The following is a 252,726-nucleotide window of genomic DNA, read 5'->3' as shown; positions in this document are numbered from 1 at the left end:
AACTTCTTAACTGTCAGGGGGTTAACACTGGAATGAATTGCCTAGGGAGATCGTGGAATCTCCATTACTGGAGATTTTTAAGAGCAGGCTGGACAAACACCTGTCAGGGATGGTTTGATAATACTTAGTCCTGCCATCAGTGCAGGGGACTGGACTAAACAACCTCTCGTGGTCCCTTCCAGTCCTATCTCCTGCAAATGGCAATCAAACTTGTTTGTCTGAGCGATTGGCTGAACAAGAAGTAGGACTGAGTGGACTCGTAGGCTCTAAAGTTTTACATTGTTTTATTTTTAATGCGGTTATTTTTTGTACCTAATTCTACATTTGTAAGTTCAACTTTCATGATAAAGAGATTGCACTACAGTACTTGTATTAGGTGAACTGTTTCTTCAGTTTTTTACAGTGCAAATATTTGTAATAAAAATATAAAGTGAGCACTGTACACTTCGTATTCTGTGTTGTAATTGAAATCAATATATTTGAAAATGCAGAAAACATTTCAAAAATATTTATTTAAATGTTATATTATTGTTTAACAGCACGATTAATTGCCTGACAGCCCTAGAGCGAAGACATTAAGTAGTGGAGAATCCAGCGCTTCCCTAGGGAATTTGGTCCCAGAGTTAATCACTCTCACTGTTAGAAAACCTGTGCGTTATTTCTCATTTGAATTTGTCTGGCTTCAGCTTGCAGCCATTGGTCCTTGTCCTGCCTTTCTCTGTTAGTTTAAAGAGCCATTTAGCAACCGGAATTTCCTCCCAGGGCAGGTCCAAGTCACCTCTCAATCTTCTGTTTAGTTTCTTAAACAGACAGAGCTCTTTAAATCTCTCACCGTGAGGCCTTTTCTCCAGCCACCAATCATTTTTGTGGCTCTTCTCCGCCCCTCTCTGATTTTTCAACATCGTTTTTAAAACATTGGCACAAGAAGTAGAATCACTAGTCCATTATCAGCCTCATCAGTGCCATACACAGAGGTTAAATCACCTGCCTCCCCCTGCTTAGAGCTCCCGTTTACACATTCACCGATCGTGTTTGCCATTTTTGTCACAGCCTCGCACTGGGAGCTCATGTTGAGTTGCTTGTTCATTATCACCCCTGCTCCCCCAGGCTGAGATAATAACCTGCCTTTTCAATACATTCAGTGTAATGCATTGCAAAGGGAGACTTTTGTACCTCTCTACTGGTCCATTCGCACAGTGGATAACAGCCTACTACTGCTGCCACCTCAAGTTCTATGTTGTGGCGCTAACTGTCCCCACTTCAAACCCAGTTCATAGACAATGAGGAAAGTCTATATATTAACAAAGTTTAGTGGGGTTAAGGACACACCCACTGATCAGAGAGAGATCGCCTGGCTGATACAGGGACCCTTAATGTAATGGGGTGCACAGGGTTCCCCAAACAAGGGCTTAGTAAGTAAGAGCAATGGGCCAGCGTGGCTGAGCTTTCAGTCGCCGTCCCCAGCGCTGCACAGTCTCCTGCTCCAGCCACTGGTCTCTGGGCCACCAAATTCCCAACCTTCACTTACACCCACCACACGGCTACTTTTAAGGCATTAAAGAACGTGACCTCCTCTGGCACCAGGCTTTAACTCAGGGGACACACGGCATTTCCTTTTCACCTCGGCTTCAGTGGTGAGGGCTGCTGGGCAGGGCAAACTAGACTTTGCACAGACACCTGGGAATGCAGATTGCTCATCTGTCTCCCTCATTCCAGCCCTTAGCGCAAGTTCTATCTCATCACCGTAGCTCCTGAGAATCTCAGTGCCAGTGCACCTACGGTTAATATTATTAGGTGCAATAGTTCCACAGTTAACTAAAACTGAAAATTTACATCATTTAAATCAGACTCCTAATCTTAATTGTTACTTAATAAATAAATCCATAAGAAAACTCTGTTGGGAAACTGCTACAGGTTACTTAGAAGGTGCACTTCTCCTAGATAGGTCATAAGGATCCTACCTGTCTGAATAGTGGCTGCTCTTTCTTCCTTTGATCTGCAGAGTGACTGATGCTTTTCAGATATCAGTTGTGGGTACAGGAGGGTTTCAGTGCATCTTCTTTCTTGGCCCCAGCTACTGTTCTCCCTTCTTGTTGCACTGATAGTGGGTGGGTGTGTCTCGCCTTTTTTTTTTTTTTAAATCATATATGCTAGGGACAGTCTTGTCCTTTTCTTTTCTCCCGATGTCAGTGTAGACACAGGCAGTGCAAAATGTACTACAGTCATATAGTATCTCAAATGCAAAGCTGCATTTCTCTGATCAGAGGTTTGAAGAACAATGTGGAACTAGCTATTTTACAAGATGTCTAGATTTCATTCCTGTAGTAACAGAACTGGTGATAGGAAAGCAGGAAGAGGTTTGTTTTTTGTTGTTGTTGGGGGGGTGTGCACATGTGCAGCTTAAATTGGTTAAAAACCCTAACTTTCAGTACACAGTGTTTCAAAAAAATGTTAGCCTGCCAGCCTGTGTTGTAGAGATGTCTTTTGTTTAAAAACCCCCGCCATGAATAAAGCTACTTTAAGGGAAACTACTGCTTTGTCCAACCCTGAAGAGCTGAGATCTCTGCTCACCAATTCTCATAAAACTCGTATTTGTCATGAGTTTTTTGGTGACTTTAGTATTACTATTTATTATAAATAACATTTCATTGATTTTTAAAATTAAATTAGTAACTGGAAAAAATGACCAGTATATATTTTTTTAAAACCAGTGACAATTATAAACTAGTTTATTCTGTAATTTACTTTCTAGAATCTAAACTATATCTAAGTATTATCTAAAGTTCTCCTACAAAATGCTGGCTGTGCAAACCCTTCTGTGGCTGGATCATTCTTGTGTTTTTATTTTAAGTACAAATAAATATGTATAACTAATTTAAAAGTATGTAGTCAGTAATTTCATGTCAGGCGGTGCCTTTTTTTATGTGTTCGCTCCCCCTGATGTTAGAACCTGACTACGCCACTGACTGTGGGCAGTTCTGGTCTTCCGTGTTTAAGAAGGATGAATTCAGACTAGAACAGATTCAGAGAAGGGCTACTAGGACGATCTGAGGCATGGAGGACCTACCTTACGAGAGGAGATTTAAGGAGCTTGGCTTGTTTACCCTAACCAAACAATGGCTGAGGGGAGATAGGATTGCTCTCTATCAATACATCAGAGAGATCAGTACCAGGGAGGGAGAGGAGTTATTTAAGTCAAGGGCCAATGTTGGCACAATTAAAAATGGATATAAACTGGCCATCAATAAATTTAGGTTTGAAATTAGATAAGGTTTCTAACCACCAGAGGAGTTTAGTTCTGAAACAGTCTTCCAAGGGGAGCAGTGTGAACAAAATAACTTGTTTTAAGACTGAGCTTGATAAGTTTATAGAGGGGGCGGGCGGTATGATGAAGTTGCCTACAGTGGCATGTGGCCCAGCCGTGACTCCTATTAGCAAATATCTCCAATGGCCCATGATGGGAATACGAGCTGGGGAGGGCTCTGAGTTACTACAGAGAATTCTTTCCCAGGAGTCTGTCTGATGGGTCTCGCCCACATGCTCAGGGTCTCACTGGTCGCCATATTTGGGGGCAGGAAGGAATTTTCCCCCAGCTCAGCTTGGCAGAGACCCTGGGGAGGTTTCATCTTCCTCTGCAGCATGGGGCACAGATCACTTGCAGGATTGAACTAGTGTAAATGGTGGATTCTCTCTCACTTGAAGTTTTTAAGCCATGATGTGAGTATGTCAGTGACTCAGCCGGAGGTTTGGGGTCTGTTACAGGAGTGGGTGGGTGAGGTTCTGTGGCCTGTGACGTGCAGGAGATCAGACTGGATGATCATGCTGGGCCCTTCTGGCCTTCAGGTCTATGAGTCTATAGGGCTGCGTGTGTGTCTGGTGGGTGGGTAGGAGGGACACGAGCGTACAGGCCAGAGATCAGCAGATGAATCCCGCACTGCTGGGGCGGCGCCAACATGGGTGAGTTGTGAGAGTCTGAGGCAGGTGTTATTCTCCCCCCACATAACGAACGGGGTCTAAGAACAACCCCCATGACACCTGCATCTGCTGAACTGAACAGGCAGTTGGACACTCCCTGCTACAGGGTATTGTGGGCCAACTGTCAGGAAACAGCCGTTGGGAGCTGTTGTTGTGCAGCTGCTGGGGTGTACATATAATGTGTCTCACAAGCAAAGAGCGGGATAAAGAAAGCAGGAGGGGCGATAACACAACAGGTTGGAAGTGGTGAAATTCCACAGTCCTCAACAGAAAAGCAGCTGAAATCAATTTCTTCTTTGGCAGGTGTTAAAATCCCAGGCCCCTCCTGAAACCACCAATTACAGTGAACAATGAAGAATTGGGAAGCAGTTTCTGTAGGTGTCTGGCTGGCTGAATGCCTGTTTTAATGCTTATTATACAGAATGCCATTTTCAGTTTTAACTGAAAGCTTTTGTAAAACCGTGGAATTTATTTGGTTGGGGCGCACGTGCACAAACTCACGACAAAATATTTCCAGCCACAATTATCGAGCTTCACAGACAGGCAAAGTAAGGAAAATGCTGCTTGAGAACTGAGTAGGGTTTGACGTGTATTTCCCTTGTATGTTTTGACATGAGGTTATAAAGCTTTGTTTAAATCTCAACATCTATTGTCATTAATTATTGTATGACTTCCCCCCACCCCCAATTAATTTCCCACAACTGCGAGCATTTACATAATTTTTTTTAAAAAGGCTTAAAACCATAATTTTGCACAGCTGTGAAAATTTAAAATTGATAACAATCTTTTAAATAAAGCTCAAAAATCAATATTCTGTGTCAAAATTATGAAAATCATCATCATCAATGTCCACCAGGCCTCATTATAAACACAAGTCATTTAAAGTCCCCTAGGAAACAAATCCACCTACTGTGGTTCTGCCAGCCCAGATCCAGCACTCATTGACCTTAACAGAAACAGGCAGGTTGGGATCAGGTTTTAGTATGTCTACACTGGGTATAAACCCAGGCTCAAGGGGTTACAAATAAGTGTAAGTCCTAGGGTAACAAACCCAGGATCTGCTCACTCAAGTTCGACTAACCCTGGGCTTACACTGCAATGTAGACATACCCTTTAGGGCCACACCCTAGATCTTACCTCTCAGTCCCAACAAAGGATGGTAACAGCACTGACCTGCTGACCAGGTCTTGGTTCAGTTTCCAGCAACGTCACAAGCTCCTGGCATGACCTTGGGCTGGTCAGTTCATCTCTGTCCTTCACTTATCTAATAGGCCCGTGATAACGCTTGCTTGGTGAAGGAATATTTCATTCCCATTCGGGAGGCTCAGACTCTGCAGTGACAAACAGCAGACACCTCCTAAACGCCCCACACCTGGAAGAGAAAATTCCACCCACCTTCAATCTGGCTGCTACCCCAGAGAGGCAGGGCTGAAACAGCAGGTTTGGAAGTGAATGCTGGAGTGACATCTGTGTTCCTTCACAGACGCACCGCTCAGTTCAGATCTATAGTTCGTATTCCTGGCCTGGGATACAAAGCACCGATAGCCAGATGAGCACAGGACACCTGTTTTAAGGGAAAGGCCGGAAAGGTACTGGGGTTGCAGAGGGGCAGCCCAGGGGTAGGCAGAGGCAGCAGGTCCAAACCACCCTTGCCTGTGATGAGTGGCTTGTACACTGCAGTCAGCCCCAGCGAAAGGGGGCTAGACAGTGACTGGCAGTAGCCACTGAGGTGAGGTGGGGATAGTGGGTGGGGGTTCCCCTGGGTGAGGAGACCCAGAGAGCGGATGTACTGCAAGGGAGCAGCACCCAAGGACAAGGGGCACCGGGTCCAGGAGGGACACAGGGGCCAGTGGCAGCGAGGCACCAGCCTGCAGAGGGCGCTCCGGGTCAGAACAGCTAATTCCCAGGACGGCCAACAGGAGGCGCCGCTGGGGTGAGTCTCGCTCCGTCCCAGGCTCTGAACCCTGGGCACCGACAAAGAGACAGGAGCAGACCTTGAAAACGGTGAAAAAGAAAAGCCTGCGCTGGCTGCTGGGATTTACAAGGAGGCTTCTGATTATTCACCTCCTGGTTTCTCAGCCTTTCGGATTCATCTTTTCCAGCTTTTTTCCCACTGGCCACAAAGCCTAGAAACAAACCAGAAGGTGAATAAACAGTCGGGGTTCACTGCACGTCTCTCCCCCTCCCTGGCCTCCTCAAGCCCAGCCTCTCCATTCTCAGGCCCCCGGCCTGGTGCCCTGCTGCAGGGTGACAGCTGCTGGCCTGGCTGACGCCGCAGGGACTGAGTCCAGATCTCCACCGCTAACAGCATGAACTGCTCCAGTGTGAGCTGAGCTGGGCTCAAACAACCCAGAGCCTCTGTGCGCTGGGTGCAGAGGAGCAGCCTGCAACACACAGTACAGGATGGGCAGCTTGTTCCCATCCGGCCCTGGAAAGGCCCCTGCACCGGTGAGGGGGATTTCTGGGGGATTCCCAAAGCAGGGGGGCCTTGACCCCTCCCCGCCAGCCCCTTTGCACCCCGACTCAGGCCCTCACTTTGCAAACAGACATTGGACTCCTCTTCCCAGCCCTGCTGCCCTCTGCTCCCCCACCCGGCCCCATCCCACCCCGCTCCCTTAGCCCGGATCCACCCTGCCCGCTGCAAACCTGACCCCTTCTGCTGTCTGCCTTCCCCATGGAATGAGCCGCCTCCGTCCTTCCCCCAGCAAGCCTGGATCTCCCCTCCTGCCCCACCCCTCAAATCCAGGGGGCTCCCTCTCCCCATTCCTAGATCCACCCACGCCAGCGCTGCTGTTCCCAAAACAAGGGAGCCTCCTTCCCGCCATGCTGAGAGCCCCCCACCCTCCCCCAACCCATCCGAGCAGAGCAGGGGGAGGCTGCTAGCTGGGTGGGCTGGTTATGGCTGCGGCTCTCCCTGCATGAGGCCGCATAGGAAGGGAGGTGATCCAGCAAACCCACAATTGCCCGTCTCCTCTGTGCGGCCGCCCGGCTCCCATCCGCCACAGATGCCCAGGCCCTGCCTTCACTCGGGAACCCCCCTCCCCGTCCCTTTCCCCTGGGATTGAGGGTGTGGCCCAGCACAGGTACATCCAGGCAGCTGGATGGAGACAAGCAGGCCCCAGGCTAATGGAAATCACCCTGCGTCCTTGTGACAGCCCCTCCCTCCTCGCTGCCCCCAGCAAAACAGACACACACATCGCCCTGAACCCCCCGGGGGTCCCACACTTCCCAGCCTGTGCAGGCCAAGCTCCCTGCACACACCAGTGGCTACCTGCATCCACCCATCCGATCCCACCCCCACAGCTCCCATCCCCCTTTATTGTAGAGACTCCAAGCAACTCCCCCCCCACTATGCCAGGGCTCTGTGTGCCCCCAAATTCCTCCCTTCCCAGATACAAGGATCCACCTTTCTGCCCCCATGCCAGGGCCTCTGTGCATCCCCCTCCCCACATACCAGCACCCCACAATGTCCCATCCCCCCCAGGGCTCTGTGCTCCCCCCTCACCCGCCACACACTCATTTCTTTACCTCTGGGCGATCAGTCACCCAAGGTGCCAACCTGCCAAGCTCCCCGGGGACAGGCCAGAGCTGAGCTGGGGGGTGACGCTGGAAGGTGCTGCCAGCACCCGGCTCTTTGCTCCCCAGCCCAACCCCGCCCTCCTGCAGCCGATCAGCTGCAGCTCCCCAGAGTCAGCCTGACCCAGAGAAACGCCCCCGAGCCGAGCGCTGCCCCCTGCTGGGCTGGGCCAATTCACCGCCCTGAACGCGCCTCTTCTCCTCCCTCGATCCGCTCCCCCAGGGTCCAACCCCCAGTCCCCCCCCCCGGGTGTTTCCCCCGCACCCCTGGGGGCTTGAAGGGGGTTTTCCCTCTTCTGCCTCCAGCAACCACATCCACTAGCCCCCCCCCGGACACAGGGCACCGCTTACCCCGATCCCGAGCAGCTGCAGCGAGTTAAATGCATCGCACCTCCTCCGTGCAATGACTGAGGCACTGCAGCATCTCAGCCCCTCCTGCGTTTATCGCCTGAGCCCGCCCACTCCTTCTCCCATTGGCTGTTCAGGATGCCGATCGGAGCGGTAATGGCAGAAGGGGGGCAGCAGAGGAGGAGAAGGGGGAGAGCTGGATGGACAGAGCTGGTGATTAGCTCTGTATGATCTTGCTGGTCTCCACTAGCCCTGCTGGGAAGCTGCTAAGCACTGGAATAAATTGCCTAGGAAGGTTTCATTTTCCCCGGGGAATTTATCAGCGTTACCACAGGAAAAAAAACAGGTGAAAATCAGGGCAAAAACCAATTAATAATTTTTCTAGGTGAATATCGGGGTTTGTTTTGGTGGATGGAAAGATGGGGGGCGACGGGGGAATATTCCATAGATTGATACTTTGAATTCCGTTCACCAGTGCGGTTTGCTGCAGGACTGAAAGGGATCTCCAAACACACGGTCACATCTCTGTAATCCCCAAATAAAACTTTTTTCATTTGAACAAACAGTTACTGTTGTAGCCTTAGAACTATGATTTCCCTCCCATGGAAAATTCCACATTTCCAGCAGAGACAGAGTGAGTGGGTGTGTTCCAAATAGGAATTAATGGTCAGCTCTGTGATACTTTCCACAGAAGGGATTGTTAAAAAAAAATTATTTTGGAAGAATTTGGCAAAAACATCCAGTCCCACCTCTCCAGTTCCCTGGCATCCCACTAGGGGCAAACTTCCAAACAGGCAGGAAGAAATGGGAGACCCAGCTCCCCACCTATAAGGAACCTGAGGACCTGGGAGTCTGACAACTCAGGCTTCTGAGAAGGCCACCAGGGGGGCTGCTGAGGAGCCAGGCGGGCAGGTAAGTTTCCATCCAAACTTTTGTCAAAATAGGTGGCACTAAGGGGTCCCTGGGTCACACTGTGCGTCTATCGCGGGACAGTCCAGGGGTCACCCAGAGAAGAGAAGCAGAACGAGAGGGTCCCCTAGTCACAGTGAAAGATGCAAATGCCCCGAGCCCCATGGCTTAGACCAGTGGGTCTCAAACTCTTGTACCGGTGACCCCGTCCCCACAGCAAGTCTCTGCGTGTGACCCCCCCACTTATGAATTAAAAACAATTGTTTATATATTTAGCACCATTATAAATGCTGGCGGTGGGGTTTGGGATGGAGGCTGACAGCTCACAACCCCCCATGTAATAATCTTGCAGCCCCTTGAGGGGTCCCGACCCCCAGTTTGAGAGCCCCTGGCTTAAACCATTGGTTTGCAACCTTTCTTCATTTGCAGAGCCCTACAGCATTTCCAATAGAGATGCGGATCCCCAGGGCCAGTGCAAGGATGTTTTGCACCCTAGGCGAAACTTCCACCTTGCACCCTCCCCCGTCCCCAAGCCCCCGCCCTGAGGCGCCCCCCCATAGCAGCTCCCCTTTCTGCCCTAAGCCCCGCCCATGGCAGCTCCCCCCCTCCGCCCTTAGGCTCCCAACCCCCCACCCTGAGGCACCCCCCACCCCCAGCTCACCCCCACCTCCTCCCCAAGCACACCGTGGCTGCTTCACTTCTCCCGCCTCCCAGGCTTGTGGTACCAATCAGCTTAGGTGCAGCAAGCCTGGGAGGCGGGAGAAGTGAAGCAGCCACAGCGTGCTCGGGGAGGAGGCGGGGCAGGGGTGAGCTGGGGCGGGGAGTTCCCCTGTATGCCGCCCGCCCTCCCATTACTTGCTGCAGGCCACCCTCCCCATGCTCCCCTGCCCCAGCTCCCTCCGCCTAAATGCTGGCCGTGACCAGGGCGGCCGAAGATCTGGCCACCACGGTTGCTGCCAAAGAAAATGCCACCGCCCAAATCCTAGCGCCATAGGCAACTGCCTAGGTCCCCTAAATGGTTGCACTGGCCCTGCGGACCCCTTTGTAAATCTTAGACATGGTCTGCGGAACCCCAGGGTCCGCAGAGCACAGGAAACCACTGGCTTAGACAGTTAGAATGAAAGTCCTGCAAAAATCTCCTCTCATTGTTCTCTGGTTCGCTCCCTGACTGTTGCCTTACACTTAGATTGTAAAGTCTTTGGTATATGTTAGTATATGATTATTTATTGGTATTACAAGTGACACATCCCCAGTCATTTAACTTCGCTTAACATTGTGGAAGTACAGAAAGACCTGACAGGGATTTGTAGGGGATCTTAATGCATGACAGTCTCTGTTAGCAAGAGTTAGGCTAGCTGTAACCCTAATAATGTGAGATTTGTAGAAGCGAGGATTGTGCGAGGCGAGTGGAAAAGAACTGTGTGAGAAGTTGTTCTGACCTTGCACTGATAAAATATGTAGACTGGCGTCTTCTTAGAAGTGAGAAAAACAAGATATCAGGATAGCTGTACTAGCGCCAGACAGGATGGAGGGGGGGTTAACACCGCACGGTGCAGAGCTCAGATGAAGGTGAAGGAGATCATCAGAAGGGACCTGCTGTTTGCAGAGGATGCAACCAGTGGTGAGCTGCAGCCGGTTCGCGAGAACCGGTTCTTAAATTTAGAAGCCCGTTTAGAACCGGTTGTTCCTGGAGGGACAACTAGTTCCAAAAGGGCTTTTAAATTTAACAAAAGCTCTAGCAGCTCCCTGCCCTTCCCCCGGCCCCAGCTCACCTCACTCTGCCTCTGCCTCCTCTTCTGAAGCTCCTCCGGCTTCTCCTCCTCCTTCCCAGCTTCCCGCGAATCAGCTGTTCACACGGGAAGCCTGGGAGGGCTGAGAAGGAAGCAGCGGCTTCCACCAGGTGAGCTTGAGCTGGGGCCGGGGGCGCCAGCGGGAGGGGGGCTCCAGGCGCCGCGCCGCCCGGCGAGGTCACGGCCGGACCCTGGGGCCCGGCGGCGCGGCTCCTGCCCGGCCCCCGGGTCCGGCCCCGACCTCGGCCGGGTGGCTCTGGTCCCAGCCCCAGCCCAGCTGGGCCCCCACCTCCAGGCAGCACGGTAAGGGAGCAGGGAGGGGGTGTTGGGTAGAGGGCAGGGGAGTTGTGGGCAGGGCCGGCTCTACATATTCGGCCGCCCCAAGCAGTCATGCGCGGGAGACGCCCCGGAGCCCCGGGAGCAGCGGACCTCCCGCTGGCTTGACTGGTGAGGGTCCGCTAGTCGCGCGGCTCGGCTGGACCTCCCGCAGCTGCGGACGGTTGGCTGGTCCGGCGGCTCCAGTTGAGCTGCCGCAGTCATGCCTGCGGCAGGTCCGGTCGTCCCGGGGCTCCGGTGGACCTCCCGCAGGCATGACTGCGGCAGGTCCGCCAGCCCAATCTGCCGCCCCTGACGACAACTGCCGCCCCACGCGCGTGCTTGTCGCGCTGGGGTCTGGAGCCGGCCATGGTTGTGGGGGGATGGATTAGTGTCAGAGTGATCAGAGGGCAGGGAACAGGGGGATTGAATGGGGTAAGGGTCCTGGGGGGGCAGTCAGAAAGGAGCAGGGGTTGGATGGGGCGGTGGGGGGCAGTCAGGGGTAGGGATTCCAGGGACAGTCGGGACAGAGAGAAGGGGTGGTTGGATGGGGTAGGGGTCCCGGGGTGCCATCAGGAATGAGAGAAGGGGTTGGATGGGGTGGCAAGGGGCAGTCAGGGGACAGGGAAGGGGGGTGGATAGGGCACGGGTCCCGGGGGGGGCTTTCAAGGAACATGGGGGGGTTGGATGGGGCAGGAGTCCCCGGGGGGGCATGACTCCCTCATGGGGTGAGGAGGAGGGAACCGGTTGTTAATATTTTGGCAGCTCATCGCTGGATGCAACCCTTGTGGCTCACCGTGTTGATGCCCTGCAACAGCTTATTACTAAGTGCTCTGATTCATGCAAAATCTCTGGGCTAGCAAGGAGCCAGATTCCAGTTCCAGATATCACCTTAGGGGGTATTTGTCTGGATGGTGTCGACCAATTTTGCTACCTTGGCTCTGCCGTTACCAACCATGTAGATCTTGATGCCGAGCTCACTAGCAGAATCAGCAAAGCACCCGGGAACTTGTGTCTTTTGCAAGACAGAGCCTGGAACAATAACAAATTGTCAATTAAAGTGAAAAGCCGTATTTATAAAACGTGTATTATCCACTCTTCTGTATGACTCAGAAACATGGACGACTTACCCCAAACATACCAGGAGATTAACCAGCTTCCATGTCAGATGCTTGGGTAAAATTCTTCAATGAAGATGGCAACACAGGGTGACAAACGTGGAAGTGCTAAATCGTGCTGGCATGTCATTTATGGGAACGTTAATTAGTAAGAAAGGGCTCAGGCAGCTTGGTCATGTCACGTGAATGCCGGATTACAGGATCCCAAAGGGGGAACTGTAAAAGCTATTTGGTAGCCCCCCCCCCCCACACCTTATTAATAGTTTTGCAAACGGCCAGTAGGTGGAGGCAGAAGCCTCCAAAAGGCCTCACGTACACAGTACCTTGAACTTTACAATTAATCTTCCTTTTGCTGCCAAAGGCAGAAAAAAAATCCTGCTTCAAGCCAGTTTTTCCTGACCAAATAACGGTTTTACGGGGTTCGGTAACCATCAATAAAATGTTAATACGGCATGGTCTTTGTCTAAAAATGTATAAAAAGCTTGTAAAACTTGTGTGCAGTAGAGTCTTCTGTATCTATTACAGAGCTCTCCTTTCTTCTGCAGAATAAAGCATTTTTCCTTATCCCTGATAGGCTGTTATTGTTTCTCAGCTAGGCAGACCCGATATTTCGGTAACAATCCCAATTTGGGACGGATTTTTTTTTTTAAATCAAGGTTTTTTGTGGGATGGGAAAACCATTTCCTGCCCAGCAATTTACAGGCTGCCCTGTACAAGGCACTTTTTGTCCTGAGACTGTGAGCGATTCACAGCAGGGAATCTATGTTAAGGGGAAGGGAAGCAAAACATGTAATTTATCTACACACGAATAGACCAGATCAAAACCTTGCCATCAAAACAGTTTTAAAACAGAAAATGTCTTTTTTAGAAAAATAAAATGTTTAGCCCCTTTCCTCCCTCCCCAATATCTTCATTTGGGTTGAATTTCATTTCTTTCTCTTTGTTTGGACAAAAGATTTTGAAATGAAAAATTCTGGAAAGAAACCTCCCCCCCAACTACTTTCTGTCACTCTTTAAAAAAATATTTTCCCCATTCCTCCCTCCCGACGTGGGAAAGAGAGTTTTTAGAAGTGAGGAAGTAGAGTTGGTTGGTTGATTTTTTCTCCCACCACAACAAAGATTTATTTACTTGTCTATTTTAAACACCAGAGTAACCCGAAATTGGAGGCCCGGCTTAAGCAGGAATTATTTGGGGGCAGGTCTCTGGCCTGTGTCATACAGGAGGTCAGACGACATGACCACCGCCGTCCCTTCTGGCCTTGGAATCTACAACTCATTTTCAGTTTTCTGTTTGGTTTTTGCTTTAGTTTCTGCTCAAGTTAAGGACACTCAGATTTCCCTCAACCAACATGACAGCTCCCCTTGTGACCCTTAGGGCAGATTTTCAGAGCAGCTCAGCTCACTGGATATGGCATCGGTGAGCCGGACGCCGGACTGGTGCCTTTCTGGAAGATAGACGTTAGCCAAACACAAGTTCTTGGGCTCAATACAGGCGTAAGTGGGGGAACTTCTCTGGCCCATGGTAGGCAGGAGGCCAGACTAGATGATTTAATGGTCCCTTCTGGCCTTAATCTACATGAATCTATTGAAAACCTGGCCACTCATTTTGGTTCCTAACTGGGAGTCATTATGGGTTACTCTGGTATTTACACAGCCCAGGAGAAGTGACTAAACCCTTCCAGGAGCTCTCCCGACCCAAACAATCTTAGCTCAAAGCAATGAATTAAATGCAGATAATGAGAGATGCTTTTAGTGTTTCCTCTCCACTTTGAGCTCTGGGGTACTGTAAGCTGTTGGTCGGGGCTCAACTCTCCGGCTGGCGGGAGGGGAGCCACACCGACTCGCTCCTTGTCCCCTCTAACAGGTGGGACGGCAAGAAATCAGGGTTAGCACCGTCTCCTGTTCAGGCCCTCTGGATCAGGGGGCCTGGATAACAATAGATCAATATAAGCCCAGGCCCTCTGGAGCTGGGGCTGGGCGACAGCAGTTCAATATGAGCCCAGGCCCTCCGGAGCAGGGGCTTGGGTAATAGCAATCAGTCTCTGAGGAAGGTTCTCGGGTGCAGGCCCTCAGGCAGGGGCTGCACAGAAGGCACACAGTCAGTCAGTCTAAGCCCAGGCCCTTAACCAGGGTGGGGCAGCACAATAGCAGTCCTAGGCGCAGGTCTGCACAGCAATCAGTCTCAGTAAATCCCGGCCCTCTGGAGCAGGGGGCTGGATAACCACAGTTCAATATGAGCCCTGGGCTCTCTGGAGCAGGGGCTTGGCTAACAGCAACCAGTCTCAATAGGCCCCGGCCCTCTGGGGCAGGGGTTGGGGTAACAGCAATCAGTCTCAACAGGCCCAGGCCCTCTGGAACAGGGGGGCTGGGCAACAGCCATCAGTCTCCATTAGAAGGTTCACAGGTTCAGACCCTCAGGCAGGGGCTGAACACAAGGCACCCAGTCAGTTAGTGGAAGCCCAGGCCCACAGTCAGGGCGGGGCAACAGCAGTTCAAGTCTATGAGCCCAAGCCCTAGCTCAGGGCGGGCAGCAACCAACACAGGGCTCAGACCCTCAGACCGGGCTGAGCAGCAGTTCGAGTCTATAAGCCCCGGCCCTACTCCAGGGCGGGGCAGCAACAAAAGGCAGGGCTCGGACCCTTAGGCAGGGCTGAGCCGCGGTTCGGTCTATAAAGCCCCAGCCCTAGCTCAGGGCGGGGCAGCAACACACAGAGGGCTCAGACCCTTAGGCAGGGCTGAGCAGCAGTTCAGGTAAGCCTAAGCCTGAGCGCTGGGGAGAGGGGGAGACTGCCACCTGTGAATGGGGTGGCAGGGGGGACACAGGCCCACCCACTCCACTGTGTCCCAGCCCGGGGCCCTATTAGCGGCTAGCACGGCCGCTGGTCAGTGGGGTCCTGACCGAAACACACCGACATGGGCACCTTGGTGCCTATAGCCTGACAGGGGTCGGCTATCCCCGGGCTACAGTCCATCTCCCCCTCCATGGGTACCTGCTCCTCGGTCGCCAGGAGGTCGGGCCAGTCCATCTGCATGGGCTCCTCGGGACCAGGGCTTGGGGGCAGGTCCGGCAACTCCTGCTGGAAGTCCGGCCCAGCTGCCTCCGATGGCTCCTCCGGGTAACAGCAGGGCGGAAGCGGCGGCGGCGGCTCCTCCTCGTACCGGGCGGGAGGAAGTCCTGGCGGCAGCTCCGGGTTCCGATCCCGGGGAAGTTCCGCAGGTTCCTCTTCGTACCGGGCGCGGGGCAGTGGGGGCCAGTCCGGATCGCCGCCGTGGGTCCTGGAGGGTTCCCAGTCCGGAGCTCCCGCTGGCACGTCTGCTCGCGGCGGTGGCTGGCTCCTGACTGAGGTCTGGCGTTCTCCTTTTCTACTTCCTGTCCCACCCCTTGACTTCCGGGGGGCGGGGACAGGAAGTGGTGGCTCAGCCCAGCTGGGCTTCTGGGAGGGAGCGCCCTCTGCTGGGCAGGAGGGGAGCCACACCGACTCGCTACAGGTACACATGTGGGGACCTGCATGAAAGACCCCCTAAGCTTATTTTTACCTGTTTAGGTTAAAAACTTTTCCAAGGCACAAATCCCTTCTTGTCTTTGGATGGTAGCTGCTGCCACCACCAAATGATTTAGACAAAGATTTAGGGAAAGGACCACTTGGCGTTCTATTTCCCCAGAAAATATTCCCCCAAACCCCTTCACCCCCTTTCCTGGGGAGGCTTGAGAATAATATCCTCACCCATTGGTACAGGTGACCACAGACCCAACCCTCTGGGTTTTTAGGACATTGAAAATCAATTCGGTTTTTAAAAGAAGAATTTTATTTAAAACAAAAGTAAAAATAATAATTGGAGATATACCTATCTCCTAGAACTGGAAGGGACCTTGAAAGGTCATTGAGTCCAGCCCCCTGCCTTCACTAGTAGGACTAAGCACTGATTTTTGCCCTGGATTCCTAAGTGGCCCCTTCAAGGATTGAACTCACAACCCTAGGTTTAGCAGGCCAATGGCCAAACCACTGAGCTCTCCCTCCTCCTCTGTAAAATTGATGGAAGGTAAATTTAGAGTAATAAAAAGATTTAAAACACAGAGAATTCCCTTCTAGGTTTAACTTCAAAGTTACAAAAACCAGGAATATACCTTGCTCTAGCATAGGGAAAATTCACAAGCTAAAACAAAAGATAATTTAACGCGCCTTGCCTGGCTTACTTACACTTTTTGTAATATTAGAGACTCGTTTCAAGAATGTCTTTAGGAGACGGATTTTCCTTCCCTGGTGCCTCTGAGAGAACACACAAACAAAGAGCACAAATACAATCTCCCCTCAGATTTGAAAGTATCTTCTTTCCCCATTGGTCCTTCTGGCCAGGTGCCAATTAGGTTATTTAAGCTTCTTAACCCCTTACAGATAAATAATTCTGTCCCTCTGGCCAGAAGAAATTTTATATTACTGCATACATGAATGTAGTTACCCTTCCCTTTATTTTTATGACAGATACTGACTAAATTTCTCCCATTCACAGTTTCTATCAAAATTTGAAATAAATAAATAAATAAATTCAGGATTGCAAAAAAATCCTGGAGAAAACACTTTAAAATGTTCCTTGTCAACATATAAAAAACATATAAATATATTTAAAAAAATAAAGTTAATCAGAACAGCCATACAGGGTCAGGCCAATGGTCCATCTACCTCAGTGTCCTGTCATTTGACAGTCACAAGTGGCAATTGCTTCAGAGGCAATGACCAGAGCAGGGCAATTATCAAGTGATCCATCCCACGTCATCCAGTCCCAGCTTCAAATGATGTTTCTAAGATCCACTGGCTACTTCTCACCCTGACTTTGGTTCAGTGTCTCTTTGGCCTTTTCCCAAGTGTATCCCACGGGTCTGTATCCTACACTCAGGGTCTCTGTCCCCTTGCAGTAGCTGCTGTTCATAGGTAATCATCGAGTGATCCATCCCTTGTCACCCATTCACAGCTTCTGGCAAACAGAGGCTAGGGACACCTTCCCTGCCCATCCTGGCTAATAGCTATTGATGGACCTATCCTCCATGAACTTACCTAGATTATTTTTTTAACCCTGTTATAGTTTCAGCCTTCACAATGGGAGCTTCGGATGAGGTACCCACAAGCCCACACCCCAAATCCCTCCTGCACCCCACACCCCAACCCACTGCCCCAGCCCTACATTCATGGCCCTACATGCAATTTCCCCACCCCAATGTGGCCCTCGAGCCAAAAAGTTTGCCCACCCCTGCAGTAGTGGAATCTGGCTTTAAACTAGTCACTGAGACCCAGACCCTCAAAGCTATTTAGGCTCCAAGGAAACCTTTGAGGTTCCAGGCCTGAGTTCTTAGCTCTTCTGTCCCACATTCAATATCAGTCCGGGGGATGCTCCCCTTTAGGGCAGCCTGTCCTTTCCGTCTCTTCTTTCTCCATCCTCCCCTCTCTGCTCTTTCCCGTCTTTGTCACTCTCTTCCTTTCTCCTCTCCGCATTTCCTTCCCGGCAGCAGCTCCAAGCTCTCATCCACTAAAATGAACTAAAATTAATCTACCAATTAATGTTGTCATTTTAGTGTCAGGCCAGTTTCCATCATGGAGGGCCAGCCCGTCATGATCCATCCCTCCTGCAGCCATTCGGGAATCGCACCCAACCCTCACCCTTTGCCTCGTGGGTGGTGAGCCCACGGCGCCTTTTCGGGCTAAGCCCGGCTGGGTTTACATGGGTTGCTTGGCCATCAGACACTCACCTAACACCACCCCCAGGCCTGGCTTCAGGGGTGGGTCCAATATTCCTAATCCAGGTGAGGTTCGGGTGCTCATTTTCGAGGCTTTCATGAGCATCTTGCGCTGGATCGTTTTTAGTCTGGAACCTGCCCTCAGACCTGTTCGTCTAGGCCAGGACTGCACAACATGCGGCCCGCGGAGCCTCACTGCGGCCCGCGGGGGGATTCTAAATCCCGCGCACATGGCACGCTGCAGGCAGCCCAGAGCCCTTTAAATCTCAGCTGCAGCCGGGATTCAAAGGGTTCTGGGCTGCCCGCAGTGGTGGGGATTCAGAGCCCTTTGATTCCCGGCCACGGCTGAGATTTAAAGGGCTCAGGGCTCCCCGCGGTGGCCGGCAGCCCAGAGCCCTTTGAATCCTGGCCGCGGCTCCAGCGGATGGGCTGGGGCTGGGATTTAAAGGGCTCGGGCTCCCCTCAGCAGCAGGAGCTCTGGCACCTTTAAAACGCTGCCCCAGCCCCGCAAAGCTCGAGTTCCCCCGGCCGCTGGAGCCCTTGGCCCTTTAATTTGCCTCTGAGGGCTCCCAGCCACCTCTTCAGCTGGGAGCCCCTGGTTGATTTAAAAATCAAGTATACCTCCCCACCCCCAACCTTCCTTTTTGGCCCACAGCTGTTTTGGTGGGAGCAGCGCTGGGGAAGGAGGGTTTGTTTCTGCAGGGCTGGGCGGTGCTGGGGCAGGGTGTTTCCACTGGGCCGGGAGGTACTGAGGGGGGTGTTTCCACAGGGCCGGGAGGGTTTCGGCCCTCAGCTGTTTTCTTTGGAGTAATGTGGCCCTCACCACTTTATGAGTTGTGCAGGCCTGATCTAGGGTGACCCTCCCAGGAGCACTAGGCTCCAGAGGACATAACCCTGGGGTTCAACGGAACACGTCAAGGCAACGATCCTCAGAGGTCGTTATAAACATACAGCTAAGGGTAGCATAAAATCCCTCCTTTACCTTTAAAGTGTTAAGAAGCTCAAATAACCTGGTTGGCACCTGACCAAAAGGACCAATAATGAGGGAAGATGCTTTCAAATCTGGGGGGGGATGGTTTTTGTTTTGTCTCTTTGTGGTGTTCGCTCTGGGTCAGCGAGGAACCAGGGCAGGGAAAATACATCTCCCAAAGCCATATCTGAACTAAGCATCTAAGATTACAAATTGTAATAGGAAGGAAATGGGTTAGATTATCTTTTGTTGTAGCTTGTGAATTTTCCCAATGCTAAGAGGGAGGTTTATCCCTGTTTTTTGTAACTTTAAAGTTTTGCCTAGAGGGGAGTCCTCTGTGTTATAAATCTTATCACCCTGTAAAATTACCTTCCGTCCTGATTTTATAAGGGTGATTCTTTTAATTTTTTCTTTATAATAAAGTTCTGCTTTTAAGAACCTGATTGGTTTTTAGTGTTCTAAAAACGGAAGGGCTGGTCTGTGCCCACTTTGGTAACCCATTTGGTTGGTATATTATTCTCAAGCCTCCCCAGGAAAGGGGGTGAACAGGCTTGGGGGGATATTTTGGGGAAACAGGAACTTGAAGTGGTCCTTTTCCTTCAATCTTTGTCTAACTCACTCGGTGGTGGCAGCAGTACTCATCCGAGGACAAGGAAGGATTTGTGCCTTAGGAAAGTTTTTAACCTAAGCTGGTAGAAATAAGCTTAGGGGGTCTTTCATGTGGGTCCCAACATCTGTACCCCAGAGTGCGGAGGGAACCCTGACCTGGTGGCATCATTTTGAACCAGAAACAGACCTCAGGATATTAAATGGACTTTTTTTTTTTCTTTTGGTTGATTGAAAACCAGGGAGGTTTTATTTTTTTTAAAAGGACAATTATTTTTATAAAAAAAGATGGTGAGAGCAGCTGGAGTTTTTTTTTTTCCCCCACTGCCTCAGGACAGAGTATTTAAGTCCGCAAGGGAATTCACGAGCTACAACAAAAGATAATCTAACACATTTCCTTCCTACACATTTCCTTCCTACACATTTCCTTCCTACACATTTCCTCCCCTGACCCTTCCCCCGCTTTCCCCCAGCTGCAGCATGGCCAGACGCCGGCACCAGCTGGGCAGCTCAGCTGAGCTCCGGAGTCGTCCTGCTGCCACTTTTTAAATGGCCCAGCAAGCTTGGGGGGGGGAGGGCTACTGCAAGCTCCAGGGCTGGCCAGAGGAGAGGGGAGTGGGCAAGTGGGGCAATTAGCCCAGGCCCTGCAGGGGCCTCCGGCCCCACGACGATCTCTCCCTGCCCCCCCACTCTCCCCCCTTAAATCAGAACTTTTTATAGGGAACCGGTTGTTAAGATTTTGGCAGCTCATCACTGCTAAGTTCTGCATCCACTGAAGAGGCTGCATTGACCCTTTAAGTGATCTTAGACATTGTATCCCCTCCTGCAGCGCTTGGCTTCCTTCTAGAGCACTCATCCGGCCGCTTGCAGATGAAATGTCTCTCTGAGTAGCACCTGGAGCTGCTGACCCCATTTTCATCCAGGTAGGCGCACTGCCCTTCCCCTCTGACCTGAAACCTGCAATGAGAAACGGTGTGGGGTTATCAGATGCAGCCGGCTCCCGTTCCTGCTCACGTACGGAGAAGCGATGTGGTCCAGTGGTGTACGACACGGAGGAACTGGGTTCTCAACCAGGCTTTGCTACTAATCAACCCTGAGCTAGTCACTTCTAGCTGTAGATGTCACAGTGGACGCTGAGCACCTGAAAATCAGGCTCACAGAGAACAGGAAACGGAGGTTGTGAAGTTTCTTGCAGGTCTTTCCAGTGTGTGAGGGGACATAGGCCTGGAAGGGAGCTCCTGGGTCACTGCGTCCAGCCCCCTGCTATGGCAGGCAACCCCGGCATATCGTCCTGTTCACAGACTTCTCAGGCTCTGTGTTCTATCTAGTTAGGTGGTTCGCCCTACAGCTCCTATGGAGCAACTGCTTCAGAACCTCCCTCCTCTGATGGGCAGAAACCTGCTAATTTCCAGCCCCAAATTTATTCCTGTGTGATCTTGTGTCAACATTGTCCTGTAGCTTCGGTAGCTCCTCTCCCGCCCAGGTGTCTACCCCCGAGGTATTTACAGAGAGCAATGAGATACCCTGTCCTCTTGCTAGGCTCAACCAGCCAAGCTCCTTATCAGAGGAGACTGAAGGGAGACTCTCCATTCATGTGAGCATCCTAGCTGTACTTCCCTGCACCTGTTCCAATCTGAGAGCATCTTTCTTGAATACAGGTGACCAGAACTGGACACCTTAGTGCAGCTAGACTGGAAATCAGGCAATACCTCAGGGTAAGCAAACCTCATAAGAACAGCCATGCTGGGTCAGACCAATGGTCCATCTAGCCCAGTATCCTGTCTGCCAACAGTGGCTGGTGCCAGATGCTTCAGAGGGAATGAACAGAACGGGGCAATTATCAAGTAATCCATCCCCTATTGGCCATTCCCAGCTTCGGTGCATCATGGGGGTGGGGAGAAACTGTGTGTACAGAGGTGGGTGACAAATGGAATTTCCATCCTGAGGTAAATTCTCATGTTTTGCGACAAAAAGTCAAAATATTTAAATTTCCCACAGAACGGAAATTCTATTCCCCTCTCTCCAAAAAATGATTTAGGTCGACCCAAAATAAAACATTTCCATTAGATAGACTGTGGGGCTGATGCCAGGCATCATGGGAATTGTAGTTCTTGGTTCTTCCACCCCTGTTCTCTCCTATAGGTCCTGATTCCCAGTTGGACTACATCTACAATTAACTTAGGTTTAAACAGAGAGTGGGAATGGTTGGGTCATTACACTAATTGAATCTATTTCCCCATGTTAAGTTCTCCTCACACCTTCTATGGGTCATCTCAATTATAACTTCAAAGGTTTTTTTCCCTCCTGCTGATGATAGCTCATCTCAATTGATTGGCCTCTTACAATTGGTATGGGTACTTCCACCTTTTCATGTTTTCTGTATGTATAAATATCTTCTGTGTTCCATTCTATGCATCCGAAGAAGTGAGCTGTAGCCCACGAAAGCTTATGCTGAAATAAATTTGTTAGTCTCTAAGGTGCAACAAGTACTCCTGTTCTTTTTACATCTCCCATGATGCACTTCAGTGTCTTCCTACCACCAAAATACCACAGAAGAACACACACGAGTGAGACACTGCAGTGCATCCTGGGAGATGTTGTCTGGTCAAAGACTGGGGCCAAATGGAACCAGAAGAACCAAGAACTACAATTCCCATGATGTGCTGCAGCAGCCCCACAGGCAAACCAAAATGAAAATATTTCAGTCTGAGTTCACTGAAAATAAACATTTGAGTCAATTTTTGCAATGGAAAAATCTCATCCAAAGTCACCTTTCCCTGCAGGAAATTTTCCATATTTTCCATAAGGGAAAACTTTGAGTAAGAATTTTTCCAACCAGTCCCACTGATGTCATCCACCATTAACCGAGTGGGGCTCTCTGTCCTCCTCTGGTGCCTACGCTATGGAAGAGGTCTACAGGTCTCCTACAGGTACAACCTCCCCAGAATTAGCCCTGTAGCTCAGGCAGTAGAGAATCAGGCTTTTAAGATCTTGAGGTCTCACTTCCAATCCTAGTTCTCCTCCCAGCCCAGGGTTTTGTTGCATTTCTCTGTGCCTAATATTGAGAAAGGGCATGAGGAAAAGGGACGCACAGGTTGTTGAATATGGTACCATTGGTCCACTTCCAGGGCTGGCCCTTGCCTTGTTCCCTCTGGAGGCCAATCCAGCGGTAAGGGACCCCTTTATAGCGCAGCAAGAAATCCTGTGGATAAGAACACACACATTATATCCTTAGCTGTATTACAGCCGCCTTCACAGGGATCAGGGCCCCCACGCGGTAAGTGCTGCACACACAGAAAGCTGGTCCCTCGCCCAAAGAGCTGCCAGTCAAACTGCACAGGGCAAAGGGGTTCGTCCAAAATGATTCTTTTCCCCCCACAGGAAAATTTATTTTAAAAAAAAACCCAAATACTTCCCCCTCTGCCCCATTTCATAACTGGGGGGTTGCCTCCCATTTTCTTACAGTTTCCCAACTTTGGGGAATCACAGAACACAGGGCTGGAAGGGACCTCAAGAGATGATCATCCAGCCCCCTGTGCACAGGCAGGACAAAATAAACCTAAACCATCCCTGACAGGTGTTTGTCCAACCTCCTCTTTAAAACCTCCAATTACACAGATTCCCCATCCCCCCTTGCAAGCCTGTTCCAGAGCTTAACTATTGTGAGAGTTACAAAGTTTTTCCTAACATTGAACCTACATCTCCCTTGCTGCAAATTAAGCCCATTACTGCTTGTCCAGCCTTCAGTGGACACGGAGAACAACTGATCAGTGTCCTCTTTATAAAAGCCCTTAACATACTGAAAGACTGTTATCAGGTCCCCGCTCAGTCTTCTTTTCTCAAGACTAAACACACCCAGTTTTTTAAACCTTTACTCATAAGTCAGGTCCTCTCAAACTTTGATCACTTTTGTTGCTCTCTCTGGACTCTCTCCAAATTGTCTACGTCTTTCCTTAAGTGAGACACCCAGAACTGGGCACAGCATCCAGCTGAGACCTCACCAGTGCCAAGTAGAGCGGGACAATCACCTTCCAAGTCTTATGTACATCACTCCTGTTCATACACCCCAGGATGAGATTAGCCTTTTTCTCAGCTGCATCACATTGTCGACTAATATTTAATTTGTGGTCCACTGTAACCCCCAGACCCTTTTCAGCAGCACTACTGCCTAGCCAGATATTCCTTATTTTGCCTTCATGCATTTGATTTTTCCTTCCTACGTGAAATTTGCACTTGTCTTTATTACTGGTTAAATTACATAGATATAGATAGATAAAAATGAGGCATATACTGTTGAGATGAAAATACTCCTTTATTTTTCAGAGGCTGGCAAAAGTTTGGGAAATAGTTGTTGTTTTTTTCCTTTAAAAGACGCGTTTCCACACCTCTTTCCCACACTTTTTTACTTTTCCTACCTTTTTCCAGGATAAAACAATGTGGAAAAAGGGAGGGAACCCAAAATTTTGAAAAATGAGGTTTTGGAGTTTAAAAGAATCCCAAACGGAAATGACATTTGAAGTTAAAAATTAAATGAAAAATGTTGGGGGGGGCGGAAATCAACTTTTTTCTATTAAAAAATGTCAAATCCTGTCCCTGAATTTCCATTTTTCAACCAGCTCTGCAGGGGATTCAGTTCCTTGAATCTAGGAGCTGCCTTAGGCCTCCGTGGGGTGCCAGGCTCTGGCATGTCCCTAGCTGTGGTTATGAAGGTTCGTGTCTCTTCCTTACCAGCTCCGGCATGGAATCAATGGAAGCCAGGGAGGCGTTGAGGGAAGAGCAGTGGCTCTGGCTGTTGTTCCAGTGATCTTCAGTCTCTGAGAAGTAGTAGCATTTCCCTTGGTATCCCACCCAGCCATCCGGGCACGCAGCAGTGACGTGGGGTGGGCTGCGTGGGCAGCGGGGAGGCTTCCTGGCTGAAAATAAGCAAGTGGCACAGTGGTGAGAGATGGCCCTATCCCGGGTGTCTGTCTCTGCATGCGAATCCCGGCCAGAGAGGGCACTAAGACGCACACGTCTTGGGCCTGGGTTGTCATTTTGCTTAGATCCCAAGACCAGAAGGGACCACTGTGATCATTTTGTCTGACCTCCTGCATCACACAGGTCTTAGAACTGCCCCCAAATAATCCCTCGAGCGGAGCTTTTACATCATCATCCCATCGTGATTTAAAAACTGTCAGTGATGGAGACTCCACCGCGCCCCTTGGTAAATCGTTCCGAGGGTGACTAACGCTCACTGTTAACAGCTGCTGCCTTATCCCCAGTCTGAGTTTGTCCAGCTTCAACTTCCTCTACGTTGGTGGGTCCTGCGCTTATCGGCGGATTTGCTCGCCTCACAGATTCACCCTGTGGGTCAGGAAACAGCCCAGAAACCTTCCCCTCTGGTAGAAGCCCCAGTCCAAGTTAATTCCTCCTGTGTTTGATCAGGAGTTGGGAGGATTGGGGGGGAACCCAGGCCCGCCCTCTACTTCGGGTTCAAGCTGTGAAAGCTATTTGGTAGCCCCCCCCCCATTAGTAGTTTTGCAAACGGCCAGTAGTTTTGCAAAAGGCCTCACGTACACAGTACCTTGAACTTTGTAACTAATCTTTTTTTTGCTGCCAGAGGCAGAAAAAGATCCTGCTTTAAGCCAGTTTTTCCTTACCAGATAACGGTGTTACGGGGTTTAGTGACCACCAATGAAGTGTTAACACGGCATGGTCTTTGTCTGAAAGTGTATAAAAAGCTTGTGAAACTTGTGTGCAGTAGAGTTTTCTGTATCTACTACAGAGCTCTCCTTTCTTCTGCAGAATAAAGCATTTTTCCTTATCCCTGTCAGGCTGTTATTGGCTCTCAGCTAGGCAGACCCGATATTTCGGTAACAGTTTTTGGCGACCCAGATGGGACTCTCCTAGCTCGGACATTGGACTCCAGACGGCTGCAGCAAACTGGGAACGGCGCCAACGGGGTGTTTAGCCCCTCTTTCTCTGCTTCACCGCGGCCCCTGGGGTTCGTGTTCCGATAAGGTGAGCCCTAATAGGATAAGGAAACACTATCTGGTTTTGTTCTGTTCTGTTTAACCGGTTACTGTTTTTCTGCTCTGTTCATTTGGGCGTTAGATGTGTGGGCGGAAGTAAACTTCTTGTTCGTAATTCCTCAGAGTGGAAGCCATGTGTGCGATGAAGCTCTGAGGTTGTATTGAGATCCTTCTGTCCCGCCCCCTGTAACGGACAGTGTAATAGAAGTAGAAAAACCTGGATTAGACTGTAATTCCCACTGATCTCTGAGTAATTCTCTTTTCAGGTTGAATGTCAGCAGACAGATGGGTGGGTCTCTGGAAAAAACCCCTAAGGATAGCCCTTTAGATTATATGTTAAGTAAATGGCCTTTACCCGGTGTTCAGAAAGGTATATCAAGGAAGCGCTTTGTACAACTTTGCACCCAGGATTGGCCAACCCTGGGGACTGCATGGCCCGAATTTGGCTCCTTTGATATTCTGACTTATTTAACTCCTTTGCACCTGATATTAGAGAATCAAGCGCCTGGTCAAATGGACTATTGGTTTTTGTGGGACGATGAGGCTCATCGTCGTTTAAAGAAGATAAAAATCCAGAACCCCCTATTCCTGAAAGCTTCTGCCCCAAGTGAAGCCGATTGTTGGGAAGATACCCCCCCCATGTATTGTCCTAGCGGCCACCCTCGGCAGCAATATCACAGGCTGTGACGGATCAGGTTTCCTTGTCTACGGGGCCCAAAACAGTGATTCCCCCACTGAAGACTGAGGCAACCACAATTCAAGTTAATGAACCCACTAGTGGAGCGACGGGTAGTGGGTACACTTCTGTTCTGTCTACCGCCATTAGTCCATCTCGTACGAGACAGGGAGTAGTCTATGGGGAGGATGCAGTTAAAATCCAGGCACCCCTTCGGACCATCCCGGTACCCACTACAGATGGGGAGGTTGTAGACCGTTATGTACATGTCCCTTTTACTACAGCAGATCTTATGAACTGGCAAAACACTACACCTCGCCTCAGAGACGACCCGGACGTCATTCACAGGCAATTCCGTGCTATTTTTCAGTCTCATAATCCTGATTGGCAAGACGTGGGCCAACTTTTAGATAGCCTACTGCGCACGGAGGAGAAAGAGCGGGTCCTCAGGGGGGCTCGGGAGGCAGCGGAGGCTGCCGGTCACGGGCGTGATTTGATAGCTCTCACTAACCCTCCCCAATGGAATCCGAATAATTCAACCCACCAGGCAAACTTAAAGAAATTCCTAACCCATGTTTTGACAGGTATAAAACAAGCAGGAGAAAGAACTCTAGATTGGTCAAAAGTCCATAATACTGTGCAAGGGAAAGAAGAACACCCTTCTGACTTTTATGAGAGACTTTGTAAAGCATTTTGTACTTTTACTAATATAGACCCCAAGGCTGCGGACATACAGTCCATGGTCAGGCTTATTTTTCATCTCTCAGTCAGCTCCGGACATTAAGAAGTGGTTGCAGCAGCTCGAAGGCACTGAGGAAAAATCCCTGGAGGAACTGGTAAGCGTAGCCACCCATGTGTATCACACAAGAGATAAAATTCAAGAGACCAAACAGGTGAGAATGCTAGCAGCCCTTGTGAACGCAGGGAGCGAAACACAAGGAGGGAGGTGGGGACCCCCCAAGTGGCAACCGAAGGCAGATCGGGGGGAGGGCCCCCAAGCCGTGCAAATGATGTATGCCATTACTGTAAGCAACTTGGTCACTGGAGGAGAGAGTGCCCAAACCGACGTACCGGACAACAGCCCTGACCTCGATATCAGATGGAAGTAGAAAGAACAGACGCTGTCAATAATGCGGAATGACGGCGACCCAGGGGTCCACTTGTTACCTACTCAAATGACTTTACCACTTATGTTTGTTCCTCCACAGACCCCCCAGGTCCGTTTAACTCTGGGAGGAACCGCTTATTCTTGTCTTTTGGACTCGGGGGCTGCCCTTTCCACTGTTGTTGCCAAGCCAAAGGAAGGAAACCTCACAGATAAAAGCATTCCGGTAATGGGTATAGGCGGAAAGCCATTTGAGTGTTCTGTATTGCAGGAGGCTGCTGTAGAAATCTCTGGTGTCTCAGCCTCTCATGCATTTTCGTTAGCTCCTGACAGCCCAGTTAATCTTCTAGGCAGAGACTTGCTGTGTAAATTACGTGCTCAGATTTTCTTTTCAGCTGATAAAATCATTCTTCGGTTGCCTCAAAATCAACTCCCCCAGCTATGTGCCGCATTAACCCAGGCTACCAAGGACCCGATCCTGCCTGCGAGCCCGATGGACCTGCCTGAACGACTCAGACAAAAAGGTACACGCCTCTCTATGGGGCACTTCCAAAACAAACCTTGGCACTCTCCGGACAGAGCCTGTGCAAATAACCCTGAAGCCAGACATTGACATTCCTCGAATCAGACAATATCCCATCCTCCAAAAATCTCTGCTTGGCCTCCAGAATCTTATCAACACATTCCTACGGTTGGGAGTGCTTATTCGTACTTCATCCCCTTTCGACACCCCCATTCTGCCTGTTAGAAAACCTGACGTGGATCCAGAAGGAAAACCGGTATACAGATTTGTGCAGGACTTGCGTGCGGTGAATAAAGTTGTTCAGGCTAGACACAATGTGGTACCTAATCCTCACACAATTCTGACTGCCATTCCAGCAGAGACCGGGAGAGCAGCATAACTGACCTGGACTCGGCTACCACAGGGATATGTTCGAGTGCGAGAGCGTAACACTTGGATTAATTACACCCAAGTCAAGCTAGCCCCTAGGCCGGGGCCAGAAGCAGACGACTCCGGACCTCGAGGGAGCCCCGCCAGCTCTTCCCACCGCGACCCGGAAGAGCCTGAAGCAGACGATACCTGGAAGGCTGAGCCTCTCGAGGGACTAAAGCTCCTGTTCGGACGGAATAAGCCCTGCGACTTTTACTGACTATGGATTTCTGGGTGGTGAGACAATGGTTGCTTGCTTTTAGTTTGCCCTTTGTACATGCCAACCCCCACCCAGCGGTTGAATCCTTGCAGCGGCTGATCCAGAAGTGGCTTTGTAAAATAGCCGTGTGTTAGATGCTATGAATGCTGAAATGGGGGGGGGGGGGCTTGTGCTTGCATTGGAGAAATATGTTGCTTTTATGTTAATCACTGTGGCTTAATTGAAAAGGATTTATAAGATATTAAGAATGCTGCTGTTGTATTTCATGCTGTATCTCTTGATCACACCTTTAGTTTTGAGGACCTCCTCCCAGACCTTGGGTCTTGGTTCACTGACCTTTTCCGTACAATTGTTAAATGGATTGTTTTCTGTCTATTCTTCCTATGTGTTAGTTGGATAATGATTCAATGTGCAAAATGTCTGTGTAATACTGTAACCAAAAGCTCTGCTGTCTGTAAGACAACCCAATACCTGTCTCTTCAGCTTGATCGTAAGTTACGTAACGGGCCTGACAATCTGAGCTGGGGGGAGGCCCGGGAAACCTCACCCGGCCCGGACACGGAAAGTATTGACAGATTGATAGCTCAGACTGTCAGGCCCGAAGGGGGAATTGTGAAAGCTCTTCGGTAGCCCACACCCTCCATTAATAGTTTTGCAAACGGCCAGTAGGTGGAGGCAGAAGTCTCCAAAAGGCCTCACGTACACAGTACCTTGAACTTTGTAACTAATCTTTTTTTGCTGCCAGAGGCAGAAAAAGATCCTGCTTTAAGCCAGTTTTTCCTTACCAGATAACGGTGTTACGGGGTTTAGTAACCACCAATGAAGTGTTAACACGGCATGGTCTTTGTCTGAAAGTGTATAAAAAGCTTGTGAAACTTGTGTGCAGTAGAGTTTTCTGTATCTACTACAGAGCTCTCCTTTCTTCTGCAGAATAAAGCATTTTTCCTTATCCCTGTCAGGCTGTTATTGGCTCTCAGCTAGGCAGACCCGATATTTCGGTAACACAGCCCAGGGCCCTGTGGATTGCAGCTGTCTAAAGTACCTCCTGGAACAGCTGCATGACAGCTACAACTCCCTGGGCTACTTCCCCATGGCCTCCTCCCAACACCTTCTTTATCCTCACCACAGGACCTTCCTCCTGGTGTCTGATAACGCTTGTACTTCTCAGTCCTCCAGCAGTATGCCTGCTCACTCTCAGCTTCTTGCACATCTCTTGCTCCCAGTTAGTTAGTTGCTTGCACGCACTTCCTCTCCTCTGGCCTGACTGGAGTGAGCCCTTTTATAGCATCAGAGGGGCCTTAATTAGAATCAGGTGCTTAAATGCCTCACCTGACTCGTAGCAGGTTAATTGGAGTCAGGTGTACTCATTAGCCTGGAGCAGCCCCTGCTTTGGTCACTCAGGGAACAGAAAACTGCTTATTCAGTGGCCAGTATATCTGCCTTCTGCTACTCGGCTGTTCCCAACTGGCCTGGGTCTGTCACAGTAGTTATAGACTGAGTGTGAGGTTGCACTCCATATGAGTGTAAATATAATGTAACTGGAATATGCTTTATGTAAAAGGTCTCTTGTAAGGTATCATTACAAAGCTTATAATCTACTGCGTGTGGTTATCCTAGTTGTATGCATGTATCATTAGAGTATCTAAAACTAGAACTATGAAGTATTACTCTGAAGTCCTATTGTGATTATGCAAAGTGTGGGCCATTAATGGTGGCTTGGAATCTTGATGGCTCCCATTAACCAGGACAATTAGTTGTGGATGACTCTGTTTACTTGCAAGCCTCCACTGCATATGTACTGGCCAGTCCTGGAGGAATGGAGGGGGGCTCACAGGACCTGTGACCATGTCACCTGGTACTGGAATCCATCTTAAACCTGGTGCTTTCCATTTAGAAGGAGGGGTGGGGACCCAGCGAGACAAAGGATTCCCACCTTGTGCCAAAGCTATAAAAGGGGGTGGAACAGAACAAAGGGAGCCCAGTCATGTGGAATCCCCTGCTTTTCATCTAAGATGTCTGCTGCAACTAACAAGGATTGTACCAGGGAAAGGATCGGGCCCAGACTAGGAAGGAGTCTAGTCAGTGAAAGAAGCTTATTGGAACATCTGAGGGTGAGATTTACCTGTATTCAGTTTCTTAATATATTAGGCTTAGACTTGCGTATTTTGTTTTATTTTGCTTGGTAACTTTACTTTGTTTTGTATATTATTACTTGAAACAACTTAAATCCTACTTTATACTTAATAAAATCACTTTTGTTTATTAATTAACCCAGAATAAATTATTAATACCTGGGGGAGCAAACAGCTGTGCATCTCTCTCTATCGGTATTACAGAGGGTGGACAATTGATAAGTTTACCCTATATAAGCTTTATACAGAGTAAAACAGATTTATTTGGGGTTCAGATCCCATTGGGAGCTGAGTGCTGGAGACAGGAGCACTTGCTGAGCCGTTTTTGGTTAAAGTCTGCATCTGTGGGAGCGTGGACCAGACCTGGGTCTGGGTTGCAGCAGGTTAGCATGTCTGGCTCAACAAGGCAGGGTTCTGGAGGCCCAAGCTGGCAGGGGAAACGGGCTCCAAGGTAATTTCAGCACATCACGTGACAGTCCCAAGGGGAGTCTCTGTGACCAAACCAGTAACCCTGGGATCAAGTCACCCTTTAACCTTCTCTTGTAAAGAGATGGAGCTCTTTGAGTCTATCACTATAAAGCAGGTTTTAATCCTTCTTGTGGCTCAACTCTGACCCCTCTCTAATTTATCAACATCCTTCCTGAATTGTGGGCACCAGAACTGGACACAAGATTCCAGCAGTGGTTGCACAAGGGCCAAATCCAGGAGGTAAGATAACCTCTCGGCTCCTACTCGAGATCCCCCTGGTTATAAATCCCAGGGTCGCATTAGAGCCTTTGGCCACAGCATCCTGAATCGAGGAGAAAAGTCAAACATTTTTATGAACTGAAAAGCTAGAAACAATTTCAGTTTGGCTCAATGGAAAGTTTTACCAGCCATGTGATTTCCCAATGCACAGACATATTAACTATGGGCAGAAATGCTGGCATGTGCTCTGTAGCAAAACAGAGTGTGTGGATGTCTGGCACATGTTGAAGAGATGCTGGCTTTGTGCTTCCTGTATTCCGGGGCCATTCGGGGCCCTGACCTTCCCCAGTGTGACTTAGAGCAGCCTCAGGGTTACTCTAACTTACCCTCTGCTTCTCAGTCTGCCTGAGAAGCACAGAAGAGCTGTAATGCAGCATGCTCTGGCCACAACCCCAACCCATCCCCTACACTCTGGGTGCAGAGCCCATACACCAGCCGGGATCAGGGAACTGAATCCTCTGCCTGAGACTCCAGTTGCAGTTACACACAGTACTGTGGATGAGGGAGGAGGAACAATGATAAATGGATTGGAAACAATTTTAGAGACCCGCTGTGAGCTGTGGTCACACGGTGGCACCCAAACCTATGACAATTTAAGGTAAGACTGGGCGTTGGATAACACAGGGAGTGGGAGGCAGGGAGACCCACCCACTGCATCCCTACACCACTACCCAGGCCTGGGATCTAGTGGGGCTGCTTCCAAGGGGGCAGGGAACGGGGTTAGGCACTTCCTCTTTGGAGGAAAGGGTCTGGAGAGAGATTTCCCCCTTGAAAAGGGGAATGTGCTTCAACGGAGGAGTCAGACCAGGGCAAAGACGGGGTGAGAAGAGGCCGTGGGACACACAAGTGGGCACCGTGACCTTGGGGCTAGGACAAGCAGCCAATGAAGAATCAGTGACAAGGAATGAGAATCAGCCGGGTTAGTAATGACCCTTCACTCACCCGCCAGTGCAATTACGGTGATGATCAAAGCTGTAATGACGACAGTAACGGTAATTGGGACCCGTTTATCTTTAATGCATTTTAGGCTGAAATCTGCAAAATAAAAAATAAAATAAAAAAGACATGAAAGCAGATGAAGGTGGGCAAACGTATCAACAGCAAATACTGCCGGGGCGTGAAAATGGTCACGTTTTGCTAAGTGCTTCCATGAGTGGCTAAATCTAGTTGGTGATGATCCAGGGCATGGAACAGCTTCCACACGAGGAGAGACGACAAAGATTAGGGCCGTTCTGCTTAGAGAAGAGATGACTAAGGGGGGATAGGACAGAGGTCTATGAAACCATGAACAGTGTGGAACAAGTTTAGAGAAGTGTTATTTACCTGTCCCACAACACAAACACCAGGTGTCGCCTAATGAAATTAGCAGGAAGCAGGGTTAATACAAGCAAGAGGAAATACTTTTTCCACACAGCGCATAGTCCACCTGCCATGGGATGTGGTGATGGCCAAAAATAACTAGGTTCCAAACCAGAATGAGCTAAGTTCCTGAAGGACAGATCCATTGATGGCCATTAGCCAAGGTTGGCAGGGACACGACCCCTGCTCCTCTGGCTGCCAGGAGCCAAGGCAGGGTGGATCACTCAATAATTCCCCTGCCCTGTCCCCTCCCCGAAGCTCTGCTAGTGGCCACTGTAGCCGAGGGGAGACGGGGCTAGACTGACCCTGCTCTGACCCGGTGTGGCAGCTCTTGCGTTTACAACTATCCCAAACAACTTTAAAATGTATTTTCAATAAAAATGTCACCAAAAGAGCAATGAAAAGCAAGAAACACCTTTATTTCCACCAAAAATGAAAAAGCCAAAACTGACAATTATGGGTGAAAAAAATTGGTTTTCAATTAAAAAAAACCAAACAGGTTAAAAAAATGTCACTGAGCTCCCTTCACCGGCTTTGAAGGACCTTCTCCAGATTGCTAGATCAGGGACCTTGCCACCATGAGCTGCTTAATTGGGAGAGAGATTTTCATGGTTGCCCAGAGTTACTGGGGCTAATTTACTTGCCTTTAGAAAGGGAGTAAACAGTAGAAATTGAACTCCTGATTTTTGGATTTAAAGGCACAAGCCATTATCACTTGAACTAAAGGAAAAGCACCTTAAGGGACTGTCTCTCGTGTCTGTGCAGCACCCGGCACAACGAGGCCCTGATCTCAGCTGGGGCAGGGACAGTCTCTCGCTCTGTGTCTGTGCAGCACACAATGGGGCTCAGCTGCTGTCTCTAGGTGTTACCGTATTATACCTAATAAATAATATAATTAGGTACCGACTTCTCTTCTCCTTTCTGCTACTGGTCCGTGATCCGGCAGAAATGAGACATTCACCCCTCCACCTACCAGAAAGCAAAAGAAACTGTCGTTTAAGGTCAGATCATACAGTCCCCTCCACGCAGGGCCCAGTGCAGTGTACAAAGCCCAGGCCTTTTGAATGCGTCCATCACTGCTTCCCCTCCCCCTGTGCATCCCAAAGTGACTGGCAGTTTCCAGATCTTCCTATCCCCACCCCACAGAGCCCGCCCCTGGCCTGGTTGAGGGGCTCCAAGCGGATTAGAAAGCACGGCAACGCATTTGACAAATTGTGTGCCATGTCCCCCTCTAGTGGCTGGTAAGAGGATAATTTCTCTGCCAACATTTTTGTTAGCATAACAACTCTGGCACTTCGTGTTCTCCATAGCAATCTCCAATCCCTCTTGGAATTCTGCTAAGTTCTTGGCCTTAACATCATCGGTTGATGTCACCTAGCAGCAAGTTTCACCATCTAGTTACCCAGCGTGTGAAAAATTGTTTCCACTGATCAGTTTTGAAGTTCCCACCTTTCCATTCCATTGACTGTCCCCTTTGTGCTTGTGCTAGACACGGATCTACCTTCTCTATCCCATCCATTATCCTGTCCCTTGTTCCCGTCTCCTTTCCAAGGTAACAATCTCCGTCTTGTCAAGCTCTCTTCACAGGAGAGTTTTCCCAGGCCCTTGATCCTTCTCGTCACCTCTCTCGGAACCCTTCTAGTTCTACAATATCCTTTCCGAGACGGGGCGCACACAGTATTCCAGATTTTCAGCCTTTCACTCCACCAGTTCTCCTGTTGGCCATAGAGTCCTTCAGGGTAGAACACACCCAAATTGCTAACATAAAAAACAAGCATGAACCAAAGAGCAACAAAAACTCCTTGTTTCCTGTCTTTATCCCTCATAAAGAGGAGAGAGCAACCCACCCACCGTATTTTTGTCCCTGTGCCAAGCACACTGCAGGCTCCCTTTTAGTTAAGACTAAAGTATTTAGTATTTACTGGTATCGCTTGCCTCTTCAGTGCTCTCTTCTGCCATTTTCTGGACAATCAGCACAGAGACTGCTGTGTCTCCACCTACCAGGAAGGAACAGAAATGGTCACTCAGGGTGGGTTATTTTAATTATGCACTTCTCCTTTAAAGCCGTCAGAACGTACCATGTGCCAAATGCAACAGTCCCCACTCCTCCTTCATAGATTTTAAGGCCTGAAATAGGACCGTTGATTAATCTCAGTTAACTCACGTGATTAACTAAAGAAAAATTAATCACGATTAAAAAACTTTCACGATTAATTGCGCTGTTAAATAATAGAATACCAATTGACATTTATTAAATATTTTGTATGTTTTTCTATATATGAAAATATATTTTTATTACAACACAGAATACAAAGTGTACAATGATTACATTATTATTTTTTATTACAAATAATTGCACAGTAAAAATGATAAACAAAAGAAATGGTATTTTTCAATTCACCTCATGCAAGTACTGTAGTGCAATCTCTTTATCATGAAAGTTTAACTTACAAATGTAGATTTTTTTTGTTACGTAACGGCACTCAAAAATAAAACAAATGTAAAACTTTAGAGCTTACAAGTCCACTCAGTCCTACTTTTTGTTCAGCCAATCGCTAAGACAAACAAGTTTGTTTACATTTACGGGAGATAATCATAGAAGATTAGGGTTGGAAGAGACCTCAGGAGGTCATCTAGTCCAATCCCCTCTCAAAGCAGGACCAACCCCAACTAAATCATTCCAGCCAGATGTGGCCTCACCAGTGCCGAATAGAGGGGAATAATCACTTCCCCCCGATCTGCTGGCAATGCTCCTACTAATGCAGCCCAATATGCTCTTAGTTTTCTTGGTAACAAGAGCACACTGCTGACTCATATCCAGCTTCTCATCCACTGTAATCCCCAGGTCCTTTTCTGCTGCCTGCTTCTTATTTGCAGCGTCACCTGAAAGGGTACATCCAGACTACCCGCCGTATCGGTGGGTAGCAATTGATCCCTGAACGCGCTCCCCATCGACTCCGGAACTCCACAGGAGTGAGCGCCGGTAGCAGAGTCGATAGGGGAGCTGCGGACATCAATCCTGCACCATGAGGACTGTAGTGAGTCGGTGTGGCTCCCCTCCTGCCCGGCAGAGGGAGCTGCCCTGCCAACACCTCAGTGGGCGGAACTTCCGCCCCCAGTCCCCACCCCCCGGAAGTCAAGGGGCGGGGCAGGAAGTAGAAAAGGCGCATGCCCAAGCTCAGTCAACACCCAGCCATCGCCGGGAGCAGACGTGCCTGCGGGAGCTCCCGGCTGGGAGCCCTCCTCGGCCCAAGGTAACTGCCCTGCCTGGCCGGAGCTTCCCCTCGCCCACTACCCAGAGGAGCCCGCGGAGCCTACCCGGAGCCCGTACTGGGAGGGGCCCCCAGGATTGCCGAGCGCCCGCTATGAGGAGGAGCCCCCTAGGCCCTGCTGTTACCCAGAGGAGCCGCCCGAGCCGTCCTGGCCCAACTTCCCAGAAGAGCTACCGGACCTGCCGCCAAGCCCTCCACCAGAGCCGATGCAGACCGACTGGCCTGAACCAGGTGCGACGGACGAGGTAGGCCTTGAGGGGGAGATGGACTGTAGCCCGGGGGTAGCCGACCCTTGTCCGGCTGAGGGCACTGATGTGCCCATGTCAGTGTGTTGCGGCCAGGATCCCCACTGACTGCAGCAGGTCCACGCCGCTGCTAGGGCCCCGGGCTGGGACACAGTGGAGTGGGTGGGCCTGTGTCCCCCCTGCCACCCCACTCACGGGTGGCAGTCTCCCCCTCAACCCAGCGCTCTGGCATAGCAGCTTGCACTTGGCTGTTGCTGCTCAGCCCTGCCTGAGGGTTTGAGCTAGAGCTGCTGTTTTGCTGCCCCGCCCTGACTGAGGGCTTGGGCTTTGTAGACTTGAACTGCTGCTCAGCCCCTGCCTGAGGGTCTAAGCTAGAGCTGCTGTTTTGCTGCCCCGCCCTGACTGAGGGCTTGGGCTTTATGGACTTGAACTGCTGCTCAGCCCTGCCTGGGGGTCTGAGCTCTGCTTCTTGTTACTGCCCGCCCTGAGCTAGGGCTTGGGCTTACAGACTGAACTGCTGCTCAGCCCTGCCTGAGGGCCTGAGCTCTGCCTCTTGCTGTTGCCCCGCCCTGCTCCAAAGGGCCAGGGCTTATTGAACTGCTGTCGCTCTGCCCTGCTCCAGAGGGACAGGGCCTATTGAACTGCTATTGCCCGCCCTGCTCCAGAGGGCCAGGGCTTATTGAACTGCTGTCGCTCTGCCCTGCTCCAGAGGGACAGGGCCTATTGAACTGCTATTGCCCGCCCTGCTCCAGAGGGCCAGGGCTTATTGAACTGCTGTTGCCCTGCCCTGCTCCAGAGGGCCAGGGCCTATTGAACTGCTATTGCCCGCCCTGCTCCAGAGGGCCAGGGCTTATTGAACTTCTGTCGCTCTGCCCTGCTCCAGAGGGACAGGGCCTATTGAACTGCTATTGCCCGCCCTGCTCCAGAGGGCCAGGGCTTATTGAACTGCTGTTGCCCTGCCCTGCTCCAGAGGGCCAGGGCTTATTGAACTGCTATTGCCCGCCCTGCTCCAGAGGGCCAGGGCTTATTGAACCGCTGTTGCCCTGCCCTGCTCCAGAGGGCCAGGGCCTACCTAAACTATTGTTGCCCTACCCTGCTCCAAAGGGCCAGGGCTTATTGAACTGCTGTTGCCCTGCCCTGCACCAGAGGGCCTGGGCCTATTTGAACTGCTGTTGGCCGGTCCCTGCACCAGAGGGCCCGGCGATCTAACGTTGTTCCCCGTGACTCCTAAAAGCTAGCAGGCGAACAGAAGTGAGTCGGTGTGGCTCCCCTCCTGCCCGCTGGAGGGTCGAGCCCCGACCGACCGATTACAAGGACCCAAGGTAAATCTAAGATACACAACTTCAGCTACATGAATAGCGAGCTGAAGTCGAAGTATCTTAGATTGATACCCCCCTCCCGCAGTGTAGACGAGGCCAAAGTGAGAACAGGCGTCTGTATGGTACTTTTGTAGCTGTCCTAGCAAGGTATTTATGTGCAAGATATACTAAACATTCATATGTCCCTTCATGCTTCGGCCACCATTCCAGAGGACACGTCTCCTTTTCTGTTTTACCTGCATTCTGCCATATATTTCATGCTATAGCAGTCTCGGATGACAATCCAGCACATGTTCGTTTTAAGAACACTTTCACAGAAGATTTGACAAAAAACACAAAAATACCAGTGAGAGATTTTTCAAGACAGCTACAGCATTCAACCCAAGGTTTAAGAATCTGAAGTGCCGTCCAAAATCTGAGAGGGGCGAGGGGCGGAGCATGCTTTCAGAAGCCTTAAAAGAGCAACACTCAGATGTGGAAACTACAGAACTCGAACTATCAAAAAAGAAAATCAACCTTCTGCGGTGGCATCCGATTCAGATGATGAAAATGAACATGCGTCAGTCTGCTCTGCTTTGGATCGTTACCAAGCAGAATCCGTCAGAGTGGTTGAAGCATGAAGGGACATATGAATCTTTAATGCATGTGGCACCTAAATATCTTGTGACCCCAGCTACAACCATGGCATGCGAACTCCTGTTTGCATTTTCAGGTGACATTGTAAAGAAGAAGTGGGCAACAGGTCTTCAAGTCACCAGGGCCTGATTAAATGCATCCTAGACTACTCCAGGAACTGATTGAGGAGATATCTGAGCCATTAGCAATTATCTTTGAAAAGTCATGGAAGTTTCTGGAATACAGTGCCCATCGATAAAGAAAAGGAACTAAGGACAATCTGGGGTTTTACAGACCAGTCATCTTAACTTCTGTACCCAGAAAGATAATGAAGCAAATAATTAAGCAATCAATTTGCAAACACCTAGAAGATAAGGAGGTGATAAATAACAGTCAGCATGAATTTGTCAAGTACAAATCGTGTCAAACGAACTCGATAGCTTTCTTTGACAGGGTAACAAGCCTTGTGGATGGGGGGGGGGGGGGAAGTGGTAGATGTGGTATATCTTGACTTTAGTAAGGCTTTTGATACTGTCTTGCATGACCTTCTCATAAACAAACTAGGGAAATACAACCTAGATGGAGCTACTATAAGGTGGGTGCATAACTGGTTGCAAAATTGTTCCCAGAGTGCAGTTATCAGTGGTTCACAGTCATGCTGAAAAGGTATGACGAGTGGGACCCTGCAGGGATCTGTTCTGGGTCCGGTTCTGATCAATATCTTCATCCATGATTTAGATAACGGCATAGAGAGGACACTTATAAAGGTTGCAGACGATACCAAGCTGGGAGGGGTTGCAAGTGCTTTGGAGGACAGGATAAGAATTCAAAATGATCTGGACAAACTGGAGAAATAGTCTGAGGAAAATAGGATGAAGTTTAATAAGGACAAAAGAAAAGTAACTCCACTTAGGAGGGAACAATCAGTTGCACAGATACAAAACGGGAAATGACTGCCTAGGAAGGAGCACTGCGGAAAAGGATCTGGAGGTTCTTCTTCGAGTGATTGCTCCAATGCATTCCAGTTAGGTGTGCGCGCCGCGCGTGCACGGCTCTTCGGAAGATTTTTACCCTAGCAACTCCGGCGGGCCGGCTGGGCGCCCCCTGGAGTGGCGCCGCTATAGCGCTGAATATATACCCCAGCCGGCCCGTCCGCTCCTCAGTTCCTTCTTCCCGCCCGTGACGGCAGTCGGAACTGTGGAGTGCTCAGTAGTCCTCCACATCCCTAGCTCTCTCTACTGCTTTTGTATATAGTTTTTTACTGTTAGTATAGTTAGTTTTAATAGTTAGTTAGTTTAGATAAGGATAGGGGGAGTATTTTCTCCCTCCCCCTCCCCGGTGCGGGCTCATGCCCAAGGCACCGGGCTTTAAGCCCTGTTCAACGTGCCAGAGGCCTATGCCAGTGGGTGACCCTCACGGCTCCTGCCTCCGTTGCCTGGGCGAGGCACACCGTACAGATAAGTGTGCCATTTGTTCGGCTTTTAAGCCGCGGACGCGTAAGGACAGAGACAGTCGCCTCAAGCAGCTCCTTATGGAGGCGTCCCTCCAGCCCCCGGCACCGTCAGCGCCGGCACCAAGGGCTTCTTCGGTGCAGAGTGCACCCGCGGCACCGACCGGCACCGTGGCCACGGTACCTAAACCGCCGCCGAAGACGACCCGGCACCGCTCGCTCTCGCCTGCACGCAAGCAGAGACTGGCGAAGGCTGTGGCGAAGGCACGCACAGAGTCCACTACGAGAGTGGCTGCGGCAGTGCGTAAAACGGGCCCTGAGCCCTCGACTCCGGCTCCGCAAGCGCCGTCGAGTCCGGCACCGCCACGCTCCCCGGCACCGACCGAGGTGGAGCCAAGGCTGCCTTCAACGCCGGAGACATTCTCCTCTGCCAGAGACCTCATCAGGCTCATAGAGGCTCCGAGCCTCCGGCCCCCGGCACCGCCGGTGCGGGCTGTTGTCTCTCTCGGCAAGCCAGCCAGGATGACTAGACCGCCCTCAGTTGACGAGCGGCGCGGAAGACGGTCGAGGTCCCGGTCCCGGTCCCGGTCCCGGTCCCGGCGCAGGTCCCCGTCCCGCCGCTCGGAGTCTCGTCGCCGCTCCTCCTCGCGGCACCGAGCACCATCCCGACGCCGGTCTGAGTCCCGGTACCGTTCTCGATCTCGGTACCGGTCGCACTCCCGGCACCGATCCAGGTCACCGTACCGTCGGTACCGTCAGAGGTCGTCTCGGCACCGCGACTCCCGGAGTCACTCCCGGCACCGCGGATCCCGGTCCCGGTCGAGCTCCCGGCGCCGGTCGAGCTCCCGGCACCGTCGGAGTCCACGCTCACGGTCACCGTCCCGTCGGCGCTCGGCGTATCGACCCTCGGTGCCGTCGGTGCATGGCCTCCCGCCGTCAGCGGTTCAGTCCGTCGGCACTACAGCACCGCCTTGGCCATCCCGCACGGCTTCCGTAGCCTCCGGTGCCGATGATACTACCCACCGGTGGCCTACCCCACAAGGACTTCCACATGAGCAGTGGGGCTACTGGGTCCCGTGGGGACAGCATGAAGGTCAAGGTATCCCGTTTCCCAGGAGGGATGTGACCACCAGCACCAGGGTCCCTGAAGCGACTATTAGTCGGCCGCCTCCCTCTCCTCCGCACGAGCCATCTGCTCATCCGGTCCGCCAATCGCCCACGCTTCACGGTTCGGAGGAGGCTCACCCACCGGACGTAGAGCCGGAGCCGGTTCTGCAGGGTGCATCTTCGTCATCCTCGCCGGACGAGGCGGTGGCAGGGGCTGCGACCAGCGAACCCCCGCCCATTGACCTCCGGGCCTTCCAAGACCTGCTTCGCAGGGTGGCGGCATCCATGAATCTTCCCGTAGAGGAGGTCCAGGAGGATGAGGACCCAATCACCAACGTGGTGGGTGCGGATGCGCCCGTCCGTGTGGCGTTGCCCTTCGTCCGGACCATTCAAAAGAACGCTACTACGCTATGGCAGACTCCCGCTTCTATTCCTCCCACAGCACGCGGGGTCGAGCGGAAGTACTCAGCCCCACCATCAGGCTATGAGTACCTTTACTCTCACCCAACCCCGGACTCCCTCGTGGTCCAATCTGTTAACGACCGGGAGAGGCGCGGCCAACCTGCCGCTGCGCCTAAATCCAAGGAAGCCAAGCGCATGGACTTGCTCGGCCGTAAGATTTATTCCGCCGGGGGTTTGCAGCTGAGGATCGCAAACATCATGGTCCTCCTCGCCAGGTACGTCTTTGACATTCTGACGTCCCTGGCGAAGTTCTCGGAGCTCCTGCCTTCCACATCACGCCAGGAGTTCTCCGCCTTGCTGGACGAGGGGAAGAAGTCCTCTCGGTCATCTATTACGGCCGCCCTCGACGCCGCGGACTCCGGGGCTCGGACCTTGGCATCCGGCGTGACAATGAGGCGCATCTCCTGGCTGCAGTCCTCCACCCTGCCGCCGGAGGTGCAATATACACTCCAGGACCTCCCCTTCGACACCCAGGGTCTATTTTCCGAAAAGACGGATGCTCGGATCCAGACCCTGAAGGACGGGCGTGTTGCCATCCGCACGCTCGGAATGCACACGCCGGCGACGCAGCGCAGGCCCTTCCGGCCGCAGCCCTCCCGCTATCAACAGCGTTATCGCCCCTACACCAGCAGACGTCCGACCCAAAATCGCCGTCGTCCGTCCGGCAACCGCCGCAACCAGGGCCAGGCCGCTTCCAAGACCCCGCAGGGGGCTAAGCAGGCCTTTTGATGGGACGATCGAGGACGGCCCATCACTCTCCCTACCGGATCCTTCCCCTATATTTTACAACCGCCTTTCCCATTTCTTTTCGGCGTGGTCCCGCTTAACATCGGACAACTGGGTGCTTCAAACAGTCCAGTCGGGATACCGCCTTCAATTTGTTTCGCCCCCGCCTTCCCACCCACCCTCCCTGTCCCTCTTCAGGGACCCCTCTCACGAGCAAGTCCTCTTGCAAGAGGTTCGGACTCTGTTGAGCGTGGGTGCCATAGAAGCAGTGCCTCAAGACAGGCGGGGCAGGGGTTTCTACTCACGTTATTTTCTCATCCCCAAGGCGAAAGGCGGGCTACGTCCTATCCTGGACCTTCGCGAGCTGAACAAATATCTGCTCAAGCCCAAGTTTCGTATGGTCACCCTGGGGACCATTATTCCTTCCCTGGATCCGGGAGACTGGTTTGCCGCCCTCGACATGAAGGACGCCTACTTCCATGTCGCGATCTATCCTCCTCATCGGCGTTACCTTCGGTTTGTGGTCAACAACGCCCACTACCAGTTCGCCGTGTTGCCATTCGGACTCTCCACGGCACCGAGGGTATTCACAAAATGCATGGCAGTCGTAGCTGCAGCCCTCCGCCGTCGTCAGATGCACGTCTACCCGTATCTCGACGACTGGCTGGTCCGAGCTCAGTCCCGTCAGCTCGTGATAGAACAGATGGCAGAAATTCTGTCTCTCTTTCAACGGCTTGGTCTTCTCATCAACACCGAGAAGTCCACTTTGCTCCCAACGCAGCGGCTGGAGTTCATCGGAGCGGTTCTCGACTCCACGGTTGGCAGGGCCTCTCTTCCCCGCGCCCGGCACCAGACGATGACCTCCATAATCCGGAATCTCGTCGCCTTCCCGACCACAACCGTGCGCTCCTGCCTACGCCTTCTGGGTCACATGGCCTCCTGCACGTATGTCACCGCATATGCGCGGCTCCATCTTCGCCCCTTCCAGTCCTGGCTCGCGACGGTGTACCGGCCTCATCGAGACCCCATCGACATGGTGGTCACGGTCAACAGGAAGGCCCTCGACTCCCTCCGCTGGTGGCTCACCCCGGAGGTCGTGTGTGCGGGGGTCCCGTTCCATCCTCCTCGCCCATCCGTTACGCTGACGACGGATGCCTCAGCGCTCGGTTGGGGGGCCCACCTGGGCGAGCTTCACACCCAAGGCCTTTGGTCGCCCCAGGAACTCGCGCTACACATCAATGTCCGCGAGCTCCGTGCCATCCGCCTCGCCTGCCGGACCTTCTGCTCCCACCTACAACGCCGTTGTGTAACAGTACTCACGGACAACACCGCTGCGATGTACTATGTGAACAAGCAGAGCGGAGCCCGCTCTTCTCCCCTCTGCGAGGAAGCGATCCTCCTGTGGGACTTCTGCGTGACCCACTCCATTCACCTAGAAGCGTCTTTTCTTCCGGGAGTGCAGAACACGCTGGCCGACCATCTCAGCAGGTCGTTTCTCTCCCACGAGTGGTCCCTTCGTCCCGACGTTGCACATACGATTTTCCAGAGGTGGGGGTTTCCCCGGGTCGACCTCTTCGCCTCCAAGGCGAACAGGAAGTGTCTCCAGTTTTGCTCGTTCCGAGGTCACTCGCCGGGCTCTCTGTCGGACGCGTTCCTGTATCCCTGGCAGACTCACCTCCTCTATGCCTTCCCTCCCTTTCCTCTCGTGCACAGAGTGCTCCAGAAGCTGAGGAGGGATCGAGCCACCGTCATACTAGTGGCTCCGGCCTGGCCGAGACAGCATTGGTACACCCTGCTGCTCGAGCTCTCCGTTCGGGATCCCATCTCCCTCCCGTTATGGCCGGACCTCATCACGCAGGACTTCGGCAGACTCCACCATCCGAACCTGCAGTCCCTCCATCTTACAGCCTGGTACCTGCGTGGTTGACCCACGCAGAGAGGGACTGTTCGGCGGCCGTGCAGCAAGTCCTGCTTGAGAGCAGAAAGCCTTCCACTCGCTCCACCTACCTGGCGAAATGGAAGAGGTTCGCGCTCTGGTGTGACCAACGAGGGCTCAACCCTTTCATCGTACCCGTCCCTACCATCTTGGACTACCTTTGGTACCTTAAGGAGCAAGGTCTGGCGGTCTCCTCATTGCGGGTACACCTGGCAGCGGTGTCCGCTTTTCGTCCTTCCCTGGAAGGTCGCTCCATCTTTTCCAATCCGATGGTCTCCCGCTTCCTGAAAGGCCTAGACCGATTGTACCCGCCGGTGCGGCGTCCAGCCCCAACCTGGGATTTGAACCTCGTCCTGTCCAGACTCATGGGTCCGCCATTCGAACCGATGGCCACGTGTTCTCTTCTTTACCTCTCCTGGAAGACGGCCTTCCTCGTCGCCATAACATCGGCCAGACGAGTCTCGGAGCTCCGGGCGCTGACGGTAGGTCCGCCATACACTGTCTTCCACACGGACAAGGTGCAGCTTCGTCCGCATCCGGCCTTCCTGCCAAAAGTGGTCTCGGCTTTCCACCTCAATCAGGACATCTTTCTCCCGGTCTTCTTCCCGAAGCCCCATGCCTCGCCAAGGGAACAACAGCTCCACACCCTCGACGTCCGTAGAGCGCTCGCTTTTTACATCGAGCGTACAAAACCTTTTCGGCGTTCTACACAACTCTTCATAGCAGTCGCCGACCGCATGAAAGGCGAGCCGGTCTCTTCCCAGCGCATCTCCTCCTGGGTAACTCAGTGCATCAGAGCATGCTACGAGCTGGCTCGCGTGCCCCCGGGCCGCTTCACCGCTCATTCCACGAGGGCGCAAGCCTCGTCTGCCGCCTTCCTGAGCCAGGTCCCCATCCAGGACATATGTCGAGCGGCCACATGGTCTTCGGTCCACACCTTCGCCTCCCACTATGCGTTGGTGCAGCAGTCTCGAGACGACGCAGCCTTCGGCTCAGCAGTTTTACACTCTGCCACGTCTCACTCCGACCCCACCGCCTAGGTAAGGCTTGGGAATCACCTAACTGGAATGCATTGGAGCAATCACTCGAAGAAGAAAAGACGGTTACTCACCTGTAGTAACTGTTGTTCTTCGAGATGTGTTGCTCCAATCCATTCCAGACCCGCCCTCCTTCCCCACTGTCGGAGTAGCCGGCAAGAAGGAACTGAGGAGCGGACGGGCCGGCTGGGGTATATATTCAGCGCTATAGCGGCGCCACTCCAGGGGGCGCCCAGCCGGCCCGCCGGAGTTGCTAGGGTAAAAATCTTCCGAAGAGCCGTGCACGCGCGGCGCGCACACCTAACTGGAATGGATTGGAGCAACACATCTCGAAGAACAACAGTTACTACAGGTGAGTAACCGTCTTTCATAGTGGATCATAAGCTAAATATGAGTCAACAGTGTAACACTGTTGAATAAAAAGCAAACATCTTTCTGAGATGTATTAGCAGGAGTGTTGTAAGCAAGACATGAGAAGTAATTCTTCTGCTCTACTCCACGGTGATTAGGCCTCAAATGGAGTATTGTGTCCTGTTCTGGGCGCCACATTTCAGGAAGGATGTGGACAAATTGGAGAAAGTCCAGAGAAGAGTAACAAAAATGATGAAAGGTCTAGAAAACATGATCTATGAGGGAAGATTGAAAGAACTGGGTTTGTTTAGTCTGGAGAAGAGAAGACAGAGGGGACAATTTTCAAGTACATAAAAGTTTGTTACAAGGAGGGAGAAAAAATGTTTTTTCTTAACCTCTGAGGAGACGACAAGAAGCAATGGGCTTAAATTGCAGCAAGGGCCTTTTAGGTTGGACATTAAGAAAAACTTCCTAACTGTCAGGGGGTTAACACTGGAATGAATTGCCTAGGGAGATTGTGGAATCTCCATTACTGGAGATTTTTAAGAGCAGGCTGGACAAACACCCGTTGGGGATGGTCTGATAATACTTAGTCCTGCCATGAGTGCAGGGGACTGGACTAAACAACCTCTCGTGGTCCCTTCCAGTCCTATGATTATCTCCTGCAAATGGCAATCAAACTTGTTTGTCTGAGCGATTGGCTGAACAAGAAGTAGGACTGAGTGGACTCGTAGGCTCTAAAGTTTTACATTGTTTTATTTTTAATGCAGTTATTTTTTTTACATAATTCTACATTTGTAAGTTCAACTTTCATGATAAAGAGATTGCACTACAGTACTTGTATTAGGTGAACTGAAAAATACTATTTCTTCAGTTTTTTACAGTGCAAATATTTGTAATAAAAAATATAAAGTGAGCACTGTACACTTTGTATTCTGTGTTGTAATTGAAATCAATATATTTGAAAATGCAGAAAACATTCAAAAATATTTATTTAAATGTTATTCTATTATTGTTTAACAGCACGATTAATTGCCTGACAGCCCTAGAGCGAAGACATTAAGTAGTGGAGAATCCAGCGCTTCCCTAGGGAATTTGGTCCCAGAGTTAATCACTCTCACTGTTAGAAAACCTGTGCATTATTTCTCATTTGAATTTGTCTGGCTTCAGTTTGCAGCCATTGGTCCTTGTCCTGCCTTTCTCTGTTAGTTTAAAGAGCCATTTAGCACCCGGAATTTCCTCCCAGGGCAGGTCCAAGTCACCTCTCAATCTTCTGTTTAGTTTCTTAAACAGACAGAGCTCCTTAAATATCTCACCGTGAGGCCTTTTCTCCAGCCACCAACCATTTCTGTTGCTCTTCTCCGCCCCTCTCTGATTTTTCAACATCCTTTTTAAAACATTGGCACAAGAAGTAGGATCACTAGTCCATTATCAGCCTCACCAGTGCCATACATAGAGGTTAAATCACCTGCCTCCCCCTGCTCAGAGCTCCGGTTTACACATTCACCAATTGTGTTTGCCATTTTTGTCACAGCATCGCAATGGGAGCTCATGTTGAGTTGCTTGTTCATTATCACCCCTTCTCCCCCAGGCTGAGATAATAACCTGCCTTTTCAATACATTCAGTGTAATGCATTGCAAAGGGAGACTCTTGTACCTCTCACTGGTCCATTCGCACAGCGGATAACAGCCTACTACTGCTGCCACCTCAAGTTCTATGTTGTGGCGCTAACTGTCCCCACTTCAAACCCAGCTCATAGACAATGAGGAAAGTCTTTATGTTAACAAACAGTTTAGTGGGGTTCAGGACACACCCACTGATCAGAGAGATCGCCTGGCTGATACAGGGACCCTTCATGTAATGAGGTGCACAGGGTTCCCCAAACAAGGGCTTAGTAAGTAAGAGCAATGGGCGAGCGTGGCTGAGCTTTCAGTCGCCGTCCCCAGCGCTGCACAGTCTCCTGCTCCAGCCACTGGTCTCTGGGCCACCAAATTCCCACCTTCACTTACACCCACCACACGGCTACTTTTAAGGCATTAAAGAACGTGACCTCCTCTGGCACCAGGCTTTAACTCAGGGGACACACGGCATTTCCTTTTCACCTCGGCTCCAGTGGTGAGGGCTGCTGGACAGGGCGAGCGAGACTTTGCACAGACACCTGGGAATGCAGATTGCTCATCTGTCTCCCTCATTCCAGCCCTTAGCGCAAGTTCTATCTCATCACCGTAGCTCCTGAGAATCTCAGTGCCAATGCACCTACGGTTAATATTATTAGCTGCAATAATTCCACAGTTAACTAAAACTGAAAATTTACATCATTTAAATCAGACTCCTAATCTTAATTGTTACTTAATAAATAAATCCATAAGAAAACTCTGTTGGGAAACTGCTACAGTTTACTTAGAAAGTGCACTTCTCCTAGATAGGTCATAAGGATCCTACCTGTCTGAATACTGGCTGCTCTTTCTTCCTTTGATCTGCAGAGTGACTGATGCTTTTCAGATATCAGTTGTGGGTACAGGAGGGTTTCAGTGCATCTTCTTTCTTGGCCCCAGCTACTGTTCTCCCTTTTTGTTGCACCAATAGTGGGTGGGTGTGTCTCGCTTTTTTTTTTTTAAATCATATGCGCTAGGGACAGTCTTGTCCTTTTCTTCTCTCCCGATGTCAGTGTAGACACAGGCAGTGCAAAATGTACTACGGTCATATAGTATCTCAAATGCAAAGCTGCATTTCTCTGATCAGAGGTTTGAAGAACAATGTGGATCTAACTATTTTACAAGATGTCTAGATTTCATTCCTGTAGTAACAGAACTGGTGATAGGAAAGCAGGAAGAGGTTTGTTTTCTGTTGTTGTTGGGGGGGGGTGCACACGTGCAGCTTAAATTGGTTTAAAACCCTAACTTTCAGTACACAGTGTTTCAAAAAATGTTAGCCTGCCAGCCTGTGATGTCTTTTGTTTAAAAACCCCCGCCATGAATAAAGCTACTTTAAGGGAAATTACTGCTTTGTCCAACCCTGAAGAGCTGAGATCTCTGCTCACCAATTCTCATAAAACTCATTTGTCATGAGTTTTTTGGTGACTTTAGTATTATGATTTATTTTAAATAACATTTCATTGATTTTTAAAATTAAATTAGTAACTGGAAAAAATGACCAGTATATTTTTTTTAAACCAGTGACAATTATAAACTAGTTTATTCTGTAATTATACTTTAGATTCTAGAAAGTAAATCTAAAGTTCTCCTACAAAATGCTGGCTGTGCAAACCCTTCCGTGGCTGGATCATTCTTGTGTTTTTATTTTAAGTACAAATAAATATGTATAACAAATTTAAAAGTATGTAGTCAGTAATTTGATGTCGGGCGGTGCTTTTTTTAATGTGTTCGCTCCCCCTGATGTTAGAACCTGGCTACGCCACTGACTGTGGGCAGTTCTGGTCTTCCACATTTGAATTCATCTTTCTTAGACTAGAACAGATGCAGAGAAGGGCTACTAGGACAATCTGAGGCATGGCCCTCCATGCCTCAGATTGTCCTAGTAGCCCTTCTCTGCATCTGTTCTAGTCTGAATTCATCTTTCTTAAATGCGGAAGACCAGAACCTTATGAGAGGAGCTTTAAGGAGCTTGGCTTGTTTACTCTAACCAAACGACAGCAGGGGGGAGATAGGATTGCTCTCTATCAATACATCAGAGAGATCAGTACCAGGGAGGGAGAGGAGTTATTTAAGTTAAGGGCCAATGTTGGCACAATTAAAAATGGATATAAACTGGACATCAGTAAATTGAGGTTTGACATTAGATGAAGGTTTCTAACCACCAGAGGAGTTTAGTTCTGAAACAGTCTTCCAAGGGGAGCAGTGTGAACAACAAAATAACTCATTTTAAGACTGAGCTTGATAAGTTTATGGAGGGGGCAGGGATTACAATGAAGTTGACTACAGTGGCATGTGGCCCATCCATGACTCCTATTAGCAAATATCTCCAATGGCCCGTGATGGGACACGAGCTGGGGAGGGCTCTGAGTTACTACAGAGAATTCTTTCCCAGGCGTCTGTCTGGTGGGTCTCGCCCACGTCTCAGGGTCTCACTGGTCGCCATATTTGGGGTCAGGAAGGAATTTTCCCCCAGCTCAGCTTGGCAGAGACCCTGGGGAGGTTTCATCTTCCTCTGCAGCATGGGGCATGGATCACTTGCAGGACTGAACTAGTGTAAATGGTGGATTCTCTGTCACTTGAAGTTTTAAAACCATGATGTGAGGACGTTAGTGACTCAGCCGGAGGTTCAGGGTCTGTTACAGGAGTGGGTGGGTAAGGTTCTGTGGCCTGTGACGTGCTGGATGGCTGAATACCTGTTTTAATGCTTATTATACAAAATGCCGTTTTCAGTTTTAACTGAAAAAATCCAGGGTTTTACAAAAGCTATTTGGTTGGGGCGCACGTGCACAAACTGACAAAATATTTCCAGCCACAATTATCGAGCTTCACAGACAGGCAAAGTAAGGAAAATGCTACTTGAGAACTGAGTAGGATTTGTTTGACGTGTATTTCCCATGTATGTTTTGACATGAGGTTATAAAGCTTTGTTTAAATCTCAACATCTATTGTCATTAATTATTGTCTGACTCCCCACTCCCCAATTAATTTCCCACAACTGCGAGCATTTACATAACATTTTTAAAGGCTTAAAACCCATAATTTTGCACAGCTGTGAACATTTAAAATTGATAAAAATATTTTAAATAAAGCTTAAAAATCAATATTCTGTGTCAAAATTATGAAAATCATCATCAATGTCCACCAGGCCTCGTTATAAACACAAGTCATTTAAAGTCCCCTAGGAAACAAATCCACCCACTGTGGTTCTGCCAGCCCAGATCCAGCCCTCATTGACCTTAACAGAAGCAGGCGAGTAGGGATTAGGTTCTAGTATGTCTACACTGGGTTCAAACCCAGGCTCAAGGGGTTACAAATAAGTAAGTCCCAGGGTAACAAACCCAGGATCTGCTCACTCAAGTTTGACTAACCCTGGGCTTAAACTGCCATGTAGACACACCCTTTAGGGCAAGACCCTAGATCTTACCTCTCAGTCCCAGCAAAGGATGGTGACAGCACTGACCTGCTGACCAGGAGGTCTTGGTTCAGTTTCCAGCAATGTCACAAGCTCCTGGCCTGACCTTGGGCTGGTCAGTTCATCTCTCTGTCCCTCACAGTCACCTACCAAACAGGCCCGTGATAACGCTTGCTTGGTGAGGGAATATTTCATTCCTATTCGGGAGGCTCAGACTCTGCAGTGACGAACAGCAGACACCTCCTAAATGCCCCACATCTGGAATAGGAAATTCCACCCACCTTCAACTTGGCTGCTACCCCAGAGAGGCAGGGCTGGAACAGCAGGTTTGGAAGCGAACGCTGGAGTGACATCTGTGTTCCTTCACAGACGCGCCGCTCAGTTCAGATCTATAGTTTGTATTCCTGGGCTGGGATACCAAGTACCGATAGCCAGATGAACACAGGACCCCTGTTTTTAAGGGAAAGGCTGAAAAGGTACTGGGGTTGCAGAGGGGCAGCCCAGGGGTAGGCCAAGACAGCAGGTCCAAACCACCCTTGCCTGTGATGAGGGGCTTGTACACTGCAGTCAGCCCCAGTGAAAGGGGGCTAGATGGTGACTGGCAGTAGCCGGTGAGGTGAGGTGGGGATAGTGGGTGGGGGTTCCCCAGGGTGGGGAGACCCAGAGAGCGGATGTACTGCCAGGGAGCAGCGCCCAAGGACAAGGGGCACCGGGTCCAGGAGGGACACAGGGGCCAGTGGCAGTGAGGCACCAGCCTGCAGAGGGCGCTCCGGGTCAGAACAGCTAATTCCCAGGACGGCCAACAGGAGGCGCCGCAGGGGTGAGTCTCACTCCGTCCCAGGCTCTGAACCCTGGGCACCGACAAAGAGACACGAGCAGAACTCGAAAAAGAGAAGCCTGTGCTGGCTGTTGGGACTTACAAGGCGGGTTCTGTTTATTCACCTCCTGGTTTCTCGGCCTTTCGGATTCATGTTTTCCAGCTTTTTCCACAGGCCACAAGGCCTAGAAACAGACCAGAAAGTGAACAAACAGTCGGGGTTCATGGCACGTCTCTCCCCCTCCCTGGCCTCCTCAAGCCCAGCCTCTCCATTCTCAGGCCTCCGGCCTGGTGCCCTGCTGCAGGGTGACAGCTGCTGGCCTGGCTGATGCCGCAGGGACTGAGCCCAGATCTCCAGCGCTAACAGCATGAACTGCTCCAGTGTGAGCTGAGCTGGGCTCAAACAACCCAGAGCCTCTGTTTGTTGGGTGCAGAGGAGCAGCCTGCAACACACAGTGCAGGATGGGCAGCTTGTTCCCAGCCGGCCCTGGAAAGGCCCCTGCACTGGTGAGGGGGATTTCTGGGGGATTCCCAAAGCAGGGGGGCCTTGACCCCTCCCCTCCAGCCCCTTTGCACCCCGACTCGGGCCCTCACTTTGCAAACAGCCATCGGACTCCTCTTCCCAGCCCTGCTGCCCTCTGCTCCCCCACCCGGCCCCATCCCACCCCGCTCCCTTAGCCCGGACCCACCCTGCCCGCTGCAAACCAGACCCCTGCTGCTGTCTGCCTTCCCCATGGAATGAGCCGCCTCTGTCCTTCCCCCAGCAAGCCTGGATCTCCCCTCCTGCCCCACCCCTCAAATCCAGGGGCCTCCCTCCCCCCATTCCCAGATCCACCCACCCCAGCGCTGCTGTTCCCAAAACAAGGGAGCCTCCTTCCCGCCATGCCGAGAGCCCCCCACCCTTCCCCAGCCCATCCGAGCAGAGCAGGGGGAGGCTGCTAGCTGGGTGGGCTGGTTATGGCTGCGGCTCTCCCTGCATGAGGCCGCATAGGAAGGGAGGTGATCCAGCAAACCCACAATCACCCGTCTGTTCTGTGCGGCCGCCCGGCTCCCATCCCCCACAGATGCCCCGGCCCTGCCTTCACTCGGGAACCGCCCCCCCCTTTCCCCTGGGATTGAGGATGTGGCCCAGCGCAGGTACATCCAGGCAGCTGGATGGAGACAAGCAGGCCCCAGGCTAACGGAAATCACCCTGTGTCCTTGTGACAGCCCCTCCCTCCTCGCTGCCCCCAGCAAAACAGACACACACACACGTTGCCCTGCACCCCCCCGGGGGTCCCACACTTCCCAGCCTGTGCAGGCCAAGCTCCCTGCACACACCGTAGGCTACCTGCATCCATCTATCCCACCCCACTCTCCCATCCTCCTTTATTGTAGGGACTCCAAGCAACTCCCGCCACTATGCCAGGGCTCTGTGTGCCCCCAAATTCCTCCCTCCCCAGATACAAGGATCCCCCTTTCTGCCCCCATGCCAGGGCCTCTGTGCTTCCCCCTCCCCACACACCAGCACCCCACAATGTCCCCTCCCCGCCCCAGGGCTCTGTGCTCCCCCGCCCCACACTCATTTCTTTACCTCTGGGCGATCATTCACCCAAGGTGCCAACCTGCCGAGCTCCCCGGGGACAGGCCAGAGCTGAGCTGGGCGGTGACGCTGGAAGGTGCTGCCAGCACCCGGCTCTTTGCTCCCCAGCCCAACCCCGCCCTCCTGCAGCCGATCAGCTGCAGCTCCCCAGAGTCAGCCTGACCCAGAGAAACGCCACCGAGCCGAGCGCTGCCCCCTGCTTGGCCGGGCCAATTCACCGCCCTGAACGCGCCTCTTCCCCTCCCTCGATCCGCTCCCCCAGGGTCCAACCCCCAGTCCCCCCCCGGGTGTTTCCCCCGCACCCCTGGGGGCGCGAAGGGGGTTTTCCCTCTTCTGCCTCCAGCAACCACATCCCTTTGAGAAATCCACTAAACCCCCCTCACCGCACCCAAATTCCCCCCCGGACACAAGGCACCGCTTACCCCGATCCCAAGCAGCTGCACCAAGCTGAATGCATCGCACCTGCTCCGTGCAGTGACTGATCACTGCAGCATTTCAGCCCCTCCTGAGCCCGCCCACTCCTTCTCCCATTGGCTGTTCAGGATGCCGATCGGAGCGGTAATGGCAGGAGGGGGCAGCAGAGGAGGAGGAGGGGGAGCTGGATGGACAGAGCTGGTGATTAGCTCTGTAGGATCTTGCTGGTCTCCGCTAGCCCTGCTGGGAAGCTGCTAAGCACTGGAATAAATTGCCTAGGGAGGTTTCATTCCCCCCCCCCCCCGGGGAATTTATCAGTGTTACCACAAGAAAAAACAGGTGAAAATCAGGGCAAAAACCAATTAATTTTTCTAGGGTTTGTTTTGGTGGATGGAAAGGGCGGGGGGGGGGGAGTATTCTGTAGATTGATACTTTGAATTCCGTTCACCAGTGCGGTTTGCTGCAGGACTGAAAGGGATCTCCAAACACACGGTCACATCTCTGTAATCCCCAAATACAACTTTTCATCTGAACAAACAGTTACTGTTGTAGACTTAGAACTATGATTTCCCTCCCATGGAAAATTCCACATTTCCAGCAGAGACAGAGTGAGGGGGTGTGTTCCAAATAGGAATTAATGGTAAGCTCTGCAATACTTTCCACAGAAGGGATTGTTAAAATATATATATTGGAAGAATTTTGCAAAAACGTCCAGTCCCACCTCTCCAGCTCCCTGGCATCCCACTGGGGGCAAACTTCCCAACAGGCAGGAAGCACTGGGAGACCCAGCTCCCCACCTGTTAGGATCTGAGGACCTGGGAGTCTGACAACTCAGGCTCCTGAGAAGGCCACCGGGGGGCTGCTGAGGAGCCAGACAGGCAGGAAGGGAAGTTTCCATCCAAACTTTAGTCAAAATAGACACGTCCCTGCAGAATGTCTTGATTTTTGATGAATCACCATTTTCCCGACAGGAAAAACGGCCTGTCAAAAAATTTCTGCCCGGATCCATTAGTGATTGTAACACACTGGCCTGTGCGGGGCACAGGTCGCTGCCTGAGCCTGCTCCACAGAGGATCGACGTCTGTTACACCTGTCGCTACAAAGCCCGGCCCTGCAGCTCCAGCCCAGGGCAGCTCACACATCTTGTTCTGAACATTCCCTGGCTCAACTCCTGGGGTATCAGCCAAGCCAGCGGCTGTCACAGCTCCACTGGGACACCCAGCGGCAATAAACACCCAGCTCTGAATGCAGGGACTGCTGCAGGACAGGCCCATCTCCAGGAGTCAGGTGGGGATTCGCACACTGCCAAGTAGCATCTGACAAAACAGCACATTTGTTGGGTGAGGAAGATTTAGGAAAACCTTAGATCCTGCAAATCCCACAAGAGAGACAGATTCCCCCCCTGCTACTTAGAAAAACAACAATAAGAGTCGGTTAATATATTACATATAAATATAAACAGAATTCAGCTGCAAGTGAGACAGACACGGTACATACATGTTATTACAGACCAAATGCATCACTCAGAGCATTTGCCCAGAAGCTGGGACCAATTTCTACACACTCAGGGACTGCAGTAGCAACAGGCCATTTACATTCCTGATACAGCGACAGGGTTTAATTTCCAGTTATAAATGGAGGTAGAAACAGCGTAACTGACACTGTTCCATCCTGTTACTTTTCTCTCCGTGTGGTTCCCCCTCGTCCTTCCTCAGTGTTTGGTTCAGACGCGGGAGAGGAGCCCCACGGTGAACCATCCGACAGCCAGAGAGACACAAACAGCCTTTGTCTGACAGAAAACCCGGTTCACCCCTTTGCCGGTGACCACCCGCCTGGACACAGACACTGGGCCCATGACGGTCGGTGTTTACACAGAACTGCTTGCACACCAGCCGCACGTGTGTTTCACAATGACAGTGGTGACCAGTGACACGTGCTTGAACATGAGACCTCACGCCCCAGGCACCCTCGCTGGCCCCTTTGCCAGGTGGCACTAAGGGGTCCCTGGGTCACACTGTGCGTCTATCGCGGGACAGTCCAGGGGTCACCCAGAGAAGAGAAGCAGAACGAGAGGTTCGCCTGGTCACCGTGAAACAGAAATAATAAGATGCAAATGCCAGAAGCCCCCTGGCTTAGACCAGTGGGTCTCAAACTTTTGTACCGGTGACCCCGTCCACACAGCAAGTCTCTGCGTGTGACCCCTCTTATGAATTAAAAACACCTGTTTATGTATTTAGCACCATTATAAAGGCTGGCAGTGGGGTTTGGGATGGAGGCTGACAGCTCACAACCCCCCATGTAATAACCTTGCAACCCCTTGAGGGGTCCCGACCCCCAGTTTGAGACCCCCTGGCTTACACCATTGGTTTGCAACCTTTCTTCATTTGCAGAGCCCTACAGCATTTCGAATGGAGGTGCAGACTCCTTTGTAAATCTTACACATGGTCTGTGGATCCCCAGGGTCCGCAGAGCACAGGAAACCACTGGCTTAGACAGTTAGAATGAAAGTCCTGCAACAATCTCCTCTCGTTGTTCTCTGGTTCGCTCCCTGACTGTTGTCTTACACTTAGATTGTAAAGTCTTTGGGGCAGCTCTTTGTTATATGTTAGTGTATTACTGTTTATTGGTACTTCAAGTGACACTTATCCCCAGTCATTTAATGTCACTTAACATCACCAATGGAGTGAAGCAGGGCTGCATAGTGGCTCCTACACCGTTTAATATTTATTCCCACTCCCACTTGAACGTGCGTTCCGTGATGTCCGAGGGGGTGTCTGTACTAGCGCCAGACAGGATGGAGGGGGGGGGGTTTAACACTGCATGGTGCAGAGCTCAGATGAAGGTGAAGGAGATCATCAGAAGGGACCTGCTGTTTGCAGAGGATGCAGCCCCTGTGGCTCACCGTGTTGATGTCCTGCAACAGCTTATTACCAAGTGCTCTGGGCTAGCGAGAAGCTTGAAGAAGACAGTTATCACGCCCCAGAGCCAGTTCCAGATATCACCGTAGGGGGTATTCGTCTGGATGCTGAGGACCAATTTTGCTACCTTGGCTCTGCCATTACCAGCCATGTAGATCTTGATGCTGGGCTCACTAGCAGAATCAGCAAAGCAGCCAGGAACTTTTGTCTTTTGCAAGACAGAGCCTGGAACAATAACAAATTGTCAATTAAAGTGAAAAGCTGTATTTCTAAGACGTGTGTATTATCCACTCTTCTGTATGACTCAGAAACATGGACGACTTACGCCAAACATAGCAGGAGATTAACCAGCTTCCATGTCAGATGCTTGGAAATTCTTCAAAGATGGCAACACAGGGTGACAAACGTGGAAGTGCTAAATCGTCCTGGCATGTCATTTATGGGAACATTAATTAGTAAGAAAGGACTCAGGCAGCTTGGTCATGTCACGTGAATGCCGGATTACATGATCCCGAAGAGTTTGCAGTACTTTGATGCTCGCGAAGGTTCTAGATAGAGAGGCAGGCCGCCGCACAGATCCCGGGATGCTTGCAAAGCTTAGTGTCCTTTGGAATCTCTGTGGATGATTGGGAAAGGAACGCAGAATGCCACGCCGGTTGGCAGAGTCAGCTTGTAGATGGAGCGAGGCATTGTGAGGAGGACTGGATCAAACTTTGTGATGATCGGCATCAGAGGAGGAAAGAATCTGCTGCTCGGATTCAGAGCGTTGCTAATGTGTGGGTGTGTCGTACCTGTGGACTGGACTGTCACTCGCCCATCGGACTCAGCAGCCATCAAAGAACTCACCGGCGCACATACCAAGCTCTGTAAAAAGCGACGGTGCCATTGCATTTGTATTGCAGTGGTACTTAGCCCCAGTCATGGAGCATGACTCAGTTGTGCTAGGGGCTGTACAAACACAAAACAGACACGCGTAAGACAAACGACAAGTAGAGCACATTGTAAAAGTAAGGTATTTTACAGAGTCTAGCACAATGTGAACTCTAAGTATCATACATTAAAATAATAATTTGTAATTCAGTCTCTAGGGGGCAATCCTGTACAGGGGACACTGGTATGACAGTGTCAAAGGGAGCTGCTCAGTCAAGTTAATGGGGCGCAGAACCTCAAAGGTATTTAGGTTCTCGTCTTCCACCTTTGAGTTCTGGACTTGTGAGTTTCTTCCAGTAACTTCAATAAGCTTTGGATGAGAACTTCTGTCAGGCTCCTTTTTTGCACCCCGCAGAGTGTGCTTTGTGTGAGTGTGTGTTAGTGCTGTGTGTGAGTGCTGTTATAACGAATGCCAGCCTCGTTATCTGTTTCTGGTAGAGTCCCACTAGTGCTGCTCAGGAATCTTTTGAAAAAGCAGCTTTCTGTTTGAAAATGCCAAGTCTGTGAATGCAAAACGTTTTGTGGAAACAGAGCTGGTTTCATGAAACATAGCCAGGACAGACTATGTGAGAATAGCCCAGGGGTCAGGGCCCTCACCTGGGATGTGAAAAAACCTCGGTCAAGTCCCTGATCTGTACCATTCAGAGCAGCGACTTACTTGCATCTCCTGCCTCTCAGGTGAGTGCACTCACTATTGGGGGGGGTGGGTTGCTCTCAGCTCGTTTGGGAACTTGTGAAATGGTTTCATCCCGATTTGGGACGGAATTTTTTTTTTTTTAAATATCAAGGTTTTTTGTGGGATGGGAAAACCATTTCCTGCCCAGCAATTTACAGGCTGCCCTGTACAAGGCACTTCTCAAACAGAGAAGGCAACTTTGTCCTGAGACTGCAAGCGATTCACAGCAGGGAATCTATGTTAAGAGGGAGGGAAGCAAAACATGTAATTTATCTACACATCAATAGACCAGATCAAAACCTTGCCATCAAAACAGTTTTCTTAAACAAAAAATGCCTTTTTTACAAAAAGAAAATGTTTAGTCCCCTTCCCCCCTCCCCAATATCTTCATTTGGGTTGAATTTCATTTCTTTTTCTTTGTTTGGACAAAAGATTCTTAAATGAAAAATTCTGGAAAGAACCACCCCACCTCCTTGCTACTGTCTCTCCTTCAAAAAATATTTTCAACATCCCTCCCTCTTGATGTGGGAAAAAGAGTTTCTAGAAGTGAGGAAGTAGGGTTGGTTGGTTTATTTTGCATCCCACCAAAACAAAGGTTTATTTACTTGTCTATTTTAAACACCAGAGTAACCCAAATGGGAGGCCCGGCTTAAGCGGAAGTTATTTTGGGGCAGGTCTCTGGCCTGTGTCGTACAGGAGGTCAGACGACATGACCACCGCCGTCCCTTCTGGCCTTGGAATCTACGACTCGTGTTCAGTTTTCTGTTTGTGTTTTGCTTTAGTTTCTGCTCCGGTTAAGGACCTTCAGGTTTCCCTCATCCCACAGTGGCAACTCCCCTTGTGACCCTTAGGGCAGATTTTCAGAGCAGCTCAGCTCACTGTATATGGCGTTGGTGAGCCGGACGCCGGACTGGTGCCTTTCTGGAAGACGGACGTTAGCCAAACAGAAGTTATTGGACTCAATACAGGGGTAAGTGGGGGAAGTTCTCTGGCCCGTGCTAGGCAGGCCAGACTAGATGATTTAATGGTCCCTTCTGACCTTAATCTACATGAATCTATTGAAAACCTGGCCACTAATTTTGGGAGTCATTTTGGGTTACTCCGGTACTTACAGCCCAGGGGAAGCGACTAAACCCTTCCAGGAGCTCTCCCGACCCAAACAATCTTAGCTCACAGCAATGAATTAAATGCAGATGATGAGAGATGCTGACTAAGTATCTCCCATTCACAGTTTCGGTCAGAATAAATAAAAAAAAAAAATAAATAAAGAATGGCAAAAAAATCCTGGAGAAAACACTGTGAAAAAATGTTTCTTGTCAAATTCTGATCAGATCTACTCAAAAACACACAAACACACACACACAAAGTTAATCAGAACAGCCATACAGGGTCAGGCCAATGATCCATCAAACCCAGTGTCCTGTCTTCCCACATTCGCAGGTGGCAATTGCTTCAGAGGGAATAAGCAGAACAGGGCAATTATCAAGTGATCCATCCTGTCATCCAGTCCCAGCTTCAAATGATGTTTCCAAGATCCACTGGCTACTTCTTACCCCGACTTTGGTTCAGTGTCTCTTCGGCCTTTTCCCAAGTGTATCCCACGGGTCTGTATCCTACACTCAGGGTCTCTGTCCCCCTGCAGTAGCTGCTGTTCACAAGGATAGCACTGTTCACAAGTCTGGTTCTTTAGCTCAAAGAGTAGCTCCTGTGTCTGCAGAGGCAGCGATCCCAGGTTCACATCACGGCAGATGCACTGGGTTAACAGGGCTGCAGATACGCTGCTGCAGTGTAGAGACTTGCTAGCGAGACAGGTGGTTTTCTTCCCGTCGCTACTGTAAATCCAGCTCCTGGCGAGACTGCAGAATTCTTTCATCGACCAAGCGGTGTCTACAAGGGGGCTGAGGTAGCTTCACTACGTCTCTCAGGGCTGTGAATTTTTTACACCTGAGCAAGGTATCTAGGTCAACCTAAGTTTTAAATGTAGAGAGATCAGGGTCTCTCAGCTCTTTGCACCCTAGTGTCCACTTCCCATCTAACCTGGATCCCCCCGCCCCCCACTGAGCAGCACAGAAAGGGCAGGAGAGGACACAGCTAGCGCTGGGCAAATCATGGATTTTTTCACATTGCTGGAAATTCCAACAAATCAAACAAAAAATTAGTCTTGGATTAAGTCAAGAACAATTTTGTTTCAAAATTCCCATTGCATCAAAAAGTAAAAAAAAAAATTGCTGAAAAAAAGTTTCATTTTAATTTTTAAGGTTTAAAAACAAAATTACAGGAAATTATGAAACAAAAAGCCCAAACCAGCAAAACGAAATGTTCAGCTTTTTTTGGAGTTTGTTTTTAGGTGGTTTGTCTGCTAAGTCGATTTGGCAAAACCGACACACATTCTCATATTGTTTTGGTGTCACCAGATCTGCATTTTTGGCCAAAAATAAAAAAGATTTTGTCAAAACATTTCACCTAGTTCAAGTTGCGACCAAAATTTATGACCTTTAGTTTTGTTTATCCAGTTTTGTCAAACCCAAAAATTCAAAAATCCCATAAAGTCATGACTTTTTTTAATACACAAATTGAGGTCTTTTTTCCGTAACTGTTTATTTTAAACCTGTGTTAGGGGTTCAAACTTTTCTCCACAACCAGGAAGGCTAGAAATAGTCTCATGTAATCACATGACTCCTGGGGCTAGAGATTTACAAAAACCCTCCAAATAAACTCACATTCCAGTAGTGGAATCTGGCTTTAAACTAGTAATTGAGACCCAGACCCTGAAAGGTATTTAGGCTCCAAGGAAACATTTGAGGTTCCAGGCCTGAGTTCTTAGCTCTTCTGTCCCCCATTCAATATCACTCAGGGGGATCCTCCCTTTAGAGCAACCTGTCCTTTCCGTCTCTTCTTTCTCCATCCTCCCCTCTCTGCTCTTTCTCCCCATCTTTGTCACTCTCTTCCTTTCTCCCCTCTGCAGCTCCAAGCTCTCATCCACTAGAAGGAGCTAAAATTAATTTACGAATTAATGTTGTCATTTTAGTGTCTGGCCAACCCGTCCTGGTCCATCCCTCCTGCTGCCATTCAGGCATCGCACCCAACCCTCACCCTTTGCCTCGCGGGTGCTGAGCCCACGGCGCCTTTTCGGGCTAGGCCCGGCTGGGTTTACATGGGTTGCTTGGCCATCAGACACTCACCTAACACCACCCCCAGGCCTGGCTTCAGGGGTGGGTCCAATATTCCTAATCCAGGCAAGGTTCGTGTGCTCATTTTTTGGGCTTTCATGAGCATCTTGCGCAGGATCGTTTTTAGTCTGGAACCTCCCCCCAGGCCTGTTCGTCTAGGGTGACCCTGCCAGGAGCACAAGGCTCCAGACGACATAGCCCTGGGGTTCATCGGAACACGCAAGCCCCTCCACCACGACAAGGTAACGATCCTCGGAGGAAGGCTATATGTTCTGGACACCCGGGTGCAGAGACGCAAGGATTCTTCAAAATCTAAATAGCTTCTTCACTTCCGGTATTAATGGAATATTAGATTTAAACCTCTAAAACCCGTGTTCGGTAGTACCATGGCAATGGAGTTATTATGCACTAGAGTTAGTGCAGTGAGCCTTGTAAAGATGGTTTTTCAGCTGGGATCTGGAGGGAGCAATGGTTGGAGAGGCAGGATGCTCTGCAAGAAATCGTGAATGTGTAAGTTCTGCATCCAGTGAAGAGGCTGTATTGGCCCTTTACGTGATCTTAGATGTTGTGTTCCCTCCTGTGGCGCTTGGCTTCCTTCTAGAGCACTCGTCCGGCCGGTTGCAGATGAAATGTCTCTCTGAGTAGCACCTGGAGCTGCTGACCCCATTTTCATCCAGGTAGGCGCACTGCCCTTCCCCTCTGACCTGAAACCTGCAATGAGAAGCAGTGTGGGGTTATCAGATGCAGCCGGCTCCCGTTCCTGCTCACGTACAGAGAAGCGATGTGGTCCAGTGCTGTACGACACAGGGGAACTGGGTTCTCAACCAGGCTTTGCTACTAATCAACCCTGAGCTAGTCACTTCTAGCTGTAAATATCACAGTGGACGCTGAGTGCCTGAAAATTAGGCTCACAGAGAACAGGAAACAGAGGCTGTGAAGTTTCTTGCAGGTCTTTCCAGTGTGTGAGGGGACATAGGCCTGGAAGGGAGCTCCTGGGTCACTGAGTCCAGCCCCCTGCTATGGCAGGCAACCCCTCCATATCGTCCTGTTCAGACTTCTCAGGCTCCGTATTCTATCTAGTTAGGTGGGTCGCCCCACGGCTCCTGCGGGGCGGCTGCTTCAGAGCCTCCCTCCTCTGATGGGCAGAAACCTGCTAATTTCAAGCCCCAAATTAATTCCTGGCCAGTTTATCCCTGTGTGATCTTGTGCCAACATTGTCCTGTAGCTTCAGTAGCTCCTCTCCCGCCCAGGTGTCTACCCCCGAGGTATTTACAGAGAGCAATGAGATACCCTCTCCTCTTGCTAGGCTCAACCAGCCAAGCTCTTTCAGTCTCCTGGTTGAACTGGTTAAAAGGCAGGGAACAAAGGGTAGGAATTAATGGTAAATTCTCAGAATGGAGAGGGGTAATTAGTGGTGTTCCCCAAGGGTCAGTCCTAGGACCAATCCTATTCAACTTACTCATAAATGATCTGGAGAAAGGGGTAAACAGTGAGGTGGCAAAGTTTGCAGATGATACTAAACTACTCAAGATAGTTAAGACCAAAGCAGACTGTGAAGAACTTCAAACAGATCTCACAAAACTAAGTGATTGGGCAACAAAATGGCAAATGAAATTTAATGTGGATAAATGTAAAGTAATGCACATTGGAAAAAAATAACCCCAACTATACATACAATATGATGAGGGCTAATTTAGCTACAACTAATCAGGAAAGAGATCTTGGAGTCACCGTGGAGAGTTCTCTGAAGACGTCCAAGCAGTGTGCAGCGGCAGTCAAAAAAGCAAACAGGATGTTAGGAATCATTAAAAAACGGATAGAGAATAAGATGGAGAATATCTTATTGCCCTTATATAAATCCATGGTACACCCACATCTTGAATACTGCATATAGATGTGGTCTCCTCATCTCAAAAAAGCTAGACTGGCACTAGAAAAGGTTCAGAGAAGTGTAACTAAAATCATTAGGGGTTTGGAATGGGTCCCATATGAGGAAAGATTAAAGAGGCTAGGACTTTTCAGCTTGGAAAAGAGGAGACTAAGGGGGATATGATAGAGGTATATAAAATCATGAGTGATGTGGAGAAAGTGGATAAGGAAAAGTTATTTACTTGTTCCCATAATATAAGAACTAGGGGACAGCAAATGAAATTAATGGGCAGCAGGTTTAAAACAAATAAAAAGTTCTTCTTCACACAGCACACAGACAACCTGTGGAACTCCTTGCCTGAGGAGGTTGTGAAGGCTAGGACTATAACAGGGTTTAAAAGAGAACTGGATAAATTCATGGAGGTTAAGTCCATTAATGGCTACTAGCCAGGATGGGTAAGAATGGTGTCCCTAGCCTCTGTTTGTCAGAGGGTGGAGATGGATGGCAAGAGAGAGATCACTTGATCATTGCCTGTTAGGTTCACTCCCTCTGGGGCACCTGGCCTTGGCCACTGTCAGAAGACAGGATACTGGGCTGGATGGACCTTTGGTCTGACCCAGTATGGCCGTTCTTATGTTCTCCTCTGATAAAAGAGATTTTCCATTCCTGCGAGCATCCTAGCTGCGCTTGTCTGCACCTATTCCAGTCTGAGTGGGTCTTTCTTGAATATGGGTGACCAGAACTGGATGCATTAGTGCAGCTGGACTGGAAATCAGGCAATACCTCAGGGTAAGCAAACCTCATAAGAACTGCTGTGCTGGGTCAGACCAATGGTCCATCTAGCCCAGTATCCTGTCTGCTGACAGTGGCCAATGCCAGGTGCCCCAGAGGGAATGAACAGATCAGGTAATGATCAAGTGATCCATCCCCTGTTGGCCATTCCCAGTTTCTGGCAATCAGAGCTAGGGACACTCAGAGCATGGGGTGGCTTCCCTGACCATCATGGTTAATAGCCATTGATGGACCTGTCCTCCCGCTTTCCCTCCAGACTCGCCTCTTCCAGCAACTTCCCCTCTTCCCACAATCCTTTTGCTGCCTCACCTGCCCCCACCCCACCACCATTATCTTCTCTCCCTGGGTCTCCCAACCCCGCCCCCCCCACACACACTTCCCATCCATTTCCTCTGCCTCCCCTTCTGCCCCAGGCAGCCAGAGCCCAGCTGTGCTCAGCAAGGCCCTAACGCAGCTATTGAGCTGCTCCCCCACGGAGCTGCCGCATCTTCTGCTGCATCCCGTGGCCATAGTGATTCCCCTCGGTGGGGTGTCACTGTGCACAAACGCTATAATGTGCTCGTGAATGCCTCATGGGGGAACCGTTTACACAGAGGTGGGTGGCAAATGGAATTTCCATCCAGAGGGAAATTCTCCTTTTTGGGACAAAAAGTCAAAATATTTAAAGTTCCCACAGAACAGAAATTCTCTTCCCCTCTCCCCACAAAAAATTATTTAGGTTGACCCAAAATGAAACATTTTCATTAGACTGTGAGGCTGATGCCAGGCATCATGGGAATTGTAGTTCCTGGTTCTTCCACCCATGTTCTCTCCTATAGGTTCTGATTCCCAGCTGGACTACATCTCCCGTGATGCACTGCAGTGTCTTCCTACCACCAAAATACCACAGAAGAACACGCATGAGTGAGACACTGCAGTGCATCACTGCATGATTATCTTTGAAAAATCATGGCGATCGGGGGAGGTCCCGGATGACTGGAAAAAGGCTAATGTAGTGCCCATCTTTAAAAAAGGGAAGAAGGAAGATCCAGGGAACTACAGGCCAGTCAGTCTCACCTCAGTCCCTGGAAAAATCATGGAACAGGTGCTCAAGGAATCAATTCTGAACCACTTAAAGGAGGGGAAAGTGATCAGGAACAGTCAGCATAGATTCACCAAGGGCAAGTCATGCCTGACTAATCTAATTGCCTTCTATGATGAGATAACCGGCTCTGTGGATGAGGGGAAAGCAGTGGATGTGCTATTTCTGGACTTTAGCAAAGCTTTTGATACAGTCTCCCACAGTATTCTTGCCAGCAAGTTAAAGAAGTATGGGCTGGATGAATGGACGGTAAGGTGGATAGAAAACTGGCTAGATGGTCGGGCTCAACGGGTAGTGATCAATGGTTCCATGTCTAGTTGGCAGCCGGTATCAAGTTGAGTGCCCCAAGGGTCGGTGCTGGGGCCGGTTTTATTCAATATCTTCATTAACGATCTGGAGGATGATGTGGACTGCACCCTTAGCAAGTTTGCAGATGACACTAAACTGGGAGGAGTGGTAGATACGCTGGAGGGTAGGGATAGGATACAGAGGGACCTAGACAAATTAGAGGATTGGGCCAAAAGAAATATGATGACGTTCAACAAGGACAAGTGCAGAGTCCTGCATTTAGGACGGAAGAATCCCATGCACTGCTACAGACTAGGAACCGAATGGCTGGGCAGCAGTTCTGCAGAAAAGGACCTAGGGGTTACGGTGGACGAAAAGCTGAATATGAGTCAACAGTGTGCCCTTGTTGCCAAGAAGGCTAATGGCATTTTGGGTTGTATAAGTAGGGGCATTTCCAGCAGATCGAGGGATGTGATCATTCCCCTCTACTCAGCACTGGTGAGGCCTCATTTGGAGTACTGTGTCCAGTTTTGGGCCCCACACTACAAGAAGGATGTGGATAAATTGGAGAGAGTCCAGCAGAGGGCAACAAAAATGACTTACGAGGAGAGGCTGAGGGAACTGGGATTGTTTAGTCTGCAGAAGAGAAGAATGAGGGGGGATTTGATAGCTGCTTTCAACTACCTGAAAGGAGGGTTCCAAAGAGGATGGATCTAGACTGTTCTCAGTGGTACTAGATGACAGAACAAGGAGCAATGGTCTCAAGTTGCAGAGGGGGAGGTTTAGGTTGGATATTAGGAAAAACTTTTTCACTAGGAGGGTGGTGAAGCACTGGAATGGGTTACCTAGGCAGGTGGTGGAATCTCCTTCCTTAGAGGTTTTTTAAGGTCAGGCTTGACAAAGCCCTGGCTGGGATGGTTTAGTTGGGTTTGGTCCTGCTTTGAGCAGGGGGTTGGACTAGATACCTCCTGAGGTCCCTTCTAACCCTGAGATTCTATGATTCTATGGGATACATTGTCGTGTCAAAGACCAGGGACAAATGGGACTGGAAGGACCCAGAACTACAATTTCCCATGATGTGCTGCAGCAGCCCCACAGGCAAACCAAAATGAAAATGTTTCAGTCTGGGTTGACTGAAAATAAACATTTGAGTCAATTTCCGCAAAATCTCATCCAAAGTGACCTCTTCCCTGCAGGAAATTTTGCTTTCGACACAATCAGATTTTCCATAAAGGAAAACTTTGAGTAGGAATTTTTCCAACCGGTCCCACTTGTATCATCCACATTAACCAAGTGGGGCTCTCTGTCCTCCTCTGGTGCCTACGCTATGGAAGAGGTCTACAGGTCTCCTACAGGTGCAACCTCCCCAGAACGAGCCCTGTAGCTCAGGCAGTAGAGGATCAGGCTTTTAAGATCCTGAGGTCTCGCTTCCAATCCCGGTTCTGTACCCAGCCCAGGGTTTTTTGTTGCATTTCTCTGAGCCCTAATAGTGAGAGGGCGAATGAGGAAAAGGGACGCACAGGTTGTTGAATATGGTACCGTTGGTCCACTTCCAGGGCTGGCCCTCGCCTTGTTCCCTCTGGAGGCCAATCCAGTGGTAAGGGATCCCTTTATAGCGCAGCATGAAATCCTGTGGATAAGAACACACACATTATATCCTTAGCTGTATTACAGCCGCCTTCACGGGGATCAGGGCCCCCACGCGCTGGGTGCTGCACACACAGAAAGCTGGTCCCTCGCCCAAAGAGCTGCCAGTCAAACTGCACAGGGCAAAGGGGTTCATCCAAAATGACTTTTTGCACAGGAAAATGTATTTTAAAAACCCAAATACTTTTCCCTCCACCCCATTTCGTAACTGGGGGGTTTCTTCCCACTTTGGGGACTCACAGAACACAGGGCTGGAAGGGACCTCAAGAGATCATCAAGTTCAGCCCCCCGTGCTCAGGCAGGACAAAATAAACCGAGACAATCACCTCCGGAATCTTACATACAACACTCCTGTTCATAGACCCCGGGATGAGATTCGCCTTTTTCTCAGCTGCAACCCATTGTCGAGTCATATTTAATTTGTGGTCCACTGTAACCTCCAGCAGCACTACTGCCGAGCCAGTTATTCCCTATTTTGCCTTCATGCATTTGATTTTTCCTTCCTAGCTGAAGGACTCTTTACTTGTCTTTATTGCTGGTTAAATTATATAGATATAGATACTGTATATAAAAACGAGGCATATACCATTGAGATGAAAATGTTCCTTTCTTTTTCAGGGTAACCTTTGCACTGGTTTCCTGCTGGGAAAAGGCTGGGAAATAGTTTTTTTTTGTTTTTTTTTTCTTAAAGTGGGTTTCCACACCTTTTCCCCCACATTTTTTATTTTCCCTCCATTTTTCCAGTATAAAATGATGTGGGAAAAGGAAAAAAAGGGGGGGATTTTGGGGTTAAAAAACAAAACAAAAATCCAAACTGAAATGACATTTGAAGTTAAAAATTGGGGGGGAGGGGGAAGAATCAACTTTTTTCTATTAAAAAATGTCAAATCCTGCCCCTGCATTTTCATTTTTCAACCAGCTCCGCAGGGGATTCAGTTCCTTGAATCTAGGAGCTGCCTTAGGCCTCTGAGGGACGCCAGGCTCTGGCATGTCCCTAGCTGTGGTTATGAAGGTTCCTGTCTGTTTCTTACCATCTCCGGCAGGGAATCAATGGAAGCCAGGGAGGTGTTGAGGGAAGAGCAGTGGCTCTGGCTGTTGTTCCAGTTCTCTTCAGTCTCTGAGAAGTAGAAGCATTTCCCTTGGTATCCCACCCAGCCGTCCGGGCACGCAGCAGTGACGTGGGGTGGGCAGCGTGGGCAGGGGGGAGGCTTCCTGGCTGAAAATAAGGAAGTGGCACAGTGGTGAGAGATGGACCTATCTCTGCTGTCTCTCTCTGCGTGCGAATCCCGGCCAGAGAGGGCACTAAGACCCACACGTCTTGGGCCTGGCTTGTCATTTTGCAGAGATCCCAAGGCCAGAAGGGACCACTGTGATCATTTTGTCTGACCTCCTGCATCACACAGGTCTTAGAACTGCGCCCAAATAATCCCTCGAGAGAAGCTTTTACATCATCATCCCATCATGATTTAAAAACTGTCAGTGATGGAGAATCCACTGCGCCCCTTGGGAAATCGTTCCGAGGGTGACTAACGCTCACTGTTAACAGCTGCTGCCTTATCCCCAGTCTGAGTTTGTCCAGCTTCAACTTCCAGCCATTGGATCCTTCTTGAATTGTGGGCACCAGAACTGGACACGGATTCCAGCAGCGGTCGCACCAGAGCCAAATCCAGAGGTAAAATAACCTCTCTGTTCCTACTCGAATTTCCCATTTATACATCCCAGGATCGCATTAGAGCCTTTGGCCACCGCATCCCACTGGGAGCTCGTGGTCAGCGGATTATCCCCCATGGCCCCCAAACCTTTGTCAGAGCCCCTGCTTCCCCGGACAGAGCTCCCCCTCCTGGCTGTACGGCCGCCATTTGCATGGGTTGGCTGGGGAGGACAGGGTGGAGCTAAGATGGCGTCATGACCCACAGTACCCGCGCATCCAAATGGGCTTGTCCGCCATCTTAACTTCCAGTGCCGTCGTCTGTGGTGGCCCATTCTGCCAGGGATGGGCAGCCCATTCAAATGCGCCTCTGTGGGGCAAGGGGTGAAAAATGGGAGGGGTGGGTGCATTTCATGGACTCCCCCTTGACATACCGTCCTCAGTGCACATGTGACGGCTGCCACACCGGGGCTAGAACTGGGGCCTTCCAGAGCTAAGAGCGAGACCCGTAATATCGGAGCCGAGAGCCCCTAGGTGTGGCTAGAACAGCTCACGTTCTCTGTGGCTGGGCCCAAAGCCGGCCTGTCACACACACTCGCCAAGGCCTTCCACTCAGGAGAGCGAAGCAGCCACTAAAACTGAGGGCAAAGGAGCCTAACGAGGGATGCGGGAAACGATTTTCCCAACATCCTGCGAAAATGTTCGAGGTTTCAGAGAATTTTCCCTTCCTGAGTCGGGGAGAAAAGTCAAATGTTTTCATGAACTGAAAAGCCAGAAACAATTTCAGTTCAGGTCAATGGAAACTTTTACCAGCCATGTGATTTCCCAATGCAAAGACACATTAACTTTGGGCAGAAATGCTGGCACATGCTCTGTAGCAAAACAGCACGTGGGGCTGTCTTGCACATGTGAAGAGATGCTGGCTTTGTGCTTCCTGTATTCCGGGGCCATTCGAGGCCCTGACATTCCCCAGTGTGACTTAGAGCAGCCTTAGGGTTGCTCTAACTTACGCTCTGCTTCTCAGGCCACCTGGGAAGCACAGAACAGCTGTAATGCAGCGTGCTCAGGCCACAACCCCAACCCATCCCCTACACTCTGGGTGCAGAGCCCATACACCAGCTTCACACCAGCTGGGGTGGGGCCCTGAATTGGGGGGATTCTCAGAGGGCTCTTTGGATCCACCTTGAGTCCCCAGAGTGGTGTCAAGTGGTCTAAGGATCCAGCCCAGACTCTCCCACTCTCCACACAGTCCAACCCGACCCCTACAGCGGGTTCCTCCCTGTAGCCATTTCCTTGTGAAGGTCTGTTTGCCCAGTGAGGCCAAGCAGCCAGCCCCTCGCTCCAGCACTGACAGCTGTCACCGCACACTCCCTACCGCACGTGTCTTCCCTAAAGAATCCCGGGGACTCTTCGGTTCCTGGGGGCAGGGCGCACACACCCCAACACACCCCTTTCCGCTGCGCCAGCGACACCCAGCCAGGAACGGGAAGAATCCGTTCAGCGCGACAGATTCTCTGTGTCATGTGAGTTTTATGGAGGAGCTTTGGCACGGAAAAGAAATTCAGAAATGCTCCCAAAGCCACGAGAGACTGGCTGGGATCAGGGAACTGAATCCTCTGCCTCAGACTCCCCATTATATTTACACACAGTACGGCGGATGTGGGAGGAAGAACAATGATAAATGGATTGGAAACAATTTTAGAGATGCGCTGTGAGCCGTGGCCACATGGTGGCACCCAAACCTATGACAATTTAAGGCGAGACTAGGCGTTGGATGACACAGGGAGTGGGAGGCAGGGAGACTCACCCACTGCATCCCTACACTGCTACCCAGGCCTGGGATCTAGTGGGGCTGCTTCCGAGGGGGCAGGGAACGGGGTTGGTCCCTTCCTCTTTGGGGGAAAGGGTCTGGAGAGAGATTTCCCCTCTGAAAAGGGGAATGTGCTTCAACGGAGGAGTAAGACCAGGGCAAAGACGGGGTGAGAAGAGGCCGTGGGAAACAGAAGTGGGCACCGTGACCTTGGGGCTAAGACAAACAGTCAATGAAGAACCAGTGACAAGGGAATAAGAATCAGCTGGGTTAGTAATGACCCTTCACTCACCTGCCAGTGCAATTACAGTGATGATCAAAGCTGTGATGACGACAGTAACGGTAATTGGGATCCGTTTATCTTTAATGCATTTTAGGCTGAAATCTGCAAAAAAAAGAAGGATGAAAGGAGACAAAGGCATTTCAACAGCAAATGCTGCCAGAGCGTGAAAATGGTCACATTTTGCTAAGTGCTTCCACGAGTGGATAAATCTAGTTGGTGATGATCAAGGGCATGGAACAGCTTCCACACGAGGAGAGACAACAAATATTAGGGCCTTTCTGCTTAGAGAAGAGACGACTAAGGGTGGGTAGGACAGAGGTCTGTAAAACAATGAACGGTGTGGAACAAGTGAACAGAGAAGTTCCCACAACACAAACACCAGGGGTCACCGGATGAAATTAGCAGGAAGCAGGGTTAATACAAGCAAGAGGAAATACTTTTTCACACAGCGCATAGTCCACCTGCCACGGGATGTGGTGATGGCCAAAAATAACTAGGTTCCAAACCAGAATGAGCTAAGTTCCTGGAGGACAGGTCCATTGATGGCCATTAGCCAAGGTGGGCAGGGACGCAACCCCTGCTCCTCTGACTGCCAGGAGCCAAGGCAGGGGTGGATCGCTCAGTAATTCCCCTGCCCTGTCCCCTCCCCGAAGCTCTGCTAGTGGCCACTGTAGCAGACGGGAGACTGGGCTAGACTGACCCTGCTCTGACCCGGTGTGGCAGCTCTTACGTTTACAACTTTCCCAAACAACTTAAAAATGTATTTTCAATAAAAATGTCACCAAAAGAGCAATGAAAAAACAAAAAGCAAGAAACACCTTTGTTTCCACCAAAAATGAAAAAGCCAAAACAACTCTGACAATTCTGGGTGAAAAAAAAAATTTTTTTTTTCAGTTAAAAAATAAACAAACAGGTTAAAAAATGTCACTGAGCTCTGGTCACCGGCTTTGAAGGACCTTCTTACTTTCCAGATTGCCAGATCAGGGACCTTGCCGCCATGAGCTGGTTGACTGGGAGAGAGATTTTCATGGTTGCCCAGAGTTACTGGGGCTAATTTGGGGGCTACCAGGATATCTCAGGACTTGCCTTTAGAAAGGGCATAAAATCATCAGCAGTAGAAATTGAACTCCTGATTTCTGGATTTAAAGGCACAAGCCATTACCACTCGAGCTAAAGGAACAGCACCTTAAGGGATTGTCTCTCATTGTGTCTGTGCAGCGCCCGGCACAACGGGGGCCCTGATCTCAGCTGGGGCAGGGACTGTCTCTCGCTGTGTGTCTGTGCAGCACGCAATGGAGCTCAGCTGCTGTCTCTCGATGTTACCATATTGTACCTAATAAATAATATAATTATTTACCCACATCTCTTCCCCTTTCTTCCACTGCTCCCTGACCCGGCAGCATTGCACCAGTCACCCCTCCACCTACCAGAAAGGAAAAGAAACTGTCATTTAAGGTCAGATCATACAGTCCCCTCCATGCAGGGCCCAGTGCTGTGTCCGAAGCCCAGGCCTTTTGAATGTGTCCATCACTGCTTCCCCTCCCCACCCCACCCCACATTCCATAGTGACCCAAATCTTGGCCTGGTTGAGGGGCTCCAAGCGGATTAGATTGTGCCCTTGTTGCCAAGAAAGCTAACAGCATTTTGGGCTGTATAAGTAGGGGCATTGCCAGCAGATCGAGGGACGTGATCAGTCCCCTCCATTCGGCATTGGTGAGGCCTCATTTGGAGTACTCTGTTCAGTTTTGGGTCCCGCTCTACAAGAAGGGTGTGGAAAAATTGGAAAGAGTTCAGCGGAGGGCAACAAAAAATGATTAGGGGGCTGGAGCACATGACTTATGAGGAGAGGCTGAGGGAACTGGGATTGTTTAGTCTGCAGAAGAGACGAATGAGGGGGGATTTGATAGCTGCTTTCAACTACCTGAATGGGGGTTCCAAAGAGGAGGGATCTAGACTGTTCTCAGTGGTACTAGATGACAGATCAAGGAGTAATGGTCTCAAGTTGCAGTGGGGGAGGTCTAGGTTGGATATTAGGAAACACTATTTCACTGGGAGGGTGGTGAAGCACTGAAATGGGTTACCTAGGGAGGTGGTGGAATCTCCATCCTTAGAGATTTTTAAGGCCCGGCTTGACAAAGCCCTGGCTGGGATGATTTAGTTGGGGATTGGTCCTGCTTTGAGCAGGGGGTTGGACTAGATGACCTCCTGAGGTCCCTCCCAACCCTGATAGTCTATGATTCTATGATTAGAGAGGATGGCAACGCATTTGACAAATTGTGTGCCATGTCCCTCTCTAGTGGCTAGTAAGAGGATAATATCTCTGCCAACATTTTTGTCAGCATTATAACAACTCTGTCTCTTCCTGTTGTCCACAGAAATCTCCAATCCCTCTTGGAATTTTCGTAAATTCTTGGCCTCAACATCATCGGTTAATGTCACTTAGCAGCGAGTTCCACCATCTAATTACCCAGTGTGTGAAAAACTGTTTCCACTGATCAGTTTTGAAGTTCCCACCTTTCCATTCCATTGACTGTCCCCTTTGTGCTTGTGCTAGACACGGATCTACCTTCTCTATCCCATCCATTATCCTGTCCCTTGTACCCGTCTCCTCTCCAAGGTAACAATCTCCGTCTTTTCAAGCTCTCTTCACAGGAGAGTTTTCCCTGGCCCTTGATCCTTCTCGTCACCTCTCTCAGAACCCCTCTAGTTCTACAATATCCTTTCCGAGATGGGGCGCACACAGTATTCCAGATTTTCAGCCTTTCACTACACCAGATCTCCTGTTGGCCATAGAGTCCTTCAGGGTAGAAAACACCCAAATTGCTAACGTAAACAACAAGCATGAACCAAAGAGCAACAAAAACTCCTTGTTTCCTCTTTATCCCTCATAAAATAAAGGAGGCAACCCACCCACCCTCTCTGTCAATCACACTGCAGGCTCCCTTTTAATTAAGACCAAAGTATTTTTTATTTACTGGTATCGCTTGTTGCTTCAGCGCTCTCTTCTGCCATTTTCTGGACAATCAGCACCGAGACTGCTGTGTCGCCACCTACCAGGAAGGAACAGAAATGGTCACTCAGGGTGGGTTATTTTAATTATGCACTTCTCCTTTAAAGCCGTCAAAACGTACCATGTGCCAAATGCAACAGACAATGCCCAGTCCAACCTCTCACTATGTCCATCAAGGTGTTTTCAGTGCAACCGTCACCATGTGAGACCCACGGTCGTGGCTTCCCCCAGCCTTAATATCCTCAAATACCCAACAGTCCCCACCCCTCCTTCAGAGAGTCATAGATTTTAATGCCCGAAATCAGGCTGTCGATTAATTGCAGTTAACTCACACGATTAACTCAAATAATTAATCACGATTAAAAAAATTAATTGTGATTAGTTTAGTGGGGTTTAGGACACACCCACTGATCAGAGAGATCTCCTGGGCCCCTTAATGTAATGAGGTGCACAGGGTTCCCCACACAAGGGCTTAGTAAGAAAGAGCAATGGGCCAGTGCTGCACATTCTCCTGCTCCAGCTACTGGCCTCTGGGCCACCAAATTCCCAACCTTCAGATACACCAACCACACGGCTACTTTTAAGGCATTAAAGAATGTGACCTCCTCTGCCACCAGGCCTTTAACTCAGGGGACATGCAGCATTTCCGTTCCACCTCATCTTCAGTGGTGCGGGCTGCTGGGCAGGGCGAGTGAGACTTTGCAAAGACACCTGGGAATGCAGATGGCTCTTGTCTGTCTCCCTCATTCCAGCCCTTAGTGCTGCAAGTTCTATCTCATCACCGTAGCTTCTGAGAATCTCCCATGTACTAGGTGCCAACGCACCTACAGTTAATATTATTAGCTACTTCTCTTGCAGAAGTGTCACAGGGCACCAACCAAGACTGGAGCCCCGTTGTGCTGGGCGCTGCAGACACACAGGGAGAGACAGGCCCTGCTCCAGCTGAGATCAGGGCCCCGTTGTGCCGGGTGCTGCACAGACACACAGGGAGAGACAGGCCCTGGCCCAGCTGAGATCAGGGCCCCGTTGTGCTGGGCACTGCCCAGACACACACAGTGACAGTCACTACCCTAGCGAGATCAGGGCCCCGTGGTGCAGACAGTCCCTGGCCCAAAGAGCTCACAATCTAACCACACAAAGGGCGGGAGGGGAAACAGTGCAGAGAGGGGACTTGCTCAGAGCCACACCAGTTTAGTGGCAGAATCAGGATTAGAACCCAGGTCTTCTGTCACCCACTCTGGTGCTCCGGGCACTAGACTACAGCATGGCCGTGTTTCTTTGTTCTGATTAGCATGGGCCTAGCATGGGCCTGACCTTGGCAAGATAAGTTTTAGCTCACACCAAGTGAGCATATCCTGAGTGGAGAGGATGGTACAAAAACACACAGATCCCTCAAGGGAACACGTCAGCACATTCCCGAGAGATGGTGCAGGAACACGCCGACCCCTCGTACGACAAGGAGGGGACGATAGAATAACAGATCAGGATGTTTTGGCGGAACTAGAGGGTACAAGGACAAGGGTGGTAACTAATGGCATCTGTATCGATGCCTAAAGAGGAGATGCCAAAGGAGGGGTGACTTTTTGCTGATTTAGAGAACAGGATCCTGGTCTGCTGATGGAGCAGGTACCATTGTCCCGGGTATATATGTGTTAGTGTCCTTGTGGCTCCTACGGGACGCTAGCACTGTGGTGTGTCGACAATGGACCTGGCCGAGCGCCTTTGCCAGTGAACCGAGCCCAGGGGCTTATGAATAACACACTGAATGAACACGCTGTGCTGTGAGCGGGAACAACGCTGCAGCATCAGCCGCACCCCGCAGCGCGGATGACAGTCAGTCATTGAAAACGGCCAAATTCGCAGAAACAGCCGAGTATCAGGGATGCTGAAAATCAAGCTTCTTTCCCCAGGTCAAAGGCCAGCAGGGCCCATTAAGATCATCTCATTAACCACAGGCCAGAGACTCTCCCCTGCAGCGCATCCGGCATCCAGAACAGTTACATGTTGAACAGAGCATGTGTTTCAGGAAGATAGCTAATCTCGGTTTACTGGTTTTGCCTGCCATGGGAACCCCTCGGCCTTGGAGAACTGTTCCAATGACTGATTAACCTGTGAAAACAGGTACTGTTTCTGCAGCCTGACTTTCCCCACCCTCAGCTTCCTTCTGTTGGTTCTGCTTTTATCTGCTCCATGCCAGGGACTTCCCTGAGGTTGCCCAGCATGGCCTCTCCAGCCGCGGTGCTTATTTATTCCGGCTTTCTCTGCAGGCAGCAAACAGGAAAAGGCCTGTGAGCCCCAGAGCAGCGTTACCAAGGTGACAGCGGTTGCTGGGCTCCCATCTGAGGCCTGGGCTATGGAAGAAGTGATTCCAGAGTAAGATAGGGAGAGACGTGAAAGGGCCAGAACTGTTCTGGAACAACTCCTAGGGCGGGCGCTCTCCTTCTGAAATAAGATCACCTCGTTCTGGTTCAGCTTCACCCACTTCTGGAACAAGGGGAGCTATTCCGGAGCAGCTCGGCCCACAGAAGCTATTCTGGTCCATTTCCCCATGTAGACAAGCCCTCGGAAGGTGTTTGATTGTGAGAGTCAGACAAGAGCTTGGGGAAGGCTAAACCACCCCTCCAGAAGGACGAGGAGCCATGACAGTGCGGTGGATTCTCTCCCAACCCCCCCTCCAACACCTTATGCCACTGGACTTGCTCAGAAGCCCTGTGCCCCCCTCCTACACAGCCCTAGCATAGAGACCTGCTGGGGGTGCAGCAGGGCTAGGAGTGAGCATGACTCTGCAAGGCCGCTGCAAATTAGAGTAGCCCTGGGGCTCCTCTAACTTGCACTAACATCCCTGGAGCAGACCTGAAAAAAGGAGACCCTCTGGTGGCTTTAGGCCTTGGACCCCCACTATCTGGGCTCTGATCCCTCTGCTGACCCTCCCCCATCTCCCCTTGTCCCTTCTTCCTGTCAGAACCCCAGGGGTAAATTCTGCAGAGGAACTTCTGAACTCTGGGAGCTACACTGACCAAGGTCAGAAACTGTGGGTGGGGTGACTGTTGGGTTGCTGGGCTTAAGACCCTGAGGGGAAAAGGGCATTGCCAAACTTACTCGGGGGTGGGTCTTTTGCTCACGGTTTGTGTTATGTTTGTGGTGTTTCCCCAACATCATACCGCATTGTTGCCCTCCTTTATTGAAAGGATTTTGCTACACTCGGACTCTGTGCTTGCGAGTGGGGAAGTATTGCCTCCTAGAGGCGCCTGGGGGGTGGTATATAATTGTCTCAGGTCACTGGGTGGGGGCTTGAACCAGTTTTGCATTGCAAACCCGGCCCTTGTTGCTGCCAACTCAGGGGGCAAAAGGGTTACATTACTAACAGAGGTGGCACTTTGTAGCATGTGCTGACTAGGTTCATTGCACCCACCAGGAGCTCCTTGGATCTCCTCATATCCTGCCCTTCGCCTGCCCCACAGGCTGCCTGATGCCACCTTCCTCCACTTCCCCTTTGCAGGCACTTCCTGCAACCGCCCCCAAACTTCCCCTGGCAGGGCCTCCCCTCAATCTCACTCGGTTCCTGTCACGCAGACCCAAAGCTGAAGGCCACAGTCCCAGACAGAATGTGTATTGTGGTTACCAAGCAACCACAGCTCTGCACTCCAGCAGAGCTTTCCCCATCCCCCTCCTCTTTCTTATCAGGCCTAATCAGACCTGTAGTGCCTGCCCCTCCCCAACCCCACCCCACCCCTTACAATTTATGGCCATGTTCCCTTTTGGAGGATCGGGAGTCTGGGGGCTTCATCAGCACTTCTTTTTGTACCGCATGGGAGGGGTAAGGAGGGAGGGGGTGTTTCAGCCAGGCAGGGTCACTGTTTCTTTGGTTTTTAGCCTTTCTTATGCCTCCCCCGCCCACACACACACCCCTCGCTCCCCTCCCGACTGGTTGATTGACCTTGGCTTGTGTTAGGCCTGAATAGAGATGTAGCACAAAACCAGTTATGCCAACCTGACCGAAGTCAGGCTAACAAGGGCTTCTGGGTAATCCTGGAGTGGAAAATACTGAGAAGCAGCATGTCTCACAAAGCGCTGGGAAAAAGTGAGATAAGTGAGGGGCTGGATTCCTGGTATAGTACCAGCTGTGCTGTGTTAGGAACAGTTCGTTTGAAGAACTGATAAGAAAGCCCAGCCTCCCAGCGTCCTTACTCTCACTCCCTGGTTTAGTTTTCGGTTTGTTTTTAACTCCCTTACATTCCTAACTTTTGGTGCTTGTTAAGATATTATTATCAATCTAATGCTGTAAACATAGGGGACTAGGCATGCGTGTATATTAAAGGTGTCTAGTTTCTAGTTGTTAGAAAAGGGGGGGTGGGTCGCTCAAGTGAATGATCTATGACGTAATAAAACTGTCTATATAGGCGGATACTAAGCTGTAAAGAGCCAGCTGGTTCTCTCTGGAGACGAGCTGCTCTCTATTGATGCGTGCACTTGTCAATAAAGAGCTTTTGATTGGATCTTGCTGGTGTTGCCTGTCTCTCTGCGGTCAGACAACGAACCTCGCCGTCTGGGTTCGAGTCCCTGACACTTGGGAAAGGAATCGAGCTCGTCCGTCAAACTCCCACCATCCCCAGTGAGACTTTCACTCTCTTCCTTCTCTTATCTCATCGTGTGCCATAAACCCCACCTCGTGGCAGGACCAAATACTGTCTAGGCCATCCCTGATAGACATTTATCTAATCTACCCTTAAATAGCTCCACAGATGGAGATTCCACAACCTCCCTAGACAATTTATTCCAGTGTTTAACCACCCTGACAGTTAGGAACTTTTTCCTAATGTCTAACCTAAACCTCCCTTGCTGCAGTTTGAGCCCATTGCTTCTTGTTCTATCCTTAGAGGCTAAGGTGAACAAGTTTTCTCCCTCCTCCTTATGACACCCTTTGAGATACCTGAAAACTGCTATCATGTCGCCTCTCAGTCTTCTCTTTTCCAAACTAAACAAACCCAATTCTTTCAGCCTTCCTTCGTAGGTCATGTTCTCAAGACCTTTACTCATTCTTGTTGCTCTTCTCTGGACCCTCTCCAATTTCTCCACATCTTTCTTGAAATGCAGTGCCCCGAACTGGACACAATACTCCAGCTGAGGCCTGACCAGCACAGAATAGAGCGGAAGAATGACTTCTCGTGTCTTGCTCACAACACACCTGTTAATGCATCCCAGAATCACGTTTGCTTTTTTTGCAACAGCATCACACTGTTGACTCATATTTAGCTTGTTGTCCACTATAACCCCTAGATCCCTTTCTGCCGTACTCCTTCCTAGACAGTCTCTTCCCATTCTGTATGTAAGAAACTGATTGTTCCTTCCTAAGTGGAGCACTTTGCGTTTGTCTTTGTTAAACTTCATCCTGTTTACCTCAGACCATTTCTCCAATTTGTCCAGGTCATTTTGAATTATGACCCTATCCTCCAAAGCAGTTGCAGTCCCTCCCAGTTTGGTATCATCTGCAAACTTAATAAGTGTACTTTCTAATTCCCTTCCCTGTTCAAAATATACGTCTTATTTCCAGCCTAAATTTGGCTAATTTCCACTTTCAGTCATGGGAGCAAGTTAGTAAGGCTTCTGACATGGTCCCACATGACACTGTCATAAGCAATCTAGCGAAATGTGGTTTAGATGAGATTGCTATGAGGTTGGTGCCCAACTGGGTGAAAGACCATATGCAGAGAGTGGTTTTCACTGGTTTGCTGCCAAACGGAGGATGGGTCTAGTGGGGTCCAGCAGGTCCTGCCTCAGGAGCAATTCATTATATCCATGAATGACTTGGATAACAAAGTGGAGAGTGTGTTTGCAAAATTTGCGGCTGACACCACGCTGGGAGGATCACAGGCACTCTGGAGGGCTGGTGCAGACAGGATGCCCCCTTCTTGTTTCTATCTCCTTCAGCACCCATGGACTCCTGCAGGACAGGATGGTCTAGTAACGAGGGTACCACACTGGGACTCAGGAGAGCTCAATTCTGTTCGCAGTCCTTTGCTGGGTGACCTTGGGCAAGTCCCCACTCTGTGCCTCAGTTTCCCCTCCTGCCCCTTTCTTTCTGGTGCATTTCACTTGCAAGCTCCGTGCCTCTGAGTGTGTGTGTCTGTTCTGTGCCCAGCACAGTGGGGTCCTGGTCTCAGTTAGGGCCTCTAGACCCCACAGTAATAATACAACCAGTAAAGTAACAACAGCTGATTGTGAGTGAGATACGTCAGATGACACATAATGGAGCTCATGTGAGGCACTTTAGCTGAAAGTCTTGTGCTGGTTTAATGAGGGAGGTGCAGCTAACTTGGCCTTGGTTACAATCACAGTTCTTAAATGCTAGAAATGTCACCTCATTCCCACTTCATAGACCTGGTTTCCTTTCTCCCAGACGTTTTCAGGTGGGACTGGGGGAGTGAGACCTTTAATTGAACTTGAGTCTTTCACATCGATGGGCCTTGGAGGCTTTTAGCTTTGGAGCCGTTGGTACATGCTGTGCATTTACTGAGCCAGGGTGGAACGGCTGCCAGAGCCGGGGCTGACGGCATTTTCCGTCAACAAATATTTCAGATTGACGGTGTTTAAAAGCAAAAAATCCAAGGAGGCAAATTGCCTCTGAGCTCCTCAAAGAGCCAGTTCATCAAATCAAAGGATCCGAAAAATGTCGGGTGGGAAGGGACCTCACAGGTCATCAAGTCCAGCCCCCTGCGCTGAGCACGACCAAGTAAACCTAGACCATCCCGGACGGGTGTTTGTCCAACCTGCTCTTAAACACCTCCGGTGACGGAGATTCCACACCCTCCCCTGGAAGCCTGTTCCAGAGCTTAACTCCCCTTAGAGTTATGTTTTTTCCTAATATCTCACCTAAATCTCCCTTGCTCCAGATTCAGCCCATTACTTCTTGTCCTGCCATCAGTGGCCATGAAGAACAATCAATCACAGTCCTCTTGATAACAGCCTGCAAATACATTAAGGGATGTTATCAGGTCCCCCCTCAGCCTTCTCTTCTCACGACTAAACACGTCCAGTTCTTTCATCCTTTCCCCATAAATTGGGTTTTCTAAACCTTTTATCACTTTTGTTGCTCTTCTATGAACTCTCCCAAATTGTCCACATCTTTCTTAATCTCCAGAACTGGGCACTGTACCCCAGATGAGGTCTCACCAGGACCGAACAGAGCTGGACAATGACCTCCCCTGTCTTCCACACGGCACTCCTGTTCATGCACCCCGGAATGATATTAAAGCCTGTTTTTGAAACTGCATCACATTGTTGTCTCACATTCAAGTTTTTGATCCACTAGAACCCCCAGATCCTTTTCGCCACTACAACCACCTGGCCAGTTGTTTGTAGTTGTCCATTTAATTTTTTTCCTCCTTACGTGTAGTACTTTGTACTTGTCCTTACTGAATTTCATCTTGATGATTTCAGGCCAATTTATCACGGTCACTTTGAATTCTAATCTTGTCCTCCAACTTGCTTGCAACCCCTCCCGGCTTGGTATCAGCCTCCCATTTTATAAGCATTCGCTCCACTCCATTATCCAGGTAATTAATGAAAATAATGACTAGCACCTGACCTACAACTGACCCCTGCTACATCCTACTAGATACATCCTCTCAGCTGGACAGTGAACCACTGATAACTACTCTGGGTACAGTCTTTCAACCAGTTGTGCACCCACCTTATAGTCATTTCATCTAGATCACATTCCTCAGTTTGCTTGTGAGAATGTCACGTGGGACTATGTCAAAGGCTTTACTAAAATCAAGATATATCACGTCTCCTGCTTCTCCACTAGGCCAGTGACCCTGTTAAAAGAAGGAAATAAGGTTGGGTTAGTTAGTACAATTTTTTTCTTGACCAATCCATGTTGACTCTTACTTATTACCCTGTTATCCTCTAGGCTAGGGGCTTGCACGCCCATTGTTTAATCGTTTGTTCTAGTCCCTTTCCAGGGATCGAAGTTAGACTGACAGGTCTATAATTCCCTAGTTCCTCTTTCTTCCTCTTTTTAAAGGTAGGTCCAACGTTTGCCCTTCTCCATACCCACCTTCCATAAGTTAATCGCTAACAGGTCTGAGATGATTTCGCCTGCATCGTCACTGCAAAGTGGGCAAGTTCCAGGCGCTCAGTAATGACCCAGGGTACGTCTACACTGCAAAACACCCACGGCAGCGAGTCTCAGAGCCCGGGACTACAGACTCGGGCTTGTGCTATGGCGCTAAACAGGAGGAGACCCCCCTTCTCACCGAGCTTCAGGGCAGGAACGTCTACATGGCTCCTTTCAGCACCACAGTGTGTAGACCCAGGCTCAGAGATAAATATCTGTCACAGGTGGTTTATTCTCTCTTGCCCTCTGCCCAGGGGGTGAATTGCCAATGCCCTGGAGTGTTTTGTTTTGGCAGGTGTCTAGGCTGAATCCCCACTCTGGCACTCCGAGTGCAGAAGTGGAGCCTGCAAGGATTTTTAAAAATTAATACTGGCCGCTTCAGGCTTGTATTACATCCCCAAGGTTACAGCTTTTTTCTGATATTGGCTTGGTAAACGCTGCCACCACCAAACGCAAAAATACCCCCAACTCTTTGAACCCAGGAAGGAGCACTTGGGAATTCCTCCCTATGGGGTGCCCTCAAGCCCTTTCACTCCCACCCCCCATCCGGGGAACAGCTGAGAAAGAAAACAAAGGAAATTAGCTGTGGCTACCAGCTAATCAAACACGCACAAACCTCTGAGGACACCAAAAATCCAATCCTGTTCTTAGGGTAAATTTTATTAAAAACAAAAAGAAAAAAATTACATCTGATCTTAAAAGAAACAATTACAAAAATCAAGCACCCAAAATAGCTTTCTTGGGGGTTTCAAGCAAACAAAAGCATCTGGGGTTAGCACAGAGGAGTCCACAAGCTAATAAGAAATAAAAGCAATAACTCTAATCGCCTCTAGCTAAACATTCTAATCTACTTACACAGCTGGAGCTCAGATAAGTAGTTCTAGGCATGATGTAATAATTTATGATTATACCTGGCTTCAGCTGCTTATAGCCCGGCTGCTCCGTCCCTCCAGCCCAGAGAACAACAGACAAAGGGGAAGTTTCATTCTCTATTTTAGAAAGTCCTACCTTCCCATTGGCTCTTTTGGTCAGGTGCCCACTTTTTCTCTCTTTACCTGGGGGACATTTTAACTGGTTACAGGTACAGCAAGTAAAGAACAGCTACCAAGTGGAATTTTACAGCTAACTGGCTGGCTGGGTGTCCATCAAAGGGAGCTACACCCCCTCCATTTATCACAGCAGGGTTGTGTTGTTAACACACACGCTGCCCTGTATACTAAATAGCAACGTTTGTTACTAGTCATAAAACTCTCCAGGCAGTGGCAGCTTTTTTCTGCTTCCAAGGACTTGTCTTTGCCACAGGGTTAGCTGGAGGGGCCACTCGAGCGTTGCCCTGGAGCCAGCTCCCGAGCACGCCTACAAACCACTAGTCTGAGTGAAGCGGTGCCGTAACCACGACCCAGCCGCCCCACTGGGGCTGGGGGGACCCGTAGCTCGAGCGCTGCTGATGCCAGAGCCAGTACTGCAGTCGGGACGTCGTTAGCGCAAGTCGTCGGGCACAAACGCTCTGCTCTGCCCGTCTCTGGGCTGCCCGTGAAATCACCCGGTGGCTCGGCCGCGGTTCTGCAGCGCGGATCGCTGGGCTGGCGAGTGCAGCACCTCGAGCTGGCTGTGACCACAAACCCCTCTGGGCCTGGAGTGTTGTTACATTACTGGGGGGAGGGGGGCACTTTGTAGCCTGTGCTGACTGGCCTCATTGCACCCACCAGGGGCTCCTGGATCTCCCCATATCCTGCCCCTGCTCCACAGGCTGCCTGATGCCACCTGCCTCTACTTCCCCACTGCAGGCACTTCCTGCAACCGCCCCCGAACTCCCCCCTGGCAGGGCCTCCCCTCGCCCTCCCTCGGTTCCTGTCACGCAGACCCAAAGCTGAAGGCCACAGTCCCAGGTGCAGGAACAATGTTAATTGGGGTCACCAAGCAACCACAACCACAACTCTGCACAGCAGCACAGCTTTCCCATCCCCCTCCTCTTTCTTATCAGGCCTAATCAGACCTGTAGTGCCTGCCCCCGGCCCCACCCCTTACAATTTACGTCCATGTTCCTTTTGGAGGATCGGGAGTCTGGGGGCTTCATCAGCACTTCTTTTTGTGCCGCATGGGAGGGGCAAGGAGGGAGGGGGTGTTTCGGCCAGGCAGGGTCACTGTTTCTTTGGCTTTTAGCCTTTCTTATGCCTCCCCCCCACACATCCCTCACTCCCCTCCTGACTGGTTGGCCTGGGAGAGGAGTCCAGCAGCCTTCCAGCGTCCGCTCGTCCCTCAAACTCCCACCATCCCCAGCGAGACTTTCACTCTCTTCCTTCTCGTCTCATCCTGTGCCATAAACCCCACCTGGCCGTGGGCAGATGCAACACACAGAGTCTTTGTTCCCACATGTTAGTGAGGACGTAAGAAGATCAAAAGTCAAACGAACCCCAAATTCTACCTCAGGCTAATAAACAGGCCTAAATACTAGATGACCATCACTAACCCCCTTGGCCATGGATTCTCTGCGCCTCCAGCTCTGTCCCCTCAGGAGATATTGCAGAGCTGCGGCACTGTTACCAAGCCAGGGACAAATTGCGACGATCGATCGCCGGCTCCCTAACTCGCGCTCACTGCACTCGCCCCGTCTGTTTCAGTCACTGGTTGCTACACTGTTGTCAGGACTTGTTTGCCTGCCTCTCGACTGCTGCCATGATTTGAGCCTGTCGCTCAGGTGGGGTAAGTACCATCTGTGCAGACACCCACACAATGGGGCCCCTAGGCAGGGCTATAATGGAAATCAGTTAGACTGACCAGTCTATAATTCCCTGGTTCCTCTTTCTTCCCCTTTTTAAAGGTGGGTCCTATGTCTGCCCTTCTCCATTCCTATGGGACCTCACCCACCTTCCAGGAGTTGTTGAAGTTAATCACTAACAGTTCAGAGAGGATTTCGCCTGCATCATCGCTGCAAGTGGGCAGGTTCCAGGCGCTCAGTAATGACCCAGGGTATGTCTACACTGCAAAACACCCACGGCAGCGAGTCTCAGAGCCCGGGACTAGAGACTCGGCTTGTGCTATGGCACTTAAATTGCACGGGCTCGGAGACCCACCCTTCTCACCGAGCTTCAGGGCAGGAGCATCTACATGGATCTAGTGACGTCCACCAGGGTCCTGTCTCAGGAGCAATTCATTGTTTCCATGAATAACAGAGTGGAGAGCAAGCTTGTAAAATTTGCGGCTGACTCCACACTGGGAGGATCACAGGCACTTTGCAGGGCTGGATGAGAATTCAAAATGACCTCGACAAATGGGAGAATTGGTCTGAATTCAGCAAGATGAAATTCAGTAAAGATAAGCACAAAATACTGCACATGGGAAGAAAAATCAAACACACAACTACAAACTGGGGAACAGCTGGCTCAGGGGTTGTACTGCTGAAAAGGAGCTGGGGGTGCGAGTGGGTCACAAATTGAATGAGTCAGCAATGGGCTGCAGCTGCAAATAAAGTGAACCCACCCCTGGGGGTCAGATTTTCCAAAGAGCCCAGCACCCAACAGCCCTTCTTCCTGCACAGCTTGAGCTAACAAGGGGAACAGAGCCTCCTTGCATCCAGGGTAGCAGCTGATGGTCTTGAGGCCTTATCAGAGACAGAGGGTGGCCTTGTGATTCAGGCCTTGTCAACATGGGGAAAAAAATGTAAATCGGTTTTCCACGTGTGGTGGGGGGATAAACTGCCTGGCACCAACACACGAGGGAGTGAGTCAGAACAGGCAACCACAGAACTGATCAATTCTGCTATTTCATCAAGAACAGATTTCCCCCTTCATCTCCCTGCAGACTGTCACTGATGCTCGCGGGAACCTCGCAGTGCACTGAGGGGCGTGCGTAGCTCTAAATTTATGCCCCTGGCCCCCGGATTGTGATTAAACACAGGGCTGGGCCTGTAACACAGAATTAATTGGGGAACTTTTGTATCCTATAAGTAGAATGAAACCAAAACTGTCAGGGTTTAAAAACGGACCAGAGAGCAGCTGCGCCATTAAACTTAACTAGGCAAGTAACAGACACTTGTGAGACTGCAACTAATCACAACCAATCACATCACTAAAAGGCTCTTCCCATTCTTCACTATTTTCACTTGCATGTTCTAGCCACAGCCCCAGCTGTTGATCTGTTTCGTGTCTATTCAGACTGCAGGCTGCTTGGGGAAGGGACTTAACTCGGTCTGTAAAACTCCCAGGGCAAAGGGGCTCGGATCCCAACAAGTCTCCAGACGCTGCCATATAAATTCTGTTCTTCTCCTCTCCTCATTGCTGCAGGACATGAGCAGCTGTCGGTGACCCGGGATTCGTTCCCTCTCCTCCCGTCCCCGGAGGAGAACAGAGCAGGGCGCGCTGGGGAGCGTTTTGTTTTTAGTGCACACACTGGTCTGGGTACTAAACAGAAATGTTTACTCTGGCAGCATAAAGCCTCTTTCATATTGATGCCAATTTTCTCTGCACTCGCTTTAAGGTAACGAGCAGGAATTCTCTCTCCCTCCCCCACTGACCCCCCTCCCTCTCTCTGCTCCCCTCCCCCCTCACACAGACCAGAGCTCACCCCTTCCCCGCTTCATGCACAAGGTGGCTGCTGAGAACAGAGTCAGAGCGATGTCGGGCTGGACAGGACCTCGCGAGCTCCTCAAGTCCAGCCCCCTGCGCTGCGGCAGGACCAGGTAACCCTAGACCAGCCCTGACAGGCGTCCGTCGAACCTGTTCCTAAAAGCCTCCAGCGCCGTTACCCTTCGAGTTTGTTCCCCTGCCAACGTAGACGCCTCCCTGGTCTCTCCCCCTGGCTCCCGCTCTACAGCGTTAGACACAAGCTTCTCCTCGATGCCTTTACGGTTCGTGTAACAGCCTCACTGCAGGGCCCTCCTGGCTCCTGCCCCCGCTGGGCTGAGAAAGTCGCCCAGACACCTTTAGGTGCAGGGCCCACCTGGTGCTTTTACTTACAGGCTGTTACAGGCTGTGCTCCCACCACCTTTCACCGTACACGTCGCCCCCGTCTCGCAGGCCCCCGGCAGGAGAGAGGGGCAAGTTCTCTCTCTGCCTCCCCTCACTGCCTTTCCTCTGCTGCAGCTTCCCCCCGGCTTCTTCCCCCCGGGCTCTTAGCCAGCCCAGCCTGAGCAGGCAGCAGCTGTTCCAGCTTCCCCAGCCAGGGCCGAGGGGTCTGTCCAGCTCCATTCACCCCCCCTCATTGGAGCTGGAGTGACCGAGGGCTGGAGAAGCAGTTTTCTGCTTAGCCCCCTGCCGCAGTTCTTCACCCTTCAGCCCCTCACTTCCTAGCAGACCTGCTATTTCATCATACCAGGGACAGCACCATCGCTCTGCCGGTGATACCCAGCCTCTTCCCCCTGCAAGCATCTCCAGGCTCCCCCCTCATCATCGTATAAAACACCCCCTGCAAAACACAGAAAGTCCCTACAATACCTTCCTTTCCACTCAGCTCTGCTGCAACACCCACAGAACGCCGCCAGCTGGTGAGGCCAGGGCCGGGCGGGGGAAGCTGAGACTAACTGACTATGCAAAGTTTCAGAGTAGCAGCCGTGTTAGTTTGTATCCGCAAAAAAAACAGGAGTACTTGTGGCACCTTAAAGACTAACACATTTATTTTAGCATGAGCTTTCGTGAGCTACAGCTCACTTCTTCGGATGCATAGAATGGAACACACAGACAGGAGATATTTATACATACAGAGAACATGAAGAGGTGGAAGTATGCACACCAACAGGCAGATAGCTCATCTCAATTGATTAGACTCTGCCTGTTGGTATGCATACTTCCACCTCTTTATGTTCTCTGTATGTATAAATATCTCCTGTCTGTGTGTTCCATTCTATGCATCCGAAGAAGTGAGCTTTAGCTCACGAAAGCTCATGCTAAAATAAATTTGTTAGTCTTTAAGGTGCCACAAGTACTCCTGTTTTTTTTGACTATGCAAAACATGTTGATTTTATTTGTCTTAAACCAAGTGACGGGCTGTTATACAGAGCACAGGGATCAATTGTTCTCCATGGCCACTGAAAATAGGACAAGTGATGGGCTTTAATCAGCAGCAAGGGAGATTTAGATTCCATATTAGGGAAAACTTTCTAACTCTCCGGGGAGTTCAGCTCTGGAACAGGCTCCAAGGGTCCAGGTCCCTTCCAGCTCCACATTTCTGTGAGTCTAAGCTTAAGGCCTCCAGGCACTGCTGTTAATACCAATGACAACACCCAGTGCTGCTCCTCCAGCAGATTCTGCAGGGGAGTAATAGGAGGTCCCACCCCGCCAGGGCATGGATGGGAAAACCCAGCCCAGCCTCACAGGAACAAAGGACACTGGCTCACGCAGCAACAAAAGAATCTGTTAGGGGAGTGACCCCCCTTCCTTTGGTCAGTCAGGGGCTGTGATGAGGTAATGCTCACCTGACTCTGAAGAGGGAGAGCAAAGCCAGGAGGGAAGAAAGGACATGATAAAAGGAAGAGACATTTTGCCATGATCTCTGTCTTCCACCTCCATCTACAGGCACCACCTCCATCAAGCGACTGAAGCGCTGATCAAAGGGGAGAGCCTGGCTGAAGAGCCACCAGCCTGTGGTGAAAAACATCTAAGTTTTAAGGCCATTGAACGTGTTAAGATCAGCTTAGAATGCACTGTGCTTTTATTTCATTAGACCAAATCTGACTTGTTCTGCTTTGACTTATAATCACTTAAATATACCTTTATAGCTAATAAAGCTGTTTGTTTATTCTACCTGAAGCCGTGCGTTTGGTTTGAAGTGCGTCAGAGACTCCCCTTGGGAGAACAAGCCTGGTACATATCAATTTCTTTGTTAAATTGACAAACTCTTATAAGCTTGTAGCATCCAGTGGGCATAACTGGCCACTGCAAGACGGAGGTTTCTAGGGTTGTTTCTGGGACTGGAGTTACTGGCTAGTGTCATTCATTGCAAGTAGCTAGGAGCAGCTGACATGCCAGAGGCTGTGCGTGAACAGCCCAGGAGTGGGGGGTTCTCACAGCAGAGCAGGGTAAGGCTGGCTCCCAGAGTCAAGGATTGCAGTGACCTAGGAGATCACTAGGCCAGACAACACCAGAAGGGAACGTCACACACACTCAGTGGATTATAAGCTTTGTAATGATACCTTACAAGAGACCTTCTGCATGAAGCATATTCCAGTTACATCATAGTCACACTCATGAGCATATTTTCATAAAATCACATGCAGTGCAACGTCGCACTGGTCACCGCAATCTTTTATTGGATTTAGCCCTACAAGGCAGGGCAGCGCTTTTACCCCCGTGTTACAGACGGGGAACTGCGGCCCAGATCAATTTCAGTGGGAAATAGGCAGGTAAATACCCATGAAGATCAGGCCCAGGTGCGGCGCCCCAGGTATCAGTGCTGGAGCAGGGAATCAAAGCCAGGTTTTGCAGGTCCCAGGCTAAGGTCCTAACGACAGAACCATCCTTCCTCTCTTCAAGGCAGGGGGGACTGGCCCCACAGAGGGCGTCGTGCTGCTGAGAGTCACAACACCTAACTTTCAGATGCCTAGAAAAATCTCAGGAACAGCACCGGGATCCACCACGCCTGGGTTAGGTTCCCCGGCTCCCGACACAATGAATGGAGAGAGGTAGGTGCCGTAGAATGGGATTCACAACAGCCAGCATGCTGGGCAGGGAGACGCCTACTCCGTCCGATGCTAATGAGAGGGGTGTGTCCTAAGCTCTGCCCCCTCGGGGAGTTTGGCACCTAAGTCCAGGCTGGAATGAGGCACCTGTCTCCGCTAGCGATCCACGAATGGGTCATGACTCTGGAGTCAGGCGATTAAGCCATCCAAGTAGTTTCTTGTGAGATCCAGATAAGCAGCTGGGCAGGGAGGATGACTATGAGCCATCAGTCCTAGGGTGCATTAGGCAAGATATTTCCCGTAGAGACAGGGAAGTGTTCATACCATTAGTCAGTACTAACTGTCGGTGTAAAGCACAGGAATAAATGGTGGAATTTTGTGGGAAGTTGTGGACTCTCCATCACTGGAGATTATTAACAGCAGGTTGGACAAACACCTGTCAGGGATGGTCTAGATAATACTTAGTCCTGCCTTGAGTGCAGGGGACTGGACTAGACGACCTCTCGAGGTCCCTTCCAGTCCGACGATTCTCTGATTATACAAAGCACTGGTGAGACCTCACCTGGAATACTGTGGGCAGTTCTGGTCTTCCGTGTTTAAGAAAGATGAATCCAGACTAGAACAGATGCAGAGAAGGGCTACTAGGACAATCTGAGGCATGGAGGACCTACCTTACGAGAGGAGATTTAAGGAGCTTGGCTTGTTTCCTCTAACCAAACGACAGCAGGGGGGAGAGAGGATTGCTCTCTATCAATACATCAAAGAGATCAGTACCAGGAACAGAGAGGAGTTATTTAAGTCAAGGGCCAATGTTGGCACAAGAAAAAATGGACATAAACTGGCTATCAATAAACTTAGGTTTGAAATTAGATGAAGGTTTCTAACCACCAGAAGAGTTTAGTTCTGAAACAGTCTTCCAAGGGGAGCAGTGTGAACAACAGAATAACTCATTTTAAGACTGAGCTTGATAAGTTTATGGGGTGGGGGTTACAATGACGTTGCCTACAGTGGCATGTGGCCCAGCCATGACTCCTATTAGCAAATATCTCCAATGATCCGTGATGGGACACAAGCTGGGGAGGGCTCTGAGTTACTACAGAGAATTCTTTCCCAGGCATCTGTCTGGTGGGTCTCGCCCATGTGCTCAGGGTCTCACTGGTCACCAGATTTGGGGGCAGGAAGGAATTTTCCCCCAGCTCAGCTTGGCAGAGACCCTGGGGAGGTTTCATCTTCCTCTGCAGCATGAGGCACGGATCACTTGCAGGTTTGAACTAGTGTAAATGGTGGATTCTCTGTCACTTGACGTTTTTAAACCATGATGTGAGGACGTTAGTGACTTAGCCAGAGGTTCAGGGTCTGTTACAGGAGTGGGTGGGTGAGGTTCTGTGGCCTGTGACGTGCAGGAGATCAGACTGGATGATCATGCTGGGCCCTTCTGGTCTTCAGGTCTATGAGTCTATAGGGCTGCGTGTGTGTCTGGTGGGTGGGCAGGAGGGACACGAGTGTACAAGCCAGAGATCAGCAGATGAATCCCGCACTGCTGGGGCGGCGCCAACATGGGTGAGTGGTGAGAGTCTGAGGCCGGCGTTATTCCCCCCCCCCATAACGAACGGGGTCTAAGAACATCCCCCATGAAATGAAAAGTTGGAGGCTCCCTGCTTCAGGGCATTGTGGGCCAACTGTCAGGAAACAGCCCTTGTGAGCTGGGCAGCTACTGGGGTGTAAATAGAACGTGTCTCACAACCAAAGAGCTGGATAAGGAAAGCAGGAGGGGCGACAACACAATACGTTGGAAGTGGTGAAATACCACAGTCCTCAACAGAAAAGGAGCTTAAATCAATTTCTTCTTTGACAGGCGTTAAAATCCCCTCTCCCCCAGACCATCAATGAAGAATTGGGAAGCAGTTTCTGTTGGTGTCTGGCTCGCTCAATGCATATTACACAGAATGCCATTTGTTTTCAGTTTTTAACTGAAAAATTCCAGGGTTTTACAAAAGCTATTGGGTGGAGGGGTTTTTTAACCAATTCTTGACCTCTCCAGTACATGGAAATACTAATTATGTTTTTAAAAATCCAGTACATTACATTAGGTTGGTGTGTTCACGTTAATAATAAGTTAGACTAAGTGTAAATGCGAGGCTGTCTATTAAAGTGAAAAACATACACACCCACCTATGTGAGTGCCTACATGTATGTACTATGTACAGTTCATAATACAAACCACAGCGTTAAACTGATTTTCCTTTCAATACTCCCACTTCCCTCTACTTGTTGCTTTTTCTTCTGTCCCCCAATATTTAACCAGAAAACTGTGAAGTTCATTTTTTGCAGTGATTTTCACCTATGTTTAAAATTGTTTGTAACAAACACTGAAATTCCCAGGGACTTTTAAACAAAATAAAAACCAAAAAAGAAAGGGCCTTGGTTCTATATATTACTAGTAACACATTAGAGAGTCTGAATCGTAATAAAATCTCCACCACTGTAAATGTTTCCATCAGGATCGGATGTTTTTCTAAACTCTCTGCTCTAGTTCAAACCGGAATTCATCCAGGGCCGCTCTCTGGCTGGTGCTATTCCGGAGCTCCGGCTACATGATCACAATGGTCCCTTCTGGCCTTGGAACCCATCTATCGTGTCCGCTCTGTCTCAGAGTCGTGAGACGTCAATGGGCCCCCGTTCGAGACTCTTCGGTTCTCACGAGCCAGTCTTGCCACCACAGTCTGGTGCCAGGCTTTGTCCTTACGCTGCGCTGGTATAAATGGGCTGCATGACCCGGGCCCATTGTTTGCCCTGCGGCTTAAAAACCAAGCCGGGTGGTGCAGGGGGTAAAGAGTCCCAGGAATGTGTTTGCTCCTAGCTCTGAACAAAAAGCTCTGCTAAAATGGGGAATCGCTCCCAGCGCTGGTGCACTGTCTACGCTGGCGCTTTATAGCGCTGAAACTTGCATTACTCGGGGAAGGGGAGATGTTTTTTCACACCCCTGAGTGAGAAAGTTGCCAGCGTAGACAAGCCCTAAATCAGATCAACTCACCCAGCAGCCCGTTTCCCTAGTAACAGCAGCTGCAGAGCATGAAACCCGCAGTCGGCACTTCAAAGCAAACGGCATTTTCCCCCAAAGCTGCTCTGTCCGTCCGCACCGTGGATACGCAGCCTGGCACCAGACTCCGTGGGGGCAGGATGTGCAGTGAGCCCATGGCAATGGACGGGTCTGGAACTGGGGCCCACTGATGTCCCAGGATTTTGAGACAGAGCTGTCCTAGCTTATGCCCACGCTGGGCTTAATGCACCGGCTGCTTCTGGAGCCGAACAGCCCCAGGCCTGTGCTTAGAACACCAGTCAGGACGCCAGGCCGTCTGCGTCATTGCAGAGTGTCTGCCTAAAACCTTCCCCAACCCAACCCGGACTCACCTCCTGAAGAAAAACAGGCTATAAACAAAGAATTTGGCTAACAAATTTGTTTAAAAGCCCAAGAAACAGGATACAATATGATGTACCTGTTACTCGTTGGCCTGACTCCTAGCAACCATATTTGCATGCACACAGACATTGTATTAGTTGCCAGGGAAGAAAAGGAAAAAACCAAGCAGAAGATAAATGAGCCATTAACAGACAGTTGAATCCAGTCAGAACCAGTTTTTGCAATTTCCCGCGGGCTGGTACTTCTCCAAAATCATTTACCTGGCAGCGTTTTCCATTAATTCCCCCCACACACACACACACCCAGTGATTTTAGTTCCTGCAGGTATTTCTGTAACCCTCCCCCCAGGCAGGGGTGGCAGAACGGCTGTGGGTGGGGGAGGGGGCATGCGAGAGCACCCCCTCCTCAATGGAAATATTGCAGGGGCTGATCTGTTTCTGCTCCTGCCCATCAGGCTGCTCAGGCTGGGGCGGGGCGGGTGAGCTTGCAGCTGCTGGGGGCAGAGACAAGAGCAGGGGTGGGAGCAGCCACTGGCCCTCCAGGGATTGGGCTGGGGAGCAGGTGGGGTCCAAACGCGATCAGGTCAGCAGCAGCTGCCCCTGGGGAAGAGACGGAATCACCAGGACCCCTCTTCCCCGGCCTTTTTACAGGGCTAGATCCACAAAACAGACGGAGGTGGTCGTGCACCGTTATCCCTGCGGTTAGAGCAGCTCCTGGGAGACGGTCGGGCTGTGGGGTGTCCTAGGGCAGGTACCTCCCAATCTCTCCTCCTGACGCCATATAAAGTACTCAGCTCTTCACTGGGCCAGAGAGCATGTGAGACTGTCCCAGCCACCGGGCTACGGAACCAGTCACCGAGGAGGGAGAAATCCCTGCTCCATCCCCTGTGAATGTCCTCCCCGTAGAACTTTTAGTCCAGTGGTTACAACAGCATCTAACCCCGCACCCCACTATTTTGTGAATGGCACCAAAGTCGGGGGGGGGGGCAAACTATTCAGTGAAATGGTGTCAAATCTGCAAATTATTTCAGGTCAACTGAAAGGGCATTTTACAGCAGATAAACGATACATGTGAAGAATTTCTCACATGCCCCAGCGATAAGCCAACATTACTCATGTTCCCCTACACGTTATGAAACATGGGGGAGGCCTCATTTCTTGGAAGACAAGATTAGGGAGGTAACTAGAGCAGCAGAAATGTTTGCGCTAAGATAAGCAAATGGGACAGTAAACTAAAAGAGAGAGTGTCTGAGCGAGCTATGATAGAGAACCCCTGGGGTTCTTGTTAACAGCAAGAAAACAGTGGACAAGAGAAGTCAGGAGCATAAATATGAGGTAAAGAGTAAAGTCAAACATAGGGTGGGGTAGCGCTTGCTGTACAGGGATTGGTTCCTGCAAAGGAACCAAGCCAAACCCAAAATGTGAAGCAATGGATCATGAATGCAATGTAGTGCATGAAGGAAGGGGTTGGTGGTGTAACTTGGGATATGTGGTACTTGGATAACTTGGCGATATGTGTAACTTTGGATGTGTGATACTCCCCATACCCACCCCCCACACTTGAGTCTGATCAACTCAGCGTATATTCGCTATCTGCCAAATCAGACACCGGAGTGATCAGCCCAGAGTCGTTCTTGGGGAGCTGAGGGGAAGAGGTCTCAGGGGAACCCAACATAACTAAACAGAGGAGAGCCCCTGTGTGGTGCCCTGAGTGGTGTGCTGCAGTTTAGCTTAACACCTGCGCTCAATGATCTTAGGTCCAAGCATCTGGCATTTAGAAGCAGCAATGGGTGGGCGTGAGAGCAGATGTGCACAGAGTGACTGTTGTGGTCCTGGTCTGCTGGGAGCAGGGGAGGGACTGCAGGGGAGGAACGGCAGATGGTCTCTTAGCAGCCGCATGAAGAGCATGCTGGGGGAAGCAAACAAAGGACTCTAAAGCAGAGAAGCAAAGTGCATTTGTTTAAAGAGCAGGGCTCACATGTCATGTGTCTGGCATGGAGCTAAGCAGTAGGGGGTTACCTTGATCCTCAGGAGGAACAGAGTAGGGGGCAGTGGGGACAGGGACAGACACAGACACACACAGCTGGCTTGGATTCCTGAGTCTCTCTCCTGTCACAGGTGTAGATAGAGCTCTCATGAAACCTAGTCCTCTTTCTTCCATTTGAGCTCTTCCTGCAATACGCACTTGGGGAGAACACACACATAAGAGGGGGTGCAAAAGGCACACAAAAAACCACACCCCAAGGCGGGGGGGCTCACACATACTTGCAATCAGAGAGCACACAGTGGTGGGGAACACAGAGGGCAGTGGAGGGAAGAGAGACATTTGGGGGGAGCGGATGAGGACGCTGGGGAAAAAACCACACACACACACACACGTACGTCAAGGATACAAACTGGGACAACACAGACATATACATTTGTGGACACAAACACGTGTGCACGTGCCCCTCCGCACCCACTTGGAAGCAGAGAATGTTCTGCAATGGAATCAATTTTCCAGGCTCCTGAAAGTCCCTTTTATCCCCAGCTAGCTTTCCACTGTGAGCCATTCATGTGGTATAAATAGGATTAGATTTTTATCTGCCACTGTCAATAAAGGTCAATTTCACCGCAGGTGCTCAAACTGACAAAATATTTCCAGGCACAATTATTGAGCTTCACAGACAAAGTAAGGAAAATGCTGCTTGAGAGCTGATTAGGGTTTGTTTGATGCCTATTTCCCTTGTATGTTTTGATATGAGATGTTGAAATTTGTGTTTTAAAGGTTATAAAGCTTTAATTGTTGAGATTTAAACATCTATTGTCATTAATTATTGTCTGACTCCCCCTCCCCCAATTAATTTCCCACAACTGCAAGCATGTAAACAAACATTTTTAAAAGGCCTAGAACCCATAATTTTGCACAGCTGTGAACATTTAAAATTGATTTAAAAAATTTAAAAAGCTTAAAACCAAACATCAGTATTATCTGTCAAAATTATGAAAATCATCATCAACCTCCCCCAAACCTGGTTATAAACACAAGTCATTTAAAGTCCCCTAGGAAACAAATCCCCACTAGCCCAAGCTTAGGCTGTTACCCACCTACTGTGGTTCTGCCAGCCCGGATCCAGCACTCAGTGACCTTAACAGAAACAGGGGGGTTGGGATCAGGTTCTAGTATGTCCACACTGCACCGTAAGCCCAGGGTTCAAACTCAGGCTCAAGGCTAACCCCTCTTCCATCAACACACAAATTGCACTAACCCAGGGCTTGGACCCAGGGTTCCACTGGGGTAAAAGGCCTGAACCTGAGTCAAGCCAGGACCCAGGGTTCAAGCCCTATTGCTTTGCTGTGTAGACGCAGCCCCACTGAACTCTGGGAGTCTGCCAATAGCATCCCACAAGCCGACTTTCTTTGTCCTCTGGACAGTCAAGTTTTCCCACACTGCACCACCACCAAAGGGCTAGAGCGGCCTCATCCTGTCAGGGCGCTAGAAAGTCTGGGATATGGGTGGTTGGACTCGGGCCTGCACAGTGCATTGCAGACACTGGAGCCCTGGTGTGGGACCCAGGGTTGAACAATTGCTAACCTGGGTTACAAACAAGTGTAGACGCTCAAGTCCTAGGTCAGTGGTTCCCAAACTTTAATTGACCAGCCCCTTTCACTAAAATGTCAAGTCTCGCAAACCCCCTCCTAAAAATGAGTATTTCAGGGATTTTCTCCTTTGCCTGAGTATAAAATATAAAAGCAGTGATCTGGGAAATACAAAATTTGTTCTTATGATGTGCTTATTACACACTATTTATCATTACAGTATGTTTATTACATTATGAAAACGGCAACACTTCCCAGATCTCACTTTCGTAGCTTATGTCACTTTGATTAAGCCTGTTCTAAGACAAGGCTCCTATGTTTCACCAAGGAGTATCAGATGTGAAACAGCAGGAAGGGATTTAAGAAGCCAACTCACAGAGTTCCTTCTACACAAGCATCCAGGTCTTGAGCAGTCCAGGCAAACAACACAGATTACAACAAAGCTTAAATTTGTTCTTCATAATAATTTAAAAACAGCACTAGCACTGGATAGAGAGAAGTAGGCACCAGACTAATGGAAATCACCCTGCGGCCTTGTGACAGCCCCTCCCTCCTCGCTGCCCCCAGCAAAACAAACACACACATCGCCCTGAGCCTCCCGGGGGTCCCACACTTCCCAGCCTGTGCAGGCCAAGCTCCCTGCACACACCGTGGGCTACCTGCATCCATCCAGCTCCCATCCAGCTCCCATCCTCCTTTATTGTAGGGACTCCAAGCAACTCCCCCCACTGTGCCAGGGGCTCTGTGTGCCCCCAAATTCCTCCCTCCCGATACAAGGATCCCCCATGCCAGGGCCTCTGTGCCTCCCCCTCCCCACGTACCAGCACCCCACAATGTCCCATCCCCCCCACAGGGCTCTGTGCTCCCCTTCTCCCCACATTTCTTTTTCCTCTAAGCCAGGGGTCTCAAACACACGGCCTGCTAAGCTCCCCACGCCCCCACCCCTCTGCCTACCTGCGGGATTGCCCCCTGTGGCACTGTGAGCCCCCACACCGCTCTCTGAAGCAGCTGGCAGCACGCCCCTTCGGCGGGGAGTAGGGTGGGGGCAGAGGGCTCCTGCATTGCCTCCTTCCAGGCACCGCCCCCGCAGCTCCCATTGGCCGGGACTAGGGAATCGTGGCCAATGGGAGCTTTGTGGGAGATACCTGGAGGAGCAGCAGATGCACGGATCCCTGAGCCCCTTCTCCTTCCCCAGGGGCTGCAGGGACACGGTTCCAGCTGCTTCCTGGAACGGAGCGGCGCGGGGCTGGGGACAGGAGCTGCCCTGGCCCCAGTGAGCGCCGCTGCCACCCTGGAGCCACTCTAGGTAAGCGGTGCCGGGCTGGAGCTCACACCCCACACACCAACTCCCTGCCCTGAGCCCCCTGCTGCATCCCGCACCCCTCCTGCACTCCCTGCCCTGAGCCCCCTGCTGCATCCTGCACCCCAACTCCCTGCCCTGAGGCCCCTGCTGCATCCCGCACCCCTCCTGCACCCCCTGGGGCAGCATTGGGGTGGAGACTTCGGGGAAGGCGTTGGAACGGGGCGGGGAAGGGGTGGTAAGAGGCAGGGCCTAATGGAAGGGGTGGAGTGGGGGCGGGGCCAGAGGCAGCAAGGGGCGGGGTGTCAGTGATACAGCCCTCAGGTCAATGCACTAGTCCTCATGTGGCCCTCGTGCTCATTTGAGTTTGAGACCCCTGCTCTGAGCCATCAGTAAGGCAAGGTGCCAACCTGCCAAACTCGCCGGGGACAGGGACAGAGCTGAGCTGGAGGCATAGTCATGCGCAGGGCGTGTGCCCAGGCACACCCTAATGCCCTGAGCAGTACCGGCAAGTTTACAGTGGCGCTGGGCACATGCTCAACAGGGGCACATCAGCCAGCTGGGCACTGCACTTCATTTGCTCCTCTCCTCTCCAGCCCCTCCCCGGTGCTGCCCTCTGCTGCCTGGCCAGCCCAGGTATCCCCGCCCCGTCTCATCCCCTCGGCCGGCTGGGAGGCTCTCGGGAGTCACGTCCCACAGGGGTCTGCCTGCCTCGCTCCTCGGCGCAGCTCCGGCTCCGGGATGTCTTGCTCTGCCCGCCACCTCCCGGGGCTGAGCTGCCTAGGGCCAGTGCAGGGGCTGGGTCATTCTCGGCCAGCATGGGAGAGGGGGGGGGGGCGCTCATCTGGGCCCCAGGCAAGGGGGGTCTGAGGGATCCCAGCCTGGGCAGGCCCCTTCCAGCCCCAGCCGTGATGCTGGCTCAGCCCAGGCAAGTCAAATAGCCCCCGGGCAGGGGGGCCACATGGGGTGCAAGGTCACATGCCACATGCCCCCCCCCCATTTCCGTGAATGCAGAGCTGCACAGCACGGCTAAAAAAAAAGTTCTGCTCCGCTCCCTGGACTGCAGCTGGACACCACCTTCTGGGTGCTAGTGCTGGCTGAGCTCCCTTCTGTGTGCTGGGAGCCATCCTTCATCTTGTGCAACAGAGAGTTGTGGGGCGGGGGGGGGGGGGAAGAGGCAGTGGGGAAGGAAGGGGCATGGGATGGGGAAGAGAAGGGGATAGGAGAAGCGAGGGCCGAGCATGCAGATCCCCTTGGCAGCAGCTGGGGCTCCCCTGTTAAGCAGCCCCATCAAACCCTCACCCTGACAAGCCCCACCTCCCCTGCAGCTGTACCATCCCGATGAGCCCCCCAGACACCCTCCCCACTGAGCTCCATCCACTTTCACTTGGTCCCCCCTGCAGATAGGAGCGGCTCTAGACATTTTGCCGCCCCAAGCACGGCATCATGCTGCGGGGGGCACTCTGCTGGTCGCCGGTCCTGTGGCTTCGGTGGGGCCGCGGGGCCTGTGGGAGGTCCACCGGAGCCGTGGGACCAGAGGACCCTCCGCAGAAGGCGGGCTGCCTGCCACCCTCCCGGCGACCGGCAGAGCGCCCCCCGCGGCATGTCGCCCCAAGCATGCACTTGGTGTGCTGGGGCCTGGGGCCGCCCCTGCCTGCAGACTCCCATTGCCCCTGCACCTGGAACCTCCCTCTACATCTAGATCCCCCACTGAGCTGCCTGCACCCAGACTGCCCCACACAGAACCCTCTTACCCCCCCCCAGCCAATCGCCGCCTCCCCAGTGCTACACGTGACCTTTGACTTACGTCAGTCATAGCGCTCTTGTGCTCCAGTGCCATCACGCCATTGGTCAAGGGGATGTCCAGGGGGTGAGATTTGGTGGGGTCTCTGTTCTGAGTGGCGGTGTGGTAAGGGGGCCGGGCTGGGCCAGGGGGGGTTGGATACAGGCTAGAGGGTCTCGGGGGCAGTCAGGGGACGGGGGTGTTGGATAGGGCGTGGGAGTCCCAGGGGGCCTGTCAGGGGCGGGGGTGTGGCTAGTGGTCAGAGCAGTCAGGGCACAGGGGGGTTGGATAGTTGGTGGGGTCCTGGGGGGGGTGACTGGGGGCAGGGGTCTCTGGAGGGGGTGGTCAGGGGACAAGGAGCAGGGAGGCTTAGATAGGGGGTGGGGTCCTGGAGGGCAGTTAGGGGCAGGATCCCAGAAGGGGGCAGTCAGGGGACAAGGAGCAGGGGAGGTTGGAGGTTCTGAGGGGGACAGTCAGGAGGTAGGAAGTGGGAGGGAGTGGGTGGGGGCAGGGCAGGGGCAGGGCTAGGGTGGGGTGGGGCTCCCTGGGTGCACACCCTAATGAAATGTGCTCTTTGCTCCACACAGACCAACCGCTGCTGCCCTGCACCTGATCAGCTGCAGCTCCTCAGAGTCAGCCTGACCCAGAGAAACGGCCCTGAGCCCAGCGCTGCCCCCTGCTGGGCTGGGCCAATTCACCGCCCTGAACGCGCCTCTTCTCCTCCCTCGGATCCGCTCCTCCCAGGGTCCAACCCCCAGTCCCTTCCCGGGTGTTTCCCCCCCGCACCCCTGGGGGCTTGAAGGGGGTTTTCCCCTCTTCTGCCTCCAGCAACCACATCCCTTTAAGAAATCCACTAACCCCTCCCACCCCCCAAAAAATTTCCCCTAGACACAAGGCGCCGCTTACCCTGATCCCAAGCAGCTGCAGCGAGCTACATGCATCGCACCTGCTCCGTGCAGTGAGATCATCTGTAGGACCCAGAGATTGATGCACTGCAGCATTTCAGCCCCTCTCCCTTTTATCTGCTGAGCCCGCCCACTCCTCCCATTGGTTGTTCAGAATGAACCGTGTTCTGAGATAGATTTTCATTTTCATTTTCTTCCCGCTTTAGTGCGCCAAGTCACTAAAACCATTTTCTGCTGGCAGCTTGAAATGTGTTTGTGGTGGGTGCGGGTGTAGGTGTGAGATTCCGCAGTATGCTCAGACCCTCGTTTGTTTATTGTGTGTATCTTCTAGACTAATACATGGCCTTACTTCAACAGGCAGCTTTGTATATACACCCAGACTAATGTACGCTCATAATGCAGAGATTGCACACAACGTATTGTATTTTCCTCATAAAACAAGTTATTTTTTAGATATTTGAATGGTACAAAAGTAGGGTGAAAATCAGAAAAAATATGGGGGTTTTCCCTCTTCTGCCTCCATCATCCACATTCCTTTAGGAAATCCCCTAAACCCTCCCACTTCCCCTGGACACAAGTCACCACTTACCCTGATCCCAAGCAGCTGCAGCGAGTTAAATGCATTGCACTTGCTCTGTGTAGTGATTGACACAATGAAGCATCTCAGCCCCTCCTCCCTTTGTATCTCCTGAGCCCGCCCACTCCTTCTCCCATTGGCTGTTCAGGATGCCGATCGGAGCGGTAATGGCAGAAGGGGGCAGCAGAGGAGGAGGAGGGGGAGAGCTGGATGGACAGAGCTGGTGATTAGCTCTGTATGATCTTGCTGGTCTCCACTAGCCCTGCTGGGATGCTGCTAAGCACTGGAATAAATTGCCTAGGGAGGTTGTGCAATCTCTGTCCATCCTGCTCTTAAACATCTTCAATAACAAACACCTGTCAGGGATGAGTGCAGGGGACTGGACTAGGTGACCTCTCAAGGTCCCTTCCAGTCCCATGATTCTATGCTGGGTCCTCTGGCAACCTTCGCTGTAAGCCAGCCCAGTTATTTTTGCGTGTGGGAATTAACCCTCACAAGGCCACGGAAAAGAGGGATCCTGAAAGCCACAAATGAGCTCCCAGCTGCTGTGGGAAATGGGCTAACCTGATCCGGGCGCACTGCATTAGCAGCAGCCGGTCTAGCACAGGGGTTCTCAGGACAAAATTTTTGGTGGCCTCAGAATGCGGCCACCAACTCTTCCTGGTGGCCACTCTCACACTTCTTCCTAAAATACTTAATTAGCTCCCCACAGGTCACTGAGTCACAGGACAACAAACACCAGATCCCGGCTAGTGTGTGTCAGTGTCGCTCCATGGGAGTCAATGGGGCCAGATCTCCAACTGGTGCGGCCACTCCTCCGTCCCAGACACCCAGCTGGTCTGAAGGAGAACTTAACCAGTTGTATCCTCCTTCCTGATTAGATTACTGGCTGGGATCAAGTAACTGCCGTGGGTCTAGGCTGAGTTACTTGTAATTTTACATAATTAGACTGTGGAACTCATTGCCACGGGAAGGTGTCAGGGCTAAGAACTTTGCAACATTCAAAAAGGATTGGACCCTTTTATGCATAAAAAGAGCACCCAGAGTTACAATAGTTTATGCTAACAAATTGTGTCAGGGAACCTCTGGGTTCAGGGCATAGCTCAGTCTAACTATTAGAGACCAAGGTATGACCTAATGTCCCACAGATTATCCTACATCTCCTGCTGCACCTACATTGGCCTTTGAAGCATCAGTTACTGGCCAGAGGCAGGGCCCTGGGTTAGATGGATCTTGGATCTGGTCTGATCCATTCTGGCAATTCCTATAGGAACTGCCATGAGTATAACGGGTGCTGCGACTTCTGCCTGAGCCTGCAGACAGCCTGAAACAATCGCTCTGAGATACAAACTAATCTCCACTAAGCGAGATGATGCCTTAAATATTAACATTGTGGGTTATGTCACTGCTCATTAACGCCTGGGAACAAGAAGAGGAACAATTATTGTTATGAAAATCCACATTAGCAATTCTTCTAGTGAGGAATGATGGACTAGCTGTGGGAGGGGGCAGGCACGGAGCGTATCTCAATTAAGATGCGGAGGCTTTTAACACCACTTGCTTTGGTTAAAAAAGGGGGAACAATTAGTTTAATTTCCCTGACGTGGGAATACAGGGAGTTGGGCTGGGTTTTGAACCAGTTTAACTAAAAGGATTTAAAAACGCACCTTTTGTGAAACCAGCACAACCTGATCCCAGAACAAAGCCAAAGTCTCTGGATGTGTTGAGCAGTTTTGGCCAGGGGCAGCCATGTTGTGAAGGGCTGGCTTGGCGCTCGAGGCGTTGCCATGGCACCTGAAAAATTTAGATTTAATTCCTGACTCCTCCACACACTCCTCGTGTGACCTTGGCCAAGTCATAAAGTCTCCACAGCTCAGGTCGCCGACTCTACGGGGCAGGGATTGTCTCTTGCTGTGTCTGTGCAGCGCCTGGCACAACGGGGCCCTGATCTCAGTTGTGGTCTCTCTCAGGGTGCTACAGCTGTTAGTAACCGTTCACCCCAGCAGGGTGTGCCTAGTGGGGAGCTCAGTACAGCACAGGGCCAGATGGCAGCAGTGCAGAGAAGCCCCTGGCTCCAGCCCTGGGGGGTCTCCATGAACCCCACCCATTCCCAGTAAGCGATGGATGAATCCTTACTGTGGCTGGCAGAGATGGGGGGAGCCAATGCCCTGAGCACCCGGACATCAGGTTATAACAAATCATCAGCGCAGCCGCTGCTAACCCAGCCCCCCAAGGCAGGCGGTTAGAGGGGAAAAGGGAACTGTTCCTATGGGCACCTCTGTCCCAGTGCCATGTCCCTCCAGGGTCCCTTCTCCCAGGGACGATCCAGCAGCCCCTGGCCGACCTGCCGGACAGAGCTCAGGCTTGTGTCTGTGGTCTCACGAGGGCCTTTCTGCACCGTCCTCCTTCCACCCCACGTGCATTTGCCCCATTCTGCCCCACACCGCCTCACTGCCGCCGCCCTCCCCCATCCACAGCAATCCCTGTCTCCGTTTTACTAGCACAATCTCCTTGTGCAGTGCTCTGCTGGCTAGATCTTGTCCCTCCAGCTCGGAGGTGTCACACCCATTCAGAGGAGAGGGCTGGGTTCACAGAACCATAGGGTTAGACGGGACCACAAGGGTCAGCCACTCTAACCCTGGGCCAAGAAGTAGGATTTGTTGTGTCTAAACCATCCAGGACAGATGGCTCCAGCCTCCTTTTGAAAACCTCCAGCGAAGGAGCTTCCACCACCTCCCGAGGCGTCTGTTCCATTGCTCTGATGTTCTTCCAGTTAGGAAGTTTTTCCTGAGATTTAATCTAGACCTCCCATGCTGCTGTTTGAACTCATTGCCTCTTGTTCTGCCTCTGTGGCAAGACAGAGCAACTTTTCTCCATCGTTTTTATGGCAGCCTTTCAAGTATTTGAAGACTGCAGTCATATGATCCCTTTATCTCCTCTTTCCCAAACTAAACATACCCAGTTCCGTCAGCCTTTGCTCAGAGGGCTGGTGTTCCATCCCTGGGGTCATCTTTGTCGCTCGCCTCTGGATCCCTTCCAGTTTCTCTACATCCTTTCAATACATCGGTGACCCAAACTGGACACAGTCCTCTGGCTGCCACTTCACTGTCTTGGCCTGACCCCTTTTCCCCACCCCTTTTCTTACGGGACCTTCCCCCTGTGTGGACCTACGCTCTGACACCCCTGAGCATGGCCCTGAAGACACACACAGAGGTTCTCTTACCTCCGTGCCCACTGAATCTTCCCCCTGGGTATCCCACCAGTGGGAGGCTTTTAAACCCTGATTCCTACCTCTGATGCTTCCCAAAGTCCTTTTGCCTCTGAGCCCATCATCCTGCTTCCACTGGTGACACTGCAAATCACTTTAGCAATCCGCTGAGACTCCATCCCCTGCAAACCTCCTCCTGCAGACAAAGCACAGACTGCACTGAGTCAGGCAGGCTGCTAATTGCACAGAGAAGAATGAACGGGGCTGTCCCTACAATGCACGTGTTCTGTAGGATCCAGTTGAGTCACTGATACATGCAGCTTCTCCTCTTTTCTGCTCAGACCTCCTGCCCCTCCCCGAACAAACGCCGGCTCATACAGCATGTTGGTTGCCCAGAATGAGATGCTGTGGCTGGTGGTAGAAGGGAAGTAGCTGACTGAAGAGGGAGCTGCTGCAGCATAGATGGGGTGGAATCTCTGCTAATTAGCTTGCCTTCCCCATCTGACCCTGGCAGGATGTCCTGCAATCTGCTCACTTCAGCCCTAGCGCCGGTTGCCTTTTTACCACCAGAATATTCTGATGGAAATTTAGATTTTCAGTTAAATGAGGGGTGGTTTTTAATGGAAATTTTCTGGTTTCCCTAAAAAGTTTTGACTTTTCATTGGAGAGCAAATTTGGCCCAAAACCTGAACATGCTTCAGATTACAGCTGGTTTTTTTTCTTTTGGTTTACAGCAGTTTTTTAAAGGGGAAAAAAAATCAATATCAGATAAAAATCAGTTTTCTGTTGCCGACCTAAAAACAAAACATGGTGGGTTTTTCCTGCTTTTCACAAAACATCAACTTTTTTCCCCTTGAATAGTTTGACAAAAATCATTTTTCCCTCCAGTTCCATGGGAATTTTCCCCGGGAGAGGAAAGATTTCCTGCTAGCCCTAGCTGCAAGCCAAAGTTGTGTGTGTAAGAATTAAATCATTGTCAGTGTTGCCAACTCACAATTCTATCACAAGCCTCACAATATTTGGTGCTTTTCTTAAAGTACCAGCTCCCAGACTCATGTGATTACATAAGAATCTAAGCATTTGTTTTATGATGCAAATTCCTTGCCTGTTTGGTTGAAAACATGATCAGAGTGGGCCCTAAATGCTCAGAAACCATAAGTCAAATAAAAGTACCCTCTACAATTTATTTTTAAAAAACCCTTAAAATTTTGAAGCCAATTTCATTATTCGGGGACCCGATCCATGATTTTTAAACACTTGGGGTTGACAATACTGATTACGGGCTGCATCAACGTGTGGTCTGGTTACCTTCCATCTGTACTATAGCAGTGCAATCGATCTGGGCATGAAGCCAGCTCCCACAGGACAGTATAATGAGATTTCAAAGCCCGACGTCATGTTTCCCTAAAAAGTTTCCAAGAACCTCCTGTAACATGTCACAAACCCCAGTTTGGGAACCACTGTCCTACATTAACACACCCCAGGTCTGCTCACTTGAGTTCTACACTGCAACGTAAGCCCAGGGTTAGTAGATGTGCCCTTTCGTGCTACCCTCTATATCTTACCTCTCAGTCCCAACAAAGGATGGTGACAGCATTGATCTGCTGATCAGGTCTTGGTTCAGTTTCTAGCAATGTCACAAGCTCCTGGCATGACCTGGGGCTGGTCAGTTCATTTCTCTGTCCTTCACTTACCAAACAGGCCCGTGATAACGCTTGCTTGGTGAGGGAATATTTCATTCCTATTCGGGAAGCCCAGTCTCTGCAGTGACGAACAGCAGACACCTCCTAAACTCCCCACACCTGGAAAAGGAAATTCCACCCACCTTCAACTTGGCTGCTACCCCAGAGAGGCAGGGCTGGAACAGCAGGTTTGGAAGCGAACACTGGAGTGACATCTGTGTTCCTTCACAGACGCACCGCTCAGTTCAGATCTATAGTTTGTATTCCTGGGCTGGGATACCAAGCACCCATAACCAGATGAGCACAGGACACCTGTTTATACATCTCATCCATTCATCATTTATTTCCACTGTAAGCTCTTCAGGGCAAAGGGGTGTGGGGTTTAATTAGTCCGTATAGCTCCGAGCATGCTGGTGCTTGGTAAGTAACAAATTGCAATCTCTTCCACCAAGATCAAACCACCTTCAGCCCCCTGCAAGACAAGAAATGTGCAACATGAGGAAACAGGAACAGCGGCTGAGCCATAAGAAATGGCCATACTGGGTAAGACCCTAGGTCCATCGAGCCCAGTATCCTGTCTGCCAACACTGGCCAATGCCAGGTGCCCCAGAGGGAGTGAACCTAACAGGCAATGATCAAGTGATCTCTCTCCTACCATCCATCTCCATCCTCTGACAAACAGAGGCTAGGGACACCATTCCTTACACAGCCTGGCTAATGGCCATTTATGGACTTCACCACCATGAATTTATCCAGTTCTCTTTTAAACCCTATTATAGTCCTAGCCTTCACAACCTCCTCAGGCAAGGAGTTCCACAGGTTGACTGTGTGCTGTGTGAAGAACTTCCTTTTATTTGTTTTAAACCCGTTGTCTATTAACTTCATTTGGTGACCCCTAGTTCTTGTATTATGGGAACAAGTAAATAACTTTTCCTCATTCACTGTCTCCACATCACTCATAATTTTATATACTTCTATCATATCCCCCCCTTAGTCTCCTCTTTTCCAAGCTGAAAAGTCCTAGCCTCTTTAACCTCTCCTCATATGGGACCTGTTCCAAACCCCTAATCATTTTAGTTGACCTTTTCTGAACTTTTTCTACTGCCAGAAGAACTTTTTTGAGATGAGACCACCACATCTGTATGCAGTATTCAAGATGTGGGCGCATCATGGATTTACATAAAGGCAGACTCTTTTTTTAATGATTCCTAACATCCTGTTTGCTTTTTTGACCACCTCTGCACACTGCGTGGACATCTTCAGAGAACTATCCACAATGACTGCAAGATCTTTTTCCTGACTTGTTACAGCTAAATTAGCCCCCATCATATAGTATGTATAGTTGGGGGTATTTTTCTCCAAATGTGCATTACTTTACATTTATCCACATTAAATTTCACTTGCCATTTTGTTGCCCAATCACTTAGTTTTGTGAGATCTTTTGAAGTTCTTCAGAGTCTGCTTTGATCTTAACTATCTTGAGCAGTTTAGTATCATCTGCAAACTTTGCCACCTCACTGTTTACCTCTTTCTCCAGATCATTTGTGAATAAGTTGAATAGGATTGGTCCTAGGACTGATCCTTGGGGAACCCCACTAGTTACCCCTCTCCATTCTGAGGATTTTCCATTTATTCCTACCCTTTGCTCCCTGTCCTTTAACCAGTTCTCAATCCATGAAAGGATCTTTCCTCTTATCGCATGATGAGCGAGCCCCCAGAGGGCAAGTGTCACCCTTTGCTAACATTTCAATATTCCTAAATAATCCAAGGGCTCAAACATCACGAGCAACGGTCATGAGACTGGCTTCAAAAAAAACCATGAACTACTTCAACATTTACTATTTTTGTGCAACAGCCGCTGTTGATGCATTTAATATCTTTGAAGTTGATACTGGGGTCTCATTCACATGATCTTTGTCGTTGGGAGCCAGGGGGGAGGGAGGGGCAAATCCTGAGATTCCAGGGACTTCCCACGACCTCTGTGCATTTAGCCCTTTCCCACCACCCTCTGGAGATTCAGCAGAACCAACATATGCCAAGGGCCATCCTTAGGCATACACAGAATACGCAGCTGCCTGCTTCGTATGCGACAGCGCCGGTGGCCAGCCCCATCCCCCAGCTGGGCCCCCTGTGCGTTCCTAGGGGGGGAGCAGGGCCCGGAACAACTCCCTGTGCCCGTCCCGCCTCTTCCCACCCCCATTTTCCACCACATCACCCAAGCCCCCTCCCCAGCGACAGACGAGGCCCAGGGGATTAGCAGGGGGCCTGGCAGCAGGGGTCAGGGTTCCGTTTCCTGCTCCCGGCACCAGGTCCCCTGCTAATCCCCCAGGCCACTCTGGGCCTGTGGGGCCCCCCAAAGCAGGGCAAAGGGACTGGAGGTTTCCAAATTAAGGCAGGGCCTTGGATTCAGGGGCGGCTCTAGGCACCAGCTAAACAAGCAGGTGCCTAGGGCAGCGAAATTTAGGGGGCGGCGAAATGACGGGCGTGTATGTGCCTGCTTACCGGAAGAGCGGCGGGAGCTCTTCCCCAGCCGCAGAGGCAGGGGCGGCTCTAGACCCCAGCACGCCAAGCAGGCGCGTGGGGCGGCCCTTTCCCGGGGGGGCGGCATTTGGCTCCGGTGGACCTGCCGCAGGCATGACTGCGGGAGCTCAACCATAGCCGCGGGAAGAGGGAACCCGCCGCGGGACCGGGGAAGGGCGGGGCAGCCTGATTTCTAGAGCCGCCCCTGTGCAGAGGACAGGCCACTCCTCGGCTTGCCCCCGCGGGTGCACACCAAGAAGCGGCCCCTCCTCTGCAGCCGGGGAAGGGCCGCGCTACCAGCTCCGCCTGGGGGGGGGGGGGTTGCTTACCGCGAAAAGGTGGGAGCCGGTAGCGCAGCCCTGCCCGGGCTGCAGAGGAGGGGCCGCTTCTCGGAGTGCACCAGCGGGGACAAGCGGAGGAGAAGCGGCCCCGCCGCTGCAGCCCGGCAGGGCTGCGCTACCGGCTCCTGCCTTTCCAAGGTAAGCAACCCCCCCAGGCGGAGCCGGTAGCGCGGCCCTGCCCCAGCTGCAGAGGAGGGGCCGCTCTGGGCAGCGGCCACCCCCCAGACGAACCGGTAGCCAGCTGCGGGCCGCCTCCCTGGGGCGGGCTAGGGCGGCGCTGCGCTGCTCGGAGGGCGGGGGCTTGGGCTGCGGTCGGCGCCGCTGGGGGGGGGCGGCGCTCTTCTTTTCTGCCTGGGGCGGCAGAAAAGCTAGAGCCGGCCCTGCTGGGATTGAGGGTGTGGCCCAGCGGAGGTACAGCCAGGCAGCTGGATGGAGACAAGCAGGCTCCAGGCTAATGGAAATCACCCTGTGTCCTTGTGACAGCCCCTCCCTCCTCGCTGACACACACATCGCCCTGCATCCCACTGGGGTCCCACACTTCCCAGCCTGTGCAGGCCAAGCTCCCTGCACACACCATGGGCTACCTGCATCCACCCATCCCGCTTCCCTCCCCACCCCCACAGCTCCCATCCTCCTTTATTGTAGGAACTCCAAGCAACTCCCCCCCCCCACTATGCCAGGGGCTCTGTGTGCCCCCAAAATCCTCCCTCCCCAGATACAAGGATCCCCCATTCTGCCCCCATGCCAGGGCCTCTGTGCTCCCCCTCCCCACACACCAGCCCCCCACAATGTCCCCTCCCCCCGCCCCCAGGGCTCTGTGCTCCCCCGCCCCACACACTCATCTCTTTAGCTCTGGGCGATCATTCACCCAAGGCGCCAACCTGCCAAGCTCCCCGGGGACAGGCCAGAGCTGAGCTGGGGGGTGACGCTGGAAGGTGCTGCCAGCACCCGGCTCTTTGCTCCCCAGCCCAACCCCGCCCTCCTGCAGCCGATCAGCTGCAGCTCCCCAGAGTCAGCCTGACCCAGAGAAACGCCCCCGAGCCGAGCGCTGCCCCCTGCTGGGCTGGGCCAATTCACCGCCCTGAACGCGCCTCTTCCCCTCCCTCGATCCGCTCCCCCAGGGTCCAACCCCCAGTCCCTTCCCGGGTGTTTCCCCCGCACCCCTGGGGGCTTGAAGGGGGTTTTCCCTCTTCTGCCTCCAGCAACCACATCCCTTTGAGAAATCCAGTAACCGCCGCCGCCCACTTCCGCCGGACACAGGGCACCGCTTACCCCGATCCCGAGCAGCTGCAGCGAGCTACATGCCTTGGGTCTGTTCCAGGCAGTGAGCATCTGCAGGACCCAGAGATTGCCGCACTGCGGTATTTCGGCCCCTCCTGCCTTTTTTCTGAGCCCGCCCACTCCTTCTCCCATTGGCTGTTCAGGATGCCTATCGGAGCCGTAATGGCAGGGGTGGGGGCAGCAGGAGAGATGAATGGATAGAGTTGATGATGAACTGTGTTATCTTCCTTGTCTCCGCTGGCCCTGCTGGGATGCTGCTAAGCACTGGAATAAATTGTCTAGGGAGGTTTCATTTTCCCCAGGGAATTTATCAGTGTTTGTTACCACAGCCCAGAACCGGACACAATACTCCAGCTGAGGCCTGACCAGCGCAGAGTAGAGCGGAAGAATGACTTCTCGGGTCTTGGCCACAACACACCTGTTCATGCATCCCAGAATCACGTTTGCTTTTTTTGCAACAGCATCACACTGTTGGCTCATATTTAGCTTGTGGTCCACTATAACCCCTAGATCCCTTTCTGCCGTACTCCTTCCTAGACAGTCTCTTCCCATTCTGTATGTGTGAAAGATTAATGCTTTGAATTCTGTTCATCAATGCGGTTTGCTGCAGGACTAAAAGGGATCTCCAAACACAAGGCCCCCTCAGAGTCTAAGAAAACAACATGTCTCTAATCCCCAAAACAACCTTTTCATTTGAACAGTTACTGTTATAGACTTAGAACTATTGGCCTAAAACTGTTTACATTTAATAACTGGGCCGCACCAGTTGTAGTGTCTACACTCAACTTCATCCTTTTCTCCTCTTTTTCTTGTTTTAAAACTTTTGAATATGCGTGTTCTGAACCATATTCTGAGACAGACTTTCGTTTCTGTCCCACTTTAGAGTGTCAGATCTCGAAACCGTTATCTGCTAACAGCTGGAAATGTGTCCGTGGTGGGCGTGAGATTCAGCAGTACGTTCAGAGCTTGCATTCATGCCTGTTTCTTTATTGTGTGCATCTTCTAGACTAATACGTGGCCTTACTTCAACAGGCAGCTTTGCATATACACACAGACTAATGTACGCTCATAATGCATAGATTGCACACAATGTATTGTATTTTCCTCATAAAACAAATTATTTTTTACATATATGAATGATACAAAAGTAGGGTGAAAAAATCAGAAAGAAAATGAAAAATATTTTTTTGTAAAACCTGGAATTTTTGGGTAAAAATCAGTTTAAACTGAACACGAAGGGGCTTAAGTATGACTCTGAAAATTGGGTTTCTATCCCTGTCTCAGCCCCCTCCCTGCTGCGTGACCTTGGGCCCGTCTCTTCCCCTCCCCCATCTTGTCTATTTGGATAATAAACTCCCCTGGGCAGGGACGGTGCTGTGTCTTTTGCTCTTTGCACAACAAAATAGCGTGTAGCATCCACACAGGCACAGGGGAGTTCCCAGTCACCGTGTTTACTGACTACACACCCACGTGCCAGGCTCAGCTACACACCCAGCGCCGCTCCGGCTGCGTCTGGCTCAGGACACAGTGAGCACCACTAACTGAGTCAGTCCAAGCCCTGGCTTTTTAGGTCACAGAAAAACCCACCCTCAAAAGGTAACAAAAGTTTCAGTTTTTATGCCAGCCCTGCACTGAGATCACCCTTCCCCCAGCCCCTCCCTGCTGGCAGAGTCTGAGAGCAGCTGGTTTACAGCTTCCTGTCCCAGAGCAGCTGTAGGTACCTGAGCCCTGATTTAAATCATTCCCTCCCCACAGGTCACTGAGAGCCACAGGACAACAAACACCAGGTGCCGGCTGGCGTGTGTCAATGTCGCTCCATTGGAGTCAATGGGGCCAGATCTCCAACTGGTGTGGCCACACCTCCCTCCCAGACAGGGCCGGCTTCAGGGTTTTTGCTGCCCCAAGCAGTGCGGGGGGGGGGGGGGGAAGCGATTGGCGACACTTTGGCGGCAGCTCCACTGCGCCGCTTTCTTCTTCGGTGACACTTTGGCGGCAGGCTCTTCCCTCTGAGAGGGACCGAGGGACTCGCCGCCGAATTGCTGCCGAAGAGCTGGACGTGCCGCCCCTTCCCCTTGGCCGCCCCAAGCACCTGCTTCGTTCGCTGGTGCCTGGAGCTGGCTCTGATCCCAGACACCCAGCGGGTCTGAAGGAGAACTTAACCAGTTTTCCTCTGTCCAGGCTAGATTACTGGCTGGGATCAAGTGACTGCAGTGCATCTAGGCTGAGTTACATGTAATTTTACATAATTAGACTGTGGAACTCATTGCCACAGGAAGATGTCGGAGCTAAGAACTTTGCAACATTCAAAAAGGATTGGACCCTTTTATGCATAAAAAGAGCCCCCAGAGTTACAATAGTTCATGCTAATGAATTCTTGCAGGGAACCTCTGGGTTCAGGACATAGCTCAGTCTAACTATCAGAGACCAAGGTCTGCCCTATTATGGGGGGCAGATTAACCCACATCTCCCGCTGCACTTACATTTGCCTTTGAAGCATCAGTTACTGGCCAAAGGCAGGGCTCTGAGTTAGATGTGTTGGTGGCACTAGGCATGGCCCAGTGTTAACAGAAGGGTGGAAAATGACAGTGCCAATAAGGCCTCCCTGTATCAGGCCTTTGGCCAGCTTGCTTGTCCGAACCGCTTCCATGTTTAGACTTTAATTAACCCCACAGGCCAGATGGAAAGAATGGAATGTGTGGCAACTAGTTATCAGTACCAGGAGGCAATTATACAGCCTGCTTGCACCTGGCTGAAGGGAGTGAAACAAAATAACCGGTCGGGAAAAAGTTACTAACGAGATGATGTATTTTCTGCCAAGTATGATTTAACCTGTTTAGAGTAATTGCTACGTTATAATATATTTGCTGTATGGGAACTAAAAGGGAGGGAGAAGAGGAGGGGGGAAGGGGGAGCTGGGCAGTGGGGGGTAATAGAGATGCTTAGTTGAAATCATGTATAAAGAGAGAGAGAGCTGCTTGTATGGAGTGTGCTTGATTTGAGACTTGTTGTCTCCAAGTGCCGTGCTTTGAGATCTCAAATAAACCTTTTTTTTGCTTCTCCACCCTGGTGTGTCTATTGGAGCGAGGCACTCCGGGCAACGAACCACTGTTGCTGTCGCCTCGGGCCTTTGTGCCGGCAACAGATGGATCTTGGATCTGATCTGATCCAGTCCAGCAATTCCTATAGGAACTGCCCCAAGTATAACGGGTGCTGTGACTTCTGCCTGAGTCTGCAGACAGCCTGAAACAATTGCTCTGAGATATGAACTATTCTCCACTAAGCGAGATGATGCCTTAAATACTAATGTTGTGAGTTATGTCACTGCTCATTAATGCCTGGGAACAAGGAGAGGGAGAATTAATGTTATGAAAATCCACATTAGCAATTCTTCTAGTGAGGAATGATGGACTAGCTGGGGGAGGGGCCAGGCACGGAACGTGTCTCAATTAAGATGCGGGGGCTTTTAACACCACTTGTTTTGGTTACAAAAGGGGAAACAATTAGTTTCATTTCCCTGACGTGGGAACACGGGGAGTTGGGCTGGGTTTTGAACCAGTTTAACTAAAGGGATTTTAAAATGCACCTTTTGTGAAACCAGCACAACCTGATCCCAGAACAAAGCCAAAGTCTGTGGACGTGCTGAGCAGTTTTGGCCAGGAACAGCCATGTTGTGAAGGGCTGGCTCGGCACTCAAGGCATTGCCATGGTTCCTGAAAATTTAGATTTCATTCCTGACTCGACCACAGACTCCCGGTGTGACCTTGGACAAGTCATAACGTCTCTTCAGCTCAGGTCGCCCAACTCTACGGAGCAGGGAGGACTGTCTCTTGCTGTGTCTGTGCAGCGCCCGGCACAACGGGGCCCTGATCTCAGCTGGGGCAGGGACTGTCTCTCCCTGTCTGTCTGTGCAGCACAATGGAGCCCTGATCTCAGCACTCCCTGTCTCTATTTTTCTAGCACAATCTCCTTGTGCAGCTCTCTGAGCAGAGTGACACAGCGACCTCTGCTGGCTACATCCTGTCCCTCCAGCTCAGAGGCGTCAAACCAATTCAGAGGAGAGGGCTGGGTTCACAGAACCCTAGGATTAGACGGGACCACAAGGGTCACCCACTCTAACCCTGGGCCAAGAAGCAGGATTTGTTGTGTCTAAACCATCCAGGACAGATGGCTCCAGCCTCCTTTCGAAAACCTCCAGCGAAGGAACTTCCACCACCTCCCGAGGCGTCTGTTCCATTGCCCTGCTGTTCTCCCAGTTAGGAAGTTTTTCCTGAGATTTAATCTAGACCTGCCATGCTGGTGTTTAAACCCATTGCCTCTTGTTCTGCCTCTGTGGCAAGACAGGGCAACTTTTCTCCATCGTTTTTATGGCAGCCTTTCGAGTATTTGAAGACTGCTCTCAGATGCCCCCTTATATCGTCCTTTCCAAACTAAACATACCCAGTTCTGTCAGCCTTTGCTCACAGGGCTGGTGTTCCATCCCTGGGGTCATCTTTGTCGCTCGCCTCTGGATCCCTTCCAGTTTCTCTACATCCTTTCTATACATCGGTAACCCAAACTGGACACAGTCCTCCAGCTGCCACTGTGCTGTCTTGGCCTGACCCCTTTTCCCCACCCCTCTTCTTATGGGACTTCCCACTATGTGGACCTACGCTCTGAGACCCCCTGAGCATGGCCCTGAAGACACACACAGAGATTCTCTTACCTCAGTGCCCACTGAATCTTCCCCCCGGGCATCCCACCAGTGGGAGGCTTTTAAACTCCGATTCCAACCTCTGACGCTTCCCAAAGTCCTTTGGCCTCTGAGCCCATCGCTCTCTGTCCTGCTTCCACCGGTGACATTGCAAATCACTTTAGCAATCCGCTGCAGGGGTGGCTCTAGGAATCCGGCCGCCCCAAGCAGGGCGGCACGCCGCAGGGGGCGCACTGCCGGTCGCCGGTTCCGTGGCTCCGGGGGATCTCTCGCAGCTGTGCCTGCGGAGGGTCCACTGGTCCAGCGGCTCTGGCGGACCTTCTGCAGGCATGACTGCGGAAGGTCCGCCGGAGCTGCCTGCCGCCCTGCCGGCAAAATGCCGCCCCACACGCGCGCTGGGGTCTAGAGCTGGCCCTGATCCGCTGAGACTCCATCCCCTGCAAACTTCCTCCTGCAGACAAAGCATAGACTACTCTGAGGCAGGGTGGCAGCTAATTGCAGAGGGATGAAAGTAGAGACAGCCAGTCCCAGTCCCATCCAATACACGTGTCCTGCAGGACCCAATAACTGAGTCCCTGATACATGCAGCTCCTCCTCTCTTCTGCTCAGACTGCCTACTATCCCTCCCCACAAACTCACACCTCATGCAGCCTGTTGGTTGCCACAATGAGCTGCTGTAGCTGGGGGTAGAAGGGAAGTAGCGGAGGTTGAAGAGGGAGCTGATGCAGCATAGACGGGGTGGAATCATTTCACGGATAATTAATTTGCTTTTCCCAGCCGATCCTTGCAGGAAGTTGTGCAATTTTTGGCCACTTCAGCCCTAGGGCAAGGATGACTTTTTGCCACCACAATTTTCTGATGGAAATTTGGATTTTCAGATAATGAGGTTTTGGTTTTTTTTAAATGGAAAGTTTTTAGTTTCCCTGAAAAGCTTTGACTATTCAGTAGAAACAGGTTTCAGCTAAATTTTATTGTATTTTATATTTTTGGTTTACAGATGTTTTTGGCCCCCAAAAATAACATTCAAGTAAAATCCAGTTTTCGGTTGCCAATCTGAAAATAACACATTTTTTTTTCCTGTATTTCACAAAAAGTCAATTTTTCCCTTGAAAATTTTAATGAGAATTTTCCCCAGGACAGGAAAGATTTCCTGCTAGCTCTAACCACAAGCTAAAGGCTGTATGTGTAAGAATTAAATCAAATCATTTGATAGTTCTCAACACTGATTATTCTCACAATTCAGTCACACGCATCCCAATATTTGGTGCTTTTCTAAAAGCCCCAGCTCCTGGATTCAAGTGATTACATAAGAATCTAAGCATCTGGGAGCCAGACCGGGCTGTGGAACAAAGTCCGGCAGGATCTAAGAGCTACCCAAGGCTCAGCACTGTAATCAAGATGTCATAGGTCTCCTCCCCCACTTGGAGCTGTTGGGTTCCAAGATGGGGACCTGCATGGACTTCTTTAAACTAAAATTTTAGTTTAGATCTGGTTTTTGCTGCCACCAGTTACGTTTTAAGTGAGTAACACACTGCCTGTTCCCTCAAACTTTCCCTGGGAAACACAGATTTAGTTGTCTTGAATTTTACCAGAGAGAGAAACAGCCAGTTCCCCTCCCCCCCTTCCCTCTCTCCAGCCTGCTGCGGAGAGATACACACCGAGTCAAATCCTTGACTCAACACAAAGAGGGACTTATCTCCCCGTCCCCTTCCCTAGTCCTTGGGAAAAATACCTTGATTTAAACTCCTTGAATTTTTACACACAGGGAAGCAGCCCACTTCCCCCTCCCTCTCTCCTAGCCACTCTGGAGAGATACACACTGATTCAACTCTGTGAATCACCCTCAGGAGGAACTCACTCTTCCCCCTCCCCTTCCCTTGAATCTCCACAAGAGAAGGAATTAACCAAGTTCAAAGAAAAGAATTTATTAAAAGAACAAAAAAATAAAGTACACTATCTTTGTCATACCAGGATGCAAAAATACAGGGTCTAACTTATAAAAACTGGAGAGACTTCCCCTCCCTCCTCCTCAGCATAATCAAAGTAACAGCAAACAGGAATAAAGAATTTTCTACAGCAAACACACAATTGCAAATGTAGAAATCAAATTATAAGACTAATTTGCCTTTTTAATTAATACTCAGTATTGGATAGTAGGAACTACTCCAGGAGAACTTGGAGACATGTCTGGCCTCTCTTAGATCCAAAGAGAGCACACAGAGCAAACAAGGAACACAGACAAAGGCTTCCCTCCACAGAGATTTGAAATTATCCTGTCCCTTGATTGGTCCTCTGGTCAGGTGTTTCTCAGGTTACTGAGCTTGTTAACCCTTTCCAGGTAAAAGAGACCTTAACCCTGATCTGTTTATTTATGACACAAGAACACCCCACTCCCAAGCACTGCCCTCCTTCCATAAATGAGCCAGTTTCCCCCAAGCCCATTCGTACAGGTATTATTCCCCCTCTTCCATCAGGTCACACAACTTCCGAATGTGAGCACCCAAAGCATCCCTGACTTCTGCTGCCCGGGTGCAACCAGCCCCCCGCAGTGGTAGCTGCACTTTCTGGCTGAGGGAATTGAGCCAGCATCCCCTCGCTGTCATAGATCCATTCAGGGGGAAATGGCTCATCTCTGGCTTCATACAGACCGTGATGAGCACAGCGAGCCACAGTGATGCGGACAGCATTGATGACGCTGGCACCGAAACAGGTCTGTCAACATCTCCACCAGCATTTTAATCTGCCAAAAGCACATCCAACAACCATTTGGCACTTGATGAGAGTGTAATAAAACCTCAGGGCCTCTGAAATCCAGGTGCGGTTTCATAAACCAAGGCAGGGTCCCCCAGAATAACAGTGGGGACAGTAACACTACTTATGTCAATATCAGGGGCGGCTCTAGCCATTTCGCCGCCCCAAGCACGGCGGCATGCTGCGGGGGGCGCTCTGTTAGTCGCCGGTCCCGCGGCTCCGGTGGACCTTCCGCAGACGTGCCTGTGGATGCTCCACCGAAGCCACGGGACCAGCGGACCCTCCGCAGGGACGCCTGCGGGAGGTCCACCAGAGCCCCCTTCCGCCCTCCCAGCGACCAGCAGAGCGCCCCCCCGCAGCATGCCGCCCCAGCACGTGCTTGGCGTGCTGGGGCCTGGAGCCGCCCCTGGTCAATATCATTTGAGGAAATAGCATCCCAGCCTGTCCATGAATGTAGAGTCCCGAGCAGTGAAAAACTCTGGTATCGTGGACTTTTCCTGCGCAGCCCAGACTGACAGTCATAAATTGGCCTCTGTGGTCCATGAGGGCCTGCAATGGGCACGTGAGTCCTGTCAATAGCACCACCAGTTGGAAACCCTATTCTCGCAAAGGTAGCAATTACCGCTGGAAAATCTTTAATGCCTGCCACCTTGGGGTAAACCACATGCCTGACTGCCTCAGTTACCTCCACCTCCACTCTACCCACAGTTGACTTTCCATCCCCAAACTGGTTGGCAGTGGACCCGGAGCAGCTTCCAGATAGCTATAGCAGCCCGCTTCTGGACTGACAAGGGGGACCTCAGTTGGGTCTCTTTACGCTGGAGGGTCAGGGTAAGCCGCTCACAAAGCTCCCAAAATGTTGCTTTCTTCATGCGAAAGTTCTGGACACACTGCTGGTCATCCCAGGTCTGCATGACAAAGTGTTCCCACCAGTCTCTGCTTGTGGCACTGCGCCAGAAACGCCAGTCTACATAGAGGGCATCAGTGGCCATGCGAATTATACTGAGCAACAGCTGCCAGTGTGAGTCTGCGATGCCAGGGTACTCCTCCTCTGCCGCCTCCTACAGATCCACCGCGAAATCCCTAAAGTTAGTGTCCCGGATGGGTATACAGGCCCCTAAGATACACCCTATGGCTGGTGCTGTAAAAGTGACGTCTAGTTAACTCCATAAACCATCACAGAGCCACCAGCTGAAACCTGATTGCCTTCTACAGGCTTGTGTAACCTATGAAAAGGCACCATGTGGCAATGCTAACCAATCAAAAATCTCCAGCATGCATTTGGCCATCCTTAGCATGTATTTGTTTCATGTGGCTTTAGCACCTTTTAGGATAATACTGTGTAGTCCACAGGACTGAATGCCTCAAATTATTTACAGTGATTGCCCTTTAAGAGCCTCTGTCCTCCTGAGGCTCCTTTGCAGACATCTCTCAGGCTGCACTGTGATAATCCCCCAAAACACCACCACTCATTAGAATCTCTCGCTCTGCATTGCTCTCTCACTGACCCGTGGCACTGCAGGGACAGAAGCAGAAGAGGAGTGAACATTATAAAGCACCAGCCCCTCGTTACTACTGTCGAAGGCACTTGGAATGCAAGCTCTTTGTGGTCTGGACTGTCTGTACAGCACGTTGCAGAATGGAGCTGAAGTCTTTAGACACTACTGCAATACAAAGAAGGAATCCCCCAAAATAAAGAATCCTTGTCTGGAGGAGTTTACAAGCTCCGAAAAAGGCAGAGATAGCAGATGCAATGGGTTAGCTTAGAGCTTTGTGCATGTTGAAACCCAGAGCTGAGACGGTGTTGCATTAAAGGGGGTTAGTCCTTCGGGCCATGTAGAGGCAGTGGGTTGTCAACAGGGATCTGCAAAGACAATGTTCAGTCCAAAAGCACCCGGAGAGGTAGAGCGTTTTAGTGCAAATGCTGCAGCAGGAGCTGGTTAGAAAAGGAAAAGCCATTTTGTGAAAATGTCAGTGGTGTTCTCATTTTTCACATAACAGGGCAATTGTGTCATTTGTTGTGCTTTAAAAAAAAAAGTTGCTGTCCAATAACTGCAGAAAAAGGCAATAGGATTTCAGCCATTTCTGGAAGGAAAAAAAGCCAACAGTGAGGGGAGACAAGAAGGGGATGGGGGAAAGAGAGAAGGAAAAGCAAGAAAAAAAGGAATGGGGGGGAAAGAGAGGGGCAACCTGCCCTTTCCCCCAAACAATGAAATTAATTTTCATTAGTTTCCAGGTTTTGTTAAAAATTTCCGCTTTGAAAAAAGGCCCCATTTTGGGGAATTAAAAACAATCAAGCAAACATGGTTTGAAATTTGCATTGATCCTTTAGGTGAGTTTCTGCGTTGAGTCCTCTCCTGCAGCGTTTGGATTCCCTCTGGCGTACACATCTGGCTGGCTGCAGATGAAGCGTCTCTCCGAGTAGCACTGGGAGCAGCTGACACCAGGATTGTTCAGGTAGGCACAAGACCCGTCCCCTCCGATCTGAAACCTGCCAAGAATGGGGATTGGAAAAGAAGCCAGCTGCCACAAAGGGCACCGCAAACACCCACGGGACACCGCACAACTTGCGGTGTTTGAGCCTTTCAATGCATGGGGTCTTTTCAATTCACCCATGGCAGCACGCCTGCCTCTTCCTTTCCTTGTTCTTCTGATGCCCTCCTCTTCCGACCCCCTCAAACCACCCTATATCTTGTCCTCTGCCACTCCTAGCTACAAGCCAGACTTCCCAGATTTGCTATGCAAAGTTCCACCTCCAGGAATCAAACTGCCTTGCCCTGTGTAGCGGACTCACTCCCCACTGTGGTGAGTGTCATCAGCATGTGTGGAGCTAAGGGGTAGATCCCTGTCTGTAAAGTCAAGAGAAAGAAAAGGACGCACCACTTATTGAATTCAGTCCCATTGGTCCATTTCCAGGGCTGGCCAGGGGAGTCCCTCCGCAGGCCGATCCAGTAGAGTGGGGGCTCTTTATAGCGCAGCATGAACTCCTAGAGGAAGCAGCACAAAATGTAAAAAGCTCAGGTTAGTTTTGCAAGAGACATTTTCATAGATTCTAAATCCTGAAGAGACCGCGGTGATCGTCTAGTCTGGCCTGCGTAATACAGGCCACAGAACTGCCTCCATGTGATTCCTGTTAGAACTAGAAAAACATCCAATCTTCATTTAACGCCTGCCAGTGATGGAGACTCCACCCTGACCCTGGGTTTTAACAGGGAGGGTAATTAACCACTGGAACTTACTAGAGACATGGCGGATGCTTCATCACAGTGGGTCTCTAAATCAAGACTGGATGTTTCTTTCTAAAAAGATTTGTTCTCTAATTCAACCTCAAGTTACGGGCTGGATGCGGGAATCATTGGATGGGGTTCCCCAGCCTGGGTTTACAGCCGATCAAACTAGAGGTCATCATGGTCCCTTCTGGCCTTACCATTTATGAAAGACTAGATCGCACGAACACACCCTCTTTGCCATAGAAGACCTCATTCTCGGAGCCCTGTCCTTCTTCTCTGGGGGGTCTCTACCATCTGCCTTTGATTTGCCAGGGGCTGCTCCCTGGTCTATGACTCAAACATGTTTTCTTAGAGTGATCACCTGGCCCAACTCTAGGCTGAAATTTCCTCCTGCTTATCAAAGAAGTTTATTTGGTGGTACTTGTTTGGAGGGGGGTAGCTAAAAAGAGGGCAAAACAGAGCTTTGACTATAACCATAACTATGGAAATAGCCATCATGCACTTAGGCCTGGTCTACACTAAAGGGGGTGGGGTTGAACTAAGGTACGCAAGTTCAGCTACGTGAACAGCGTAGCTGAACTCGAACTACCTTAGTTTGAAATACTCACCCGTCCAGACGCCACGGGATCAAAGTCCGCGGCTCCCCATCGACTCCGCCACTGCCGTTCGCGGTGGAGGAGTTCCGGAGTCGACGGGAGCGCGTTCGGAGTTCGACATATCGCGTCTAGATGAGACGCGATATGTCGAACTCTGAGAAGTCGAACGCTACCCGCCAACCCGGGCGGGTAGTATGGACGAGCCCTCAGATTGTAAGCTTTGTGGGGTAGGGACCGTGTGTTTGCTGTGTGTATGTAGAGTAGCTAGCACAATGGGGTCCTGATCCCTTATTGGGGTCTCAAGATACTACCTTGGTACAAATAATAAACTATTGTAGATTCAGAGAGATATCAGGCTGGAAGGGACCTTGAGAGCCTTCTAGTCCAGCCCCCTGCACTGAGGCAGGGCCAAGTAAACCTAGACAGTCCCTGACGGGTGTTTGTCCAACCTGTTCTGAAAAACCTCCAGTGACGGGGATTCTACAACCTCCCCTGGAAGCCTGTTCCAGAGCTGACCTACTCTCAGAGTTAGAAAGTTTTTCCTAATGTCTAAGCTGAACCTCCCGTGTTGCAGACTGAGCCCATTATGACTTGTCCTGCCTTCAGTGGCCATGGAGACCAATTGATTTATAAGAGTAGAGGTATGAAGTCACTAGCCAAGCTCCATAACCTACAGTGGTCTGTAGGGAGACTTGCTGGTGTTCTGCAGACAGCTAGCTGGCCACGGTGAAGAACCTGGCAGACTGGAGAATGAAGGGAGGGGGAGCAGGAGCCGGCTTCCCTGGGAGTGGGAGGAGATGTGTTGACCAGACACTTTCTGTTAATCATTTCTGTAGAGTATGTCACCGCTTGAGAACCACCCCCACCCCCAGGGCACAACATTTCCAGAAGTGGGATCAATTTCCTACCACAGCCATTTAGTCTGACCTCGAACCCAGGATTCTCCTTGATCTAGTAGAGAGGGGCTCTGGCACAGCAAACCCTATCGGTGTCCTGAGTCACAATTGGGACAAATGTGTCTCTCTTACCAGGTCTTGCTTGGAGTCAATCACCGCCAAGGAGGCACCCAGGGAAGAGCAGTTATTCTGGCTAGCGCTCCAGCTCCCTTCACTCCCTGAGAAGTAATAGCATTTCCCTTGGTACCCGACCCAGCCATCAGGGCAAGCAGCAGTGACATAGGACGGACAGCGGGACATCTTGGCTGAAAGCAAGCAGGTAACAGTGTTGAGAGATCGACAGCATCCCTGCTTGGGACCTAGAGGGAGGAGTTTGGAGGCAGCTCCAGGAATTCAGTCTCTGAGCACATGGAAGTACAAGCTGGAGCTCGGGTGAATAAAAATGGAGCCTCTCGAGTTATTACCCACAATGCACTGCCGGGAACACCCACTGTCTCTGAGTGGCAATGAGAGAGGGAATAAGCCACTCCCTGATACAAGGGAAGAGAGAATTCCCTGCTCTGTGGCACTAAAGCCCCGCAGATACAGGTTTCACAGTCTCAGGACGGCTGTAATTTACCCTCTGCTCCTGTGACCTCCTATGAGCCCAGACAGGGCTGGCTCCAGGGGTTTTGCTGCCCCAAGCAGCCCAAAAAAAAAAAAAGCCGCCATGATCACGATCTGCGGCAATTCAGCAGGAGGTCCTTCACTCGGAGCGGGAGTGAGGGACCCTCTGCTGAATTGCTGCTGAATACCTGAAAGTGCCGCCCCCCTCCAGAGTTGCCGCCCCAAGCACCTGCTTGATAAGCTGGTGCCTGGAGCCGGCCCCGAGCCCAGAGAATAGCTGTAATGTACCCCTCTAGCTAAGCCCCGATCCATCCCCTATGCGGCAGGCTGGGAGCAGGGCCCTTTCACCAGCTCCAGCCCAACTGGGAGGGCCCCCTGCATGGGGGAATGTATTCCCAGGGGGCTATATCCTGCCTTGTTAAGCCCCCTTTCTGCTGCCAAAGTGGCACACAAGGTGCTGAGTGGGACTGAGAATCAGCGCCGGCGACCAGGTTAGCCAGGTCTCTTCACTCACCCGCCAGCCAGATGATGGTGGCGACCAAAGCTGTGATAACGACAGTAACGGTGATTGGGATCCATTTATCTTTAATGCACTTTAGGCTGAAATCTGAAAAATAACAGGAACACAAAGGGCGATGATCAGCATGGAGAGCGAACACACCCACTGTTATTGCTGTTGTCACCTGAGGGTGGCAATGGTTTGCAAAATTCCTCCTGCAGACAAAGCATAGAACACACCATTTCTTTGGGGCGAGGTCGATGTGTCCCTGTGCGTTTGCCCAGCTTCCAGCACCACTGGATACTTATGAAAGAAATGATATTAATCGTGAATTAAGACATGCTGAAAAGTGCTGTGTTTTGTTCTGTAGCTTGTTCCAGCTGGCAGTCGAAACTGGCAATGGAATCTGGTGCTTCTTTGATGCAATCTGGTTTATTTACATGGAATGTCTAACATCCTGCTTCTCCAAATGCAGGAGACACCCAAAACAATAGGAGCAGTTCATAGGCGCTGACTCCATGGGTGCTCCGGGGCTGGAGCACCCACGGGGAAAAATTAGCGGGTGCTCTGCACCCACCGGCAGCCAAGCTCCTCTAACCCCCCGCCCCACCTCCTCCTCCTCACCTGAGCACGCTGTGTCCCCACTCCTCCGCCTACCTCCCAGTGCTTCCCGGCCACCGCCAAACAGCTGTTTGGCAGCATTAGCATGCTCCAGAAGGGAGGGGGAGGAGTGGGAATGTGGTTTATTCAGGGGAGGAGGCGGGGCCAGGGCAGGAATTTGGGGAAAGAGTCGGAATATTGGCAGGGAGGTGGCAGAGTTGGGGCAGGGACTTTGAGGAAGGGGTTGGAATGGGGGTGGGAAGAGGTGGGGAAGGGGAGGGGCCTCATGGAAGGGGTGGAGTGGGGGTGGGGCTAGGGCAGAGAGGGGGGTCGAGCACCCATGGAAAAGAGAGGAAGTTGGTGCCTATGGAGCAGTTTCTTTCTTTCCCGAACCCACATGGCTGCAGGGAGGGGTGGGGCAGTATGAGGTTAAAATATGGTGCCCCCAAATAGGGTTCCCCTGCAGTTCTGGGGTGCTGGGAAACCCAAAGTCACGATGTAAAGTTTTCCAATGTAAGCTAAACCGATACATGCCTGGTTTTCAACCAAAAAGGGAGCATCCGCATAGGGGTTTGCACTGGTCTAACTAAAATGAGTTTTCAGCCATGCCGTTAGTTTAGCCGGGGCAATTTTTTTCAGTACACCAAGCCTCCTTTGTCCATCATAAGAAAACCACAATATTTTTCTCCTCCACAAGCCACACTAAAGGATCCAGGACAAAAATAACTACTTACTATTGTGTCTTCTCTGATGTTCTGCTCTTCCCATGTCAATCAGCATCGAGTCTGGCCTGCCACTACCTACCAGGAGCAAAGGCAGGTTGACTGTGTCATGTTCCCTTCCCCTCTAATCTGAGATGCATCACACAGGGCAGGAAACAGAAGCTATGCAAGGCAACCAAGGCCCCACCCAACTCCTTCCCCATCTGTGTCTAATTCTTCCAGCCAAAGATTGTATCCATGGTCATTGCTTCCCTGCCCCTCTGCATATTCATGTGCCTCATGGTCCCCACATCTCCTCTTACTTGCTCAGGTGGTGACAACCCAGCCTTTGCCAATGGGAAGGTTCCAAGGGCCGAGAGAGAGAGAGAGAGAGAGAGACAGACAGACAGACAGACAGACAGACAGCAGTACAGCAGTACAGCAAGTATGAGGTCCCCTCTAGTGGTTGGTCCACATAGAAGATGACAGCCTACCACTGCTGCCAGCTAATGGAGTCACTCCTGGAGCTTAAGTGGTAGAGTCCCCTGCTTTTAGGGTCAGATCAGAAAGCCAATTAAAGTCAATTGAAAGACTCCTGCTGACTTCAATGGGCTTTGATTTGGGCCCTTTACTTTGGCGAGCATGATACCGTGTCCATGAGATACTATTGTTTCTGCAATGGAAATCATGTCTCAATAACCTTAGAATTTTTTGAACATGTCATTAAAGTAGTGGGTAAAGGTGAGCCAGTTGATGTAGCTGATTTAGATGTGCAAAAGGCCTTTGACAAGGTTCTGCACAAGAGGTGACTGAAGAAGTTAAGGAGTCATGGGGCGAGAGACAAAGTACTGTCATGGATCAAAGACTGGCCAGGAGACCGAAAGCAGAGAGTCAAATTAAACAGTCAGTTTTCCTCATGGGAAAAGGTTAGCAGCAAGAGCTATAAAGATTCTACACTAGGCCCTGTGTTGTTTAATATTCATTTACTAATGATCTGGAAAGGAGGGATGAGCCGTGAGGAGGCCAAAGTACTCAGGCAGGGGGGGGGAATAGCTCAGTGGTTTGAGGGTTAAACCCAGGGTTGTTAGCTCAATCCTTGAGGGGGCCACTTAGGGATGTGGGCAGGGGCGGCTCTACGTTTTTGGCCGCCCCAAGCAGTCATGCCCGGGAGGCGCCCCGGAGCTGCGGACCTCCCGCGGGCATGACTGCGGACGGTTCGCTGGTCCCGCGGCTCGGCTGGACCTCCCGCAGCTGCGGACGGTTCGCAGGTCCCGCGGCTCCGCTGGAGCTGCCACAGTCATGCCTGCGGGAGGTCCAGCCGAGCCGCGGGACCAGCGAACCGTCCGCAGTCATGCCTGCGGGAGGTCCACTGGAGCCGCGGGAGGAGCGCCCCCTCCGCAGTCATGCCTGCGGCAGGTCCGGTCGTCCCGGGGCTCCGGTGGACCTCCCGCAGGCATGACTGCGGCAGGTCCGCCAGCCCAGCCTGCCGCCCCCCCGGGAAAGGGCCGCCCCACGCGCGTGCTTGCCGCGCTGGGGTCTAGAGCCGGCCCTGGATGTGGGGCAAAATCAGTACTTGGTCCTGCTAGTGACAGTAGGGGGCTGGGCTCAATGACCTTTTGGGGTCCCTTCCAGGTTTATGAGATAGGTATATCTCCATATATTAGCACTAGGAACAAAAGGACTATAAGAACTTCAGAGAGACCTGAAATTCTTGGTGAATGGGCAACAGGGCTGGCAAAATTAATTAACTGTTGATCAATGAAAAGTGATGCACCTTGCAGGGAAACATTTAAAAACTACGGTTTCACCGCACGGAGTTCTAAATGAACGGTATGAACTCAGGAAAAGGGCCTGAATGTCATTGTAGACAGCCCAACTGAGAGTTCTGCTCGGTGTGCAGCTGTGGTCAAGAAGGCTAGCAAGACGTGAGGATGCATGCGCGGGCAACATCTTTGTTACTTGGCCTGTCTAGTACTAGAGGGGGTCCAGGGAAGGGTAACAGGACCGATCAATGGCCTGGAAAAACACTCTCCTATGAGAAGAGATTGAAAAGACAGAGACTGAATTCCTTAGGGGAGGAGCTGACTAAGGGGGGATAAGATAAAAGTCTATAAATAAAGAAAAGCCTGGACAGATTAGATTTTTTATCAGCCAATGTCAATAAACGTCAATTTCACCTTATGCACATAAACGGATGAAAAAAATATTTCCATCAATAGTAGACAAAATGTACAGCTAGGCCAAGGAACAAACATGTTGCCTGAGAACTGATCAGAGCTCCATTTCAGACTATTTACTTTATGTATTTGGACACGATGCTGACAATTTGTGTTACAAAGCTTCGACTATCTGAATCTCAACACTACTGTAATTGTCTGACCCTCACCACCAGACCCACCCCTTCTTTTCCCACAAATGTGAAAATATAAATCAATAAAAATGGGAGAAAATGCTTAAAATACATAAATTTTGTGCAACTTAAATGTTAAATGCTTAAAAATGGGGGGAGGGAAGAGACCTTTAAAATGAGCATCAATGTTATCCATCAAATTCACATATAAAAAAATAAAAATCCAATTCTGCCAAGCCTAGCTATAAAAAATGAAGCTCTGTATGCCCCCCATTTCCTCTCAAGGGGGTCCCCTCATTCTGCCCCCATGCCAGGGCTTCTGTGCATCCCCCTCCCCACATACCAGCACCCCACAACGTCCCATCCCCCCACAGGGCTCTGTGCTCCCCCTCCCCCCAGACACACTCGTTTCTTTACCTCTGGGCGATCAGTCACCCAAGGTGCCAACCTACCAAGCTCCCCGGGGACAGGCCAGAGCTGAGCTGGGGGGTGACGCTGGAAGGTGCTGCCAGCACCCGGCTCTTTGCTCCCCAGCCCAACCCCGCCCTCCTGCAGCCGATCAGCTGCAGCTCCCCAGAGTCAGCCTGACCCAGAGAAACGCCCCTGAGCCGAGCGCTGCCCCCTGCTGGGCTGGGCCAATTCACCGCCCTGAACGCGCCTCTTCCCCTCCCTCGATCCGCTCCCCCAGGGTCCAACCCCCAGTCCCCCCCCCGGGTGTTCCCCCCCCACCCCTGGGGGCTTGAAGGGGGTTTTCCCTCTTCTGCCTCCAGCAACCACATCCCTTTAAGAAATCCACTAACCCCTCCCCCGGACACAAGGCACCGCTTACCCTGAGCCCAAGCAGCTGCAGCGAGTTAAATGCATCGCACCTGCTCCGAGCAGTGAGATCATCTGTAGGATACAGAGATTGACACAATGAAGCATTTCAGCCCCTCCTGCCTTTTTTCTCCTGAGCCTGCCCACTCCTTCTCCCGTTGGCTGTTCGGGATGGCGGGGGCGTTTGGGGCAGCAGGAGAGATGAATGGATAGAATTGATAATGAACTCTATTATCTTCCTTGTCTCCGCTAGCCCTGCTGGGAAGCTGCTAAGCGCTGGAATAAATTGCCTAGGGAGGTTTCATTTTCCCTGGGAATTTATCAGTGTTTGTTACCACAGCAAAAAAACAGGTGAAAAATCAGGGCAAAAAACAATTAATAATTTTTCTGGGTAAATATCAGGATTTGTTTTGGTGGACGGAAAGACGGGGGGGAAAATATTCCAGAGATTCATAGATTCATAGACTCTAGGGCTGGAAGGGGCCTCGAGAGGTCATCGAGTCCAGTCCCCTCACGGCAGGACCAAATACTGTCTAGACTAGTGGTCCCCAACCTTTTTGGCGGCGACGCCTCTTGATGACACCGCTTGCCGCTGACATTTCGGCGGGTGCTCCACCGGGGTCCAGGACGCGGGCGCGTTTAGATGCCCCCGCAGGCGCCATGGTGCCCATGGGCACCGCGTTGGGGACCCCTGGTCTAGACCATTCCTGATAGACATTTATCTATCCTTCTCTTAAATATCTCCAGAGATGGAGATTCCACAACCTCCCTAGACAATTTATTCCAGTGCTTAACCACGCTGACAGTTTGTAAGTTTTTCCTAATGTCCAACCTAAACCTCCCTTGCTACAATTTAAGCCCATTGCTTCTCGTTCTATCCTTAGAGGCTAAGGTGAACAAGTTTTCTCCCTCCTCCTGATGACACCCTTTTAGATACCTGAAAACTGCTATCATGTCCCCTCTCAGTCTTCTCTTTTCCAAACTAAACAAACCCAATTCTTTCAGCCTTCCTTTGTAGGTCATGTTCTCTAGACCTTTCATCATTCTTGTTGCTCTTCTCTGGACCCTCTCCAATTTCTCCACATCTTTCTTGAAATGCGGTGCCCAGAACCGGACACAATACTTCAGCTGAGGCCTAACCAGCGCAGAGTAGAGCGGAAGAATGACTTCTCGTGTCTTGCTCACAGCACTCCTGTTCATGCATCCCAGAATCACGTTTGCTTTTTTTGCAACAGCATCACACTGTTGACTCATATTTAGCTTGTGGTCCACTATAACCCCTAGATCCCTTTCTGCCGTACTCCTTCCTAGACAGTCTCTTCCCATTCTGTATGTGTGAAAGATTAATGCTTTGAATTCTGTTCATCAATGTGGTTTGCTGCAGGACTAAAAGGGATCTCCAAACACAAGGCCACCTCAGAGTCTAAGAAAACAACGTGTCTCTAATCCCCAAAACAACCTTTTCATTTGAACAAACAGTTACTGTTATAGATTTAGAACTATTGGCCTATAACTGTTTACATTTAATAATTGGGCCGCACCAGTTGTAGTGCCTACATTCAACTTCATCCTTTTCTCCTCTTTTTGTTGTTTTAAAACTTTTGAATATGCATGTTCTGAACCGTATTCTGAGACAGACTTTCGTTTCCTTCCCACTTTAGGGTGTCAGATCTCAAAACCGTTATCTGCTAACAGCTGGAAATGTGTCCGTGGTGGGTGTGAGATTCAGCAGTACGTTCAGAGCTTGCATTCAGGCCGGTTTGTTTATTGTGTGTATCTTCTAGACTAATACCTGGCCTGACTTCAACAGGCAGCTTTGCATATACACCCAGACTAATGTATGATCACAATGCAGAGATTGCACACAGTGTATTGTATTTTCCTCATAAAACAAGTTTTTTTTACATATATGAATGATACAAAAGTAGGGTGAAAAAATCAGAAAAAAATGGAAAATATTTTTTGTAAAACCTGGAATTTTTTGGTAAAAATCAGTTTAAACTGAACACCAAGGGGCTTAAGTGTGACTCTGAAAATTGGGTTTCTATCCCTGGCTCAGCCCCCTCCCTGCTGCGTGACCTTGGGCCCATCTCTTCCCCTCCCCCATCTTGTCTATTTGGATAATAAACTCCCCTGGGCAGGGACTGTGCTGTGTCTTTTGCTCTTTGCACAACAAAATAGTGTGTAGCATCCACACAGGCACAGGGGAGTTCCCAGTCACCGTGTTTAAGTGGGAATGTTCTTAATGTTTTCTCTGAATACTGTGTGGGTGCCTCAGTTTCCCCTGCAAAGTGCCAACTGACGGTGTTGGGGACAAAGAGATCAGGTGGCCTCCTTGTCCGGAAGAGACACAAAGGCCAGATGAGGGAGTGTCAGTTTGGAGCTGGCTGGGGAAATCGGGAGAGGCCCAGAACTTGGGTCTGGGCTCCCCACCCCACAAGATGGACCTGACTGAGGGGTCCTGTTTTCTGTACCTACAAGCTCTGTTTTAGACTGTATCCCTGTCATCTAATAAACCTTCTGTTTTACTGTCTGGCTGAGAGTCACATCTGACTGCGGAGTTGGGGTGCAGGGACCTCTGGTTGCCCCAGGACCTGCCTGGGCACACTCGCTGCGGAAAGTGCATGGTGTGGAAGGGCTGAATGCTCCGAGGTCAGACCCAGGAAGGTGTAAGCTTCTTGCCCTGCAGACAGTCTGCTCAGAGAGGAGGCTCCCCCAGAGTCCTGACTGGCTTTGTATGGAGTTGTTCCAAAGCATCCCAGCATCCCCTTCCACACCATGCGTTCCCGGAAGTCTGCACAGGCACTGACACTCCCTCCTCTGGCCTTTGTTTCTTTTCCAGGCATTAGGAGGCCACCTGATCTCTTTGTTCTCCAACACCTTCAGTTGGCACCTTGCAGGGGGGTGGCCCAGGCCATCAGTTGCCTGGAGGCAGGGTTGCAGCCATTATCTGTGCAGACGGCATCACACTGGCCCTCTAGGGCTTTACAACAATCACACCCCCTTATCCCACCATCTAGAGCCTTAAGAAATGCATTGGGGAAACTGAGGCACACAGACAGTATTCAGAGAAAACACCTGTATATGACCAGTTACATACTTTGAAGGGTGTAAAATAATCAAATATTGTGCTAAATACAATGATACTCCAAACTGACCACCAAATTTAAGTTGCATGTTTTTCCCCTCAGGTGAGGGTTCTGGGGTGGGGCTGGGGATGAGGGGTTCACAGTGCAGGAGCATGCTTGGTGCTGGGGGTGCAGGCTTTGGGATGAGGCAGGGCTGAGGATGAGGAACTTGGGGTGCATACAGGCTGCCCCAGGGCTAGGGCCAGAGAGGACTCCCCATCACCACCACTGGCAGCAGCAAGCTCCAGGGGAGGGACCCCTCCTCTGCCCCCCTACCCCCCACAGCACACACTCTGCTCCACAATCACTGCACATGCTCCCAGGGCCCCTCAGGTCCAGAAAGCTCATTCCCCTCCCCTATGATGGGTACTGGGGGTGGGGGTTGCCATTACAGGTGGCCTTCCATGCTGCCCCTCACCATAACTTCACTGTGGATGGGTGATGGGGCTGCCCCTTGCCCAGCATGGGGCAGAAGTGGGGTAGGCAGGGTGGTGGCTGGCTATGGGGCAAGGGAGCAGGGTGTCATAAAATTCATCCAAGCCCCAGCTGCTCAGGTCTAGGAAGCCTCCCTCTCCCATCCCTCCTGTGGCGGGTGGGTTGGTGGGTGCTGGGGGAGGGGGCATTGCCTTCACATGTGGCTTCCTGCCTCCCCTGTGCAGCCTGCTGCGCCTCACTGCGGGTAGGAGTCGGGGCTGGAGCTGGGGGGGAATCATAGGGTCAAACACTCACGGAAGCCCCAGCAGCTGCTAAGGTGAGTGATGTCCGTCCTCCACTCCCCTCCCCCTCTACAGCAGCAGTTAGTTAGCATTGTTCTTATGCTAATGCTGCAGCTGTAGCCTTAGGCTATGGCAGCAACAGCAAGGGAGAGAGACACTCGCTGTGCACTGTCTTTACATTCAGGCAGGGAAGCTTCGGGGGGTGGGGGGAACCTAGCTCCAAATATTGGTGGAGCAGAGCCCCTGATTATGAATATTCCTGGGGCTTTAGCCCCAAGAGCCCATATAAGTTGGCGCCATGCCCCCCCCATTTCTGTGAATGCAGAGCTGCACAGCACGGCTGAAAAAAAAAGTGCTGCTCAGCTCCCTGGACTGCAGCTGGACACCACCTTCTGGGTCCTAGTACTGGCTGAGCTCCCTTCTGCGTGCTGGGAGCCATCCTTCATCTTGTGCAACAGAGAGTTGTGGGGCGGGGGGGAAAGAGGCAGAGGGGAAGGAAGGGGATGGGATGGGGAGGAGATGGAGCAGTGGGGAAGGGGCATGGGATGGGGAAGAGAAGGGGATGGGAGAAGTGGGGACAAGGAGAAAGAGGCAGTGGGGCAGGAAGGGGATGGGAAGGGGCATGGGATGGGGAAGAGAAGGGGATGGGGGAAGCAGGGGCCCAGCATGAGGATCCCCTTGGCAGTAGCTGGGGCTCCCCTGTTAAGCAGGCCCATCCAACCCTCCCCCTGACAAGCCCCACCTAGATATTTCGCTGCCCCAAGCATAGCATCATGCGGTGGGGGGAGCTCTGCCGGTCCTGCGGCTTTGGTAGAGCTGCAGGGCCTGTGGGAGGTCCACCAGAGCCGTGGGACCAGAGGACCCTCCGCAGAAGGCGGGCTGCCTGCCACCCTCCCGGTGACCAGGAGAGCACCCCCTGCAGCATGTCGCCCCAAGCACGCGCTTGGCGTGCTGGGGCCTGGAGCCGCCCCTGCCTGCAGACTCCCATTGCCCCTGCACCTGGAACCTCCCTCTCCATCTAGATCCCCCACTGAGCTGCCTGCACCCAGACTGCCCCACACAGAACCCTCTTACCCCTGCCCAGCCAATCGCTGCCTCCCCAGTGCTACACGTGACCTTTGACTTACGTCAGTCATAGCGCTCTTCCACCGCTGCGCTCCAGCCTGGTTGGCGCTCTCTGCGCCTGCCCCGTAAGTGCCATCACGCCATTGGTCAAGGGGATGTCCAGGGGGTGAGATTTGGTGGGGTCTCTGTTCTGAGTGGCGGTGTGGTAAGGGGGCCAGGCTGGGCCAGGGGAGTTGGATACAGGCTAGAGGGTCTCGGGGGCAGTCAGGGGACGGGGGTGTTGGATAGGGCGTGGGAGTCCCAGGGGGCCTGTCAGGGGCGAGGGTGTGGCTAGTGGTCAGAGCAGTCAGGGCACAGGGGGGTTGGATAGTTGGTGGGGTCCTGGGGGGTGATTAGGGGGCAGGGGTCTCTGGAGGGGGTGGTCGGGGCAAGGAGCAGGGAGGCTTAGATAGGGGGTGGGGTCCTGGAGGGCAGTTAGGGGCAGGGTCCCAGAAGGGGGCAGTCAGGGGACAAGGAGCAGGGGAGGTTGGGGGTTCTGAGGGGGGCAGTCAGGAGGTAGGAAGTGGGAGGGAGTGGATGGGAGCAGGGCAGGGCGAGGGTGGGGCTCCCTGGGCGCACACCCTAATGAAATGTGCTCTTTGCTCCACACAGACCATCCGCTGCTACCCTGCACCTGATCAGCTGCAGCTCCTCAGAGTCAGCCTGACCCAGAGAAACGCCACCGAGCCAAGCGCTGCCCCCTGCCTGGCTGGGCCAATTCACCGCCCTGAACGCGCCTCTTCTCCTCCCTCGATCCGCTCCCCCAGGGTCCAACCCCCAGTCCCTTCCCGGGTGTTTCCCCCGCACCCCTGGGGGCTTGAAGGGGGTTTTCCCTCTTCTGCCTCCAGCAACCACATCCCTTTAAGAAATCCACTAATCCCTCCCACCCCCAAAAAAATTTCCCCTGGACACAAGGCACCGCTTACCCTGATCCCAAGCAGCTGTAGCGAGTTAAATGCATCGCACTTGCTCCGTGCAGTGAGATCATCTGTAGGACCCAGAGATTGACAAACTGCAGCATTTCAGCCTCTCTCCCATTTTCCTCCTGAGCCCTCCCACTCCTTCTCCCATTGGCTGTTCAGAATGAACCGTGTTCTGAGATAGATTTTGATTTTCATTTTCTTCCCGCTTTAGTGCGCCAAGTCACTAAAACCATTTTCTGCTGGCAGCTTGAAATGTGTTTGTGGTGGGTGCGGGTGTAGGTGTGAGATTCCGCAGTATGCTCAGACCCTCGTTTGTTTATTGTGTGTATCTTCTAGACTAACACGTGGCCTTACTTCAACAGGCAGCTTTGTATATACACCCAGACTAATGTACAATCATAACACATAGATTGCACACAACGTATTGTATTTTCCTCATAAAACAAGTTATTTTTTTAGATATTTGAATGGTACAAAAGTAGGGTGAAAATCAGAAAAAATATGGGGTTTTTCCCTCTTCTGCCTCCATCATCCACATTCCTTTAGGCAATCCCCTAAACCCTCCCACTTCCCCTGGACACAAGTCACCACTTACCCTGATCCCAAGCAGCTGCAGCAAGTTAAATGCATCGCACTTGCTCCGTGCAGTGACTGAGGCACTGCAGCATCTCAGCCCCTCCTGCTTTTATCTCCTGAGCCCGCCCACTCCTTCTCCCATTGGCTGTTCGGGATGCCGATCGGAGCGGATTGGCAGAAGGGGGGCAGCAGAGGAGGAGGGGGAGAGCTGGATGGACAGAGCTGGTGATTAGCTCTGTATGATCTTGCTGGTCTCCGCCAGCCCTGCTGGGAAGCTGCTAAGCACTGGAATAAATTGCCTAGGGAGGTTGTGCAATCTCTGTCCAACCTGCTCTTAAACATCTCCAATAACAAACACCTGTCAGGGATGGGCTAAATAATACTTGGTCCTGCCATGAGTGCAGGAGGCTGGACTAGGTGACCTCTCAAGCATGGGTGGCAAGTTTGTAGAAATTTTGGTGGTGCCCAGAACCTGCCCCCCCCAAACTCCGCCCCCACCTGACTAAGGCTCTGGGAGGGGGTTTGGCAGGGGAGGTCTGGGGTGCAGATCCTGGGCTGGAGATTAGGGTGCAGGAGAGGTGCAGGGTGCAGGCTTTGGGATGGAGTTTCGGTGCTGGGTGCAGGCTCTGGGCTGGGGCAGGGGGTGGGTGTGCAGGAGGGGGTGAAGGGAGCAGGCTTTGGGACGGAGTTTGGGGTTGGGAAGGGGTGTGTGGGAAGGGGGAGGGGTGCACCTTCTGGGGAAGGAGTTTGGGGATAGGAGGGAGTACAGGGGTGAGGGCTGTGGGGCTGAGGATGAGGGGTACATGATGCAGGAGGGGGCTCAGGGCTGGGGCAGAGGATGAGGGTGCGGGGGGATGAGGGCTCTGGCTGGGGATGAGGATTTGGGGCGTTGGGGAGGCTCAGGGTAAGGGCAGCCTGCCTTGTCATTAGTGAATGGCAGGCGCTAGGACCCTGCGGCAACAGACAGCCGTTCTGCCCAGAGCTGATCTCTGACAGCTCCAGCAGGCAGGGGAGAGGCGTGGCTGCTTTTTGTCAGGCAGGGACACTGTGCGGTGGGGGCCGGGGCCTGGGCGGGGGCCGGGGCCTGGGCGGGGGCTGGGACCTGCTCCAGGCAGGGACACGGCGGGGCGGCGGGGGAGACCCGCGGGGGCCAGGGCTCGATCCAGGCAGGGCCGGGGGAGAGACCCAGCTCCAAATATTGCTGGAGCAGGGCCCCCGGCCCTGAATATTCCTGGAGCCCGGGCACCGCACAAACAAATAACCTGCCACCCATGCCAAGGTCCCTTCCAGTCCCATGATTGTATGCTGGGTCCTCTGCAACCTTCGCGCTAAGCCAGCCCAGTTATTTTTGCATGTGGGAATTAACCCTCACAAGGCCACAGAACAGAGGGATCCTGAAAGCCACAAATGAGCTCCCAGCTGCTGTGGGAAACGGGCTAACCTGATCCAGGGGCACTGCATTAGCGGCAGCCGGTCTAGCACAGGGGTTCTCAGGACAAACTTTTGGTGGCCTCAGAATGCGGCCACCAACTCTTCCTGGTGGCCACTCTCACACTTCTTCCTAAAATACTTAATTATCTCCTCACAGGTCACTGAGTCACAGGACAACAAACACCAGATCCTGGCTGGTGTGTGTCAGTGTCGCTCCATGGGAGTCAATGGGGCCAGATCTCCTACTGCTGTGGCCACTCCTTCGCCCCAGACACCCCGCTGGTCTGAAGGAGAACTTAACCAGTTTTCCCCCGTCCAGGCTAGATTACTGGCTGGGATCAAGTGACTGCCGTGCATCTAGGCTGAGTTACATGCAATTTTACATAATTAGACTGTGGAACTCATTGCCACAGGAAGATGTCAGGGCTAAGAACTTTGCAACATTCAAAAAGGATTGGACCCTTTTATGCATAAAAAGAGCACCCAGAGTTACAATAGCTCATGCTAACAAATTGTGGCGGGGAACCTCCTGGTTCAGGGCATAGCTCAGTCTCTAACTATTAGAGACCAAGGTCTGCCCTATTATGGAGGGCAGATTAATTCACATCTCCTGCTGCACTTACATTTGCCTTTGAAGCATCGGTTACCGGCCAGAGGCAAGGTACTGGGTTAGATGGATCTTGGATCGGATCTGATCCAGCCCAACAATTCCTATAGGAACTGCCCCGAGTATAACTGATCAAGTGACTTCTGCCTGAGTCTGCAGACAGCCTGAAACAATTGCTCTGAGATACAAACTTATCTCCATTAAGTGAGATGATGCCTTAAATATTAATATTGTAAGTTATGTCATTGCTCGTTAACACCTGGGAACAAGGAGAGGGAAAATTAATGTTATGAAAATCCACATTAGCAATTCTGCTAGTGAGGAATGATGGACTAGCTGTGGGAGGGGGCAGGCACAGAGCGTGTCTCAGTTAAGTTGCGGACGCTTTTAACACCACTTGCTTTGGTTACAAAAGGGGGAACAATTAGTTTCATTTCCCTGACATGGGAACACGGGGAGTCGGGCTGGGTTTCGCACCAGTTTAAAAACGCACCTTGGGAAACCAGCACAACCCTGATCCCAGAACAAAGCCAAAGTCTCTGGATGTGTTGAGCAGTTTTGGCCAGGGGCTTGTGAAGGGCTGGTTCCGTGCTCGAGGCATTGCCATGGTACCTGAAAATTTAGATTTAATTCCTGACTCTGCCACAGACTCCCAGTGTGACCTTGGGCAAGTCATAATGTCTCTATAGCTTCTCTAAAGGGAAGGGAGGATTGCCTCTTCCTGTGTCTGTGCAGCGCCCAGCACAATGGGGCCCTGATCTCAGCTGGGACAGGGACTGTCTCTCGCTGTGTGTCTGTGCAGCGTCCGGCACAACGGGGCCTGATCTCAGTTGTGGTCTCTCTCCAGGTGCTACAGCTGTTAGTAGCCGTTCACCCCAGCAGGGTGTGCCTAGTGGGGAGCTCAGTACAGCAGAGGGCCAGATGCCAGCAGTGCAGAGAAGCCCCCGGCTCCAGCCCTGGGGGGGGTCTCCATGAACCCCCCCCCATTCCCAGTAAGCGATGGATGAATCCTTACTGTGGCTGGCAGAGATAGGGGGAGCCAGCGCCCTGAGCACCCGGACATCAGCTTATAACAAATCATCAGCGCAGCCGCTGCTAACCCAGCCCCGCAAGGCAGGCGGTTAGAGGGGAAAAGGGAACTGTTCCCACGGGAACCTCTGTCCCCGTGCCAAGTCCCTCCAGGGTCCCTTCTCCCAGGGACGATCCAGCAGCTCCTTGCTGATACTCCAGACAGAGCTCAGACTTGTGTCTGTGGTCTCACGAGGGCCTTTCTGCAGCATTCTCCTTCCACCCCACGTGCATTTGCCCCACTAGGCCCCACACCGCCTCACTGCCATCCCCATCCACAGCAATCCCTGTCTCTATTTTTCTAGCACAATCTCCTTGTGCAGCTCTCTGTACTGAGTGACGCAGCGACCTCTGCTGGCTACATCCTGTCTCTTCAGCACGGAGCCCTCAAACTCATTCAGAGGAGAGGGCTGGGTTCACTGAACCATGTGTAAGCGGGGGATGGTCCCGCTATTGTGGGGAACTTTCCTGGCTTCTGCGCTACCCCGGTGAAGTGGGCTAGCGGAAGGATGAGTCCTCGCTCCCACTTTCTTTACCCAGAGGCCTCCCTGCCCTTCAGGACTCCCCTTCCACTCTCCTGTCTGGCAGAGTCCTCGTAACCCCGACAAGGCTGGGCCCAGGATTCCGGGGAGGCTCGACCCCCAACCCTGCTGTGGTCACCCAGGACAGGGGCTAGGGTGTCCCCACTCCGGGGTGCTCTCTTTGCACTGCGCACATCCCTGACCCACTGATCACATCATACAATTTAAAGCAAATACAAGTTATTTAATTAACACTTAATTTAAAAAAAGAATAAGGAAAAATGGGAAAGGTTACAGGAAAACACATCACCCCGCTCTGTGGCAGGGAACATCACAAACAGTGTCTCTGGAACGTCAGGGCAGTTCAGTCTGTTCCTTGTAGGTCCCAGGCCTCCTTCTCCAGCCCTGGCTGTGCTGCAGGGACGCTGCGGGTTGGACACTTGCTCTGGCGGTGGCCACACGCTCTCAGGCTCTGGGTGGTAGGACCCTTCTCCCCAGCGTCGCCCCCGCCCTGTCAGGGTTACGATCCCCCTCCCAGTCTGGCCTGCAGGGCCTCTTGGCTGAGGCGTCTCCCTGCGCTGGGCCCAGTGCCCAGGGTCCCCCTCGCTCTCCCCAGCTGCTCACCGCACCCGGCTCCGGACTGCCCCAGCTTCGGCTCCACTCTGCCTTAGTGCGGCTGCTGCTGCTGCTGCTGCTCTGACTTCAGCTCCCTGGGCTGCTCCTCTGGCCTCTCTGGCTCCAGTTGCTACAGCTCTGCTCCCAGGGCAGGGCTGCTCTGCAGGCTGCTTCTGTGACTCTGCTCCCAGCTCTCACCTGCTTCCCGGGCTGCTTGTCTGGCCCCTCTGGTTGCTGCAGCTCTCCTCCCAGGGCAGGGCTGCTCTCCCTGGGCTGTGCTCTGGCTTTTTGGGCTGCAGCTCCGCTCCCATCAGCTCAGCTTGGGCCCCTGCTCTCTCCTTAGCTCGGCCCCACTCCATGTGACTCAGACAAATCCAGCTCACACGGAGGACGGGACCCCCCTGGCCTCCTGACTCCTTGATTATCCTGCCCGCCCTGTCAATCAGGCTGACCTGGAGCACTGGCCTCTCCACATTGTTCCTGGGGACTGTCAGTCTCAGGCTCCTGATTTCCCATCAACCCTTCCCTTTTTAGTGCTGGGAGCTAGCAACCAAACACCCCCACTGAATGTTAGTAAGGGGGCAACAGTCCCCTTACACATAGGGTTAGACGGGACCACAAGGATCACCCACTCTAACCCTCTGCCAAGATGCAGGATTTGTTGTATCTAAACCATCCAGAAGAGATGGCTCCAGCCTCCTGTCGAAAACCTCCAGCGAAGGAGCTTCCACCCCCTCCCGAGGCGTCTGTTCCATTGCCCTGCTGGTCTTCCAATTAGGAAGTTTTTCCTGAGATTTAATCTAGCCCTGCCATGCTGCTGTTTGAACCCACTGCCTCTTGTTCTGCCTCTGTGGCAAGACAGAGCAACTTTTCTCCATCGTTTTTATGGCAGCCTTTCAACTATTTGAAGACTGCAGTCATGTGACCCCTTTATCTCCTCTTTCCCAAACTAAACATACCCAGTTCTGTCAGCCTTTGCTCACAGAGCTTGTGTTCCATCCCTGGGGTCATCTTTGTTGCTCGCCTCTGGATCCCTTCCAAATTCTCTACATCCTTTCTATACATCGGTGACCCAAACCAGACACAGTCCTCTGGCTGCCACTGTGCTGTCTTGGCCTGACTCCTTTTCCCCACCCCTCTTCTTACGGGACCTTCCCCCTGTGTGGACCTGCGCTCTGAGACCCCTGAGCATGGCCCTGAAGACACACACAGAGATTCTCTTACCTCAGTGCCCACTGAATCTTCCCCCCGGGCATCCCACCAGTGGGAGGCTTTTAAACCCTGATCCCAACCTCTGATGCTTCCCAAAGTCCTTTGGCCTCTGAGCCCATCGCTCTCTGTCCTGCTTCCACCGGTGACATTGCAAATCACTTTAGCAATCCGCTGCAGGGGTGGCTCTAGGAATCCGGCCGCCCCAAGCAGGGCGGCACGCCGCAGGGGGCGCACTGCTGGTCGCCAGTCCCGTGACTCCGGGGGATCTCTCGCAGATGTGCCTGCGGAGGGTCCACTGGTCCAGCGGCTCAGTGACCAAAACTGGACACAGTCCTCCGGCTGCCACTGTCCTGTCTTGGCCTGACCCCTTTTCCCCACCCCTCTTCTTACGGGACCTTCCCACTGTGTGGACCTACGCTCTGACACCCCTGAGCATGGCCCTGAAGACACACACAGAGATTCTCTTACCTCAATGCCCACTGAATCTTCCCCCCCGGCATCCCACCAGTGGGAGGCTTTTAAACTCCGATTCCAACCTCTGATGCTTCCCAAAGTCCTTTTGCCTCTGAGCCCATCGTCCTGCTTCCACTGGTGACACTGCAAATCATTTTAGCAATCCGCTGAGATTCCATCCCCTGCAAACTTCCTCCTGCAGACAAAGCACAGACTGCACTGAGTCAGGCAGGCTGCTAATTGCAGAGAGATGAATGTAGGGACAGCCCCGTTCAATGCACGTGTTCTGTAGGATCCAGTTGTTGAGTCACTGATACATGCAGCTTCTCCTCTTTTCTGCTCAGACCTCCTGCCCCTTCCCAAACAAACACCTCATACAGCATGTTGGTTGCCCAGAATGAGATGCTGTGGTGGGTGGTAGAAGGGAAGTAGCTGAGGCTACGTCTACACTACCCGCCGTATCGGCGGGTAGCGATTGATTTTTCAGGGATCGATATATCGCGTCTCATCTAGACGCGATATATCGATCCCCGAACGCGCTTATATCGATTCCGGAACTCCACCACCGTGAACGGCGGTGGCGTCGTCGATATGGAGAGCCCCGGAGATCGATCCCGCGCCGTGAGGACAGGTAAGTTATCGATATAAGATACTTCGACTTCAGCTACGTTATTCACGTAGCTGAAGTTGCGTATCTTATATCGATTTTTCCCCTTAGTGTAGACCAGCCCTGACTGAAGAGGGAGCTGCTGCAGCATAGACAGGGTGGAATCATTTCACTGCTAATTAACTTGCTTTCCCCATCTGACCCTGGCAGGATGTCCTGCAATCCGCTCACTTCAGCCCTAGCGCCGGTTGCCTTTTTACCACCAGAATATTCTGATGGAAATTTAGATTTTCAGTTAAATGAGGGGTGTTTTTTACTGGAAATTTTCTGGTTTCCCTGAAAAGTTTTGACTTTTCATTGGAGAGCAACTTTGGCCCAAAACCTGAACATGCTTCAGATTTCAGCTGTTTTTTTTTCTTTTGATTTACAGCAGTTTTTTAAAGGGGAAAAAATCAATATCAGATAAAAATCAGTTTTCTGTTGCCGACCTGAAAACAAAACATGGTGGGTTTTTCCTGTTTTTCACAAAACATCAATTTTTTCCTCTGGAAAATTTTGACAAAAATTATTTTTTCCCTCCAGTTCCATGGGAATTTTCCCCAGGAGAGGAAAGATTTCCTGCTAGCCCTAGCTACAAGCCAAAGTTGGGTGTGTAAGAATTAAATCATTGTCAGTGTTGCCAACTCTCACAATTCTATCACAAGCCTCACAATATTTGGTGCTTTTCTTAAAGCACCAGCTCCCGGACTCATGTGATTACATAAGAATCTAAGCATTTGTTTTATGACGCAAATTCGTTGCCTTTTTGGTTCCATAGGACAGCTTGAAAACATGATCAGAGTGGGCCCTAAATGCTCAGAAACCATAAGTCAAATAAAAGTACCCTCTGCAATTTATTTTAAAAAAAAACTCATTTTGAAACCAATTTCATTATTCGGGGACCTGATCCGTGATTTTTAAACACTTGGGGTTGACAATACTGATTACGGGCTGCATCAACGTGTGGTCTGGTTACCTTCCATCTGTACTATAGCAGTGCAGTCGATCTGGGCATGAAGCCAGCTCCCACAGGACAGTATAATGAGATTTCAAAGCCCGATGTCATGTTTGCTTAGCAATAGGGATTCCCATCCTCCACTCTCTGCTCTCCCCAGAGAATATCACATCAAGCCTGAGATCTCCCAATGCACTTAACGAATTGGGCTCAGAGCAGCTAAAAACTCAACTCCATGTCTCTGCCACAATAGAGCTCCCTGAAACACAGGTTCCGTATATACGGCTGGGTGAAATTTTTCACACAAAGCTTTTTTCCCCTGAGATAAATGCAGATCCAGCGACACCAGAATATTTGGCAAATTCATCTCGGTTTTGCCAAATTGTTTCAGTAAAAATAACAAACCAAAACTAACTCCAACTTCATTTTTTTACCTTTTTTCAACAAAATGTTTGGATTCTTTTGGTTCAAAGAGACTTGTAGCTTCAAAAACTTCCTTTCATTTTATCAAGCAAATGCTTAAAATGCTCAAAAGAAAAACACCACAGTTCATTTTGGATCCAACAAAATGTTTAATTTGACCCCAAATTAATTTTTTTCCAGTGTTTTAATTCACCAAAACTTTCAAAGAGTTTCATTTTTCGGTTCAACCCAAAATAAATGTTATTTTTCAGACTGGCCAGCGTACCAAAACAAATCCATTATTTCCCCAGCTTTATCTGCATCTCACTGTGCAGAAGACAGAGGTTTCTTGGGGTACATCTGCAGTGCAAAAAAACCCGCAAACCCTGCAGCTGTGAGATCTCCCAATTTTATAGGGACAGTCCTGATTTTGGGGTCTTTTTCTTATATAGGCTCCTATTACCCCCCACCTCTGTCCCGATTTTTCACACTTGCTGTCTGGTCACCCTACGCGAGTCTCAGTCTCTGGGTCTACCCAGGCTCAGCACTAAGGGTAACTTCGACCTGCCTTCACTAATGCAATCAGAAGTCCGGCTGATAGAAATCGACCTGGAAAGTTCCCCTCTCCCGGCAGTAGGGGGCAGCGTGTGTCCATGCTGTGCCCATTCACACCCCTAAAAGCGATGCAGAGTGTGCTGAGCGCTGGCAATAGCCCAGCTCTCTTCACTCCCTGAGGTGCCCCGCGAGCCAGGAGAGAACTTTCCCCGGGGGCAGATGACCCGATAGCTGCAGGGTTACGGCCCCTTCCTCGGAAGCAGCTGGCGCTGGCCACCGGCGGAGACAGGATACCAGAGCCACCCAGAGGATTCAGGGGGCCTGGGGCAAAGCGGGGGAACTGCAGCACTTGTACTCACCCGGCAGCGGTCCGGGTCTTCGGCCGCATTTTGGCAGCTGGGGTCCCTTCAATCGCTCCAGGTCTTCGGCAGCACTGAAGAGCCCCCCAACGTCACCGGCCCAGGGCTCACAGGGCCCCTGCGGGGCCCGGGGCAAATTGCCCCACTTGTCCCCCGCACCCCGGGTGGCCCTGCAGGATACTGGACCAGGAGACGACACACCCCGGCAGTCCCTGGGAACAGGATGGGCAAGTGGGGCAATTTGCCCCAGGCCCCCGTGAGAACAGAGTATTCTATAGCATTGCGACTTTTTTATGGAAGGCCCCCCCCCTGAAATTGCTTTGCCCCAGGCCCCCTGAATCCTCTGGGTGGCCCTGCCTGGGAAGCCAGAGGTTACCTGCCACTCAGTGATTTGTGTTCTCTGGCTGAATCGCCTCTGCAGAGCCACCCCGACCCCCACTCCCAGCCCCCCAACGGCGAGAGTTACAGGCTGTGCCTGGGGTGAGTGAGCAGCTGAGACACAGGGTCATTCTACAGGGCCTGGGGGATTTCCCGGCTCTGAACGAGCTCCCCCCTGACACCTAGCGATGAGCTGGGGGGAGAAGACCTCAGCACCGGACGGTATTTGCATAGACACACCCACTCTGCCCAGGTAGTCAGCAGACGCAGCTGGGTCGCCAAAGTGATCGATTCCGGCTGGTGCTGGGTTACAAATCCCTTTAGTCTGTACTTTGACCCATCAACCTTTTACCCCCAATTGGGAATATTGCAGATTATGTATTCCTTATGCCACCGATCTTAAACCAAACTTTGCACCCTCGATAATCTGTACGTTATTCCCTGATAACCAGAAACTTCTATGCTTAAACTCTGTACCGTTCACTTTTTTTTTTTAGCATCATCTTAATAAAATTTTTAAACTTGAGTGCAGGGGTAATGAAAGTGGTTTTCCTGCTTGTGTGAGTAAAAGGCAGCAGAACTGTGCTTAGCCTGCCTCGAGCTCGGAGGTCACCCTCAGCTAGACCTCACTCGCTAAGCCTGGGGTAGGAACGGTAAACCCCCGTGAAAACAGAGAGAGAGGGGGATGGGTGCTTCTAATTGGCAGTGTGGGGTTTTGTGGATGGGCTTGTGTTTACACATAGCGGTGCAGCGGTAATGCTTTAATGAAAATGCCCCTATGCTAATGGGAGGAGAGAGTTCTCAAATCAGTGTTGTTAACCTAACTCCTTCAGAGGTGGCACCTATGTTGGAAGAAATAAATTCTCCTTTTGACCTAGCACTGCCTACTCGGGCAGGGGGAGTATGTCAGAGTTACTATGTTGCTTGCGGAGGAGAGGAATTTTCTTTTTTTACACCCCTTAGGCCTGGTCTACACTGGGGCGTGGTGGGAGGTGTCGATGTAAGATACACAACTTTAGCTATGGGAATAGCGTAGCTGAAGTCGACGTATCTTATTTTGACTTACCTCCCGTCCTCACGGCGCGGGATCAACAGTCGCAGCTCCCCCCCTTCGACTCCGCTACCGCCGCTCGCGCTGGTGGAGTTCCAGAGTCGACGGGAGCACGTTCGGGGATCGATATATCGATCCGAGATAAATCGATCGCTACCCGCAACACCCACCCCCACTCCACCCTTTCTCCCAAGGCTCCATCCTTGCCCCTCCCCCAAGCATGCCCCATCCCCACTCCTCCCCGTCCCTCCCCACTCCGCCTTCTCACCGCGGAACAGCTGTTCTGCAGCATGCAGGAGACGCGGGGAGGGAGGGGGGGAAGTTGACAGGCAGGAGTGTGGAGTGCAGGGAGAGAGGGGAGCTTGGCTGCTGGTGGGTGCTAATCACCTGCTAATTTTTCTCCATGGTTTCTCCATGGCTGGAGCACCCACGGAGCCGGCGCCTGTGCCGATGTAGGTCTGCAGTGTAGCCCTGACCTAAGAGTCCTTGATGCCTTTTGACCCGCCCCCTCTCCACCGTTTAAGGACAGCGCGGATAAGACTCAATGGAGAGTCTTAGGTCGCGTTCAGTGCCCCCTGGAGCTGAAATCACCGATAACCAGGTCGAGGTGCTAAGCCTTAGACCTGCTGTGGGGCAGTGAAAGGCACGGCCCAGCCTGCACGAATGGTGAGGTGCCCGGCTAATCGCTGAGATCACCGAGAGCCGGGTGAAGCGGGGGGACCTCCGGACATGGCATCGCAGAGAGAGACGTAGAGCGGCGGGCGGCAGCGGGGAAAGCCACGGCCCCGGGGTCAGTGATGTCACAGCGGCCAGGGGCGGCGGAGTGAACAGTGGCCTGGCAGCGGGCAGCTAATGCAGAGTGAACAGGGCAACTGTGAGCCCGGTTGCAGCGGCTGGGGGTGGGGGAGGGAGGTGGCCCTGTCTGAACTCCGGGCCTTCCCTGGCCAAGGCCAGCGACTGTGAGTGGGATGCGATGGAAGGAGAGGGGGGAGGCGCGTTAAAGGATCATCAGTGAGTCGGGCTCTCACACTGCCAGGGGAGCCCCTGAGGCGAAGGCCACTGCCCAGCGAACTCTGGGGTGGGCGGTTTGTTTATGGCGGCAGGTCTTGGCATGCGGTTGCCCTAAACTAACGCTCGGTTCCCTTTTCATAAACATTCTCATTTCGTATACGCCGACTCTGGGCTTGCGAAAGGGCAAGTTCTGCCTTGGAGAGACACCTGGGGGTGTGGTACGTTTTTGCAGAATACTGGGTGGGGCTGGAGCCGGTTCTGTTTTGCAAGGTTACGAGGAACTGCTAGATATTGAGCCCAGCCCTTGCTGCTGCCAACTTCCCCAGGCAGAAGGGTGACACTGGTAGATCCTCACGCACGACAGGGTGCTGAGACCTCACTCCTTCCTTGTAGGAGAAAACAGTCTAGGCAGTTCTGTGTGTCCAACCCTGCCGAGCTTCATCCATCCACCCAGCCTGGCCCCACATCGATCCATCCATCCATCTCTGCAAATGTCTCTCTTTCCATCCTTCCATCCAGCCACCTTCGCAGACGTCTTTCTAGCCACTCCTCCGGGATCTTTCTCTCCTTTCCTTTAGTCTCCTGTCCCTGCAGATATTCTCTTCCTCTATCTCCACAGATTTCTGCTTCCATCCAGTCGTCTCTACAGATTTAAATTTCCTTCTTTGACATGGTCTACCCTAAAAAGTTTATCTGGCAAAACTTTCCTTCTGTCGGCACATCCTGTGTCCACACTTAATTGTGTGTCCTGCCAAAGAAAACCTGCCACTTTTGCCCACTTAAATAATCCCCTTCACTAAGCAACGTCCTCCCTCCCCCGTATAGTTCTGGAATAACAGCATCATGGAACAAAAAACAGATGATCACGGGCTAGACAAGGTGGGGGAGGTATTATATTTTATTGGACCAACTTCTGCAGGTGAAAGAGACAAGCTTTCAAGCTCCACAGAGCTCTTCTTTGATTATGGGATGGAACCAAGGGAGTTGTGAGGATTTGGGCTCAAATTCTCACAATTCCCTGAGAGGAGGAAGGGTATCCCACAATGCACAGCAGCCAACCCACAATACGCAGCAAAAACGTCCCACAAGGCGATGCGCTTAACAGAGGTGCCAAGGACTCTGGGATGCCTACCCACAGACCAACACATCTTCTGCCAACACAGCCCGATGCCACGTGGACACAATGCACCGGTGAAGGCAGCCAAGTGTGAATGTGCTCTGCCAAGAGAGCTTTGTCAGAGGCAAAACTCTGTGCCAATAGAACTTCCCAACGCACAGGCCTTAGATTGCCACCCGTCGAGAGCTGCCTGAGCAGCTGGCAATTAAAAAAAAATCATTTCCAGCCAAACCAAAAATGAATTTTTTCTAAATTTTTTGCAGATACGGAAGTGAAAAAAGTCATTTGTGGGCAAACAAAATGGTTTGACGTTGACCATTTCTCAGATGTTTTAAAAATCAAATTAAAGGAAATTTTCAAACAAAATATCATTTTGAACATTGTGCCAGGCGCGGCATAAACACAGCGAGAGACAGTCCCTGCCCCAGCTGAGATCAGGCCCCGTTGTGTCAGGCGCTGCACACACACACAGCCTTAGACCCGCTGTGGGGCAGTGAAAGGCACAGCCCAGCCTGCACGAATGGTGAGGTGCCCGGCTAATCGCTGAGATCACCGAGAGTCGGGTGAAGCGGTGGGACCTCCGGACATGGGATCGCAGAGAGAGCCGTAGAGCGGCGGGCGGCAGCGGAGAAAGCCACGGCCCCGGGGTCGATGACGACACAGCGGCCAGGGGCGGCGGAGTGAACAGTGGCCTGGCAGTGGGCAGCTAATGCAGAGTGAACAGGGCAACTGTGAGCCCGGTTGCAGCGGCTGGGGATGGGGGAGGGAGGTGGCCCCGTCTGAACTCCGGGCCTTCCCTGGCCAAGGCCAGCGACTGTGAGTGGGATGCGATGGAGGGAGAGGGGGGCGGCGCGTTAAATGATCATCTGTGAGTCGGGCTCTCACACTGCCAGGTGAGCCACTGAGGTGAAGGCCACTGCCCAGCGAACTCTGGGGTGGGCGGTTTGCTTACGGCGGCAGGTCTTGGCATGCGGTTGCCCTAAACTAACTCTCGGTTCCCTTTTCATAAACATTCTCGTTTCGTATACATAGAATTTGTGCTTGCGAAAGGGGAAGTTCTGCCTTGTAGAGACACCCGGGGGTGTGGGACGTTTTTGCAGAATACTGGGTGGGGCTGGAGCCGGTTCTGTTTTGTAGGGTACGAGGAACCACTAGATATTGAACCCAGCCCTTGCTGCTGCCACCTTCCCCAGGCAGAAGGGTGACACTGGTAGAACCTCACGCACGAGCACGACAGGGTGTTGAGACCTCACTCCTTCCTCGTAGGAGAAAACACACCAGGCAGCTCCATCCATCCACCCAGCCTGACCCCACATGGGTCCATCCACCCACCTCTGCAGATGTCCTTGTTTCCGTCCTTCCATCCAGCCACCTTCGCAGACGTCTTTCTAGTCACCCATGCGGGATCTTTCTCTCCTTCCCTTTATTCTCCTGTCCCTGCAGATTTTCTCTCCCTCTATCTCTGCAGATTTCTGCTCCCATCCAGTCATCTCTGCAGATTTAAATTTCCTTCTTTGGTATGGTCTACCCTAAGAAGTTTATCTGGCAAACCTTTCCTTCTGTTGGCCCAGCCCTTGTCCACACTTAATTTTGTGTCCTGCTAAAGAAAACCTTCCACTTTTGCCCACTTAAATAATCTCCTTCACACACAGCGAGAGACAGTCCCTGCCTCAGATGAGATCAGGGCCCTGTTGTGCCAGGTGCTGCAGAAGCAGAGTCCAGACTCGGATGGCTATAGGGTGATCAGATGACAAAGATGAAATATCGAGACGCGAGGGGGTGGAGGAAAACAAAAAAAAAGCCGATGGTGAGGGAAAAAAAAACCCCCACATCTCCTACTTTGGCATCCATCAGCTTTGTCATCAGATAATTTATTAGAACGTGAAATAATGCAGGCAAGAGAATGCATCCCTGGTGTACTCCTGATTCTATGGAAAACCAGTCTGCAATACAACCACTGACACTCACACAACTTAAAGGTACCCCAGTAAAATTCCTCACTAGGGACACTAAATTGTCAGGTGCCCCATACTGATGTAACAGTATCCACAGTGCCAATCAAAGCACTGGTACAAGAGTCTATAAATGTGATGCTAATTTCCCTTTGTAGCTCTAGTCATTTTTAATAACATTCCACAAGGTCCATACAGCACGGATTGCAAGTCAACCTGTAATTAAGCCACCCTGATTGTCGTTCATTTTAGGGATGAGCCAATGGCAGTCGGCTCAGGAGTATGATCATAAGCACCTTCGCTGGGACTGCCAGCAGCGTGATGTGATTTGAGCAATTTGGTCGCTCTCCCGTTTGTAAAAAAGGGATGATGCTGTCCTTTTCCCAACCTTCTGGAAAGCCACTTGGTTCCCAAACATCTAAAATGATTCTGTGAAGCCAGGGAATGAAATCCGGACCTCCCCTCTTTAGCAGTTCTGATGAAATACTAGCAAGGCCAGATCCTTTATCGTTTCGTGACTGTTTTGACTGCAAGTATCTTCTCCTTCTGTCACCAGCTGACTTTCTGTTGGGCTTATTTATGGCACCTATGTGTAACAGGCGGCTTGGAGGGCCAGGTAGCCTAGTGGTTAGGGCATGTGGCTCTCAGCTCCCCCCAGCTTGGTTGAGGAGCATCAGTCTTTAAAGCCAGGGAGGTATAGGGGGACCAGAGCCTACCGTTGCCACGGAGTCCCATCCCAGGCCCCTGTGTACGGCAAGGCCCTCTCAGTAGGGAGTCAAAATCTGCTGCCCTGGGCTGCTTCCTACCAATGTCTGTTCAGTTTGGGGTGGGAAGGGGAGGCTAGCGGCTGCAACAGACACTCTGATGTTGAAGTGATGCACTGGCTACATCATCGAGCATGGCATAAAAAGCAGCTGACTCATACATTCCAAGGCTGGAAAGGACCATTGTGATCATCGAGTCCAGTGGTACCCAAACTTCTCCTCTTGCACCCCCTGCGTTACCAGTAATGGACTGTGTCTGGGCCCCCACCCGGGCTGGGAGCAGAGGTGGGCCTGGGCCGGGGCTGGGGGCCAAGAGCAAAGCCACAGTTGGGGCTGGTGGCCGAGCGCGGAGCTGGGACTGCAGCTAAAGCCGGAGGCGGGACCAAAGCGGAACTGGGGGCAGAGTGGGGCCAGGTGTTGCCCCCTCCCTGCCCTCCCCGTGGGGGCTGGCCCGGGCCCTGCCACATCCCCCCGGACATTCCTCCGTGGCCGCCCTGGGAGGCTCCACAGTTTGGGGCCCACTGATCCAGTCTGACATCCCATATATCACAGGCCAGAGAACGTCCCCAGTAGCCCCTAGGGGTGGAGTTCACAAAAGTTCTAAGGGGACAGTCCAGCAAAATACATGTGGGGCCTCTGTACCTCATTTGCTGGTGCCCCACCCCCTCCTGTTTCACCCCAGTTCCAGACATCCTGAGCCCCCCTAAACTAGGGTTCCCCCAGGCACATTTCCGTTATGACGCTCAGCGCTGCAAGGCTGAAGTCCCTCTGTGAACCAGGGCCCTGCGTGCTTTGAAAATGCCACTAGGGGCCCTATCGGCAGTGGCGGGTGCTTAAATACCTTTAAAAATCTGGCCCTTCGTTTCGGTCTTTGTTCCCCAGCTATAGGGTGGGGTGACCAGCACTTCCCTGCCCCACAGGGGCGTTGTGAGGGTAAGCGCGGCACAGGCTAGAAGGTGCACGGACGTTACAGTAACAGGGGTCAATAAAAAGGTACAACACAGTGAGCGTCATTACAGGGTTCACAAACTAATTAAAGAGACACTAACCCATTCCTAAACACGACACGCAGCTGTGGTTAGCATCAGTGGGGCACTGATATCTGACTGCCCCACCCTTAAAGGGCTCTTTCCTTCAGCCTCTACATCACCCAGTGGCCTTCCCGTTAAATTGTGTCCTCCCATCGCAGAGCCTCTGCCTGGCTATTTCTCGCCTCGCTGAGTTTTCCGCTGCGCCGATTCGTGTCCCCGAGGGATCGAAGGGCTAGATGGAGAACAGACCGTTCAAATCTGCACGCCCCTTTTCCTGTCCCCTCACGCCCCCTTTATACCATGCACACCAAAGGGGGGCGTGAAACCATGAGAAAGAGTCACGTCAAGTAAGAGGACACGCTTCCCTCAGGGATGTGGTTAGCAGCCGGTAGCAACCGAGTCTTCTCTGAAGTGTGACACACCAAACCCTCAGCTAGTGTAACCCAGCACAGCCCTGGGGAGCTCAGTGAATCAATTCAGATTCACAGCGGGGGTCTGGCCCCATTGGCTCCAATGGAGCTACGGCTAGTTTACAATAGGAAATGCCATCTTGGGTCAGAGCAATGGTCCATCTAGCTCAGTATCCTGTCTCCGACCCCGGCCAGCACCAGAGCGTCAGGAGAAGCGTACCCAACAGGGCAGTTTTGGAGAGAGTCACCCCACCGGCACCTCCTGGTTTCTGGCAGTCAGAAGTTTAGGGTCACTTCAAGCATGGGGTTGCATCCCTGACTACTTTGGCTAATAGCCATTGATCGACCTATCCTCCAGGGACTTACCCAGTGCCTTTTTAGAACCCAGTTACACTTTTGGCCGTCACAACATCCCCTGGCAATGAGTTCCACAGGTTCGCTGTGCGCTGTGTGAAAAAGCATTTCCTCTTGTTTGTATTAAACCTGCTGCCTATTAATTTCACCAGGTGAGCTGTGGTTTGTGTGTTGTGGGAGGGGTAAATAACACTTCTCTATTCATTTTTTCCACATCATCGATGGTTTTAGAGACCTCAATCATATCCTCCCTCTCTTTTCTAACCCGAGCAGCCCTAATCTTTTTAGTTTCTCTTGTATGGAAGCCGGTCCATCCTCTTGATCATCTTTGATGCCCTTCTCTGAATCTTTTCCAGTTCCACTATCTCCTTCTTGAGATGGGGCGACTAGAACATCACACAGCATTCAAGGCGTGGGCACACCACAGATTTATACAGGGGCATTATGATATTTTCTGTCTTATTTTCTATCCCTTTCCTAACATGCTGTTACCCTTTTAGGGCCGCTGCACATTGAGTGGACGTTTGAGAAAGTGGATAAGGAAAAGTTATTTACTTATTCCCATAATACAAGAACTAGGGGTCACCAAATGAAATTAATAGGCAGCAGGTTTAAAACAAATAAAAGGAAGTTCTTCTTCACGCAGCGCACAGTCAACTTGTGGAACTCCTTACCTGAGGAGGTTGTGAAGGCTAGGACTATAACAATGTTTAAAAGGGGACTGGATGAATTCATGGTGGCTAAGTCCATAAATGGCTATTAGCCAGGATGGGTAAGAATGGTGTCCCTAGCCTCTGTTCGTCAGAGGATGGAGATGGATGGCAGGAGAGAGATCACTTGATCGTTGCCTTTTAGGTTCACTCCCTCAGGGGCACCTGGCATTGGCCACTGTCGGTAGACAGATACTGGGCTAGATGGACCTTTGGTCTGACCTGGTACGGCCTTTCTTATGTTCTTATGTTTTCAGAGAACAAGCCATGGTGACTCCAAGTTCTCTTCCTTGGGTGGCAACAGCCAATTTAGACCCCATCACTGTGTCAGCATAGTTGGGATTAGTTTTCCCAATGTGCGTGACTTTGCACATTGTAAAAAATTACTTTGCACTAGCAGGGGCTCTCTGGCCCTATTGACTCCAACGGAAATAGGGTGAATTCACAGCAGGCGGGGATCCGGCCCGAGAGCCCTGTTAATACTTGTTAACCACTGTCAGCTTTCTCGGCTGGCCGGTTGTGGTATGAGAGTAATATTTTCCGATGCATGCTCAGGCCACACTTGCAAAATACATCGGCCAAGACGTCAGTCAATAACCAGTCTGGCTAGTTTGTTCTTCCGTTAGACCCTCTGCTGAACACTTTCAACCATGTTAGTGATATTGATCCGTTCTAAAGCTACATCGCAGAAAACCTTTCACCAGCACAAAGCCAGGCACACCGGCGGCACTGGGTAAATCATTCCCAGGGTGAACCAACATCCTCACATGTTGTTAAAAAGAGAACTGAAAATGTCTCCTGGTTAATGCACTGGACTGGGACCCAGGAGATCTGGGTTACAAAGTTCTGCCACTAACTCAGTGTGTAACCTTGACAAGTCACTTAGGAGCAGACCTTCAGAGGTATTTAAGCACCTATTTCCAATGGGAGTTGATCCCCAGCTGAGATCAGGGGCCCACGTGCCGGGCGCTGCACAGACAGACAGGGAGTCCATGCTGCAAAGAGTTCACAGTCTAAATAAAAAGCAGGAGGGGAAACTGAAGCACGTGGGGAAAGAAGTGACCTGTGTACATTCCCACAGCAGGTCAGAACCCAGGAGTTTAATTCCCAGCCCAATAGCTTAGCCCCTGTGCCTAGACCCTACAACAACTACGGTGCATCTGAAATCCCGTCCCCAAGACTGCCCCAGTCTCTATATTTCAAGGCCAGTTGCATTGGTTTAAGGCTGCAGGACCCACTCAGCCCTGGTTGTGACAGGACCCTTCGCAGTCACATGTGAGAGGAGTGGAATTCAGCTCTCGGAGGCGGCACTTCCTGACGTTGGATTGAGGTCAATTTCATGCACATACCGAGCACATCAGGCTGCCCCACGAACACAGCCAGGTGCTCTTATCAGCTGCTCGCACCATGGCTGGGGAGATAGTCTATGCCGATCTGAACCTCTCCTCTGGCTTTCCCGGCTCCAGGGCGCCCCTGTCAGCTCAGCCCCTCAGTAAGTGACTTTTATTTCCCCCAAGGGGTGGGGGGTGGGGTCGTTGTAAACCCACAGATGGATTTTTGCTGGGGAGCCCCTTGCTTTCAATGGCTGCCCCAGAGCAGGTCTGTGCCAGGGGGATTTTTGGCTTTTGGGGAGCTGGCTGCAACACTTTTGATCAGCTCCCTGTAGCAGCTCGCTTCTGTGTGCGGGGCTCTCGGTGCAGAAGCCTGGGGAGGAAAGGGGAAGTCCATGGACCCACTCGCTAGTCTGGATGGTGCGTCAGACGGCACTTCTCCAATTACGACCCACCGAGCTCTAGCTGGGGGCTCGTGGTGCTCTAGATGGTTGCATGATGGACTCAGGCTACTAGAGCATTGGCAAGAATAATTTGAACTGCTCAGACACCTCCCTGGAGTGGGGATGAGGTGTAGGCACTACATTAACTCTATGTGCTACATGCTTCTGCAGCCCCCAGCGCAACGGGGCCCTGATCTCACACAGCATCTCAGGGTGCGACTGTAATTGACACTTCCTTCCGAGGAAAGCCGGTACATGCAGCTGTAATGCTGCAGCCGGGCATCCTCTGTAATGGTCCACGGAGCTGCTACTCGAAAGCTGAGGAGCGCTGGCTGGGCGGGGAAGGCTCGTGTCCGGGGTAAGCCCCTGCACTGGGAATCTGGACATGGTGGGTCCTTATTTAGGTCAAGTGCTCAGCTCCCCACAGTTGGAGCCAGTTTTCGGCACACAGCTCAGCACCAAGCCTGCCTCGGCCCCTATACTCCACACCGGCAGCACACGGGGGAAGGATTTTGCTGCAAGCGGCCAGAGTAGAATTTCACCCAGTGCAGGTATGGCTTAGGGCAGCCATAAGCTACACTGTCTCCCTTCCCCGACTCTCCCCCCAAAACACCCTAGTGCGGGACGGTTTCCAGCAGGGGTGGGTCTGGGAGCAGTAAGGAGAATTTCTGCTGCTCCAGATAATCCAAATTGCTCCGGACTGTCCATAAATTAGAGCAATCCCAGGGCTGCTCTAATTGACATCTGAGGCTGTTTTGGAGAAGCCCAGAATCACAAGCCTCCGGGGTTGCCCTTCCCCTGCTGCACAGAATCTCTGCAATGCACGGCATTAACATGCTTCTTAAGAAACCCTTCAAGTCTACGGTTCTAACCTCATTCTGGGAGGCCCTGACTTCACAGCCGCTATATTTAAGCTATTGTTTCCTCTCCCTGCCTCCTAACCTCTGTGGGGGAAATTCACAACTCTGCAGAAGGCCCAGCACAAAGGCCAATACCCTACTTGTAGTCTGCAAAATAGGACTAGAGCGGTGTCTAGCTTTGTGTTTATTCTCTACACAGGGGTGAATTTCATCCCATGCACCCAGTGTCTTCAGGACAGGGCATGTCTCTTGCTAGGTGTCTGTGATTCATGCACGTTGCATGTCTGTAAGCTTCGTTCTGATCGTCAAGTCTGACCCCCCACATAACCCAGGCCAGAGAGTTTCACCTACAGACGCCGGCTTTGATTAGAATGATTCTTCCTTACGCTGTAAGGCTCCAATTCAGCAAAGAACTTAACGCACGTGCCTCTTTTTAACCACTTCCTTGAGCCCCATTACAGTCGATGGGACCGGAGCACACTGTTAAAGTTAAACCCACGTCCAAGTTCCTTGCTGGATAAGGATGTTTTGCTGAAATGGGCCCTAATGGACATGACTGAGTCCAACAGGAACAAAGCATGCAGGCCACACTTACAGGATGGGGCACTCTGTCCTGGGAAGCAGGGACTCTGAAAGAGATTCGGGGGTCATGGGGGATAAACAGCTGCACATGAGCTCCCGGTGCGACGCTGTGGCCTAGAGGGCTAATGCGACCCTGGGATGTATAACCAGGGGAATCTCAAGTAGGAACCGAGAGGTTATTTTACCTCTGGATTTGGCCCTGCTGCGACCGCTGCTGGAATCCCATGTCCAGTTCTAGTGCCCACAATTCAAGAAGAATGTTGCTAAATTGCAGAGGGGGTTAGAGAAGGAATGACTAAAGGATCAGAAAAGCTGCCTTGTAGTGATAGACGGAGCTCCTGGAGTCTACTTAACAAAGAGAGGGTTAAGGGGTGACTTGATGAGTCTATAAGTATCTACGTGAGGAAGGAATATTGAATAACAAGCTCTTCAATCGAGCAGGGAAAGGTTCTAACATGATCCAACGGCTGGAAGTTGAAGCTAGACAAATTCGGACTCGAAATAAGTTGTACATTTTTTAGCGGTGAGAGTAATTACTCACTGGAACAATTCACCAAGGGTCGTGGTGGATTCGCCATCACTGACAAGATTTAAATCAACCCTGGGTGTTTTTCTATAAGATCTGCTCTCGGAATTATTCTGAGGAAGCTCTCTGGCCTGTGTAATACAGGAGGTCAGGCAAAACGACCAGAATGGTCCCTTCCAGCCTTGGAATCTCTGAGTAGCTCAAAAAACATCAGAAATGTTTTGATTTCACGACAGAGAAATGTTTCGAAGAGGTTTAGAAAACATGACGGATGAGGAGAGGTTGAAAGAACTGGACGTGTTCGGTCTAGAGGAGGGACGGCTGAGGGGGGACATGAGACCAGTCTTCCGGTATGAAAAAGGTTGTTATAAAGAGGGTGTTGATCAGTTGCTCTCCATGGCCACTGAAGGTACGATAAGCAGTGATCAGCTTAATTTGCAGCAGGGGAGATTTAGGTTAGATTTTAGGAAAATCTTTCTAACTCTACGAGTAGTTAAGCACTGAACCAGGTTAGCTAGGGACAGGGGCGGCTCCAGGCACCAGCGCAGCAAGCGTGTGCCTGGGGCGGCAAGCCGTGGGGGGCAGCCTGCCGGCTGCTGTGGGGGCGGCAGTCAGGGAGCATTCGGCGACTTGCCTGCAGGAGGGCTGATGGCCCCATGGCTCCAGCAGGAATTCGGTGGCGGGTACGCCGAAGCTGCGGAACCGACGGACCTCCCCCAGGCTCCCACCAAAAGCCGCCTGACTGCCGTGCTTGGGGTGGCAAAATACATAGAGCCGCCCCTGGCTAGGGAGGTTGTGGAAACTCAGGCATTGGAGGTTTTTAAGAATAGGTTAAACAAACACCAGTCAAGGATGGTCTAGGGGTAAATACGGTCCTGGCTCAGTGCAGAGTGAGGGATGGGGGAGGTGAACTACATGACCCCTTGAGGTCCTGTCCAGCCCTACAGTTCTGTGATTCTGTGTCTTCAAGATTGAAAGATGTTCAGTCTGAAACAATAATGTCATATGACCGAGCTGACCAATGAAGCTCGGCCATGCGACATAGTAATTAAACCTTGAAAGTGGACAGGGAAAGCCGCGAACCAAAGATTTCAGAGCAGTCGCCGTGTCAGTCTGTATCAGCAAAAGCAATGAGGAGTCCTTGGGCCACCTTACAGACTAATGTTGTTCGAACCAAAGATGTTTACAAATGGGAAACCTTTGAGAAAATCAAATCTGGGAAAGCAAAATAAGAATAGTGATGCTGAATCCTGCCCGGCCATTGTAGGTTGCTCAGGGGACGACCCAGGCTCCACCATCCCTGGCTAACCTGGGCTGCTCTTTGCACATCTTCTGTGCTGTTATGTTTTGAGAGTTTTCTCTCTCTGGGGACTGCTCGATGGAGGGAGTCTTTGCTAGGCCCCTTTTGCATGTTCTTCCAGCTGCCCAATGGCTGATGCTCCGCTTCATTCTTAACATAAGAATGGCCACAAAGGGTCAGACCAATGGTCCATCGAGCCCAATATCCTGTCTTCTGACAGTATCCTGAGAAAACATATCCCAGATCTTTCCAACTTCCGTTCGGGCTAACTTTAGAGAGCAGGTGATATTGGACTCTGACGAATCTTGGCATTTGTTATTCATTCATTTAATTTAATGTCTAGTAATTTTCTAAGGCATTTGCTTTCCAAGGTATTTAGACATCTGGCTACGCCTTTGGTGGATTTCCAGCTTTCACATTTATACATTAGGGTGGAAATAACAGTTGAGTTGAACATTCATAGTTTGGTCTTTAAATTGTAGATTTGCAATGACCAAATCTTGTTTGAGCTGGTCCACGCAGCTGCTGCCTTGCCAATTTGGGACATTATTTCCTCCTGGACTTTCCATTGTTACAGCCAAGTTATGCAAAGTGACAACATACATAATGAACATAATAGATCATAATTATTCATAGATTCTAGGACTGGAAGGGACCTCAAGAGGTCATTGATAGGGGGAGGGGGGAATCGCTCAGTGGTTTGAGCATTGGCCTGCTAAACCCAGGGTTGTAAGTTCAATCCTTGAGGAAGCCACTTAGGGATCTGGGGCAAAAATTGGTCCTGCTAGTGAAGGCAGAGGGCTGGACTCAATGACCTTTCAAGGTCCCTTCCAGTTCTAGGAGATTGGTATATCTCCAATTATTATCTTTATTACCTATTGAGTCCAGTCCTCTGCCCTCATGGAGAATGCAATCAAACAGAAAAAGAACCTGAAAAACAAAAAATCAATATGGTGAAGAATAAAAGTAAGGAAGGGAGGGGGGCGGGAATCCATTTAAAAATGCAGGAAATGTAAAATAGAGAAAATGTCAATATTTTCATAAAAATTCCCATTTTCAAGAAAAACACCAACATTTTACCCCACCGCCTTTACATAAAGAGTCAGGCAGCTCTCGAGTCATCCCAGACTGGTCTACAGAGGAAAACAGGTGAGCATATAGGCCCCAATCCTGTAATAAACTCCATGTGGGCATAGGATTCTACCCACACTGTAAGATCGGGGACATATTTTTCTTTGAAACAGTCTTTCATACACCAGATTTCGGCTGTTTTTCACCAGACGTTGGTTCTTACAGGTACTCCGAGTCCCCGGTGGCATAGGACAGCGCTGTGGGTCGGATGGATTGGGAATATTGTCCTGGTGATTGTTGTGATAGTGCTCGGGATTTGGGGTGAGTAGCTGACAGCTCTGTGTTTATTTGTGCGAGTCCATCAGTGTATAGCATGGATTGTCCCGTCCCTCCAGAACTCCATTGTGGAGGCCCTCCCACTAGCTGGTAAAATTTTTTGATGCTCCAAAGCGCTTGACTATAACAGAGAGAAAATTAAATAGACAGGGAGATGGGTGTGCATGGGGATGGATGGATAACTAGATAGATCCAGACATACACTAGACCTGGTTAAAAATAAGGGGAAAATTTTACTGATATATTTAAAAAAAAAAAACCTTGCCACCCTGCTTTCAAAATTCAGAAGACCCCTAAATTTTGAAAGTTCAAAATTTGAAAAGCTCTGCAAGTTGGCTGAAAAATGGGAGGGAGTGGGGAGAATTATGTGACAGTTTCATCAACACTTTTCCTCATTTTTTTGTTTCAATTTGCAAAATTACATCGAGGTTTTAAAATTAGAACAAAATTTCAGCCAACCCTGATACTAGCGCTGGTTGAGAATTTCTCATCCAAATGTGTTTTTTAAAAAGGAAAATTAGGATTTTGCTATATGTGTAGCACTCCAATCCCCCCGTTTACCTTCTTTAGCACCAATCCCCTGACGGGTTTGAGGGACGGGCCTGGGTTCTTCTGGATCCCACTTTCCACTCCCCAGGGTAACACATTTTTATTTTCTTCCTGTATGAACTTATTTGCCGGTGCCTCCAACCCCCCTCGCTCCTGCCTGGCAGGGCCACCAGGGCAGCTTGGCAGGAAAATTCTAACCACAGGGTGACCCCCACTGACTTGCCATGTGACCTGATCTAGCAAAGGTCAAATTAGTCGCGTTGGCGCACGTATTCGTGGGGGCCCTTGATGACCTGTGACCCTGATATCATCTGTGCCTCAGTGAGCAGCTCGGCTGGCGGGGTCAGTGCAGCCCAAAGGACTCACACATGGGATGTGACGGTCAGTCCTGCCACAGGTTTAATAGGCAGCAGGGTATAAAATCCCCAAACCCCGACCCGCTGGCTTGAGGGCCCAGTTCCGGGAGTGGGGGGGTGTCTCCCGAACCATCTCCCTGACTAGCTAACGGAAGGATGGTGACTCACAACTCCACGCCGGATCCTCCGTTCAGAGATGGCTCTGGACTGCAGAGGGGCTGATGAGTGCTGCTGGCAGGCGTCCTCGTCATGCAGGGCTCAGGCTGCTGCTGCTCCCGGGATTTCTCCTCCCCACCAAGGGGTGTACGGCTCAGGGGGCAGGTTACTACACTAGCCTAAAAATCCTAACTTCAGTCTCCCGCCCCAGCACCCAAACACACTCCCAGCAGGCAGCAGCCCTGGGCCAGCAGCCAGAGCAGTGGTGCCCTGGGGAGGCTGATTTTCCCTAGGGAGATGTGGGGGCTAAACTCAGTCAGGCTCCGGGGGGAGTTTTCCCAACAAAGACCTCTAACCTGGGAGTCACCTTCCTCCCAGAGACAGCACCTCTCCCTGAACTACCGGCACACAGAGTCCCAGGGACCTAGGGAAGCACCTTGGGGGTTACACACACACATATATATCTGCTCTGGCAGTGTCATTGCAGTGCACCTTGGGAGTCCTGAGCCTACAGTGCATCATGGGAGATGTAGTCCAGCCAAGGAGCCTAGCCCATAAGGAGGAACCGCAGCATGAGGAACCAAACTACAACTCCCAGCAGCTCAGGCATGTCAATATTGAACCCACCTGAAGTGAAACATTTCATCCTTCCAAATCAGGTTGATTCTGAATTTTTCCTCCCACAAAAAAGTTTTTGATACTTGGACTTTTCGTCCCAATTCAGGGCAAAAACAAATGTTGAAATATTAGAATTGGCTGTGGCACATACATTTGGATTTTTTTACCTACTCTATCTAATACAGTCACACCCCAAGAGTTAGTCACAGCAATGGAGATACAGTGAGAGAACCAGACCTGTCAGAAGAGCATATGGTCTTTAACAGATGTGGGTTCTATTCCCCCATCTGCTGGGTGACCTTACACAAGGCACTTTGCCTTTGTGTTTCTCTTCCCTCCCCAGCCTATGATTTGCCTTGTTTATTTACCGGGAGATTTTCAGAAGCCCTTAAGGAACCACCTTCATACTGACATTAAATATCCTCCATTTGGCTGTAACCCACGCTTAGCTCTAGCATCAATCCCTGGCTCTGCCATAGACTCCCTGTGTGACTGTGGGCAAGTGCCCTGGGACTCAGTTTTTCCATCTATAAAATGGAGATTGTGCCTCCCTTGTCTAAGTAGATAGCAAGTTCTTTGAGGCAGGGACTCTCTCCTTGTGTGTCTGTGCAGCACCCGGCACAACGGGGCCCTGATCTCAGCTGGGGCAGGGACTGTCTCTCCCTGTGTGTCTGTGCAGCACCTGGCACAACGGGGCCCTGATCTCAGCTGGGGCAGGGCCTGTCTCTCCCTGTGTGTCTGGGCTCCACAGCACTTGATACAATAACAATAACAGAGGCTGGTCCAAGGGCCATGGCCTACCTGCAGCCTAGGATGTGTCTGTGCTGGGCTGTAAGGAGCCAGCTGGGCTCTGGGCAGAAGGTTCCGTTTGCTGCCCTGTCCCTGTTTGTAACCTTGTTTACGTGGGCGGCCGGGGAGACACTGATGGTTTCTCTCTGTGGTGTGGGAGAGGAAGTGAAATGAGGACAGGAGCCAGGTCTGGGCAGCGAGGGGGCGATTCAACTTCAAAGGGATCTAAGTCAATGGAAAGTTTTATTAACCCTGCACTAGTAGCTAGATGCCCACCTGAGATCAGGGCCCCTTTGTCCTGGGCGCTGCACAGACACACAGAGACAGTCCCTGCCCCAGCTGAGATCAGGGTCCCCTTGTGCACGGCACTGCACAGACACACAGGGAGAGACAGTCAGGGGCGGCTCAATTGCACCGCCCCAAGTAGGGCGGCACGCCGCGGGGGGCACTCTGCTGGTCGCCGGTCCCGCAGCTCCAGTGGACCTCCTGCAAATGCCTGCAGAGGGTCCACCGGAGCCGCCTGCCGCCCTCCCGGCGACCGGCAGAGCGCCCCCTGTGGCGTGCCGCCCCAAGCACGTGCTTGGCGTGCTGGGGCCTGGAGCCGCCCCTGGAGACAGTCCCTGTCCCAGCTGAGATCAGGGCCCCGTTGTGCCGGGCGCTGCACAGACACACAGGGAGAGACAGTCCCTGCCCCAGCTGAGATCAGGGCCCCGTTGTGCCGGGTGCTGCACAGACACAGCAAGAGACAGGCCCTGCCCCTCCCAGAGCTCAGAAGCTCAGTAGACAAGACAATCAAAGCAGATGAGTTGAAATGACTTGGCCAAGGTCACACGGCAGAGCTAAGTCTTGAATCCTGATTTCCTCCTCACGCTGCCTCTCCACTGATCACACTGGACACCGGCCAGTACCGCCGGCTGGGGAGTTGTAAAGGGATTGTTGTAATTTCTAATTTTGAAACATTTCCACTTGCTTGAAAATCTGGGGGCAGGAGAAATGATCCTAGTGTCCCCCCAGCTTTTCATCAGCCTTGGGCGTTTCAATCCAACTGTCCTCAACACGTAATCGAGAGGAAATGTAGCTGGTGGATAAATGGAGAAAGGACGTCCCCAAAACATGGCTGGGAATGTTCCCCCCGAATGGCCTGTTCCCATCGCTGGCTCTGTCAGACGGAGCTGGCTGTTCGCAGCGGGATGGGGGACTGGGCGGGAGCTCACAGGCATCCCGAGAGGAAGGCTGCCCACTGGTCTTGGTGCTAATCTGGGACTCAGGAGCTCTGGGACCAGTTCCTGGTTCTGCCACTGATTCCCCGTGTGACCCTGGGCTGGTCCCTTAAGGCTGGAATTCTACAGGCATTTAGAGGTACCTAACAATGCATCTAGACATGGCCGTTTTTAGGGCGATTCACCTGATTCCCCCGAATCGGGCCCCATGCCCCTAAGAGGGCCCCGCACCCCTAGGAGGGGCCCCACAACATGCCTAAGGACCCTCTGCCAATGTGCCGCCAAAGGCACCGGCAGCCAATTGAGCTGCCGCCGAAGTCCCGCCGCTGTCTTCGGCAGCAGCTCTTTTGAATCGGGCCCTGCAGTGCCTAAAGCCGGCCCTGCATCTAGGTGTCTAAAACCAACCCACTAGGTGCCTAACGCCTATTGAAGTCAATGGGAATTGGGCACCTAGGGCCCAGGTTCTCAAATGTATTTAGGTGCCCAACACCCAAGGGAGTTAGGCACCTAAATCCTGCTGAGGATCTGGGCCTAGGTGCTTCTGAGAACCCCACTCGGGGCCTCTCTGCAGCTTTAGGTGCCTAAACCCCTTGAATAATCTGTTCCCATGAGCCTCCCCTGCGTCACAGGGAATGTGGGTGAGGGACAGAGACAGCAAGTGACAGGGGCAGATAAACTCCACAACAGACAGGCTGCGCCCCTCAGGGTGGCTGCATTGGTGGGGGAGGCGTCTGGGAGCCCTGTTTTGACTGAGCCAACGTCCACAGCAGCAGAGAGCCCCTGACGCTGGACGCTGTGACCACCACCCTGACGCCCACATGGCTGCAGCCCAGCATCTCAGCTTCCTGTGCGATCTCACACCCCCGCCCACGCGCCTCCCGGCCCCTCCTCTCACCAGTGAGGAGGGCTACACTGTATTGAACCTGCAGCCCCAGAGGGGTGGCTCAGGTGGCCTGTCCCCAGCCCGGAACGCAGGCTGGTCCTTGCCACTCTGTGCCTCAGTTTCCCCACCTGTACAATGGGCTAACAGCCCTGTGCCCTGCCTCACAGAGTGGGGTTGGGAGACGAAATCTAGCAAAGACTCTGAGGTTCTGATACTGCTTTGATGGGGGCTGGATAACTTAGATGCAAACACTGGCTGGATTTGCAAAAGGCCCAAGGGATTTAAGCACCCAATCCCCACCCCGATTTTCAATCCCAGCCATGTTTTTAGACCAGGGCCCTTTGGGGCTGCTCCGAAGCCCACGGGAGTCAGAGGAGATGGGGCTGAACGGGCTTTGGGCCAGGCCCTGTGTCTCCACGGGGCTCTGTGCCAGAGCTTTTACCCAGCAACCCCCACAACACTGACCTCCCACCGACGCTGCTTTGCAGTTTCCCACTTGGTGTCTGAGAAGGGACAGACCCCGGCAGCCCCGGATTGCAACGGAGCCGGGAGCAGAGACCCCAGCACAGCAGAATGCAGCACCCGCCTGGAGCGTTTCCGATCCCAACTGTGCCCCCCGGCCCTGCCCAGCCCAGCAGGTAACCCCAGCGTGTGTGTCTCTGAGCCGCCCTCCGCCCCGGGCACGGCCAGTGGGAACCCAGCTGCCCTCCCAGCCCCTGGGGATCCTGCAGGGCAGGGACACGCCGCCCCCTGCTGGCTGCACCGATCTGCCACCAGCCCCACTCAGTGCCAGGCTAGGAATGTACCTGCCTCAGCTGGGGCTGGGACTGGGGCCTCTGCTGAGACTGTGGGGTTAGTGACATCTAGTGGCCATGCCCGGTACTGCTCAAGGGGGTACCACACAGGTGGGTTTTAAAATACTTTAGTACCGGGATCAGGGGTGGCCATATGTTTGCAGAGCAGGGACAGATCCCAGCAGAGAGTTGGTCTCATGGACTCACCCCCTCCCATTCTCAGCCAGCCCTGGGGTCCCCACTTCCTCTCAGCCCCCACCTCCAGGCCCATATCCTGTTAGATTTCCACTAAGCCCCTTCTAGGCCACTCTGGCAACATAAAGTGGCATTAAAATGGATGCAAACAGCCTCTTGCGATTCCCCTGCGCACTAGGGGTCTCTCTGGCTGGTGTGAAGCTGAGGTAAGAGCCCTGCACCATCCTGCTCCCACCCCCCAGTGTAGGGGACAGACTAGGGGCTGTGGCTAGAGTGCAGTGCACTGTGGGTGTTCTCTGCTTCCCAGGGCTGGTAAGGAGCAAATCATAAGGTAGAGCAGCCCCGAGGTTGCTCTAAGTGACACCAGGAGCCAGGCAGGGCCAAGTCCAGCCCCAGATTTCAGGGAACAAAAAAGGGACTCAAACACATTTTATCCCCACCCAGTCGCAGCATGGGAGTAGCCGGGAATGAGGCCCAGAGGGCTCAGAGCATTAATGATGCCCGTCTCTCTGCAGGAGGCTCCGGGTGCAAACTGTGCACCACGGACTGGCAGCTACGCAGGGACAAGTGCTACTGGGTCTCCAAAGGAAGTAAAACGTGGAGCGAGAGCCGCGCCGACTGCTCAGCGAGGGGCTCCCAGCTGCCGGTGATCCGGGACCGGGAGGAGCTGGTAAAGGGGATCATAGAATCATAGAATCTCAGGGTTGGAAGGGACCTCAGGAGGTCATCTAGTCCAACCCCCTGCTCGAAGCAGGACCAAACCCAACTAAATCATCCCAGCCAAGGCTTTGTCAAGCCTGACCTTAAAAACCTCTAAGGAAGGAGATTCCACCACCTCCCTAGGTAACGCATTCCAGTTCCTCACCACCCTACTAGTGAAAAAGTTTTTCCTAATGTCCAACCTAAACCTCCCCCTCTGCAACTTGAGACCATTACTCCTTGTTCTGTCATCTTCTACCACTGAGAACAGTCTAGATCCATCCTCCTTGGAACCCCCTTTCAGGTAGTTGAAAGCAGCTACCAAATCTCCCCTCATTCTTCTCTTCTGCAGGCTAAACAATCCCAGTTCCCTCAGCCGCTCCTCAGAAGTCATGTGCTCCAGCCCCCTAATCATTTTTGTTGCCCTCCACTGGACTCTCTCCAATTTATCCACATCCTTCTTGTAGTGTGGGGCCCAAAGCTGGACACAGTACTCCAAATGAGGCCTCACCAGTGCTGAATAGAGGGGAATGATCACATCCCTCGATCTGCTGGAAATGCCCCTACTTATACAACTCAAAATGCCATTAACCTTCTTGGCAACAAAGGCCAAACTGTTGACTCATATTCAGCTTTTCGTCCACTGTAACCCCTAGGTCCTTTTCTGCAGAACTGCTGCCCAGCCATTCGGTCCCTAGTCTGTAGCAGTGCATGGGATTCTGCCGTCCTAAGTGCAGGACTCTGCACTTGTCCTTGTTGAACCTCATCATATTTCTTTTGGCCCAATCCTCTAATTTGTCTAGGTCCCTCTGTATCCTATCCCTACCCTCCAGCGTATCAAACACTCCTCCCAGTTTAGTGTCATCTGCAAACTTGCTGAGGGTGCAGTCCACACCATCCTCCAGATCGTTAATGAAGATATTGAACAAAACCGGCCCCAGCACCGACCCTTGGGGCACTCCACTTGATACCGGCTGCCAACTAGACATGGAACCGTTGAGTCCGACCATCTAGCCAGTTTTCTATCCACCTTACCGTCCATTCATCCAGCCCATACTTCTTTAACTTGCTGGCAAGAATACTGTGGGAGACTGTATCAAAAGCTTTGCTAAAGTCCAGAAATAGCACATCCACTGCTTTCCCCTCATCCACAGAGCCGGTTATCTCCTCATAGAAGGCAATGTCGAAGAAAAACTCAGTTCTCGCTTTTTGTTTGGGTGCAGCAAAACCAAATACTTTATTATTTCTCCAGTAATTACCATGGAGGGAGAGAGTGCCATAGGACACAGGGTCCTGGACAGGTCTCTCTACTGGTAAACAATCACAGCAAGCCTTTATACCTTTTACAGACAATTTCTAACAATAATACAGACAGTAAAAAGCAACAAATACATTTTGTTTATACATAAGCTTCTCTGCTATCTCACTAGAAAAACAAGACTGCAAGACTGCATATTGCAAGGTCGTAATAACTTTCACACAATTCCCTCTGTCTTACATTATCTTGCTTCCTCACGTCACCAGGGTCACAGTTAACCTAACTCATGCTAACTAACATTCATTAAGATCTCTTTAAAACCTTGTTAATTATTTACTGGCTTCCACACTCCCCCCTTTTGTACTTCTAGTACAACAAACAATTTCAACTCTCAATTCGCATGAAACCATGGACTTCAGATTCTACAGCAAACATGTCAACCGTCATGGGACGTAATGACAATGCATGATTAGAATGAACATGAAAGGTATTGCTATTCTTACGTTATTTACAACAACAACAACAATAATATAATCCTAAATTAACTAACAACATTACAAACAATAACAATCCCATAGGAATAATATAATGGGGCTGTTGTACAATTGCGAACACAAAGCACAAAACATCATACCTAGTACATAAAGTAAACACTCTATAAGCTGTATGAAAGGCATTCCTTCCAGCTTGATATATATTCTAAAGCATGGGAATTTGCCCTTGCAATTCAGAGATTCTTAGAACCTTTGGTAACAATGAAAGCAAATTTTGAAACCGATCAGGCATTATTCTAGTCCAATCAAAATATACCTAAAATCTAAGAGCTACTTGCAATATTTTATCTGCATTCTATCTACATTCTATCTGCATTCTATCTGCAGGCCAGTAAATGATATAATTGCCTGCAGCAGTGGTAAAATCAATATGTATATCCCATCAGGTGTTATTCTAGGGGTACTGTCTATAAATCAGGTAGGTATACCAGGTGGTCTAATTTCCCAGATGTCTCGGTAAATAATTCAGTTCCACATGCATCCTCCCCATGGACCCAGCAGGATTCGGTATGTGGGAGCCCACAGCCCCTAACTGGTCCATATGCTTGGAAGGAGCACTGCGAATGTCCACACTTCCATCCAGAAAGTGTCCAAGTATGTCTTCATGACCACAGATCAGATGGTACTCCTGACGTGTCTGTAAGGGCAGTGGGCCAAGTCTGGTCCAGATCCCACTGCAATGCCTTCCCAGCCTCAGTGATATTCAATACCATCTCTGTCAGTCTCCTTCTGGGTCATAGAACTAAGGGTGGAAACGACAATCTGGGTATGTAGAAAACTGGATAAGGGCAATGTCAGTTAAAATCCAATTAGGGAGGGCAATAAATACTGAAGGATTTATCCAGAACACAGGGCACAGCCTGTAGAATAAACCCCAAAATCCAATTAATACCACAGTCCCAAGCATGGGTCCCACAAATTGCTTCCTGCCAGAATGTAATTCTTTGTTTCTTCACCAGGGTCAGTTCTCAATGTCCTTTTCAGTCAGGAATTCCTGGACTTTGGCAATGTCAGTGGAGTGAGTGCTTCTTCTTCTTTCCCAAAACAATCAAGGTTCAGCATCCTACAGGGGAGAGGTTTCCAGCACATATCACCCTGTAATAGCTGTGCTGTTTCTAGAAAAGTCTAAAGGCACAGTTGGTCTGTCAGTGGACAAGGGAGCTTTTTCCCTGCTGTCCAGAAGCACAGTAGAACTAGAAGAAAGAATAGGCTAAGCATCAATAGGAAAATTCTTCTGATGTGGAGGGGTGTTTTTGCAGTGAGAATCCTGGGTCCAAGCAGTCAGTCTGTGGCACTGCACAGCGGTGTCGGTAGTCAGCAGGACTTGGAAAGGGCCTTTCCAGCATGGAGCCAAGGCAGTCTTTCGCTGATGGATCTTTATGTAGACCCAGGCTCCTGGTTCCAACGAGTGGCAAGGTTGCACAGGATCCTTTGGTAGTGCTTCCATCACCTGTGTATAAAAAGACTTAACACATTTCATTAGTGCCTGACAATATTTAAGCATTATGTTATCCAGCAAATGAATGTCCATCTGAGCTGGGGTTAGTGGGGATGCAGTTGGTAGTCACATTGGGCGTCCTGTCAAAACTGCATGAGGGCTGAGTCCAGTCTTTCGATTGGGAATGGCTCTCATACACATCAGTGCCAAAGGAAAGGCATCTGGCCACTTTAAGTGTGTCTCAGCACAAATCTTGGCCAGTTCATTTTTTGTAAGTCCCGTTCCGGCGTTCCACTGTCCCAGCAGACTGTGGGTGGTGAGGGCAGTGAGTTGCACATAACCCCTTTACAATCTGTCCAGTAAAATGAGTTCCATGACCACTGTTGATAGTCACAGGGATGCCAAAACGTGGTACAAAATCTGTAAGCAAAGACATCTACTGTCCTGCAGGGAAAAGCTTCAACCCAAGTGGTAAATACATCAATTAAAACTAATACATATTCATAACCACAACATTTAGACATTTAAATAAAATCAATCTGAATATTTACAAAAGGTCCCAAGGAGGAGAGTGGGCTGGCCGGTGCACACCAATCTCGTGTAACTGCAGCAAGCATTCCCCCCCCCTTCTCTTGGTAGGCAGCCAAGCGGTGTCCTTGACTGGGGCCAGCGCATGTTAGCCATTCTCTTCTTGGCTTTTTTTTTTTTTTTTTTTTTCATTTAACCTACAAAGGAAACTTTTACTCTTCAATTATACACCTTTTTCATACCATGAACACATAAACAGTACTGTTATACAGTACAGAAGTATTATCATTCAATGTATGCCACATATACCCTTTCACTAAAATAACCTTATTACAGAACTTTGGAAGAACAAGCCAGGACAAGCACACCCACTTTGAGAAGTTCACTTAATATAACTTCTAGTCCAATAGCTTTCCACCATCCCCAGCCCGCTGGCTAAAAGTCTGAGGTAGCCAGAAGGATCCCTTGTACAATATGGGGAGTGGGTTAACTTTTCATGTCCTCGCTTCCAAAGACTGTCAGTATGCAAATTTTAACAACAGTTCTCAATTAAAAGATTTGGCCAATGTAGTTTCTTTCTCTTACTGAAGAAAATGTATTAGACTTTAGTATATCACATTTTCTGATGTAACCAAACACTTTGTATTCTAAATTGAACAAAACAAGTATCTGCATCTCAATCCAACATTTCCGCTTGATATCAAATCAGACCATCTCATGAAAATATTAAACACAACAATTCTGGCCACACAAAAAAAACCACAACAAGACAGAACATAGAACACACAACATAATTTTTTACTGTGCCAGTAAATCAAGGTACGTTGAATGCTGTGCTGCTGGCATTAGTTTTCTTTGATTATCTGAAAGACAAAAACAGAGGTCCACCCCGTCTGGGCAATTAAATACTTAAAATATACAAATACTCTTGTTGATTCTAGGCAAAACAGAGGAATTACCCCATATTTTCTCGTATGTGTTTCTTAGACAGCCTTGGTTTCAGAGGCCTTTACCTTATCAGTTAGTTAATTTGCAGTAACACAGATTATTTCTGGCTTGCTTTTTATTTCTTCTAACTCCTGCTTTTAAACACTGAAAGAAAACATCACCACTTATAGTGCCTGTAGAGCCTAATAAAATTTTCATTACATAGCACTGTATACAGTCTTCAACTGATTTAACAAAATTGGTCACAGCCAAATTATTACAATCTAATAAATTTATTTGCCTGAAGTTATTTACAAACAGTTCAAAGACACCAAAACTGTTCTCTTAAAAATCACTCGCTTTTCCCTTCCAACAGCCACTTTACCAATTCAAATCACCATTCCAAATATCCTCTTGAGTATTTGAAATCCTCATGCTTATATTCACTTACTCCTTCTTTCCACTACACCCTCAAAAGTTTCCAACCTGTTTTCCAATCACTCTGTCTGTTGCCTGGTCGCCTGGGCCCGATCCTTTTTTCTCGCTGAATCGTCCCGTCCATGGACACTAGCTTGTTCCACAACCAGTTTAGCTAGGATGGTGAGCTTCTCAACTAGCCCCACCCTACTGGTCTTTTCCCCAAAACATTTCTACTCACAAGACTACCTGAGTCCTCCCTAGTAAGGCTTGCCACCTGGGCAAAAATACATGGCCATTCACTTAACACATAATCCAGACCCCTTTGGGGGTCTACCCAGAGACCCACCCATTTGTCTGCTGACACTTAAACAGAAAAGAAAATTACACAAAAAGCAAAAAATTACAGTCTAAGCCAAATTTTTCTACTTCTATTATATTGTCCGCTACGGGGGGGCGGGACTGTAAAAATCTCAGGACAACCTCAGAGCTTCATCGCACACATGGCTTCCACCCTGAGGAATTACGAACGAGAAGTTCAGTTCCGCTCACACACCTAACGCCCAAATGAACAGAGCAGAAAAACATCAGTAACCGGTTAAACAAAACAGAGCCAAAGCTAAATAGTGTTTCCTTATTCTATTAGAGCTCACCTTTAATCATGCAACCAACAATACCAAACAAAGCAAACACAAAATAACAAGGGTAAACAGAGAGATGGTGTAAATTCTGCAGGGCCCCCCCATTATTAATTGCACACCAAACTGTGACAAATTCCTGTTACTAATTTATCCCTCATGTCAGGTGATCAGACTGACAGAGCATACAATCAAATTTTAAAGCTTCATTAAAATAATAAAACAACAATGGAGAGTATTGGGAATGCTCCCACCTCACACAGGAAAACATGAATGCCCTAAGCCTTAAAACACTTCAATACTCACACATGTCTCACTGGGAAGTTAAGCTTTGCAAATATAATTCCAATTCTGTAACTTGTACAGCCTTTGCACTTAGCATAGTCCGCACTGATTCATGACCTTGAAGACAAAACAACTTCTCCTTTATCTCAGGGCTAAGCCGAATTTCAAATTAACCCGTTCCTAGACAAATTGCTCACACTGTGTCAGAGGCTTTTCTCTGTGATTAAAGCTCCACTGAGATATATGATCTTATCTAGATTGAAGGTACCTTCTAATGGGCATTGTTTAAATGAATTTTTCACGCATGTACAGATTCCAATCATTTAAATACCTGCAGATTTTAGAACCATAATGTACGTACATGTAATATGCTGGGGTACCCTTAGGGGGTGAGGTGGAATATTTAGACAGTCCCTTACCCATTTTCCACTCACACAGGAGAGACTCACAAGGAAAGGGGAGGGAAGATGGGTTCACACACTCCTAGACCCAGGCAGCTTCCTCGCCGGACAATGCCTGGCCGAGTCAGCCCACTGTGGGTCGGATCTCCTAAAGATCCACTAGTTACCGGGCTAGCCTGGTAACAGCCACTCACACTGGTGTACACACACACACACCAAGGCCTCTTTTTCTTCCTTTTTATCTCTTTTTACATTTTTTTTCCTTTTTATCTCTTTAACCACGATGCATCTTTACCTGGTCCGGACCAATACCATGAGGCGGTATGACAACCCCTCTTGAGGCGGTAAAAACCCCTCAGCACCGGTGCATTCTAATGCATTTACCTATGCATTTACCTTATGCATTACCTTATGCATTTCCTTGGCCAACTCAGCAGTTCCCAGTACTGCTATAAACTAACCTTATTGGGGCCTCTCCCCAATACCACTTGCATCTGATCCTGCTGCACAGTCAATAAGTTCAGATGGCGTGAGCCCAACAGAGACAGACGTCCTCACGGAAAGTCCTCCTCCGATACCCCAATAGAGATTTCAAAAGGTCTCATACCTCTCATGTGGCGCCATGGGGTTCGAAGGGGAATGATCCGTAGTAGCCGTCTGTGGGTCCGTGGGCGTTGCCATCCCGGACGAGCCCCCAAATTGTCGAAGAAAAACTCAGTTCTCGCTTTTTGTTTGGGTGCAGCAAAACCAAATACTTTATTATTTCTCCAGTAATTACCATGGAGGGAGAGAGTGCCATAGGACACAGGGTCCTGGACAGGTCTCTCTACTGGTAAACAATCACAGCAAGCCTTTATACCTTTTACAGACAATTTCTAACAATAATACAGACAGTAAAAAGCAACAAATACATTTTGTTTATACATAAGCTTCTCTGCTATCTCACTAGAAAAACAAGACTGCAAGACTGCATATTGCAAGGTCGTAATAACTTTCACACAATTCCCTCTGTCTTACATTATCTTGCTTCCTCACGTCACCAGGGTCACAGTTAACCTAACTCATGCTAACTAACATTCATTAAGATCTCTTTAAAACCTTGTTAATTATTTACTGGCTTCCACAGCAATTAGGTTAGTCAGGCATGACTTGCCCTTGGTGAATCCATGCTGACTGTTCCTGATCACTTTCCCCTCCTTTAAGTGGTTCAAAATTGATTCCTTGAGGACCTGTTCCATGATTTTTCCAGGGACTGAGGTGAGACTGACTGGCCTGTAGTTCCCTGGATCTTCCTTCTTCCCTTTTTTAAAGATGGGCACTACATTAGCTTTTTTCCAGTCATCCGGGACCTCCCCCGATCGCCATGAGTTTTCAAAGATAATGGCCAATGGCTCTGCAATCTCATCAGCCAACTCCTTTAGCACCCTCGGATGCAGCGCATCCGGCCCCATGGACTTGTGCTCGTCCAGCTTTTCTAAATAGTCCTGAACTACTTCTTTCTCCACAGAGAGCTGGTCACCTCCTCCCCATACCGTGCTGCAGAGTGCAGCTGTCTGGGAGCTGACCTTGTCTGTGAAGACAGAGGCAAAAAAAGCATTGAGTACACTAGCTTTCTCCACATCCTCTGTCACTAGGTTCCCTCCCTCATTCAGCAAGGGGCCCACACTTTCCTTGACTTTCTTCTTGTTGCTAACATACCTGAAGAAACCCTTCTTGTTACTCCTAACATCTCCGGCTAGCTGCAACTCCAAGTGTGATTTGGCCTTCCTAATTTCACTCCTGCATGCCTGAGCAATACTTTTATACTCCTCCCTGGTTATTTGTCCAATCTTCCACTTCTTGTAAGCTGTTTTTTTGTGTTTAAGACGAGCAAGGATTTCACTGTTAAGCCAAGCTGGTCGCTTGCCATATTTACTTTTCTTCCTACACATCAGGATGGTTTGTTCCTGCAACCTCAATAAGGATTCTTTAAAATACAGCCAGCTTTCCTCGACTCCTTTCCCCATCATGTTATTCTCCCAGGGGACCTTGCCCATCAGTTCCCTGAGGGAGTCGAAGTCTGCTTTTCTGAAGTCCAGGGTCTCTGTTGTACTGCTCTCCTTTCTTCCTTGTGTCAGGATCCTGAATTCGACCATCTCATGGTCACTGCCTCACAGGTTCCCATCCACTATTGCTTCCTCTACTATTTCTTCCCTGTTTGTGAGCAGCAGGTCAAGAAGAGCTTTTCCCCTAGTTGGTTCCTCCAGCACTTGCACCAGGAAATTGTCCCCTACACTTTCCAGAAACTTCCTGGATTGTCTGTGCACTGCTGTATTGCTCTCCCAGCAGATATCGGGGTGATTAAAGTCACCCATGAGAACCAGGGCCTGTGATCTAGCAACTTCTGTTAGTTGCTGGAAGAAAGCCTCGTCCACCTCATCCCCCTGGTCTGGTGGTCTGTAGCAGACTCCCACCACGACATTACCCTTGTTGTTCATACTTCTAAATTTAATCCAGAGACTCTCAGGTTTTTCTGCAGTTTCATACTGGAGCTCTGAGCAGTCATATTGCTCTCTTACATACAACGCAACTCCCCCACCTTTTCTACCCTGCCTATCCTTCCTGAACAGTTTATATCCATCCATGACAGTACTCCAGTCATGTGAGTTATCCCACCAAGTCTCTGTTATTCCAATTACATCATAATTCCTTGACTGTGCCAGGACTTCTAGTTCTCCCTGCTTGTTCCCCAGGCTTCTTGCATTTGTGTATAGGCATGTAAGATAACTCGCTGATTGTCCTGGTGTCCCAGTATGGGGCAGGAGCCCTCCCCTCTTGCACTCACCTACTTGTGCTTTCTCCCGATATCCCACTTCCCCACTTACCTCGGGGCTTTGGTCTCCTTCCCCCGGTGAACCTAGTTTGAAGCCCTCCTCACTAGGTTAGCCAGCCTGCTTGCAAAGATGCTCTTCCCTCTCTTCGTGAGGTGGAGCCCGTCTCTGCCTAGCAATCCTTTGTTGGGAATAGAATGTGAAATGCTGAGATTGTTTAGGCTTCTGGGACGAGCCGATTACGCTGGGAACTGTGTGTAAAGGGCTGGCCTTGAGCTCGCTCTCATCAGCCAGCTAACTGTAAATAGGATGATAAGTTAAACAGGTGTCTAGGATGATAATTACCCTATGGGGTTACAGCTGCGGCTGTGTGAATTTAGTTAACCAATTAGCAACTGTTTGATTGCTTGCCATAATGGTATATAAAAGCATGCTGGAAATGAATAAAGAACTCTCTGCTTATGATCACATGAGTTGTCAAACTCTGTCCATGCTCTCCTGCGATGCAACAATCCTTCTTCTTGGAAGACCATCCCATGGTCTTCCAAACCCTTCTCTCCGACACCATCTGCGTAGCCATTCGTTGATTTCCACGATTCGACGGTCTCTACCCTGGCCTTTTCCTGCCACAGGGAGGATAGACGAGAACACCACTTGCGCCTCATACTCCTTTATCCTTCTTCCCAGAGCCACGTAGTCTGCAGTGATACGCTCAAGGTCATTCTTGGCAGTATCATTGGTGCCCACGTGGAGAAGCAGGAAGGGGTAGCGATCCGAGGGCTTGATGAGTCTCGGCAGTCTCTCCGTCACATCGTGAATCCTAGCCCCTGGCAAGCAGCACACCTCTCGGTTTTCCCGGTCAGGGCGGCAGATAGATGACTCAGTCCCCCTGAGGAGAGAGAGTCCCTGACCACCACCACCCTCCTCCTCCTCCTCTTGGGAGTGGTGGTCGTGGAACCCCCATCCCTAGGACGGTGCATCTCATGCCTTCCAATCAGTGGAGTCTCCTTCTGCTCTGTTCCCTCAGATGTATCCTCCACTCCACTCTCTGCACTAGTACCTGCAGAGAGGACATGAAAACAGTTGCTCACCTGCATCTGTGTTTCTGGTACATGGACGTTTCTGGTACTCTTTCCTCTTCTGGAAGTCACATGCCGCCAATTATCCTTGCTGGCCTTCTGTCCCCGCTGCGTAGCCTGCTCTGAATCTTCAGAACATTGTGCCCGCTGGAACTGATCCTGATGTCTATCCAGGAAATCCTCATTTTCTTTTATGGAACGCAGGGTTGATATTCGTTTCTCCAGACCTTGAACCTTCTCTTCCAATATGGAGATCAGCTTGCACTTTGTACAGACAAAGTCACTTCTATCCTGTGGAAGGAAGACAAACATGGCACATCCTGTGCAGGTCACAACAGCGGATCACTCAGCATCCATAGTCTCTTCCTTCTAAGAGCTTCCTTACTTGTGGCAGAAGCTACTCAGAGATACCTGCGAGAGGGGAGCCTCAGTAGGCTCTCTCCAGGCGAACTCCCATGCAAACTCCTTCTGTTTGCCTCTCTGCTGTTTGCTGCTCAGCTGGTTCGCAGCTGACTGCCTTTTTATAATAGTCAGGCCCAGCTGGAACAAAGCACTCCCAGGTCACACTGGTCAAACAAGCAATCAAACAAACAATCAAGCAAGTACACGGTCAAACTGCCAAACTGTCCCCTCAACAGACACTCAGATACTCACCAGCGCAGTCCCCCTAATGCAGCACTTAGCGTACCTCTGCTCAGACAGATCCCAGGCAAACTCCTTCTGATACCTTCCTGCTGGAGCTGCCCCTGCAGGGCTGGGCCCTGGGTGCAGAGTCCAAGGGGCTCATTAGGATACACTTTAGGGCTGGGAGTTTCCAAGTTGCCTAGGGGATCTGGACACCCCTTTGCCATTAATTGTTAATAACAGTGTGTCCAAACCCCCTAGGCAGCTTCGACAATCCCAGCCTCAATCACTAGCCACCAGTGCCGCCCCCGTTCTGGGGTGTGCCCAACACAGGGCAGCTGGAGAGCGAGAGAGGGGTACGAGGGTGGATGGCTACAGAGAGAAGGTGGATGTGTGAGGGGGGATGGATATAGGGGTGTATATGAGGCATAGATTGATAGATGGGTATGTCCGGGAACAGATGGATGGACAGAGCGATGGGTGTGTATGAGGTTAGATGGATGAGGCTGGATTATGGGGCTAGATAAACAGCCAAACAGTAGTTCTGGTCCTGAAGTTGTTGACAACCTGGATTCGCAAGAAAAGAGCCCGACCGCACGTCTGGTCACCAGCTGCCTGTCCCACACTCCCTGCAGGAGTCTCTACAGGACCTGACACAAGGCTCAAATCTGTTCTGGGTCGGACTGTCCGTCCCCTCCCCGGAGAAGGCCTGGACTTGGCTGGACAGCTCCCGGCTGGATCAGACCCAGTGAGTGATTCCTTGAGTCAAACCCTTTCCCTCCCCTCTGTGGGCAGAGGGGGCCAGGCTGGGGAAGGTTTGGAGGGAAGGTCAGGAGCTCAGGGGGAGCCGTGTTCAGTGTCAGACGATGCTGAGACCCCAGGACGGGGGCTGGGGAGCCCGGCTGAGAGGGGGGCTGGGTGGGAGCAGACAGGGCCATGGGGCAGGGAGAGATTTGCGCATCCCCCAGCACAGAGATGGTGGCTGGAGACCTGGGGGCGGGGGAGGTCGCCGAGTGTCGGTGTGTGGAGGGAGAAGAGCAAACGGGCCAGGCCAGAGCCCTGGGGACCCCCCAGACAATGGGGCAGCGGTGGGGGAGACACAGAACAGCCAGAGAGGCAGGAGGGGACCAGGAGGGGGCAGCGTCGGCCCAGCCCGGTGGGGAGGAGACGCGGAGCAGGGGAGGGAGCTGGACAGGGTCTAGCCCAGCAGGGAGGAGGAGGCTGGAGCAGGTCCCTGGGCTCTGGGCAGGGAGAGGCCGTTCGAGACCCTGGCCAGGGCCCTGACAGTGGGGAGAGGGGGCAGCCCCCAGGGCAGAGCTGGAGGAGACGACGGCCGCGGATCCCATTGGAACAGGGAAGAGCCGCAACCGACTGCGTGTGATGGACCCACCCGCGCTGACAGGGGCCCTCAGACCCTCTCCTTTCTCCCGCAGGTTCCCGGTGTCAGGCCCGGCTGAGGGGAACAGCTGTGGGGTGGTGAAGGGGAATCGGATTCATTCTGACTCCTGCGACTCTGCACGTCAGTGGATTTGCCAGAGAGACGCCGTCCCGCTCTGAGCAGGGTACGGGGGAGACCTCAGAGCACGGCACCGTTATCTCCATGTCACACACGGGGAAACTGAGCCACAGCCACTGACCTGCCCAAGATCACAGCGAGTTTGTGGCAAAGTAGAAATGGAACCCAGGGGGTCTGACTCCCAGCCCCCCTCCCTCTAATGCATCAGCCCCTCCCCCTCTCCCAGGGCTGGGACTAAACCCCAGGAGTCCTGGCTCCCAGTCCTACCTCAGGTGAAAGAGTTTAAAGGGTTAATTCCATAGAGAACAACAATTCCCAGCTCTGGCGTTACAGATTCCAGCAGGAGTTGGACGCGCTGCAGGGGCAGGCTTGGGACGTAGCTTTAATGCTCTGCACAGCCCTGGGGCAGTTTAACTCTCGCCGCCCCAGACCTGAGAGGGAGGAATCTGCCAGATTCTCAGTTGGTGTAAACCAGCCTCCATCCAGGGACTCCAATGGAGCAGCACTGACTGACCCGAGCTGGGATCTGGCCCCAGTGACTCCAGTGGTGCTAGGGTGGATTCACACCAGGTGGGGATCTGGGTTTTCACCTGTATTTTGCTCCTGATTCATTTCTTTGCACCTCTCTGCCAGGTCCCACTCTGAGCTCTCTTCCCCGGCCCGGCCATTGCTCCTGTCCGGCCTGTGACCTGACACACCTCTGCCCATCCTGCCCTAAGGGATCGTTAACTCCTGTCACTAACGATGGGGTCTCAGCTTCCCCACTCAGGCTGACGTGCTGTTTACTCGCTACCTCCTCAGAGCATCGTTAAGGGGATCAGAGCCCCGATCCCAAACGGAGCCTTTCCCTGCGTGTTGCTGGGTGATCTCTGGGGTCACTGTCTGGGTCAGAGGAGCAGGGTGGGGATGCTCGGTGGCAGTGCAGGGAGCACCCCGGGGAGGGCTGGGGGCTAACGAACGCCCCGGTACTCAGGGGCCCGGCGGCCCAGTAGGAGATGGACTGGGAAAGCTGGAGGGCAGGTTGGCTGGACAAGCCAAACAGACCCCAGTGTCTTTAGGAGCCGCCCCACCCCCCCCAGACAGCTGGGCCTGTGACTGCCAGAGACAGGGCCGGCTTTAGGAAGTGCGGAGCCCGATTCGAATATCCGGTGGTGGTCCGGGTCTTCGGCGGCACTTCGGCGGTAAGTCCTTCACTTGCTCCGGGTCTTCCGTGGCACCGAAGGACCCATAACCGTAGTGCTGCTGAAGACCCGGACCGCCGCCGGTTGAGTAAAAATTAAAAAGTTAGGCGCTCTTCTTTAGGGCCTGGGGCCCTCTTAGTCGCAGGGTCCGATTCGGGGAATCGGTCTAAAGCCGGCCCTGGCCAGAGAATAGAACTGGGCCGGTCTGCGGGAGAGACAGGGCTGCCGAGCGCAGACTCATTTTGGGTTTGGTCACTAGGGCTGGACGAATGCACCCTGCTGATGGTGATGTCAGGGGAGGGAGGCAGCGTGGCCTAGTGGATAGCACACTGGCCTGGGACATGGAAGGCTGGGTTCTGTTCCTGGCTTCGCTACACGAGAGCCACCCTGGCATTTGCTGCACCCTCTCTCGCCCCCAGCCTCGGCTGACGGGCAGGATGCCCCGGGCCTGCTGGGTGACTCCGCGTTAGACACTTTGTCTCTTTGGGTTTGTCTGCACCAGGGGTTCTCCAATGTCATTGCTCCAAGACCCCCTTCTGACAACAAAAATTACTACATGGCCCCAGGAGGGGGGACGGAATCCTGAGCCGTTCTGCTGCCCCAGGCCAGGGGGTGAGAGCCAAACCTTGGGGGCTCCGGGACGGGGGACTGGAACCTGAGCCCTGCTGCGCAGAGATGAAATCCTCGGGCGGTGGGGCTCAGTCTTCGGCTTCAGCCCAGGGCCCCAACAAGTGTAACACCAGTCCTGGCGACCCATTAAAATGGTGGTGTGACATTGCACTCCATATGTTTTATGGAAATATGTTTATAAGTGTGAATATGATGTTACTGGAAGATGTTTTATGCACAAGGTCTCTTGTAAGGTATCCTTACAAAGCTTATAACCTACTGCGTGTGGTCATCCTATTTGTATGTATGTATCATTCTTGTATCTTAAACTAGAAATATGAAATATAACTCTGAGGGCCTATTGTAATTATACAAAGTGTAGGCCATTAATGGTGGTTTAGAATCTTGATGGCTCCCCTTGGCCAGGACCAGGGCCGGCTCCAGACCCCAGCGCGCCAAGCAGGCGCGTGGGGCGGCCCTTTCCCTGGGGGGCGGCATTTGGCTCCGGCGGACCTTCCGCAGGCATGCCTGTGGGAGGTCCACCGGAGCCCGGGACGAGCGGACCTGCCGCAGGCATGACTGCGGCGGGTCCCCTCTTCCCGTGGCTCCGGTTGAGCTCCCGCAGGCATGCCTGTGGCAGCTCAAGCGGAGCCGCGGGACCACGGCACCCGCCGCGGGACCGGGGAAGGGCGGCGCAGCGCACCGCGCTGCTTGGGGCGGCCTATTTTATAGAGCCGCCCCTGGCCAGGACACCGATCTGGAGCAGGTCCCAGCCTGCGTCTCTGCCTGGAGCAGGTCCCAGCCCCCGCATGCCACCCCCCCTCCCTGCCTGACAGAAAACAGCTGTGCTCTCCCCTGCCTGCTCTGTGCTGCCGGAGGGCTCCCGGCAGAACTGCTATCTGCTGCTGCAGGGTCCTAGTGCCTGCACTCCACTAATGGCAAGGCAGGCTGCCCTTACCCTGAGCCTCTCCAACACCCCAAACCCTCAGCCCCAGCCAGAGCCCTCATCCCTCTGCACCCTAATCCTCAGCCCCAGCCCTGAGCGCCCCCCGCATCATGAACCCTTCATCCCCCAGTCCCAGCCAGAACCCTCATCCCCCTGCACCCTAATCCTCTGCCCCAGCCCTGAGCCCCCTCCTGCATCATGAACCCCTCATCCCCCAGCCAGAACCCTCATCCCCCTGCACCCTAATCCTCTGCCCCAGTCCTGAGCCTCCCCGCACAACATGAACCCCTCATCCTCCTGCACCCTAATCCTCTGCCCCAGTCCTGAGCCTCCCCCCGCAGCATGAACCCCTCATCCCCCGCGAGCCCTCATCCCCCTGCACCCTAATCCTCTGCCCCAGCCCTGAGCCTCCCCCCGCAGCATGAACCCCTCATCCCCAGCGAGCCCTCATCCCCCCGCACCCTAATCCTCAGCCCCAACCCTGAGCCCCCCCACAGCATGAACTCCTCATCCCCAGCCTCATCCCTCTGCACCCTAATCCTCTGCCCCAGTCCTGAGCCTCCCCCCGCAGGATGAACCCTCATCCCCTCGCACCATAATCCTCTGCCCCAGCCTTGAGCCCCCTCCTGCATCATGAACCCCTCATCCCCCAGCCAGAACCCTCATCCCCCTGCACCCTAATCCTCTGCCCCAGCCCTGAGCCCCCCTGTAGCATGAACCCCTCATCCCCAGCCCCACAGCCCTCACCCCTGTACTCCCTCCTATCCCCAAACTCCCTCCCCAGAAGGTGCACCCCCTCCCCCTTCCCACACATCCCTTCCCAACCCCAAACTCCATCCCAAAGCCTGCACCCTTCACCCCCTCCTGCACACCCACCCCCTGCCCCAGCCCAGAGCCTGCACCCAGCACCCAAACTCCATCCCAAAGCCTGCACCCTGCACCTCTCCTGCACCCTAATCCCCAGCCCAGGATCTGCACCCCAGACCTCCCCCGCCAAGTCCCCTCCCAGAGCCTTAGGCAGGTGGGGGCAGAGTTGGGGGGGCGGAGTTGGGGGGCGGGTTCTGGGCACCACCAAAATTTTTACAAACTTGCCACTCATGGCTGGAATCCATCTTAAACCTGGTGCTTTTCCATATAGAAGGAGGGGTGGGGACCCACTTACTTTGTTCTGTCTGTTATTACTTGAAACCACTTAAATCTTACTTTTTATACGTAATAAATTCACTTTTGTTTATTAACAAACCCAGAGTAAGTGATTAATATCTGGGGGAGCAAACAGCTGTGCATCTCTGTCTATCAGTGTTATAGAGAGTGGACAATTTATGAGTTTACCCTGTATAAGCTTTATACAGAATAAAATGGATTTGCGGGGGGTTGGAGCCCAATGGGAGCTGGGTGTCTGGGTGCTGGAGACAGGTAACCTGCTGAGCAGTTTTTGGTTAAAGTCTGAAGCTTTGGGGGCATGGACCAGACCCTGGGTCTGGATTGTAGCAGGCTGGCGTGTCTGGCTCAACAAGGCAGGGGTCTGCAGTCCCAAGCTGGCAGGGAACACGTGTCTCAGAGGTAGTTTCAGCACATCAGGGGACAGTCCCAAGGGGTCTCTGTGACCAAACCCGTCACAGGTGTTGTGACCTAAGTTCCCTTTAAGCTGCGTGGCTGCACAGCTACCAATTAAGCCCCACACCCCTCCCCCTCCCCCAAGCTGCTGCCGTGAGAGGGCTGGGGGGAGTCCTCTCTCCCCACTGCACCCCAGAGCAGCCTGCACCCCAAACCCCTCATCCCTGGTCCCATTCCAGAGCCCACCGCCCCTGCACCCAACACTCTGTCCCTGCTCTAAGGCCCCTCCTGCACCCCAAATCCCCCATCGCTGGACCCACCCCGGAGCTTGCCTCATGCTCAGCCCCATTCCAGAGCCCACACCCCTAGCCAAAGCCCTCATCTCTCCACACCCCAACCCTCTGCCCCAGCCCTGAGCCCCTCCCACACACCGAACCCCTCGTCCCCACCCCCACCACATGATTTGGGTATATGTACCAATAGGGAGGTGCTGTGTCACACATCACATAACAAAATTCATTCCACCCATGGATGTAACACATTAGAGGGAACACTGGTTGTGACCCACTCTGGGGTCCTGACCCACAGTTTGAAACAACTGGTCTACATGACAATAGACATATGGGTCAGCTGGCTCTGGCACATGGGGCTCAGACTAAGGGGCTGTTTAATTGCCAGGTGAACATTCTGGCTCGGGCTGGAGTCTGGGCTCTAAGACCTTTCCCCCTCGTGGGGGTCCCAGAGCCCTAGTCACTGCACGGCAGTTAAACAGACCCTTTAGCTGAGGCCACGTCAGCTGGCTCGGGCCAGCCGCAGGTGTGTAACTGCAGAGTAGTCACCCTTTGTGCCTCAGTTTCCCCAGCTGAGAAATGGGGATATTGATACTGACCTTCCTCTGTGAAGGGCTTTGAGCTCTACTGCTGGAAAGCTCTAGATCAGAGCGAGGGATTATCACTATCGCACGGACAGGAAAGATTCCTGTTGAACCGTGCAAAAGCTGAGTGTGTTTATTGTTGATGGGCCGCAGAGCGGCTAGAATTCTGGCTCAGGATTCAGGACACCTGGGTTTATTCCTGTCTCTGACCTGTTCTGTGACTTTCCTCGGGTCACTTACGCTTGCTGTGCTTCAGTTTCCTCTCCCAGCCTTTGCTGTGAACTGCTCGGGGCAGGAATTGTCTCTCGCTGTGTGTCCGTGCAGCGCCCAGCACAAGGGGGCCCTGATCTCAGCTGGGGCAGGGACTGTCTCTCGCTGTATGTCCGTGCAGTGCCCAGCACAATGGGGCCCTGATCTCAGCTGGAGCAGGGACTGTCTCTCATAGACTTTAAGGTCAGAAGGGATCATTATGATCATCTAGGCTGATCTCCTGCACAACACAGGCCACAGAATCTCACCCACCCACTCCTGTAACAAACCCCTGACCTATGTCTGAGTTATTGAAGTCCTCAAATTGTGGTTTGAAGACCTCAAGCTGCAGAGAATCCTCCAGCAAGTGACCCGCGCCCCATGCTGCAGAGGAAGGTGAAAAACCTCCAGGGCCTCTGCCAATCTGTCCTGGAGGAAAATTCCTTCCCGACCCCAAATATGGCGATCAGCTAAACCCTGAGCATGTGGGCAAGACTCACCAGCCAGACACCCAGGAAAGAATTCTCTGTAGTAACTCAGATCCCAACCCATCTAACATCCCATCACAGACCACTGGGCATACTTACCTGCTGATAATCAAAGATCAATTGCCCAAATTAGGCTATCCCATCATCCCACCCCCTCCATAAACCTATCAAGCTTAGTCTTGAAGCCAGATATGCCTTTTGCCCCCACTGCTCCCCTTGGGAGGCTGTTCCAGAACTTCACTCCTCTGATGGTTAGAAACCTTCGTCTAATTTTAAGTCTAAACTTCCTAGTGTCCAGTTTATATCCATTTGTTCTGGTGTCCACACTGTGTGTCTGTGCAGCGCCCAGCACAACAGGGCCCTGATCTCAGCTGGAGCATCTAACTGCTGATGTCAGACAAATAATCTTTTTATCTGTGTGATGCTTAGCACAGGGGCTAAGGTGCGTGTGTGTGTCACTGTTTGCAGTTTGTCTCATCAGGAATTGTGCCTGAGGGTTGTGCCTGGCCAGAGATCTCTCACCCCCACTCCAGTGGGCTCTTGACAGACCTGTTCTTCCCCAGGGCAGAGACCCCAGTGTAGAGCCAGGCCCTTTATAGGCAGAGTCCAGGGAAAAGCCCAGTGAGAGAAGTGCCCTTTCCCTAGAGGTCATCACCCTTCCGGTGGGCAGAGTTTTCCCTCATTCTGGGGGAGCCCCTCCCCAGCAGGCAGAGGGGAAGACAGGGCGGAGACAGGAAAAGAGGCACACGCTCACATTGTCCTTGTGGGGAGGGGCGCTTACAGCGCTGGTGGGAGGATGCAGCTGCTGCCTCAGTTTCCCTGCTCGGTTTGGAGGAGCCGTTCACATGAGAACTTAAGTTTACAAAATAAAAGTTTCCCTTCTGGGAGCTGGTGTATTATTATAAAAATAAATTAGGTACACACATGTATAGACATACACACACACACACACACACACACACACGTCTGTCCTAGCATGTCCCAGCAATCCCCTCCTGGCCGCGGCGTCTCTTCTTGCTCCCCCAGCGCTCAGCAGGGCCGGCACAACAGCCCTTCTCGCTGCACAGCAGAGTTCATGCGTCCTCGACCCAGGCTGCAGGGTTCACGCCGGCCCCTTCGCCCCATGGCTGCAGGGGTCACGCCGGCCCCTTCGCCCCATGGCTGCAGGGGCCGCAGCACCTCCTGCTGGCCCCAGCCGGTACATTGGCTCTAGCCACAGCCCGGGCCAGGCTCCTGCCCTGAGCCCCTGACAGGAGGGACACAGCAGCTTGGCTGCTCCCCTGCTGATTTCCAAGTCAGAAGGTTCCTGTCTCTGTGCCAGAGAGTGAGCTGGGGGCTGCCGGCCAATCCGCACCCTCACCCCAGTCCCCAATGGGCCAATGGGGGCCAGAGGCTCCAAGGGGAGGAGCTACCTGATGTCCTTCAGCGAGCGTCTCTCTTCCTTGCTGCTGGGCTGTCCCCCTTCGCCAGCCCCGTCCAGTTCCCCACGCGCTGAGGCAGCTGGGCCAGCCCCACTGACAGGACAAGGCCCGACGCATCCAGGGTCAGTCACTGTGCTCTGTCTGCTGGTTTCTCCGCTGCTTTGCTGCAGATCCAGTGTCCCTCTATGGAGCAGCCTGAACTGGCAATACCATCGTGGTTCGCAAAAGCACACAGGCCTCCTCCCGCTATTGGAAACCTGCAACAGCAACAAATAATAGAACAGAACTGTTAGAGCAGCTTCAACTAGGATTGAAAATCCAGCCCTGAGCAATTCACCCCAGGTCACACGGCAAATCTATGGCAGAGCCAGGCACTGAGCCCTGATTTCCCAAGTCAGCCCCAGGCCTGAACCACGAGGCCAGTGTCCTGTTTCACATGTGAGCTGCAGCATTTACTGAGTTAATAGCACTAAAATGGACCCACCAGTTGTTGAATTCACTCCCACTGGTCCATCTCCATGGTTGGCCCGGTTCCCTTTGGAGGCCGATCCAGTGGTCAGAGGGTCCTTTATGGCGCATCAGGAAATCCTGTGTTAAAAAAGTAACAGCAAATACACGTTACACATCTCCGTGTCTGGGATCTCTACAGCCTACATTGGGTTCTCTGGGCTGCTATGCAGAGCGCTGGGCAGGTGGTCCAGGCTGGGAATTCTACACCAGAAATAACATCCCCAACTCAGAGGCAACCAGGGGCATTGGAACAATTTGTATAGTGGGGGTGCTGAGAGCCATGGAACCGAACTGTAAACCCTGGATATGATGGAAATCACTTCAAGCCAGAGGGTGCTAGATCACCCCCCGCACCCGTAGTTCCAGCATCTATGGAAGCAACACCCATCTGGTCCGTGAACTTCGGGTTGGTCAGCCCATGCAGGGACATGGTGCTAAGACTAGTCTGGTATATTTCGTGGAGCTGGCTGAAGATTTTTAATCAAAATATTTCTGAGACAGAAAATGTGTTTCCTACAAAGATGATTTTTTCTTAAATTTAATTTTGAGTTCACTGAAAAGTTTCTATTTTCCATTGAGCAATGATTTTGTTTGGGTTCAGTTCACATTAACCTGTATCCAGCTGAGTTACCAAGGTGCCTCATGGGAGTTATAGTTTGGGCCTCATACCTCCGTTCTCGGTTGGGTTCCCCCAGACTACATCTCCTATAATGCACCGGGGTTTCCCTATTGGCTGAGCCACTGCTGGGCATCATGGGAGATGTAGTCCAACCTGGGATCTCAGCACACAGAAGGGGGCAGAAGGCCCCCAAACTACAACTCCCATGAGGAGCCACAGGTGCTGTTCAAGGTTGGACCAAGCTGAAACACAACATTCTGATTTGGTTTGACAAACCAAACTGCTTTGCTATGTGAATGATGAAAGAAATTGGTTTGATCAAATGTGGCAATCAGATATTTTCACACATTTCTGGAACTGAATGCAAAGTAAAAAGTTTGTATATTTCCACTTCTTGTCCTGTATCATGATAGACACAAATGTCAAAATATCAGAATTTCCCATCTCAATTCTGATTTAGCAGCTACCTGGCTCAGCTTCTCAGCTGCATTCCAGACCTTTACCACTCCTGAATTCTTACCAAATCCCCTGATTTTACTGAGAGTCTCATGCTGTTTGGTGCTTTTCTTAACACCCCAGCTCCTGGAGTCAGGTGATTCCAAGGGACTCTCGTCTTTCTTAAGTTTCTAGCCCTCATGGTTGCAGAGAAAAACTTGTAAATGTGACCCCTAAAAGCTACGACACCAGAAAACAAATTAAAAGCCGTGACAGCTGTTATTTTAAAGTCAGTCTCATGGTTTGGGGGGTCCCAATCCATGATTTTTGAGCACTTGGGTTGGCAATGCTGCTCCTGTCCCATTAAAGGGGCTGGAAAGCAACTGGATTCCCCTGCTGGGAATTCCCCGGGAGCTGACAGTCGGCACATTAGCCCCACATTGCTCTGGCTCAATCCCCAGTGAATGGGGAGGATGGAGAGTGGGTGGTGCACTCTGTACTCTGGCTATTCTGGGATGTGAGAAGTTGCCCTAAATTCAAGCAGCATCTGGGGCCATGACAACCCCAGGACAAGCCCTGCCACCCCCACCCTGTGCAGCCCAGAATCTGGGTCTCACCATTTCCTGCTGGGTGTCAATTGCCACCAGGGAGGCACCGAGGGCAGAACAGCGGCTCTGGCTGTAGGTCCAGCTCCCTTCAGCCTCTGAGAAATAGTAACACTTCCGCAGGTACCCGACCCAGCCGTCTGGGCAGGCAGCCACTGGGGAGGCAGCACCAGCTGGACACGGCTCAAGTTTCTTTGCTGGAGATGAGAAAGTAACAGGGTGAGAGATCTGCCCGTCTCCCTCTGTAGCCACGGCAACAAGCCCCAGTGACACCACACCACGGAACCCCGCACCCCCTCCACACTATGGAAGCTGAGCTTGTGCCTGGGCACGTTCCCCTTCACAACAGAGAGAGGCCAGCGCCACCCACCAGCTCCCCACAGCGACACGAGCTGTGAATTCGGGGCCACGTTTCCAGCCCTGGGCTCCTTTGCTGGGGTCCCCATTTTGGCCCCTGCAGGCACAGACGGTGACACTGTGGAATATGTGGAACACTTAGTGATGTTATTGATACCAATATTATCAAGTGGCAACCGAGCTGGCCAGACAGGCCGTGTGAGGGAGCTGGAAAATGATATGATTTGCCAAGCACGATAACCTTGTTTATATGTTTGTATCACTTTTGTGCTATGAGTTATAGATGTGTAGGGTATAGCTGTGCTGTGTGTCTGGGTGACACCCCCAGACAGATTGGCATCGGCACTGCCCAGCCTGCTCAGCGGCCCATCCAGGGTCATCAGCTGTACAGTGAACCCGTGGAAAGGAGACAGGGGCTACACCTTGAGTCAGCAAGACATGTAGGGACAGGCCGGGGGACAGAGAACTCTACAGCTTTTCCATGCCATGTGCTGTGAGCTTGTGTTTGGGACACAGGAAGTGCCAGCCACATAGCAAAACACTATAAAAAGCAGCTGCATCATCTCCATTTTGTCTTCAGTCCTGCTTTTTACCTCTGAAGCAACTTTTCTACAAATGAAGCTCTGAACAAAGGACTGAGTGACCCATCCAAGCTGGGGATGTTCCAGAGAGACTTTCAAGCCAGCAAACTCACCAATATGGCTAAGAACCTGATATATGGACTTTGAAGTCTTATGTATGTATCTGACTGCTTGGCCATTTAATAATTCTCTACTTTTTCTTTCTTCTATAATAGACCTTTAGTTTTAGACACTAAAGGACTGGCTGGCAGTGTGGTATTTTGGGTAAGATCCAACCTAATATTGGCCTGGTAATGTGGCTGGTCCTTTGGGGTCAGAAGAACATTTTGTACAGTGAGCAGAGTTTTTAAATAACTTCTCACTGTACTGGACAAAGGTGCTGACTGGGAGCCAGAGAACTGGAATGCGATAGAGGGGGCTGGGTGATTTCTTTTTTAACTTCTTGATAACCAGTGTGGGGATCAGAAGCACAGTTTGTGACTGTCTGGGGCGTCTAACTTCAGTGTTACCCACCAGTCTTGGGAGTATCTGCTCTCCCTTTTGCAGCCTGCCCTGAGTTTGGGTATTTTCAGTGAGGGCTGCCATGTACCCTACACCACACAGATGCAGTCATTAGACACCTGATTGCACCCGCACACCAGGCGCATTGACATCTGAACGGCCAGGCTGGTCTGCGGGGGGAGCAATACCAGGGCAATGTACTATGGGCACAAAACCGTGCTCTCAAAAAGGCCAGGGGGTGAGGCCACTTACGACCAACTACTAAGCTCATTATAAACAGCCACTAGGTGGCGCTGTTACCCCCCCATGCACCTACAGATGAGATGCTGGGTACAGAATAGGAACACCTCCGATGATGCAACCAGCCACCAGGTGGTGCTGTTCTCTCTCTGTTTGAATATACCAGAGGAGGGGGAAAGCCCCTCTGGAGCCATTCACTGAGGAGGAGCAGGGGGGCTTTCAGGACTGCTTGGCTCCTGGTTTCTGTGAAGCCGGCCAGCTCGGCAAGAGACTGGACTTGTGGGGGAAGCAGCTTTATTAGACAGAAATGGCGAGTGTAGACCCAGGTTCACATTTTATTACTTGGTTTTGTGTTACCATTTCTTTCCATCCCACGCTCTAATTTCTGATTAAATCTTTATTCTTTTCTGAACAAACATCCTCTTGTTTATTAGCCGCGCTCACAAGGGCTGGGTGTGATACAGGAGCGGCGGTTTATGGTCAAACTGGTAAATGGGGCACTCTGCCCCTTTAGGGGCAGCGGATCTGGGATTTCTGTGAGGACCCGGTGTCAGGGCTGGATGTCACAGGGCAGCGCTGCAAAGGGATGCAGGGACTGGGGTGCAGCTATTGTTACCTGCAGGGCAAAGCCAGGGCTGGCCTAGCCGGGAGGAGAGGGCTTGCGAGGCTGACAGGCTGGGGGGGTCAGGGAGCCGACAGCCAGCCAGGCGCAGGTACAGATCCCTCCCGCTGGAGGCAGGGGGGGTAACATGGTGACTCACAGCCCTGGGTAACCAGGTGTGTTTGGGTAACAGGGCAGAGTAAACCAATAGCCGGTGGGAGCTGGACACTGGGGGCAGGGGAGACCCCACAGAAACCCCACGGGCTCAGCAGAGTCTGATGTGACTGTTGAAGCAGTGGTGGGCTGTGGGGGGGAGGGAGAGAAGTTGGGGGGATTGTGATGTTTCCACACTGAGTGGAAGATACAGAGACAGGGTCAGTGCGGGCTCCACACTCACCTGACAGTGTGATGGGGATGATGAGGAGGATGGTGATGATCAGTACAAGATTGAGAACCAGGCTCAGAACTGCCCAGCGACGTGCCCTTGGTTTCAACCCAGACAGCAAACCTGTAATAGGAAAAGCCATTAACCCTTGCACTGCTGCCAGAGCAGGGAGGGCTGGGCCCTTCACTGATTAACTGCATCAGCTGGAGCTGGTTTAAAACAGGGGCTATTTTGCAAATAGAGAAATATACAGAGCAGGAAGGGAAAATTTTCATTCCAAATTGGGGGGAGGGGAAAGTCCTTTCAACTTAAAAAAAAATCAGAAAAACTTGGGTTTCAATTGGAGGATTTCAGGGTTTTCCCCTGCACCTTCAAACTGTTCTCAGTTAAAAGGGGAGTGGTGCGGGGGAGGGGGGCAGCACACCGCAACATTTTAAATAAAAATTGGATTCTTTTCCTACTTCAAACACAAATTTCCCTCCCTAAACAAAAACCTGCTCATTAGAAGTGAAGATTGTCATTGTTTCCATTTGAAACTCAGAAAACTTCTGAGCAAAAAGAGTTGTGGGGGGAAATCTGCCTTGTTCAAAAAAGCATTTCCCAGCCAGAAGGCGTTGATGGAAAGTTGACCAGCCTGTCTAGCGCGGACGGAGGAAGTGGGGTGACTATGCAGGGACTGAAGCAGGGCAGAGATCGGGTGCAGTACATTGAAGGTCGTGGCTGACTTGTGTCTTTTACATGGACCGGCCACTAGAGGGAGCTACAGGCCCTCTCTGAGTGAATGCGGGTTGGACAGGAGAAGGGTAAGACCACCCCACAGAGGCAGCTGTACCTGTAGGGCAGATTGTGCAGCTCTCTCCAGCCTTGGGGGGGATGGGCACATAAGCTGTTCCGTTTTGTTTCATTGGGGTTTCCTGGGAACCCGGGAGTGGCTCTAGCTTCATCTTCTCAGCGGGATACGACCCGTTCCACATCTTTTCTGTCTCCGAAAGACTTGCAGACTCCAAACCAGGGGACATGTTCACCTTTCTGCAGCCAGCGGTAACTGAGGCCTGTTCGCACTGGGTCTGGCGGTGCCGGCAGAGCCCTTCGTAAGGACAGTTTCAAAGCAGCTCACTGGATTACAGCTCAGGCGCGGTTTGGCTACGTGGGGTGATCAGGAAAAACTCCTTTCAAATATAATTTGATGGTGAGTTTTGTCTGAATATCCGGACCAGCCAGGCTGGGTCTGAGCTGTGTTCGAATGAACTGTTTCAAAGCTTCCCTTGGCACTGCTTTTATCCCCAGGGTCAACTAGGCCTTAGCAGGTGCTGCCCAAATCGACTCCAGGTCGCTGGATCATCCTTGTTCTGTTTCCTTTCACTGCTGTCCCGTCCCGTGGGGTCTGGGTTCGAGGGTTTGCCTGTGGAGAGAATTGTCGGGTTACTCTGGCTGGCTCCTGTCAGTGTTTATCTGCCCAGCCACAGCCCTGCACAGCAGGATGGTTAGAGCCGACAGTGGTAGACAGCCCTGGTTTCTCTACAGCAATTGTCATCTGAAGGATCCCAAAGCACTTGACAAACCCATGGATGCAGGCGCTGGACTGGGGTCAGTTCCTTGCAGGGAGAGTGGGGCCAGATCCCAGGCTGGTGTGAATTGGGGCAGCTCCATTGAAATCACTGACCCCAGGTCCCCAGCTGGTGAAATTAACCATGGTTCCACTACAGCCAGTGGGGCCAGATCCCCAGCTCTGATTGGTTATGTCTGTTTACAATTGCTCCAGACACACCTGTATTGCCAGGAATGAATTTGCTTCCCCTTATGCAAATAGTTTACAAGAAGTCATTATGGTTTAATTGGAGAGCCTGGAATTTTGCATGCGGGGGGCAGTTCCTGTTTTCTGCCCTTGGGGGAGCCCCATGAAGTCCCTGCACCCCTGGCAGGACAGAACCTGGGAGAGCAGCAGACACAGACATTCTCAGCTGCGCCCTGTGACTGCAGCAGAGCTGCCAGCTGAGCAGATCTGAAGGGAGCGACTCCAACAGCAGCCAGCACCAGCTCCTTCAGCGGGAGGGGCAGGACACCCCTGTACTGGGCAGAGATGGAATAACCTGCCCCAGGGACAGATTCCTCCCTCACCTTCCTTGGATAGAAGCTGGGCTTGTACCTTGCCCAGGAGGGTTTAGAGCCCTTCCCACTCCAAGTTATTGTGTAATATTGATTGTTGTAACTCTGGAGGGTCCCATTATTCCTATAAATGCCAAGAGCTTGGCAGGATTGAAAAAAGATCAGTCAATGAGATCTTGTGGCAGAGAGTTCCACAGGGCAGCTATGCCTTGTGGGGAAACATCTTCTCTTTCAGCAGATTGGAATTTGGTGCCTTTTTGGATCGGGGGAGTGGTTCAGATCTGGCTTATGGGGGAACAGAATGAGAACCGTTGCAAAACGGACTTGACAGCATCTGCCCCCTAGTGGAAATGCTTTGAAATGACATTTCAATAAGCTGAGCAAATGGGCAATAAACAAACAGATCCATCCATTAATCAATAAAAGGCAGCTAACTAAACCACCCCATCCTCTTACAGCTCCTCTAGGGTATTAGCAGCTCAGTGGGGCGATTGGGGTGGGCGTAACTGCTGGGTCACTCCGTTTGGAATTGCCCCACAATGCTCATTTTGTTTCACACCTAGGCTTGGCAGAATTAAATTTTTATTTCATTATAATTTCAATGGTGAATGTTGATGATTATTACATTTTCATAGTTGCAGAAAGTTATGGGGGAGATCAGACAATTGTTTAGATCAGTAGATGTTGAGATTCAAACAATTAACATTTTGTAAACTATTAAAAGAAAAACCAATGAGGAGTCCTGTGGCACCTTAATGACTAACACATTTATTTGGGCATAAGCTTTTGTGGGCTGGAGCCCAGTTTGTCAGCTACAAAGTGGGTTATAGTCCATGAAAGCTTATGCCCAAATAAATGTGTTAGTCTTTAAGGTGCCAGAGGACCCCTCGTTTTTGCTGATACAGACTAACACGGCTACTCCTCTGAAACCATTAAAACAAAATCAATATCACATGTGAAATATACAAACTAAATATCCTTCACTCAACGAATCATTCCTGTTTTTACTATTCATTTGCTAGCCCATCTGTAACAAGCCTAATTCAAAAGTCCAAGTCACTGAATTGTGACTCTAATAAAGTTTGCAAGCAGCACTTTTCTCACTTTGCCTAGCTGTAAATTTTGATCATCAATAGGAATATTGGCTCATCGGTGTGTGTATGGGGTGTGTGTGTGAAATCGATGTTTGCCAACATATACCAAGAAACATCTAATCTTTCCAAGCCTGTGGATGACATGCCACAGGGAGAGGGAACTGCAAGAGAGAAAACACAGCAATTCCCCCCAGTAAGAGTCTCTTGTGCATACAGGGAGCCTGATTCTCCCCTGCCTGGTATCTTGTAACATCTCTGCCACCTGCCTAGTGGGGTATAAAATGCCACCGGATTAGAACTCTCCCTTCACTGTTAAGACATTTGCCTTTGACTATTAGACCTGGCCTGGGATCATGCCAGCAAAACACAGAGTCTCTTTCTTCCAGCAGTGAGCAAGGAACTAACAGAACAAGGACCATCATTATTCCCAGATCAATGATCTCTCTGTTGTGTCCCTGCCTCAAACCCTTCCCAAACTCCAGCCAACCTTCCTCACGGCATCCATTTTCCCAAGTCGGGTATCTGTTGACAGGATCCAGGCTGCACAGCGGGGTTTGTAGATCATGGTGAAACCACATATGCATATACACACACACACACAGGAGTTGGGGCAGCAATTTAATGAGTAACTAGAATCCAGCCAGTGCAACTGACAACCACTCTCCAGTGTCTGTTTAATGTAACTGCTTTGCAGGGTGACAGGTTTCAGAGGGGTAGCCGTGTTAGTCTATATCAGCAAAAACAAGGAGGAGTCCTTGTAGCACCTTCGAGACTAACACACATATTTGGGCATGAGAGGGGAAGCAGCAACTGCTGCCCAGGTTGTTTGCAGGAGGGTCCCTATCTGCAGGGCCAGACAGCTCCAAAGTGACCCAACAGGATCCCAGAGAGTGTGAGGTACATGCCACGCGTGGTGCCCCCTCACAGACCCAGCTCTCCCTGCAACCAGCTGGCCAAATGAGCTGGGAGCTAAACTGGATTCCTAGAGAGGTGGGCGACAGAATGGAGCCAGCCTGACACTGCCCTCATCAATCCCCTGCCCGCCGCAGTCTGCTCACCTGGTTCAGCAGACGTGACCCACCCAGCAGGAGGACCCACAGCAAGGAAAGGGTTAAGTCCAACTAGGTTTGCAGAGCTGCGCTTCTCTGGTGAGAAAAGGCAGCGTCCTAGTCCCCCTGCAAGGGCTATTTATAAAGCAAGACTGTTTGACTCTGCCTCCTGCTCTGATTGGCTGCTTGTGGTTAGGGCTGTGGCAGAGGGAGAGGCAACAAGACTCTCATCCAAATTAGACTGTATCCCTGCAGTGAAGCCATCAAATCCAGAAGTAAACAACTGCCTTGCCTAGTCCTACAGGGACAAACCGCAGCTGTCACAAACAAAAAAACAAGCTCCACCTCAGCCCCTAAGCCCACCAGAGACTCTGCGGGTTGCCTGGGTTATGCAGCCCCACTAGGACCTAAAGAAAGAAGGCTGCAGCCAGCCGGGCTGTGAAGTTAGGATAAGGTGACCCGATAGCAACTGTGAAAAAACGGGACAGGGGGTGGGGTGCAATAGTCACCTATATAAGAAAAAGCCCCCCAAAACGGGACGGTCCCTTTAAAAACAGGACATCTGGTCACCCTGATTAGGACGAAAGCCCCTCTGTCGCTCACTGCAGTGACAGAATTCAGTCTCCAAGTGTCACACACCTTGGGGGGGCAGATGGCGCCACTGTCAGGCACCTGGTGACCCTGCTGGATTTCGGGCTTGTGCTGCACACTAGAAAGTTGGGCAGCTGTATGTTATGAAGTGGCACAAACTGCTCCCCGGCCCAGTTTGCTACTCCTGGGTGGGGGCTGCAGAGAGGGGCAGGACACTAACCCAAGACAAAGCAGCAAAACTGATAGCTGGATCTGTCAGCTAGGAGAAAACAGGGCAGGGAGCAGCTTTAAACACTGCAATCAACCAGTCCTTGAGCTGGTGATAGGCTGGCATTATATGAACTGGTTTAGCTCCTCCCCTCCTGCTCCGATTTCATGTAAGGGGGAAGGAGAACAAACAAACTGGGAGAAATATGAAAGTCACCGGCTGTGCACAGGAGCAGATCCAGGGGGAAAATGCACAGGCCTGCAGTGCAGAGAGAGCAGTGCGTGAGAGTCAGGTAGAGACAAACACAAACACAGCAAACCCAAGCGACCTCATGTTTTCCACAGGGATCAAAGGATGGCCGCCTTTGCTTGGGGGCCATGGAAGCGACGCCGTAGAGACGGCTATGCTGAGATCAGCCACTAAAACAGGATGAAAATCGCTGTGGATCTCACTTAGGCTGTAATCTCCAAAGCCCAGATCTACAAAGCTACTTAGGGTGCGTCTACACTGCTTTGTAAACCCAGGTCTGTGGGACCCAGGCGTGTGGTCTCAGTGTTTCTGAGCCCGTGACTGAGCGTCCGCACTGCATTGTAAGCCTGGGGTTACAATGGACCCGGGTCTCACTGCTGTGCTAATGCAGCCCTACTGCACTGCACAGACCTTCTGACGGGGCTGCGGCTTGAGCTGCAGCCACACTGCAGAATGACAGGGCTCGGCCCTCTGAGCAACCCCCCAGGATGGATCCTGGGTCCTGGCCCAAGGCAGACAGTCGTGGGGTTTGGGCTCAAACCTGAGTCAGAGCCTGGGTTTACAGTGCAGGGTTAACAGGCCCTTAGGTGCCTAATCCCCGATTTAGGTGCCTAAATCGCTATTTTAGGCACCACTGCGATTCACAAAACCCTTGTTTAGCTGCCGCCTCACCAGGGCCGACTCCAGACCCCAGTGCGCCAAGCGCGCGCGTGGGGCGGCATTTTGCCGGCAGGGCGGCAGGTGGCTCCGGCGGACCTTCCGCAGTCATGCCTGCGGGAGGTCCACCGGAGCCGCGGGACAGCGGACCTCCTGCAGGCATGACTGCGGAGGGGTCCCGCGGCTCGGGTGGACCTCCCGCAGACATGCCTGCGGATACTCCACCGGAGCCGCCGGACCAGCGAACCCTCCGCAGCTGCGGGAGGTCCACTGAAGCCGCGGGACCAGCGGATCCTCTGCAGTCATGCCTGCGGGAGGTCCGCTGGTCCCCCGGCTCCGGTGCACCTCCCGCACGCATGACTGCTTGGGGCGGCCAAATTGCTAGAGCCGCCCCTGCGCCTCACCTCACTCAGCACCTACATTTCTGCCTCCGCTGCCTCCCTCTAGGCCTAGCTCTCGCCTACAGCCCAGCCTGAGCCATGAACTGGGCGAAGGCAGGCGAAAGAGCACCCATATCGCGTATTGGACCTGATCCGGACCGGTAGGCATGCTCAGGAGCTGACTACCAGATTGGCCCCCTCAGGTAAGTGCGGCTGGGGGCAGGGGGTGGGAAGAGGCCTTCCTTATAACTTTTAGCCTAGTGGTTAGAGCATCCCCCCAAGATGCAGGTGAGACCCCAGTTCACATCCCCCCATGCCAAAGGGGAAGTAGGGATTCAAACAGGGATCCTAGATGAACGGCCTTCCCACTGGGCTACAGCCTATTAGGTGGGCCAGAGAAAGAGTATAATCGCTGTAGAGCCAAGTTGTTAGGCACCCGCCTCAGAGGTGGCAAAATGCGTCATCAAATCTCTTCTTCCCCTCAGGCAGAGGGGGGAACCGAACGTGTGTTGCTCGCAGCCCAGGGAAGTGCCCTAACCATGGAGTTATCAGAGAAGATGGCGTGAACGCCACCAACCCTCCTCTTGCCAGCGTCTGTGGTGAGACTGGCTCCACCCATTCCGGCAAGAAGCAGCTTAGGTGCCAAAGCCACGTGACTCCCAGATGGAGGTGCCTATTTGCGGATCACTGGATCACTAGAAAGGTAGATGCCAAACCCTGTGAGAGGGGTAACATTTACCCCTCTGATCAGCATCTTCCATTGGCTAGCTTAGGTGTCTCCGCACATAATGTGTTGGCTTTTGTGGATTGCACTGTCAGGTGCCTATCTCTCCCCCATTCAGCGTCTAAGTGCACAGACTTCTAACTCAGGCTTTGTGGATCTCACTGTCGTTCCTGTGATTTTTTTTCTAAAAGTCAGATGTTGAGACTCTCAGTCCCTTCGTTGACCTGGGCCTAAACATATCACAGTTCTTGAGCCTGATTCTTCAATATGCTGAGCACCAACAGATTTAAAAAACAACTATAATTGAACCAACTCATGTCATGAAACTAATGTGACAGGATCCCTGGGGTACAACCTGGAACTGGGAAACTGCTGAGCCCTCAGTTCCACCAGCCTGGGCTCCCTCTCACACTGTGATGCTGTGACATGCTGCAAATCTCTCCAGGTGCTGCACTTACACAGCCATCCACAGGCAGGGACACACCCCTAACTGAGTTACATGGATGATCTCCCAGCCACTCATGAACCAACAATAGGGAAGCTCCAGCCAATTCCCTCCAGCACCGCAGTCTTGCACCCCAGAACTGTACTGTCTTGCCCTGGTCAGAAGCCTGGCCAGTGTAAGTTCATTACCCATCCACCCCTCCCTCGATGTAGAGCGGATACACACTAGCCTTTGTAACCTGAGCTGATATTTCCCACTCACTTCAACCAAAATACACTGTTTTAGGTAAAATAGAAAACAGATTTATTAACTCCAGAAAGATAGATTTTAAATTATTATAAGTAGCAGGCATAAAAGGTCCGAGATGGTTAACAAAGAAAATAAAAGGTAAGTTTATTACACTAGGCCAGATGTGGGCAAACTATGGCCCACGGGCCACATCCAGCTCGTGGGACTGTCCTGCTCGGCCCCTGAAATCCTGGCCGGGGAGCCTAGTCCTCGGCCCCTCCCCTGTTCTCTCCCCTTCCCTACAGCCATGCTGCCGCGTGGGCCGCGCTTTGGCCTGCCGCTCCCACTGGGCAGCGTGGGGAGCGCAGCTGGCTCTGGCCAGGTGTCGCAGCATCGAGCTCCTGCTGCTGGTAAGGGGGCGGGGAGTGGGGGGGGGGTTGGGTAAGGGAGCGGCGGGTCCTGGGGGGGCAGTCGGGGAGGAGGGGTCAGTTGGATGGGGCGGAGGTTCTGGGGGAGCAGTCAGGGGATGGAGAACAGGGAGGGTTGGGTGTGGGAGTCCCAGGGGGCCTGTCAGGGGGTGGGGATGTGGATAGAGGTCGGGAGGGCAGTCAGGGGACAGGGAGAAGGGGGGGTTGGGTAGGGGGTGGGGTCCCTGGGGCGGTTAGGGGTGGGGGGTTCCGGGAGGGGGCAGTCAGGGGACAAGGAGCAAGGGGGGTTGGATGAGTCGGAGGTTCTGAGGGGGGCAGTCAGGAGGTGGGAAGTGGGAAGGGTCAGATAGGGGACGGGGGCCAGGCTGTTTGGGGAGGCAGAGCCTTCCCTACCCAGCCCTCCAGACAGTTGCACAACCCCAGTGTGGTCCTCGGGCCAAAAAGTTTGCCCATGCCTGCACTAGGCAATATTTAGATCAAGCCGTTTTCTCACCCCACAGGATGTTACAGTTCTTAATACACAGGCTTCTCCCTTAAGCTTGGACCAGCCTATTCAGTTGAAGTCTCTTGTCTTCTCAGCATTCTTGTTGCTTCCAGCACAGGTGGGGGAGGAAAAAGGCCAAAACATGGTGCCGCTGTCCCCTATTTTATGTCCTTCGTCCATGTGCCTAGAAGACACTTGCCCAAACATGTCCTGGTGGGTTTTGTTGAGTCACAGTGATCAGGTAAACCCCCACTGTGTGGACTTGTGCAGTTGAGTCATAGAGCTGACTAATGTCTTGTTAACACCCATCTGGCAGCAGAGAATTTCAAACTTACAACATGTTTCAGTAACAATCATCCAGCAGAATCACGTATCTTCATACACACTAACAATATACATAATTGGGCCGAACAATGGGTTTCAGCAGATTATGACCTTTCCTATGACATCTTACATGACATGCTTTGTATGAAATATATCATAATTATATGGCAGGGTAGATATGGGGTTTGCAGGGTGCTGCTTTGAGGTACAGAGTGTCACAACTGTCTTACAAATTATGAGATTTCAAAGAAAATAAATGTTGGGTTCTGTTTATTTGTCATCTGTTTGAGCATTTAGGAATCACATTTGCAGACTTTTCTCCACAATCAGGAGAGCTAGAGCCTTCCTTTTTACTTTTAAATGGAAAGCTGAGAGTCTGACCTAATCACATGACTCCAGGAGCTGGACCTTTTTAAAAAATAACTCCACCAAATTAAAGACACACAATAAAATCGGGAGTGTGCAACACTGCAGTAATATGTTGTCAGCTCAGCTGCTGGGTAATAATTTTTCCTAATTGACAGTTCCTAACAGAGTCTCTTTGCATAATTGTAGTCTACAAATAAGTCAGGGAGTATTTAGAACAAATCAAAGGTGCCTCTCTTCATGGAATGAGTGTTCAAACTGACAAAGCTCAGGAGGATGGATTAACCATGATGTAAATGAGCAAGTGGAAACCCTTGCTTTAAATCATCAGTTGGAATCATGTTTTTCTTTTGTAGTTTTTAGTTCTTTTCCCAGAGAAAGGTTCCTTCTCATTGTCTGGCATATCCAGAGGTGAAAGTAAGCCAGTACGGTCTGGTATGGCGTACCGGCAAGAGCCGATACACAGCCGACCATACTAGCAGGGGGCAGCTTCCCCAGGCCGGCGATTTAAAGGGCCCGAGGCTCCCAGCAGTGGCCAGAGCCCTGGGCCCTTTAAATCATCGCCAGAGCCCTGCTGCCGGAGCCCCGGGATAGTGGTGGCAGCCAGGAGCCCCAGGGCTCCGGTGGCAATTTAAAGGGCCCGGGGATCTGCTGCAGTAGCGGTGTCCGGAGCCGCTATTTTCTGCCTCAGCCACCTGACTCCAGAGGGGGGCTCCCGGGTGTGGATTGCAGAGACAGACACCTCTTAGCAGCCCAGAACTCAGTGAGAGGAGCCAAAATTTAGGACATAATCCCGTTAATTGGCATCTCCCATTGTCTGGCTTGGATGGCTCCCTGCTTACCATGCTGACTGTTGTATATCCCGTTCTAAGGCTCCTGTCTCCCCCCCAGTCATTGTACAGAGACCCAAGGTGCCCAATTCAGGCATGGTGGGTCACAGAGCTGTTCCTCTGGCTTTCCACGCACCTAAAAGTCAAGCAGCGTTTAATGTCATATCGCCTACGTCGTCCCTATACGAATCCGGGCCTGAGGGCTTTTCCACACTGGGATTACATTTTGCATCAAGCCCTCTCTGGTTCCTGCAGTGCTCGGATGAGGTCAGCTGGTTGGGATCCTGGCTTGGTTAAATGGAGAACCAGACGCTCTTAATGACCAAAACTGGAAAAGAAATGTGCCTATCAGTCCATATAAATCAGTTTCTTTTAGGCTACTCCCAGATTATTAAAAGGCCACAGGTTAAACCAAAACCACATTGCAGCTGTTCTCAGGAATGCAGGAGGCCTGGGAAGGGAGACTGGGAGTAGGTAGGGGGATGGGATGGGACTGGATTCTAGGAGAGGTGGTGAGGGGGATCTCAGCATGCAGGACGGGTGCAGCTACTCTTGTGTGGAGGGTGGGAATGGGCAGCTTTGCATTTTGAAGAGCGCTGTTTGACCCCTCCCTCATCCATTCCACCCCCCACCCCCCCGCCCTGGACCACCTGAGCCACTGCAGCATCAGTCATCAGCCATCCCCTCTGCTGAAAAACATCATGAGGCAGAGATAAAGACGTCAGGAGTGCGTTAAAAGTCCTGGGCCCCTGGGACCGTGGTAAGGCCTGTTTCTTTGCAAGCTCTCCTGCCTTCCTGAGCACTGGCCCCTTTGCCCTCCCCTAGGCCCTGCTTTCTGCCCCGTCCCTTAGCCTCTCTGCTCCTCCTTTCCCCAGGCGATGTCCCTGCCTTAGCCCATCTCCCCTGTCCTCTGCTGCCCCTTTGGGTCTCTCTTCTGCTCTCCAGTCCCAGGCACTGCTTCCTGGGCCCTCTCCCTTCCAGTTCTCATCCCCATGGTTTTGTGGAGGAGGCAGGAGCATAGGCGGCAGGTTATATACACCTGCGGTGCCCGGGCTCCAGCAATATTTGGAGCTGGGTCTCTTCCCCGGCCCTGCCTGGATCGGGCCCCGGCCCCCGCGGGCCTCCCCCCCCCCGCCGCATCCCTGCCTGGAGCAGGTCCCAGCCCCCGCCTGCCACCCCTCCCCGTGTGTGTCGTCCCCCCCCCCGCCGCGCGGAGTCCCTGCCTGACAGAAAGCAGCGCGCGCCTCTCCCTTGCCTGCTCGGTGCTGCCGGAGATTGGCTCCCGGCAGAACTGCTGTCTGCTGCCCTAGTGCCTGCCCTCCCCTAATGGCAAGGCAGGCTGCCCTTATCCTGCCCTAGCCCTGAGCCTCTCCAACGCCCCAAACCCTCAGCCCCAGCCAGAGCCCTCATCCCCCCACACCCTAATCCTCAGCCCCAGCCCTGAGCCCCCCCCCCGCATGAACCCCTCATCCTCAGCCCCACAGCCCTCACCCCACATCCCTACCCTCTGCCCTCAGCCCCCTCCTGCATCATGAACCCCTCATCCCCAACCCCAGCCAGAACCCTCATCCCCTCGCACCCTAATCCTCTGCCCTAGCCCTGAGCCCCCCACATTATGAACCCTTCATCCTCAGCCCCACAGCCCTCACCCCTGCACTCCCTCCTATCCCCAAACTCCCTCCCAGAGGGCGCACCCCCCCCCCTTCCCACACACCCCTTCCCACCCCCAAACTCCCTCCCAGAGCCTGCACCCCTCACCCCTTCCTATGCCCCCACCCCCAGCCCAGAGCCTGCACCCAAACTCCGCCCCAAAGCCTGCACCCCTCACCCTCTCCTGCACACCCACCCCCTGCCCCAGCCTGGAGCCTGCACCCAGCACCCAAACTCCATCCCAAAGCCTGCACCCTGCAGCCCTCCTGCAAACTAATCCCCAGCCCAGGATCTGCACCCCAGACCTCCCCCTCCCAAGCCTCCTCCCAGAGCCTTAGGCAGGTGGGGGCGGAGTTTTGGGGGGGGCGGGTTCTGGGCACCACCAAAATTTCTACAAACTTGCCACCCATGGGCAGGAGGAGGCAGCTGATTCCCACCATAACGTTGGGATGGGACGTACTGGAACCCTTCAGCGTTTCCACTCCCTCCCCTATAGGGAAAGGAGAGGATGAGTTTGGGGATGGATTTTACAACCCTATAAGGATGTCACATACCAGGAGCTCAGTGCAAATACACCGAGGGACAGAACTATTCTCCCCAAGAGACGTGTTCTAAACTGCAGCTTCTCAGCATTACATTTATAGTGTCACAAGCTGAACTGCACGCTGATGTTCTCCTGCACGTGTGTGTATATATGTAGTTTTATATGAAATCTATGGGGCTAGTGTGTGCAATGCTCACACCCACATTGGTTAGCGCTTACTCCATTTCAGTGAGACTATTCAATGGAGGAAGTATTGACCAGTGTAAGGGTTCCACAATCACGCCTATTTAATTATAAATCAGTAGTAATTGTATGTCTTCAGTAAAACAGTGTTTCCCGAAGTGTGGGCTGTGTCACAAACCAGTGACTGGGAAACATTGAACAGTATCAGAATTGTTCTCTGATGTCTCAGTGATGTCTGCCTGAGTTTGCAGAGAGCCTGAGCTAATTGCTCTGAGGTGGGGGAATGGCTCTGAGTGTAGCCAATGCAGCAATGCTGCCTGAGCCTGCAGAGACCATGAGCCAATTGCTCTGTGATGGGGGAACTGACTATTCATCTCAATAGGGTGCTAACTCTCAACCCCACTGCTCAGGGCACCCTGTGAACCCCACCCAAGTAGGGGGGCTGGGTGTGTGTGGTAGGAGGGAAAGAGTGCAATGTCCCCCTCCCCCCAAAAGAGACACCCCAGCTGCTGGGGTAAGTACTGGGGACTCCTGACAGCAGCTTGTCTTCTATGGGGGTACAGTGGGTTCCTCTTACTGCTGCCCCTGCTCTACTAATGGACAGTGATCCCTGCTGCTGATCCTGCCCTTCTGGGGAGGCAGGAAGTCCCAGCCTGCCCCTAAAACAGACCAGGCAGAGGCCCCCCAACCGAGCCAGCACACAGCTATTGTGTGCCTGGTCCCTGGCACAGCAAGGGGAGAAAGATAATGGAGCAAATAATTAAGAAATCAATTTGCAAACATCAGGAAGATAATAAGGTGATAAGTAACAGTCAGCATGGATTTGTCAAGAACAAATCATGTCAAACCAACCTGATAGCTTTCTGTGACAGGGTAACAGGCCTTGTGGATGCGGGGGGAAGCGGTAGACATGGTATATCTTGACTTTACTAAGGCTTTTGATACAGTCTCTCATGACCTGCTCATTAACAAACTAGGGAAATGCAACCTAGAGGGAGCTACTATAAAGTGGGTGCGGAACTGGTTGGAAAACCATTCCCAGAGAGTACTTATCAGTGGTTCACAGTCATGCTTGAAGGGCATAATGAGTGAGGTTCCGCAGGGATCAGTTCTGGATCCGGTTCTGTTCAATATCTTCATCAATGATTTAGATGAACGGGGGAGTGGGGTCTAGTGGGTTACAACAGAGGGGAGGGCAGATACATCTGGGTTATATGCAAGAACGTAAGAATGGCCATAGTGGATCAGACCAAAGGTCCATCCCGCCCCAGTATCCTGTCTTCCCACAGTGGCAAGTGCCCCAGAGGGAATGAACAGAACAGGGAATCATCAAGAGAGCCATCCCCTGTCACTCATTCCCAGCTTCTGGCAGACAGAGGCGAGGAACACTATCCCTGCCCATCCTAGCTAATAGCCATTGATGGACCTACCCTCCATGAACTTATCTAGTTCTTTTTTGAACCCTGTTATAGTCTTGGCCTTCACGCCATCCACAGGTTGACTGTGACTAAATACTTTATTTTGTTTGTTTTAAATCTACGGCCTATAAATTTCATTGGGTGACCTTCTTGTCTTATGTGAAAGAGTAAATAACATTTCCTTATTCATTTTTTCCATACCATTCATGATTTTATAGACCTCTAGCATATCCCCCCTTTTAGTCTTCTCTTTCCAAGCTGAAAAATCCCAGTCTTTTTAATCTCTCCTCATACGGAAGCCGTTTCATACTCCTAATAATTTCTGTTGCACTTCTCTGTATCTTTTCCAATTCCAATATATATTTTTGACATGAGGTGATCACATTTGCACGCAGCATTCAAGATGTGGGCATACCATGGATTTATATAGAGGCAATATGATATTTTCTGTCTTATTATCTATTCCTTTCCTAATGATTCCCAATATTCTGTTTGATTTTTTGACTGTCGCTGTATACTGAGTGGATGTTTTCAGAGAACTATCCATAATGACTCCCAAGATCTTTTTCTTAACAGGAAACAGCTAATTTAGACCCCATCATTTTATGTGTATAGTTGGGATTATGTTTTCCAATGTGCATTACTTTGCGTTTATCAACATTGAATTTCATCTGCCATTTGGTTGCCCAGTCACCCAGTTTTGAGAGATCCTTTTGTAGCTCTTCGCAGTCTGCCTGGGTCCTAACTATCTTGAGTAGTTTTGTATCATCTACAAATTTTGCCACCTTTTTCCAGATCATTATGAATATGTTGAATAGTACTGGTCCCAGAACAGACCTCTGGGGGACACCACCTCTCTTCATTCTGAAAATGGACCATTTATTCCTGCCCTTTTTTTCCTATATTTTAACTGGAGCGCCTGGCAATGCTTTCAGGGTTATCTAACAATCTTTAATTTAATTTAATTACAAGTCTTCTGTTATTTTAATCACCCTGCCTTTTTTAATAAACACACTCCCTGCTCCAAGGGCAGAAGCTGGGAGCAGCACAGAATTCATCACATTCCACACTCAAGCTACCACATAAACTCATTCATCGGCCTGTTTGTTTATAAGCCAACCCCACACTCCCCCAAGATGCATAGGTAAAAATGGCAAAACCTGTAAGACCCTTTCATAAGCCAACCCTATATTTCAGGAGTTGGTAAACTTTGGCTCCTGGCCCATCAGGGTAAGCCGCTGGCAGGCCGGGACAGTTTGTTTACCTGGAGCGTCTACAGGCTTGGAGCCCTGCACCTCCCACTGGCCACAGTTCACCGTTCCTGGCCAATGCGAGCTGCGGGAAGGAGCGCAGGCCGAGGGATTTGCTGGGCGCCACTTTCCGCAGCTCCCATTGGCTGGGAATGACAAACCGTGGCCCCTGGGAACAGCAGGGCTCTGTGCCTGCGGATGCTCCAGGTCAGAGGCACCAGTAGAAAAAGGAGGCGCCTGGGGGGGCACCGGCGGAAAAGTGTGGAGGCCCGGGGGGGCTGTCGGAAAAAAAGGAGAGAGGCCCGCAGGAACAACATGTGACCCCTGTGGCACCTCTGCTCCAGATAAACAAAATGTCCAGGCCTGCCAGCAGCTTACCCTCAGGGCCGTCCCTACCCATACGAAAAGTATGCAGCTGCTCCAGCCCCTGCTCTGCCCCCGCCCCACCCCTTCCGCCCCAGGCTCACCCCCACTCCACCCCTTCCCCAAAGCCCCCACCCAGCTCCACCCCACCCCTTCCCCGCCCAAGCCCCGCCACTTCCCGTCCTGCCCCCACTCCACCCCTTCCCCAAACCCCTGCCCTGCTCCGCCCCAGCCTGGCCAGTTCCCACCCCTGCTCCGCCCAAGCCCTGCCCCACTCCACCCCTTTCCCAAAGCCCTCGCCCTGCTCTGCTCCACCCCATTCCTTCCCTGCCCCAGCCCCTGCTCCGCCCAAGCCCTGCCCCACTCCACCCCTTCCCCAAAGCCCCCGCCCTGCTCCGCTTCCCCTTCCCTGCCCCACCCCCACCTCTTCCTGCACTTGCTCCACCCCGCCTCACCCCTGCCCCACCCCAACCCCACCTCTTCCGCTCCCTGCTCCGCCCCAGCCCTGCCCCCACTCCACCCCTTCCCCAAAGCCCCCGCCCCAGCCCTGCCTCTTCCCGCCCCTGCTCATCCCCGCCCCGCCCCCACTCCCCTGAGGGCTGCAGCAGGGGGCGGGCCTGCACTCACCAGTAGCGGGAAGTGCAGCGACCTGGCCCCAGCTGTGCCACCGGTGAGTGCTGGGGATCAGTTCCCCCCTGCCCCTCCAGCCAGCCCCTCCCGCCCGCAAAGGGCCTCAGAATAGGTGGGGATGGCCCTGCTTACCTTGACTGGCTAGGAGCCAAAGTTTGCAGACCCTTGATCTACAATGGCAACATATTAGATGTTCAATTCAATAATTCAATAGAGCTTAAAATTGTCAACTTTTGGTCTAGACACGTTGATAAGCTGACCCCCGCTCTTCAATGCTTCACTTTTTTACCAAAAAAATTCAGTGTATGAACGAATATCTACGGTATTTTGCAGTTAAAAGCTCCATCTGGGGCTAAGGTGTGTGCTGTGAGCAGACCTCAGGTATGAAACAACCCCCTCCACACACACACCCCAAAATGGCACCGCTTAGTGCTTGAACCACTGCACCATCCTTTCTCCCCAAATTCTCCTCTTGTCTCCCTAGGGCCTAACACAAGTAACATTCAGTCCTGGCTGAGGGACAGGCCGCAGCATAAGAAATGGGAATTTTACCACCCTCCCACCCCCAAGATTCCCAGCATGCAATTCTAGCCCGGAGGGACCTGAAATATTTGACTATAAAATTATGACATTTTTATGCATGGGAAAGTTCTTGGGTCATTGTTAGCAGTTCCTAAAATATCTGGCCTATAATTCTTCTCTGCCTCTGAGTCTGGCACAGCTGGATTCGATGGCTATTAAACATCCACCTTTGCAGGAAAAGGTATAGAAAGAGAATTCACGGCATATTCTCATACTTCCTGGATCATTTCTACACTAGTTTTCCAGGTGCCCAGATGCATGTACAGAATACACAATGGTGTGGCCCCCCGTGGGCCATAATACAGTCACCTTCCAAAAGTAAAACCTTCACGTGTGATGGATGTCTATATTTCTAATACATTTGTTTGCTGAGTCGCACCAGCACAATTATGATATAATAGTTTCAGAAACACTCAAGTCCTTAAAATCAAGGAAACAAAGCAATCAGTCTCATATCTCCCATGTAATAAGGAAAAGCCATATACAAATATAAAGCCATATACAATTCAGCACCATGCAAACAGTCTTGAAATTGAAAGAGGAGTTGTCAGGTGTGGATCAGAGATAAGGTTATTTGGAACTGATCTTACTTCTTCTCCTTCTCACTGATGGGAACCCTGGCCCCACCCACCGTACAGGAGTCTATTGACTCACAGTACATGGAGTACCTGGAGCTCAGGTCCCATCCCACGCCAGACATGGCCCCACGGTCCGAGCTGGTGTTTCACTGGCAATACACGGCTGGGGTTACATGTGGAAAATAGGAGAAAACTGGGCCTTTGTCAGACAAGCGTAGTTATCCCGCTGTATGTGGGACTTTGGAAGCCTGGCCGTGGGGCTCCGGGCACCAACCCTGGCTCCAGCCATGTGGCTCCAGCTTTAGGCTCTGGACCCCGGCTCTGGCTGCGGGGCGGTGGGAGCTGGCCCTGGGTGCTGATCCCTGGTGCCAGCCACACGGCAGCGGGCTCTGACCCCTGGCTGCAGCCACACAGACTCACCACCACCCCCGTTGCCCTGGGCCCCCACTGCCTCCCCCAATCTCCAGTTCACAACCCCATTGCCCCAGATCCCCACGCTGACCCACCCATCCAGGGCTTAATTCGTCCTGGGGCTTGCTGAGCAAAGTGATATTAACAAATATGCAAGTATCACTTTTCACAGCAAACTTCCTAGCTAGCTGGGAGGCCAAGTGATACTTGTAGGCTTGTTAATATCACTTATCGCAGCCTCCCAGCTAGCTAGTAAGTCTGCTGTGAAAAGTGAGATTAGCAAATATACATATATCACTTTTCCCAGCGTTATTTTTATTATTGAGTCTGCAAAAATTAAAACAAATGCTATGTAAATAAATTACAATTATTTGGATGGGTATAGGGGCATATTTATTTGTTTTTCCTAAAGTTAATTAAGTATTTTAGGAAAAAGTGTCAGAGCTACCACCAGCAAGAGTTGGTGGCCGCGCTCTGAGGCTACCAGAAAATTTGTTGTGAGAACCTCTGCCTTAGGGGGTGGCTTTGACAGCCCCCCAGCAATGCAAAGTGACCCAGGAGAGAGAGGCCGTTGGTTCTATCCTCAAAACAAAGGGAACAAAATCTGACCTGCAGGGTATGTCTGCATTAGGAAAAGACATTAAGGTTAAGTGGGATCTAATCCTGATCGCCCTCCTGGATACAGACATACCATTGCAGCCTTAATTGGAAAAGCTGTTCCATAATAAGTCACACACACCTGCAGGTTGGGAACGTAACCTTGGTTTTTGAGCTCCAGGCACACTGAGCCCTGTCACCTACCTTCCAGAAAGTCATAATGACTGATTAGCTTTGGCACAAGAACTCAGCTTGATAAGTAGAGCTGTGCAAGGTTGACCTTGCATTTAAGGTCGTGGCCAGATATTTATAAGATCCAGGTGCAATTGTTATCTTTCAGTTCCCCCCATCTATAAAAAAGGGTCTGGCGGATTCTCCTTACTTGAATCCTTTCAGTAACACTGGATCTCTCTAAAATACACTCTGACTCCCCTACATGTTATGGCCTCGCAGGAATCCCTGGGCAAGTTTCTCTGGCCTGTGTCCCACTGGAGGTCAGATTAGATGGTCAGAATGGCCCCTTCAGCATGAGCTAGGTATTATGCACAGAATCTGAAATCAACCAGCGCATTCAGTGTCAGAGTGAACGTTTGCAATTACAGCGTCGTAAAAAAATATATTGCTTTTGAGCTGTGCACTGTTTGAATGTCTCGGCTAAAGAGGCAATAACCTTGGGTGCAGTTTTATGCTATTCAAGATTAGATTTTTCTCTTCCAAACAGGCATTAGAACATGTCCCCTGTATCACGCACAGAGTATTTCCTGGAACTCCCCACCCACAACATGTTACAAAAACTCCAGAGGGGTTGAAAATATTAACTGGAGCTCTGCTCTGGACAGCTCCAGCTGAATTTAAGCCCTGCACACGCCATCACTCAGAGAATGATCATGATTTGCTTTAAGGTTTCTTTGAAACATCACAGCTCAAAGGAGTTAGCCACCCAATTCCCTCCACTGGAATCCCATCCTCAAGTGACCGGGGATATAAATGCCCCACCCAGGTGTTTCAAAATTCAGTGACATACAGAGGGGAAGATCAAAACCATCCAGGGAGTTCAGTAGCTAGGAAACAGAACCAGCCACTGATGCTTCAAAGACTTACGCACGTGCTTGGTTTGAAGCACTTGAGTCACTGGCTGAGTTCATTTGTACATAAAGTTAATCACATACAGTAACTCCTCACTTAACGTTGTAGTTCTGTTCCTGAAAAATGCGACTTTAAGCGAAATGATGTTAAGCGAATCCAATTTCCTCATAAGGATTAATGTAAATGGAGGGGTTAGGTTCCAGGGACATTTTTTTCACCAGACAAAAAACTATATATTATATAGATTCATCGATTCTAGGACTGGAAGGGACCTCGAGAGGTCATCGAGTCCAGCCCCCTGCCCTCATGGCAGGACCAAATACTGTCTAGACCATCCCTGACAGACATTTATCTAACCTGCTCTTAAATAGCTCCAGAGACGGAGATTCCACAACCTCCCTAGGCAATTTATTCCAGTGTTTAACCGCAGATACGTATACACACAGTATACGTTTTAAACAAACAATTTAATACTGTTCACAGCTATGATGATTGTGAAGCTTGGTTGATGTGGTGGAGTCAGAGGGTGGAAGAGGGAGGGATATTTCCCAGGGATGCCTTGCTGCTAAATGATGAACTAGCACTCGGCTGAGCCCTCAAGGGTTAACACGTTGTTAATGTAGCCTCTCACACAAGGCAGCATGAACACGCGGGAGGAGAGACAGCATAACAGACAGAGACAGACACACATTGTGTGTGGGAGAGAGAGAGAGATGCACACTGCCCCTTTAAGTAAGCTGACCCACTCTTAAGTGCACTGTCTTTTTAAGTTGATCAGGAAGTTGAGACAGCAGCTGCTGCCCCAAGCTCTCTCCGTCTGTGTCCCCTCCATGCTCTATATGGAGAAGGGGTAAGCGGGGTGCAGGAGCAGGGGGGAGAGGGGCACCCTGACATTAGCTCCTCCTTCCCCCCCTGCACAGCAAGCAGGAGTCTCTGGGAGCAGCTCCAAGGCAGAGGGCAGGAGCAGCACATGGCAGTGGGGGGAGGGACAGCTGAACTGCCCGGCAATTGATCACACAGGGAACTTAGGGGAGCAGGGAGCTGATCGGGGGCCCCCCAATTGGCTGGGTCCCCATTGGCCCCGTATAACCCATTGTCCACACGAAGGGCTGCACCTGTGTAATTATTGTGCTAAAAATATTTCCCAGCCCCAGCCAAGGTACTTAGAGTAGGGTAACTCTGCTAGTGCAGAGCAGCTCTTCAGTCACAGCGACTCCCTCCCTGTGCTCGGGGCAGGGGTGGGAGTGTGGGATTGGGGAGAGTAGGGGCAGTTCAAGTGATTTTAAATGTAAGGCACCTTCACACTCCCTGAGTGAAATCCATGGAAGTCCGTAAGAGTGACTTCAGTGAAGCCGGACTTCACTCCCCCCCCCCCAGCTCCCCGGGCTTGTGATGAGCCTGGAACTGAGACATCAGGGATGTCCAGGGGGAGGAGGTGAGCGAGGTTGTATGGTTTAGAAGGAACCTATGGACCAAAAGGATTAACATAGCCCAGGCACTGCCCAGCTCTGGACAGTTTCAAACAAGGTCTGAGGTTTGGTACATGGAGACTTCAGCCTGCTCAGCCCCATGGCAACCCCCACTCCAAACCCGCCTCCTAACCTTTTATTAACGAAGACAAAGAAGGAAAAACCGTCCAAGCCTTTGGAATGTAAAATATCAACTCTAGTCAGTCTTCTATGGTAACAACTCCGCTTGTTCCCTTTCGCTGGAGAGAGTTTTAATAAGGGAGCCCCTCCCCCTGGTCTGACAGCCCCTTGGATGGTATCACAGAGGGCGATAACTGTCCTTTTGGGGAAGAGAGAAGTCAGTTGAGATGGGCTGGAGCAGCTGTTGTTGCAGTTAAAGTCTGATCCTGTTTCATCCCAGGCAGGAGCGGCGCCAAGGTTTCTGGCACCCTAGGCAGAATTCGGGGGGCCACATTTTGTGCGCTCCCTACGGGGCGCACGGGAGCTTCCGGTTCCGCTCCCGTCGCACCATCAAAGAAGGACCGTCCGCCGAAATGCCGCAGGCGACAGCGGCAGTCACTGAGCTGCTCAATTGCCTGCCGCTGTTTTCCGCGGCACGTTGGCAGAAGGTCCTTCTTCGGCGGCGCGACGGGAGCGGAACCAGAAGCTCCCGTGTGCCCTGTGGGGAGCGCACAAAATGCCGCCCCCTGAATGCTGGTGCCCTAGGCGACCGCCTAGGGCCGCCTAATGGAAGCACCGGCCCTGATCCTGGGTGGTGTTTGGGATTCAGCTGAAAGTGCCGATGTTATCCGGGTCCCTCTCTCTGGCCTGGTCTGGTCAGGGCAGGACGTCTCTCCGAAGCAGGGCACAGAAGGTCGGGGGTCCCAGGAGACGATGGGGCAGTCAGGGCAGTTGCCACGGATCCAATTTTTTTCCTCAAAGTCTCTTTCATTACGGCCCTCACAGGGGCGGGGTGGGCGAAATGGGATATTTTGGTCACCGGTTAGGCCTAGTTTCCAACACACCAACGTTGTGACCCAGGCATGATTTTAACCCAGTCCTTGAATTGTATCAGCAGATCTTTTCCTTTGGACTAATTCAGTCTGTCTCCCTTGTACTCTTCCCCCGTCCATGTGTAACCCAGGCCAGCTTGGTGTGGTGCTCTGTCCCCTCTAGTGGCAGCGAGACCGGCTAGCGATTGATGAGCCTGCTACAGTGTTAGCCAGGAGAGATGCATCTTTTAGCTCATGCAGTAACGGCTCATGCATTAAGCTCTAGGAGTCCCTGGTTTGTTCCCATGGTGGGGGTGTCTGTCGGCATTACAAGCGGTGCACTGGCTGGCTGATGCTATGGTGGGACAGTGTGCCACACCAAGCAGGCGTGTGTGTTACACATCCGTCATTCTAGGTGAGTGTGACATCGTATGAACTTACACTCCTTGTTCACGGATGAACTCACACTCAGGATAAAACCCACAGGGGGAATTATCACCAGAGAGACCGCGATGGGTAAAGAGCCAACCAGTGCTGAACGCAGCCAGAGCCCCTACACAGCGGCGCCGGGGGTTGTGTTATAAACTGCTTCGCAGCACCGTTTACAAGCCAGTGCTTATTTGGTAGTGAAAGAGGTGCCAGGACTCTTTTTTTAACTTTCATAACAGATGCAGCAAGCCCAGAGATGCCGGAGCTCTGAACTGCCAAGTCGAGAGGTGCCAGGGTCAGCTCTGGCACAAATTAAACGCTGTTCCTAGCCCTGGACCAGGGGATGGAGAAAGGTGTGGGGTAGCAAGCTGTGACAGGCCAGTAACACTAATAGCCAGTTGTCAGTATTTGCTACCAGTGGCAAATTGTGCTGGAGGGCAGTTTGTCACCCTTTATGTGCCACCTCTGAGCTGGCAACAGACAGCTCCAACCAACACAACACAACAGAAACCTTTCCTCCTCCCATGGGTCTCTCTACCTCCTCACATCCCGGCTTCCACAGCTGATGCAGAGTGTGTAGTTATATGAACAAGACTGGTTGCTCCCCTCCCATGTGATAGTTAAATAGACACAGTAAATACAACAAACTCTCCCAAGGTCTCAGCAGGGGTTGGGAACAACAGACTTTGTGGCTTGGATGCGTCAGTAACAGCTCCTTAGAGACAGCTGGGCTGATACCGGCAGCGAAAGCAGGGTGAAAACCCCTCTGGATCGCATGTTACTGATTCAGGTGCTGTCTGCGAATGTATCACCCTTTTAGCCTGATTCGCCAATGTGCTCAGCACATACAGATTGACTAGAATTGAGCCAACTCCAAATTGGTGGATTGGCTTAAAAAAGCAAGAGCTACAAGGCGAGGATGAAGTCTGGGTTCTGTTTCTTTGCCATCTGGCGTAGTCGGTCGGCGGCGGAGGGCGTGTTCTCGGTGCGTGCTGTCCCAGCTTCGCGCGGGTACGCAGCAGACCTCGATCGAACGTCCCAAAAAGACACAGACTCGGTTCCATAGCGAAGGCTCCCGGCCGGGTTTACTGTCAACGAAGCCCCGTAATAGCACCCGGCTGACTTTATGGGGATACTGGGACATGGATGCCCATGAGAATGGACTCAGCTCAGTGAATGGCGGGATTTTACATTTCCCCCTTGGCCGGACAAAGACACCCTCCGCTGAAACCCTTCTTTATACATGTATACAAACAAGTTACGTCTTGCCCCACTGACATGGCCAGTTACTACTCTCTGACATGGTCAGTTACTAGCTTCACCTTGTGGCACCTTGGAGACTAACACATTTATTTGGGCATAAAGCTTAGTCTCCTCGTTGTTTTTACCTTCATCTTGTACATGTTGGTTTGCTCAAGAGATCTGTATCCATCACGCTGACCGTATCTTTCTGAGCTGGGTCAGTGTGTCCCCATATCACCTGCTGGGAGTGTGTTTCCACCATGACCTTGTTTCGGGCTGTTCCAGCATGACACTTCTGAATGTGTTTACATGAATACTTAGTACCCAGAAGTGCTTGTGTTTGTGCAACACCAGTCCTGTTCTGGCCAGGCTCGGTGAGCTTGCAAGCAGGCATGTTTTGTAGCAAGGCCTGACTTCTGCTCACAGCCTGATTTTTGCTAACTTTGCTTTATGTCACCTGTGAGCGTGCGACGCTGCAGACATGTGTTGTCAGCAGCGTGGTTATGATTTCTGCTAATGACGGGGTGAAGGCAGGGCCTGGCACAGTCTCTTTGTGGAATGGTGTGCTACAAATGGGGCAAGAAGCACCTAGAGCAAAACACGGGTACCTCCCTTTATGCTACAGGTGTTGAAACTGACTAAACCAGAGAGGAGAGATTTAAATCACCCAATTTAATCATGAGTTAAATCAGCACATGGAGAACCTGCATTTGCATCAACTTGGCTCCTGTTGTCCTTTTAAATTCTGTTCCCAGAGAAAGGTTGGGTCCACTGCTTGCTTTGTGCCAGGGCTGGGCCCTGGCTCCTTCAGGCTCGGCGGTTCATAGCCCCAGCACCTCTGAGCTTGCCAGGTCCTTTATGAATGTAAAAAAATGGCTTGAGCCCCAGCACCTCTACTGGTTGGTTCTCATTGACCGGCATGGCCATTACAATGTATGTGAGGTTATTTCCAGCTAGGGTGACCAGATGTCCCAATTTTATAAGGACAGTCCCGATTTTGGGGTCTTTTACTTATATAGGCCTCTATTACCACCAACCCTTCCTGATTTTTCACATTTGCTGTCTGATCACCCTATTTCCAGCTCAGTGCAGCCTTAATTGCACTCGATTGGATAAATAATTGAAGAGTCATTGGCGCAGAGGGATTAGAATGTAGGTCTTCGATCTCACATGTGAGCGCCCTACCACCAGGCTACAGACACATTCTCACGGTCCCTTACTCTCTGCTTCCTCCTCCCCTGTGACTCTCTAAGTAATTATACGGTGTGGAACAATTGCAATAGAAGAGGCTGAGGGTACGTCTACACTGCAATTAAACCCCTGGGTCTGGTCCAGGTCAGCTGACTTGGGCTCAGGCTGCAAACCTGTGGTGTAGAGGTTTAGGCTTGCACTGGACCCTGGGCTCAAGGACCAGTTTTGAGCCCCACAAGCCTGGCCAGGCACAGCTTTGCCTCACGTCTTTTATTCCAGTGTAGACGTACCCCATGGGAGCCCTACAGAAGAACATTCCATAGCTTGAGCAGCCACCTGAGGGTAGGAGAGCCCTGCTCCAGTCCTTTCTCCCCACTGGGTGGGATTGGATCTAGCTCGCCCACATCCCAGGTGAGTGCCTTGCCCAGGCTGAAAGTTCTGCCTCCTCCTCTGGGCTTTGTGGAGCACGGCAGGCGTCTAACTCGTTCTCACACCACTTTGGAACCCAAGGGAGCAGATTCCAGAGGGGGGGTTAAGACAAGAGCTGCCATACTGGGTCAGGCCCGGCCATAGACACCACTCAGCTGCCCAGATGCAGTCGTCCAAGTGCGTGAGGGGCGGGGCTTAGGACACACCCCTGTGGTCAGCAACGCCCATGGGCTGGCCTACGCAGCTGTCCACCTAACACACTGACTTTTGTTGATCCCATTCCTAGGTGCCCATCTCTCCCCGTGTATCGTACAGGGAGCTGAGGCCGCTGTTATATCCTTGGGGCAGCCGGTGTAGGAAGCAATCACTTGAGGCCAGAGAGCAGGCAGCTAACCAAAACCTCCATTTTATTTACATATATACAGAGAGCTCCTCAACCGGTTGAAACCGGTTGAGCTAACCCATAATAATCTAACTCAGTTGCCATAGCAACAAAACCATGACAACCAAATACACAACAGCCGCTAACTCAGGCTTGGTGGATCGCCAGGCTGTTCCTGTGGTTTTCTAGGCACTGAAAAGTTAGGCGTTGGGACGCTCAGTGTCACATTGACTTCGTCCTTGTGCAGCTCTGGGCCTGAGGGCTTTTCTCCAGACAGGGGCTGCATTTTGTACCGGCCCCTCTCTGGTTTCTGTAGCGTTGCAGTGAGGCCGGCTGGGGATCCTGGGACTGCTTTAATCAAACTGAGACCCAGGCTCTTGATGACCTAAAATGGAAAACACACGGGCCAGTCAGCACAGTAGCCCCCGCATCAGTCATAGGGGATTTAAAACAGAATTTATTTTAGGCTGCTCCCAGATTATTCACATGCCCCTAGTTAAACCACACGCATATCGCAGCTGTCGTCAGGAAGGCTGAAGGCCTGGGAATTGGGGTGTGGGAGGGGACCCGGATTGGCCTTTGGAGGAGGCAACCATCCTCTTAGCCAAAAAAATCATCATGAGACAAAGATAAGCCAGAACTCACAATGGCTTCAAAGTCATGGGATTCTTTGGGTGTGGGAGGAAGGACCCATTTCTTCTCAATCTCCACTATGAGCACCCTCCCCTTTCCTCTCCGCCCAGCTCGCTGCCCCGTCACAGACACCTTGTACTTAGTAGGGCATGGGGCTGCTCCTAGCAAGTCAGGCATCAGCTCCGGACAGGCTACAGAGCTTCCTTTAGAGAGAAATCAGAGATGTGTTTTCCATAGATGCCTTTAATGCCCGGCCGGGTATGGCGGAGGTTAGCGTCAATAAGGTATGTTATGCAGGGTGCCACCTAGTACTAGGAGTATAGTGGAGGGATAGCTCAGTGGTTTTAGCATTGGCCCTGGGTTGTAAGTTCAATCCTTGAGGGGGCCACTTAGGGATCTGGGGCAAAAATTGGTCCTGCTAGCGAAGGCAGGAGGTTGGACTCAATGACCATTTAAGGTCCTTTCCAGCTCTAGGAGATTGGTATATCTTCAGTTATTACCTTTTAAGAGGATGACATTCCAGGGTGGATTTTACAACCATATAAAGATCTCACATGCCATCACGAGGAGCGCAGCAAAAATAACCCGATGGACAGAGCTATTCTTCCTGGTAGATGCATTCTAAGAGAACTACTCTGCATTTGCAGCTTCCCAAGCTAAACTTCAAACAGATGTTCTCTTCTAAACTCCTCTCTCTATAGTTTTATATGAAAGTTCTAGGGCTCGTTAATGCAATGCTCACACCTGCATTCGTTAGCGCTTTTTCCATGACTTTAATGAGACTACTCATATGAGAAAGTATCGCCCAATGTAAAGGTTCCACAATCAAGTCCATAATTCTGTATCGGTAGCGACTGTATGTCTGCAGTCTTTCCCAAGGAAACTGGTGACTGAGGGAACATGGACCAGTATCAGAACTGTTGTCAGGTTTCTCAGCTCATATTAAATGAAGTAGTTGGTTTCTAGCTCTTGAGGTTGTGTGGAAAACCTTGAAAGAGTTTCCTCAGTGTAACCAACACAGTGACATCTTCTTGAGTCTGCAGAGAGCCTGAACTGATTGCTCTGAAATAGTGGAATGGCTCTGAGTATAACCAATGCAGCAATGCTGCCTGAATCTGCAGAGAGCCTGAACCAATTGCTCTATGGGGGTGCGGGGAACAACTGACCACTCATCTCAATGGGGTGCTAACTCCCAACCCCACCGCTCAGGGCACCCTGTCGACCCCACTCCAGCATGGGGCTGTGTGTGTGTGGCAGATGGGGAGGAGTACAATGTCCCCCTCCTCCAAACACAGACACCTCAGCTGCTGGGCTAAGTGCTGGGGCTCCCACTGCCAGATTGGCATCTGTGGAGTGGAGTGGGGACTCCTTGCGACCCCCTGCTCTCCTGATGGGATAGTGATCCCTGCAGCTACTCCTGCCCTTCGGAGGAGACAGAGAATCCCAGCCTGCCCCTAAACCCGACCAGGCTGGGCCCAATCCAGCCAGCACACCGCTGTTGTGTGGCTGGTCCCTGTCACAGCACGAGGGGTCAGGGTAGGGCAGAGTGGCCATTGCAGAGCAGGAAGGGGACAGGTTCTGGTGGGCCTGGATCACCTTAATCCAGCCCTGTGCCATTGTGCCACCCCATCCCCCAACCCACCGTACCCATCTAAACACATACCCATCCACGCCCCCTGTGCTGCAGAACCGAGCCAATCCCACGGCTGAGGACCCTTAGTTCAGTCGGTGCTTTACCATTCAAATTCCATCTCGGCATGGGGATTTCCATCTCAAATCAGGCTCCTGTTCCACTGACCTCACCGGGGCTGGGATCCCATTCCCTGTTCCTGTTTGGTCGGAAGAACCCACTGAACCCTGACATTTAGGCAGATGGGACATCAGGGGCCAGAGTGGAATTTCTGGTCAGAAAGACCCCCCTGCCCACTCATTATAGCCTGCTGCTTGGGGCACTCAGCTGGGATGTGAGAGACCCAGGTTTAAACCCCAACCGCTCCACCTGACTGGGAGCAACAACCGGAGTGAAGGTCTCCCACACCCCAGGTGAGCGTCCCAACTGCTGGGCTATAGGGTGTGTCCTTCCCCCGCACTCCCATGGGAGCTTGTCCACTTTGTATAAATAATTAAATCATTACTGGAGCAGGGACTTCAAACTAGATCTCCCACACCCCAGGACACTGGCCATATGGGGTATTCTAGGGTGGGTCTTTCCATCTGTCTTTATACATATAAAATGAAGGGGTCTAAATTAGCTGTTACCCCTCAAGAAAGAGATCGTGGAGTCATTGTGGATAGTTCTCTGAAAACATCCACTCAATGTGCAGCGGCAGTCACAAAAGCGAACAGCATATTGGGAATCATTAGGAAAGGGATACTTAAGAAACTATCACGTTGCCTCTCTATAAATCCATGGTATGTGCACACCTTGAATACTGTGTGCAGATGTGATCGCCCCATCTCAGAAAAGATATATTGGAATTGGGAAAGGTACAGAAAGGGACAACAAAAATGATTAGGGGTCTGGAACGGCTTCCGTATGAGGGTAGATTAATAAGACTGGGACTTTTCAGCTTGGAAAAGCGGTGACTAAGGGGGGATATGATAGAGATCTATAAAATCATGACTGGTGTGGAGAAAGTAAATAAAGAAGTGTTATTTACTCCTTCTCATAACACAAGAACTTGGGGCCACCCAATGAAATGAATGGGCAGCAGGTTTTAAACAAACAAACAAAAGGCAGTATTTCTTCACACAACGCACAGTCAACCTGTGGAACTCCTTGCAAGAGGGTGGTGTGAAGGCCAAGACTATAACAGGGTTCAAAAAAGAAGTACATAAGTTCATGGAGGACAGGTCCATCAATGGCTATTAGCCAGCATGGGCAGGGATGGTGTCCCTACCTCTGTTTGCCAGAAGCTGGGAATGAGCGACAGGGGATGGATCACTTGATGGTTACCTGTTCTGTTCACTCCCTCTGGAGCACCTGGCACTGTTGGAGACAGGATACTGGGCTAGATGGACCTTTGGTCTGACCCAGTCTGGCCGTTCTTATGTTCTTAATCTTTTCTCTCATTGTTTCTAAAATGCTGCCAAAAGGGCTTGGTTTCATCCTGATGAGAAAATGGAAAATTTAAAAAAAATCTCAACAATTATCACGAGGTAGGAAAACTATTCCCCACACCTAGCTCTGCTTCGCTCATCAGCCTTTCCTCTGTAATCGACCTTTATGGAAATGCTTTTGTTCTTTCCCCCAGTGGGTGGGATACCCCTTGACCTGGGTTAGACACAGTTGCTGTCCCCAGCACTGAAACTGCCTCAGGACAGCCCCTGAGATAGAAAGGTCTGTATCATGGTCATTTTACAGGAAGGGGACAGAAACTAAGGGACTTTTTAAACCTAGACCACATGGAGTCTGTATTAGAGCACAGAATTGAACTGGGGTCTCCCAAGTTAGTGTTTTAACCTCTGCACCATCCTTCCACCCAAAACTCCCCTCTCCTCTCCCTAGGGCCTAACCAGTCTTGACTGAGGGGCAGGCTGCAGCATGAGAAATGGGAATTTCACACAGAGATTCCCAGCATGCAATGCTACGCCCGAGGGACCTGAAATATTGGACTATAAAGACATGACATTTTTATTCATGGGAGAGTTCTAAGGTCATTGTTAGTGGTTCCTAAAATATCTGACATACAATTCCTCTCTGCCCCTGATTCAGCTGCATTAAATGGCTACTAAAGCGTCCACCTTTCCAGGAAAGTTATAGAAAGAGAATTCACGGCATATTCTCATGGGCGGGGGGGTGAACCCCAGGCTCGGGGAGGCTAGCCCCCAGTCCAGCCCACCCCTTCTGCCTGAGGCCCTGCCCCTCCTGCCCCCCTTTCTCCACAGAAGCCCAGAGCCCCCCCCCACGGCCGCCAGTACCCCCCAGTCCCGGGCCACCTGAGCACCTCCAACCCGAGAGGGCCAGGAAAATCTCTGAAAACCCACCACCCCCATTGCCCTGGGGCCCTGCTGCCTCCTCCAATCTCCAGTCCACCCATCAGCCCAGGCCCCCACTTCCTTCTCCCGGCCCCACAGCCATTACCCCTGGCCCCTACTGTCTCCCCCTCTGAGCCCCGTTTTTGATAAGTGAGTGAGTGACAATCTGTTGTTCTGTTCAGTGTGTTCTGATCCCGCTCTTGTCACCATAATATCTAAGTGCCAGGCCAGGTGTGCATTAAATGATACAACTGACAGCTGAGTTTGTTTTTCCTCTCATCCTCTTCCCAGGGGCGAATTGTGTGGACCATGGAGTGGAGGGTTTTTTCCTTATCTACAGCCTGGCCTGTATTTATACCAGAGAAAGCAGATCATAGTGGAAGGGGGAGAGTAGCGCGAGGTGAATAACACATTTTCCAGTTCATTGGCCATATTGAGAGTCAAGGGGGGAAATGTTGGGTTGGACTGAAAGTCTCTAAAGAAAAAAAAATTGGCCAAATGAAAAGCAAAAAAAAAAAAAAAAGAGGTTGAACTAAAGCATTTAGCTCAACCTGAAATGAAACATTTTGCTTTGATTTCAAGCCTTTTTTTTTTAATTGTTGAATTTATAGAACAAAAATTAAAGGAAATTTATGAATGGAAAAAAAGACATTCTGAACTGAAGATGTCAAAACAAAACATTTTGATTTCTTCAGAATTTATGGGGGTTTCCCGCTCCTCAAAATGAGCAATTTGGCGAAATCAACATGAACTCACAAACTGTTTCAGTGTCGACTCATCTACTTATTTTTGCCAAACAAATTTTTGATTGAAACATTTCAGCTAGTTTTAGTGGGGAGGTTTGTGCTGGTGCCTAAGGGGATCCACGCCTGTCTCAAAGCAGCCCCCCAAGAAAGCTCTGCCCTGCACTGAGGTGCTTTACCATTAAGGCAGAGGCTCCCTCGTGCCTGTGGAGCCGAGCTGTTACCCATGATCCTCATCTTGGAGCTTTCAGCTCCTTTGGCTACCCTGGGCCCAGGCCATGGAGCGCCGTGAAGATAAGGATCAAGGCCTTGAACTTGACGGGATATTCCATGGGAAAGCAGCGTGGAGCGCACAGGACAGGTTTCCACCTGCCCCAACTCGTCTCCCACAACTTCTTGCAAAAGAGCAGGGCTCTTTGTGGTGTGTTTGCACAGGGCTGGTGACAGATGCTCCCATATTAGTAATTTGACTCTGATCCTGGGCCTCACCCGACCCGCTCACTGAAGTTCATGCAAAGCCTCTCGCTGATGTCAATGGGCTTTGGATCAGCTACCTTAAGTTTTCTCAACAGCCTCTTGTGAGGGACCCAAGCCCCAACCACACACAGCCTGGGGGTGGGATCTGCACTGCATAGGCACAGTTCTTCCAGCCCTCCTCACATGCTGTCCTCTCCCACCCTTATGCACTGTCACGCTTGGACCACACACGCCTGATTCCACCGCTACCGAGTGTCAGCAGCTATAGACTCTGTGACTGGATCAGCTGCCTCAAAAGTGTTTGTGTCCCAGGCTCTTTGCTATTCAAATCCCGCTCAGCTGAGAAATTTCCTTCTCAAATGAGGCTCCTTTTCCATTTGCCTAACTAGGGCTGTTTTCCCTGTCCCGGAGGCTCTGTCTCTGTTTGGCGCGAATGCATTATTTAATATTGATTCAGCCAAAGTGGGCCCCATTCACCCCTGCCCTTGCTCGCTGACTCTCCAACTGGACTACAGCTCCCATAAGGACAGACTGAAAAAATTGGGTTTGTTTAGTGTGGAGAATGGAAGACCGGGGGGGCTGATAGTCTTCGAGTACGTAAAAGGTTGTTACGATGAGTGAAGTGACTTGCGCAAAAGAGACTGTGGTAGAACTGGGAATAGAATCCTGGAATCATAGAATATCAGGGTTGGAAGGGATCCCAGGAGGTTCTAGTCCAACCCCCTGCTCAAAGCAGGACCAATTCCCAACTAACTCATCCCAGCCAGGGCTTTGTCAAGCTGGGCCTTAAAAACCTCTAAGGGTAGAGATTCCTTAACACTTCTCATTGTTCTCCTTATCCACTGAGGACGGAACAAGTAGCCTTGATCACCTTGATCAATCGGTCCTTCAGCCCTCATATAGATTGCGCCGTTCCCAACACGTCTTCCATTCTTCTCTGACCTTGGCCTTCCTTCTCCGTGTGCAGCCTTTCCACGATAAAATCTTCCCCTCTCTTTGGAGGTTGGCCGAGTGGTGGTTTCAGTTCCCGTGGGCAGGGCCAGCTTTAGGAAATGCGGGGCCCAATTCGAACAGTTTCGACGGGGCCCCGGCAGGGATGACTAAAAAAAAAAAAACCACACGTAAAAAAATATGTGGGGCTTGTACTCACCGGGTGGTGGTCCGAGTCTTCGGCAGCACTTTGGTGGCGGGTCCTTCACTTGCTTCAGGTCTTTGGCGGCACTGAAGGACCCGCTGCCGAAGTGCCGCTGAAAACCCGGAGTGCCGCCAGGTGAGTAAAAATTAAAAAGGCACCTCTAGCCAGGGAAGGGATTCTCCCTGGGCACGAGGCCCTCTTAGGCGCGGGGCCCGATTCGGGGGAATTGGTGGAATAGGCCTAAAGCCGGCCCTGCCCGTGGGTACCACTTGGCGACAGCTGCAGTCCATCGATTGTCAGGGAGCCTCGCTCTATGCCCGGCCCATCGCATTTTACTCTACCTGCTTTTAATAACGGCATCCCGCACTTCGCTCTGCTGTGCGATCACTTCACTGGGGACTCGGTCGCGGATCGAAAGGACAAGAAGCAATGGGCTTAAATTGCATCGAGGAACATTTAGGTTGGACATTAGAAAAAGCTTCCTAACTGTCAGGGTGGTTAAGCACTGGAATAAGTTACCTAGGGAGGTTGTAGAATCACCAGCATTGGAGGTTTTTAAGAACAATTTGAATGAACACCTGTCAGGGATGGTCTAGATAATACTTAGTCCTGCCTCAGTGGAGGGGGCCGGACTAGAAGGCCTCCTGAGGTCCCTTCCCATCTTACGATTCTGTGATGCATATCGGCCACAGGACTTTCATGATGCGCTGCAGTGGCTCAACAAGAGAGGGGGTCATGGTGCATCACGGGAGATGTAGTCCAGCCAGGGAGCCTGGCCTATAGAGAAGAACAGAGGCATGAAGCACCTGAACTACAACCCCTACAAGGCATTGGGGTAGCATTTCTGAATTGAAATGTTTGGTTTTCACCTGTGAATATTTGGGGTTTGATTTTTTCCACTAAAAAAAATGAATTTTTCATGGAAATTTTTTTTTCTAACCTGTTAGAGCAGTTTTGAGTATTCATGGGATTTGGGTTGTAGGGAAGTTGTGGAGAAAGAAAGTTATGCAATAGGGAAGAAAAGGCTCCAGATTTCTGGAGCGTTGGGAAATACCAGCTGCGATTTCCTGCATTGCATAAAAGTAACACATTTCACAAGGCAAATATTATGCAAAAACTGCAATAGCCCACTGATGGGGTGGAATTAACATCAAGACACATTTCACGTGCTACTTATGCCCTGATCCTGCAAACACTCACCCATGGGCTTTCGGTCTATGAGTAGCCTGCTTGACTTCAAAGGTACTCAATGCATCAAGTGAAGTACTGTGCTTGCATAAGTCTTTGCCGGATCAGCGCCTACGAGCAGCATTTTCAAGAGCATCTAAAGCCCTGAAGGCCTTGCTCCAGCGACACAAGCCCCTGGGAGGGTCCTCCGCACCTGGGTGAATTTCACACTATGAAAATAATCTGCCAGGGAGGCAAGGGGCATTTTTTGCAAGGATGCCAAGAAGTGTGAGAGGAACCCACTGCTCTGAACTCTCTGGCATATCACCAGGCTGCTCCAACACCCCTCTATAAAGATCTTGACAATCCAGTAACAGCCCTGTAAACCCACACCGGTTAGTCCCGTCTCCACACCCTGGAGCACAGCGCACCTTGCCAGTCACAGCTAGTTCTCACAAGCCCTCCCTGTACCATAGTCACATCGCTCTGGTAGCTCACAATCAGTCTTACTGGGCCTCATTTCTTTTCTCCTGTTCCTGGGAAAGGGACAGAGGTGGGTCAAGGCAGCTTGAAGCCCCCTTTGTGCTCTGTATTCTGTGGCCCTGCAGGGCCCAGCCCCTGGGATAAGTTAGAGCAGCCTAAGGACAGCTCTAACTTGCACACTGCTCCCCCTGGCTTATCTTTACAGCTCGGCTCCAGAACAACAAGCATGGCTGCGGGAGAGGGGGAACAGCAGGGGGGAGGGGCCGGGGGCTATCCTCCCGGGCCGGGAGCTCAAGACCCGGGCAGGACAGTCCTGCAGGCCAGATGTGGCCTGCGGGCCGTAGTTTGCCCACCTCTGCCCTAGCATCTCTGTGCACAGCCTAGTGGGGCACCTGCTCTCACATGCCTGTGGGCAGGCACCACACCACGAGATTGTCACTTTAATCTGCTGGAGGAGAAGAGGGACTTGGTCACGTCCCTTGAGGGCACAAGTATTACATTAATGTGTGAATGACAGGAGGTCTAGAGGCCCTGACTGAGATCAGGGCCCCGTTGTGCCAGGCGCTGCACAGACACACAGCGAGAGACAGTCCCTGCCCCAGCTGAGATCAGGGCCCCGTTGTGCCGGGTGCTGCACAGACACACAGGGAGAGACAGTCCCTGCCCCAGCTGAGATCAGGGCCCCGTTGTGCTGGGTGCTGCACAGACCCACAGGGAGAGACAGTCCCTGCCCCAGCTGAGATCAGGGCCCCGTTGTGCCGGGCGCTGCACAGACACAGGGAGAGACAGTCCCTGCCCCAAAGAGGTTACAATCCACAGACCCAGCAGACAGACAGGATTACTGTCCCTGTTTTACAGATGGGGAGCTGAGGCCCAGGGAGATTCGAAGAGCGGGCTGGTTACTGAGCTCTCTCGACAATCTGGCCCTCGCTGTGGGCGCTGAGCCCTCGGACACAAGCTGACTCTGTGACTCACCCGAGGACTGTGTCAGAGACAGGAATCGAATCCAAAGCTGCTGCGTCCTAGCCCAGAATCACCTGAGAGCCGGCCCTTCTCGGGGTCAGGTAACATAGCCACCGGCTAGATGCTTCAGGGACAGGCTTCTCAGCAATACCATATGCCATTACGAATAGTGACCTGTCGATAGAACAGATGGTGCACCCAGAACCCCCACGGCTTCCCAGAAATCCAATCTGCAGAATGACTCTCTTTTGCTTTCAGCCTGATAGAGTAAATCGCATTATGCCTCCTCTCTAATTCCAGCTCTGGCTCCCGCAGGTCTGGATTAGTTAGGGCAGTTTGCCAGGAATCTGGCTTATGCAACTGAGCTATTTGGCTCCTCTGCAGATTTATTGCCTCAAAATCCCGTCCTGGGATCCTCCTGGTTCTGGGCTCTGGGGCCAGGAGCTGAGGAGACCAGGAGACAAAAGGGACATGTGGGAGGGGTGAGAATTAGGGGACAGGGTCCTCCAGAGAGTCCTGCTTCCCCCTCCCCTTCCTGCACATCCCTTCCCCCAGTGCAGGACCCTCCTCTCAGGCTCCCGTGGTGCTTCTCCCACAGCTACAGCCCCTCCTCTCCCAGCCCCCCACCCATGCAGTGGGAGGAAGAGGGTCCACGGTTTGGCTGGGGGCTCAGGGCTGGGGGCCGGGGTCCCCCCCCATGACATCAGCCTCACCGCAGCTTTAACACAGTCCAGCCTCTCCCCCCTCTGCCAGCCTGGCCCAAAGCTAGTGCTAAGGTGACCCCTGGCTGCAGGGCCCAGCCTCCCTTCTCCTGCTGAGCCTCCACCTGCAGCTTCCCCTTCCCTCTAGGAACCAGCCCCCCGCTGACCCCTCCAGGGATCTTCCGGCAGCTGCAGCGCCCGGCCCCGCCCAGCTCCCACCCAGCGGGTTTGTTTCACAAAGTCCTTTGAAGTGTGACAAAGAAAACTCAAACACACACACTCACACCCCGACTATTTCATTTAATGCACTTGGCCCAGGGGTGATGGGTGCGGATTAGTTAGAACATTGGACTAGCCCAACTCAGTCATTGAGTAAACCCCAGCTGGGTCCAGCTGGTTCGGATCCAGGCCTTCAGGACAATGAGCAGACGTAACTCACAAAAGAAGAATCGTTACTGAAAGCGAACAGCCAGGCTATCCAGTTTGCACCCCGCAGGGACAGTGATTCCAACCGTCAGTGTTTTTGAGTTGGGGCAAAACTTTCCCATGAATAATTCTGAATCAATCTTTGGGTGACATTTTTTGCTCAAGGGTTTTTCTCTGGAGGGAAAAAAAGAATGTGAATCAGCTGTATTGTGGCAAGCCTGGGAGGGAGTGGGGGGGGGAGAAGCGGAGCAGTGGTGGCGTGCTCAGGGGTTCGCTCGACCAGTTCGCTTAAAAAGCCTCTCAAAAATCCAAACTTTCTAGGTTAACAATCCTACGTGGCATTTACGTAGCACTCTGCCTGTTGAAAGCACTACGCAGACACTAACAAATTAAGCTTTACAGTACACGCACAAGGTAGGTGTGTAAGTATTATCACCCCACTTACAGATGGGGAAACTGAGGCAGGGAGGTGCAGTGACTTGGTCATGGTCACCCAGCGCATCAGTCACAAAACATTGATTCTTCCAGACCCCACGGCTTCTACTCAAAGCCTCCTCTCTTGAGGCCACTCCTGACAGGGGCATGGGCTTGGTCTTACAGATCTTTTCCCATCTAACTCTATCAGGATCCTGTCTCTTTACAGACAACCAGATGCCTAATGCCATTTTCTCCTGGAAGGCGGCTCCAGGGTTAAAGCCACGTCTGTTTTGCTTCAGCCCAAGGACAACAAGTTGCAAACGACTGACCAGAGAAATAGGCCAGAAGAGTATTAACTACAGTCAAAGGACTGGGACACTAACATCCGTCTATGCCCAGGGTATTCTGTGGCTATGTCCACAAAAGGATAGAAACACAACCCATGGCTGTCTGGACCTGAGCCCTAAACCAGGCCCTGGGGTTTCTGAGGCCTGGTCTACACTACAGAGTTAGATCGACGTAAGGTAGCTGATGTTGACCAAACTGTGTCAGCATCTACACTACAACATTGCTCCCGCCAACATGACTCACCCACGACCTAATAACTTCACCTCTGCGGGAGGCGCAGCGTTTAGGTCGATGTAGTTAGGCCGACACCAGGGTAGACACTGTATTGACTACAGGGGCGGCTCTAGGCATTTCGCCTCCCCAAGCACGGCAGGCAGGCTGCGTTCAGTGGCTTGCCTGTGGAGGGTCCGCTGGTCCCGCGGCTTCGGCGGACTTCCCGCAGCCATGCCTGCTGGAGGTCCACCGAAGCCGCGGGACCAGCGGACCTCCCTCAGGCAAGCCACCGAAGGTAGCCTGCCTGCCGCCCTCGCGGTGACGGCAGAGCGCCCCCCGCGCCTTGCCGCCCCAAGCACGCGCTTGGCGTGCGGGGCCTGGAGCCGCCCCTGATTGACTATTCCAGCTGTCAGGCCTGGGGGGCAGGGCTCTGGGATGTTCGTGCCCCACATCAGTTAATTTGGTGTAAGTGCCCAGTCCCCGGTGAGGAAGCGCGCCGCCGCCAACACAAGGCGCATGGTGTGGACATGAAAAGCCGCAATAATTACTGCGGTTGCTGGTAAGTTAGGGGGGTAGTAGTCTAGACCTGGCCTGAGTCATCCTAGCGTAGTCAGAGGGAAATTCTGCAGAACTTCTTAAGTTTCATTGCATCAGATATGAAAATGACTCTGCTCATCCTGGTTTCCTGGTAAGCTATTTCTCTTAAACTCAGTTTCCTCAGCCCCTACATTGCCATCATTTGTGGTGTCTGGACTGTTTGAACTGATGGTATGTAACAGAATCTAGAAACTGTTTAGGGGGTGGGTGGAATGGAAGGTTTGGCTGGTGGGAAGGGGGCAGCTGGGAAGGCTGGGGAGGCAATTTGGGAGTCTGGGAGAAATGCATGAACTGGGTGTTGCTGCTACAGCTCCCAGCTGTCAAATAGCTAAGGAGGATGAAACATTTTAACACCCAACATGAGATAGATTCTTCAGGGAAGGAACAGCCCTGCCTGTCCTATCATCAATACCAAACCCATGACAACACCAGGAAGGGCCAGCGTGAACCGGCATCAGCCCCTTGACTCCCATGGAGCAACACCTCCCTACACCAGCTGCAGCTCTGCCCCCCTTGCAAGTAGAAAAAAAATGTTCAAGATTTTACAGCCTCTTTTTATTTAAAACAGGGAACAGGCTGCATGGGAGCGTCAGCCGCTAACAAGTGGAAGCTCACGCACATGCTTGTCCAGAACATCACTTACAGGCCAGCAGCATTCGGCTTGAATTGGAGCTGTTGTCGCAAACTCATCACTTTTACTGGCTCTCTGCGGCTGGGACGGGGGGCTCGATGGGCCGAGAGCTTGCAGCACGAGGGACCGACATTTTCAAACCCAGGCCCCTAAAGCTGGTCAGCTGACTCCACCGGTGAATGAACGTGGCCTGATTCTCACCCGGTACCTAACCCCTCCTGACGCAGGGGGGCTTTGGCCTCCTCTAGCGGAGACGCCACAGAAGAGTTTGCTACTTGCCTCTTCATTAACAGAGGGGTCCTGTTAGCTCCAGCAGTGAAGGCTCCTGTTTTCGGCTCCCAAGGTCCCCGGTTCAGTCCCTGCAGCTGACCCCGATGGGGTTTGGTCCCAGTGCACCCGGCAGCACCGCTGAGCTAACGGGCCGGGTGTGTTAATAATCCTGGGGCTGTGGCAGACTCGCGTTAGCCTGGGCTGCCCTGAGCGTGTGCAGGGTCCGTGGGACTGGTGGGGCCTCAGCCCCTGGGACAGACCGAGCTGCTTAGCTGGGCGCTGCCTCTGGGCCCCCCAGGGTGACAGCGCTGGGCTGGGAGGGGTGATGCCAAACCCACTGCAGTCAGGGGAGCCTTTCCAGTGACTCCAGTGGGCTCTGGCCCTGGGGCAGTCAGAGGGGCAGGGTGGGGCATGGAGAGGGAGGCTCAGGGTGCACACCCAGGGCAGCTCTGATCCTCACTGGGCTGGTGAGGAAAAGCTACAGCCAAGGGACCGGCAGAGCTGGGCCAGAGGGGAGCCTGCTCCTGCCGCCCTCATCCAGCCTGTCAGACTGGAGCCCTGAGCTCAGCTAGAGGCCAGCCAAGGGGAACAGGAACAGGGAAGGGAGCTGGCAGAGATTAGGGGGAAGGGGAAGGACAATGCAGAAGCTGTTTGTTTTGTGATAGGGAAGTGAACAATGCTGGCTGGCTGCCAGCCCTACTGGGAGGCACTTAACTGACTTCTGCGTATTTGTTCCCCCCCAAAGGACAAAGGGAAGTGCCGGGGGCTAACTGCTGTCAGTTGCACTTTCATCTTTACTCGTTTGGTCAAAGCTTTGTGATTATTACAGGCCAACAACCTTCCCCATAGGTACACACTGAGCCCCCCTGCCCTGCCGTAGCACCACCACAAGAACTGACAGATGGTCCCACCGCTGCAAACAGGTGACCGCAAAGTAACCCACAGAGCAGAAAGCGACAAGCCGGGAGGCCAGGTTCTGATCTCAGTGACCCCCAGTGTAAATCCAGAGCGACCCAACTGCCCAATGGAGTCCGAGCTGGATTCTCATCTCGGTGTGTCCCCCGACTTCTGTGGGGTGACACCGGTTCATAGCTAGCACAGGGCAGAGCAGCATCGGGCTCCCTGTGCAGACACACAACAGTAGCATCATGTTCATCCCAGAACACAGGTGGAGGGTTCATGCTGCAGGCACCGCTCAGGGATGGATCATTTATACAGAGCTGATAAGTGATTGCCAGATGTTGCACTACATGGTTAATCATTGTTCCAGCCTGTTAGAGTCCAGCTGGTCCATAGGAAGATTATTCCCATCTGGAACAGACGGCTCGTGTCTGTGATGTGCTAGGAACATCCAGCAGTCACTTCTTAGCCCTTTATGGGCCGTTTATCAATGGCACCTTAGCGTGACATTTGAGCACTGAGAGTACATGGCCTGGGAAAGAGCTTAGAAGAAAATAAAACCTCAAACACTAGAAGCCAAGCCGCTCAGGTTTCATTTACCAGAAAAGGCAGCTGAAACAGAAACCACAGTTTCAGCTCTTCCCTGGCTCTTTCAATATATAGCACCACACCAGGTTTCCAGCTGCTCAGAACTTCCGTAGGGGAATCGAAAGCCACAGAGCACAACAGGGCTGAGTGCAGCTGCCTGGCCCTGCGATTGGGGCCAGACCAGCCCTGCTGGGGCTGACGCTGGGTTCCTAAGGAGCTGCCCATCTCTTGGGGTTGCTGGCATGTACCATGCAGCAGCCATATGATACCCCCTCCATGCCCCCTACAGTCAGGGTATGCACATCTGTATCCTCACATCTGGGGGGGATGTGGCCTTGCAGGGGGCTTTTCATCTCAACCCGCCCCCCACCTCCAACCACCACCGATTGGCCGCTCCCTTGGCCACAAGGGCCCATCCCAGACAGTGTCTTCTCCTAACTCCCTCTCTGGGTTTTTCGGGGCTCAGCCCTTCATCCAAGTCTGGTACCGGTTCAGTCCCCATCCGGGGCATTCCCAGTCCCAGCTGATGCACACCAAAAAGGTCCTTCCCCCTCCGGGGCTCCCCTCAGGTCTCCTCACTCTCGTCAGGGCGCTGACTGCCCAGGAGTCCCCATAGCACCTCGCCTGGTCCCCCACCCCGCCTGGGCCTCTCCGCTCTTCCCTTCTCCTTGTGGGCCCAGCTCCAGGCTTCCCCAGGGGCCTGCCCTGCTCCATGTGGGTCACGTCTTCAGGCACTTCCCTTACTCCTCCCCCGCAGGCCTCCCAGCTCTGTGTCAGCGGTGCCCTGCTGGCTTCACTACCCCAGCTGCGCTCAGAGTCGCTAAGAAAGCTCCCGTTCCACCCAGCACGGGCACTAATTAGCCCTCGTGTTGCCAGCGCATCAGGGAGGCTGAGGGAACAGCTGCTAAGTCCTGGGGAGGGCTGAGCCCTGATCCCCTCAACGGGCCGGCCAGCCTGTGATGGGGGGCACAGGGCAGTTGTGTGGAGGGGGCACCTGGGAGCCAGGCAGCTGATCTCCAGTCCCCAGGGCTGGCCTGGGGGAAAATGGCACCCTGGGAACTTGTATTTTGGCGCCACCGTTTCTTTGAGTTTAAGTGTGTTGAGGGGGTGGAGCTGGACTGGAGATGGAGCTGGGGATGGGGAGGAGCTAGGCTGGAGGCGGAGCTAGAACTGGGCAAGGACTCGGCTGGGGGCGGAGCTTGGGGTGGAGCAGGGCAGAGCGGAGGTGCAGGCGGAGCAGGGGATGGGGGTGGACCAAGGCTGTGAGCTGAACAGGGCTGGGGGGAGAGGGGCTGTTGTTCAAATTTTTCATATAACACCCTCATGGCCATGGTGCCCCCTGACCACGGTGCCCACCTATAAGTCCCTTTGCACCACCTGAGCAATGCCTAGGAGACGGGTCGCAGCAGAGAACCAGGCCCTGAGCGTTGGCAGAATAAAGCAGGGAACTTTGCGCAACTTCCTTGTCTACAGTCCAGCTGCAGGATGTCTGTTTGTTCAGCTGGAAACGCCTTCCAGGGAAAACAGTCTGTTGGGCAATCTGCTACTGAGAACTGATTTAAGGATCAACTGCACTACTCCCCTTCCTAGAAATTTGCCTTGGCTTTGTGTGCAAATTTGTGTTCAAAGTCAACATCAACGAATCCCACAGGCTGCAGTTGGGACATGTTTAAATTTGAACGTGTAAGAGGAGGAGGAAATGCACCTTCCCCTCCTGCTTTCTGGGTGTGTGACTCCAATCAGGTCCACACTGGAAAGGCGTTGTCGGTACAGCTCTACCAGCATGGCTAGATTGGCTAACCAGGATCCCCAGGGTACAAGCTGGGACTGTGGGGCTGCTCTGCCCCCTTTACTCTCCAGCCTGGGCTGTCTCTCACAGAGCTGTGCCAGTGACAAGCAGCAAACCCCTCCAGGTGCTGTGATCACTCAGCCATCAGCGTGTGTCGCCCCACACCCAGCTAAATTGCAGGAATGCTCCCTGAGACACTCACGAATCACACAGAGAGAGGCACCAGCCAGTCACCCCAGCATTATACCAGTTTACACTGCTCAAGACTCCTTTGGACACTGCAAGCTCAATAATTACTTCACCACTCTGATAAAAAGGGTAGTGGACGTCCACCAGCCCCTGTTAACATGAGCGGAGGTTCCCCCAAGCACTTCAACCAAAACCACACTGTTTTAGGTAAAATGTTTCTGTAGTGCCACTCTTGCTGAGCCATAGAGGACATGAGCTCTTACAATCCCTGCCTACAGAAGTCTGGCTTTTCAGCTCAAGCTAGATGCTTTTAGTTCTTGAGGTCCCAGGTTCAGTTCCCAGTGTGTCAACTCTCATCAGCTATTATTATTGTTTCTCAGGCATCTCCTAAAGTTGGGACACTGGAATATTTTTCCCCCCGAAGTAGGTGGCTCAAGGTGATGATCTGTGGCTATTAAAGCTGACCCTTACTCATATACTGTGAGTCTGAGTCTGGTTGTTGGCAGCTTTCGAACATCTGGTACCAAATGTGTCTTTAATCCAGTGGCAAATAAGAACCACTGGCTGGAATATAAAATCAGACAAATTCCACTCAGAAATATGGCTCATATTTTAAGGGTAATTAAACATTGGAACAAACTAATTAAGGGATGGTCTAGATAATCCTTAATCCTGCCTTGAGTGCAGGGGACTGGACTAGAAGCCCTCTCAAGGTCCCTTCCAGGCCTATGATTCTATGAAACTACCAAGGGAAGTGGTGGATTCTTGATGGCTTCAGATCTAAACTGGGTCCCTTTCTGGATGATGCTTCAGCCAAACACAAGTTACTGGACTCGTTGAAGGGGTCATTTGGTGAAGTTCTCAGGCCAGGGTCATACAGGAGGTCAAATTAGATGTTATGGTCCCTTAAAATCTATGGAATCTATATAACAGAAGAAGAACAAAAGTCTCTTATTACTGGTGATTCTCATCCTAGGACAGGATACGGAATGGTCTCACCCCAAAAGCAGACTTCTGGGATTCCTTTTAGGGTGTGTCGTATCTGCAGCCCAATCAGGAGAAGGCGGATGGGATACTCGTCAGCAGAGGATGTTGTCTGTAGGGCTCCATTCATCCAGAGCATTTTCCCACCTATTATCAAAGTGATCCAACAAAGAGCTTTAGACTCCTTGCCTAGATGCCAAGCTGCCTTACTCACGGGAACTGCAATGTTTAATGCACAGCTGGGTAAAGAGGTTTCTTCGGCCCTTTCCTGTCGATTGTTTTTTCTAGTTTCTACCACTCCCCACTGTTACCTTGTGCCATGGGCTGGAGCTACAAAAGCTCCTCTGAATCGACATTGCCAACTCTCACAATTTTAACGCAAATCTCACAGTATTTGTCATTTTCCTTAAGGCCCCAGCTCCTGGAGTCATGTGATGATGAGAGACTTTCAGCTTTCATTCAAAGCAAATGTAGGTTTCTAGCCCTGGTGGAATCAGAGAAAAACTTGAAAACATGATCCCAAAAGGCTCAGAAACCAGAACGCAAATAAACAGAACTCAACTTTTATTTATTTTTTGAAATCTTATACCTTTTCAAACAGTTTCATGTTTTTGGGGGGCCTGACCCAGGATTTTTGAACACATGGCCTGACAATACTGTATGTCCTACCGATATTCTACACTCTGCCCTGGCTCCCTAACCTGTATTGGTCACTAGAACTGGCCAATAAGTGAACAAAACAGCAAAACATTTCAAAGTCGTTTTCATAGATCCAGAAGCGACCATTAGATCATTTCCATTAGCCTGACCTCCTGTATACCCCAGGACTGTCAATTTCACCTAGACACTCCTGTATTGAACCCAATAACTCGGGTGTGACTAACACACAGCTTCCAGAAAGGCAGCCAGTCGGCAGTTTTATTCCTCAGGTCTCAAAGTGGAACAATTTTTCATTCCTTCCAAAATGTCTGCGTACCTTTTTATTGCAAATGTTCACTCTGGAAATTTAAAGTGGGGGGGGGGGGAGCGGTTGCCTCTTTCCCCCTCTTTTTTCCATTTTGTCCCAGATGGCAACAGAATGATTTATTTTTTTTAAAAAGACAATCTAAGAAAATGAGAAAAGGTGAAGTTTTACATTTCTGATTTTGTAGGAAAAAATGGAATTTTAAAAAATAATTTGTTGGGGGGAGGGAAGTGGCTATTTTGGGTACGTTGACACACCTGTGGCTGGCCCGTGGCAGGGCTGTTGCATTGCTGTGTAGACTTCCAGGCTTGGGCTGGAGCCCAGGCTGTAGGCCCCTGTGGGGTGGGAGGGTCCCAGACCCCGGGCTCCAACCCGAGCCCATATGTCTACACTGAAAGTTTATAGCCCGCAGCCCGAGCCCCACAAGCCGCACTCAGCTGATACAGGCCAGCCGCGGGGGTTTTAGTGCAGTGTAGATGTTACGTGCCCTGAGCGGCGAGGCTGATGGGAGCACATCTCCTCTGGGCAGCCCCTTTTGCCAGTGGATTGTCGGGTGGAACTCTATGACCAGGTTACATGAAACAGAGTCGGTGTGGCCTAGGGGATCGCGCACTGAACTAGGGCTCAGGACACCTGGGCTCTATTCCTGGCTCAGCTGCCAAATGGCCTTGGGTGAGTCACTTCCCCTTTCTGTGCCTCCATTTCCCCATCTGTACAATGGGGCTCGTGCGGCTGCCCTCCACTGCAAAGTGCTGTGAGAGCTACAGAGGAGGAGAGCCGGGCGTGATATCTTGGGAAGGGCTCATACTCCACATTTCTGTGTTTGTCTGCACGCCGTGTCTCTAACGCAATAACCACGGAACGCTGCGGCCCATCAATTCCAAAATTTCAGGGACTCTTCTAGGCATCACTGGCCAGAACCCTGCTGATTTGGGGGGGAAATCAGAAAACCACAAGGAAGGAAAATGGGGGACAAATGGAGCCCCTGCCATGGGATTAGCCCAGCCACAAGTGCCTCTGCAACTGGCTATAGAGCAAAACCCCTTTTCCCCCTAACAACAGCCCGGCTCCTCCTCCCAGGAGAGAGTAACATGCTGACACCCCACCTGATTTCTCTCCTAGACAGAAAGAGTAATGGTTGGGGGGAGGGATCATGCACATAGCCCCTGGCCTAGGGGGTGATTTGGGGATCCTGGTTTGGTGGAAGTGGGGAAGGGGAGCACACAGAGCCCCTAGCAAGGGGGAAAGGTGATAATGGGGCAAAGGAGCAAATGGGGGGCAGACATGGGAGGGGAAGGGAGAAATGGGGGGAAGGGAGTAACGAGGGCTCACGTGTGGGAAAATGGGGAACTCTGGTATGATGGAGGGGAGTGGAGGGGGACAAAAAAGTGCAGGGGGAGGGGGATATTGGGGGGCCCTGCTATGCAGGACATGCGGGTCATGAGAATCATAGAATCATAGAACTTAAGATCAGAAGGGACCATTATGATCATCTAGTCTGACCTCCCGCAAGATGCAGGCCACAAAAGCTGACCCACCCACTCCTGAAATAATTCTCTCCCTTAACTCAGCTGTTGAAGTCCCCAAATCCTGATTTAAAGACTTCAAGTAGCAGATAATCCTCCAGCAAGTGACCCCTGCCCCATGCTGCGGAGGAAGGCGAAAAACCTCCAGGGCCACTGCCAATCTACCCTGGAGGAAAATTCATTCCCGACCCCAAATATGGTGATCAGCTGAACCCCGAGCATGCGGGCAAGACTCTCCAGCCAGACACTCAGGAAAAAGACTTTCAATATCCCAACATTGACCCTCGGTACTAATTACCAGTGGTCGCACGTTATTGACCTATTGACTAATCACGTTCTCCTATCAAACCATTCCCTCCATAAACTTATCAAGCTTAATCTTAAAGCCAGAGAGGTCCTTCGCCCCCACTGTTTCCCTCGGTAGGCTGTTCCAGAATTTCACTCCCCTGATGGTTAGAAACCTTCGTCTAATTTCAAGCCTAAACTTCCCGACTGCCAATTTATATCCATTTGTTCTCGTGTCCACATTAGTACTGAGCTGAAATAATTCCTCTCCCTCCCTGGTATTTATCCCTCTGATATATTTAAAGAGAGCAATCATGTCTCCTCTCAACCTTCTTTTGGTTAAGGAAAACAAACCGAGCTCCTCAAGTCTCCTTTCATACGACAGGCTTTCCATTCCTCGGATCATTCTAGTGGCCCTTCTTTGTACCCGTTCCAGTTTGAAATCATCCTTCTTAAACATGGGAGACCAAAACTGCACACAGTACTCCAAATGAGGTCTCACCAACGCCTTGTATAACGGGACTAGCACCTCCTTATCTCTACTAGAAATACCTCGCCTAATGCATCCCAAGACCACATTAGCTTTTTTAATGGCCACATCACATTGCCTGCTCATAGTCATCCTGCGATCAACCAGGACTCCGAGGTCCTTCTTCTCTTCCGTTACTTCCAACTGGTGCGTCCCCAGCTTATAACTAAAATTCCTGTTAGTCATCCCTAAATGCATAACCTTACACTTCTCACTATTGAATTTCATCCTATTACTAATACTCCAGTTTACAAGGTCATCCAAATCTCCCTGGAGGATATCCCGATCCTTCTCCGAATTGGCAATACCTCCCAACTTCGTGTCATCCACAAACTTTATCAGCCCACTCCTACTTTTGGTTCCGAGGTCAGTGATAAATAGATTGAATAAGATTGGACCCAAAACCGAACCTTGAGGAACTCCACTGATAACCTCCCTCCAACCCGACAGATCACCTTTCAATACGACCCGCTGCAGTCTCCCCTTTAACCAGTTCCTTATCCACCTCTGGATTTTCATTTCGATCCCCATCTTTTCCAATTTAACCAGTAATTCTTCATGCGGTACCGTATCAAACGCCTTACTGAAATCAAGATATATTAGATCCACCACATTTCCCTTGTCTAAAAAATCTGTTACTTTCTCAAAGAAGGAGATCAGGTTGGTTTGGCACGATCTACCTTTCGTAAAACCATGTTGTAATTTGTCCCAATTGCCATTGACCTCAAGGTCCGTAACTACTCTCTCCTTTAATATTTTTTCCATGACTTTACATACTACAGATGTTAAACTAACAGGCCTGTAGTTACCCGGGTCACTTTTTTTCCCCTTCTTGAAAATAGGAACTATATTAGCTAATCTCCAGTCAAACGGTACAACCCCCGAGTTTAGAGATTCGTTAAAAATTATCGCTAATGGGCTTGCAATTTCACTCGCCAATTCCTTTAATATTCTAGGATGAAGATTATCTGGGCCGCCGGATTTACTACCGTTAAGCTGTTCAAGTTTGGCTTCTACCTCGGATACTGTAATTTCCAACCCCGCACCTTCATTCCCATCAGTCACTCTGCCACTATTCCTAAGCCCTTCATTAGCCTCATTAAAGACCGAGGCAAAATATTCATTTAGATATTGTGCCATGCCTAGATTATCCTTAATCTCCACTCCAGTTTACAGTTTTAAGCGGTCCCACTTCTTCTTTCTTGGTTTTCTTCCTATTTATATGTTTACAGTTTTAAGCGGTCCCACTTCTTCTTTCTTGGTTTTCTTCCTATTTATATGGCTAAAAAACCTTTTACTATTGGTTTTAATTCCCTTCGCAAGGTCCATCTCTACCCAGCTTTTGGCCTTTCTCACTGCATCCCTATACCCTCTGACCTCAATAAGGTAGGTTTCTTTGCTGATCCCTCCCATCTTCCACTCCTTGTACGCTTTCTGTTTTTTCTTAATCACCCCTCTGAGATGCTTGCTCATCCAGCTCGGTCTAAAACTGCTACCTACGAACCGTTTTCCCTTTCTTGGGATACAGGCCTCTGACAGCTCCTGCAACTTCAACCTGAAATAATCCCAGGCGTCTTCCGCCTTTAGATCCCTAAATATGTTAGTCCAATCCACTTCCCTAACTAGTCGCCTTAATTTAGTAAAGTTAGCCCTTTTGAAATCATAAACCTTAGTCTCCAGAAGAAAGATGGTTCACATAAAGCCCCTACCATAGGGAGAAAATGCGGGACCTGCTATGGGGAGATTCAGGAATGGGGGGCACAGAATCCCTGCCATGTGGCGGGATGGAGAATGGGGAACCCTGGAATGGGGAGGAGAGGACCACATGGAGCCTCTTGCATGGGGAGGAGAGGGACTGGGGGAAAGAGGGGATTGGGGATGCACACGGAGCCCCGGCCATGGGGTATGCGGGAATAACGGGTCACACAGAACCTCTTGTGGTGGAGACGGGGGGAAGCTGGTGTGGGGATACAGAAGGCACTCAGAGCCCCTGGCATGGAAGGAATTGGGGGCACCCAGAGCCACTAGTTTGGGGGAGAATGGGGAACTTTGGGGTCACAGTTCAGGGCAACTGCACCTGTATTTCCCCTCTGCGGTCCACCAAGGGCACCTAGTCTCTGGCTCCCAGCTCCTCAGCCATCACCTCTCTTGGGTAGAGGCCTGGGTCTCTCTCCCTCTTGACTGGGGTTTTTCCAGGCTACGCAGTTCCCTGCCTACACTGCGAGCTCCCCCGCCAGCCAGACAGCCTCACCAGGCGGCTCTGCCTTCTCCTCAGCGGCTGTAAACAACGTCATTGTCTGTAGTGAAGTTACTACCCAGCTCTTTCCAAGCAAGCACATTTATTCATAAGGTAAAAGCATTATGGAGAAAACATAGGACAGAACCTGGCCTGCGACCAGATATCACCCCCCAACCCCAACAAGGGCTCTGGCCAGGCTCAGTCCTTCATACCCCATCGAGGGGTTTTCCTGGGGGAACAAGCTCATAACAGCTGGGAGCTCAGAACAAGCCCCCCCTGAATCTATCAATACACAGGTTGAGCCTTTCGTCTTGGGACCCAGGGAACAGGTACTCAGCAGAAAATCACCCTCCCACCCGGGCAGAGCTTCAAAGGCTGAGGCAGAGGGGAGGGAAAAGTTTGAATTCACCTCCTCCTAGATATTTCCCAGGAAATCCGCTTCAGACTAATGTCCCAAAAGTTCGTTCTTGTCTTGGAGATTGTTCGGCTCAGTCCTATGATCCTCCAGGCCCATAGTAACACAAAAGCTTTGCATTTCATGCCCTGGACTCCAAAGACACTCATACTGAGATCAATAAGATCTCCCAAAGATACTGCAGGAAATCGTCCTATCACCTTTGGTATGAGGACAATGGGGACCACACACAACCACTGGCAGGGGCAGATGGGGAGATCTGCAGGAAGTCTTTGACATGGAGGGGGATGGGAGGGCGTTCCCCCGGGAGCTTGTGGGGAGATGCAAGGAGCCCCTGGCGTGTGCGGGGAGCTCGGCACACGCAAGCTATGAAGCATGCAGCCTCCTAGCCCAGATTCCAGAGCTCCTTGTCCCAAGCCCTGGGGCCTCGTTCTCCCCGGCCCTCCACTTGACCTCGGCGTTTACGCCTGTGCCAATTCCATGTAAAATGCCACCCAATCAGTCCCCTGCCAGCACTGAGCCCCATGCAAATGATCCCTCCTGCTGTGGGCAGGTGTAAATGCCACGCGCTGTGGGGCAGAGGGGAATCCGCCCCTGTACGTGCGGTTGACACAAGAAGCGCCGTCTCTTGCCTGGCGCATTCCCAGTTGGTTAAATCTTGGTTTTCCAGCTCTCTGGTAACGCCACAGGGAGCAGGGGAGCCTGGGATTTGGTCCCTTTTACTGAGGCTTTGAATGTCCCAGGTCAAAGTCATTTCATGGCCCACCCCTGCCTCTGAGAGTCCTCAGGAAAGTTTTGCAGTTTCAATGTCACATTTTACCAGCTTTTCATTTTTCCCCCTCTCTTCTGTTGCACAAGACAATCACATGTGGAAGGGAAAATGCAGGACTGAGTAAACATTGCGAAAACGACTCACCGGTGCTATAAAAAATGCTGCCTGAAGGGGAATGGAAACACTGCAAAATGAGGCTGACTTTCCACAACAGTCATTGCTAAGGGAATGGTGCCCCAGGTTACTGATCTGAGTGTGTGCTTCTCTGTCATTAAAACTCAAACAAGGAAAGATACAAAACCGCAGTCCATGCAGGAGAAACCCAGGCAGGGCGGTGGTAAGGTTGCACTGCTCAAATCAGCCACCCGCACCCGTTTATCTCTGCCCCAGAGAGACGCCCTGAGCAAATGCGGAACTTTCATTGGCCCATCCAGCCGCTCGAGCAGAGACCCCGCGTCACTGCCCAAAGCAGGGCGGCTCCATGGCTGCAAGTGAGACTGTTACAGACCAACCTCAACAGCCCCCATCCCGGGCCCCACCCTGCCTGGCACCACTGCAGGAGGAGCTCAGCACCTGCCAGGCTCCAGCCCTGTGATTCTGTGGCCAGTGAGTGATCCATTGGGCACAGAGCTCTCCTGCCCCCACACTGCCCCTCCCCCAGCCCTGCCCCCCATTCCTGCACCCTGTGCATCCACCTGCAGCTGCACCCCCGCAGCCCTGCCCCCACTGCCCCAGCCGAGCCCTGCCCCCCATTCTCATCTCCTTTGCATGCACCTGCAGCTGACTTCTCCCCACAGAGCCTTGCCCCCATTTCCCCTACCCAGCCCTGCCCCCATTCCTACACCCCTGTGCATCCACCAGCAGCTGCATCACCCACAGCCCAGCCCCCCATTCTCACCTCCTTTGCATCCGCCCGCAGCTGTGTCCTCCCCCAGAGCCCTGCCCCATCCCATTGACCCTACCCCAGCCCTGCTCCCCTTCCCACGCTCTGCTGATTTCTTTAGTCCAAAATCCCTGTCCCAGCTTCTGCATTTCCTTCCCCGCTATAACCTCAGCCCCCTATGCTGGGAGACCTGGTTCTTCTTTCCACTGCTCTGTGTTTCCTCCTGCAGCCCCCCCACTCCCTTTCCCGTGCTCTGGAGCATTAACTGGCCTCTATATTCCCAATCCCCACAGAGCAGAGCTTCATCCGGTGTGATCTGAATGATGGGGGGCGGGGAAGGGATCTGGGCCACACACGGCTCCTGGAAAACAGAATCCATGGGAACATCCTCTTCTATTGAGCAGAGTCATCAGCAGAGCCAGGCTGAGCGCTCTCACCCCCTGGATTCTTCATTCACAGGCTGTCAGGCCAGGCAGAAGGGACCGTTACGAGCATCTCTGGTCTGACTCCCTGCATCTCACAGGCCACAGAACCTCCCTCGCCCACTCCTGCAATAGCCCTGCCCAGCTACCGCTGGCAGGGAGCCACACGTGAGGCTGTCTGAGCCCGTTACCCAGAGTTCTGTGCGGTGCAGAGTAGAAACATAAACATCTGGTTATAAAATCTGCTGGAAAAACAGGCTGGTGCATCCAGAGTTCACGGCTTAGAGCAGAAAAACAACATCACCGCAGGAGACAGAGAGATCAGCTTTGCCGTGTAAGGGCTGTAAACATCACATGCCTCCTGAGAGCAGGGAGAGGGTCAAGGGAGGCAGGAACCCGGCTGACGGGATCAGTCACAGCCCCACTGTGTTATTATTTCTGGGTCTCCCCATAGCACCTAGAAGCCCCAGTCGTGGACCAGCCCCCAAGTGTGCTAGGTGCTGTACAAACATCTGGGTCCTGCCCCAAGGACCTCAATGCCCAGGCTTTCAGAGCCCCCTGAGGAAAGGGTTCAAGGCACAGCGGGGACGGCTCCTATGGGGCACCTGCCCCTTTTCCTCCCTTGCACTGGGCATCCCAAGGCTCCGAGTGAGCCCTGCTGAGCTGAGGCTGCCTAGGCTAAAGGAGATGGGGACTGTAGCTAGGGTGGCCCCCGTGGCCACTGCTTAGGGGCATCTCCCAATCACACGTCACCCTCACCACACCCTGCCAGGTAGGGAAATGCAGCCACCCCCCTTTGGCACATGGGGACCGGAGACACGGAGCGGCGGAGTGACTTGCTCAAGGACACCCAGGGAGTCAGTAGCAGAGACAGATATTAAACCCAGGTCTCCAGCTCCTAGCAGAGTGAGTTAGATGAGTTTCCTAACCACTGGGCCATCCTGCTGCCCCACTGCAGCCCTTGAACTTAGCCAGAGGCCAGGATACAGCATCTCCCCCGTCAGCACACAGGCTCAGGAGCAGCCTGAAGGGACAAGACGAGCCGAGGGAGACCCCCGTTGGAGAGAGACCCCAGTACGGCCTAGTGCACATTTCTAACCTTGCTGTGTGGGGAGGGGCCACTGACTACCCAGGAGGGGTGACCTGTGACAAGAGGGTGGGGCCTGGGGCAGGGTTAATCCCACCCCTGCTGATGGCACCCAGGGTGCCCCCCACACCTCCCCCCTATCAGCAGTAGCGAGAGCTCAGCGAGTGCTGCTGTGGGGCTGCTGCCTCGCCCGGGGGTGGGGGTGCAGGATTTAGCCCCCACAGGCCACCAAGGTCCTGCTGCATGAATAGGGGCAGGAGAAGGATCGCTCGGGATATTGGACAGGGAAGGAGGGAGAGAGGGGGCCACAAAGGGACACAACCCCTCCCCCAACACACCTCTGCTCATGCCCTGAAGCAGGATGGTGAGATCCCTCCCAACCCTGTTTGCATTGTGTTGACTGTGATACCTCGGGATCTTCCCATTCCCCATATAAATATCCAGTGCCCTGTCTGAAGGCTGCCTTTGCTTATGATGAGCTCATGTGGCTGGGAGTTCCACAGGCTAATTGCCCCAGGGGGTTGGAAAAGTTCAGTTTTAAATGCACTGCCTTTCTCTTTACTGACTGTTACGGGACTCTTGTGCTGTGATGAGAAATGGGAACTAGAAGTGTTCACATCACAAAAAATATGAGGGGAATGTTCTGACTGTCTAACACACACAGAGATTATTATTCTTTTGGCAGCAAATTCAAATGTTGATTATATAACGAATGTCCTTGGCTGCCGTCCAGCAGAATGTTGGAACACGGATTAGAAATGAAAAGGGGGCTCTGGTTATAGGATGAACAAAGGGCATCAGGCGTGGCACGAAGGGACTTTTGCACATTTAAAATCCAGACTCAGAGGGGAAGGGCCAGGAATTGTTTGGGGGCTTTAGGCCCCACCCCTGAAGCCCTTGTCTCCCACCCACGTCGCAATAAGCTCTGCCCCCTCCATGACACACAACACGCCCCCGAGGGCTCCCCCTGGTGGCAGGGGCAGAGGTCTCCTGTGCTGTGGGGCAGAGGTGGCTGCTGCCTGGGTCTCTGCGACCGGCAGCGTTCACGGGTTGGGAGGCAGGATTAAGCTACTGGTGGCCACTTATGTCTTGCTGCAGTGATGGGGGCAGGACAAGGAACACGTGACCCACCCCCAAAGTGGAAAGGGAGAAGGTGGGTGCTGCAGGCTCTCACCACCGCACCAAGTCACAGAGTGAGCCCCACATAGAGGCTCGGGGTAATTTCATGCCTCCCTGACCCATGGTCCCTCTCCCAGCTCTGCCATGGGGCCAGGCAGCTCCACATCGACCCTGCTGGGAAAGGGGGAACTGCCGCAGTTTGCTCCCCGGGGAGGGAGCTGCTAAAGCCGTGTCATGCTGAGGGCACCCTCAGCCCAAAACAAGCACCTAGAGGCACAAGCAGAAGCTGCCTCAGCAATAGAGCTGAATTGCTTACAGAGCCATTACACTGTGAACATAGGCGGCAGGTTTGTATAATTTTTGGTGGGGCCCAAAATGGTGGTGCCCCCCCGCTCCCGCCCTGTAAGCCGATATAAAATGAAGCTACAATGCGTCAGTGCCACAAGATTACAAGGGTCAATTAAAAGTGTAAAGTCAGAAGCAGCACTTGCCTACTTCAATATACAGTATTATATGTTGTTGCACCTGTTGTGATGAAGTGGGAATGTTCTTAATATTTTCTCTGAATACTGTGTGGGTTCCTCAGTTTCCCCTGCAAGATGCCAACTGAAGGTGTTGGGGACAAAGAGATCAGGTGGCCTCCCTGTCCAGAAGAGATACAGAGGCCAGAGGAGGGAGTGTCAGTTTGGAGCTGGCTGGGGAAATGGGGAGAGACCCAGAACTTGGTTCTGGGCTCCCCACCCCCCAAGATGGACCTGACAGAGGGGTTCTGTTTTCTGTACCAACAAGCTCTGTTTAAACTGTGTTCCCGTCATCTAATAAACCTTCTGTTTTACTGTCTGGCTGAGAGTCACATCTGACTGCGGAGTTGGGGTGCAGGGACCTCTGGTTGCCCCAGGACCTGCCTGGGCAGACTCGCTGCGGAAAGTGCATGGTGTGGAAGGGCATGCTGAATGCTCCGAGGTCAGACCCAGGAAGGTGTAAGCTTCTTGCCCTGGAGACAGTATGCTCCAAGAGAGGAGGCTCCCCCAAAGTCCTGACTGGCTTTGTATGGAGTTGTTCCAAAGCATCACAGCATCCCCTTCCACACCGTGCACTTCCCAGAAGTCCGCACAGGCACTGACACTCCCTCCTCCGGCCTTTGTCTCTTTTCCAGGCATTAGGAGGCCACCCGATCTCTCTGTTCTCCAACACCTTCAGTTGGCACCTTGCAGGGGAAACTGATTTGGGAGAAATGAAGTAAAAGCTGCCCAAAGCGAGCTTGAGCACTCCTGAATTTTGAGGTGTTCAAATCTGGAAGGCAGGTGCTGGGGGTGGGAGAGGGCTGTGGGCTCCATGGGGGAGCATGGCAGCAACTGTCTGGAGCTGCACGGAGCCAGACACGCTGGTCTGAGTGGCACAGTAAGCGGTTTGGGGGTTGGAGAAGAGGTAGGGGGTTTCGGGGGGCAGTCAAGGGACAAGGAGCAGGGGGGGTTGGATGGGGCAGAGGTTCAAAGGGGCAGTCAGGGGACAGGCAGCAATTGGAGAGGCATGGGAGTCCAGGAGGTTTATCAGGGGACAGGTAGGGGGTGCGGTCCTGGGGGGGAAGTTGGGTGGGGTCTCAGGAGGGGGCAATTGGGGACAAGGAGAAGGGAGGCTTAGATAGGGGCTGAGGTCCCAAGGGGCAGTTAGGGGCAGGGGTCTCGGGAGGGGGTAATCGGGGGACAAGGACCAGTGGTGGTTAGATAGGGGGTGGAGGTCCTGGGGGGCAGTTGGGCCAGGGGTCTGGGGAAGGGGCAATCAGCAGCCAGGGGCTGGGATTCAAAGGGCTCTGGACTGCTGGCAGCTGCGGGGATCCCAGAGCCCTTTAAAATCTCAGCCGCGGCTGGGAGTCAGAGGGCTCTGGGCTGCCTGCAACCGCGGGGAGCCCAGAGCCTTTTAAATCCCAGCCGTGGCTGAGATTTAAAGGGCTCTGGGATCCCCGTGGCTGCCAGCAGCCCAGAGCCCTCTGATTCCCGGCCGCAGCTGGGATTTAAAGGGCTCTGGGCTCCCCGCCACAGCGGGCAGCCCAGAGCCCTCTGACTCCCGGCCGCGGCTGGGATTTAAAAGACTCTGGGCTCCCCGCGGATGCAGGCAGCCCAGAGCCCTCTGACTCCCGGCCGCGGCTGAGATTTCAAGGGCTCTGGGCTCCCCGCCGCAGCGGGCAGCGCAGAGCCCTCTGACTCCCGGATGCGGCTGGGATTTAAAAGGCTCTGGGCTCCCCGCGGTTGCAGGCAGCCCAGAGCAGGGGAGAAACCTAGCTCCAAATTTTGCTGGAGCAGAGCCCCTGCCTGTGAATATTCCTGGGGCTAAAGCCCCAGGAGCCCATATAAGTTGGCGCCCATGAGTGAACAGTGACTTTAAAAACAGCCCCAGCATGCTCAGCGGTATCCCCTGTGCGTGGTGCGGGCTGAGGCGTTTATGGGAGAGACCAGCGGAATTTGCTTTCACTGCCATTTTTCTCTTCTTCGCCCTGCAGTGTCAGCACAGCTGAGGGAAGAGAGAACTGGCAGATGCATTATCCCTGACATGACAAACCCTGCAGTCCTGTGATCTCCTCCCTTCCTGCCTCCGTTGAGCCCCCGTGCATCCCCCGTCCCCTTCCCATCATGCCCTTGGTGACACACATGCAGCCCCTCTCGCCTTCCCATCCTGCCCTCAGTGGCCTCTGTGCAGACTTTAGGAAACACAACACTCATGATAAGAGCAGTCACATTGAATCCATGTGAGCAAAGTCAGGTGTGTTTTTAAGTGTTTGCATGATCAGGGTTCACAGTGGAAAGAGTGAACTGAATGAAGGAAAGAACATAAGAACGGCCATACTGGGTCAGACCAAAGGTCCATCTAGTCCAGTATCCTGTCTCCGAAAGTGGCCAATGCCAGGTGCCCCAGAGGGAATGAACAGAACAGGGAATCATCAAGTGACCCATCCCCTGTCACCCATTCCCAGCTTCTGGCTAACAGAGGCGAGGGACACCATCCCTGCCCATCCTGGCTAATAGCCGTTGATGGACCTGTCCTCCATGAACTTATCTTGTTCTTTCTTGAACCCTGTTATAGTCTTGGCCTTCACAACATCCTCTGGCACACTGAAAAGTTAAATACAAACATTGCCTCTAATTTTTGTCTTTCAGGAATCTTAGATGTTACATGTAACAGTAGCAGATTTTTTAAAATTTCAGAAAGAAGTGGAGGTTTTATTTCATTTTATTTACTGTTATATTTCAGTATGGATGAGAAAGCTGACAAAGCCTGATTCTTCTAACTCAGGGTAGTTGTGTGGCTAAGGTGGTGCACTAGGATCAAGAAATCCTAGTGCACATGTTTTGGTTCTTGACATGTTCAGGTGTGTTTACACTAGAGCTATTAACTAATATGATTGTGCCATATGATTGACAAGGGCACAGGACTTTGTTCATGTTACATTTAATCCTAGGATTATTCTAACATGGCCAAATTCTCTGTGGCACAGGGACTATCTCTCACTGTGTGTCTTTGCCGTGCCCAGCACAATGGTGCCCTGATCTCAGCTGGGGCAGGGACTGTCTCTCACTGCGTGTTTTCTCTCACATGCTTACAGTTTCTGTAACCATCATGTAATAAAATAATAAGCTCTTCAGGGCAAAGACTATCTTTTTGTCCTGTTTGTACAGCACCAAGCACAATGGGGTCCTGGTCCATGAGAAGGACTCCTAGGTGCTATGATAATATAAATAATAATGTTCCCATTCTCCTCTGTAGATCAAACTACATCTCCCATGATGCACCATGGTATCCCCTCTTAGGGAGTTGCCACAGTGTATCATGGAAGCCCCATGGCTGCAGTGCACCACAGGAGAGGAGGTCTGTCTGGTGAGCCTGGCCCATACAGAGACATGAACTATAACCCCCATGATGCACCACAGCACAATGTCCAAACTAAAATATTTTGGTTTATAGCCAAAATTCAAAAACTTTCTATTTTTGCGTGTTTGGTTTTTCAACCAAAAGTAAAAATTTCCCACGGGAAATAGACTCTCTTCGTGGGAAATTTAATTTAATTGAAATCCCAATTTTCCATCAAAAACCAGTTTCAGTGGAAAATTTTCAACCAGTCCTAACCATTAACACCCTTACCTTTCTATACACCCACTGCACATGCCAGAGACCTGACACTTTTGCAGTCTGCACAATGAAGTAAAATTTATGAACTCTACACACACAATTATTCAATACGAATACCAGTCCATGCGCATGTGAGCACGCACATGCATAAACACGCATACACTACTTCTACAGACATTATCCAACACCTGAATGATGCTGGCGTTTGCGGGGATTGGAACCCCACTGTGTTACATACTGTACAAACACTAGGAAGACATGGAAAACTTACACTGAAAGATGACAAGTGAGAGACAAAGTGTGTGTGGGGGGATACAGTTAAAGAGGTACAATATTTAATATACTTTTATTTCTCTGCCCAACAGTCTGAATGTAGCTAGTTGTTGACCAACAGTGTGGGGAACATTATGGCTGCGTATAGTTATGTGATCATGGATGTGGGCACAAAATGGGGAATTAGGTAAGTCTACTGGTTTTTGTTCTCTATACATTATTGTTTAGTTCTTTCTGGAACTAACATTATTGTTTAGGACTTTCTGGAAAGTCCGAGGACAGCGTGTTTAACAATATCAAAAGAAAGTCACCACTTCTCGGTTAAGTTCACGTTTTCTGTCATGAACATATGTCACTTCGGACAGGTGAGCAATTTTGTGCTTTAGATCCTCCCTGAGACCACATTCCAAATCTCTGTGTCCCCCATTGTTGTGTCCATGGCTGTTTTTTTCTGGTTCATCAACACTGATCTTCATTGGCACCTAGTGGTTAAAGCGTGATCCGTGGCTAAAGCACAACCTGGATTCAATTCCTTGCTCTGTCACAGTTTATCATTGTTTCTTCTTTCATCCAAGCTACTAGCCAATATTCGGGGCCCTGGATAGTTTCTTCCATTATCACATGACTATATACTGCCTGTAAGAGTGCGCACTCACCCCTGTGGTGCCTCCTGCTGGTCATCTTGGGAAATTAGCATCCAGCCACCGGAGCGCCCTCTTCAGGCCGGTGTCTCACCACCACTGCGGGCCCCACCATGTCCCTCCCAGGACCCCAGTGCCCCTTTAACTGGGGGCTGCTCACTGGCAGTACCCCCACAGTTCTGGGTCTCCCCCTTCCAGGGGAACCTTCACCCCTTATCCTCACTTTGCCTCAGTCTTGGCTACTGCCAGTCACCACTTAGCCCCCGTTCACTGGGGCAGATTGCAGTATAAGCCACTCATCACAGGCAAAGGGGTTCAGACCTGCTGCCTCTGCCTCCCCATGGGCTGCCCCTGCAACCCTGCACCTATTCAGCCTGCAGCCTGGGGCTTTCCAGGCCGGAGCTCTCAGCTCCCCTGGCCCTTCCCCAGCCCTGCTCCCAATCTCGGTATCTTGCTTAGGTCCCTGCAGCCAGGCCCTTCTCCCTCTACAGACAGAGGAAGACTGAGTGGGCTTCTGGGCTTCTGGCTCACAGCCTCTCATAGGGGCCAGATGGGCCTGACTGGAGCATGGCAGCAGCTGAGCTTAATTTCCCCAATCAGCCCAGGCTTCTTGCCCCAGCCACAGCCCTCTCCTGGGCTGTTTCAAGGTGGGATTTTCAAACACTCTCCGCCTTGGCTTCAATGAGACCAGTTAGACCAATGGAGAGCACTTTAGAAAGTTTGTCTCTAAGGTTATTGAAGTGGAACGCAGACAAGTACACCAACCCATGGAAACCACCAGCTAATTGCATACTGTGACGGATTGGAACTCAGACATTAATCATACCTGTGTGTCCCATACTCCCTACCTCCCCACTGTCCTCCCACATTCCACCTCTCTCAGTCAACACGAAACTGGCGGGGTTATTTCAGCCAACTCAATGTGAGAGGAGATCAAATAAAGACAGTGTTTCTGGAAACACCACTATCACCCCCATAGTCCTCTGTAACCACTTCTGCATTCTGTACAAGGAATTCAAATTATTCGCTTTTTAAATGCAATGACTCAGTACAAATAGCAATTGACATGCTCTTCATCCCATGTTGGTATTAAATACTTGCATTACGGTAGAACCCAAAGGGTCCATTGTGCCAGGCCCTGGCCAAACATGTATAAAGGCACAGTCCCTCCTCTGAAGATTTTAGAGTCTCAGAAGACAAGTGGGGGAACAGAGTGAGAAAATTAATTATCCCCATTTTTAATAAACAGTTCTTCCTCTGCATGACAATCTAACTACAGTCAGCTGCAGACAACCAGTGCGGGTAGAGTTACTACTGTGCATTTCTTGTTGCTTTTGCGTGATGAGAGATGCGGGCGGAGAATTCAGTGGTGGCAAGTCATATGATTTGATCACAAGTCTCACGATGTTTGGTATGTTTCTTAAAGTTTCATCTCCAGGAGTTGATTAGGTGAGAATCTCAGCTTTGATTTAAGAACAAATATAAGTAAGTTTCTCACTCTTGTGGTTACGATGAAAAGCTTAAAAAAACGTGACCTGAACATTATGTAAGGTTCAAAAACTAGAAGGCAAATACAAAGCTTTCAACATTTATAATTTTTTAACATTTCATGATTTTGGGGGGCCAGAATCATGATTTTTGGACACTTCAGGGTAGCAATACTGGGAACGGGAAATTGAAGGTTTGTTGTTGTGCTTGTTCAGCGAGCGACTACATTGTTGCAATCCATGAATGCCTCTCTCCGTGAAGGTTGTGGCAGTTGTGACAAGAATAGAGGATGTTTACGTTCAAAGTCAGGTTTTTGTTTACAGTTCAGGACATGAATCATTTCAAAAACGAATGTCATTCCGTGTTTTCAGCCTTTCACCAGATTGTACCAGCAAACATCTCTCCATGTATCTTTCTATTTGTGGCAATATCTGGCTCTTGCAGTTCATCTCCATTGTGGTCTAAGTTGTGGGTTAGCGGTTAAGAGGTGGTTAACCAGATAGAAAGGGCCCAAAAATACATCAAAGGTTTCCAGAATTCCTGGCCAATGGCTTAATCACAAGAGCATCTTTCATCCCAAAACAGATATTTAGCTACATCCAGAGCTCGGTGTTGGAAGCTGCTTTTCATTTCCCACATATGGAGCATCTGAAAAGAGTTTGCAGTTTCACTGTCTGAGGGATTTACTCCCTGCTTTAGATGGAAAGCTCAGCTCAGCCTTCGCTGGGAAGGGACTACGGTGCCTCCATCAGAACATCTACCAGGACAGCAGGTGTCCAATAACTGATATGTCTGTTACAACTGGTCAAAAAAATTTATCCAGAGAAAATTTCAAAGATAATTAAAATAAAATCATCTTTATCTACGTCGAGGTTTTGATGCAAATTCAAGACCAGAAACAGTTGGGCTGAAACCAAAATGTTGTGATTTTGAAATGTCCCTGTGCTACTTCATGGGAGTTGTTGTTTGAGTGCCTCATGTTCCCATTCTCCTCTACAGACCACACTCCCTAGTTGGACTATATCTCCCATGATGCACCATGGTCACCTATCCTTGTGAGGGGAGGAAATGCATCATGGGAGTTTCTGGCTATGGTTTATCGTGCATGGTACTCCTCTGCACTAGGGGGTTCCTCTCCTAGGACAGGGAGCCTGGACTTGTTCTCTTGGTCCTAGTAGGTGCTGCAGGACACAATAGCGTAAAAGCTCTTTGATGTTCACGTCTCGGTGTAGATCCAACACTGCACAAGCTAGTAAAATTCATGGTCAGTTTCCACCTCATAGATTTGTAGATTCCAAGGCCAGAAGGGACCAGTGAGATCATCTAGTCTGGCCTCCTGTTACACAGGCCAGGGACCTGCCCCCAAATTATTCCTAGAGCAGAGCTTGTAGAAAAACATCCTATCTTGATTTTATAATTGTCAGTAATGGAGAATCCACCACGACCCTTGGTAAATGGTTCCAATGGTTAATTACCCTCACTGGTAAACATTTATGCCTTATTTCCAGTCTGAATTTGCCTGACTTCAACTTCCAGCCACTGGATCATGTTCTCCCTTTCTCTGCGTGGTTGAAGAGCCCATTATTAAATATTTGTTCCCCATGTAGACTGTGATTGAGTCACCCCTTAATCTTCTCTTTGTTAAACTAAATAGATTGAACTCTTTGAGTCTATCACTACAAGGCAGGTTTTCTGATCCTTTAATCATTCTCGTGGCTCTTCTCTGACCCCTCTCCAATTTATCAACATCCTTCTTGAATTGTGGGCACCAGAACTGGACACAGGATTCCAGCAGTGGTTGCACCAGTGCCAAATACAGAAGTAAAATAACTCTCTGCTCCTACTTGAGATTCCTCAGCTTATACATCCCGGGAACGCATTAGCTCTTTTGGCCACAGAGTCAAGCTGGGGGCTCATGTTCAGCTGGTTATCCACCATGACCCCCAAATCATTTTCAGAGTCACTGCTTCCCAGGATAGAGTCTTTCATCCTGTCAATACGTCTTACATTCTTTGTTCCTAGATGTATACATTTACATTTAGCTGTAGTAAAACACATACCATTTGCTTGTGCCCTGTTTACCAAATAATCCAGATCGGTCTGAGTCAGTGACCTGCCCTCTTCGTTATTTAGCACTGCCCCAATTTTTGTGTCCAACTTTAGCAGTGATGATTTTATTTCCTTCCAGATCATTGATAAAAATATTAAATAGCATAGAGCTAAGAAGTCATGCCTATGGGACCCCACTGGAAACACACCTGCTTGATGATGATTCCCCATTTACAATTGCATTTTGAGATCTATCAGTTAGCCAGTTTTTAATCCATTTTATGTGTGCAACGTTACTTTGATAACGTTCTTGTCTTTTATTTAAAATATTGTGCAATACTAACTTGGATGCAAGTTATCTGGACCCACTGATTTAAAAATGCTTATCTTTAGTAGCTTCTGTTTAACATCCTCCAGAGACACTAGTGGAATGGAAAGAGTGTTATCAGCATCATATATCATCCGTTTTTCCCCAAATACAGAGCAGACATATTTATAGACCAGTTCAGCTATTGATAATTCTACCAATTCCATTTGGTAATGGACCAATGATTGTTTGGCTCAGTCCTATGATCCTCCAGGCCCACTGTAACATGAAAGCTTTGCATTTCATACCTTGGACTCCAAAGATACTCACAATGAGATCAATAAGATCTCCCAAACATACTGCAGGAAATTGCCCTATCACCTTTGGTGTGGGGACAATGGGGGCCACACACAAACACTGGCAGGGGGAGATTTGCAGGAAGTCTTTGACATAGAGGGGGATGGGAGGGCGTTCCCCCGGAAGCTTGTGGGGAGATGCAAGGAGCCCCTGGCGTGTGCGGAGAGCTCGGCACACACAAGCTATGAAGTGTGCAGCCTCCTAGCCCAGATTCCAGAGCTCCTTGTCCCAAGCCCTGGGGCCTCGTTCTCCCCGGCCCTCCACTTGACCTTGGCGTTTACCCCTGTGCCAATTCCATGTAAAATGCCACCCAATCAGTCCCCTGCCAGCACTGAGCCCCATGCAAATGATCCCTCCTGCTGTGGACAAGTGTCAATGCCACACGCTGTGGGGCAGAGGGGAATCTGCCCCTGGACGTGCGGTTGGCACAAGAAGTGGTGTCTCTTGCCTGGCGCATTCCCAGTTGGTTAAATCTTGGTAACTCCACAGGGAGCAGGGGAGCCTGGGGTTCGGTCCCTTTTACTGAGGCTTTGAATGTCCCAGGTCAAAGTCATTTCATGGCCCACCCCTGCCTCTAAGAGTCCTCAGCAAAGCTTATGCATTTCCTTCCCCACTATAACCTCAGCCAGCAATGCTGGGAGACCTGGTTCTTCTTTCCCCTGCTCTGTGTTTCCTCCTGCAGCCCCCCCCCCTTTCCCAGGCCCCAGAGCATTAACTGGCCTCTATATTCCCAATCCCCACAGAGCAGAGCTTCGTCAGGTGTGATCTGAATCTGGGGGGGGGGGGAGGGGCGGGGAGAGAGGAGTCTGGGCCACACACAGCTCCTGGAAAACAGAATCCATGGGAACATCCTCTTCTATTGAGCATGGTCATCAGCAGAGCCAGGCCGAGCGCTCTCACCCCCTGGATTCTTCACTCACAGGCTGTCAGGCCAGAAGGGACCCTTACGAGCATCTCTGGTCTGACTCCCTGCATCTCACAGGCCAGAGAACCTCCTCCGCCCACTCATGCAATAGCCTTGCCCGGCTACCGCTGGCAGGGAGCCACATGTGGGGCTATCTGAGCCCATTACCCAGAGTTCTGTGCGGTGCAGAGTAGAAATAATACAAACATCTAGCATAAAATCTGCTTGAAAAACAGGCTGGTGCATCCAGAGTTCATGGCTTAGAGCAGAAAAACAACATCGCCGCAGGAGACAGAGAGATCAGCTTTGCTGTGTAAGGGCTGTAAACATCACATGCCTCCTGAGAGCAGGGAGAGGGTCAAGGGAGGCAGGAACCAGGCTGATGGGATCAGTTACAGCCCCACTGTGTTATTATTTCTGGGTCTCCCCATAGCACCTAGAAGCCCCAGTCATGCCTTTCTCTTTTACTGACTATTCCTCGGACTCTTGCATCGTGATGGGAAAGGGAAACTAGCAGTGCTCACATCGCCAAAGATAAGAGTTCTGACTTATCTCTTCTGATGGAATCTGTTCTGACTTGTATACTATCCAGAAAGTTTGTTATTCTGTTTACTGGTAACTGCAGTGAGGACTGCCAGGCTCCTTTGGAGT

General features: G+C 51.3%; 5 protein-coding genes and 3 long non-coding RNA genes across 12 annotated transcripts; 3 read left to right on the top strand and 5 right to left on the bottom strand.

The window, feature by feature from the left end:
* Nucleotides 1-20,098: 20,098 nt before the first annotated feature.
* On the bottom strand, nt 20,099-34,620 carry LOC123346028 (C-type lectin domain family 2 member D-like). The gene is made up of 6 exons (XM_044983224.1): nt 34,439-34,620; nt 33,420-33,485; nt 32,100-32,192; nt 24,064-24,248; nt 22,428-22,537; nt 20,099-20,292 (listed from the first exon to the last, which is right to left on the bottom strand). The coding sequence occupies exons 1-6, from the start codon at nt 34,473-34,475 to the stop codon at nt 20,130-20,132; spliced, it is 654 nt and encodes a 217-aa protein (XP_044839159.1). The 5' UTR covers nt 34,476-34,620; the 3' UTR covers nt 20,099-20,129.
* On the top strand, nt 26,798-29,157 carry LOC123346040. Its single transcript, XR_006572909.1, has 2 exons — nt 26,798-26,858; nt 28,007-29,157. It is a non-coding gene; the product is annotated as an uncharacterized LOC123346040 (long non-coding RNA).
* A 19,448-nt stretch (nt 34,621-54,068) lies between the features above and the next one.
* LOC123346036 (C-type lectin domain family 2 member D-like) lies at nt 54,069-109,475 on the bottom strand. 3 transcript variants are annotated; one of them, XR_006572905.1, is made up of 8 exons: nt 109,359-109,475; nt 105,109-105,697; nt 80,731-80,857; nt 79,911-80,004; nt 73,006-73,080; nt 71,388-71,453; nt 70,040-70,132; nt 67,460-67,505 (listed from the first exon to the last, which is right to left on the bottom strand). XR_006572905.1 is itself a non-coding variant. In XM_044983235.1 (4 exons), exons 1-4 carry the CDS (start codon nt 70,167-70,169, stop codon nt 61,160-61,162), a joined length of 588 nt encoding a protein of 195 aa, XP_044839170.1. In that variant the 5' UTR covers nt 70,170-70,308; the 3' UTR covers nt 54,069-61,159. The 3 variants fall into 3 exon arrangements, 1 of the variants encoding a protein (XP_044839170.1); XR_006572904.1 differs by lacking the exons at nt 105,109-105,697; nt 109,359-109,475 and adding an exon at nt 82,071-82,923; XM_044983235.1 differs by lacking the exons at nt 71,388-71,453; nt 73,006-73,080; nt 79,911-80,004; ... (1 more) ...; nt 105,109-105,697; nt 109,359-109,475 and adding exons at nt 54,069-61,322; nt 66,163-66,272 and having other exon boundaries at nt 67,321-67,505; nt 70,040-70,308.
* Nucleotides 109,476-119,136: 9,661 nt separating this feature from the next.
* Nucleotides 119,137-139,558, bottom strand: LOC123346032 (C-type lectin domain family 2 member D-like). 3 transcript variants are annotated; one of them, XM_044983229.1, is made up of 7 exons: nt 139,540-139,558; nt 127,116-127,177; nt 123,970-124,035; nt 122,651-122,743; nt 121,663-121,835; nt 119,689-119,795; nt 119,137-119,299 (listed from the first exon to the last, which is right to left on the bottom strand). In XM_044983229.1, the coding sequence occupies exons 3-7, from the start codon at nt 124,013-124,015 to the stop codon at nt 119,137-119,139; spliced, it is 582 nt and encodes a 193-aa protein (XP_044839164.1). In that variant the 5' UTR covers nt 124,016-124,035; nt 127,116-127,177; nt 139,540-139,558. The 3 variants fall into 3 exon arrangements, with proteins under 3 accessions (XP_044839164.1, XP_044839163.1, XP_044839166.1); XM_044983228.1 differs by lacking the exon at nt 139,540-139,558 and adding an exon at nt 133,569-133,621; XM_044983231.1 differs by lacking the exons at nt 127,116-127,177; nt 139,540-139,558 and having other exon boundaries at nt 123,970-124,320.
* LOC123346038 lies at nt 119,140-129,365 on the top strand. The gene is made up of 3 exons (XR_006572907.1): nt 119,140-119,265; nt 121,666-121,849; nt 128,764-129,365. It is a non-coding gene; the product is annotated as an uncharacterized LOC123346038 (long non-coding RNA).
* Nucleotides 139,559-152,513: 12,955 nt separating the features above from the next.
* LOC123346026 (killer cell lectin-like receptor subfamily B member 1B allele C) lies at nt 152,514-176,601 on the top strand. The gene is made up of 6 exons (XM_044983220.1): nt 152,514-152,643; nt 157,490-157,585; nt 162,660-162,809; nt 163,676-163,830; nt 175,454-175,566; nt 176,252-176,601. The coding sequence occupies exons 1-6, from the start codon at nt 152,559-152,561 to the stop codon at nt 176,373-176,375; spliced, it is 723 nt and encodes a 240-aa protein (XP_044839155.1). The 5' UTR covers nt 152,514-152,558; the 3' UTR covers nt 176,376-176,601.
* Nucleotides 176,602-183,105: 6,504 nt separating this feature from the next.
* Nucleotides 183,106-192,879, bottom strand: LOC123346020 (C-type lectin domain family 2 member D-like). The gene is made up of 6 exons (XM_044983212.1): nt 192,752-192,879; nt 189,326-189,895; nt 188,506-188,616; nt 185,841-186,025; nt 184,144-184,247; nt 183,106-183,916 (listed from the first exon to the last, which is right to left on the bottom strand). Exons 2-6 carry the CDS (start codon nt 189,510-189,512, stop codon nt 183,787-183,789), a joined length of 717 nt encoding a protein of 238 aa, XP_044839147.1. The 5' UTR covers nt 189,513-189,895; nt 192,752-192,879; the 3' UTR covers nt 183,106-183,786.
* A 21,206-nt stretch (nt 192,880-214,085) lies between these two features.
* On the bottom strand, nt 214,086-224,036 carry LOC123346037. Its single transcript, XR_006572906.1, has 3 exons — nt 223,653-224,036; nt 217,651-217,804; nt 214,086-214,446 (listed from the first exon to the last, which is right to left on the bottom strand). It is a non-coding gene; the product is annotated as an uncharacterized LOC123346037 (long non-coding RNA).
* Nucleotides 224,037-252,726: the final 28,690 nt, after the last annotated feature.

Source organism: Mauremys mutica, chromosome 12 (genome assembly GCF_020497125.1).
Source record: "Mauremys mutica isolate MM-2020 ecotype Southern chromosome 12, ASM2049712v1, whole genome shotgun sequence".
In the NCBI taxonomy this organism is placed as follows: domain Eukaryota; kingdom Metazoa; phylum Chordata; order Testudines; family Geoemydidae; genus Mauremys; species Mauremys mutica.
Note: the sequence above shows the minus strand (reverse complement) of the source record. Positions and strands in the feature narration are given on the sequence as shown.

What these genes read in the sequence shown, in the direction of transcription:
- LOC123346032 (XM_044983229.1), bottom strand. Translation starts at nt 124,015, where the DNA reads ATGCTGATTGACATGGGAAGAGCAGAACATCAGAGAAGACACAATA. An exon ending in CACCATCATCTGGCTGGCGG is followed by an intron (nt 121,836 to 122,650) that starts GTGAGTGAAGAG and finishes GCTTGCTTTCAG; the next exon opens with CCAAGATGTCCCGCTGTCCG. An exon ending in TTGACTCCAAGCAAGACCTG is followed by an intron (nt 119,796 to 121,662) that starts GTAAGAGAGACA and finishes TGCTTCCTCTAG; the next exon opens with GAGTTCATGCTGCGCTATAA.
- LOC123346020 (XM_044983212.1), bottom strand. Translation starts at nt 189,512, where the DNA reads ATGTCCCCTGGTTTGGAGTCTGCAAGTCTTTCGGAGACAGAAAAGATG. An exon ending in CATCCCCATCACACTGTCAG is followed by an intron (nt 186,026 to 188,505) that starts GTGAGTGTGGAG and finishes TCTCATCTCCAG; the next exon opens with CAAAGAAACTTGAGCCGTGT. An exon ending in TTGACACCCAGCAGGAAATG is followed by an intron (nt 184,248 to 185,840) that starts GTGAGACCCAGA and finishes TTTTTAACACAG; the next exon opens with GATTTCCTGATGCGCCATAA.
- LOC123346026 (XM_044983220.1), top strand. Translation starts at nt 152,559, where the DNA reads ATGGCTGGGGAGATAGTCTATGCCGATCTGAACCTCTCCTCTGGCTTT. An exon ending in GGCCCTGCCCAGCCCAGCAG is followed by an intron (nt 162,810 to 163,675) that starts GTAACCCCAGCG and finishes GTCTCTCTGCAG; the next exon opens with GAGGCTCCGGGTGCAAACTG. An exon ending in TCCCGGCTGGATCAGACCCA is followed by an intron (nt 175,567 to 176,251) that starts GTGAGTGATTCC and finishes TTTCTCCCGCAG; the next exon opens with GTTCCCGGTGTCAGGCCCGG.
- LOC123346028 (XM_044983224.1), bottom strand. Translation starts at nt 34,475, where the DNA reads ATGGCAGAAGAGAGCACTGAAGAGGCAAGCGATACCA. An exon ending in AGAAAGGAGAAGAGAAGTCG is followed by an intron (nt 32,193 to 33,419) that starts GTACCTAATTAT and finishes TTTATTTTGCAG; the next exon opens with ATTTCAGCCTAAAATGCATT. An exon ending in CACCGTAATTGCACTGGCGG is followed by an intron (nt 24,249 to 32,099) that starts GTGAGTGAAGGG and finishes GCTTATTTTCAG; the next exon opens with CCAGGAAGCCTCCCCGCTGC.
- LOC123346036 (XM_044983235.1), bottom strand. Translation starts at nt 70,169, where the DNA reads ATGCCTTTGTCTCCTTTCATCCTTCTTTTTTTTGCAGATTTCAGCCTA. An exon ending in CACTGTAATTGCACTGGCAG is followed by an intron (nt 67,506 to 70,039) that starts GTGAGTGAAGGG and finishes CCTTATTTTCAG; the next exon opens with CCAGGAAGCCTCCCCCCTGC. An exon ending in GGTACCATATTCAACAACCT is followed by an intron (nt 61,323 to 66,162) that starts GTGCGTCCCTTT and finishes TTCTCATTGCAG; the next exon opens with GTTTCAGGTCAGAGGGGAAG.